General features: G+C 45.9%; 3 protein-coding genes and 1 pseudogene across 5 annotated transcripts in view; all 4 read right to left on the reverse strand.

The window, feature by feature from the left end:
• Window positions 1-926: 926 nt before the first annotated feature.
• Window positions 927-123,222, reverse strand: LOC121282117 (importin subunit alpha-4-like). Of its 2 annotated transcripts, XM_041195602.1 has the most exons (17): window positions 123,111-123,222; window positions 89,208-89,252; window positions 83,462-83,551; window positions 82,230-82,259; window positions 81,958-82,010; window positions 66,584-66,679; window positions 65,097-65,182; window positions 40,238-40,324; window positions 38,924-39,093; window positions 38,104-38,148; window positions 37,884-38,015; window positions 27,809-27,937; window positions 27,053-27,157; window positions 15,776-15,847; window positions 14,602-14,764; window positions 14,419-14,513; window positions 927-2,349 (listed from the first exon to the last, which is right to left on the reverse strand). In XM_041195602.1, the coding sequence occupies exons 1-17, from the start codon at window positions 123,177-123,179 to the stop codon at window positions 2,251-2,253; spliced, it is 1,566 nt and encodes a 521-aa protein (XP_041051536.1). In that variant the 5' UTR covers window positions 123,180-123,222; the 3' UTR covers window positions 927-2,250. The 2 variants fall into 2 exon arrangements, with proteins under 2 accessions (XP_041051536.1, XP_041051537.1); XM_041195603.1 differs by lacking the exons at window positions 81,958-82,010; window positions 82,230-82,259; window positions 123,111-123,222 and having other exon boundaries at window positions 89,208-89,233.
• LOC121281969 lies at window positions 70,057-80,336 on the reverse strand (annotated as a pseudogene).
• Window positions 123,223-134,519: 11,297 nt separating the features above from the next.
• Window positions 134,520-171,402, reverse strand: hprt1 (hypoxanthine phosphoribosyltransferase 1). The gene is made up of 9 exons (XM_041195858.1): window positions 171,334-171,402; window positions 162,397-162,503; window positions 154,680-154,863; window positions 142,836-142,901; window positions 142,258-142,275; window positions 138,532-138,614; window positions 137,500-137,546; window positions 136,702-136,778; window positions 134,520-134,758 (listed from the first exon to the last, which is right to left on the reverse strand). The coding sequence occupies exons 1-9, from the start codon at window positions 171,355-171,357 to the stop codon at window positions 134,711-134,713; spliced, it is 654 nt and encodes a 217-aa protein (XP_041051792.1). The 5' UTR covers window positions 171,358-171,402; the 3' UTR covers window positions 134,520-134,710.
• A 27,755-nt stretch (window positions 171,403-199,157) lies between these two features.
• Window positions 199,158-211,830, reverse strand: part of phf6 (PHD finger protein 6) — a 90,724-nt gene continuing 78,051 nt past the window's right edge. Inside the window, exons 11-13 of one of the 2 annotated variants that reach the window (XM_041196323.1) lie at window positions 202,122-202,230; window positions 200,852-200,920; window positions 199,158-200,762 (exon numbers count right to left, since the gene is read on the reverse strand). In XM_041196323.1, coding sequence (XP_041052257.1) covers window positions 200,903-200,920; window positions 202,122-202,230 — 127 coding nt within the window. In that variant the 3' untranslated portion in view covers window positions 199,158-200,762; window positions 200,852-200,902. The remainder of the gene's footprint in view (window positions 200,763-200,851; window positions 200,921-202,121; window positions 202,231-211,830) is intronic. The other variant, XM_041196324.1, reaches the window with a different exon arrangement.

Genomic DNA, 211,830 nt, shown 5'->3' on the forward strand with positions numbered 1-211,830 from the left:
TTGGTGAGGCCACAGCTGGAGTACTGTGTGCAGTTCTGGTCGCCACATTATAGGAAGGATGTGATTGCACTGGAGGGGGTGCAGAGGAGATTCACCAGGATGTTGCCTGGAATGAAACATTTAACTTATGAAGAGAGGTTGGATAGACTTGGGTTGTTTTCATTGGAGCAGAGAAGAGAGGCGACCTGATCGAGGTGTACAAGATTATGAGGGGCATGGACAGGGTAGATAGGGAGCAGCTGTTCCCCTTAGTTGAAGGGTCAGTCATGAGGGGACACAAGTTCAAGGTGAGGGGCAGGAGGTTTAGGGGGGATGTGAGGAAAAACCTTTTTACCCAGAGGGTGGTAACAGTCTGGAATGCGCCACCTGGGAGGGTGCTGGAGGCGGGTTGCCTCACATCCTTTAAAAAGTCCCTGGATGAGCACTTGGCACGTCATAACATGCAAGGCTATGGGCCAAGTGCTGGTAAATGGGATTAGGTAGGTAGGTCAGGTGTTTCTCATGTGTCAGTGCAGACTTGATGGGCTGAAGGGCCTCCTCTGCACTGTGTGATTCTGTGATTTCAAAATCCCAGAGAGTAAAGTCCCAGTCTATTTAATCTTGACGAATAGCTTCTACTGAGATGGTAACTTAAAATCTGCTACCCATGGGGTAAAGTGATGTCCGTGCATTTGCTGGTGTGTGTACGTGTGTATAAGAGAGGTGTGAGTGAGTGGAAGTGAGAGAGGGTGACTTGAGAGTAATCATATTCCTCGTGTTTGTGAACGTGTGCCTACATTGAATGAATGCTTGCACGTGAGAATAAGTATGCGTGACTTAAGTGAGCATGTGCCTGAGCGGCACACGAGTGTGGAGAGCACAAACACTTGCAACCAAAACAGGAGTAAAAGACTGAACTATTTAAAGTATCTGAAATAAAACTGGCAAACTGCACCAAAACATTTAATTATTTGTTCACTGAAAACAATTTCTTTTAACATGACTAAGCAAAACTTGAGCTGAATTATAAACTGCTTTTCTTTATGTCCTATGGAAATACAAAAACCCAACCACATCAATTGGATTTTCAAAACCACATGTAGCAGTATTTAAAGCCCTGATTTTGCAGTTAACATTAATGATCCTTTAATTATTAAAATGAATTGAGGCATCTCGTATAAAAATGTGACACTGTATGTGAGTAACTAATATATATATATATATATATATACACACCAGTTTCATGCAGTAACACATCAATGTTTAAAATGGCTGTGGAGCATTTTCAGTGATGCTAAACATATTGCTAAAATGTACACCAGCAGTGAAAGGTACTTATAAATACCATAGTGCACTTCAGTCAATTGCAAAATCTGTCATGAAAGGAGTCTTATTTAGGTAATAGATTAAAGGTGCAGAACTCCTGGGAGCCGACTGCCTTCACATCTGAATGTTAATGCTTTTTGCTGTCTTGAAAACAGTTTCCAGAAGTGACAGTATTAATTCCATAATTTTGTTAGGCATCTCTAGAGGCAAATATAGAGAGTAACACGGATGCTCAGATGTACAGTCACAGAAAACAATCGTCTCAGCATCTTTATGGTAAGTCTTGTAAAATGAGAAGGAACCAATTTTGCAGTTTCTGTTTGAGAACTTGCAGAGAACCACATCCAAACTGATAGTATAGTTGTCACAGAAAATTCTGAGTGTGTTGTGATACTGATGCATTAAAATAGGAACTTCCCCAATATTTTAAGCCTCCTATGATTACATACAAAACTCACAAAACCAGGATTGTAATATTAGGCTTTTTTATGGTATTTTAAGTAGTCTCAGTAAGGGGGAACTGGTTTAAGACACAGGAGCTATAAGGGAAAGGCAGCAGTTACCACTACAATAAACTCAAAAGGAAAACAGGAATGATAGGGGGATTGGAAATTTTCTTCACTGCTCCATCTCCAAAGACAGAGGCACAGTCCAACAGATTGTTCAAACAGGATAGGTTTCAGCACCATGTCTCTGGATGTGCCACAGTCATTGCATCACAGAAGTTAGTGCGGGAAACAACGAAGGAGATTCGGCTGGTTAGCAGTGGCCTAAAAGCAGCTTTGTTGTTTGTAGTTGGAAGATCAGTCTGGCGTGCAGACAGCTGCACTTGTTTTTTGCAAGCCAGTATTCCAAGTCTGATGTTGCTTTTTACATTTTTACAAACATTGATTGATAGATGACCAATCGCTCGCTGTATTTTATATCTTCAGATTGAGTATATATTTAAAAATTAAACTCCTTTGACTGAAGCTCTGTAGAAGGGTCAAAGTTGAAAGTTCCTCCAGGGGTGGTTTCAGGAATAAGGCAAGGATCTTCATCAATCTGTCAGGGCACAAAAACAACAAATTATCAGTGAGCAGTAATCAAACCACACACCCATACCCACCCCCCCGCCACACACACACCCCTACCCCCCGCCACACACACCCCTACCCCCCGCCACACACACCCCTAACCCCCCGCCACACACACCCCTAACCGCACAACACACACACCCCTACCCCCCGCCACACACACCCTTAACCCCCCCACACACACCCCTAACCGCACAACACACACACCCCTAACCGCACAACACACACACCCCTACCCCCCGCCACACACACCCCTAACCCCCCCACACACACTCCTAACCCCCATACACACACCTCTACCCCCCCCACACACCCCTACCCCCCGCCACACACACCCCTACCCCCCCGCCACACACACCCCTACCCCTCCGCCACACACACCCCTACCCCCCGCCACACACACCCCTAACCCCCCCACACACACCTCTACCCCCCCACACACACCCCTACACCCCCACACACACCCCTAACCACACAACACACACACCCCTACCCCCCGCCACACACACCCCTACCCCCCGCCACACACACCCCTACCCCCCGCCACACACACCCCTACCCCCCGCCACACACACCCCTAACCCCCCACACACACCCCTAACCGCACAACACACACACCCCTACCCCCCGCCACACACACCCCTAACCCCCACACACACACCCCTAACCCCCATACACACACCTCTACCCCCCCCACACACCCCTACCCCCCGCCACACACACCCCTACCCCCCCGCCACACACACCCCTACCCCTCCGCCACACACACCCCTACCCCCCGCCACACACACCCCTAACCCCCCCACACACACCCCTAACCCCCCCACACACACCTCTACCCCCCACACACACCCCTACCCCCCGCCACACACACTCCTACCCCCCTGCCACTCACACCCCTACCCCTCCGCCACACACACCCCTAACCGCACAACACACACACCCTTACCCCCCCGCCACACACAACCCTAACCCCCCCACACACACCCCTACCCCCCCACACACACCCCTACCCCCCGCCACACACACCCCTAACCCCCCGCCACACACACCCCTACCCCCCCGCCACACACACCCCTAACCCCCCCGCCACACACACCCCTAACCCCCCCACACACACCTCTACCCCACCTACACACACCCCTAACCCCCCCACACACACCCCTAACCCCCCACACACACCCCTAACCGCACAACACACACACCCCTACCCCCCGCCACACACATCCCTACCCCCCGCCACACACACCCCTAACCGCACAACACACACACCCCTACCCCCCGCCACACACACCCCTACCCCCCGCCACACACACCCCTACCCCCCGCCACACACACCCCTAACCGCACAACACACACACCCCTACACCCCGCCACACACACCCCTAACCCCCCCACACACACCCCTACCCCCCCACACACACCCCTACCCCCCCACACACACCCCTACCCCCCCGCCACACACACCCCTAACCGCACAACACACACACCCCTAACCGCACAACACACACACCCCTAAACGCACAACACACACACCCCTACCCCCCCGCCACACACACCCCTAACCGCACAACACACACACCCCTACCCCCCGCCACACACACCCCTAACCCCCCCACACACACCCCTACCCCCGCCACACACACCCCTACCCCCGCCACACACACCCCTACCCCCCCACACACACCCCTACCCCCCGCCACACACACCCCTACCCCCCGCCACACACACCCCTACCCCCCGCCACACACACCCCTAACCGCACAACACACACACCCCTACCCCCCCCCACACACACCCCTACCCCCCCACACACACACCCCTACCCCCCCGCCACACACACCCCTAACCGCACAACACACACACCCCTACCCCCCGCCACACACACCCCTACCCCCGCCACACACACCCCTACCCCCGCCACACACACCCCTAACCGCACAACACACACACCCCTACCCCCCCCCGCCACACACACCCCTAACGCCCCACACACACCCCTAACCGCACAACACACACACCCCTACCCCCCCACACACACCCCTACCCCCCGCCACACACACCCCTACCCCCCGCCACACACACCCCTACCCCCCGCCACACACACCCCTAACCGCACAACACACACACCCCTACCCCCCGCCACACACACCCCTACCCCCGCCACACACACCCCTACCCCCGCCACACACACCCCTAACCGCACAACACACACACCCCTACCCCCCCGCCACACACACCCCTAACGCCCCACACACACCCCTAACCGCACAACACACACACCCCTACCCCCCCCCACACACACCCCTACCCCCCGACACACACCCCTACCCCCCCACTCACACCCCTACCCCCCCGCCACACACACCCCTAACCGCACAACACACACACCCCTACCCCCCGCCACACACACCCCTACCCCCGCCACACACACCCCTACCCCCCCACCACACACACCCCTACACCCTCCCACACACACCCCTAACCCCCCCACACACACCCCTACCCCTCCGCCACTCACACCCCTAACCCCCACCCACCAAAACACTCCTACCCCCCCACCTCTCAAAACACCCTCTACACATACCCCTAACCCCCCACACACACTCCTACCCCCGGCACACACATCCCTACCCCTCCACTCCCCAAAACACCCCCCTACACACACCCCTACGCCCCCACCCCCCAAAATACCCGCCTACAAACACCCCTCAAAAACAACCTCTAAACCCCCCCTACACACACTCCTAGCCCCCCACCCCCCAAAACACACCCCTAACACCCACCCCCCAAAACACCCCTTACACACACCCCAAAACACCCCCTACACACATGCCTACCCCCCCGCCACACACCCATACCCACCCCCGCCACACACACCCCTACCCCCCCCACCACACACCCATACCCAACCCCCCGCCCCACACACCCCTACCCCCCGCCACACACACCTCTACCCCCCCGCCACACACACCCCTACCCCCCGCCACACACACCCCTAACGCCCACCCCCCAAAACACCCCTACCCCCCCACCTCCCCAAAAATCTCCCCTACACACACCCCTATACACCCCCACCCTCCAAAATACCCCCCCTTCACACACCCCCAAAACACCCCCATACACACACCCCTACCCCCGTTCCCCCAAAACACCCCCCTACACACACCCCTATGCCCGCACCCCCCAAAATACCCCCCTACACACACCCCCCAAAACACCCCCCTACACATTCCCCTACCAACCCGCGCCACACACACCCCTACCCCCCTGCCACACACACCCCTACCCCCCGCCACACACACCCCTACCCCCCCGCCACACACACCCCTACCCCCCCGCCACACACACCCCTACCCCCCCGCCACACACACCCCTACCCCCCCGCCACACACACCCCTACCCCCCCCGCCACACACACCCCTACCCCCCCCGCCACACACACCCCTACCCCCCCCGCCACACACACCCCTACACCCCCACCACACACACCCCTACCCCCCCCGCCACACACACCCCTACCCCCCCGCCACACACACCCTTACCCCCGGCCACACACACCCCTACTCCCCGCCACACACACCCCTGCCACACACCTCCACATGCACACATCCCCCCCGGCCACACATCCCCCCCCCCCCCACACGCACAACCCATCTCCCCACTCACACACACCCATGCACATGCACACACCCATCCTCACACACGTGCACGCACACAGTAAACAATAGCTGTAATTTAGTCACACACAATAAATTCTGATTAATGCTGATCAAACTGACACAGCAGAAAAGTCACACCACTTCAGAACATGTGGTCTGCGATTTGTTGCTTTAAACATTTTAGTCATTTGTAAAAGTTTTCACCTATAGTGAAATCATAACTACATTCTTCAAAAAGTATTCTGCAATTTCATAAATCTTTCCTCAGCATTAGTCAATCAAATTGTTGCTTGGCAACAAGTCTCATATGACAAGAGCATGAGGGATTGAAATGATGATATGAAATGCGCTGATGGAATATGGCCTGAAATGGTGTTAGAAACAGAATCATTGGAAAATAAATAATTGAAGGAGAAAAATGTGCAGGGCTATGGGGAAGGGGCAGGGGAGTGGGATTAATTGGATAGCTCTTTCAAAGAGCCAGCAAAGACATGATGGACCAAATAGCCTCCCTCTATACTGCAATATTCTATGATTAGAAAATAGCGGATGCTATGCAGGCCAGCATACATTACTCTGTGGTCATGGATAATTTCATTTTTTAAGAGGTATCATGGCAAACGCTGCTTCACATGCCCTACAATTGATAATTTGGAAAAAATGACTTTGGTCCAAATAAACATGCAACAAGAAACTTAAATTGACAAGTGCAGTGTAAAATGCCTGCAACCAAGACAGGAGTCTGAATCCAGTGTACCAAGCTTGTCTACATCGCTTCCTCTCAGTGTACATCACAATGACTTGTAAGGTGTTACTTTACTTCATGAGTAACTAAACAATTAGCAAATATAACGAGTACTACTTCTCCAAAAGATAAGAACGTACAAATTACACGCAGGAATAGGCCATTCAGCCCCTCCAGCCTGCTCTGCCATTCAATAAGATCATGGCTGATCTGATTGTGACCTCAACTCCACTTTCCTGCTTACCCCGGATAACCTTTGACTCCCTCGTGGGTCAAGAATCTATCTCTGCCTTAAAAATATTCAATGACCCTGTCTCCACCACCCTCTGGGGAAGACAATTCCACAGCCTTATAATTGTTAGGGAAGAAAACAGTTAAAGAAGGTCAATTGCTAATTATTAGTTTGTTTAACTAAGCACCCATTTGGTTGTATAAAAGGGATAACAGCTGAGACTAGTGCTCTCTGTGGAGAGTTTTATGACAACCAATAAAACTCTGTCTGAAGGAGTCTGTCTTGGTTTCAGTATTCATTTCTAAACAACTATTGGAGCTTAACAGTGGTAGCAGAGAATGGTTGCTGCTTGTAAGTAATAGATTGGAAAGTAAGCTTTCTTCGGACAACAGACTGTATTTGGAGTTAAATTTAAGAGCAGAGTGGTTCGGAGTAACTTTGAACAATGGCTGAAATCAAAATGTCGAGTTTCGGGGTATGATTGCCCACTGACGTGTTTTGGGAGTGAACCCTATGAGCAATGGAAAAATGAAGTCACCATGTGGACACGGGTTATGTCCTTGACAAAGAAAAAACAGGGAATGGCCTTGGCACTTTCATTAGCATATAAGAACAAAATAAGATGCAAAGTATTTTCAGAGTTGGAGTCTGAGCATTTCGACATGGATGAAGGTTTGGATTTATGGATAAGATCTATCAGAAGGATGACATGTTAAGTGCTTACGAAGCGTGGTCTGATTTTGACAAATTTAGAAAATTGGAAGAAAGTTCTATAGAAGATTACATAATGGCATTCAGTAGACCATATGCAAGATTACAAAAGTTCCATCTAGAAATTTCCCAATCAGTGCTGGCGTTCAAGTTACTAGACTGTGTCAGAGTATCGAATAGGGACAGGCTCCTAAGTTTGCAGAAAGACACACGCGCGCACCCTCACACGTGTGCGCACCCCCACACGCGCGCGCACCCTCACACGTGCGCGCACCCTCACACACAGACACTCACACAGACAAACTCCGTTAGAGCAGATGTAAAAAGCTCTAAAAAAAATTCCTTGGAAAACATTCCTTTCTGGCACAGTTCATGGCACAAATGAGCCATTCAGCGGTAAGACAGAAAATGGAGGATATGATGTTAATGGGATGGTGAGATTGTTTAGAAACAGGATGCAGGCGTCAGTAAGAAAGGAGATTTATAATTAGAAACAATGAGGATAGAAACACCTTGGACAATTATGGCAGAAGAAAAGAATCAGGGATTTACAACAAAAGAATGAACCCCAGAAATGCCCAGGGTGTGGTCAATCAGTGTTTTAGATGTGATTCAAAATGCCATTATGAACTGAACTGCCCTAAATTAAACATGAGACAAAAGACTTAGAAGAAAAAGATGGAGATATTGACCAAAGAAAGGGCGTTGTATTAGTTACAAGATGTTTCAGCCCAGTCACGAATGTCTTGGTGGCAGAGTCCTTCAGCTCTGCGGTGCTAAATAGCAGATTCACGTCTACATTCTGTGGAATAGACTGGTTAAAATGCTGCCTGGACTCCTTAAATGACAAGGACCGGAATAAGGTTAAAGAATTTGAGGGTTCCGGCAGTTTTAGATTTGGAGATGATAATACCCTAAAACCTTTTTAAAAAGGGTAGAGATTCCCTGTAAGAAAGCTGGATTCAATCATTTCCTCAGCACAGATGTAGTGTCTAGCGAAACACAGTTACTGATGAGCAGACCATCGATCAAGAAGCAAATGGAGCTGGACATGGAGAATGACAAGGCCATTGTATTTGGAAAACCTGTTGATTTACAATTTACACGATCCGGACACGACTGTATTCCTTTAATAAAACCTAACTTTTCTACTAAGGAGATTAAAAAAGTGTTATTGGCGTCAGGAGATAGGAATTTGGAAGATGAAAAGCAAATTGTGTTTAAATTGCATCAGCAGTTTGCCCACCCTCCTTCACTAAGATTAAAAATGTTTGTGGATCAGGTAATGGAGAAGTGGATAGGGACTGGAATGGGACCACCTGCGAAATTCCTCACTGATAATGGGGGGTGAATTTGCTGACGATGAGTTCAGGATATATGTGAAAACATGAATGTAATAGTTATGAATGCCACAGCTGAAAGCCCCTTTAGTAACGGAGTGTGTGAAAGGAATCACACAGTTATAGAGATGCTTCGTAAAATATTGGCAGATAGGCCAAGCTGTAAATTATGTCAACTCTAGCATGGGCTGTCCATGTCAAGAATCCACTGGAGACGGTTGAGAGCTACAGTCCATATCAGTTGGTTTTTGGTAGAAATCCAAAATTTCCTTCAGTCCTGAGTGATCATCTCCCAACTTAGGAGGGAACTACAATTAGCTCTACCTTTTCTGAGCATTTAAACAAACTACACGCTGGTAGAAGAGTGTTCCTCAAAGCCGAAGTTTCAGAAAGAATTTGGTGAGCTCTAAGACACAATGTACGTCCATCGGAAACTATTTTCAATCCAGGAGACATGGTGTACGATAAAAGAGAAGGATTTAATGAGTGGAAAGGCTCCAGAAAGATTATATGTAAAGATGGTAAAACAGTCATTTTACAACTTGGGAACCAGATGATTTGGGTACACTCATCAAGGTTATTTGGTGCAGACTACAAATTTGCTGGTTTGGAGAGTGTTGTAGGAAGGGGTGATGAACCATGTACTTCTCATACCTGTATGTTGCATGATTGTGAGGATCAGGTAGCTGAAGTTGACAGGGTATCTAAAGATGGAGACAGTAATTTGGACAAAGAAGATGAGGCAATTTGTCCCAGAGGACAACTGCCAAAAGCTGACACTAAAGTTACATACTTGCCAGAAGGGGCCAGTCAATGACGGGATGTGACAATTGTAGGTTGAAGGCCACTGGAAAATATAAAAACTGGTTAAATGTATAAGATAAAGGACAGGAGGTTTGGCCTATGGATTGGGAACATGAAATACAAAAACGGAAGGCATAGAAACACAGGATCTGTTCAGACAGTGGATTTGGGAGTGAACATGCCTCCAGGAAGAGATCGCAAACTGTTGAAAGAACATTTATAAACGGGAGAGGGAGATCAAACAGCAACAGTCTGGAGCATGATAGAGGGCAAAGCTTAATAAGGTCATGTAATATGGCACAGACTGGCAACGCTACAAGGAGCAGAAGCCCATGTGATCGAGAAGTCTCAGTAGCTTCAAACAAATTAGGCGATAACTTAATAAAGGATCCAGATAGGGGACAACCAGCACTGTCTCATAGATGGATATGCACAGAAAAGGTGCTTCCTAGTGGAACTTGCAAAGCTAAAGCCAGGCTAGTGGCACGAGGGTTTGAAGAAAAATTGGGTGACTGGGATATACAAGTAGATTCACCCATGGCAGGGAAAGTTATGCTGAAAATCTTTTTAGCTCTATTAGCTACAAGTGCTTGGGAATGTAAGTCCATTGATATTAAAGCTGCTTTTTTGCAGGGACATCAACTTCAAAGGGAAGTTTTTGCCGTCTACCAAAAGAGGTGCCAAATGCAGAAGGGACTCTCTGGAAGCTATATATGTGTTTATGATTTAAATGACGCCTCCAGAGTTTGGTATTTCTCAGTGAGGTCAGTTTTGTTAAAGTTAGGCTGTCTTCAGTTGCAAGCAGACCTGACAATGTTTTACTGTCATCATGGAAACTTGCAGGCATCTTTATGATGCATGTAGATGATTTTTTTTGTGGGGTGGGAGTAGCGAATTTGAAACAGTTGTCATTAATGGGCTCAGAATGGAGTTTAAAATTGGAAATCAGGCCTCTGGTGCGTTGAAGTACATTGGATTGGGAATCAGGCAGAGCGGATCACACGTCCTTTTTATATTAGCAATCCTATTTAGAGAACGTCAATCCCATTGCAATTAGTCATGGTACGGCCTCCCAGAATGATACAGCAGCTTCTGAAACAGAGAAAGAGGAACTCAGAAGTCTAACTGGGCAACTCAATTGGCTAGGCAAACAAACCAGGCCAGATGTCAGTTTTGATGTTTTGGAATTGGGCACTAAAATGAACGATCCCAAGATTGAAGAAATCATTCGGACAAACAAAACATTGACAAAATTAAAAATGGAGCAGTGTGTTTTGAAATTCCCATCTTTGGGTGATATTAGAGAAATGAAACTGATTGTGTTCAGTGATGCATCCTATGCAAATCTGTGATGGATTTTCAAATGCGGGAGGATTTATAATATCTCATGGGAGGAAAAGGCAAATGCTGCCTTTTGGCATGGGAATCTAAAAAGATATGAAGAGTTGTAAAAAGTACATTAGCAGCAGAGACTTGTTGAGGAGGTAGATATGGTCGTCTTTACATCAAAGATACTGGCAGAAGTTTTAAATGGAAAAGGGTATTCGGGATTGGTACCTTTTGAATGTCTTATAGATAACAAGACACTATGGGAAAAAGTTCACTCTACAAAGTGCATTAATGAGAAGAGATTGCCAATTGACATTGCAAGCTTAAAACAGATGCTCGAGAATAAGGAGATTGCCAAGATCAAATGGATTGATAACAGCTACCAATTATCTGACTGCTTCAGCAAAAGAGGAGCGAGCTCCAAGCAGTTACTAGAGATCCTCAATGAGGGATGTCTTTTTCTTTAAAAAAATACTTCTTTTGTGTGGACATATCTATACATATGTTTCCTTTAAGGAGGGGAATAAGGTCAATTTATTGAATGAAAAATATATATTGATAAAAACAAAAATAAAAACAAAAAAACTGTGGATGCTGGAAATCCAAAACAAAAACAGAATTACCTGGAAAAACTCAGCAGGTCTGGCAGCATCAGCGGAGAAGAAAAGAGTTGACGTTTCGAGTCCTCATGACCCTTCGACAGTTCTGTCGAAGGGTCATGAGGACTCGAAACGTCAACAATATATATTGATGTTTGTTATTACTGTTGTCTTTTTTCGGTGATTATATAAACTCTGGGTTATTTTCTTTTTAAGAAGAGGGGAATCTGTTAGGGAAGGAAACAGTTAAAGAAATTCAATTGCTAATTATTAGGTTGTTTAACTAAGAACCTATTTGGTTGCATAAAAGGGATAACAGCTGAGACTAGTGCAGTCTGTGGAGAGTTTTATGACAACCAGGAAAACTCTGTCTGAAGGAGTCTGTCTTGGTTCGGTCTTCATTTCTAAACAACTATTGGAGCTTAACAACAACTGTTAGAGAAAAAAATTCTCCTCATTTCCATCTTAAATGGGAAACCCCTTATTTTTAAACTATGTCCCTGAGTTCTAGTCTCTGCCACAAGGGGAAACATCCTTTCAGCATCCACCCGATCAAGTCCTCTCGGGGTCTTACATGTTTCAATAAGATCACCTCTCATTCTTCTAAACTCCAATGAATACAGGACCAACCTGTCCAACATTTCCTCATAAGATAACCCTTCATCCCAGGAATCAGTCAAGTGAACCTTCTCTGGGCAGGTTCTAATGCAGGTCCTTTCTTAAATAAGGAGACTAAAATTGTATACAGTTCTCTGGATGTGGTCTCACCAACGCCATGTAAAACTGTGGCAAAACTTCCCCTTTATATTCCATTCCCCTTGCAATAAACAATGACATTCCATCACTTCCTGTACCTGCACATGAATTTTGTGTGACTCATTTACCAGGACACCCAGATCCCTCTGTACCTCAGGGTTCTGCAATCTTTTGAAGTTTCGAAATGCCCTCCAACTGGGAAATTTATGGAACATAATTTCAAACGCACAGATATGTTTTGACCTCATGATTGGAACTATAAATTTCAAAAAGATAAGCTGCAGTCAGCAGTACAGGGCTGGGCAGCAAGGGGTTAATTCAGATGTTTAGTGCAAACACGGTGACTCATTGAAAGGGTTTGGACAATGACTAACACGATCAAGAAGTCTGATTACCCAATATAATGGCACAAAGGACATGTTGTCAATACAATATGCTCAAAGAATTATTCAACCACCATAGACAGTAGTACTGGAACAGGGTCATTCAAACCTTTATTAACTTTGGAGCCAGGTGCTGTTACTGTGCCACCTCAAGCAGCAGGAACATTGTTCATACAATGAGAACTGATAGTATTTGTCTGGATACTTCTTCCATTGAAAACCCTGTATTTTCTCAACTAAACGGACATTAGAACAACAGGAAAAATGTTTTGACATGTCGGAGTTAAATTACTATAAAATCTGAACACCTGGGCTGCAGTTGGAAGAAGAATCGAATTTGGTCGCCTTGACTCAGGCCTACAGTCAACAGTGGACAGACCAGCCATGTTGGGGATTCTAAGTTTCAGCCCAATCATAGTGATATGGTCTGAGGGTTTTGTGAAGGTTTGGGGTGAAAGCTTGGTGTTTTTTGCTGGTACCTTGTAACTTGTTTCAGCCATATCTTGGTGATATTGGTCTGTGAGATTTTTTTCTTAAGGTTTCAGGACAGGACGTGGTGTTTTGCCTGTGTTTTTGTAAGTTTTAACCGAGTTGTTTCTGTGATTTTGTGTTGGGTACCGGGAATAGGTTGTTTTAAATTTTGGGTTTTGTACTGTAGGGTTATGGGTGATTCAATAAAGCAATTGCGAACGATCTGGTCATTCTGTTCAAGCCATACACTTGTGAATCTGGTGGCACGAACTTGAGTGTGGGGAAGGTCTCTGAGGGAGAAGGGAACCTCTACACTCTCTCCATTTAAATAATATTCTGCTTTTCTGTTCTTCCTGCCAAAGTGGACAAGTTCACATTTTCCCACATTACACTCCATCTGCTGAATTTATGTCCACTCACCTTACCTATCTATATCCCTTTGCAAAATCCTTATGTCCTCTTCACAACTTACTGCCTTACCTATCTTAGTGTCATCAGCAAAGTTAGCAACCATGCATTCAGTCCCTTCATCCAAGTCACCGATATAGATTGTAAATAGTTGAGCCCCAGCACTAATTCCTGTGGCACTCCACTCATCACATCTTGCCAACCTGAAAATGACACATTTATGCCTACTTTGTTTCCTGTTAGCTTACCAATCCTCTACACATGCTAATATGTTACCCCCTACATCATGAGCTCTCATCCTGTATAGTAACCTTTGATATGGCACCTTGTCAGTGCTTATGGAAATACAAATACACCACATCTACAGGTTCCCCTTTATCCATGTTGCTTGTTACTTCCTCAAAGAACGCTAATAAATGAGCCGAACATGATTTCCCTTTCACAAAACCATGTTGATTCTGTCTGATTGCATTGAGATTTTCTAAGTGCCTTCCTATAAACTCCTTAATAATAGGTTCTTGTATTTTCCCTTTGCCAGATATGAGGCTAACTGGCCTGTAGTTTCCTACAATAAGCTCATGTTGAAAACATTCTCACCTCCACCCCACAGAAATAGTGGTCAATGATCTCGTAGGCAAGTTTGTAGATGTCCTCATTCTCATGCTGCTGCAGGGCTTCGATTTTTTCAAGTCCTGAGAAGTGTAGCAGTGTTAAATATTTCAATCCAGAGATACAAACAGTTTGATCTTCAGGGGGTAATATTAAAAGCACTTCACTTACCTCCACACTCCTCTATCATTTCAACTAATGTATTTGTGTCAGAACCAGCCCCCTTCAAAATATTATTTAGACCATCAAGAACCACCTGAATCACCTGAGGATCTTTCACACCAAGCAATTTACAGAAAGGAGGGATAACGTTCTGCTGGACGAGGTATTCAACCTGAAAAGCAATGAATTAAAAACTCAAATAAGAGATATCTACACATATGCACACTTGGTCCTTTACAACCTAAACTGAACTTACTTTCAATGATCCTAAATTAATATGGCAACTTAGTGCATCTTAGGATGTTCCACATACAATGCATTACATATTGAAGTGCAGTCACTTTTGTTGGTGAATGCAGCAGTGACTGAGTCTAACAACCAACAATGAGATGTGTGACCAATCTAACTGTAGGATGAAAGGCCGAGAACTTCCATGCAGAAAACTTCCTGCTCTGGCCTGGAATGCCAGGGGATCTTAAATATCCCCTGAACAGTACAGAGCCTCAGCCTGAGGTCATGAAACTGCCAAAAGAGATGTCAGAGAATGGTCAGAGGTGGCATACCCTATAGTTCTTGCTCAGTGCAAAGATCAGGATTGTACATTTTGTGTCCCACCTAACAAACAGTAAAAATCCAAGAAACATTCAGTTTGTCATCAGTGAACAGAATCTCAGAATAGTCAAAATATTTTGCTTTCATAACATAATTGCCTACTATAAGTGAGGCAATAGACTCAATTTCTGTGTACCACATTGAATTTTATTTTTATAATCTTCAAAGCACTTCCTTATCGAAAAGCAGCTACATTTATGGAACAAACATTTGGACAGGGGAAGCAAAGTGGCAAATGCTACCAGATGGGGTTCAAATTTCCATTACTTTCCACCCAATGAATGGTATTCAAACACATCACTCGATCCAAAATTAAATATTTCCAGATCTGAAATGTACTGTATGCTCTGCAAGAAAATCACACATTATTACCAAATTGAAAACACGTGTTAAGGATTGTAGGACTTTCTTTTCTAGCTAACTATAGTGGAAATACAATTTTCATACTCTTCTGGGAAGTGTATGTTTAGGAACATGAAGTAAGTGCAGGTCCATGAGAATGGCCAGATGGTATGTTCACCAGACACACTGAATGACATGGTGTTTCTGTGTTGCCAAAAGGTGTAGTTACCTGTTCCTTTCTCCCACTGATTGTCAGGTTACTGATGGCCCATGCTGCTTCCTTTTGAGTCCCAAAATCTCCCTTGAAGGAAGGACAACCATTTAATAATTAGTGGTCGAGTATTCAAACACAAAATCCACATGACAAATAGTCATCATGACCTTTATACACAGACTGCTCAGAGGTTAGCTTCAGACACACATTAGTGGGAAAATAACCAAGGATTGTAAAGATGTGGAACCAACCAAATAAATCAAATTACATCTTCACTAAATTTAAAATAAAACAGGATAAATAAAACTCGATGTAAACAGAGAAAAGACATAACTTGCATTTATATAGGGCAACAGAACAAAGCACTTCACAATGAATTACTTTTGAATTGGGTGTACCTATACCATGTGGACCGTAGCGGTTCAAGAAGGCAGCTTACCACCAACTTCTCAAGGGCAATTAGGGATGGGCAATAAATGCTGGCCTAGCCAGCGATGTCCACATCCCATGAACGAATAAAGAAAAGTGAAGCCACTGTTACGCAAACATGCCTGCCAACTCTGCATAGTAGGATCCCATAAACAGAAGAAGAATCAATTGGGCCTGTTTTTCAGGCCATTGAGGAGGAAGGAAGACACTGGGAAAACACTGTGTTTAAGTGACGTCATGGGAACTTCAACAACTACCTGACCAGGCAGATTATTTCCCACTTCAACAGTGCAGTACTCCCTCAGTACCAACCCTCTGACAGTGCAGCACTCCCTCAGTACTGACCCTGACAGTGCAGCACCCCCTCAAGCACCGACCCTCCAACAGTGCAGCACTCCCTTGGTACCAACCCTCTGACAGTGCATCATTCCCTCAGTACTGCCCTCCGACAGTGCAGTGCTCCCTCAGTACTGACCCTCTGACAGTGCAGCACTCCCTCAGTTCTGACTCTCAGAATTGTCACAGTTCAGAAGGAGGCCATTTGGCCTATCATGTTTGCACCAGCTCTCCGAATGAGCAATTTACTTAGTGCCATTCTCCTGCCTACTATCCATAAACCTGCACATACTTCCTCTGCAAATAAAGGTCCAATTCCCTTTTGAATGCCTCGATTGGACCTGCCTCCACCACACTCTCAGTTTGCGCACTCCAGGCCTTAACCACTCACTGCGGAAAAAGTTATTTCTCATATTGCTTTTGTCTCTTTTGCCAATTACTTTAAATCTGTGCCCTCTTGTTCTTGATCCTTTCACGAGTGGGAAGTTTCTCCCCATCTACTCTGTCCAGAACCCTCATGATTTTGAATACCTCTATCAAATCCCCCCTCAGCCTTCTCTTCCCCGATCTATCTTCATAACTGAAGATCATCATCCCTGAAACCATTCTTGTGAATTGTTTTTATACTCTCCCCAATGCCTTCACCTCCTTTCTAAAGTGTGGCGTCCAGAACTCAGTACTCCAGCTGAGGCCAAACCAGTGTCTTATACAAGTTCAACATAACCTCCTTGCTCTCAATTCCCCTCTTAATAAAGCTTAGGATGCCAAATGCTTTGTTAAACGCTCTCTCAATCTGTCCTGCCACCTTCAATGACTTATGCACAAATACATGCAGGTCCCTCTGCTCCTGCACCGTCTTTAGAGTTCTACCCTTTATTTTATATTGGCTCTCCATGTTCTTGGTTCAAAAATTAATTACTTCATATTTTTCCACATTGAACTTCATCTGCCAGCTGTCTGCCCATTCCAATTTGTCTATGTCCCATTGAAGTTCTACACTGTCCTCCTCACAGTTCACAATGCTTCCAAGTTTCGATCATCCGCAAATTTTGAAATTGTGCCCTGTACATCAAGGTCTAGGTCATTAATATATATCAGGAAAAGCAAGGGTCCCAACACTGACCCCTGGGGAACTCCACTACAAACCTTCCTCTAGCCTGAAAAACATCCATTAACCACTACTCTCTGTTTCCTGTCATTCAGCCAATTTTGTATCCATGTTGCTACTGTCCCTTTTATTCCGTGAGCTTTAACTTTGCTCACAAGTCTGTTGTGTGGGTCTGTATCAAATGTCTTTTTGCTGTTCTGTTAAAAGGTCATGAGGACTCGAAACGTCAACTGTGCTCTTCTCCGCCAATGCTGCCAGACCTGCTGAGTTTTTCCAGGTATTTGTTTCTGTTTTTGTCTTTTTAAAGTGCATGTACATCACATCAACAGCATTGCCCTCAACAACCCTCTCTGTTACCTCCTCAAAAACGTCTGGCAGGTTAGTTAAACATGATTTTTCGTTAAGAAATCCATCTTGATTTTCCTTAATTAATCTGTATTTGTCCATGTGACTATTATTTTTGTCCCTAATTATTGTTTCCAGAACACCACCAAGGTTAAACTGATTGGCCTGTAGTTGCTGGGCTAATCTTTACACTTTTTTTTGAACAAGGGTGCAATGTTTGCAATTCTCCAGTCCACTGGCACTACCCTTGGGGTCTAAGGAAGACTGAAAAATTATGGCCAATGTCTCCGCAGTTTCCACTCTCACTTCAGGGAAGTGTCCTGTGGTCAGCATCACTGTGAAGCAGTCTGGGAAGAGCGTCCTGCAGTCAGCCTTGTGGTGAAGCAGTCTGAGAAGAATGTCCTGCAGTCAGTTCTTGTTGAAAATAAGAGTGACATCTCAAGACAGCATGAGAGCTCGGCGGAGTCATCAGAATCAGCATGAGTGCGGGGAAGCTTCAAAAAGTGACGTCAGCACAAAGGTGAGAGCTAACTGGTGAGTAGTGGGTAAGTGTTTTTCTCCGGCTTAAAATAGATTAAGCTAAAGAAAGGTAAGGATTCTAGTTTTTATTTAAAATACATAAATAATTTAACTTAAAGTAAGGGTTTTTTTTCAACTAGAGGCATGGCAGGGCAGTTCAGTCCCGTGTTATGTACCGCTTGCAACATGTGGGAAGTCCTAGACGCTCCTTGCACTCTGACTGACCACGTGTGCAGAAAGTACCACCAGTTGCAGCTACTTGAGCTCCGTGTTTCAGAGCTTGAGTGGCAGCTGGAGGCACTGAGGTGCAATGGCGAGGCTGTTTCACGGATAGCACATTTTTAGATGTGGTCACCCCACAGCTTACGGAAGTGCAAACAGAGGGGTAATGGGTGACCATCAGTCAGGAGAAAGGTGTCAGGCAGGTAGTCAGGAAATCCCCAGGGTGCATCTCACTCGAGAACCGTTTTTCTGTGTTGGAAAATGGTGAGCGTGACGGTTCCTCTGGGGAATGTAGCCACGCTCATGGCACTGTGAGTGGCTCAGCTGCACAGGGGTGGGAGGAAAAAGAGGCGAAGAGCAATAGTGGTAGGAGACTCAATAATAAGGGGAACAGACAGGCGTTTCTGCGGACGTAGACGTGACTCCAGGATGGTATGTTGCCTCCTTGGTGCCAGGGTCAACAATGTCACTGAATGGCTGCAGGGCATTCTAAAGGAGGAGGGCAAACAGAGAGAGTTCGTGGTACATATTGGCACCAAAGACATAGGTAGAAAGTGGGATGAGGTCCTGCAAGCAGAATTTAGGGAGCTAGGAAACAGATTAAAAAAACAGGACCTCAAAAGTAGTAATCTCTGGATTACTTCCGGTGCCACACGCTAGTGAGTATAGAAATAGGAGGTTAGTCCAGATGAATGCGTGGCTGGAGAGATGGTGCAGGAGGGAGGGCTTTAGATTTCTGGGACATTGGGACCATTTCTGGGAGCAGTGGGACCTGTACAAGACAGACGGGTTGCACCTGAACCGGAATGGGACCAACATCCTTGCGGGGAGGTTTGCTAATGCTGTTGGGGAGGGTTTAATCTAACTTGGCAGGTGGATGGGACCCTGAGAGGAGGTTCAGCAGAGGGAGATGCACAGCCAAAATTAGAAGAGAGAGCAAGTGAGTCTGGAAGGCATAGAAATTATAGGCCAGTTAAGACACAAGGAAGTTTGGCAAGGTTGGATGGTATTTATTTTAATGCAAGGAGTCTGACAAATAAGGCAATTGAGTTGAGGGCACAAATTAACACATGGAAGTATGATGTCATTGCTGTCACAGAGACGTGTTTGAGAGAGGGGCAGGATTGGCAGCTCAATATTCCAGGATTTAGGGTCTTCAGGTGAGACAAGGTAGGAGGTAAAAGAGGAGGGAGTATTGCAACATCAATTACAGCAGTAAGGAGGGATGACATCTTAGAAGGCTCCTTAAATGAAGCCATATGGGTAGAACTGAAAAACAAAAAAGGAGCAATCACATTGCTGGGAGTGTACTATAGGCCCCCAAATAGTCAGAAAGAAATAGAAGAGCAGATATGTAGGCAACTTTCAGAGAAGTGTAAAAATAATAGGGTAGTAATAGTGGGGGATTTCAACTTCCCCAAGATTAACCGGGTTAGTCATAGTGTGATAGGTTTAGAGGGAGCGGAATTGTTAAAATGCATCCAGGAGAGCTTTTTAAGCCAGTATATAGAAGGTCCTACAAGAGAAAGGGCAGTCCTGGACTTAATTCTAGGGATTGAAGCCGGCAAGTGGTAGCGGTATCAGTGGGGGAGCATTTTGCAGATAGTGATCATAACTCTGTTAGATTCAAGGTTGTTGGAAAAGGACAAGGAAGGGCCAGAAATCAGAGTTCTAAGTTGGGGGAAGGCCAATTTTAATAAGATCAGATATGATTTGGCCAGAATGGACTGGGAGCAGCTACTTTTAGGTAAATCTGCGTCATAGCAGTGGGACTCATTCAAGAAGGAAATAGAGAGAGCCAACATGTTCCAGTAAAGACAAAGGGTGGGACAACAAATCCAGGGAACCCTGGATGTCAAGGGATATACAGGATTGGATAAAGAGAAAAAGAGAGGCTTATGGCAGATACTGAGGACTCAAAACAGCGGAAGCCCTAGAGGAGTATAGAATATGTAGGGGGGAACTTAAAAAGGAAATGAGGAGAGCAAAAAGGGGGCATCAAAAAACATTGGCAGGTAAAATAAAGGAAAATCCAAAGTTATTTTATAAGAACATTAAAAGTAAGAGGATAACTAGGGAAAGAGTAGGACCCATTAAGGGCCATAATGGTAATTTGTGCGTGGAGCCGGAAGACGTAGGTAGGGTTCTAAATGAATACTTTGCGTTGCTATTCACAAGTGAGAGGGACAACGTGGGTATGGAAATCAGGCAGAAGGACTGTGATATAATTAAAGAAATTAGCATAGAAAGGGAAGACGTTCTAAGTGGAATGGCAAGCTAAAAGTAGATAAATCTCCAGGCCCGGATGAAATGTATCCCAGGATGTTGAGTGAGGGAAGAATGGAGATAGCAGGGGTGCTGGCAATAATTTTCAATACCTCTCTAGCCACAGGAGAGGTGCTAGGGGAGTGGAGGACAGCCTATGTGGTGCCGTTATTCAAGAAGTGAGGAAGGGATAAACCAGGGAACTACAGGCCAGTCAGTCGAACCTCAGTGGTGGGAAAACTATTGGAAGCAATTCTAAGGGACAGAAGTAATCTACACTTGGACAGGCAGGGATTAATTAAGGACAGTCAGCATGATTTTGTTAAGGGGATGTCATGTCTGGACAATTTGATTGAATTTTTTGATGAGGTGACCAGATGTGTAGATGAGGGCAATGCATTTGACGTGGACTGCAGTAAGGCTTTTGATAAGGTCCTGCATGGGATACTGATAATAAAGCTAAGAGCCCATGGGATCCAAGGCAATATGGCAAACTGGATCCAGAATTGGCTGAGTGGCAGGAAGCAGAGGGTGATGGTCGAGGGGTGTTTTTGTGACTGGATGCCTGTGTCCAGTGGGGTTCCACAGGGATCAGTGTTGGGTCCCTTGCTGTTTGTGGTATATATAAACGACTTAGAATTGAATGTAGGAGGATGGATCAGTAAGTTCGCGGATGACATGAAAATTGGTGGGATGGTAAATAGTGAGGAGGATAGCCTTAGACTATAGGAGGATATAGATGGGCTGGTCAGATGGGCTGATCAGTGGCAAATGGAATTTAATCCTGATAAGTGTGAGGTGATGCACTTGGGCAGGACAAACAAGGCATGGGAATACATGATGAATGGTAGGATCCTGGGAAGTACCGAGGATCAGAGGGACCTTGATGTACATGTCCACCGGTCCCTTAAGGTAGCGGGACAGGTAGATAAGGAGGTTAAGAAGGCATATGGGATACCTGCCTTTATTAGCTGAGGCATAGAACATAAGAGCAGAGAGGTTATGCTGGAACTGTATAAAACGCTGGTTAGACCACACTAGAGTACTGCATGCAGTTCTGGAATCCGCATTATAGGAAGGATGTGATTGCACTAGAGAGAGTGCAGAGGAGATTTACCAGGATGTTGCCTGGGCTGGAGAGTTTTAGTTATGAGGAGAGATTGGATAGACTGGGGTTATTTTCCCTACAGCAGAGGAGATTGATGGGGCACATGATTTAGGTGTATAAAAGTATGAGGGGCATAGATAGGGTAGACAGGAAGGAACTTTTCCCCTTGGTGGAGGGATCAATAACCAGGGGGCATAGATTTAAGGTAAAGGGCAGGAGGTTTAGAGGGGATGTGAGAAAGAATTTTTTCACCCAGAGGGTGGTGGGAATCTGGAACTCACTGCCTGAAAGGGTGATAGAGGCAGAAACCCTCCTAACATTTAAGAAGTATTTGGATGTGCACTTGCGATGCCATGGCATATAAGGCTGTGGGCCTAGTGCTGGAAAATGGGATTAGAATAGTTAGGTACTTGTTTGCCCGGCACAGACTCAATGGGCCGAAGGGCCTTTTTCTGTGCTGTAGACCTCTATGACTTTCCTCAATATCCTTGGATGCATCTAATCCATTCCTTGTGCCTTATCAACTTTAAGGACAGACAGCCTATCTAATTCCACCTCCTTATTAATTTTAAACTCTTCTGGTGTCTTAATTACCTCCTCTTCCAGCATGGCCTGGGGAGCACCTTCTTCCTTGGTAAAGACAAATGCAAAGTATTCATTTAATACCTCAGCTATGCCCTCTGCCTCCAAGCATATATGTCCTTTTTGGTTCCTAATCGCTCCAACTCCTCCTTTTACCACCTTTTTACTGTTTATATGCCAATAGAATACTTTGGGATTCCCTTTTATGTTAACTGCCAGTCTCTTTTCATACTCCCTCTTTGCTTCTCTTATTTGCATAGTATTGTCACTGGATTAGTAATCCAGAGACCCAGGGTAATGCTCAGGGGACCAGGGTTCGAATCCCACCACAGCAGATGGTGAAATTTGAACTCAGTAAAAATATGGAATTAAAAGTCTAATGAGGACCATGAAGCCATTGTTGATTGTCAGTAAAAACCCATCTAGTTCATTAATGTCCTCTAGAGAAGGAAGATGCTGTCCTTACCTGGTCTGGTCTATATGCGACTCCATAGAACCATAGAAAAGTTACAGCACAGAAGGAGGCCATTCCTTGTCCATGCCAGCCCGAGGACACCCAGGTGCCCTTTCTAATTCCACCTTCCTGCACCCGGCCCATAGCCTTGCAGCTTACAGCACTTAAGGTGCAGATGCAGGTACTTTTAAAAGAATTTAAGAGTTTCTGCCTCTACTACCAACTTGAGCAGTGAATTCCAGATACCCACTACCCTCTGCATAAAACAGTTCTTCCTCATGTTTCCCCTACACCTTCTGCCACTTATCTTGAATCTAGGTCCCCTGGTTCTATAATTCTCCACCAAGGGAAACAATTTTATCCTGTCCACTCTATCTATTCCCCACATAATTTTGTATGCCTCAATCAAGTCACCTCTCTGCCTTCTTTGTTCTAAGGAAAACAACCCCAAACTATCCAATCTCTCCTCGTAGCTACACATTTCTAACCCTGGCAACATTCTTGTAGACCTCCTCTGCAGTCTCTCCAGAGCTATTACGTCCTTCCTGTAATGTGGTGACCAGAACTGCACACAATACTCCAGTTGTGGCATCACCAGTGTTTTATACAATCCCAACATTATATCCTTACTTTTATATTCTGTCCCTCTGCCAATGAAGGAGAGCATTCCAAATGCCTTCTTTACAACCGAGCCCTGTGGAATACCACTTGAAACAACTTTCCATTCGCAAGGGTGTCCATCGACCATTACCTTTTGTTTCCTGTTACAAAGCCAACCTTTTATCCAGTTTACCACATTACCCTGAATCCCATGGGCTTTTACTTTCCTGACCAATCTGCCATGTGGGACCTTGTCAAATGCCTTGCTAAAATCCATGTACACAACATCCACTACACTACCTTTATCAACCCTTCTTGTCACTTCCTCAAAGAATTCAATCAAATTTGTGAGGCAAGACCTTCCTTTAACAAATCCATGCTGACCATCCCTGACTAGTCCATGCCTTTCCACATGACAGTTAATCCTATCTCTCAGGACTGATTCTACTAATTTGCTCACCACCGATGTAAGACTAACTGGCCTATAATTGTTTGGCATTTCCTTTGATCCCTTTTTAAACAATGGAACTATGTTTGCATTTCTCCAGTCCTCCGGTACCTCCCCTGTATCTTGTGAAGATTGGAAAATCATCCTCAGAGCACCTGCTGTCTCCTCCCTGACTTCCTTCAGCAGCCTCGGAAACAATCCATCTGGCCCTGGTGTCTTATCAACTTTCAAGGATTTCAACCCTTCAAGTACTTCCTCTCTCTTTATGACTATCCCGTCCAATATCACTGCGAGATATTCTCCTGGACTACTATAGCTACATCGTCCTTTTCCTTTGTAAACACGGAGACAAAATATTCATTCAAAACCCCTCCCACAGCCTCTGCATCTACACACAAGTTTCCATCTTCATCTCTGATAGGTCCCCTTTTTCCTTAACTAACCTTTTAGCATTAATGTATTGGTAAAACACCTTTGGGTTATATTTACTTCTACTTGCTAATCGTTTTTCATGCCCTTTCATTGATTTCCTTATTTCCTTTTTTACTTCATCTCTGCACTTCCTATATTCGTCTAGGCTATCTGCAGTGCTTAGTTCTTTGTGCCTATTGTACACTTTCCTTTTCTGTTTAATCTTCCCCTGTATTCCTCTAGACAACCAGGGGGGTCTAGATTTGGCAGTACCACTCTTATTTTTGTAGGGGACATATCTACTTTGTATAATTAGGATCTCGCTTTTTAGCGCTTCCCAATGGTTTTCCACTGTTTTATCCTCCAGCAGTGCTGTCCAGTCCACCTCAGCCCAGTCCCTTCTCATTTCTGCAAAATTTGCCTTCCCCCCAGTTCAAGACATTTACTCCTGCCTTATCTCTGTCCTTTTCCATGGTAATGCTAAATCTAACTGAATTGTGGTCACTGTCCCTGATATGGTCGCCAACTGTCACTTCACCCACTTGCCCTTCTTCGTTCCCCAAGACTAGGTCCAGAATTGCATCTCCTCTCTTTGGGTTTGTCACTAATTGGTTGAAAAAATTTTCCTGCACACAGTGCATGAATTTTTCTCCCTCAGTGCCCCTTATATTGTTTGAATCCCAGTTGATATTAGGATAGTTGAAGTCCCCTACTATTATTGTCCTCTTGTCCTTACAAGCAGAAATTTGCCTACATATTTGTTCTTCTATCTCCCTTTCACTATTTGGGGGTCTGTAGTATACTCCCAGTAGTGTGGCTGCCCCTTTTTTTATTTCTAAGCTCAATCCATAAAGCCTCCAGACCCATAGCAATGTGGTTGACTCTTAACTGCCCTCTGAAATGGCCTAGCAAGCTTATCAGTTTCTCAAGGGCAATTAGGGATGGGCAATAAATGCTGGCCTAGCTAGTGACATCCAAATCCCATGAATGAATTTTTAAAAATCCCCTCTGAACCTTGTTATTCAGCCTGATTTTCAATTGTATTTTCTATCTGGCTTCTGTCAGAAGCATAATTTTTCTTCTTCATCTTAATTTCTATCTCTTTAGTCATCCAGGGAGCAATGGATTTGTTGGCCCTACCTTTCCCTTTCAAGGGAATATAGCTTGACTGTACCTTCTTTGAAAGTAGCCCACTGTTCAGTTACTGTTTTTCCTGTCAACCTTTGGCTCCAATTTATTTTATCCAGATCTGTTCTTGTCCCTTTGAAGCTGGCTTTCCCCTAGTTAATTATTCTTACTCTGGATTGTTCTTTGTCCTTTTCCATACCCAACCGAAACCTTATGATACAATGATCACTCTCCCCTAAATGTTCTCCCACTGACACTTGATTCACTTGGCCCACCTCATTCCCAAGAACGACGTCTAGCAGTGCTTTCTTACTCATTGGACTGTCACATACTACTGTAGAAAATTCTCCTGAACACACTTTAGGAACTCTTGCCCCCTCTCTGCCCTTTACACTATCCCAGTCTATATTCAAGTGAGTAAAGTCCCCCACTATAAGCACTCTATGAATTTTGCACTTTTCTGTAATTTCCTTGCAAGTTTGTTCTTCTACATCCTTCCCACTAGTTGGTATCCTATAGACTACATCAAACCCTTTTTGTTACTTACCTCTACCCAAACAGATTCTGTCCTTGATCCCTGTGGGTCATCCTCCTTCTCCAGCTCTGCAATGTTCTCCTTTATCAATCCTGCCACCCCTCCCCCTTTTCTTCCTTTCCTATCTTTCCTGAATACCTTGTATCCAGGAATATTTAACACCCAGTTCTGCCCTTCTTTGATCAGGTCTCTGTTAGAGCCACAACATCATATTTCTACATGGTAATCTGCACCTGTAACTCCCCAATCTTATTTGCCACTTTGTACATTCACATACATGCACAGTAAACCTGATGTAGACTGTATTACTTTTTCCCTTACTATGACCCCACCCAATAACTACTGCCTCTCCGATATTGCAGCGCTCCTTCAGCACTGCCCTAGTGATGGTGCAACATTCCCTCAGTACTGACCCTCTGGCAGTGCAGCACTCCCTCAGTACTGCACCTGACAGTGCTGTGTTGCTCCAGTACTGATCCACCGACAGCATAGTGCTCCTTCAGTACAGACCCTCTGATAGTGCGACATTCCCTCAGTGCTGCCCCTCCAACAGCCCAGTGCTCCCTCAGAGCTGAGGGTCTTGCCTGTGGGCATGTATGAGCAGAAGACTGTTTGCTTGACCATGGAGTGATAGTATCCTGAGTACTGCTGGTCACGTCACTATAGATGCTTTTCAAGCTAGTACTTGCAGGGTAACAGCCCCCTAATGCAGAAACCTTAATACCAGAGATTCTAAATGTTTAGTTTAAAAATAAGTATCGTGGTGCAGGTTTACAGTGAAAAGAGCAGCAAGTGTACTTACTTTGGTGAGATGATGGACAATCATGGGAATGAGCCCAGCGTCTATGACTGATTGCACTTGCTGCTGGTTTCCAGCAGTGACATTTGAGAGGAACCACACTGCTTCCTGCACACAACATTACAACAGTTTATAGTCTGTAAAATTTGGCTCACATTACACCAAATATTGCTCAATAGTGCAAGAACAACTTAAAGATATTAAATTTAAAAAATCAGAAATTGAAAGGCTTACTTTGCCTTTGTTTAATGCAAAACAAACTTTTAATCAAATATTTAGTGCTGACTCTGAGCTGATTGAGGCAATTTCAGCCAGGATAACACCAGGGCTGTTCAAATAGCTTCAGAGAAATGGAGAGAGAAAAACCTGCCCCAGTTCCTGCTCCTAATCCAGAAACTCCGTGCTGGAAAATATTAAGTCTGAATAATCGATGAGAATTGGATCAGGCTCTGCTGTGATGCTCCCTGCCATAGAATCAGCAGGCAATGTAAGCATCCGAGCTGGGGGGGGAGAGCAGTGCAGGGATGGGGCGGGGCCGGGGATGGGGTGAGGGCGGGGCCGGGGGGGGTGAGGGTGGATGGGGATGGGGTGAGGGCTGAGGGGGTGGGGGGAGGGGTTGGGGGTGGTGGTGGTGTTTGTGGGTGGGGGGGGGGGGGGGGTGGATGGGGTGAGGGTGGGGATCGGGGGGGGGGATGGGGTGAGGGTGGGGCCTGGGTGAGGGCTGTGCGGGCAATCAGTGTATCTACAAAATAAACTGACCTTGTTGATCTTCTCCTTTGGGTGGCTGAGTAGGTTTGGGAAGTGGGAGAGTACATCACAGTTCAAGATGATTTGCGTCTGCTCATCAGTGCCAGTTACAATATTACCCACAGCTCTCAGGGCAGCTGTCTGTGTAAGAAATGGGAGTAAACATATCACACACATCAAATTATTCTGGACATCAAAGCCAATACATCGGCTGTCAGCAGATCAAGAGTCTTCATGATCTCAGTGTTATTGGAAGCCTTGGCGAAGGCCACAGTTTCACTCTTGACTAAATAAATATTACAAATTTTACTGCAGTCAGGGACATTTATGGCACAGGAGGCTGTTCGGCTCACTGAGAACATGCCACCTCTCAGTACAACAACCCCGTCAGTCCCATCCACCTGCAAGTTTATTTCCTGCAAGTGCCCAACTAATTTGCTTTTGAAATCATTGATTGTCTCCACCTCCATCACCATCGTAGGCAGTGAGTTCTAGGTCATTACCACTCGCTGTGTAAAAAGTTCCTCCTCACATTCTCACTCCAACTCTTGCGCAAAACCTTAAACGTGTGGCCGCTAGTCCTTGTGGTATCAGCAAACGGAAACTGCTTTTCTTTGTCTACCTTATCCAAACCTGTCATTTTTTTTTTACACCTCTATCAAATCTCCCCTCACTCTCCTTTGTTTGAAGGAGATAAGCCTGGTTTCCCCAACCTAACTAAAATCCCTCATCCCTGGAACCATTCTGGTAAATCTCTTCTGCATCTGCTCAAGTACCCTCACATCCTAAAGTGTGGTGAACAGAACTGGATGCAATTCTCTAGTTAGGGCCTAATCAGAGCTTTATAAAGATTCAGCCTAACTTTCCAGCTTTTATATTCAATGCCTCTACTTATGAAGCTCAAGATCCCAAATGCTTTGCTAACCATTCTCTCAATATGTCCTACAACCTTTAAAGTTCAATGCACTTGCACCTCCAGGTCCCTCTGCCCCTGCACAGCCTTTAGCACTGTGCCATTAAGTCTCTATTGCCTCTCCCTGTCTCTTCTGCCAAAATGCATCATGTCACACATTTCTATATTAAATCCCATCTGCCACTTCTCTGCCATTGTGCTACGTATGTCCTGTTGCAGTCGGTTCCAAGCTCACTGTTGGCCACTTCTCCAAGTTTGGTACCATTGGTAAATTTTGAAATTCTACTCTGTATTCCAATATCCAAGTCATATATAGCAGTGGTGCTAGCACGGACCCTTGGGGAAACATCCGTCTACCATCCTCCAGTCTGAAAAATAACTGTTTTTCATGACTTGCTGTTTTATGTCCTTAAGCCAATTTTTTAATCTCAGTTGACACTGACCCTCTGAATCCATGAGTCTCAATTTAGTTAACCAGCCTCTACGTCAAACATTTTCATAAAATTCATCAAACTTCAGTTATTTCATCAAAAAATTCAATTAGATTAGTCAAGCACGATCTGCCTTTTACAAATCCATGCTGGATCTCCTTAACTAACTCAAACCTCTCTAAGTGCCTACTGATTTTTTTCCCCCTGATTATTGTTTCTAAAATCTTACCCACCTGTTAAACTGACTGGCCTGTAGTTACAAGGACTGTCCTCACACCTTTTCTTGAATAAGGGTGTTACATTTGTCACTGTCCAATCCTCTGGTACCTCCCCCGTATCTAGGGAAGATTGGAAGATTATGACGAGCCCTTCCACTATCTTCAACGCTACTTCCTTTAACAACCTGGGTGCAAGCCATCCGGACCAGGTGACTGTAAGCATAGCCAGCCTTTCCAGTACATCCTGCCTATCAATTTGCACTCCATCCATTACTTCTACCATTTCCATTTCTATCGATATTTTGTCAGCATTCTCTTCCTCAGTAAATAAGCAAAGTACTCATTAAGTATTCTAGCCTTGCCCTATGTCTCTAAGCATATATCACCCTCTTTGTCCCTAATGGGACTCAATCCATCTCTTACTACCTGCTGAGTATTTACACACCAGTAGAAGATTTTTGAGTTTCCTTTTATATTAGTTATGTTAATATATAGAAATGTCCATAAATGTAAAAAAAGGTACCTCTTCTGTCACCAGAATGCCCTGATGTGATTAATGTCATGAGTCGAAGGTATTTGGATTACTCTTTCTAATCCACATTCTAAGATCCCCACTAATCTCTGAGAGGAGAAAATTTGCTTCCTGCTCCTTTTTATCTGTCCTTTCTCCGAAGGCCATGTGAGAACGTGCCATTATTCAGGTATCAGAGCAAGAGGTCCATTTTGTATTCGGTCCCTAAGGTTAAAAGCCTCAACAGTGCAGCCTTCACTGGCCACAACAGCTCAATCAAGGTTACATGACACATTCATTACATCTAATACTGAACTTTCTCACAAGCCAAGAGACCAATGTTGGGGAAGGAAACAGTTAACTCACAAGGAGTTTAAGTGGTAATTATCAGTTAACTAGCCCAGTACCCATTTGAATGTATAAAAGAGAAAACAGGTGAGACAAGCTCTCGGTGGAGTTTTATGCACCAAAAATAAAATTTTATTGGAAGAAGCCAGTCTTTATCTCTGTTGTAATCAGCTATTGTGACTTCATCAGCCACCATTTACTGCATATGGGCTAAAATTGATAAAGACGAGGTTTGGACAGGCAGGCAGTACATAAAGTTGATAAGGCACCAGGACCAGATGAGATGCATCCAAGGACACTACAGAAAATAAGGATGATAATTGTGAAGGCACTGGCCATAATTTTCCAGCCCTTCTTAGATACACAGGTGATGCCAGAGGGCTGGAGAATTGCAAATGTTGCACCCTTGTTCAAAATAGGATGCAAGGATAAGCCCAGCAGCTACAGGCCAGTCAGTTTAACCTTGATGGGGAAGCTTTAGAAATGATAATTCAGGACAAAAAACTTAACCAATATTTGGAAAATGTGGATTAATTAAGGAAAGCCAACACAGATTCGTTAAAGGCAAATTGTGTTTAATCTACTTGAGTTTTTTTAATGAGGCAGAGAGTTGGCAAGATGAACACAAACTTCCAAAAGGCATTTGACAAAGTGCCACGTCAAAGTTGGGCTCATCAAAGTTGAAGCCCATGTAATAAAAGGGACCATGGCAGCACAGATTCAGAATTGGCTGAGTGACAAGAAACAAACAGTCGAGGTAAATGGTTGCTTTTTTGGACTGGAAGAAGGGATATGTTGTGCTTTTCCAGAGATCAGTATTAGGATCCTTTTCCTGACATTTGTTAATGACCTTGACTTCGGTGTGCAAGAGACAATTTCAAAACTTGCACGTGACACAAAACTTGGAAGCATTGTGAGTTGTGAGAGGATAGTAATAAACTTCAAGAAGTAATAGACAGGGTGGTGGAATTGGCAGGCAAGCACTGGCAGAAGAGTCGAGAATCTTCAGACTCTGGTTTAGGGTGAGTGGCAAAAGAAGCAACAGCGACATGACAGAAAACTTCCTTATGCAGCGAGTGGTTAGGATCTGGAATGCATTGCCCGAGAGTGTGGTGAAGGCAGATACAATCGAGGCTTTGAAAAAAGAACTAGATAAGCAAGTGAATGGAAAACGTTTGCAGGGATACAGGAAAGGGGAGTGAGAGCAGCTGAGTGCTGGCATAGATATATTGGGCCAAATGGTCTCATTCAATGCTGTAACTATTTTATGATTGCTTTGTTTCTATATAATGCTGCCAATTTTAAAAAGTGAATTTTGCTCGGCCAGCATTTATTGCCCATCCCTAGTTGCCCTTGAGAAGGTGGTGATGAGCTGCCTTCTTGAACCTCGGCAGTCCATGTGGTATAGGTACATCCACAATGCTGTTAGGAAGGGAGTTCCAGGATTTTGACCCAGCAACAGTGAAGGAACGGCAACATATTTCCAAGTCAGGATGGTGTGTGACTTGGAGGGGAACTTCCAGGTGGTGGGGCTCCCATTTATTTGCTGCCCTTGTCCTTCTAGATGGTAGTGGTCAAAGGTTTGGAAGGTGCCGCTGAAGGAGCCTTGGTGAATTCCTGAAGTGCACCTTGTAGATGGTACACACTGCTGCTACTGTGCGTCGGTGGTGGAGGGAGTGAATGTTTGTGGATGTGGTGTCAATCAAGCCAGGCTGCTTTGTCCTGGATGGTATCAAGCTTCGAGTGTTGTGGGAGCTGTACTCATCCAGGCAAGTGGGAAGTATTCCATCACACTCCTGACTTGCGCCTTGTGGACAGGCTTTGGGGAGTCAGGAGGTGAGTTACTCATCACAGGATTCTTAGCCTCTGACCTGCTCTTGTAGCCACAGTATTTATTATGGCTAGTCCAGTTCAGTTTCTGGTCAATGGTAAACCCCAGGATGTTGATAGTGGGGGATTCAGCGATGGTTAATGCCACTGAATGTCAAGGGACAAAGGTCATTGCCTGGCACTTGCCTGGCACTCTCACCTCACCTCGGGAGTTCAGCTCTTTTGTCCATATTTGAACCAAGGCTATAATGAGGTCAGGAGCTGAGTGGCCCTGGCGGAATGTTACTTGCCACTTGTCAGCCCAAGCCTGGATATTGTCCAGGTCTTTTTGCACTTGGACATAGACTGCTTCAGTATCTGAGGAGTCTCGAATGGTGCTGAACATTGTGCAATCATCAGCGAGCATCCCCACTTCTGACCTTATGATGGAAGGAAGGTCAATGATGAAGCAGTTGAAGATGGTTGGGCCTAGGACACTACCCTGAGGAACTCCTGCAGTGAGGTCCTGGGACCAAAATGATTGACCTCCAACAACCACACCATCTTCCTTTGTGCTAGGTATGACTCTAACCAGTGGAGAGTTTTCCCCCTGATTCCCATTGACTCCAGTTTTGCTAGGGCTCCTTGATGCCACACTTGGTCAAATGCTGCCTTGATTTCAAGGGCACTCACTCTTACCTCACCTCCGGAGTTCAGCTCTTTTGTTCCTATTTGAACCAAGGCTATAATGGGGTCAGGAGCTGAGTGGCCCTGGCAGAACCCAGTGAGCGTCAGTGAGCAGGTTATTGCTGAGTAGATGCCGCTTGATAGCACTTCGACAACACTTTCCATCACTTTACTGACAATTGAGAGTAGACTGATGGGGCGGTAATTGGCCGGGTTGGATTTGTCCTTTTTTTTGTGTACTGGACATACCTGGGCAATTTTCTACATAGCCGGGTAGATGCCAGTGTTGTAGCTGTACTGGAACAGATTGGCTAGGGGCACGGCTAGTTCTGGAGCACAAGTCTTCAGTAATATTGCTGGAACGTTGTCAGGACCTGTAACCTTTGCAGTATCCAGTGTCGTGTCTTTTACACTGATGTGCTGGGCTCCCCATCAGTGAGGATAGGGATATTTGTGGAGCCTCCTTCTCCAGTGAGTTGTTTAATTGTCCACCACCATTCATGACTGGATGTGTCAGGACTGCAGAGCTTAGATCTGATTTGTTGGCCATGGGATTGCTTAGCTCTATCACTTGCTGCTTCCAATGTTTGGCATGCAAGCTGTCCTGTGTTGAAGCTTCAATTCATTTTTAGGTACGCCTGGAGTTGCTCCTGGCATGCCCTCCTGCACTCTTCAATGAACCAAGGTTGATTCCCCCAGCTTGGTGATAATGGCAGAGTGGGGGATATGCCATGCCATGCAGTTAGAGATTGTGGTTGTATATAACTCTGCTGTTGCTGATGGCCCACAGCACCTGATGCATGCCCAGACTTGAGTTGCAACATCGGTTTGAAATCTATCCCATTTAGCATGGTACTCGTGCCACACAACGTGATGGAGGGTATCCTCAATGTGAAGGTGGGACTATGCAGTGGTCATTCCTACCAATACTGTCATTAACAGATGCAGGATGAGGTCAAGCAAGTTTTTCCCTCTTTCTGGTCAGCAAAGGGAAATAGACAAGTTAATGAGTTGACAAAAATTTAGCAAATCAAGTATAATGTGGGAAAGTGTGAGGTTGTCCACTTTGGCAGCAAGAATAGAAAAGCAGAGTATTTAAGTGGAGACAGACTGCAGAATGCTGCATTACAGAGGGATCTGGGTGTCATAAAATGTTCGCAAGCAGGTGCAGCAAGTAACTAGGAAGGCAAATGGAACTTTAGCCATTATTGCAAGGGGGCTGGAGTGTAAAAATAGAGAAGTCTTGCTGCAACAGTACAGGCACTGGTGAGGCCGCACCTCAAGCTCTGCATATAGTTTTGGTCTCCTTACTTAAGAAGGGAGGCAGTTCAGATAAGGTTCACAAGGTTGATTCCTGGGATGAAGGTGTTATTGTACGAGGAAAGGTTGAGCAGTTTGGGCCTATACTCATTGGTATTTAGAAGAATAAGAGGTGGTCTTATTGAAACATATAAGATTCTGAGGGGGCTTGAAAGGGTAGATGCTGAGAGGATGTTTCTCCTTGTGGGGGGGATCTAAAACTATGGGGCACAGTTTTAAAATAAGAGGTCTCACATTTAAAACAATGATGAGGAGAATTTCTTCTCCCAGCAGGTCATTAATTGTTGGAATTCACACAAAAGAAATTGGAACAGGAGTAGACCCATGGAGCCTGCTCTGCCATTCAATATAATCATGGGTGATCTTGGGTTTCGACTCCATTTTCCTGCCCGCTCCCCATATCCCTTAATTCCCTGAGAGACACAGCCTTAAATGTATTCAACGATGGAGCATCCACAACCCTCTGAAGTAAAGAATTCCAAAGATTGACAACCTTCTTAGTGAAGAAATTTCTCCTCATCTCAGTCCTAAATGATCAGCCCCTTATTCTGAGACTGTGCCCCATGTTTTAGATTCCCCAACCAGCGGAAACAATCTCTCAGCGTCTAACCTATCAAACCCCTTCAGAATCTTAAACAAAAATAGAATTACCTGGAAAAACTCATCAGGTCTGGCAGCATCGGCGGAGAAGAAAAGAGTTGACGTTTCGAGTCCTCATGACCCTTCGACAGAACTTGAGTTCGAGTCCAAGAAAGAGTTGAAATATAAGCTGGTTTAAGGTGCGTGTGTGTGGGGTGGGGGGGGGGGAGGGAGGAGAGAGAGAAAGTGAGAAGTGGAGGGGGTTGGTGTGGTTGTAGGGACAAACAAGCAGTGATAGAAGCAGATCATCAAAAGATGTCACAAACAACAGAACAAAAGAACACATAGGTGTTAAAGTTGGTGATGTTATCTAAACGAATGTGCTAATTAAGAATGGATGGTAGGGCACTCAAGGTATAGCTCTAGTGGGGGTGGGGAGAGCATAATAGTTTAAAAATATTTAAAAATAATGGAAATAGGTGGGAAAAGAAAAATCTATATAATTTATTGGAAAAAAAAAACAAAAGGAAGGGGGAAACAGAAAGGGGGTGGGGATGGAGGAGGGAGCTCAAGACCTAAAGTTGTTGAATTCAATATTCAGTCCGGAAGGCTGTAAAGTGCCTAGTCAGAAGATGAGGTGTTGTTCCTCCAGTTTGCGTTGGGCTTCACTGGAACAATGCAGCAAGCCAAGGACAGACATGTGGGCAAGAGAGCAGGGTGGAGTGTTAAAATGGCAAGCGACAGGGAGGTTTGGGTCATTCTTGCAGACAGACCGCAGGTGTTCTGCAAAGCGGTCGCCCAGTTTACGTTTGGTCTCTCCAATGTAGAGGAGACCACATTGGGAGCAACGAATGCAGTAGACTAAGTTGGGGGAAATGCAAGTGAAATGCTGCTTCACTTGAAAGGAGTGTTTGGGCCCTTGGACGGTGAGGAGAGAGGAAGTGAAGGGGCAGGTGTTGCATCTTTTGCGTGGGCATGGGGTGGTGCCATAGGAGGGGGTTGAGGAGTAGGGGGTGATGGAGGAGTGGACCAGGGTGTCCCGGAGGGAGCGATCCCTACGGAATGCCGATGGGGGGGTGAAGGGAAGATGTGTTTGGTGGTGGCATCATGCTGGAGTTGGCGGAAATGGCGGAGGATGATCCTTTGAATGCGGAGGCTGGTGGGGTGATAAGTGAGGACAAGGGGGACCCTATCATGTTTCTGGGAGGGAGGAGAAGGCGTGAGGGCGGATGCGCGGGAGATGGGCCGGACACGGTTGAGGACCCTGTCAACGACCGTGGGTGGAAAACCTCGGTTAAGGAAGAAGGAGGACATGTCAGAGGAACTGTTTTTAAAGGTAGCATCATCGGAACAGATGTGACGGAGGCGAAGGAACTGAGAGAATGGGATGGAGTCCTTACAGGAAGCGGGGTGTGAGGAGCTGTAGTCGAGGTAGCTGTGGGAGTCGGTGGGTTTGTAATGGATATTGGTGGACAGTCTATCACCAGAGATTGAGACAGAGAGGTCAAGGAAGGGAAGGGAAGTGTCAGAGATGGACCACGTGAAAATGATGGAGGGGTGGAGATTGGAAGCAAAATTAATAAATTTTTCCAAGTCCCGACGAGAGCATGAAGCAGCACCGAAGTAATCATCAATGTACCGGAGAAAGAGTTGTGGAAGGGGGCCGGAGTAGGACTGGAACACCCCATAAAGAGACAGGCATAGCTGGGGCCCATACGGGTATCCATAGCCACACCTTTTATTTGGAGGAAGTGAGAGGAGTTGAAGGAGAAATTGTTCAGTGTGAGAACAAGTTCAGCCAGATGGAGGAGAGTAGTGGTGGATGGGGATTGTTCGGGCCTCTGTTCGAGGAAGAAGCTAAGGGCCCTCAGACCATCCTGGTGGGGGATGGAGGTGTAGAGGGATTGGACGTCCATGGTGAAGAGGAAACAGTTGGGGCCAGGGAACTGGAAATTGTTATGTGACGTAAGGTGTCAGAGGAATCACGGATGTAGGTGGGAAGTGACTGGATGAGGGAAGAGAGAAGGGAGTCAAGATAACGAGAAATGAGTTCTGTGGGGCAGGAGCAAGCTGAGACGATCGGTCTACCGGGGCAGTTCTGTTTGTGGATTTTGGGTAGGAGATAGAAGCGGGCCGTCCGAGGTTGGGCGACTATCAGGTTGGAAGCTGTGGGAGGAAGATCCACAGAGGAGACGAGGTCAGTGATAGTCCTGGAAACAATGGCTTGATGTTCAGTGGTGGGGTCATGGTCCAGGGAGAGGTAGGAGGAAGTGTCTGCGAGTTGATGCTCAGCCTCCGCGAGCTAGAGGTCAGTGCGCCAGACAACAACAGCACCACCCTTGTCAGCAGGTTTGATGACAATGTCAGGGTTGGACCTGAGAGAATGGAGTGTTTGTGACATCTTTTGATGATCTGCTTCTATCACTGCTTGTTTGTCCCTACAACCACACCAACCCCCTCCACCTCTCTCTCTCTCCACACACACCACCTCCCCCCCACCGCCCCCCCCCTCCACACACACACACACACACACACACACACACACACACAAACCCACACACACACACACACACACACACACACCTGAAACCAGCTTATATTTCAACTCTTTCTTGGACTCGAACTCAAGTTCTGTCGAAGGGTCATGAGGACTCGAAACGTCAACTCTTTTCTTCTCCGCCGGTGCTGCCAGACCTGCTGAGTTTTTCCAGGTAATTCTGTTTTTGTTTTGGATTCCCAGCATCCGCAGATTTTTGGTTTTTATCCCTTCAGAATCTTGTAGGTTTCAATGAGATTGCCTCTCATTCTTCTAAGCTCCAGAAAATATAAGCCCAATTTACTTAGCCTCTCATCACTGGACATGCCCCGCATCCAGAGACCAAAACCATCCCAGAGAGCATTGAGTAGGTCATTGAATATATTCAAAGCCGAGTTATACAGATTTTTGCTCTACAAAGGAGTTAAAATTTATGGAGGGGCCAGACTGGAAAGTGCAGTTAAGGCCACAGTCAGATCAGGCATGATCTTATTGAATGGTGGAGCAGGCCCAAGGGGCTGAATGGCCTACACCTGCTCCTATTTATTATGTTCTTATTGCTATCACTGCACTAGACTGTACAAAGCACTAACCTCATGGCTATCACTGTACCAATCTGGAAAAAGCACTAGTCTCACTAGTCATCACTGTACCTGTCTGTACAAAGATCTAATCGCAATGATTCATCACTCTAGTTAATGGGAAGCCTTGATAGTTTAATTTTTTGGAGCTTACCTGAACTTTTACCTCTTGGCAGCTGAGAAGTGGAATTAGATGAGGCACTACACCTGAGTCTATCACCATCTGGATCTGCTCATTTCCTCCGTCTGTTAAATAGGAGAGAGCCCAGACCGTGTCAACTAGAATCTGAGATAACAAATAGTGGTTAGGACAAGCAACTGCAGAGGCGAGTGTCAGGGTTTGCAAATGCAGGATGAATTTTCTAAATACTTACATTTGTATCACTGTGTTGTATTAATACACCCAGAGCTGGCAGCAACTGCAGAACAGAGAGAATCCTCATCACAATTATTCATTCATTCAAATCATTGCCAGTCTACTTTTTAAAAAACACTGCCTAAATGGTAAGTTCAGCAGGTTCATTGCTAAATTGTTTCACGCGCATAGTACAGAAGGCAAATCCCTATCGCAACAAAAGGTCTGCCCAAAGGCTGTGCTAGTGTTTTGGTAATATCTGCCAATAATCCCATAACATGCTCAAGTATTCTGTTTCCATGTTTTAGAAACAGGTACACGCTCCATACAACTCAACCGTTTCGTTTCAGTTGACATCAGCAAGGTGGCATAAGGAATGGAGTTGTGAAGGTTCCAGGATGATACACCACCACTTCAATGCCTTTCATTAGCTTGTGAGAATCAGTATTTCCAGGACTCTGAGCTGCCCTGGATGCTTAAGTTAACATATTAACTGTGGAGTAAAAGACAAAGAAAACACCAGCCAGATGCTGCCAGGCATTGCCCCCCACTGTCACAGCTCGAGTTCAGGGACTCCAGTGAATCTGTTCACTGCAGTGGGTAAACCATTCCAGGCGAATCGAGGAAGTACTGGTGGAGTCATTTTGCCCCTGTCCCAGAATCAGGCTTCTAGTAATTGTTAGACTAACACTAGCAGGAAAAGGTGAACTGCAGAGATACAATAACCTGCTGCAAGAGAAGTAACAAAAACAAATTGTTAAGGTTTCCTGGTGAAATAACGTCTGCCTCACACACACACACATGCAGCATAGCAACAGGAGCTGGTGAATGAAACCTACCTCTTGAATGGTCTCTGCTGGTGGCGGTGGGTCTTTATTTCTGCACAGATTTACAATTACCCATGTGACATTCCGTAAGAAGCTGATTGGGATAGAAGGATTAATGAACGAGAGCAGAGGTTTTATCACTCCTAGACTGATGACATAGTCTCTACATTGGGGCCCATCACCTGAACAGAGAGGGAAGGTTTTGTTAGAGGGAAGCAAGAGGTTGATACATTCCTGATTTACCCTACATCTCTACTTATACTCACACTTCTAAACACTATTCACCCACATACACATATGCACACACACACACACATTACGCCATTTCTGTTATAAGCCACACCAAAGTGCTTATGTTCACCAGCATCACTTAACTGCCAGATCCTCAGTTGTTTCCTGACTAAAATCTAATTTTCTCCAATTCATGTGAATCTACAAACAACAGTAAAAGACTAGCTGGTCCAGCAAGCCTACCCTACAATTTCTACCCCCGGTAGACACAATCTTCAGGGACAGGCAAAAAGAGAGAAATAACTTGAGGTCAATTAGGCAAAAAGCACTTTGGGAAATTTATCTCCATTCCACGATGGGCCTTGCACAAGTTCCAGTAGACGATAGTGTCAAATGTATTTGCCAATAACGCATCGATCTCTCTACCTGGTCACCTTAGACACCCTCAGAAACATGTCCACCTCCCTACTGATTGGTTACAGAGAATCTTCACTGTGTAATGAAGCATCTCCTGATATCTAACTGAGCTCTATGCTCACCTAATTTCTGCTTGTCCCAGTTCGAACAGCCTAGCCACATGGATTGAATTTAATCCTTCAATTATTTTAAAAAACCTCCTTTAAATCTCAAAATCTTAAAGCTTTTCTAGAGTAAAAAGCTGCATTTCTTTAAGCCCATTGTGATCTTTAAGCTAGGTATCAATCTTGTGCCCTCCTCTGAACTTTTTCCAGAGCCTCTATGTCACTCACCATGTTAAAGGACCAAATTTGCACATGGTATTCTGGCCTTTTACTCTAAAATAGCACCTGAGGACAGCAGCACAACACTGTTAAAAAATATCAAAGATGTTGGAGACACCATGAAATCTCTGGAAGGGATAGCTAAGAGACTCATTCTGGTCTTTAAGATTATGGAGGAGTTCAACAGAGCAGATGCAGAGATGCTTCCACTTGAGGGGGAGACTAAAAATAGAAAACTTAAATATAAGGCAGTCACTAATTATTCCAATAGGCAATTTAGGAGAAACTTCTTTACCCACATAGCCCAGGCCCCAAAAAACCTTTCATGCAATATTGTTAAACTGGTGCATCTTACCTATTATGTTCCCCAGGGCCCAAACTGCTTGCTCACAGACATTTTGATGTGGTGAGTGCAATAACCTTAAGAAATAAGGCACAGCGTCTGTAATAAAACATCAAGGCACAGTTATTAGAATGTCTAGGCAGTGTACTCAGTCAATTTAGGTGCTGTACTTTAGTCCCTTAATTACTTAAACAATTGCAGAAAATGAGTCATTTCTCACAAATGCTCACAAACCAAGAGGGTTAGATGTCAATGAGTAGATGGCGATTCATTTGGCGCAACAGAAAACTGGAAAAACTCTAGCGTAATTAAGTTGAAGTGAATTAATCCAAGATCATCGAAATGCATCTATTGACAAAAGAATCTAAATACGGACTTTTGATTGGAAATCGGATCCATTGAAAACAGTTGTTCTCAGCTCTGCAACATTTCCACTGAAACAGTTAAACCCAACACCACCCAGCACTGAAACAGTTAAACCCCAACACCACCCAGCACTGAAACAGTTAAACTCCAACACACCCAGCACTGAACGAGTTAAACACATCCCCCAGTTGTGATATCATTTTAAGAGAATGTACAAACGTTCAAGGAATCAGGATGTAAAGCAGCATGTGACCAGCAGCCAGATGGTAGTGTACAAGTTGCAGCAAGTAATGGTTGCTGAATTACTAGAATAGATCCGTCTGCTGAGCCATCCTTGGCTTCAAATAAATCAAACCTACTTATAGTTTTCTAGTCCTGTACGAGAGATTGGTAAGTTTGTGTAAAGGAAGCAGAAATGCAACATGGTGGCAGCTTTGTGAGTTTGAAGACGACAGGAGGAGTCACAGATAAGATCTGGTACAATCCTGAGGCTGTATGTGCATTGAAACTCTTGGAGGCAGAGTCCCTCTGCAGACAGTATTTTACAGAACAATGAGCAGCTGATTTGTGGGATAGCCAGATCGGTGGTGAATTGCAGCAGCAAGTCAATTCAGAATTGTACTGTGCAGTTAGTTTTTGAATTGGGCAGAAAAGCCTTAGGGCCTTTGTGACATCCTCCAGTGCCATTCCTGCGCAAAAGACAAAAATTGTGCAAAACAGGGAAAATGTGCCACTGGGATGAGTGTGGCCAAAACCTGAACTGCAGCCAGAAAAGAGAAGTTTTTTTTAAAAAACCAGCTGCATTGTTGGATCTCTCCACTGAGTTAAGAGGTTACAAATCTAAATAGCCAAGTGGTTATGGTACTGGGTTTGTAACCCCAAGATCAAGAGTTCAAATCTCACAATGGCAAACTATGAAACAATGTAACTTCATCTGAATAGGAACAGATGGAAACATGTTTGGGCTTGGCCTAAATAGCCAAGTGGTTATGGTACTGGGTTTGTAACCCTGAGATCAAGAGTTCAAATCTCACAATGGCAAACTGTGAAACATGTAACTTCATCTGAAACAGATGGAAACAGGTTTGTACTCGAAAGAGTATCAAGAGTTCAAATCTCACAATGACAAACAATGAAAAAATGTAACTTCATCTGAAACAGATGGAAACGGGTTTGTACTCGAAAGAGTTATAAATCCTCTATAAGTCAGACGGATCTGTAAAAGACAGGGAGCATCAGGAAGATGTTCACCAAATTCCAGAGCATGAATTGGCAGGCCACAGATGTACTATCCAAAAGTAGGCTTTTTAAACAAAGGATGGAAATGTGTTTTAGATTTATCTATCATAGATCCAATAAACAAGCAGTGAAAATAAAGACAGGCATTGGAAATGAGGGGCTGCATAGAAACAATACTTCTGGACTATCTGAGGAGGATCCTGTTAAGCTGTGGAACATGCTGCAGGATCAGCTTCATGTAAAGATGAACTTCAGAATACACCAATTGGAGCTGATGGCTCACAGACAACAGCCACAAGAATGAATTGATCAGTTTGTCAGCTGGAGCTATGATAAGGGCAAGGACTGCGATTTTTCAGAAGCTGAGCTGCCTGATTGGATAATGGAGCTAGTTATAGCTTCAATGCTGATCAAAGCCTTCCAAAAAGAAAAAGTTCACAGTTTTGACACACTGCTAAAAGATGGAAGAAAATATGAAACTATTGTGGCTGGACAACACCAAGTTTTAGGTGCAGCTACCAGTATTGATGCTGTAGGCAGGGCACAGAAATTACACAAACCATGCGAGAAGTACAGTATCCAGCACCCACCATGAAGCTGTCCTGCGTTACAAGACCTTTGCAATTTACGGTGTAAAAGGACACTGGGCTCACCAATGCAGGAAATCTGGTTCCAGAGGGGTGACCAGAGGTTACAATAAGATACAACCAAACAAAAAATATGTGCAGCATACTGGTAGCAACAATAGGGAATGCACCAGAAACCAAAATAAATGTAAGCACATACAAGATTAGTGACAAGGGTGAAGCTTCAGAGTGGAGAAATCTTCAGTCAGAAAGCGAACAGGCTTTCCACATTGTGAATGGTACATGGTGTGTGGATGAAGTCAAATAGTTAGAAGCTTTTGCTACTAATTGTATCAGTATCATGTGCCCAAAGAAAAGCGGCAAACACACGCTCACAGCCAAAGTTGACACGAGGGAGAGCATGAACATCTTATCAGTCAGAGTCCTAAAGGATAGGTATTTGGATCATTGGAAGTCAATGATATAACCAATGACAGCCAAACTAAACGGATACAATAGGTCACCCATTCATTGCATTGGTACATTAATATTGATGGAAACTATGGCAAGTCTGCATGGAAATCACAGGCGTTCTACCTGGTGGACATAAGCAAACCAGCAGTAGCAGAGTTACCGGCGTGTAATGAACTCAACATTGTAACCATACATGAGATCACCCAGGCACCAATCGTGGCAGAAGAGGCCAAAAATAATTGCACTGAGTCAGTCCATGGCCTACAACAGATATATCAAGATAGATCGATGCTAGGAGCAATTTCAGTGGTGGTGCTGAACTACACCACGGAGAAGATGCACTCCTGATCAACACTGCAGAAAGTGCAGTGTGCACATACAGGGAAACTAAGTATGAGTTGAATGACATGGAATGTAACAACATTATCCATCCTGTGCATCAGCACACCAAATGGTGCAATTCTATGACAGGCATACTGAAAATTTGGCTATGCTTAGACCCAACTTGTCTAAATCTCACACAAGATCCCAACATTAGAGAAATGAATCCCAAATTCACAGGAACAAAGATTTTCTCCAAGCTGGATGCCAAACATGGATATTGGTCGGTTAATTTGGTAGTGAGATCTCAAGAAATCACGACTTTCAGGACACCATTTGGAAGATACTGCTTCCAGAGATTACTTTTTGTTGATCCATTTGTCAGGATCTGTTCCAGCAGCATATAGACAGAATCACAGAAAATATCCCTGAGCTTGTATGCATTGCTGATGATATTGAGGTAATGGGAAAAACCAAAGAAGAGCATGATCAAAACTTATACTCACTGTCAGTAGCTCATGGTGAAGGACTCGTCTTCAACAGCAAGAAATGCCAGAAGAATCTGGGTCAGATTAACTACATTTATTCAAGGTCTGGGATCCATCCTGACCCAGGCCAACTTAACGATGTACAACACATGCCTAATCCCCAGGACAGAGGACCTGCAGAAATGCCTTGGATTCTTCATGTTCTTAGATATCACAACACCTAACACCCGCCTCAGCACCGAAACAGTTAAACTCTGACATGGCCAACACCGAAAGTTAATCCCCAGCACCCTCAGCACAGAAAGTTAAACTCCTATACAGCCCGACAAAACTGAAAAAGTTAAACCCCAACATCCCCAGCACAGAAAGTTAAACCCCAACACACCCCCACCCCCAGCACTAAAAGAGTTAAACTCCAACACACCCTTTCAGCATGGAAACAATTAAGCTCCAGCATACAACCCCAACACACACCCCCAGCACTAAAAGAGTTAACCTCACACTCAGACCCCACAGCACTGAATAAACCCCAACACACAACCCACCCAGCACTGAAACAGTTAAACCAAAGCGCACGCACACACACTCCACCAGCACTGAAACAATTAAACTCCAACACACACACACACACACACACACACACTCACACTCCACCAGCACTGAAACAGTTAAACTCCAACACACACCCCCCAGCACTGAAACAGTTAAACCCCAACACACCCCCCAGCACTGAAACAGTTAAACCCCAACACACACCCCAGCACTGAAACAGTTAAACTCCAACACACACCCCCAGCACTGAAACAGTTAAACTCCAACACACACCCCCAGCACTGAAACAGTTAAACCCCAACACACCCCCCCCCCCAGCACTGAAACAGTTAAACTCCAACACACGTCCCCAGCACTGAAACAGTTAAACTCAAACACACACCCCCAGCACTGAAACAGTTAAACTCCAACACACACCCCCAGCACTGAAACAGTTAAACTCCAACACACGTCCCCAGCACTGAAACAGTTAAACTCCAACACACACCCCCAGCACTGAAACAGTTAAACCCCAACACACCCCCCCCCCCAGCACTGAAACAGTTAAACTCCAACACACACCCCCAGCACTGAAACAGTTAAACCCCAACACCCCCCCCCCCAGCACTGAAACAGTTAAACTCCAACACACGTCCCCAGCACTGAAACAGTTAAACTCCAACACACACCCCCAGCACTGAAACAGTTAAACTCCAACACACACCCCCCCCAGCACTGAAACAGTTAAACCCCAACACACGTCCCCAGCACTGAAACAGTTAAACTCCAACACACACCCCCAGCACTGAAACAGTTAAACCCCAACACACCCCCCCCCCCCAGCACTGAAACAGTTAAACTCCAACACACACCCCCAGCACTGAAACAGTTAAACCCCAACACACCCCCCCCCCAGCACTGAAAAAGTTAAACTCCAACACACACCCCCAGCACTGAAACAGTTAAACCCCAACACACCCCCCCCCCCAGCACTGAAACAGTTAAACTCCAACACACCACCCCCCCCCCAGCACTGAAACAGTTAAACTCCAACACACACCCCCAGCACTGAAACAGTTAAACCCCAACACACCCCCCCAGCACTGAAACAGTTAAACTCCAACACACACCCCCAGCACTGAAACAGTTAAACTCCAACACACACCCCCAGCACTGAAACAGTTAAACCCCAACACACCCCCCCCCCCAGCACTGAAACAGTTAAACTCCAACACACACCCCCAGCACTGAAACAGTTAAACTCCAACACACACCCCCAGCACTGAAACAGTTAAACCCCAACACACACCCCCCTCCAGCACTGAAACAGTTAAACTCCAACACACACCCCCAGCACTGAAACAGTTAAACCCCAACACACCCCCCCAGCACTGAAACAGTTAAACCCCAACACACCCCCCCCCCAGCACTGAAACAGTTAAACTCCAACACACACCCCCAGCACTGAAACAGTTAAACCCCAACACACCCCCCCCAGCACTGAAACAGTTAAACTCCAACACACGTCCCCAGCACTGAAACAGTTAAACTCCAACACACGTCCCCAGCACTGAAACAGTTAAACTCCAACACACACCCCCAGCACTGAAACAGTTAAACCCCAACACACACCCCCCTCCCCAGCACTGAAACAGTTAAACTCCAACACACGTCCCCAGCACTGAAACAGTTAAACTCCAACACACGTCCCCAGCACTGAAACAGTTAAACTCCAACACACGTCCCCAGCACTGAAACAGTTAAACTCCAACACAACCCCCCCCAGCACTGAAACAGTTAAACTCCAACACACGTCCCCAGCACTGAAACAGTTAAACTCCAACACACGTCCCCAGCACTGAAACAGTTAAACCCCAACACACGTCCCCAGCACTGAAACAGTTAAACTCCAACACACCCCCCCCCCCAGCACTGAAACAGTTAAACTCCAACACACGTCCCCAGCACTGAAACAGTTAAACTCCAACACACGTCCCCAGCACTGAAACAGTTAAACCCCAACACACGTCCCCAGCACTGAAACAGTTAAACCCCAACACACCCCCCAGCACTGAAACAGTTAAACCCCAACACACGTCCCCAGCACTGAAACAGTTAAACCCCAACACACGTCCCCAGCACTGAAACAGTTAAACCCCAACACACCCCCCCGCCAGCACTGAAACAGTTAAACTCCAACACACACCCCCAGCACTGAAACAGTTAAAACCCAACACACCCCCCCCCCCCAGCACTGAAACAGTTAAACTCCAACACACGTCCCCAGCACTGAAACAGTTAAACTCCAACACACGTCCCCAGCACTGAAACAGTTAAACCCCAACACCACCCCCCCCAGCACTGAAACAGTTAAAACCCAACACACACCCCAGCACTGAAACAGTTAAACTCCAACACACGTCCCCAGCACTGAAACAGTTAAACTCCAACACACACCCCCAGCACTGAAACAGTTAAACTCCAACACACGTCCCCAGCACTGAAACAGTTAAACCCCAACACACCCCCCCCCCCAGCACTGAAACAGTTAAACTCCAACACACGTCCCCAGCACTGAAACAGTTAAACCCCAACACACGTCCCCAGCACTGAAACAGTTAAACTCCAACACACCCCCCCCCAGCACTGAAACAGTTAAACTCCAACACACTCCCCAGCACTGAAACAGTTAAACCCCAACACACGTCCCCAGCACTGAAACAGTTAAATCCCAACACACACCCCCCCAGCACTGAAACAGTTAAACCCCAACACACCCCACCAGCACTGAAACAGTTAAACCCCAACACACGTCCCCAGCACTGAAACAGTTAAACTCCAACACACGTCCCCAGCACTGAAACAGTTAAACCCCAACACACCCCCCCAGCACTGAAACAGTTAAACCCCAACACACGTCCCCAGCACTGAAACAGTTAAACCCCAACACACCCCACCAGCACTGAAACAGTTAAACCCCAACACACGTCCCAGCACTGAAACAGTTAAACCCCAACACACCCCCCCAGCACTGAAACAGTTAAACCCCAACACACGTCCCCAGCACTGAAACAGTTAAACTCCAACACACCCACCCCCCCAGCACTGAAACAGTTAAACCCCAACACACGTCCCCAGCACTGAAACAGTTAAACCCCAACACACGTCCCCAGCACTGAAACAGTTAAACCCCAACACACACCCCCCCAGCACTGAAACAGTTAAACCCCAACACACCCCACCAGCACTGAAACAGTTAAACCCCAACACACCCCACCAGCACTGAAACAGTTAAACCCCAACACACGTCCCCAGCACTGAAACAGTTAAACTCCAACACACGTCCCCAGCACTGAAACAGTTAAACCCCAACACACCCCCCCAGCACTGAAACAGTTAAACCCCAACACACGTCCCCAGCACTGAAACAGTTAAACCCCAACACACCCCACCAGCACTGAAACAGTTAAACCCCAACACACGTCCCCAGCACTGAAACAGTTAAACCCCAACACACCCCCCCAGCACTGAAACAGTTAAACCCCAACACACCCCACCAGCACTGAAACAGTTAAACCCCAACACACGTCCCCAGCACTGAAACAGTTAAACTCCAACACACGTCCCCAGCACTGAAACAGTTAAACCCCAACACACCCCCCCCCAGCACTGAAACAGTTAAACCCCAACACACGTCCCCAGCACTGAAACAGTTAAACCCCAACACACCCCCCCCAGCACTGAAACAGTTAAACCCCAACACACGTCCCCAGCACTGAAACAGTTAAACTCCAACACACCCACCCCCCCCAGCACTGAAACAGTTAAACCCCAACACACGTCCCCAGCACTGAAACAGTTAAACCCCAACACACGTCCCCAGCACTGAAACAGTTAAACCCCAACACACACCCCCCCAGCACTGAAACAGTTAAACCCCAACACACCCCCCCAGCACTGAAACAGTTAAACCCCAACACACGCCCCCAGCACTGAAACAGTTAAACCCCAACACACCCCCCCCCAGCACTGAAACAGTTAAACCCCAACACACACCCCCAGCACTGAAACAGTTAAACTCCAACACACGTCCCCAGCACTGAAACAGTTAAACTCCAACACACACCCCCAGCACTGAAACAGTTAAACCCCAACACACCCCCCCAGCACTGAAACAGTTAAACCCCAACACACCCCCCCCCCCAGCAATGAAACAGTTAAACTCCAACACACGTCCCCAGCACTGAAACAGTTAAACTCCAACACACACCCCCAGCACTGAAACAGTTAAACCCCAACACACACCCCCAGCACTGAAACAGTTAAACCCCAACACACCCCCCCAGCACTGAAACAGTTAAACCCCAACACACACCCCAGCACTGAAACAGTTAAACCCCAACACACACCCCAGCACTGAAACAGTTAAACCCCAACACACAGCCCAGCACTGAAACAGTTAAACCCCAACACACCCCCCCAGCACTGAAACAGTTAAACCCCAACACACGTCCCCAGCACTGAAACAGTTAAACCCCAACACACACCCCAGCACTGAAACAGTTAAACCCCAACACACCCCCCCAGCACTGAAACAGTTAAACCCCAACACACACCCCAGCACTGAAACAGTTAAACCCCAACACACGTCCCCAGCACTGAAACAGTTAAAACCCAACACACACCCCAGCACTGAAACAGTTAAACTCCAACACACCCCCCCCCAGCACTGAAACAGTTAAACCCCAACACACGTCCCCAGCACTGAAACAGTTAAACCCCAACACACCCCCCCCAGCACTGAAACAGTTAAACCCCAACACACGTCCCCAGCACTGAAACAGTTAAACCCCAACACACCCCACCAGCACTGAAACAGTTAAACCCCAACACACGTCCCCAGCACTGAAACAGTTAAACCCCAACACACCCCCCCAGCACTGAAACAGTTAAACCCCAACACACGTCCCCAGCACTGAAACAGTTAAACTCCAACACACGTCCCCAGCACTGAAACAGTTAAACCCCAACACACCCCCCCAGCACTGAAACAGTTAAACCCCAACACACGTCCCCAGCACTGAAACAGTTAAACCCCAACACACCCCCCAGCACTGAAACAGTTAAACCCCAACACACGTCCCCAGCACTGAAACAGTTAAACCCCAACACACCCACCCCCCCAGCACTGAAACAGTTAAACCCCAACACACGTCCCCAGCACTGAAACAGTTAAACCCCAACACACGTCCCCAGCACTGAAACAGTTAAACCCCAACACCCCCCCCCCAGCACTGAAACAGTTAAACCCCAACACACACCCCAGCACTGAAACAGTTAAACCCCAACACACGCCCCCAGCACTGAAACAGTTAAACCCCAACACACCCCCCCCCCAGCACTGAAACAGTTAAACCCCAACACACACCCCCAGCACTGAAACAGTTAAACTCCAACACACGTCCCCAGCACTGAAACAGTTAAACTCCAACACACACCCCCAGCACTGAAACAGTTAAACCCCAACACACCCCCCCAGCACTGAAACAGTTAAACCCCAACCCCACCCCCCCCCAGCACTGAAACAGTTAAACTCCAACACACGTCCCCAGCACTGAAACAGTTAAACTCCAACACACACCCCCAGCACTGAAACAGTTAAACCCCAACACACACCCCCAGCACTGAAACAGTTAAACCCCAACACACCCCCCCAGCACTGAAACAGTTAAACCCCAACACACACCCCAGCACTGAAACAGTTAAACCCCAACACACGTCCCCAGCACTGAAACAGTTAAACCCCAACACACGTCCCCAGCACTGAAACAGTTAAACCCCAACACACCCCCCCAGCACTGAAACAGTTAAACCCCAACACACCCCCCCCCCAGCACTGAAACAGTTAAACCCCAACACACGTCCCCAGCACTGAAACAGTTAAACCGCAACACACCCCCCCAGCACTGAAACAGTTAAACCCCAACACACCCCCCCAGCACTGAAACAGTTAAACCCCAACACACACCCCAGCTCTGAAACAGTTAAACCCCAACACACGTCCCCAGCACTGAAACAGTTAAACCCCAACACACCCCCCCAGCACTGAAACAGTTAAACCCCAACACCCCCCCCCCAGCACTGAAACAGTTAAACCCCAACACACGTCCCCAGCACTGAAACAGTTGAACCGCAACACACACCCCAGCACTGAAACAGTTAAACCCCAACACACCCCCCCAGCACTGAAACAGTTAAACCCCAACACACGTCCCCAGCACTGAAACAGTTAAACCCCAATACACACCCCAGCACTGAAACAGTTAAACCCCAACACACCCCCCCAGCACTGAAACAGTTAAACCCCAACACACACCCCAGCACTGAAACAGTTAAACCCCAACACACACCCCAGCACTGAAACAGTTAAACCCCAACACACCCCCCCAGCACTGAAACAGTTAAACCCCAACACACCCCCCCCCAGCACTGAAACAGTTAAACCCCAACACACGTCCCCAGCACTGAAACAGTTAAACCCCAACACCCCCCCCCCCCAGCACTGAAACAGTTAAACCCCAACACACGTCCCCAGCACTGAAACAGTTAAACTCCAACACACACCCCCAGCACTGAAACAGTTAAACCCCAACACACACCCCCAGCACTGAAACAGTTAAACCCCAACACACCCCCCCAGCACTGAAACAGTTAAACCCCAACACACACCCCAGCACTGAAACAGTTAAACCCCAACACACACCCCAGCACTGAAACAGTTAAACCCCAACACACACCCCAGCACTGAAACAGTTAAACCCCAACACACCCCCCCCAGCACTGAAACAGTTAAACCCCAACACACGTCCCCAGCACTGAAACAGTTAAACCCCAACACACACCCCAGCACTGAAACAGTTAAACCCCAACACACCCCCCCAGCACTGAAACAGTTAAACCCCAACACACACCCCAGCACTGAAACAGTTAAACCCCAACACACGTCCCCAGCACTGAAACAGTTAAACCCCAACACACACCCCAGCACTGAAACAGTTAAACTCCAACACACCCCCCCCCCCCAGCACTGAAACAGTTAAACCCCAACACACGTCCCCAGCACTGAAACAGTTAAACCCCAACACACCCCCCCAGCACTGAAACAGTTAAACCCCAACACACGTCCCCAGCACTGAAACAGTTAAACCCCAACACACCCCACCAGCACTGAAACAGTTAAACCCCAACACGTCCCCAGCACTGAAACAGTTAAACCCCAACACACGTCCCCAGCACTGAAACAGTTAAACCCCAACACACGTCCCCAGCACTGAAACAGTTAAACTCCAACACACGTCCCCAGCACTGAAACAGTTAAACCCCAACACACCCCCCAGCACTGAAACAGTTAAACCCCAACACACGTCCCCAGCACTGAAACAGTTAAACCCCAACACACCCCCCCAGCACTGAAACAGTTAAACCCCAACACACGTCCCCAGCACTGAAACAGTTAAACTCCAACACACCCACCCCCCCAGCACTGAAACAGTTAAACCCCAACACACGTCCCCAGCACTGAAACAGTTAAACCCCAACACACGTCCCCAGCACTGAAACAGTTAAACCCCAACACACACCCCCCCAGCACTGAAACAGTTAAACCCCAACACACACCCCCCCAGCACTGAAACAGTTAAACCCCAACACACCCCCCCAGCACTGAAACAGTTAAACCCCAACACCCCCCCCCCAGCACTGAAACAGTTAAACCCCAACACACACCCCCAGCACTGAAACAGTTAAACTCCAACACACGTCCCCAGCACTGAAACAGTTAAACTCCAACACACACCCCCAGCACTGAAACAGTTAAACCCCAACACACCCCCCCAGCACTGAAACAGTTAAACCCCAACACACCACCCCCCCAGCACTGAAACAGTTAAACTCCAACACACGTCCCCAGCACTGAAACAGTTAAACTCCAACACACACCCCCAGCACTGAAACAGTTAAACCCCAACACACACCCCCAGCACTGAAACAGTTAAACCCCAACACACCCCCCCAGCACTGAAACAGTTAAACCCCAACACACACCCCAGCACTGAAACAGTTAAACCCCAACACACGTCCCCAGCACTGAAACAGTTAAACCCCAACACACGTCCCCAGCACTGAAACAGTTAAACCCCAACACACCCCCCCAGCACTGAAACAGTTAAACCCCAACACACCCCCCCCCAGCACTGAAACAGTTAAACCCCAACACACGTCCCCAGCACTGAAACAGTTAAACCGCAACACACACCCCAGCACTGAAACAGTTAAACCCCAACACACCCCCCCAGCACTGAAACAGTTAAACCCCAACACACATCCCCAGCACTGAAACAGTTAAACCCCAACACACACCCCAGCACTGAAACAGTTAAACCCCAACACACGTCCCCAGCACTGAAACAGTTAAACCCCAACACACCCCCCCAGCACTGAAACAGTTAAACCCCAACACACCCCCCCCAGCACTGAAACAGTTAAACCCCAACACACGTCCCCAGCACTGAAACAGTTAAACCGCAACACACACCCCAGCACTGAAACAGTTAAACCCCAACACACCCCCCCAGCACTGAAACAGTTAAACCCCAACACACGTCCCCAGCACTGAAACAGTTAAACCCCAACACACACCCCAGCACTGAAACAGTTAAACCCCAACACACCCCCCCAGCACTGAAACAGTTAAACCCCAACACACACCCCAGCACTGAAACAGTTAAACCCCAACACACACTCCAGCACTGAAACAGTTAAACCCCAACACACACCCCCAGCACTGAAACAGTTAAACCCCAACACACCCCCCCCCCAGCACTGAAACAGTTAAACCCCAACACACGTCCCCAGCACTGAAACAGTTAAACCCCAACATCCCCCCCCCCCAGCACTGAAACAGTTAAACCCCAACACACGTCCCCAGCACTGAAACAGTTAAACCCCAACACACCCCCCCCCCAGCACTGAAACAGTTAAACCCCAACACACGTCCCCAGCACTGAAACAGTTAAACCCCAACACACACCCCCAGCACTGAAACAGTTAAACTCCAACACACGTCCCCAGCACTGAAACAGTTAAACCCCAACACACCCCCCCAGCACTGAAACAGTTAAACCCCAACACACCCCCCCAGCACTGAAACAGTTAAACCCCAACACACCCCCCCAGCACTGAAACAGTTAAACCCCAACACACGTCCCCAGCACTGAAACAGTTAAACCCCAACACACACCCCAGCACTGAAACAGTTAAACTCCAACACACCCCCCCCCCCAGCACTGAAACAGTTAAACCCCAACACACGCCCCCAGCACTGAAACAGTTAAACCCCAACACACACCCCAGCACTGAAACAGTTAAACCCCAACACACGTCCCCAGCACTGAAACAGTTAAACTCCAACACACGCCCCCAGCACTGAAACAGTTAAACCCCAACACACACCCCCCCCAGCACTGAAACAGTTAAACCCTAACACACGCCCCCAGCACTGAAACAGTTAAACTCCAACACACCCCCCCAGCACTGAAACAGTTAAACCCCAACACACCCCACCCAGCACTGAAACAGTTAAACCCCAACACACCCCCCCCAGCACTGAAACAGTTAAACCCCAACACACCCCCCCAGCACTGAAACAGTTAAACCCCAACACACCCCCCCAGCACTGAAACAGTTAAACTCCAACACACGTCCCCAGCACTGAAACAGTTAAACTCCAACACACCCCCCCAGCACTGAAACAGTTAAACTCCAACACACCCCCCCAGCACTGAAACAGTTAAACTCCAACACACCCCCAGCACTGAAACAGTTAAACTCCAACACACGTCCCCAGCACTGAAACAGTTAAACCCCAACACACCACACCAGCACTGAAACAGTTAAACCCCAACACACCCCACCAGCACTGAAACAGTTAAACTCCAACACACGTCCCCAGCACTGAAACAGTTAAACCCCAACACACCCCCCCAGCACTGAAACAGTTAAACCCCAACACACCCCACCAGCACTGAAACAGTTAAACCCCAACACACCCCACCAGCACTGAAACAGTTAAACTCCAACACACGTCCCCAGCACTGAAACAGTTAAACCCCAACACACCCCCCCAGCACTGAAACAGTTAAACCCCAACACACGTCCCCAGCACTGAAACAGTTAAACCGCAACACACACCCCAGCACTGAAACAGTTAAACCCCAACACACCCCCCCAGCACTGAAACAGTTAAACCCCAACACACGTCCCCAGCACTGAAACAGTTAAACCCCAACACACCCCCCCAGCACTGAAACAGTTAAACCCCAACACACGTCCCCAGCACTGAAACAGTTAAACTCCAACACACCCACCCCCCCAGCACTGAAACAGTTAAACCCCAACACACGTCCCCAGCACTGAAACAGTTAAACCCCAACACACGTCCCCAGCACTGAAACAGTTAAACCCCAACACACACCCCCCCAGCACTGAAACAGTTAAACCCCAACACACCCCCCCAGCACTGAAACAGTTAAACCCCAACACACGCACCCAGCACTGAAACAGTTAAACCCCAACACACCCCCCCCCCCAGCACTGAAACAGTTAAACCCCAACACACACCCCCAGCACTGAAACAGTTAAACTCCAACACACGTCCCCAGCACTGAAACAGTTAAACTCCAACACACACCCCCAGCACTGAAACAGTTAAACCCCAACACACCCCCCCAGCACTGAAACAGTTAAACCCCAACACACCCCCCCCCCCAGCACTGAAACAGTTAAACTCCAACACACGTCCCCAGCACTGAAACAGTTAAACTCCAACACACACCCCCAGCACTGAAACAGTTAAACCCCAACACACACCCCCAGCACTGAAACAGTTAAACCCCAACACACCCCCCCAGCACTGAAACAGTTAAACCCCAACACACACCCCAGCACTGAAACAGTTAAACCCCAACACACGTCCCCAGCACTGAAACAGTTAAACCCCAACACACGTCCCCAGCACTGAAACAGTTAAACCCCAACACACCCCCCCAGCACTGAAACAGTTAAACCCCAAAACACCCCCCCCCCAGCACTGAAACAGTTAAACCCCAACACACGTCCCCAGCACTGAAACAGTTAAACCGCAACACACACCCCAGCACTGAAACAGTTAAACCCCAACACACCCCCCCAGCACTGAAACAGTTAAACCCCAACACACGTCCCCAGCACTGAAACAGTTAAACCCCAACACACACCCCAGCACTGAAACAGTTAAACCCCAACACACGTCCCCAGCACTGAAACAGTTAAACCCCAACACACCCCCCCAGCACTGAAACAGTTAAACCCCAACACACCCCCCCCCAGCACTGAAACAGTTAAACCCCAACACACGTCCCCAGCACTGAAACAGTTAAACCGCAACACACACCCCAGCACTGAAACAGTTAAACCCCAACACACCCCCCCAGCACTGAAACAGTTAAACCCCAACACACGTCCCCAGCACTGAAACAGTTAAACCCCAACACACACCCCAGCACTGAAACAGTTAAACCCCAACACACCCCCCCAGCACTGAAACAGTTAAACCCCAACACACACCCCAGCACTGAAACAGTTAAACCCCAACACACACCCCAGCACTGAAACAGTTAAACCCCAACACACCCCCCCAGCACTGAAACAGTTAAACCCCAACACACCCCCCCCCCAGCACTGAAACAGTTAAACCCCAACACACGTCCCCAGCACTGAAACAGTTAAACCCCAACATCCCCCCCCCCAGCACTGAAACAGTTAAACCCCAACACACGTCCCCAGCACTGAAACAGTTAAACCCCAACACACCCCCCCCCAGCACTGAAACAGTTAAACCCCAACACACGTCCCCAGCACTGAAACAGTTAAACCCCAACACACACCCCCAGCACTGAATCAGTTAAACTCCAACACACGTCCCCAGCACTGAAACAGTTAAACCCCAACACACCCCCCAGCACTGAAACAGTTAAACCCCAACACACCCCCCCAGCACTGAAACAGTTAAACCCCAACACACCCCCCAGCACTGAAACAGTTAAACCCCAACACACGTCCCCAGCACTGAAACAGTTAAACCCCAACACACACCCCAGCACTGAAACAGTTAAACTCCAACACACCCCCCCCCCCAGCACTGAAACAGTTAAACCCCAACACACGCCCCCAGCACTGAAACAGTTAAACCCCAACACACACCCCAGCACTGAAACAGTTAAACTCCAACACACCCCCCCCCCCCAGCACTGAAACAGTTAAACCCCAACACACGTCCCCAGCACTGAAACAGTTAAACTCCAACACACGCCCCCAGCACTGAAACAGTTAAACCCCAACACACACCCCCCCCAGCACTGAAACAGTTAAACCCTAACACACGCCCCCAGCACTGAAACAGTTAAACTCCAACACACCCCCCCAGCACTGAAACAGTTAAACCCCAACACACCCCCCCAGCACTGAAACAGTTAAACCCCAACACACCCCCCCAGCACTGAAACAGTTAAACCCCAACACACCCCCCCAGCACTGAAACAGTTAAACCCCAACACACCCCCCCAGCACTGAAACAGTTAAACTCCAACACACGTCCCCAGCACTGAAACAGTTAAACTCCAACACACCCCCCCAGCACTGAAACAGTTAAACTCCAACACACCCCCCCAGCACTGAAACAGTTAAACTCCAACACACCCCCAGCACTGAAACAGTTAAACTCCAACACACGTCCCCAGCACTGAAACAGTTAAACCCCAACACACCCCCCCAGCACTGAAACAGTTAAACCCCAACACACCCCACCAGCACTGAAACAGTTAAACCCCAACACACCCCACCAGCACTGAAACAGTTAAACTCCAACACACGTCCCCAGCACTGAAACAGTTAAACCCCAACACACCCCCCCAGCACTGAAACAGTTAAACCCCAACACACCCCACCAGCACTGAAACAGTTTAAACCCCAACACACGTCCCCAGCACTGAAACAGTTAAACTCCAACACACGTCCCCAGCACTGAAACAGTTAAACCCCAACACACCCCACCAGCACTGAAACAGTTAAACCCCAACACACCCCACCAGCACTGAAACAGTTAAACTCCAACACACGTCCCCAGCACTGAAACAGTTAAACCCCAACACACCCCCCCAGCACTGAAACAGTTAAACCCCAACACACGTCCCCAGCACTGAAACAGTTAAACCCCAACACACCCCCCCCCAGCACTGAAACAGTTAAACTCCAACACACGTCCCCAGCACTGAAACAGTTAAACCCCAACACACCCCCCCAGCACTGAAACAGTTAAACCCCAACACACGCCCCCCCCCCAGCACTGAAACAGTTAAACCCCAACACACGTCCCCAGCACTGAAACAGTTAAACTCCAACACACGTCCCCAGCACTGAAACAGTTAAACCCCAACACACCCCCCCAGCACTGAAACAGTTAAACCCCAACACACCCCCCCAGCACTGAAACAGTTAAACCCCAACACACCCCCCCAGCACTGAAACAGTTAAACCCCAACACACGTCCCCAGCACTGAAACAGTTAAACCCCAACACACACCCCAGCACTGAAACAGTTAAACTCCAACACACCCCCCCCCCCCGCACTGAAACAGTTAAACCCCAACACACACCCCAGCACTGAAACAGTTAAACTCCAACACACCCCCCCCCCCAGCACTGAAACAGTTAAACCCCAACACACGTCCCCAGCACTGAAACAGTTAAACTCCAACACACGCCCCCAGCACTGAAACAGTTAAACCCCAACACACACCCCCCCCAGCACTGAAACAGTTAAACCCCAACACACGTCCCCAGCACTGAAACAGTTAAACTCCAACACACACCCCCAGCACTGAAACAGTTAAACTCCAACACACGTCCCCAGCACTGAAATAGTTAAACTCCAACACACGTCCCCAGCACTGAAACAGTTAAACTCCAACACACCCCCCCAGCACTGAAACAGTTAAACTCCAACACACCCCCCCAGCACTGAAACAGTTAAACTCCAACACACCCCCCCAGCACTGAAACAGTTAAACTCCAACACACCCCCAGCACTGAAACAGTTAAACTCCAACACACGTCCCCAGCACTGAAACAGTTAAACCCCAACACACCCCCCCAGCACTGAAACAGTTAAACCCCAACACACCCCACCAGCGCTGAAACAGTTAAACCCCAACACACCCCACCAGCACTGAAACAGTTAAACTCCAACACACGTCCCCAGCACTGAAACAGTTAAACCCCAACACACCCCCCCCCCCAGCACTGAAACAGTTAAACCCCAACACACCCCACCAGCACTGAAACAGTTAAACCCCAACACACGTCCCCAGCACTGAAACAGTTAAACTCCAACACACGTCCCCAGCACTGAAACAGTTAAACCCCAACACACCCCACCAGCACTGAAACAGTTAAACCCCAACACACCCCACCAGCACTGAAACAGTTAAACTCCAACACACGTCCCCAGCACTGAAACAGTTAAACCCCAACACACGTCCCCAGCACTGAAACAGTTAAACCCCAACACACCCCCCCCCCAGCACTGAAACAGTTAAACTCCAACACACGTCCCCAGCACTGAAACAGTTAAACCCCAACACACCCCCCCAGCACTGAAACAGTTAAACCCCAACACACGCCCCCCCCCCAGCACTGAAACAGTTAAACCCCAACACACGCCCCCCCCCCAGCACTGAAACAGTTAAACCCCAACACACCCCCCCAGCACTGAAACAGTTAAACCCCAACACACGCCCCCCCCAGCACTGAAACAGTTAAACCCCAACACACCCCCCCCCAGCACTGAAACAGTTAAACTCCAACACACGTCCCCAGCACTGAAACAGTTAAACCCCAACACACCCCCCAGCTCTGAAACAGTTAATCCCCAACACACGCCCCCCCCCCCAGCACTGAAACAGTTAAACCCCAACACACCCCCCCAGCACTGAAACAGTTAAACCCCAACACACGCCCCCCCCCCAGCACTGAAACAGTTAAACCCCAACACACACCCCAGCACTGAAACAGTTAAACTCCAACACACGTCCCCAGCACTGAAACAGTTAAACCCCAACACACCCCCCCAGCACTGAAACAGTTAAACCCCAACACACCCCACCAGCACTGAAACAGTTAAACCCCAACACACACCCCCAGCACTGAAACAGTTAAACCCCAACACACGCCCCCCCCAGCACTGAAACAGTTAAACCCCAACACACCCCCCCAGCACTGAAACAGTTAAACCCCAACACACGTCCCCAGCACTGAAACAGTTAAACCCCAACACACGCCCCCCCCCAGCACTGAAACAGTTAAACCCCAACACACCCCCCCAGCACTGAAACAGTTAAACTCCAACACACGTCCCCAGCACTGAAACAGTTAAACTCCAACACACACCCCCAGCACTGAAACAGTTAAACTCCAACACACGTCCCCAGCACTGAAATAGTTAAACTCCAACACACGCCCCCAGCACTGAAACAGTTAAACTCCAACACACCCCCCCAGCACTGAAACAGTTAAACCCCAACACACCCCCCCAGCACTGAAACAGTTAAACCCCAACACACCCCCCCAGCACTGAAACAGTTAAACCCCAACACACCCCCCCAGCACTGAAACAGTTAAACCCCAACACACCCCCCCAGCACTGAAACAGTTAAACCCCAACACACGTCCCCAGCACTGAAACAGTTAAACTCCAACACACCCCCCCAGCACTGAAACAGTTAAACTCCAACACACCCCCCCAGCACTGAAACAGTTAAACTCCAACACACCCCCCCAGCACTGAAACAGTTAAACTCCAACACACCCCCAGCACTGAAACAGTTAAACTCCAACACACGTCCCCAGCACTGAAACAGTTAAACCCCAACACACCCCCCCAGCACTGAAACAGTTAAACCCCAACACACCCCACCAGCACTGAAACAGTTAAACCCCAACACACCCCACCAGCACTGAAACAGTTAAACTCCAACACACGTCCCCAGCACTGAAACAGTTAAACCCCAACACACCCCCCCAGCACTGAAACAGTTAAACCCCAACACACCCCACCAGCACTGAAACAGTTAAACCCCAACACACACCCCCAGCACTGAAACAGTTAAACCCCAACACACGCCCCCCCCAGCACTGAAACAGTTAAACCCCAACACACCCCCCCAGCACTGAAACAGTTAAACCCCAACACACGTCCCCAGCACTGAAACAGTTAAACCCCAACACACGCCCCCCCCCAGCACTGAAACAGTTAAACCCCAACACACCCCCCAGCACTGAAACAGTTAAACTCCAACACACGTCCCCAGCACTGAAACAGTTAAACTCCAACACACACCCCCAGCACTGAAACAGTTAAACTCCAACACACGTCCCCAGCACTGAAATAGTTAAACTCCCAACACACGCCCCAGCACTGAAACAGTTAAACTCCAACACACCCCCCCAGCACTGAAACAGTTAAACCCCAACACACCCCCCCAGCACTGAAACAGTTAAACCCCAACACACCCCCCCAGCACTGAAACAGTTAAACCCCAACACACCCCCCCAGCACTGAAACAGTTAAACCCCAACACACCCCCCCAGCACTGAAACAGTTAAACCCCAACACACGTCCCCAGCACTGAAACAGTTAAACTCCAACACACCCCCCCAGCACTGAAACAGTTAAACTCCAACACACCCCCCCAGCACTGAAACAGTTAAACTCCAACACACCCCCCCAGCACTGAAACAGTTAAACTCCAACACACCCCCCAGCACTGAAACAGTTAAACTCCAACACACGTCCCCAGCACTGAAACAGTTAAACCCCAACACACCCCCCCAGCACTGAAACAGTTAAACCCCAACACACCCCACCAGCACTGAAACAGTTAAACCCCAACACACCCCACCAGCACTGAAACAGTTAAACTCCAACACACGTCCCCAGCACTGAAACAGTTAAACCCCAACACACCCCCCCAGCACTGAAACAGTTAAACCCCAACACACCCCACCAGCACTGAAACAGTTAAACCCCAACACACGTCCCCAGCACTGAAACAGTTAAACTCCAACACACGTCCCCAGCACTGAAACAGTTAAACCCCAACACACCCCACCAGCACTGAAACAGTTAAACCCCAACACACCCCCCCCCCCCCAGCACTGAAACAGTTAAACTCCAACACACGTCCCCAGCACTGAAACAGTTAAACTCCAACACACACCCCCAGCACTGAAACAGTTAAACCCCAACACACACCCCCAGCACTGAAACAGTTAAACCCCAACACACCCCCCCAGCACTGAAACAGTTAAACCCCAACACACACCCCAGCACTGAAACAGTTAAACCCCAACACACGTCCCCAGCACTGAAACAGTTAAACCCCAACACACGTCCCCAGCACTGAAACAGTTAAACCCCAACACACCCCCCCAGCACTGAAACAGTTAAACCCCAACACACCCCCCCCCCAGCACTGAAACAGTTAAACCCCAACACACGTCCCCAGCACTGAAACAGTTAAACCGCAACACACACCCCAGCACTGAAACAGTTAAACCCCAACACACCCCCCCAGCACTGAAACAGTTAAACCCCAACACACGTCCCCAGCACTGAAACAGTTAAACCCCAACACACACCCCAGCACTGAAACAGTTAAACCCCAACACACGTCCCCCAGCACTGAAACAGTTAAACCCCAACACACCCCCCCAGCACTGAAACAGTTAAACCCCAACACACCCCCCCAGCACTGAAACAGTTAAACCCCAACACACGTCCCCAGCACTGAAACAGTTAAACCGCAACACACACCCCAGCACTGAAACAGTTAAACCCCAACACACCCCCCCAGCACTGAAACAGTTAAACCCCAACACACGTCCCCAGCACTGAAACAGTTAAACCCCAACACACACCCCAGCACTGAAACAGTTAAACCCCAACACACCCCCCCAGCACTGAAACAGTTAAACCCCAACACACACCCCAGCACTGAAACAGTTAAACCCCAACACACACCCCAGCACTGAAACAGTTAAACCCCAACACACCCCCCCAGCACTGAAACAGTTAAACCCCAACACACGTCCCCAGCACTGAAACAGTTAAACCCCAACACACCCCCCCAGCACTGAAACAGTTAAACCCCAACACACCCCCCCCAGCACTGAAACAGTTAAACCCCAACACACGTCCCCAGCACTGAAACAGTTAAACCGCAACACACACCCCAGCACTGAAACAGTTAAACCCCAACACACCCCCCCAGCACTGAAACAGTTAAACCCCAACACACGTCCCCAGCACTGAAACAGTTAAACCCCAACACACACCCCCAGCACTGAAACAGTTAAACCCCAACACACGTCCCCAGCACTGAAACAGTTAAACCCCAACACACGTCCCCAGCACTGAAACAGTTAAACCCCAACACACCCCCCCAGCACTGAAACAGTTAAACCCCAACACACGTCCCCAGCACTGAAACAGTTAAACCGCAACACACACCCCAGCACTGAAACAGTTAAACCCCAACACACCCCCCCAGCACTGAAACAGTTAAACCCCAACACACGTCCCCAGCACTGAAACAGTTAAACCCCAACACACACCCCAGCACTGAAACAGTTAAACCCCAACACACCCCCCCAGCACTGAAACAGTTAAACCCCAACACACACCCCAGCACTGAAACAGTTAAACCCCAACACACACCCCAGCACTGAAACAGTTAAACCCCAACACACCCCCCCAGCACTGAAACAGTTAAACCCCAACACACCCCCCCCCCAGCACTGAAACAGTTAAACCCCAACACACCCCCCCAGCACTGAAACAGTTAAACCCCAACACCCCCCCCCCAGCACTGAAACAGTTAAACCCCAACACACACCCCAGCACTGAAACAGTTAAACCCCAACACACCCCCCCAGCACTGAAACAGTTAAACCCCAACACACCCCCCCCCCAGCACTGAAACAGTTAAACTCCAACACACCCCCCCAGCACTGAAACAGTTAAACTCCAACACACGTCCCCAGCACTGAAACAGTTAAACCCCAACACACACCCCAGCACTGAAACAGTTAAACTCCAACACACCCCCCCAGCACTGAAACAGTTAAACTCCAACACACGTCCCCAGCACTGAAACAGTTAAACCCCAACACACACCCCAGCACTGAAACAGTTAAACTCCAACACACCCCCCCAGCACTGAAACAGTTAAACCCCAACACACACCCCAGCACTGAAACAGTTAAACTCCAACACACCCCCCCCAGCACTGAAACAGTTAAACTCCAACCCACGTCCCCAGCACTGAAACAGTTAAACCCCAACACACGTCCCCAGCACTGAAACAGTTAAACCCCAACACACACCCCCAGCACTGAAACAGTTAAACTCCAACACACGTCCCCAGCACTGAAACAGTTAAACCCCAACACACCCCCCCAGCACTGAAACAGTTAAACCCCAACACACACCCCAGCACTGAAACAGTTAAACCCCAACACACCCCCCCAGCACTGAAACAGTTAAACCCCAACACACCCCCCCCCCAGCACTGAAACAGTTAAACTCCAACACACCCCCCCAGCACTGAAACAGTTAAACTCCAACACACGTCCCCCAGCACTGAAACAGTTAAACCCCAACACACACCCCAGCACTGAAACAGTTAAACTCCAACACACCCCCCCAGCACTGAAACAGTTAAACTCCAACACACGTCCCCAGCACTGAAACAGTTAAACCCCAACACACACCCCAGCACTGAAACAGTTAAACTCCAACACACCCCCCCAGCACTGAAACAGTTAAACCCCAACACACACCCCAGCACTGAAACAGTTAAACTCCAACACACCCCCCCAGCACTGAAACAGTTAAACTCCAACACACGTCCCCAGCACTGAAACAGTTAAACCCCAACACACGTCCCCAGCACTGAAACAGTTAAACCCCAACACACACCCCCAGCACTGAAACAGTTAAACTCCAACACACGTCCCCAGCACTGAAACAGTTAAACCCCAACACACCCCCCCAGCACTGAAACAGTTAAACTCCAACACACCCCCCCAGCACTGAAACAGTTAAACTCCAACACACGTCCCCAGCACTGAAACAGTTAAACCCCAACACACGCCCCCAGCACTGAAACAGTTAAACCCCAACACACGTCCCCCCCAGCACTGAAACAGTTAAACTCCAACACACCCCCCAGCACTGAAACAGTTAAACCCCAACACACCCCCCCAGCACTGAAACAGTTAAACTCCAACACACGTCCCCAGCACTGAAACAGTTAAACTCCAACACACGTCCCCAGCACTGAAACAGTTAAACCCCAACATCTCCAAAGGTCCAAAATCTTTAATTTTGAAATCTTGCTGTGTTCCAATCCCCACATCTCCAAAACGCAACGACGACCCAACTAACCTTGACTGTCCACTTTCCAAAGCTCCAAAAGCCTTCCTATTATGGGATAATGCTCCAGCTGTAACCTAACTAATGCCTTTTATAAATTCATCGATTCTATATTCAAAGCAAATTCCTAAACCTACAATCCCTTTGCCTCTCTCTTTCCGTCCATCCTGAAATTTCGAGCCAGTATTTATACACAAGGAGATGGTGTACTGTGGGCATACAACAAACCCCAAACAAATTTCCTAAAAAATGACTGCCCTATAACAAGCGGGTGATATACAGGTTGTTTGATCACTTACTAGCTTTGACTACAGCCTGTGTTTGTGCTGATGTTCCTGATGCTATGTTGGTCAATGCCCATGCTGCTTCAAACTGGAGTGAAGGGCTGCACAAAAGGGAGCAATGGAGAATTGCGTGGGTTAATATGAACAGTCTTGTGTTAAATATTTCTCAGCCAGAATTTCTAATTTGTGCTACAGTTCTAATGTAACTGTGCCAGCCTTGGCACAGCCGTAGTATATTCACCTTGGAGTCAGAATGTTGTGCTCGGCTCTGGAATGGGGTTTGAATCACATGATCTACGCCACCACTACAGTGCAGTACCGAGGGTGTGCTACTCTGACAGTGTGGGGGAGAAAGGGGTGGCAGTACCAAGGGCTGCTGCACTATCAGAGGGACAGCACCAAGGGAGCATTGCATCATCAGAGGATGAGTACTGAGGAAGCGCTGCACTGAGACAGCCGGTACTGAGGATAGTACTTAGGGAGAACTGCACTGTTGGAGGGTCAGTGCTGAGGGAGTGCTGCACTGACAGGGTGGCCGTGCTGAGAAAGTGTGACACTAAAAGAGGGGCAGTAGTGAAGATGCACTGAATGGGCGATGGGGCAGTACTGAGATGGGTGCATTGTTGGGGGGTACTATTGTTCAGGTAAAACATTAAACCAAAGCCCTGTCTGCCCTCTCAATTGAATTGGTCCATTCCCTCCCAAGATCTTATGAAAGTATTTTGAAGAGGAGCAGGGGAGCTCTCCCAGGTGTCCTTGGCAATAATTAACCCTTAAACATACACCTAAAAAACAGATTATCTATTAATTTACCTCATTGTTGTTTGTGGGACCTTGTTGTGCATCAGTTAGCTGCTACGTCTCCTACATTACAACAGTGACTACATGTCAAAGTTATTTCATTGACCTAAAGTTGTGATTGATGGAATATAAATGCATTTACTTGCTTCCAAAAAAAAATGCTAAACATTTACAAAACGTAACTAGCTTAAACAACTGAACATAGCTTTTAGCGGCGCTCTGCCATGTTCTTCTAATTTATAACGCCAAGAGAGATAAATATGCCTATGCAGGTTAGAAACTGCATTTAAGTTGCAGGGTTGGCTCTGCACACTGGGGCAGGGAAATATGGTGATGCCCAGAGCAGTGGGACTGAAGATGGAGGGGGAATGGTCCTAGTTCTAGCCTATGTGACTGTCTGCAAATAGTTAACTGCATTAAGAAAATAGCTATCACCTGGGAAAAACACTCACACAAGACTTGAAGTATATCTTAAACAGAGGGAACATCAAAGTAACGAAAGGTTGTTCTGTACACATGGAAAATTCCAGGCACTCTTTCATAGGTCTTCATACATGCACCATTTTGCAAAACTTGCTAAAAAGACAGCAAATATAGTGGCAAGAGTGTGACAAAAGGGGACATCATAATGCAGAAGGGTTGGCACTCGTACTCCAACAGCACACACGGAAGTGTCAAATCATCACATGCACAGTACATACTTCTCATCTCTTTCTAGGCATTGCACAAGGATCGGCAAAATTCCAGAGTTGATTAAGTCGTCAATAGGGGGATTCCGGTCACTTGACAGAAGCTTTCTGCATAAAGATTTAGCAAAAATATATTACACTTTGAACATTAAATTACAGTAAACTTTTGTGTTATCTGGCACTTTACCAACTGAATTCTCTACTAACCAGAAATTCTACTGTTCCCCTAATATGAATAGTCACTTTTACAAACCAGAAGTAATTACAAAGTTATCCTGAACCCATACCTGCATACTAAATTACTTTATACTTTATGTTTTAATGTATTGTTGAAGAGTAGAAGTAAACAGTTCATGCTACAAGTGTTGCACTGTATTCCATCGATAAATGGAACTTTCCGTTAACCAGCGTTTTTGATTAACCATGTGCATGCTGGATCGTAAAGATTTTACTGCAGATTCAAATCAAAGCAGAACTTCAGCGTAAATTTGTTACTGCAAGATATCTTAATTTCCAGTAGTTCAGTTCTTTGTTCAAACCAAAGGCTCTAAATCCAGATTCTCAACCTTATTGTTTCTGAGGGCACCATCCTGTGTGAGAAAAATTCCACCAATCCTCTATAACATAACACAAGTATCTTTTCTGTATAAAAATACAGTTACACAATTAAACATACATATGTATATTATTTTTACTTACTTCATGTGAAACTTGTTGCTGCCATTGAGCAACAATTTTGTCAAGATGTGGAGATCTGAACTGCTAGATACTGATCACTGACCAAAAACTGAACTGGACTAGCCATATAAACTAGCCATGGCTACAACAGTAGTCAGGGGCTAGGAATCCTGCGGCAAGTAACTCACCTCCTGACTCCCCAAACCTGTCCACCATCTACATGGCACAAGTCAGGAGAGTGATGGAATACTTCCTGCTTGCCTGGATCAGTGCAACCCCAACAACACTCAAAAAGCTCAACACCATCCAGGACAAAACAGCCTGCTTGATCAGCACCCCATCAATCACCTTAAATATTCACTCCCTCCACCACCAAGGCATAGTGACAGTCGTGTGTACCATCGACAAGCTGCATTGCAGCAACGCAACAAGGCTCCTTTGACTAGCAACCTTGACATCTGGAAGGACAAGGGCAACAGACAAACAGAACAGCACCACCTGCAAGTTCACCTCTAAGTCACACACCATCTTGACTTGGAACCATATGCCGTTCCTTCACTGTCATTATGGATATAGCTAGGCCAGATCGACTGCAGCGGATCAAGACTGTGGCCACTTTCTCAAAAGGATAATTAAGGTTGGTAACAAATGCAGGCCTTGCTAGCATCCCATGAACAAATAATTTTAAAAATTAATATACTCCAGGGGGAGGTGGTGGCGTAGATGTATCATTACCGGACTGGTAATCCAGAGACCCAGGGTAATGATCTGGGGACCCAGGTTTGAATCCCACAACAGATGGTGGAATTTGAATTCAAATAAAATCTGACATTAAAATAAACCATTGTCGATTGTTGTAAAAACCCATCTGGTTCACTGAAATCCTTTAGGGAAGGAAATCTGTCATCCTTACCTGATCTGGCCTACATGTGACTCCAGACCCACAGCAATGCCCTCTGAAATGGCCGAGCAAGCCCCTCAGTTGTATCAAACCACAACAAATTCACAAAATAGGAATGAAACCGGACAGACCACCCAGCATCAACCTAGGCACTGGAAACAATAACGGAAATTGCAGCCCTGTCAACCCTGCAAAGTCCTCTTTATTGACATCATAGAAACATAGAAAATAGGAGCAGGAATAGGCCATTCAGCCCCTCAAGCCTGCTTCGCATTCATTATAATCATGGCTGATCATCCAACTCAATAGCCTGCTCCCGCTTTCTCCCCATATCCTTTGATCCCTTTTGCCCCAAGAGCTATATCTAACTCCTTCTTGAAAACATACGTTTTGGCCTCAACTACGTTCTGTGGTAGCGAATTCCACAGGCTCACTACTCTCTGGGTGAAGAAATTTCTCCTCATCTCAGTCCTAAATCATCAACCCCATACCCTCAGACTGTGACCCCTGGTTCTGGACTCCCCCACCATCGGGAACATCCTTCCTGCATCTAATCAGAAGTGGCAGTCAATTAAACACTGAGATAAAAGCAAAATACTGCGGATGCTAGAAATCTGAAACAAAAACAAAGATAGCTGGAAAAACTCAGCAGGTCTGACAGTATCTGCGGAGAGGAGCACAGTTAATGTTTCAAGTCCATATGACTCTTCATCAGAAATAAGGAAAAATAGAAATGAGATGAAATATAAGCTGGTTAAGGGGGGTGGGGCAGGTAGAACTGGATAGAGGGTCAGTGATAGGTAGAGCCAAAGAAGAGATTGCCAAAGATGTCATAGACAAAGAGGTGTTGATGGTGGTGCTATTAGCTAAAGGATGTGCTAATGGTGACAATAAGGGTAGAAAGCAGGACCAGCAAGGTACAGATAGCCCTAGTGGGGGTGGTGTGGTGGGAAGGGATCGAAATAGGCTAAAAGGTGGAGATAAAACAATAGATGGAAATACATTTAAAAATAATAGAAATAGGTAGGAAAAGAAAAATATATTAAAAAAGATATAAATAATTGGAAAAAGGGGGATCGGAAAGGGGGTGGGGATGGAGGCGACAGCTCATGATCTGAAGTTGTTGAATTCAATGTTAAGTCTGGAAGGCTGCAAAGTGCCTAATCGGAAGATGAGGTGCTATTCCTCCAGTTTGCGTCCCGCATCTGCCCTGTCTAGTCCTGTTAGAATTTTATAGGTTTCATCTGGGGACTAGTGCCAAAATTGGGAGAGCTGTCTCACAGACTAGTGAAGCAACAGCCTGACACAGTCATCCTCACAGAATCATATCTTACAGATAATGTCCTAGACTCCATCATCACCATCCCTGGGTATGTCCTGTCCCACCAGCAGGACAGGCCCAGCAGAGGTGGTGGCACAGTGGTACACAGTCGGGAGTAAGTTTCCCTGGGAGTCCTCAACATTGACTCCAGGCCCCATGATGTCTCATGGCATCAGGTCAAACATGGGCAAGGAAACCACCTGTTGATTATCACATACCGCCCTCCCTCAGCTGATGAATCAGTGATCCTCCATGTTAACTCTAATAATTGTATCTAAGGGAAGAATGAGTCTGAAGCTGGTCTTTTACCTCAAGCAGGTTCATTCTTCAGCCAGCTCAAGGGAGTGACAGGGCCTGCCAGAATGTTACATCTGCCCACCGCCTGTTTTAACAATGCAATTGTCTTAACAATGCCAGTCAACAAGATGATTGTTTTTTTTTACCAGCGTGAAAGTTTATTTGTCAGTATATTACAACAAAACATACAAAAAGGATTTGCCAGCACAGGTACATCACTGGTGTGAAAGGAAAATGACTACTTCAAATCAACAATAACCTTGTTCTGAATAGGAAAGGTTTTTGGTCTTAATCTTTCCGAAGTGACAGTGATTCCTCTTTGATTCCATCTTTTGTAATGATGCGAATCTTCAGAGCGTCACTGGTGTAAACATCTCTCTCAGCTGCAGAGATGAAAACATCTTTTATCAGCTGGAAGGCTTTTTCCAGTGGAAGAAGGACATGTTCCACATTCTCCATGTTCTTGAATCCAATTTGGTTGTCTAGAAGTGGCTGCAGCAAGGCACTGGCCAAACTGCCAGCTTTGTATGCATCTCTCTTATTGGATCCTGCAGAGTCAAAGCTGTACACTGCACCCTTCCCTTCCTCATCAAGGACACCAATGATGTTGTAAACATAATAAGGGGACAAGTGTCAAGAGTACAAAATTGTAGACAGCATTGCTGCTACTGCCCCACTTGTCATTGTCATATTGTTTGAATGTTTGTACAACTTTAATCTTGCAACAGTCATTTTTGTTAGTGTAAGGCAATCCCCATGGAATCCAGTGCATCCAATCACTATTTGGTCTGTTAGTTTGTAGCATTTTGGTGAGTCCTGGCTGTGAATGGAGTAACCCTCACTCAGTTTTGTATCTGAAGCAACAATGGAAAAGTCTTTGCCAGCTAAGGCCAACACAGTTCCTCCATTGAAGGTGTAAGAGGAGAAGCAATGCTGCACAAGTCTCGAGTGCTGGCATTCCCCCATGGACCTTGACAATGTAATTACTGATACATTGATAGTCCGTGTTGAACATCACTTGGAGGAAGCACTGAGGGTGACAAGGGCACAGAATGCACTCTGGGTGGGGGACTTCAATGTCCATCACCAAGAGTGGCTCGGTAGCACCACTACTGACTGTGAGCTGGACGAGTCCTAAATGGCATAGCTGCTAGACTGGGTCTGCGGCAGGTGGTGAGGGAACTAACAAGACGGAAAAACATACTTGACCTCATCCTCACCAACCTGCTTTCCATAGAAGCTTCTGTCCATGATAGTATCGGTAGGAATGACCACCACAATCGTGGAGATGAAGTCCTGCTTTCAAACTGAGGATACCCTCCATCATGTTGTGCTAAATGGGATAGATTTCGAACAGATCTAGCAACTCAAGTCTGGGCATCCATGAGGTGCTGTGGGCCATCAGCAGCAGCAGAATTGTACTCGAACACAATCTGTAACCTCATGGCCTGGCATATCCCCCACTCTACCATTACCATCAAGCCAGGGGATCAATCCTGGTTCAATGAAGAATGCAGGAGGGCATGCCAGGAGCAGCACCAGGCATACATTAAAATGAAACTATAACATAGGACTACTTGCGTGCCAAAAAGCATAACCAGCCAGTGTGCGATAGACAAAGCTAAGCAATTCCATTACCAATGGATCAGATCTAAGCTCCACAGTCCTGCCACAAAAGAAATAAGAAATAGGAACAGGAGTAGATCTTTCGGCCCATTGAGCCTGCTCCGCCATTCAATAAGATCATGACTGATCTTCTTGTGTTTCAATTTCCACATTCCCATCTACCCCCGATAACCTTTGATTCCCTTGCCTAACAAGAATCTACCTCTGCCTTAAAAATATTCAATGCCCCGCCTGCACCACCTTCTGAGGCAGAGAGTTCCAAGGTCACACATGCAGTTGTGAACGGTGGTGGATAATTAAACAACTCACTGGAGGAGGAGGCTCCACAAATATCCCCATCCTCAACGATGGAGGAGCCCAGCACATCAGTACAAAAGATAAGGCTGAAGCATTTGCTACAATCTTCAGCCAGAAGTGTCGAGTGGGTGACCCATCTTGGCCTCCTCCTGAGGACCCCAGCATCACAGATGCCAGTCTTCAGCCAATTCAATTCACTCCACATGATATCAAGAAACAGCTGAAGGCACTGGATAGTACAAAGGCTATGGGCCCTGACAATATTCCGACAATAGTACTGAAGGCTTGTGATTCAGAACTTGCTGGGCCCCTAGCCAAACTGTTCCAGTACAGCTACAACACTGGCATCTACCCGGCAATGTGGAAAATTGCCCAGGTATGTCTTGCACACAAAAAGCAAGACAAACCCAATCCGGCCAATTACCGCCCCATGATCCACTCTCGATCATCAGTAAAGTAATGGATGGGGTCATCAACAGTGCTATCCAGCAGCACTTGCTTAGCAATAACCTGCTCACTGATGTCCAGTTTGGGTTGTGCCTGGGCCACTCAGCTCCTGACCTCATTACAGCCTTGGTTCAAACATGGACAAAAGAGCTGAACTCCCGAGGTGAGGTCAGAGTCACTGCCCTTGACATCAAGGCCGCATTTGACCGAGGGGGACAGTTTTGCATATCTTGCACAGTCAAGGGCCGATGAGCACATTTCGGAAAGATAAGGTTTGGAACAACAATAAACCGAATTTGAAATAAAAGTTGGGTTTTAAGGAAGGAAACAATTGCTGAGCAAAAGTACAGAAATGTAATAACTATAAATTGTTAATTTTAAAAAAGAGTAATTAAATGACCAGACTGAGAAGGTCAGAGTGTGTATGCCCGGCTCAGTCCCTCACCCTCACCTGGGGCGTGTGTTTGTGTTGTGCGAGTGAGAACCTAAAACTGGGTGCAAGGCAGACTTGCACTCCGACCGCACCCCCCTGACAGTCTCGCGCACTCTCCCCCACCCCCGCACAGTCTCGCGCACTCTCCCGCACAGTCTCTCGCACTCTCCCCCACAGTCTCTCCCCCACCCCCGCACAGTCTCTCGCACTCTCCCCCACCCCCGCACAGTCTCTCGCACTCTCCCCCACCCCCGCACAGTCTCTCGCACTCTCCCCCACCCCCGCACAGTCTCTCGCACTCTCCCCCACCCCCGCACAGTCTCTCGCACTCTCCCCCACCCCCGCACAGTCTCTCGCACTCTCCCCCACCCCCGCACAGTCTCTCGCACTCTCCCCCACCCCCGCACAGTCTCTCGCACTCTCCCCCACCCCCGCACAGTCTCTCGCACTCTCCCCCACCCCCGCACAGTCTCTCGCACTCTCCCCCACCCCCGCACAGTCTCTCGCACTCTCCCCCACCCCCGCACAGTCTCTCGCACTCTCCCCCACCCCCGCACAGTCTCTCGCACTCTCCCCCACCCCCGCACAGTCTCTCGCACTCTCCCCCACCCCCGCACAGTCTCTCGCACTCTCCCCCACCCCCGCACAGTCTCTCGCACTCTCCCCCACCCCCGCACAGTCTCTCGCACTCTCCCCCACCCCCGCACAGTCTCTCGCACTCTCCCCCACCCCCGCAGTCTCTCGCACTCTCCCCCACCCCCGCACAGTCTCTCGCACTCTCCCCCACCCCCGCACAGTCTCTCGCACTCTCCCCCACCCCCGCACAGTCTCTCGCACTCTCCCCCACCCCCGCACAGTCTCTCGCACTCTCCCCCACCCCCGCACAGTCTCTCGCACTCTCCCCCACCCCCGCACAGTCTCTCGCACTCTCCCCCACCCCCGCACAGTCTCTCGCACTCTCCCCCCCGCACAGTCTCTCGCACTCTCCCCCCCGCACAGTCTCTCGCACTCTCCCCCCCGCACAGTCTCTCGCACTCTCCCCCTGCACACTCACTCATTACCCCACACATTCACACTCCTCCACTCCCCCCACACACTCTCTCACCAACCCCCGCACATACACACAGTGACGTTCTCTCATTGCCCCTCCCCCCAAACACACGCGCTCACCCTCTCACTCCCATCCTCCCCAGCTCCTCAAAACTTCACTTTCCACAGGCCCAACATGACTTCATCCCCTGGCCCCACCCTCCACGGTCCCAATGCAATTTTGCCCTTCCCGACCACCAAAACTTTGCCTTCCTGGGACCTGACGTAGCTGGCTATCTGGGCTCCAGCCCTGGTGTTCCTGATTCTCTAGGCTCCAGCCCCACCTTACCTTCGCTTCCCTCGGCCCAGCAGCCCTCAGCACACTCACCAACGCTGGTGTTTGCTGCTCCTCCAATCAGAGACTGTTTCTTTCCCTCGTGTGAGTGAACCAGTCACAAATTGGAGGGGCTGCTCCATGCAGAACCTCCCACTGAAACTCACCTGTTTGGCATGAATTTTGAAAACTGGTTCCAGGGTCCGGATGTTGGACAAGCCTGATCCAGAAGGACAAGGGCAGCAGACACATGGGAACACCACCACCTGGATGTTTCTCTCCAAGTCACTCACCATCCTGACTTGGAAATATATCGCCGTTCCTTCACTGTCACTGGGTCAAAATCCTGGAACTCCCTTCCCATCAGCACTGTGGGTGTACCCACATCACATGGATTGCAGCGGTTCAAGAAAGCAGCTCACCATCACCTTCTCAAGGGCAACTAGGGATGGGCAATAAATACTGGCCCAGCAACATCCACATTCCATGAATGAATAAAAAAACAGGACTCCCTCTACTCCATTTACCTGCTTCATGACCAGAGCCCACTGTCTCAAAGGGTGACAGAGGTAGATACGCTCATTGCACTTAAAGCTATCCTTGGACATGTACTTGAAATGCTGTAATGTGCAGGGCCATGGACCAAGATTTGGAAAGTAAGAGTAGGCTGGAAGGCCTTTCAGCTGACACGGACACAATGGGCCAAATAGCCTCCTTCTGCGCCTTAAAGTGTTTCTAAGTTATGAGGTAGATTTTAGGCAAAACTGGTTTCACAGATAGACGACTCTGGATAAAAGCAAACTGTGATCAAGTAAACAGGAGAGAGAATCAATTCCAATGTGAGGAAATTTCTGCTAAACTCCCTAAAATGAGGACATGCGTTTCTCATATTGTGAGTGGTGAGTGAGTGAGCTTGGTCAATGGCACTGGATTTAAACATCGAGAACATCATAGTGGCTGAAACCCTGCCATCAACCCAATGTGACCTCACCCACCGTGCTAAAGGCAGGTTATGGCTAAAGGGGAAACGTTCAGACTTGGATGGATAACCGCTGATGGCATTATGTGGAGACTGAACCATGAGAACCATCCCAATACTGGAATAGGAAATGGACCAGGAACGGAGTAAATTCCAATGGAACAGGCATTCAGACATATTGTGGTGGGTGTGGTGAAGGGGGGTGGGGGTCTGTATCCTTGCTGCTGTTAACATACACCTAAACTCTCAGCAATCAACTCAATAGAGCCTGTCAGGGATAGAGTTTGGAATCCATATCTGGAAGCTGATTTGGTTTCTTGACACTGATTTATTCGACCCAATGATCTCTCAGTTGCCCCTCTTCTACTCTGCTTCAACACTGCAGTATCTGGCTCTCAATGAGTCTGTTTGTGTCTTTAATTGTCACAGTTCCCAGAAGAATCAGGGGAGTTCAAATTCTTACTATACTATCCCCCAGCATGTCCCCATTCTTTGTATGGAATTATCACAAGTGTCATCTTACATTTAATATTGGCCCGGATTTTGCGGTGAGTGCCAACCTCAAAGGAAGCTGCCCACAAAGATCTGGAAGGTTTTCTCCTTTCTGAGTGGCAGTTTAAATTTGGCACCAAGCTGAGCAGCCAATCAAAATTAAATATATCGCTTTGCTTTTAATTTAAATTTTCAGACATCAAAATAACTGATTATGAAAGGATTAAGGTAGAAGCTAAAGTACCAATATAATCTAATGGAAACTAATTTAAATGTGCGGAATTTTTATCACAGTGGAGAAACTGACATCCAACAAAAATAATATTAGTTTTTGAGGGGCAGTGAGGGTGTTTAGCAGTAATTATGAAGTTAGTACGCTGTAAAAACCAGTTACATCTGTGAGAATGGATGTCATTTTTGAAGTATTTTTGGGCAATATTATGTTATTCTGTGACAAAGGCCGTGTGTCTGTGTGCATGTGTGTCAATGCTTTAATTAAACTGGGGAAAGGTTACTAGCCACAGGTTGTCTGAGAGGTTAGAGCATACAATCGGTTTGAGATATAAGTAAATAGGTTGGATCTAACATTTGCATTTTTAGATAAGTTTAGAGTTCATTTGAATATCAAGGGAAGTCAGACATGACAAGAAACATTTTTGCATCTTACAGGAGTTTCATGGGTAAACAGGAGAGGGCATATTACATTTTACTGACCTGAAAGCAGAGACAAAATAGAAACATGAAAGATTTTAGATTTGGAAGGATTTGAGTTTCAAAGAGGTGTAAGAACAATGGAGCCTGAAGATGAAAGGGAGGAAAAGGTATTTTAGAGTTACTGTGGAGAGCTTGGTTGCTGACTGTTGGCTGTATGAGGAGGATCTCCTGGAAACAGCTCTAAGCTGGGAGAAAGATGCAGTTTGAATCAGCCATCCAGTCAAGCCAGAAAAGTCATGGGCTGCAAAAAGCAGTCTTGTTCTGAAGTCTTGGATTTCCACAGCTGAGTGGAAGAGAGTTTAAGAGATTGTGTGGTATGCCTTTATTAAAGTTACAGCAGTTTACCTTGAGTAATATTACTGGATTACAGTTAAACATCTGTAAGGGAGTGTTGCCTGGAAGGTGTTTACTTGTGGGTCTGACCAAAAAAAGCAGTTTTTAGTTTCAGTTGGCATGTATATCACAGAGTGAAGACAGAAAAGGTCTAAGACTCTCTCTAGCTGGAAATGATGCCAGACTGTTAAGGAACTCACATGTATTGCTCTAAAGTTAAAGTTAGTGAATTTAGAGACAGTTTTTTGGATATCTGAAAGGAGGTGTGGAAGGACTTCTTGTGAATGGTCAGCAGTCTACTGGAAAAGAAAGCTCTTTGTAACTGAACCATCTCTACCCTTGGTGTGGAAATAGTGATACCTCTTCACTGAAGCGTTAAGTCTGTAAGGGTAATGCTGGGATAAAAGGGATAGCATGAGTTTGAATCATTTTTTCTTGGTCTGTGTTGAAATTCATTCTAACCTTTTTGTTGTTCAGTGTAATATAGTTAAAGTTTTTTGTTTAATAAATGTATTATCTCTTTGTTAAAAAAAGTTAATAGCAGACTCCTGTGAATCTGTTTCAGTAAGTACCCTCTACTGTTTAAAAAGATGAATATTGAAAGAAAATTATGATCCATCAAGTCAGGTTCCATTCTGGGATCTAACTTGTCCGGTAATAACATCAGCTGGGATCCTAACTAACACTGTGCATATGCAGACTTCAAAGTTACTGTCAGTGGATCAATGACAATTTTGCTATCTTTATCACTGCAAAATCTAGGCCTCAGATTTGAGGGGCCAATGGAGTTTGAGACTCTTAGTCTGCTCTTCTTTCTATTTGAGAGCTTGAACAGTTGTTTGAAAGATTTTCATCACTCTATGACTGTAAAGTTCAATGCTCTTTCTAGACATTTTGCAATAGAGGCAGAAAGCTTCAGGCATGATATTAATACACAGTACAAATGGATGAACTTGAACATTAGTTTAATCTGCTTCTCCTTGTTCACCAGACGCAAATATATAGTCTGTCAACTGTGGATCAGTTCTCTACCTGTGTAGTTCAGGATGAGGGGACTCAGTTAAAGTGAACAAACCAGAGACAAACTGCAAGACCTTTGCAGCTTCAGTTCCTGGGGCAGCCACTGGGTGGCAGCATCATTTTGGGTCCAATCACCAATATGAACCTTTTCTCGCTGGCCCCCTCGAATCTTTGTGGCTGCAGACCCCAGTTTGGAACCCCTGCTCCAAATAACTCTTTTCCATTTATACAATAATTTTCACATCACTGCAATCCTACATACTGCAAAATTCCACTAGAGATCCATCCTTTACTGCTGTTCTCAGTTAGGGGCCACCAATCAGTATCATTCAAGAATAAAATCTTTTAAAAATCTCATTGTGAGCAGGGTCTACTAAAAAAAAGTGAGACTTATCTGTGCTGATGTCAGTGATGCCTCATCTGCTATGAAGAATTATGCTTTGAAATAGGCTGCATTTTTTTAACCCACCTGCATAAACAAGAGTGTTTAAATCAGTGCACTGACGAGAGGTCACTGCTGATGTTACAGGAGAGAGGACCCAGCCCCTCTCCTCCCTCAGATTCATTTGTGACAGTTGGCAGGGCAGATTGTACCATGTACGCTTGCCCACTCACCCATGTTGAAATCCAGTTTGCGGGGCAATAGGTTAGTGGAGTTTGATGTCCATTTTGAAGGATAATAGGCCAAACATTAGCCAATATATGTCAGCAAACGTTCGGTTTACAGCTGCTTGCCCTTGGCAGCTGTTTACAGAGCCAAGCACCGCAAAGGCAGTCGATCAAACTGCCAGCTGCCACCAAGAGCTAGCAGTCCCAAGACTAATACTCCAGAGGAATCACTCTTGCGAGTTGCAGCCATAAAAGTTTAGGTTTTTTATATTGGGATGTGAACCTGGAGTTTAGGGACAAAACGCATACGGTGACCCATCTGATTTTGCTGTGGGATCCCGCTGTGTGAATTTGCCGCAGGTTTTACATCAGACGAACCACGCTTTTCAAAAAAAAAGTTGCAGCATAATACAGGGGTCCATGGAATTTTTATTATTCAGGACAGAGACCTCTGAAGCAAAAAGGTTGAGAATTTCTGCTTTAACCAGTCAATTGTGTTCCACTGTTAACCAGAGCAATGGTCTGGCACTGAATTTTTAAAAATTCATTCATGGGATGTGGGTGTCACTGGCTAGGCCAGCATTTATTGCGCATCCCTAACTGCCCTTCCTCAGAGAGCATTTAAGAGTCAACCACATTTTTTATGACAATCAGCAGTGGTTTCATCAGACTTTTAATTCCAGATTTTTATTGATTGAGATTTCACCATCTGCCAAGGTGGGATTCAAACCCAGGCCCCCAGAGCATTACCCTGGGTCTCTGGAATACCAGTCCAGTGTCAATACCGCTATGTCACCGCCTCCCCTGAAGTCATGATGAGTTGATTCATGATTTCCAGCCATGATGCTGTGTGGGGCAGGATTGATGGAACAACTGCTCTTTTTCTGCTCATCAATTCCTTATCTTAAATTGAATTCTGGAGTCGAAGAGATGATGCATCAGGACATAAGTACACTGTATCCTACTCAGGCTATACTGGCTATTGTCAGAACCATGATATCCTCAGAACAGGGGCAGCATCAATACACAAGCCCAACTGTGATCTCATTTATATGTGATCATATAAATCACATATGATTTATTCATGTGTGCATGCATACCTATCCATGCATGATGTCACTCCAAATATGACTTGGTAATGCTGTCCCAAGCACTAGGACCTGCACAACAAGAACCATAGCACATGCCCATGTTACAAGTAAACTCTAACACTACATTTCTGCTGCAGAACTAAATAATTACTTGATAAAATATGGAGATATTACTTTATTTGAAAAAATACAAATGTTTCTTATTTTCTTATTTCAGCATGAAAGGAGTCCATTCGGCCCTTCATATCTAGGATGACCAACACCAGCCATCCAGCCTAATCCCAGTTTTCAGCTCTTGGTCCATAGTCTTGTAGGTCCCAGCAGTTCAAGTCCAGGTCTAAGTACTTTTGAAATGTGATGAGGATTTCTCCCTCTACCATACTTTCAGGCAGTGAGTTTCAGATCCCACCACCCTCTGAATGAAAAGATTTCTCATCAAATTCCCTTTAAATCTTCTACCTCCTTCCTTAAATCTATACCACCTGGTTATGGGCCCCTCAACCAAGGGAATAGGGCCTTCCTATCCTCTATATCTAGACCCCTCATATGTTTATACACTTCAATTAAGTCTCCCTCATCCTCCTCTGTTTCAAAGAAAACAACCCTAGCCTATCCAATCTTTCTTCATAACTAAACTTCTCCAGTCCACTGTACCTTCTCTAAAGCTATCACATTTTACCTATAAAACGGTGACCAGAACTGCACGCAGTACTCTAGCTATGGCCTACTTAATGCCAATGTTATTGATACCAACGTCCATCCAGGACCCTCTACCCCTTCCCATCCCTCTGACCCCACCTCATCTTCGAATCCCAGCCCCGGTCATGTATTCACCACACCCTGTGACCTTCCCCTCTCTGATGCTGAACATTCAGTGCTCAGCAAAGGACTCAGTTTCATACCCTTACGCCCTCATCTCAATGAATTCTGGGCTCAGCACGATGCTGAACTCTTCTTCTGCCGCCTTCGTCTCTGTGCTCACTTCTTTGGGCAGGAGTTCTCTCCCTGTTCAATGGATCCTTTCACCCACCTCCACCTGGACACCTCCCTCTGGCCTCTTACCTGCTCTTGATCTTTTCATTGAGAACTGTCGGCACGACATTGGCTATCTCAATTTCTCTGACCCTCTCACCCACTCTAACCTGTCTTCTGAATTTGCCGCATTCCGTTCTTTCAGGTCCTTGTTATCAAACCTGCAGACAAGGGTGGTTCTGTTGTTGTCTGGTGCATTGACTTCTACCTCGCAGAGGCTGAGCGCCAACTCTCAGATACTTCCTCCTACCTCCCCCTGGACCATGACCCCACCACTGAACATCAAGCCATTGTTTCCAGGACTGTCACTGACCTCATCTCCTCTGGAGATCTTCCCAGGGAAGATATATATATATATATATATATATATGGTGACCCATCTGATTTTGCTGTGGGATCTCACTGTGTGCATTTGCTACAGGTTTTACATCACAGGAATCACTCTTTTCAAAAAAAAAGTTGCAGCACAATACAGGGGGCCCATGGAATTTTTATTATCCAGACAGAGACCTCAGAAGCAAAAAGGTTGAGAATCTCTGCTTTAACCAGTCAATTGTTTTCCACTGTTAACCAGAGCAATGGTCTGGCACTGAATTTTTAAAAATTCATTCATTGGGTGTGGGCGTCGCTGGCTAGGCCAGCATTTATTGCCCATCACTAACTGCCCTTCTTCAGGGAGCATTTAAGAGTCATATATATGTATGACCATATATATGTATATGTATGACCATATATACGTATCACCATATCTTCCTGCGGAAGCTTCCAACCTCATAGTCTCCCAGCCTCGGACAGTCCACTTCTACATCCTCCCCAAAATCCACAAACAGAACTGTCCCAGTAGACCGATCATGTCAGCCTGTTCCTGCCCCATGGATTTCATTTCTTCCTATCTTGACTCCATTCTCACTCCCCTTCTCCAGTCCCTTCCCAACTACTTCCGTGATTCCTCTGATGCCCTACATCATATCAACAATTTCAGTCCCCTGGCCCCAACAGCCTCCTCTTCACCATGGACGTCCAATCCCTCTACACCTCCATTCCCCACTGGGATGGTCTGAGGGCTCTCTGCTTCTTCCTTGAACAGAGGCCCAAACAATCCCCATCCACCACCACTCTCCTCCGTCTGGCTGAACTTGTTCTCTCACTGAACAATTTCTCCTTTAACTTGTCTCACTTCCCCCAAATAAAAGGTGTGGCTATGGGTACCTATGAGCCCCAGTTATGCCCATCTGTTTATGGGGTATGTGGAACATTCCTTGTTCCAGTCCTACTCAGGCTCCCTCCCACAAGTCTTTTGTTGGCTGTGTGACAGGAAACAAAGTAGTCACATACAGTTGTATTTCAGACTGGAGGAAGGTATAAAATGAGGTTCCCAGGGGTCGGTGTTAGGACCACTGCTTTTCTTGATCTATATTAATGAGCTCGACTTGGGTGTACACGGTACAAGTTCAAAATTTGCAGATGACACAAAACTTAGAAGTATTGTTAACTATGAGGAGGATAGTGATAGACTTCAAGAGGACATATAATCTACCTCCACCACACTATCATAGCTTTCAAAAGGAACTGGATAATTATCTGAACAGAAAATAATTGCAGGGTTATGAGGGAAGGGCAGGGGAGTGAGATTAGCCAAATTGCTCTTTCAGACAACCTGCATGGAGGCCTCCTCCTGTGTTGAAACCGCTCTATGATTCTATGAAATTCACAAGATATGGAACGAAGCAAAAATGTAAACATCAAGTGTTACCTGGCTGCTTGAACTGCGCTGAGCTGTATCACGGGATTGTCACTCGAAGCACCCTAAAAAATCCAGGATAATTCAACTTAAAGCCTATAGCATTTAAGAAACAACCTGAATTAAAACATTTCTTAAAATTAATATACATTTGCTTTTAATGGATGATTTTGTCAAAGGCAAGATGCAGATTACAGAAACACGATAACTTTGTGTTACAGAAATTCTGGTGTAACTGAAAGGTTACGAAGTGAGTTCTCCGCATTGACTACCACTGCACTCACCTGCACAATCCCAGACAATGTGATTGATTGCTGCAAGAGAACAAGAGTCTTATTTACACTTCTGTCCAATGTACGGGTTTTATTTTAAAAGCTATCATACAGAAATTATATCCTTTTAAAGTAAATTAAAAATTACACAGCAGCTTGCTGACCAGAGACTGACAAGATTAAGAATTGACCTCTTTACTCGATAATTCTTAATACCCCCACTTAATACCCTAAACTATCTCCAGCTGTTAATCACCTCATCAATGGTCCCTTGGTGCAGTGCGTTCCACATTCTCACAAAAATAGGATTCGAGGCAGTGGAGAAGGTGTAAAGGTTTACAAGGAAAATACCAGGACTGAGAAGTTATACCCATCAGGAAAGGCTGAACAGGCTGGAGCTCTTTTCTCTAGAAGAGAGAAGACCGAGGGCTGACAGTGACCTGTTAAGAGATCTTTAAAATTATGGAATGGTTTGATAGGGTAGGGGTAGAGAAGATGTGTCAACTTGCGGATGAGTTCAGGAAGAGGAGCCATAAATATAACACAGGCACTGATAAATCCTGTACAGAATTTAGGAGGAACTTCTTTTCCCAGGGAATGACAAGAATATGGAACTCGCTCCCATAAGGACTGGTTGAGACAAATAGCATAGATGTATTTAAGGGAAGGTTAGATAAGCACAGAGGGTGAAAGGGTTAGAGTTAGATGAAGCAGGGTGGAAGGAGATTGGAATGGAGCATAAATATATAATCTACCTCCACCACACTATCATTACAGGTGTAAGACTTGGGTTGGAGCTGATTTACAGTGCAAGCTGTATCAGGAAGGCCTTTTTCTTATACAAAATATATTTAAAAGCAAACTTGCAGAACAATTACTCCCAACCCCACTCACCCCAAACCCCCATTTGTACTCCACCATTCACTCATGATGAGAAGACTCAACTCTGGTAGTCATAGTAATCCCATGAACACAGAATTATGAATCACAGTATCATTTTCACTAAAGTATCTACATGAATATTTGGAGAAAAAGTCATTTGTGTCCCAGCAGCACTGATGTGCTGAAACTGTGGCCAACCTGTCAAGTAACTTGGCCCAACTAAGTGTTTTAAATTGGGCTTTCAGACTTAGCAGCCAGTAATTTTCCATTTAAAATCTGTACACACATTCTAATCCCAAGTAAACCAAACTTCACCAATGATCCCTCCCAGCTATGGCTCCAACAGTGAAAATATTACTTACAACTCTGAAATCACCATCAATATCAGAGTCATCGAGACCCTCCTCCTGAGGCACATTTCTTCTCTTTAGCAGGTGTTCATCTCGCTTATTCTAGAAATACAGAGATTCAGCATAAAGACCAGACAGAAATTATGTGACAATCACTTTATTGGCATACCACTAATAGGATGTTTAACACCAAGGCCACTTGGGGAAAATAATGTTCATAGCAAAACTATTAAAATGCATGATCTTCCACCCAATACCCAGCAACTAACCCATTAACCAAATGAGGCCAACTGCTCATGAATAGTCAAAGTATGCCCAATCAACATCGATGCTGCAAGTATTGCAAACAGGCAACACCAGACAAGGAAGCAGCAGCACAAGGTTAATGGGAGTTTCACAACTCTTGCAACATATTTGCTTTCATAGTCTGCGTATCGAAGGAAATCTCTTGTTCTCTCTCAGAGGTAGGCAAAGCAACTGGAACACTATTGCTCATCACCCCATGGACATTACTTTCGGCATACAGGCGGCAGGGATCTGCCATCAATGGGGCCAGACTTGGTTCAACACTCCCAAATTCCTTTTGTTTTGCAGGAACACAAAGTGTGAGGTGTGCAGGTGAGACCATTCCAATGCCAGGGCTGTGGAAGGGCAATCACTCGGCTCTCTACCTTGAACAGGCAGTGAATAGACAGAGCTACTTCACAGAGCTAGGCTCTTGATTGGTTTGTGCCAGCTGTTTAATAGAGCAATCCAAAATTCTCTGCCCACAGCCAGAATGTGGCATCAAGGAGCCCTAGCAAAATTGGAGTCAATGGGAATCAGGGGGAAAACTCTCCACTGTTGGAGTCATACCTAGCACAAAGGAAGATTGTAGTGGTTGTTGGAGGTCAATCACCTCGGCTCCAGGACATCACTGCAGGAGTTCCTCAGGGTAGTGTCCAAGGCCCAACCTCTTCAGCTGCTTCATCAATAACCTTCCTTCCATTGTAAGGTCAGAAGTGGGGATGTTCACTGATGATTGTGCAATCTTTAGCGCCATTCGTGACTCCACAGATACTGAAGCAGTCCATGTCCAAATGCAGCAAGACCTGGACAATATCCAGGCTTGGGCTGACAAGTGACAAGCAGACACTTCCTCCTACCTCTCCCTGGACCATGACCCCACCACTGAACATCAAGCCATTGTTTCCAGGACTGTCACTGACCTCATCTCCTCTGGGGATCTTCCTCCCACAGCTTCCAACCTGATAGTCACCCAACCTCGGACGGCCTGCTTCTACCTCCTACCCAAAATCCAAAAACAGAACTGCCCCGGTAGACCGATCGTCTCAGCTTGCTCCTGCCCCATGGAACTCATTTCTCGTTATCTTGACTCCCTTCTCTCTCCCCTTGTCCAGTCCCTTCCCACCTACATCCGTGATTCCTCTGACACCTTACGTCACATCAACAATTTCCAGTTCCCTGGCCCCAACCGCTTCCTCTTCACCATGGACGTCCAATCCCTCTACACCTCCATCCCTCACCAGGATGGTCTGAGGGCCCTTAGCTTCTTCCTCGAACAGAGGCCCGAACAATCCCCATCCACCACTACTCTCCTCCGTCTGGCTGAACTTGTTCTAACACTGAACAATTTCTCCTTCAACTCCTCTCACTTCCTCCAAATAAAAGGTGTGGCTATGGGTACCCGTATGGGCCCCAGCTATGCCTGTCTCTTTATGGGGTATGTGGAACATTCCTTGCTCCAGTCCTACTCCGGCCCCCTTCCACAACTCTTTCTCCGGTTCATCGATGATTACTTCAGTGCTGCTTCATGCTCTCGTCGGGACTTGGAAAAATTTATTAATTTTGCTTCCAATCTCCACCCCTCCATCATTTTCACGTGGTCCATCTCTGACACTTCCCTTCCCTTCCTTGACCTCTCTGTCTCAATCTCTGGTGATAGACTGTCCACCAATATCCATTACAAACCCACCGACTCCCACAGCTACCTCGACTACAGCTCCTCACACCCCGCTTCCTTTAAGGACTTCATCCCATTCTCTCAGTTCCTTCACCTCCGTCGCATCTGTTCCGATGATGCTACCTTCAAAAACAGTTCCTCTGACATGTCCTCCTTCTTCCTTAACCGAGGTTTTCCAGCCACGGTCGTTGACAGGGCCCTCATCTGTGTCCGGCCCATCTCCCACGCATCCGCCCTCACGCCTTCTCCTCCCTCCCAGAAACATGATAGGGTCCCCCTTGTCCTCACTTATCACCCCACCAGCCTCCGCATTCAAAGGATCATCCTCCGCCATTTCCGCCAACTCCAGCATGATGCCACCACCAAACACATCTTCCCTTCACCCCCCTGTCGGCATTCCGTAGGGATCGTTCCCTCCGGGATACCCTGGTCCACTCCTCCATCACCCCATACTCCTCAACCCCCTCCTATGGCACCTCCCCATGCCCACGCAAAAGATGCAAGACCTGCCCCTTCACTTCCTCTCTCCTCACCGTCCAAGGGCCCAAACACTCCTTTCAAGTGAAGCAACATTTCACTTGCATTTCCCCCAACTTAGTCTACTGCATTCGTTGCTCCCAATGTGGTGTCCTCTACATTGGAGAGACCAAATGTAAACTGGGCGACCGCTTTGCAGAACACCTGCGGTGTGTCCGCAAGAATGACCCAAACCTCCCTGTCGCTTGCCATTTTAACACTCCACCCTGCTCTCTTGCCCACATGTCTGTCCTTGGCTTGCTGCATTGTTCCAGTGAAGCCCAACGCAAACTGGAGGAACAACACCTCATCTTCCGACTAGGCACTTTACAGCCTTCCGGATTGAATATTGAATTCAACAACTTTAGGTCTTGAGCTCCCTCCTCCATCCCCACCCCCTTTCTGTTTCCCCCTTCCTTTTGTTTTTTTCCAATAAATTATATAGATTTTTCTTTTCCCACCTATTTCTATTATTTTTAAATATTTTAAATCTTTTATGCTCCCCCACCCCCACTAGAGCTATACCTTGAGTGCCCTACCATCCATTCTTAATTAGCACATTCGTTTAGATAACATCACCAACTTTTAACACCTATGTGTTCTTTTGTTCTGTTGTTTGTGACATCTTTTGATGATCTGCTTCTATCACTGCTTGTTTGTCCCTACAACCACACCAACCCCCTCCACTTCTCTCTCTTTCTCCGGCGGCGCCCACCCCCCCCCCCCCACCAACTCTTTAAACCAGCTTATATTTCACCTCTTTCTTGGACTCACTCAAGTTCTGTCGAAGGGTCATGAGGACTCGAAACGTCAACTCTTTTCTTCTCCGCCGATGCTGCCAGCCCTGCTGAGTTTTTCCAGGTAATTCTGTTTTTGTTAAGTGACAAGTAACATTCACTCCACACAAGTGCCAGGCAATGATCATCTCCAACAAGAGAGAATCCAACCATCACCCCTTGATGTTCAATGGCATTACCATCAGTGAATCCCCTCACTATCAACATTCTGCAGTGGGGGGGGGGGGGGGGGAGTCACCATTGACCAGAAACTGAGCTGGACTATTCATATAAATACTGTGGCTACAAGAGCATGAGGTGAGAGGCTAGGTATCCTGCAGCAAGTAACTCACCTCCTGATTCCCCAAAGCCTGTCCACCATCTACAAGGCACAAGTCAGGAGTCTGATGGAATACTCCCCACTTGCCTAGATGAGTGAAGCTCCAACAACACTCAAGAAGCTTGACACCGTCCAGGACAAAGCAGCCTGCTCGATTGACACCCCATGCAAAAACATTCACTCCCTCCACTACCGATGCACAGTGGCAGCAGTGTGTACTATCTACAAGATGCACTGCAGGGGCTGGGGACCCGGGTTTGAATCCCACCATGGGAGATGGTGAAATATGAATTCAACAAAAATCTGGAATTAAAAGGTCTGATGACGACCACAAAACCATTGCCGAATGTCATAAATATCCGGCTGGTTCACTAATGTCCTTTAGGAAAGGAAATTTGCTGTCCTGACTTGGTCTGACCTACATGTGTCTCCAGACCAACAGCAATGTGGTTTACTCTTAAATGCCTTTTGAACGAGGGCAATTTGGGATGGGCAATAAAAGCTGGCCTAGCCAGCGACTCCTACATCCCATGAACAAACTCACCAAGGCTCCTTAGACAGCATCTTCCAAACCCACAACCAGTACCATCTAGAAGGGCAAGGGCAGCAGATAGATGGGAACACCACCACCTGGAAGTTCCCCTCCAAGCCACTCACCATCCTGACTTGGCAATATATCGCCGTTCCTTCACTGTCACTGTTTAAAATAGAGGTTTAGTCTGTGTGTGTGTTAATTGGATAATTGGTCTGGGTGCTTTGACATATAGTAGTTTTGAGATTTAAACAAAAGTACAGGGTATATTTGCATTTTTTTGAATAGAGCATTCAAAAGTAGGAGTGAAATCTTGCACCTAGGTGGGAGACACCAAACAATGTTTATATTACTAATAAGATTGGTACTATGAAAGGAGTTCAAAGGGCCTGGTGATACAATGAGAATTTACATTCAAAGGGAAAAGCTGGGAATAACAGAAGGGAATTTGTGCATGCCGGGCAGAGGCATATATCTAAGCAGCTGTAAGCCTACAACTGTCTGCAAAGGAACCAAATTGAAAGGAAACTCATTTTGAATTCCTAATGTGAAAATTATTTGCCTGGTGTCTGTTTCAATCTTAGTGGAGATTAATTTGGGAATTTGTTAAAAGTTATGATAGTAGTAATTTGTAGCCATGTGTATATGTTTAATTTGCTGTAAGTTAACACATGTTTCATTTAGTTTGATATAAAAACCTCTCAAGAACCGGTGGTCTTATTTCTGAATTTAGAGCTGCAATTCAAAACACACCAATTGAAAATATAGGTTATGACAGTTGTTTAAAGTTTCCCTCCGGGATTTTAAATAACTCATCCTTTACCAAACTGATGGGTCTTTAACATCAATCAAGATCCTGGAACTCCCTTCCTAACAGCACAGTGGGTGTACCTACACCACATGGACTGCCGTGTTTAAAGAGGCAGCTCACCACCACTTCCTTGAAGGCAATTAGGGATGGGCAATAAATGTTGGCCTTGCCAGCGACGTCCACACCCCGTGAATGAATAAATTAGAAAAATGTTAAAGGCTCCCGCTTGAGCAGCCCAGAGACCTGCACCTCAGTCCCGCTGGGACACCCCGGAAACCAGCACATCACTCCTGCGGGAGCAGCCCAGAGACCTGCACCTCACTCCCGCTGGAGCAGCCCAGAGACCTGCACCTCAGTCCCGCTGGAGCAGCCACCTCACTCCCGCTGGAGCACCCCGGAAACCTGCACCTCACTCCCACTGGGACACCCTGGAAACCTGCACCTCACTCCCACTGGGACACCCCGGAAACCTGCACCTCACTCCCGCTGGAGCAGCCCAGAGACCTGCACCTCACTCCCGCTGGAGCAGCCCATAGACCTGCACCTCACTCCCGCTGGAGCAGCCCAGAGACCTGCACCTCACTCCCGCTGGAGCAGCCCAGAGACCTGCACCTCACTCCTGCTGGAGCAGCGCTGAATACTAAGTAAATACTTTGCCTTTCTTTGCACTGAAGCTGTGGATGCTGTGATTTTAGAACCACCAGAACCAGCTGTCGATTAATTATTGGGGAGCTCTTCAGAGAGGTGGACTGAAGAAATGACACAAACTGAAAGCAAATCCAGCAGGATGCTAACTGGTGACTGAGGCTCCGATACTTGCCTTTCGTAACTCAACTGTGATTTCATTTCGTTGTTTTCTCATAGTCTGTAATATTAAAAGGACAAATAATGCATCATTAGTCAGTGATTATAGAATCCATAATTTCCTCCCAGCGATCTTTCAGATTAAAAGTAGCGAGTACTTCACAATAACGCGTACACTACTTACATGATGATTTTCAAATCCTAATACAGCTTTCAGAAATGACAGCAATCTTGACAAATAATAATCAATATATGACAGCACTTGTTAGAGGCTGACTGGGGTAGAGTGAGGTCATTATCCAAACATAGTTGGCTGTATAAAAAAAATCTCTCCAACAATGCATGCTCACTTTGTTCCATATTTCTTGTTTTGCAGGTGTTACGACTGTGAGGTTTTATAAGATGGTTATGTTTTCACTCTTAATTCAAGTAAAATGGAGCATGCGACCTTCTACTAGTTCTCCTTGACAATAAGCCTATGTGATCTGATTACCATGTCAACCAGGGACCAAGGACAAGTCCCACTGAAACTCAAGTGCCAGCTTTCACACCTGGACACACAGATGCTTTCACACCTGGACACACAGATGCTTTCACAGATCAGATTCAGAGACAGAAAACGAGAGAATGAGTGTCCTGGAGAGCACAACAGGGAATCAGCAGTTGTTCGGAACAGCAAGGCAAAAGGCTGCTCTATGCTAGCCAGCAGGTAGAATTAGAGTGAGAGCTTGTTCCCTCCTCTAAGAGGCAGAAGCTCTAGAGATTTAAGGATGCTGGAAGATTTGCCCTGCATGGCAGGGAGAAGGCAGTGCCTGAGTGGACGTTGTTATTGGAAGTCAGTTTGAGGATTCTCAGAAGACTGAGGGAAACTACTTTCCACAGACACTGGACCCAGTAAAACGGGGAGAAGTGAGCCTGTTGGAAGCTGGGAGTTACTTTAAACTGACTCCTGTAAAAACTACAATTCTGCAGAGAGCTCAGTGTAATGTATAAACATGGTGTGGAGTTTACATCATGTTAGGAAGTTAAGAGGGGAATATCTTTTCTGTAGTTTATGCTATCAGTTGCCTACTAAGTAATGATTAACCAATGTTGATTTTCATATGTTTGTTGCATTAAAAGTCTTAAAAGGTGAAATCTTGTGTGATCCTATGAATCAGTCACTAGGAATTCAAATCTCTTTTTAAAAGTTACTGGTCTCTACAGGGAACATAACACAGTATCTGCTTTAAATCCAAGCTGTAGATTTTAGTTCTTGAAACTGCCCATGGAGCTGCCAGCAACACTTCTCTGCTCTGGAATTGAGCCTCAGACAGTTCTACATTCAATATCTGGTTGATAGGCTGCAGGTGAGGCAAAACACATAGCATTTTCATTTATCTCATCACAGAAACCCCTCAAAGTGCTGTACAGCCATCCAGGACAAAACAGCCTGCTTGACCGGCACCCCATCCACCACAATAAACATTAATTCCTTCCACTGCCAACGTACAGTGGCAGCAGTGTGTACCATCTACAAGATGCACTGCAGCAACTCACCAAGGCTCTTTCGGCAGCACCTTCCAAACTCTCAACCTCTACCACCTAGAAGGACAAGGGCAGCAGATAGGTGGGAACACCACCACCTGGAAGTTCCCCTCCAAGTCACACATCATCCTGACTTAGAAATATATCACTGTTCCTTCACTGTCGCTGGGTCAAAATCCTGGAACTCCCTCCTTAACAGCACTGTGGGTGTACCTACACCATGTGCACAGCAGTGGTTCAAGAAGGCAGCTCACTACCACCTTCTCAAGGGTAATTAGGGATGAGCAATAAATCTCAGCCAGCAATGCCCACATCCCACGTACAAATATTAAATTTTCTTTTTTTTAAAAAGCAACCAATGACACTGTTATGATGTACAGAAGCCATATTTCACATAGCCAGAATGTATAATCAGTAACAAGAAAAGTGACCAGTCTATTTGCTTTTGAAGGTGCTGATTGATTCAGAAATATTGGCCCAGACACCAGAAGAATTCCCTTGCTCCTTGCGGCCACGAGAAGAGAGGTGGGGAACTAAACTGTGAGTTAATCCCAGGGGGATAATGAGATAAAGTCCCAGGGTCAGAAAGAACGGGGAAAGCTCAGAGAAGAACCAACTACAGTAATTTGGATACAATCAAAAGAGATAAGATTAAACAGATGAAAGGGCTCACTTGTCAGATAGCGAGCTCTCTCTACTATCCTGTTCAACAATGAGTCTCATTTCATCTCACTAGAGAAAGGAGCAGAGTTCAAGCCTTCAATAGACTTGAGATATATAGAATGAGAATTGTTGAGAAAAAGAAGCAAATGGCTTGCACAAGAATTAGAAGTAGGCCATTCAGCTCCTTGAGCCTGCTCTGTCGTTTGATAAGATCATGGCTGATCTGATTGTGGCCTGAACTCCACTTTCCTGCCTGCCCCCCAAAACTCTCGACTCCCTTGTTAATCAAAACTCTGTCTAACTCAGCCTTGAAGATATTCAATGACCTAGCCTCCATTGTTTTCTGGGGAAGAGAATTCGAAAGACTAACGACCCTCTCAGAGAAAAAAATTCTCCTCTTGTGTCTTCAATGGGAGACCCCTTATTTTTAAACTACGTCTCCAAGTTCTAGTCTCTGCCACAAGGGGAAACAACCCCTTTCAGCATCCACCTGTCAAGTCCCCTCAAGATCTTATATGTTTCAATAAATTCCAATGGATATAGGCCTAGCCTGTCCAACCTTTCAGAAATCAGTCGAGTGAACTTTCTCCAAACTGCTTCTAATGCAATTATGTCGTTTCTTAAATGAGATCAACACTGTACGCTCGATGCTGTCTAAGACCTGTACAGCTGTACCAACACTTAATTTTATAATTTTAACACCTAATTTTATATTCAATTCCCCTTGCAATAAATGCCAACATTCCATTTTCCTTCCTAATCACTCATTATACCTGCATAATAACTTTTTGTGATTCATGTTCCAGGACACCCAGATCCCTCTGTACTGCCAAGTTCTACAATCTCTCTCCATTTAAATAGTATACTGCTTTTCTATTCCTCCTGCCAAAGTTCACATTTTCCCACATTATACTCCATCTGCCAAATTTTTGCCCACTCACTTATCCTATCTAAATCCCTTTGTAGACTCTTTATTTCCTCTTGACAACTTACTTTCCTACCTATCTTTGTCTCATCGGCAAATTTAGCAACCATATGTTCAATCCCTTCATGCAAGTCATTGAAACAAATTGCAAATATTTGAGGCCCCAGCACTGATCCCTGTGGCACTCCACATCTTGCCAACCTGAAAATGACCCATTCATGCCTATTCTCTATTTCCTGTTAGCTAACTAATCCATTGTTCATGCTAATATGTTACCAACTACACCACGAGCTCTTATTTTGTTACAGTCTGCAAGAACTTTAATAAATTTATCAAACATGATTTCCCTTTCACAAAACCATGATGACTCTGCCTGATTGTATTATGATTTTCTAATGTCCTACTATTACCTCCTTAACAATGGATTCTAGCATTATCCCTATGACAGATGTTAGGCATGTAAAGTGCAAGATCAGAGTCTCATTTCATTCAGAGGGGATGGTGAGGCTCAGAAAATCACTGGATGGAAGGAGAACTGAAGGTCGAATTGACTTGACCAAGACATGAAGCCAATGTCATTGAAGGACTTCAAAAAGTTTGAGACTGTCTCCAGGTGCATTTTCCAAGCATCTTAGATGCGGCTCCTCAATGCAGGAATTTAAAAAACACCGCAGCAATACAGGATACCATTCTAGTCATGAGAAGTATATCTGACACTGGAGAGGGTGAATAAACAGAAAGCCCAGGATTAGGTACCTGAGAAACCACAGGCGTCAAGAATGTTCACATTGGAGGAGAAAAGGCTCAGGATGATCATGTAGAAACATTTAGTTGTGAAGAACTTTGCTCACACCATTTTTCTTGGTAAACCTCTGACCATGTCTTCAATCAACCCCTCTAACTTATCTCCCATCATTAATTACTGCTTGTTTCTGACTTCTATTGCTTTTGATTGTTTCAGAGCAAATAGCTGTTCCTATCCTGAGAACTTCCGAGCCAGGCAAAAAGTCAATGGCACACAGCAGAATTTAATTTTGGCCTTTGTAGTCTCATGTCACTACTTCCAGCACATCAGTTTGTAGGTGAAAAACCTGGATCTGAAACTAGTGCCTTAAATTAGAGACAAGACAATTACAAATCTATGAAGACATAGTTGGCTAAAGTAAAGTAGGTTAAAAGGGATGATGGTAGAGAAGCAGAGGCAGATATTTAAAGATGACTTAAACAAATGAAGATGAAGAAATTAGAGTATGAGAAAAAACTAGCAAGAAATTTAAAAATAGGCAGTAAAAGCTTCTATAAGTATATAAAAAGGAAAAGATAATGACAGAGTGTGTTGGTCCCTTAGAGAGTGAGACTGGGGAACTAATGATGGGAAACAAGGAAATGGCAGAAGCTTTGAAGAGCATTTTGTAATTGCCTTCACAGTAGAAGAACAGAACACATTCCACAAACAATAAAAAAGCAAGGGGCAAAAGGGAGTGAGAGGCTTAAAACAATCACGATTGTAAGAGAAAAAATACCAGGAAAACTGATGGGATTAAAACCTGTCAAGTCCCCTGGGCCAGATGGCCTGTATCGTAGGGTCTAAAAAGAAGCCTCTCACTTCCTTTTGCCCCTTGCTTTTTTATTGTTTGTGGAATGTGTTCTGTATCTTCTACTGTGAAGGCAATTACAAAATACTTTTCAAAGCTTCTACAAGGATAGAAGATTGGCTGTCTGGCAGGAGGCAGAGAGTGGGGGATAAGGGGATCCTTCTCAGGATGTCGGCCGGTGACTAGTGGAGTTTTGCAGGGGTCAGTGTTGGGACCACAACTTTTCATTTTATACATTAATGATCTAGATGAACGAACTGAGGGCATTGTGGCTAAGTTTGCAGATGATACAAAGATAGGTGGAGGGACAGGTAGTATTGAGGAGGCGGGAGGCTGCAGAAGGATTTGGACAGGTTAGGAGAATGGGCAAAGGAGTAGCAGATGGAATACAATGTGGGGAAATGTGAGGTCATGCACTTTGGTAGGAAGAATAGAGGCATAGACTATTTTCTAAGTGGGGAGAGAATTCAGAAATCTGGAGTGCAAAGGGACTTGGGAGTCCTTGTCCAGGATTCTCTTAAAGTTAACTTGCAGGTTGAGTCAGTAGTTAGGAAGGCAAATGCAATGTTGGCATTTATTTTGAGAGGACTAGAATATAAAAGCAGGGATGTGCTGCTGCGGCTTTATAAGGCTCTGGTCAGACCACATTTAGAATATTGTGAGCAATTTTGGGCCCCGTATCTCAGGATGTTCTGGCCCTGGAGAGGGTCCAGAGGAGGTTCACGAGAACGATCCCAGGAATGAAAGGCTTAACATATGAGGAACATTTGAGGACTCTGGGTCTATACTCGATGGAGTTTAGAAGGACGAGGGCGGATTTGATTGAAACTTACAGAATACTGAAAGGCCTGGATAGAGTGGACGTGGGGAAGATGTTTCCATTAGTAGGAGAGACTAGGACCCGAGGGCACAGCCTCAGAGTAAAGGGAAGACCTTTTAGAACAGAGATGAGGAGAAATTTCTTTAGCCAGAAAGTGGTGAATCTATGAAATTCATTGCCACAGAAGGCTGTGGAGGCCATTGGTCATTGAGTGTACTTAAGACCGAGATAGATAGGTTCTTCAGCATCGGCGGAGAAGAAAAGAGTTGACGTTTCGAGTCCTCATGACCCTTTGACAGAACTTGAGTTCGCGTCCAAGAAAGAGTTGAAATATAAGCTGGTTTAAGGTGTGTGTGTGGGGGGCGGAGAGAGAGAGAGAGAGAGGTGGGGGGGGTGTGGTTGTAGGGACAAACAAGCAGTGATAGAAGCAGATCATCAAAAGATGTGAACAACAATGGTACAAAAGAACACATAGGTGTTAAAGTTAAAGTTGGTGATATTATCTAAACGAATGTGCTAATTAAGAATGGATGGTAGGGCACTCAAGGTATAGCTCTAGTGGGGGTGGTTTTTTTTTTAAAAAAATAATGGAAATAGGTGGGAAAAGGAAAATCTTTATAATTTATTGGAAAAAAAAAGGAAGGGGGAAACAGAAAGGGGGTGGGGATGGGGGAGGGAGCTCACGACCTAAAGTTGTTGAATTCAATATTCAGTCCGGAAGGCTGTAAAGTGCCTAGTCGGAAGATGAGGTGTTGTTCCTCCAGTTTGCGTTGGGCTTCACTGGAAGTTCCACGCAAACTGGAGGAACAACACCTCATCTTCCGACTAGGCACTTTACAGCCTTCCGGACTGAATATTGAATTCAACAACTTTAGGTCGTGAGCTCCCTCCCCCATCCCCACCCCCTTTCTGTTTCCCCCTTCCTTTTTTTTCCAATAAATTATAAAGATTTTCCTTTTCCCACCTAATTCCATTATTTTTAAAAAAAAACACCCCCACTAGAGCTATACCTTGAGTGCCCTACCATCCATTCTTAATTAGCACATTCGTTTAGATAATATCACCAACTTTAACTTTAACACCTATGTGTTCTTTTGTACCATTGTTGTTGACATCTTTTGATGATCTGCTTCTATCACTGCTTGTTTGTCCCTACAACCACAAACCCCCCCTCCACCTCTCTCTCTCTCTCTCTCTCCGCCCCCCACAAACACACCTTAAAACAGCTTATATTTCAACTCTTTCTTGGACTCGAACTCAAGTTCTGTCGAAGGGTCATGAGGACTCGAAACGTCAAGTCTTTTCTTCTCCGCCGATGCTGCCAGACCTGCTGAATTTTTCCAGGTAATTCTGTTTTTGTTTTTGTTTTGGATTTCCAGCACCCGCAGTTTTTTTGTTTTTATAGAGAGGTTCTTGATTGGTAACGAGATCAAAGGTTACGGGGAGAAGGCCGGAGAGAAACTTATCAGCCATGATTGAATGGTGGAGCAGATTTGATGGGCCGATTGGCCTAATTTCTGCTCCTATGTCTTATGGTCTAAGTGGCTACAAAGATAATGAACGCATTGATTGTAATCTTTCAAAATTCCCAAGATTCTGGACAAGTCCCAGTGGATGGAAAACTTCAAATGTAACATCTGTCTTCGAGAAAGGAGGGAGACAGAAAGCAGGAAACTTATACACCAGTTAGTCTAACATCTGTCATTGGGAAAATGCAAGAATCCTTTAAGGAAGTACAGGTTGGACATCCTGAGGCCAAGACCCCCATGCCGGATTTTCGATTTTGTACACCAGCATCAACAGTGTGTGGGCAGAGATTCAGCTGGGTGGGACAGGGTCGAGGAACAGTCAAGTCAGCTTGGAACGCAGGAACTAGACCGCCACTGTGAACAAAGTAGCGAAGCTGATAATTAGTCCAGTATTCCACCAAGAACTAGCACCTAGTCAAATTGTCCCTGTATTTGAATAATAAGTCTGAATTTCATTTAACTGAATACCAAATGGAATATTTCAAAAATGCCCAGTTTTTGGACAATTCCAGGTTTTGGACAGCTGGATTTTGGACTTCCAAACTGTAGTATTAGAAAATCTGCCTTCACTATAGAGGATATTTAAAAAATTCCTGTAATAGCTGTCAATCAGGAGGTGGAAGGGAGAGAGGAACTTGGTGAAATTACAATCACTAGCAGTACTGAGCAAACTGATGGAGCTGTGCACTGGCAAGTCTCTGGGTCTCGATGGACTTCATCCTAGGGTCTTAAAAGAGGTGGCTAATGAGGTAGTAGATGTGTTGGTGTTAATTTTCCAAAATTCCCTAGATTCTGGAAAGCTTCCATCAGACTGGAAAGTAGCAAATATCTCTATTCAAGAAGGGAGGGAGGCAGAAAACAGGAAACTATAGGCCAGTTAGTGTAAAGGAAATATCATTTTTTTCCTAATACTACTGTTGGATGCTGTGAATCAGGCTTGTGGGCCTGAGTGTGTGTGTGAATAATTTAATGTGAATAATTTGTGAAAAAGCAGCCTCTAGCCACCCAGAGAAGTGTTTGCTTGTTCTAGAAGCATGATTTTGGTAAAAGTCTCAGAATGCCATTGTTGAGTGATAGGGAGAGAGAAGCTGTGAAATACCTCCCTTAGAGAACGGTGAGTGCCTTGCAGTAATATTACTGAATGTTTTATAGATTAAGAATCTATTTGGACTGTTGCCTGGAAAAGGCATTTATTTGGGAGTCTAGCCAAGTCAGTTTGATTTTTGTGGTGGGGAAATTTCTGGAAACTATAGTACGGGATAAAATCAATAATCATTTAGGCAAGTGCAGGATAATTAAGTAAAGCCAGCATGAATTTGTTAGGGAAAATCATGTTTAACTAACTTGCTGGAGTTTTTTTGAGGAGGTAACAGAGAAGGTTGATAAAGGAAATGCTGTTGATGTGGTGTATATGGATTTTCAAAAGGCATTTGATACAGTCCCACACAACAGACTTGTGAGCAAAATTCTAGACCATGGAATAAAAGGGAAAGTAGGCACTTGGTTAAGAAACTGGCTGAGTGACAGGAAACAGAAGCCTGAATTTTACCTTTGGCGGGTGTGCGGGATTGGCAAGCCCGGGAGTGGCCAATTAATGGCCAGCCAGCGTGTAACGCACGCTGACAAACTCAGCGCTGCTGGGGTAGGGGCGGGGAGAGGGCAGGCGATTACTTCACCGCAGGCGTGGGTGAGCAAAGCGAGAGAGCTCCCTGAAGGCAGACAGCTACCTCAGGGAGCTGCAGACCTGCAAATGACAAAATAAAGGTTTAAAAAGCTGCAAAAAATTTCCATGCATCACAATCAAGCACCTGAAAATATACCTCATAAAAATGCTGTCCCCAGATATTTATTTTTATTTTATTTCATAACAGAGATTTCATCCCACCCTTGGATGAGGTTTGGTGAAAAATGTAAAGGCCGCCTGGTTAATTGGCCTGTCCACCAGCCATAAGGTTGGACGGACCATGAAAAATCGGAGACAATTGCGCTGTCAATGGGCTTAATTGTCAGCAGGCACGCTTCCAACTTTTGCACGCGCCTGCCGAGCGAAATATCACGCAAGTGTGCGATGATGTTGGGACGCTCACCCTACGTCATCTTGCGCAAATTTGCGTCTGATCGGGTCGGGCATGTGCCCGTAAAATTCTGCCTAGAAATTAGCGATAAATGGTTGTTTTTCAGATTGGAGGGATGTCTGCAGTGCATTCCCCAGGGCTCAATGTTGGGACCCTTGCTCTTCCTGATATATATTAATGTCCTAGTCTGTGATGTGCAGGACATGATTTCAAAATTTGCAGATGAAACGAAGTTTGGAAATGTTGTCAACTGTGATGGGGATAGTCTTGAACTTCAAAAGGACATAGGCATGTTGGTGGATTGGGCAGACAAGTGGCAGATGAAGTTCAATGCAGAGAAGTGTGAGCTGATTCATTTTGACAGGAAAGATAGTGAGACGGTATAAAAATAAAGGGAGAACCTCTAAAGGAGGCGCAGGAGCAGAGGGACATCGGTGTTTACCTACATAGGTCATTGAAGATGGCAGGACATGTTGAGAAAGCAGTTAATAAAGCATATGGTATCTTAGGCTTTATTAATAGGGACATTGAGTGCAATGGCACCATATCCACAAACATTCACTCCCTCCACCACTGACACAGTAGCAGCAGTGTGTACCATCTACAAGATGCATTGCAGAAATTCATCAAGGCTCCTTCAACGGCAGCTTCCAAACCCACGACCACTACCATCTTGAAGGACAAGGGCAGCAGAGAGATGGGACCATCACCACCTGGAAGTTCCCCTCCAAGTCAGTCACCATCCTGACTTGGAAATATATCACCATTCCTTTACTGTTGCTGGTCAAAATCCCGGAACTCCCTTCCTAACAGCACTGCGGGTGTACCTAGACCACATGAGTTCAGCGGTTCAAGAAGGCAGCTCACCACCACCTTCTCTAGGGCAATTAGGTATGAGCAATAAATGTTGGCCTAGCCAGCGAAGCCCACATCCCATGAATGAATTTAAAAAAAAGAATAGGAAGTCATGTTGAATTTGTATAAGATACTGGTTAGGCTTCAGCTGGAGTACTGCGTCTAGTTCTGGGCACCATACTTGAAGAAAGATGTGAAGGCATTGGAGAGAATACAGAGGGGATTCACAAGAATGATTAGCATGGATAGAGGATTGGCTAATTAACAGGAAACAGAGAATTGGCATGTGGGTAATTTTCAGGTTTTCAAACTGAAACTAGTGCACTGCTGCAAGAATCAATGTTGGGGCCTTAGCTATTTACAATCTCTATTTACTTAGACCTGGCTTACCCAACCGGTGGCCCACAGGCTGGATGCGACCATTCAATGAGGCTCTGGTAGCCAGATTCCAAAATGCTAAAAGGCTAAGTTGGAGTGGAAGTTTTTGCAAAGAGCTGTTCTTCCCATCATAGGCTTACAAACTTGGGCAAGGACCAGCCTATCAGTAGCAAATGTGGGAGAGGAAGAGTCTCTGATTGGAGGAGCAGCAAACACTAGCAGCAGTGAGTTTGCTGGAAAGGAATTTTCTTTCGGGGGGAGGTCATGTTGGAACACAAGCTCCGGGTGGTGGCAACGTGAGCTCCAGTCGTCGGCGACGCACACACACAAGGAACAAGAGTAGGCCATTCGGCCCATCGAGCCTGCTCTGCATTCAATAAGATCATGGCTGATCTGTTTGTTTCAATTTCCACATTCCCATCTACCCCAGATAACCTTTGATTCCCTTGCCTAACAAGAATCTATCTAGAGATAAAAACAAAATTTCCAATTTCCATTATTTTTAAATCTAAAGCTTTTATCCCCTTTTAGTCTTATTTCACCCCACCCCCACTACAGCTATCTGTACCTTGCTTGTCCTGTTATCATTCTTAATTAGCACATTCTTTTAGATAATATCACCACCTTCAACACCTCTTTGTTCTTTTGTCTGTGACATCTTTTGGTTATCTGCTCCTATCACTGCTTGCTTGTCCCTTCAACCACCACACCCCACCCCCCACCCCAACTTCTCCCCCCACCTCCCCACCTTAAACCAGCTTATATTTCACCCCTCTCCTATTTTCACTTAGTTCTGTTGAAGGGTCATGAGGACTCGAAACGTCAACTTTATTCTTCTCCGCCGATGCTACCAGACCTGCTGAGTATTTCCAGGTATTTCTGTTTTTGTTAAGAATCTATCTACCTCTGCCTTAAAAATATTCATGACCCCGCCTCAACCACCTTCTGAGGCAGAGATTTCCACAGTCACTCAACCCTCAGAGAAAAAAATTCCCTTCATTTCTGTCCTAAAAGGATGACCCCTAATTTTAAAACAGTGACCCCCCTAATTCTGGAATACAAGTTGTGTGCAGGACAGAAAGAAGCTGCAAACCTGCAACCTAGACAGGTTCAGTCAGAGTGCAACAAGGTGGCAGATGCAGTATAATGTGGGGAGGTATGAGATTATTCACTCTGGTAGTGAGAATAGAAAAGCAGAACATTTTTTTAAAAAGGCTTGAAACTCATAAATGCTGATGTTCAGAGAGACTTAGGTGTACTCGTACAGGGAACACAAAAAGTTAACATGCAGGTACAGCAAGTAGTTAGGAAGGCAAATGGCATGTTGGCCTTTATTGCAGGTAGATTGGGGTACAAGAATAAAGAAGTCTTGTGACAGTTGTACAGCGTTTTGGTGACACCACATCTGCAATACTCATAGACTCACAGACGGTTATAGCACAGGAAGCCATTCAGCCCATCGTGTCTGCACCAGTCAATAAAGATCTGACTACATTAATCCCATTTTCCAGTGCTTGGCCCAAAGCCCTTGGCAATGAAAGTGAGTATCTAAATACTTCTTAAATGTTACAAGAGTTTCTGACTCAACCACCCTTTCAGGCAGTGACTTCCAGACTCCCACCACCCTCTGGGTGAAAACATTTCTCCTCAACTCCCCTCTTAGCCTTCTACCTCTTACCTTAAATCTGTGTCCTCTGATTATTGACCCCTCTACTAATGGAAAAAGTGCCTTCCCATCCACCCTATCTATGCCTCTCATAATCTTATACACCTCTATGAGGTCCCCTCTCAACCTTCGCTGCTCCAAGGAAAACAACCCCAGCCTATCCAATTTTTTTCTTATAGCTCAGACCCTCCAGCCCAGGCAGCATCCTGGTAAATCTACTCTGCACCCTCTCCAGTGCAATCACATCCTTCCTATAATGTGGTGACCAGAACTGCACACAGTACTCCAGTTGTGGCCTAACCAGCATTTTATACAGTTCCAGCATAACCTCCCTGCTCTTATATTCTATGTCTCAGCTAATAAAGGCAAGTTTCCCATATGCCTTCTTAACCACCTTATTCTACCTGCCCTGCTACCCTCAGGGATCAATGGATATGCACACCAAGATCCCTCTGACTTTCACTACTTTCCAGAGTCCTACCATTCATAGCGTAATCCCTTGCCTTGTTAGCTCTCCCCAAGAATACTATGCGCAGTTTTAATCTCCACATTTAAGAAAGGTTAGACTTGCATTGGAGGCCATACAGCCAAGGTTCACTAGGCTGGTCCCTGGGGTCAGAGGGTTATCCTATGATGAGAGGCTGAGTAAATTGCATCTATACTCTCTGAAATTTAGAAGAATGAGCGGTGATCTCATTGAAACATACAAGATTCTGAAAGTGTTTGACAGGGTTGATACTGAGAGGTTGTTTCCCCTGTTTGGGGAATCTAAAACACGGGGGCACAGTCTCAGGATAAGGGCTGATCTTTAGAACTGAGGTGAAGAGAAATTTCTTCACTCAAGAGAGATGTGAACCTTTGGAATTCTCTACCCCAGAGGGCTGTGGACATTCCATTGTTTAATACATTTACAGCTTGGATAGGTGGAATTTTGGTTTCTCAGGGAATCAAGGGATATGGGGAGCAGGCCAGAAACTGGAGCCACAATCGTATTGGATGGAGGAACAAGCTACTTCTGCTCCTATTTCTTAGTACTGAGTACTTGGAAAACAGTGGCAGAGTCGGACAGAGTCAGCATGGATTTATGAAAGGGAAATCATGCTTGATAAATCTACTGGAATTTTTCGAGAATGTAACTAGTAGAGTTGATGAGTGGGAGCCAGTGGATGTGGTTTATTTGGACTTTCAGAAGGCTTTCGACAAAGTCCCACAGAAGAGATTAGCGTGTAAAATTAAAGTGCATGGGATTGGGGGTAGTGTATTGAGATGGACAGAAAATTGGTTGGCAGACAGGAAACAAAGAGTAGGAATAAACGGATCTTTTTCCGAATGGCAGGTAGTGACTAGTGAGGTACCGCAGGGATCGGTGCTGGGTCCCCAGCTATTCACAATATATATTAACGATTTAGATGAGGGAATTAAATGTAATATCTCCAAATTTGCAGGTGACACAAAGTTGGGTGGGAGGGTGAGCTGTGAGGAGGATGCAGGGATGCTTCAGTGTGATTTGGACAAGCTGAGTGAGTGGGCAAATGCATGGCAGATGCAGTATAATGTGGATAAATGTGAGGTTATCCACTTTGGTAGCAAAAACAGGAAGGCAGATTATTATCTGAATGGCTATAAATTGAGAGGGGGGAATGTGCAACGAGACCTGGGTACACCAGTTGCTGAAGGTAAGCATGCAGGTGCAGCAGGCGGTAAAGAAGGCAAATGGTATGTCGGCCTTCATAGCCAGAGGATTCGAATATAGGAGCAGGGACGTCTTGCTGCAATTGTACAGGGCCTTGGTCAGACCACACCTGGAATATTGTGTGCGGTTTTGGTCTCCTTATCTGAGGAAGGATGTTCTTGCTATAGAGGGAGTGCAGCGAAGGTTTACCAGACTGATTCCTGGGATGGCAGGACTGACATAAGAAGAGAGATTGAGGCAATTAGGATTATATTCACTGGCGTTCAGAAGAATGAGGGGGGATCTCATAGAAACCTATAAAATTCTAACAGGCCTAGACAGGGTAGATGCAGGAAGGATGTTCCCGATGGTGGGGGAGTCCAGAACCAAGGGTCACTGTCTGAGGATATGGGGCAGACCATTTAGGACTGAGATGAGGAGAAATTTCTTCACCCAGAGAGTGGTGAGCCTGTGGAATTTGCTACCACAGAAAGTAGTTGAGACCAAAACATAGTATGTTTTCAAGAAGGAGTTATATATAGTTCTTGGGGCGAAAGGGATCATAGGGTATGGGGAGAAAGCGGGAGCAAGCTACTGAGTTGGATGATCAACCATGATCATAATGAATGGCAGAGCAGGCTCGAAGGGCCGAATGGCCTACTCCTGCTCCTATTTTCTGCTTCTATGATCTTAACACTAGTTCAACGTCAACTAGAGTAGCGTGTCCTATTTTGGACAACACATTTTAGGAAGGATGTTAAGGCATGTGAAAAGGTACAGAAAAGATTCATGAGAATGGTTTCAGGTATGAGGAATCTGAATTACCAAGATAGATTGGAGAAATTGGGATTGTTCACCTTGGAGAAGAGAAGGTAGAGAGGAGATTTGATAGAGGTGGTCAAAACCATGATGGTCTGGACAGAGTAGACAGGGGAAATTGTTCTTGTTGATGGGAGGACCGAGGACCAGAAAACACCAATTTAAGGCAAAAGAAGCAACGGTGACAAAAGGAAAAACTTACTTATGGAGCTAGTGGTTAGGATCTGAAATATACCGTTTGAGAGTTGGTGGAGGCAGGATCAATCACGGCTTTCAAAAGGGAATTGGACCAAAAATTTGCAGGGCTACAGGGAAAAAGTGGGGGAGTAGCACTAGATGAGCTGCTCTTGTAGAGAGCTGGCACAGACAGGATGGGCTGAATAGCTTCCTGTGCTGTAACCATTCTATGATTCTTTGAAATTCTCTACCCCAGAGAACTTGGGAGTTTGAGTCACTGAATATATTCAAGGCTGAGATGGATAGATTCTTGAACTATAGGGGAATCAAGAATTATGGGGACAGGCAGGAAAGTGGAGTTGAGGCCAAAATCAGATCAGCCATGCTCTTATTGAATGGTGGAGCAGGCCCAAGAGGCTGAATGGCCTACTACTGATCCTATTTCTTATGTTCTTTGCCCTTATTATAAACAAAACTTAGCACTGCCACAGGACAACTAAACTTCCAGACTTCAGCTTTTCATTATATATTAACCCATCAGTTGCTGCAATAAAATGACTCTAATTAAAGCCACAGTGATAAATGTTGTGACGTCCTTGTGATGACTCATCTTTCGGGAGCGGAGGCACCTGTACCCATGAGGGCACTTCAACTCGGGCAGTGGATAAACAGAGGACGAGGCTCGGGGCCATGACTCACCTTCTGGAGCAGAGACAGCCAGACCTGCGAGGGGCACCTCTACTCGGGCAGTGGGCGGAGTTTGAAAAAAAACATCCAGGAGTGACATCACAGGAAAACTGAGAATTCATTGATTGGTGAGAAGCTGCTACTAGGGAGTGTGTTTAAATAGCTTAAAACCAGAAAAATGTAACATTTATAAAGAAGTAGCTGCTTGGATTTCAGTAAGGAACACTAATAGGGAAGTAAAGTTAAATCAAGTCACAATGAAATAAAGTAATAAAGTAAACCAAAGTAAGATAAAGTTAGCTAATTAGTAAAGTTAAGTTACTAGTAATTTATTACAGTCATTCTACTTACTCTAAGTGTAATAAATAGTTTTCAGAGTTACGGAATGGCAGGTCAGTCTGGCCAAGTGGAGTGTACATCCTGCGGTATGAGTGAAGTCGTAGACGCACCATGTGCTCCAGACAAACACGTCTGTAGGAAGTGTCACCAGCAGCACAAGCTTGAGCTCCAGGTTTCAGAACTTCAGCAGCGGCTGGAGTCACTGTTGAGCATCCACGAGGCAGAGAACTACATGGATAGTATGTTTAGGGAGGTGGTCACACAGTGGGTCAGAAGCGTATAGCCAGAGAGGGAATGGGTGGCCACCAGGCAGTCGAAGAGAACCAGGCAGATAGTGCAGGGGTTCCCTGAGTCTATCCTGCTTGCTAATCAGTTTTCCATTTTGGATGCTGATGGTGGCAATGGTTCCTCTGGGGAATGCAGCCGGAGCCAAGACTGTGGCACCATGGGCAGCTCAGCTGTACAGGGGGTTAGGAAGAAGAATGGAAGCGCAATAGTGATAGACGATTCCATAGTCAGGGGATCAGACAGATGTTTCTGTGGCAGGTGATGGCGTCATGGTATTGTCGCTGGACTAGTGATCCAGAGACCCAGGTAATGATCTGGGGACTCCAGTTCGAATCCTGCCACGGCAGATAGTGGAATTTGAATTCAATAAAAATCTGGAATTAAAAGTCTAATGGTGACCATGAAACCATTGTCAATTGTTGTAAAAACCCATCTGGTTCACTAATGCTCTTTAGGGAAGGAAATCTGCTGTCCTTACCTCCTCTGGCCTATATGTGACTCCAGACCCACAGCAATGTGGTTGACTCTGAAATGGTCTACAAGCCGCTCAGTTGTAAGAAACTGCTACAAAGTCACAAAAATCGAATGAAATCAGACGGACCATCCGACATCAACCTAGGCACCGGAAATGACAATGGCAATCTCAGCCCTGGCAACACTGCAAAGTCCTCCTTACAAACATCTGGGGGCTAGTGCCAAAATTGAGAGAGCTGTCTCACAGACTAGTCAAGCAACAGCCTGACATAGTCATCCTCACAGAATCATATCTTACAGATAATGTCCCAGATACCACCATCACCATCCCTGGGTATGTCTTCTCCCTTTGGCATGACAGGCCCAGCAGTGGCTATACAGTCAGGAGGGAGTTGCCCTGGGAGCCCTCAACATCGACTCTGGACCCCATGAAGTCTCATGGCATCAGGTCATACATGGGCAAGGAAACCTCCTGCTGTTCACCACACCCTCCCTCAGCTGATGAATCAGTGCTCCTCCATGTTGAACACCACTTGGAGGAAGCACTGAGGGTGGCAAGGGAGCAGAATGTACTCTGGGTGGGGGACTTCAATGTCCATCACCAAGAGTGGCTCGGTAGCACCACTACTGACCGAGCCAGCCGAGTCCTAAAGGACATAGCTGCTAGACTGGGTCTGCGGCAGGTGGTCAGGGAACCAACAAGAGGGAAAAACACATTTGACCTCATCCTCACCAACCTGCCTGCCGCAGATGCATCTGTCCATGACAGTATTGGTAGGAGCGACCACCACATAGTCATTGTGGAGACGAAGTCCTGCCTTAACATGATGAAGCGAATCCTCAGTGTGATGTGGCACTATCACCGTGCTAAATGGGATAGATTTCGAACACATCTAGCAACTGGGAATCTATGAGGTGCTGTGGACCATCAGCAGCAGCAGAATTATACACAAACACAATCTGTACCCTCATGGCCCGGCATATCCCCCACTCTACCATTACCATCAAGCCAGGGGATCAACCCTGGTTCAATGAAGACTGCAGGAGGGCATGTCAGAAGCAACACCAGACATACCTAAAAATGAGGTGTCAACCTAGTGAAGCTATAACACAGGACTACTTGCATGCCAAACAGCATAAGCAGTAAATCACAACAGAGCTAAGGGGTCCCACAACCAACAGATCCGATCTAAGTTCTGCTACATCCAGTTGTGAATGGTGGTGGACAATTCAACAGCTCAGTGAAGGACGAGGCTCCACAAATATCCCCTTCCTCAATGATAGAGGAGCCCAGTACATCGGTGCAAAACATAAGGCTGAAGCATTTGCTACCACCTTTAGCCAGGAGTGCCGAGTGGATGATCCATCGCAGCCTCCTCCAGAGTTCCCCAGCATCACAGATGCCAGTCTTCAGCCAATTCGATTCACTCCACATGATATCAAGAAACAGCTGAAGGCACTGGATACTGCAAAGGCTATGTGCCCTAACAATATTCCGGCAACAGTACCGAAGACTTGTGATTCAGAACTTGCTGGGCCCCTAGCCAAGCTGTTCCAGTACAGCTACAACACTGGCATCTACCCGGCTATGTGGAAAATTGCCCAGGTATGTCGTGTACACAAAAAACAGGACTAATCCAACCCGGCCAATTACTGCCCCATCAGTCTGCTCTCCATCATCAGTCAAGTAATGAAAGGGGTCATCAACAGTGCTATCAAACAGCACTTGCTTAGCAATAACCTGCTCACTGATGTCCAGTTTGGGTTCCGCCAGGGCCACTCAGCTCCTGACCTCATTACAGCCTTGGGCAAACATGGGCAAAAGAGCTGAACTCCCGAGGTGAGGTGAGAGTGACTGCCCTTGACATCAAGGCAGCATTTGACCGAGTGTGGCATCAAGGAGCCCTAGCAAAACTGGAGTCAATGGGAATCAGGGGGAAAACTCTCCACTGTTGGAGTCATACCGAGCACAAAGGAAGATGGTTGTGGTTGTTGGAGGTCAGTCATCTCAGGTCCAGGACATCACTGCAGGAGTTCCTCGGGGCAGTGTCCTCGGCCCAACCACCTTCAGCTGCTTTGTCAATGACCTTCCTTCCATTGTCAGGTCAGAAGTGGGGATGTTCGCTGATGATTGCACAACATTCAGCACCATTCGCGGCTCCTCAGATACTGAAGCAGTCCATGTCCAAATGCAGCATGATCTGGACAACATCCAGGCTTGGGCTGACAAGTGGCAAGTAACATTCACGCCACACAAGTGCCAGGCAATGACCATCTCCAACAAGAGAGAATCCAACCATCACCCCTTGACGTTCAATGGCATTACCATCACAGAATCCCCCACTATCAACATCCGGGGGGTTACCATTAACCAGAAATTGAACTGGACTAGCCATGTAAATACTGTGGCTATAGGAGCAGGTCAGAGGCTGGGAATCCTGCACCGAGTAACTCACCTCCTGACTCCCCAAAAGCCTATCCACCATCTTCAAGGCACAAGTCAGGAGTGTGATGGAATACTCCCCACTTGCCTGGATGAGTGCAGCTCCCACAACACTCAAGAAGCTTGACACCATCCAGGACAAAGCAGCCTCATTGATTGGCAACACATCCACAAACATTCACTCCCTCCACCACCTACGCACAGTAGCAGCAGTGTGTACCATCTACAAGATACACTGCAGAAATTCACCAAGGTTCCTTACACAGCGCCTTTCAAACCCATGACCGCTACCATCTAGAAGGACATGGGCAGCAGATAGATGGGAACACCAACACCTAGAAGTTCCCCTCCAAGTCACTCACCATCCTGACTTGGAAATATATCGCCATTCCTTCACTGTCGCTGGGTCAAAATCCTGGAACTCCCTCCCTAACAGCACTGTGGGTGTACCTACATCACAAAGACTGCAGCGGTTCAAGAAGGTAGCTCACCACCATCTTCTCAAGGGCAACTAGGGCTGGGCAATAAATGCTGGTCCAGCCAGCGACGCCCACATCCCATGAATGAATAAAAAAAATCATGGCTCCAGGTTGGTGTGTTGCCTCCCTGGTGCCAAGGTCAAGGACGTCACGGAGCAGATGCAGGACATCCTTCAGGGGAGGTGGATCAGCCAGAGATTGTGGCCAATGTTGGTACCAATGACACAGGTAGTAAGAGGGAGGAGGTCCTGAAAGTTGATTTCAGGGTGTTAGGAAGGAAATTAAAAAGCAGGACCTCAAGAACAGTAATCTCAGGATTACTCCCATTGCCATGTGCTAGTCAGCATAGGAATAGGAGGACAGATCAATTAAACACATGGCTGGAGAACTGGTTTCTCCTTAGTTCTGGTGAAGAGTCATACAGTCTCAAAACGTTAACTGTGTTCCTCTCTGCAGATGCTGTCAGACCTGCTGATTTTTTCCAGGTATTTTTATTCTTGTTTTGGATTTCCAGCATCTGCAGTTTTTTGCTTTTATCTTACTGGAGAACTGGTGTAGGAGGGCATCAGATTTCTGAGGCATTGGGACCTGTACAAGCTGCGCAGGTTACATCTTAACAGGCCTGGGACTGATATACTCGCTGGGAGATTTGCTAGTGCTGTTAGGGTAGATTTAAACTAGCTTGTCAGGGGGTGGGAACCTGAGCAGCAGCTCAAATTGGAAGGAAGTAAAGTTGGTAACAGGAAGTAGTAGTGAGACCAGGAGGCAGGAGAAACAAAGCAGAGCATTGAGTATGCTTCGAAAATGCGGAATGATGTCAAAAAGACAAAGTTAAGGGCGCTCTACCTGAATTGCGCAGCATTCGCAATAAGGTAGATGATCTAAAGGCACAAATAGAGATAAATGGGTATGATATAATTGTCATTACGGAAATATGGCTGCATGGTGACCAAGACTAGGAACTGAATATTCAAGGATATTCAGCGTTTAGGAAGGACAGACAAGAAGGGAAAAGAGGTGAGTTGCACTGATATTAAGGGATGGGATCGGTGCATTAGTAAAGGAGGATCTCAGATCGGAAGAACAACGTGTGGAATCTAAACAAAAACAGAATTACCTGGAAAACCTCAGCAGATCTGGCAGCATCAGCGGAGAAGAAAAGAGTTGACGTTTCGAGTCTTCATGACCCTTCGACAGAACTGATTGAATGTTAGAAGAGGGGCGAAATATACGCTGGTTTAAGGTGGGGGGGGAGAGAAGTGGGGGGGGTGTGGTAGTAGGGACAAGCAGTGATAGGAGCAGATCATCAAAAGATGTCACAGACAATAGAACAAAGAAGTGTTGAAAGTGGTGATATTATCTAAACGAATGTGCTAATTAAGAATGGATGGCAGGGCACGCAAGGTACAGCTCTAGTGCGGGTGGGGTGGAAAGACTAGCAGGGCATACAAGATTTAAAAAAATGGAAATAGGTGGGAAAAGAAAAATCTATATGAATTATTGGAAAAAACAAAAGGAAGGGGGAAGAAATGGAAAGGGGGTGGGGATGGAGGAGGGAGTTCAAGATCTAAAGTTGTTGAATTCAATATTCAGTCCAGAAGGCTGTAAAGTGCCTAGTCGGAAGATGAGGTGCTGTTTCTCCAGTTTGCGTTGGGCTTCACTGGAACAATGCAGCAAGCCAAGGACAGACATGTGGGCAAGAGAGCAGGGTGAAGTGTTGAAATGGCAAGCGACGGGGAGGTTTGGGTCTTTCTTGCGGACAGACCATAATGTATGGAATCTGTTTGGGAGGAGCTAAGAAACAGCAATGGGCAGCAGACATTGGTTGGAGTTGTTTATTGGCCACAGAAGAGTAGTGGTTACCTGGGGCATGGTGTTAATCAGGAGATGAGAGAAGCATGTAGCACGGGCAATACAGTAATCATGAGTGACTTCAATCTGTATTGGGTAAACCAATTGAGCACTAATGCTGTGGAAGACGAGTTTCTGGATTGTGTTAGGGATGGTTTTCTAGAGCAGTATGTTGAGGATCCAAATGGAGGACAGGCTATTTCAGATCTGATATTATGTAATGAAAAATGACTAATTAATAATCTTGGTGTAAAAGAACCTTTAGGGATGAGTGACCACAATATGATAAAATTTTACATTATGTTTGAAAGTGACGTAGTTCACTCTGAAGCAAGGGTGTTAAAGTTGAATAAAGGAAATTATGAAGGTATGAGGGACAAATTGGCTGAGGTGGATTAGGAAAATACATTAAAAGGTATGACTGTACATAGGCAATGGATAGTCTTCAAAGAATTATTACATAGCTTACAGCACCTATACATTCCTTCAAGGTGCGAAAGCCCAAAAGTCAGTCAACCATGACTGGCAAAGGAAGTTAACAATTGTACAAGATTAAAAGAAAAGGCTTATAATGTTGCCAGACATAGTAGTAAACCAAAGGATGGGAGGTTTTTGGAACACAGCAAAGGAAGATCAAGAAACTGGTAAAGAAAGGGAGAATAGAATCTGAATGCAATCACAGAATCAAACAATTTTAACGGCACAGGACCAATCATGTCAATTCAATCAGTTCAACCCATCATGTCTGCACTGGCTCTCCAAATGAGCATTAAGACCTAGTGCTATTACTCTGCCTTTTTCCCGTACCCTTGCACATTGTTTCTATTCAAATAATCATCTAATACCCTCTTGAATGCTTCGATTGAACCTGCTTCCACCACACTTCATGTTACTCACAATAAGAGAGCTTGGCCTAAATAGCCAAGTGGTTATGGTACTGGGTTTGTAACCCCAAGATCAAGAGTTCAAATCTCACAATGGCAAAACTATCAAGAGTTCAAATCTCACAAAGGCAAACTATGAAACTTCATCTGAAAAAAAAGATGGAAATGTGTTTATAGCTTGGCCTAAATGGCCAAGTGGTTATGGTACTGGGTTTGTAACCCCAAGATCAAGAGTTCAAATCTCACAATGGCAAACTATGAAACAATGTAACTTCATCTGAAACAGATGGAAATGTGTTTGTACTCGAAAGAGTTACTTTAAGGCTTGGCCTAAATGGCCAAGTGGTTATGGTACTGGGTTTGTAACCCCAAGATCAAGAGTTCAAATCTCACAATGGCAAAACTATGAAACAATGTAACTTCATCTGAAACAGATGGAAATGGGTTTGTACTTGAAAGAGTTACAAATAACTTCCAGGCTTGGCCTAAATAGGCAAGTGGTTATGGTACTGGGTTTGTAACCCCAAGATTAAGAGTTCAAATCTCACAATTGCTTGGCCTAAATAGCCAAGTGGTTATGGTACTGGGTTTGTAACCCTAAGATCAAGAGTTCAAATCTCACAATGGCAAACTATGAAACAATGTAACTTCATCTGAAACAGATGGAAACAGGTTTACTCAAAAGAGTATCAAGAGTTCAAATCTCACAATGGCAAACCATGAAACAATGTAACTTCATCTGAATAGGAACAGATGGAAACATGTTTAGTTTTACAGCTGACCTGAATTAGGGGCTGTGCCTGATTTATCCCAATTTTGTTGATTTGGTTTTCATTTAAAAGATTATCAAGAGTTCAATTCTCACAATGGCAAACTATGAAACAATGTAACTTCATCTGAAACAGATGGAAACAGGTTTGTATTCGAAAGAGTTACTCACAATAAGAGGTTGTGGTGGAAGAATTAATCCAGGCTAGTCTTTTGGCTTAAATTGGTTTATTTTCAAGACAGCGCCTCAGTACTCCTGGCTTCCAGCACAATGTTCAAGCTGTATCTTTTTAATCAATTTAGATGGGATAATTAATGCCCATCACCTGTTTAACTAGCAATTGGTTTTAATAAGGTGATTGCCATATTAACACTTCCAGGCAGTGCATTCCAGACCCGAACCACTTCGTTGTGTGAAAAAGTTTTTTCTCACGTCACATTTGCTTCTTTTGCAAATCACTTTACATCTGTGTGCTCTTGTTCTTGATCCTTTTATGAGCAGGAACAGCTTCTCCCTATCTACTCTGTCCAGCCCGCTCATGATTTTGAACATCTCTATCAAATCTCCTCCTAGCCTTCTTCTCTCCCAGGAGAACAGTGTCAACCTCTCCAATCTATCCTAATAGCTGAAGTTTCTCATTCCTACAACCATTCTTGCAAACCTCTTCTGCACTCTCCAATGTGTTCACATCCTTTCTATAATATGGTGCCCAGACTGTACACAATATTCCAGCTGAGATCTAATGAGGGTCCTGTATAAATTCAGCATAACCTCCCTGCTCTTGTACTCTATCCCCTATTAATAAAGCCCAGGATACTATATGCTATATTAACTGCTCTCTCCACCTGTCCTAGCACCACCAATGATACACCCAAGTCTTTCTGTTCCTGCAAAGATCTGTTATGTGGCACTGTGTCAAATACCTTTTCAAAGTCCATGTACACCACACCAACAGTATTACTCTCATCAACCTTTTCTGTTACCTCTTCAAAAAACTCCAGCAAATTAGTTAAACATGATTTCGCCTTTAGAAATCCATGCTGGCTCTTCCTTATCAACCTATATTTTTCCATGTGATTACTAATTCTATCCCGAATAATTGTTTCTAGAATCTTGCCCACCACTGAAGTTAAACTGACTGGTCTGTAATTGCTGGGCGTATCCTTACAACCTTTTTTGAACAAGTGCGTAATGTTTGCAATTCTCCAGTCCTCTGGCACTACCCCTGAGTCTAGGGAAGACTGAAAGATTATGGGTTGCGCCCCTGCGATTTCTACTCTCTCTTCCTTCAATCTCCTTGGATGCATCTCAATGTTCCCGGTGTCTTGTCAACTTTAAGTACCAACAGTCTATTCAACACTTCCTCCTTGTCAATTTTGAACCCTTCTAGTGACGGAGTTTCCTCATCTGTCACCATGGCCTTGGTAGCATCTACCTCCTTGGTAAAGACAGGTGCAAAGTATTCATTTAATACCTCAGCTATGGCCTCTTCATCCATGTGTAAATTCTCTTTTAGGTCCCTAATCGGCCCTATTCCTCCTTTTACCACCGTTATACTATTTATATGTCTATAGAAGACTTTGGGATTCCCCTTTATGTTGACTGCCAGTCTTTTCTCATAATCCCTCTTCGCTTCTCTAATATGCTTTTTCACCTCCCCTCTGAACCTTCCGTATTCCTCTTGGTTCTAAATTGTATTTTCTACCTGACACCTGTCGTAAGCGCACTTTTTCTTCTTTATCTTAATTTCAATCTCCTTTTTCATCCAGGGAGCTCTGGATTTGTTTGCTCTACCTTTCCCTTTCGATTATACCTCGACTGTACCCGAACCAATTCTTTTTTGAGGGTAACCCATTGTTCTTTAGCTTTTCCTGCTAATCTTTCATTCCAGTCTATCCGGCCCAGCTCCATTCTTGCCCCATTGAAGTCGGCTCTTGTCCAGTTAATTATTCTTACTCTGGATTGCCTTTTGTCCTTTTCTATCATCATCCTAAAACGTACAATACAATGATCACTGTCTCCTAAATGCTCTCCCACTGACACTTGATCTACTTGGCCCACCTCATTTCCAAGAACCAGGTCCAACAGTGCGTCTTTTCTTGTTGGATCGGACACATACTGCTTTAGAAAATTCTCCTGGACACAATCTAGGAACCTTTGCCCCTCTCTGTCCTTTATATTGCCACTGTCCCAGTCTATATATTCAGCTAATTAAAGTCCCTCATTATAACTACTCTATAATGCCTGCATCTCTCTGTAATTTCCCTGCAGATTTGTTCTTCTACATCCTTCTCACTATTTGGCAGTCTATAGACTACACCAAGCAATGTAGAAGTGTAAAGAGCAGGGATACTAGAGTAATTAATTAATAAATTAAATAAAATAAGATAGCAATGGCAGGATGAGTAATATGTTGCTGCTGCAGCATGTGGGGTCTGCTGGACACCAGGGTGATCTGGAGCAAACACACCTGTACGAAGTGTTTGCAGCACGAGGAACTTTGGATCCGAGTTAAGCAGCTGGAATCTGAGCTGCAGACATTGCGCCACATCAGGGAGGGGGAAGTTACCTGGACACTTTGCTCCAGGAGGCTCCAGGAACCCCACAGGTTAGATCATTCGAATTTGGTCTGTGATCAGGGACAGGAGGGTGTGACTGCAGGTGAAGCAGGTATGGGGACCCAGGGGGTAGCGTTCAAGGAGCCTCAGCCCCTGAAATTGTCCAATGGTTACAAGGTTCTTGCAAGCTGTGTAGATGAGAGCTGGGACTGCAGGGAGGATGAGTGAACTAACCATGGCACCACGCTACAGGGAGCCATTCAAATGGGGGGAGGAAATAGGAAAGTAGTAGTGGTAGTGGACAGTATAATTAGGGGGGATAGATACTGTTCTCTGCAGCCAAGAGCATGAGTCCAAAGGCTGTGTTGCTTGTCCGGTGCCAGGGTTAAGGACATCTCCTCAGGGCTGGAGAGGAACTTGGAGTGGGACGGGGGGGCGGATCCAGTTGTTGTCGCTAACACTGGTACCAACGACATTGATAGGACTAGAAAGGAGGTTCTGCTGAAAGAATTTGAACAGGAGCTAAATTAAAAAGCAGAATCAATGAGGTAATAATCTCGGAATTACTACCTGAGCCACAAGCAAACTGACATAGGGTAAATAAAGTCAAGGAGTTAAATGCATGGCTCAAAGACTGGTGTGGGAGGAATGGGTTTCAGCTCATGGAGCATTAGCACAGTACTGGGGTAGAAGGGAGCTATTCTGGTGGGACTGGCTTCACTTGAACTGTGCTGTGACCAGTGTCCTAACGAATTGAACTACAGCTGTAGAGAGGGCTTTAAGTTAAATAGAGGGGGGGAGGGTTCTGGAGAGGGGGCATGTAGGCTTACAAAGCAAAAGGATATGGCAGCATTGCAGGGCAGCTATTTAGGTATTGATACCCAGAGTATGACAGGAGGACAGAGTGTACAAACATAAAAAAGCAGCAAATAGGGTCAAAGGGGGAAAAATTGGTAAATAGGCACAATTACTGTCTCTTTACTTAAATGCATGTAGTATTTTGAACAAAGTAAATGAAATAATAGAGATTAATGGGTATGATCTTAAAGCCATTACAGAGACATAGTTACAAGGAGATCAAAGCTGGGAACTAAATATTCGGAGGTATGTGACTTTTCAAAACGACAGGCAGGAAGAAAAGGGTGGTGGGGTAGCTTTGTTAGTACGAGATGGAATAAGTACGGTATCAAGAAATGACCTTGGATCAGAAGGTGTGGAATCCATATAGGTGGAGGTAAGAAATAACAAAGGGAAGAAGACACCATTGGGAGTAGTCTGTAGGTCCCGTTAACTGTAGCTGTGCTGTCAGATAGAGAATAAATCAGGAAATAATGAAGGCATGTAAAAAAGGCAGTATATTAATCATGGGTGACTTAAATCTCCATGTAGATTGGGAAAAACAAATTGGCAGAGGTAGTCACGAGCAAGAATTCATAGAGTATATTCGGGACAGTTTCCTAGAACAATATGTTGTGGATCCAACCAAGGATCAGGCTATTTTGGATCTGGTAATGTGTTACGAGGCAGGTTTAATAAATGATCTCAGAGTAAAAGTTCCCTGAGCAAACAGTGACCATAACATGGTAGAATTTAGCATTCAGTTTGAGAGTGAGAAACTTAGTTTGGAAACATCAGTGCTAACTTAAATAAGAGTAACTACAAAGGAATGAAGGCAGAGTTGGCTGGAGTGGACTGGGAAAGGAGTTTAGCAGTAAAGATGGTTGATGAACAATGGCAGACATTTAAGAAAATAGTTCATGACTCACAACAAAGATATATCCCAGTGAGGAAGAAGGATTGCAGGAAGGGGATAATCCAACCATGGTTAACCAAGGAAGTTAAGGATAGTGTCAAATTGAATGAAAAAACATACAATGTGGCAAAGATTATTGGTAAGCCAGAGGATTAAGAAAGTTTTAAAAACCAACAGAAGATGACCAATAAAAGATAAAGAGGGAGAAAATAAACTTTGAGGGTAAACTAGCAAGTAATATAAAAATGGATAGTAAGAGCTTCTTTAAATATATAAAGAAGAGAGGCCAAAGTCAATATAGACCCCTTAGAGAATGAAGCTGAGGAAATAATAATGGGGAACCAGGAAATGGCAGAGGAGTTGAATAAATACTTTGTATCAGTCTTCACAGTAGAAGACACTAATAGTATTCCAAATATACTAAATAATCATGGGGAAAAAGTGGGGGAGGAAATAAATATAATAACTATCACTACAGAAAAGGTACTAGAGAAACTAATGGGGCTAAAGGCCGATAAGTCCCCTGAACCTGATGGCTTGCATCCTAGGATATTAAAGGAAATAACTGCAGAGATAGTGGATGCACTGGTAGTAATCTTCCAAGAGACCTTAGATTCTGGACAAGTCCCAGAGGATTGGAAAACTGCCACTGTAACATCCTTATTCAAAAGGGAGGGAGACAAAAAACAGGTAACTATAGGCCAGTTAGCTTAACATCTGTCACTGGGAAAATGTTGGAGTCTAATATAAAGGATGTAATAGCAGAGCATTTAGAAACACATAATCTAATCAAGCAGAGTCAGCATGGCTTCATGAAGGGGATATCACACCTGACAAATTTATTAGAATTCTTTGAGCAAGTAACAAGCAGGATAGATAAAGGGGAACCAGTAGATATAGTATATTTGGATTTCTAAAAGACGTTCGATAAGGTACCACACATAAGGCTACTTAATAAGATAAGAGCCCATGGTGTTGGGGGTGTATATTCGCATAGATAGAGTGGATAGAGGACTGGCCAACTAATAGAAGACAGAGTTAGGATATGTGGGGGGAGGGGGGGTGCGTTTTCAGGATGGCAACCTGTAGCTGGTGGAGTACTACACGGATCAATGCTGGGGCCACAATTATTTACAATATATATTAATTACTTGGATGAGGGAAGTTTGTGGATGCCACAAAAATAGGTGGGAAGGCAAGTGATGAGGATGACAGAGTCTACAGAGGTTAAGTAAGTGGGCAAAAATGTGGCAGATGGAATGTAAGTGGACAAGTGTGAGGTTATGCACTTTGGCAGGAAGAATAGAGGATCTGAATATTATTTAAACGGAGAAAGACTGAAGAAAGCTGCAGCACAGAGGGATTTGGGGGTCCTCGGGCATGAAACCCAAAAAGCTAACATACAAGTTCAACAGTTAATAGGTAAGGCAAATGGAATGTTGGCCTTTATTTCAAAGGGAATAGAGTATAAAAATAGGGAGGTATTGCTAAAAACTATACAAGGCACTGGTTGGACTACACCGAGAACACTGTGAACAGTTTTGGTCCCCTTATCTAAGGAAAGATATACTGGCATTGGAAGCAGTCCAGAGAAGATTCACTAGGTTGAGCCCAGGGATGGTGGGATTTTCTTATGAGGAGAGGTTGAGTAGGTTGGGCCTGTACTCATTGGAGTTTAGAAGAATGAGAGGCAGCCTTATTGAAACATATAAGACTCTTAGGGGGCTTGACAGGGTAGATGCTGAGAGGTTGTTTCCCCTTGTGGGAGAGTCTAGGACCAGCTGGCAGAATCTCAGAGTAAGGGGGCACCCATTTAAAACAGTGATGAGGAGGAATTTCTTCTCTCAATCTGTGGAATTCTTTATCGCAGAGGACTGTAGAGGCTGGGTCATTAAGTATATTCAAGGCGGAGATGGACAGATTTTTAATCAGTAAGGGAATTGAGGGTTATGGGGAAATGGCAGGAAAGTTGAGTTGAGGATTATCAGATCAGCTATGATCTTATTGAATAGCAGAGCAGACTCGATGGGCTGAATGGCCTACTTCTGCTCCTGCATCTTATGGTCTTGTTACATCCTTTTTGTTCCTTAGCTCTAGCCAACTTGATTTTATCCTTGAACTTTCTGGGACATCCTCTTTCTCCAGAACTGCAATGCTCTCCTTAACCAATACCACCATCCTTCCTCCTTTCCTGTCTCTTCTGAACACCTTGTACCCGGGAGTACTTAACACCCAGTTCTGCCCTTCCTGGAGCCAGGTCTCTGTTATCGCCACAACATCATATTTCCACATGGCATTCTGCACCTGTAACTCCCCAGTCTTATTTACTATACTCCATGCTTTCATATACATGCACAGTAACCCTGATTTAGATTTTGCTACTTTCTCCCTTGACCCGGCTTTACCTATTAACTTATTATTCTCTATAATAGTGCTATCTGTCCCTCCCAGTATTTTGTGCACCCTGGTATTCCTCTCTAATATTTTCTCTTGGTTCCCACACCCCTGCCAAGTTAGTTTTAAGCCCTCCCAAAAGCACTAGCAAAACGCCCCACAAGGAACTCAGTCCCAGCTCTGTTCAGGTGCAACCCATCCGGCTTGTACAGGTGCCATCTCCCCCCGAGCCAGTCCCAGTGCCCCAGGAATCTAAAGCCCTCCCTCCTACACCATCTTTTCAGCCACGCATTGATCTGCCTTATCTTCCTATTTCTGTACTCGCTGGCACATGGCATTGGGAGTAATCCGGAGATTACTACATTTGAGTTCCTGCTTGCTAATTTTCTACATAGCTCCCTAAATTCTGATTGCAGGACCACATCCCCCTTCCTACCCATGTCATTGGTACCACGACCTCTGGCTGATCACCCTCCCCCAGAAGAATGTCCTGCAAATCTAGCAAAAAACATAAAAACAAACCCTAAAAGCTTCTATAGGTTTGTAAAAAGGAAGCATTTGGCTAGGATAAACGTGGGTCCATTACAGGCAGAGTCAGGAGAATTTATAATGGGAAATAGAGAAATGGCAGAGACGCTAAATGATTACTTTGTGTCTGTTTTTACTGAGGAAGGTACGGGAAATCTCCCAGATTTAGAGATCCAAGGGACTAGGGAGAGTGAAGAGTTGAAGGAAATTAATATAAGTGAGAAGTTTGTATTGGAGAAATTAATGGGACTGAAAGTTGATAAGTTCCCGGGACCTGATATTCTGCATCCCAGTTTTGAAAGAGGTTGCTATAGAGATAGTGGATGCATTGGTGATCATTTTCCAAAATTCTACAGATTCTGGAATGGTTCCAGAAGAGTGGAAGGTGGCAAATGTCACCCGACTATTTAAGAAGGAAGTGAGAGAGAAAACAGGGAACTACGGGCCTGTTAGTCTTACATTAGTAGTAGAGAAAATGCTAGAATCTATTATAAAGGATGTGATAAATGGATATTTGGATAATCATGATCTGAATGGGCACATGGATTTGCGAATGGGAAAACATATTTGATGAACTTGTTGGGAGTTTTTTGAGGATGTTACTAACAAAATTGAAAAAGGAGAGTTGATGGACTAGTATACTTGGATTTTCAGAAGGCTTTTGATAAAGTCCCCCACAGGAGGCTGATTAGCAAAATAAAAGCACATGGGATAGGAAGCAATATATTGGCATGGATTAAGGATTGGCTAACAGGCCAAAACAGGTAGTAGGAATAAACGGGTCATTCTCGCCTTGACAGACTGTGACTAGTGGGGTATCACAAGGATCAGTACTTGGGCCCCAGCTGTTCACAATATATATCAATGATTTGGATGTGGGGACCAAATGTAATATTTCCAAGTTCATGGATGATACAAAGCTAGGCGGAAATGTGTATTGTGAGGAAGATGTAAAGTGACTACGAGAGGAAATGGACAAATTTAGTGAGTGGGCAAGAACATGGCTGATGGAATATAATGTGGAAAAATGTGAGGTTATCCACTTTGGTAGAAGGAACAGGCGTGCAAAGCATTTCATAAATGGTAAGAGATTAGAAAATGTAGATGTACAAAAGGACGTGGGTATCCTTGTCCATTAGTCACTGAAAGCTAACTTGCAGGTGCAGCAAACTATTAGAAAGGCTAATGGAATGTTAGCCTTTGTCACAAGAGGAATTGAGTACAGGAGTAGTGAAGTCTTGCTTCAACAGTTTAGAAGTTTGATTAGACCGCACCCGGAGTAGTGTGTGCAGTTTTGGTCCCCTTACCTCAGAAAAGATATTATTGCCATAGAGGGAGTGCAACGAAAGCTCACCAGACTTGTTCCAGGGATGGTGGGACTGTCTCATGAGGAGGGATTGGGGAAACTGGGCCTGTATTCTCTAGTCTTTTGAAGAACGAAAGGTGATCTCATAGAAACGTACAAAACACTTAAAGGAATAGACAGGGTAGATGCAGGTACAATGTTTCCCCTGGTTGGGGAGTCTAGAACCAGGGGACACAATTTCAAAATAAGAGGGAAGCCACTTAAGAACGAGATGATGAAAAATGTCTTTACTCAGTGGATTGTGAACCTTTGGAATCCTGTACCCCAGAGGTCTGTGGAAGGTCAGTCATTGAGTATGTTTAAGGTAGAGATTGATAGATTTCTGATTAACAAAAGCATAAAGGGTTCTGGGGGTAGTGTGGATAAAAAGCACTGAAGTGTTTGTTCAGCCATGATCGTATTGAATGGCAGAGCAGGCTCGACGAGCTGAATGGCCTTCTCCTGTTCCTATGTCCTCATCTATTGCCAGCTTCATGGTGGGTCATATGAAGTCAGGTGGGAAACAAGCTGAGGATGACATAAAGAGATATGGAAGAATGTATATGGAAGATAAAAGTGAGAGGGAAAGACAACAGCAGATGGAATGTGTGGGGAAATGTGAAGTTATTTACTTATTTTTCTATAACACCTTTAATATAATACAACACAACAAGGTGCTCCACAGCAGCATTATAAAACAAAATATGACACAGAGTCACATATTAGTTCCAATGACAAAGAGCTTGGTCAAAGAGGTAGGTTTTAGGTGGTTTTAAAGGAGGAAAGAGAAGTAGGAAGGCCAAGTAGGGAATTTGAGGGTTTGGGGTACAGACAGCTGAAGGCATGGCCACTTCTGGGGGAGAAATTAAAATCGGGGATGCTCAAGAGGACAGAATCAGAGGAACACAGATATAAAGTCATAGAGGGATACAGCACAGAAAAAAGCCCTTCCGCCCATCGAGTCTGCGCTGGTCAAACAAATACCTAACTATTCTAATCCCATTTTCCAGCACTAGGCCCGTAGCCTTGTATGCCATGGCATCGCAAGTGCACATCCAAATACTACTTCAATGTTATGAGGGTTTCTGCCTCTACCACCCTTTCAGGCAGTGAGTTCCAGATTCCCAAAAAATTCCTCACATGCCCTCTAAACCTCCTGCCCCTTACCTTAAATCTATGCCCCCTGGTTATTGACCCCTCCACCAAGGGGAAAAGTTCCTTCCTGTCTATCCTATCTACGCCCCTCATAATTTTATACACCTCAATCTCCTCTGCTCCAGGGAAAATAACCCCAGTCTATCCAATCTCTCTTCATAACTAAAACTCTCCAGCCCAGGCAACATCCTGGTAAACCTCCTCTGCACTGTTTCTAGTACAATCACATCCTTCCTATAATGCGGATTCCAGAACTGCATGCAATACTCTAGCTGTGGCCTAACCAGCATTTTATACAGTTCCAGCATAACCTCCCTGCTCTTATATTCTATGCCTCAGCTAATAAAGGCAAGTACCCCATATGCCTTAACCAACTTATCTACCTGTCCACTACCTTAAGGAACCAGTAGACATGAACACCAAGGTCCCTCTGATCCTTGGTACGTCCCAGGGTCTTACCATTCATCATGTATTCCCATGCCTTGTTTGTCCTGCCCAAGTGCATCACCTCACACTTATCAGGATTAAATTTCATTTGCCACTGAGAAGCCTATCTGACCAGCCTGACTATATCATCCTGCAATCTAAGGCTATCCTCCTACTTACCATCCCACCAATTTTCCACGGAGTTACTGATCAACCCTCCTACATTCAAGTCTAGTGGGGCTGGAGAGGTTGGGAGGGATGGGGGTTTGGGGTGGGGCTTAGATGGGGATTGGGGGTGGAGCTTGGACAGGGGTTTGGGTGGGGCATGGGCAGGGCTAGGGGGTGGGGCAGGGGCAGGGCTTGGATGGGTGGTTGGGGGCAGGACTTGATGGCCGGAATTGGGGGTGGGGCTTTGGGGGTCAAAGCTTTGGGTGAGTGGGGCTGGGGGGGCACGAATTTAGTGGGGTTGGGACTGAGGGGCGGAGCTTTGGGGTGGGGCTGGGGGCGCGAATTTGGTGGGGTTGAAACAGGGGCGGGGCTTTGGGGTGGGGCTAGAGGCGAGGCTTTGGGGTGGGGCTGGGGGGGGCAGGGCTTTGGGGGTGGGGGGGCTGGGGGGCGGGGTTTTGATGGGGTTGGTATTGAGGGGCGGAGTTTGGGGGGGGGGGGGAGAGAGAATGGGGGGCGGGGCTGTGGGGTTGAAGCTCCGGCGAGACGTGTTTTAGGCCGCAGAGCCTCAGCCTCCCCCTCACAAGAACCGGGGAACAGACACCGCTCCGCCGCCAGTTACAGGTTGGGAAATTGTAAGAGCCGGAGCCGGCCTCCGGTTACCCGCTCCCCCCGGTTACCTCGACATCGCGGCCCTTGTTTTTGAAGTTACGGATCCGGTGATTCTCCAGCCGCTCCGGCTCCGACATGGCGGCCACTCCACTCGGGCTGAGCGCGGAATCCGGGCGCGGCCCCGAGTACGTTTGGCATATGGGGGCGCGCACGCAGAGGCGGCCGCATTGAAGAGGGTGGGGGGGGGGGGGGGGGGAGGGTGAGAGAGGAGTGGGGGGGGGGTGAGTGGGGGGGGAGAGAGGAGTGGGGGGGGGGGGGGAGAGAGGAGTGGGGGGGGGGGGGAGAGAGGAGTGGGGGGGGGGAGGGTGAGAGAGGAGTGGGGGGGGGGGGGGGGAGAGAGGAGTGGGGGGGGGGAGAGAGGAGTGGGGGGGGGGGGGGAGAGAGGAGTGGGGGGGGGGGGAGAGAGGAGTGGGGGGGGGGGGGAGAGAGGAGTGGGGGGGGGGGGGAGAGAGGAGTGGGGGGGGGGGGGGGGAGAGAGGAGTGGGGGGGGGGGGAGAGAGGAGTGGGGGGGGGGGGGGAGAGAGGAGTGGGGGGGGGGGGAGAGAGGAGTGGGGGGGGGGGGGGAGAGAGGAGTGGGGGGGGGGGGGAGAGAGAGGAGTGGGGGGGGGGGGAGAGAGGAGTGGGGGGGGGAGGGTTGAGTGGGGGGGGGAGAGAGGAGTGGGGGGGGGAGGGTGAGTGGGGGGGGGGAGAGAGGAGTGGGGGGGGAGGAGGGTGAGTGGGGGGGGGGGGAGAGAGGAGTGGGGGGGAGGGTGAGTGGGGGGGAGGAGAGAGGAGTGGGGGGGGAGGGGGAGAGAGGAGTGGGGGGGAGGGTGAGTGGGGGGGGAGAGAGGAGTGGGGGGGAGGGTGAGTGGGGGGAGGAGAGGGTGAGTGGGGGGAGGAGAGGGTGAGTGGGGGGGGGAGAGAGGAGTGGGGGGGGGGAGAGAGGAGTGGGGGGGGGGGGAGAGAGGAGTGGGGGGGGGGGGAGAGAGGAGTGGGGGGGGGGGAGAGAGGAGTGGGGGGGGGGGGGAGAGAGGAGTGGGGGGGGGAGAGAGGAGTGGGGGGGAGGGTGAGTGGGGGGGGGGAGAGAGGAGTGGGGGGGGAGGGGGAGAGAGGAGTGTGTGGGGGAGGGGGGAGAGAGGAGTGTGTGGGGGAGGGGGGAGAGAGGAGTGGGGGGGGAGGGGGAGAGAGGAGTGTGGGGGAGGGTGAGTGGGGGGGAGGAGAGAGGAGTGGGGGGGGGAGGGGGAGAGAGGAGTGGGGGGGAGGGTGAGTGGGGGGGGAGAGAGGAGTGGGGGGGAGGGTGAGTGGGGGGGGAGAGAGGAGTGGGGGGGAGGGTGAGTGGGGGGAGGAGAGGGTGAGTGGGGGGAGGAGAGAGGAGTGGGGGGGGGAGAGAGGAGTGGGGGGGGGGAGAGAGGAGTGGGGGGGGGGGAGAGAGGCGTGGGGGGGGTGGAGGGTGAGAGAGGAGTGGGGGGGGGGAGGGTGAGAGAGGAGTGGGGGGGGGGAGGGTGAGAGAGGAGTGGGGGGGGGGAGGGTGAGAGAGGAGTGGGGGGGTGGAGGATGAGAGAGGAGTGGGGGGGGGTGGAGGGTGAGAGAGGAGTGGGGGGGAGGGTGAGTGGGGGGGGGAGAGAGGAGTGGGGGGGGGGAGAGAGGAGTGGGGGGGGGAGAGAGGAGTGGGGGTGGGAGAGAGGAGTGGGGGGGGTGGAGGGTGAGAGAGGAGTGGGGGGGGGGAGGGTGAGAGAGGAGTGGGGGGGGGAGGGTGAGAGAGGAGTGGGGGGGAGGGTGAGTGGGGGGGGAGAGAGGAGTGGGGGGGGGTGGGGGGTGAGAGAGGAGTGGGGGGGGGAGGGTGAGAGAGGAGTGGGGGGGGGAGGGTGAGAGAGGAGTGGGGGGGGGTGGAGGGTGAGAGAGGAGTGGGGGGGGTGGAGGGTGAGAGAGGAGTGGGGGGGGTGGAGGGTGAGAGAGGAGTGGGGGGGGGAGAGAGGAGTGGGGGGGGTGAGAGAGGAGTGGGGGGGTGGAGGGTGAGAGAGGAGTGGGGGGGGGTGGAGGGTGAGAGAGGAGTGGGGGGGGTGGAGGGTGAGAGAGGAGTGGGGGGGGTGGAGGGTGAGAGAGGAGTGGGGGGGTGGAGGGTGAGAGAGGAGTGGGGGGGTGGAGGGTGAGAGAGGAGTGGGGGGGTGGAGGGTGAGAGAGGAGTGGGGGGGGGTGGAGGGTGAGAGAGGAGTGGGGGGGAGGGTGAGTGGGGGGGGGAGAGAGGAGTGGGGGGGGGAGAGAGGAGTGGGGGGGGGAGGGTGAGAGAGGAGTGGGGGGGGGGGAGGGTGAGAGAGGAGTGGGGGGGGGGGAGGGTGAGAGAGGAGTGGGGGGGGGTGGAGGGTGAGAGAGGAGTGGGGGGGGTGGAGGGTGAGAGAGGAGTGGGGGGGGGTGGAGGGTGAGAGAGGAGTGGGGGGGAGGGTGAGTGGGGGGGGAGAGAGGAGTGGGGGTGGAGGGTGAGAGAGGAGTGGGGGGGGGAGGGTGAGAGAGGAGTGGGGGGGGTGGAGGGTGAGATAGGAGTGGGGGGGTGGAGGGTGAGAGAGGAGTGGGGGGGAGGGTGAGTGGGGGGGGGAGAGAGGAGTGGGGGGGGGGAGAGAGGAGTGGGGGGGGGAGAGAGGAGTGGGGGGGGGGAGGGTGAGAGAGGAGTGGGGGGGAGGGTGAGAGAGGAGTGGGGGGGGTGGAGGGTGAGAGAGGAGTGGGGGGGGGTGGAGGGTGAGAGAGGAGTGGGGGGGGGGGAGGGTGAGAGAGGAGTGGGGGGGAGGGTGAGTGGGGGGGGAGAGAGGAGTGGGGGGGGGGGAGAGAGGAGTGGGGGGGGGTGATAGAGGAGTGGGGGGGGTGGGGGGTGAGAGAGGAGAGGGGGGGGGTGGAGGGTGAGAGAGGAGTGGGGGGGGGGTGGAGGGTGAGAGAGGAGTGGGGGGGTGGAGGGTGAGAGAGGAGTGGGGGGGGAGGGTGAGTGGGGGGGGAGGGTGAGTGGGGGGGGGAGGGTGAGAGGGGAGTGGGGGGGGAGGGTGAGTGGGGGGGGGGAGGGTGAGTGGGGGGGGGAGGGTGAGTGGGGGGGGGAGGGTGAGTGGGGGGGGGAGGGTGAGTGAGGAGTGGGGGGGGAGGGTGAGTGAGGAGTGGGGGGGGAGGGTGAGAGAGGAGTGGGGGGGGAGGGTGAGAGAGGAGTGGGGGGGGAGGGTGAGAGAGGAGTAGAGGGGAGGGGGGAGTGGGGGGAGGGTGAGGGAGGAGTAGAGGGGAGGGGGGAGTGGGGGGAGGGTGAGGGAGGAGTAGAGGGGAGGGGGGAGTGGGGGGAGGGTGAGGGAGGAGTAGAGGGGAGGGGGGAGTGGGGGGGTGGGAGGAGGTGGGGAGGGGGTGAGTGGGGTGGGGAGGGGGGAGAGAGAAGTGGGAGGAGGGGGGAGAGAGCAAGAGGGGGGAAGGGTGGGGGTGAGGGAGGAGGTGTTTGGGAGAGGGAGATGCGTGGGCTGGGTGGGAGAGGGGAGGGTGCGGGAGGTGGGTCTGGGTGAGAGGGAGGGAAATGGGGCTGAGGGTGGGGGAGGGAGTTGGAGGTGCTGGGGGAGAGAGAGGGGTAGAGAGGGTGGAGGGAGATTCGGGGGCTGGAGGGGGAGATTGGGGGGGTCAGGGGGAGAGAAGTGGGGGCGGCTGGTGGAGGGGAGTGGGGAAGAGAAGTGGTTGGGGGCTGGGGGAGTGAAGTGGGGGGGAGAGGGAAGAGTTGGGGACCCTTTGTCAGGATGAAAGCGAAATGGCGGATGGGGCATATGGGCCTGGCTGAAGTCTGAAGAGGCAGAGGTCCAGGTGAACAACTGCTGAAGGTGCAAGTACTGATCAATCTTACATGGCAAGTGGACTCTGATGCTTCTGTTTATACATCTTTTTGTAAGTCCAACAATTTAGAGGCATTTCAGCTGCTGGTCATGAGAAGATGCTGTACATTGGCCTGTGGGGTACTGTGCCTTCATATCCAGTAGTTGCAAAATGAAATGTGAAAACAAGAAAAGAACAAGTGGGTAAAAGCAAAATGCTGCAGATGCTGGAAATCTGAAACAAAAACAGAAAATGCTAGAAAACCTCAGGTCTGACAGCATCTGTGGAGAGAAAGACAGAGTTAACGTTTCAATTCCCTACGGACTTCTTCTGAAGCAAACATGAGTCATACGGACTCGAAACATTAACTCTGTTTCTCTCTCCACAGACGCTGTCAGACCTGCTGAGTTTTTCCAGCAATTTCTGTTTTTATTTCAAAAGACAAGTGAGGATGCACAGGCAGAAGCGATGGTGCACCAAATCCAGTGGGGGTTGGTTAGGGGGTGGGGGGTGGTCATGGCGGCAATGACCTTGGGGGGGGTGGGGTGCAATAAGCCGTGCCCTTTGTTTTGTTGGGGCTAAAGGATCCAGGTTGCATGCTTATTTTGGGGTGACCGAGTTGGTACAGAGGCAGAGAACATCCCGAGATCGTTGGAATAAACACATGTTGTTTTCTTACAAAGTAAACTTGTGTGCTCACAACTCAAAACTCTTCACTCTTCAGTATCAAACTCAAGACTCTCCCACAGAGGCAGCCTGTGCTCTCTGCTATTAGGCATTAAGATCATGTGATCTTACATTACAACACTTCTCTTAAAGGTATATTACATATCAGATTACTACAGGGGGCAATGACCCTGGGTGTGGGAAATGACTGGGCAATTCACCCATCACTGACTCATCCATTGTCCACTCACTGATTCATCAGTTGAGGGAGGATGGTGATCAGTGGAGGATTCCTTGCCCATGTTTGACCTAATGCCATGAGATCTCATTGGATCTGGAGTCAGTGATGATGCAACCTCTGTTGTTAATCTGGTCACTTGTATTTGTAGTAATAAAATTATGAGAAGATTTGTGATGGCAATCTAGCTATGGTGCAGAATGTTTAGAAGAGATTGACAACAATGGAGTGCTTTTCACTGGCTTCATGTTATTCTGATGTCACTTTTAGGTACCTTTTAATGTACAGTGATTTAGTGGTAGTATGCAATGCATGTTGGACTGAAGGTGGAATTAGTATGATTTGTGAACGAATCACAACTTCCCAAAGCCTGTCCACCTCTATAAGGCACAAATGAGAATTGTGTTGGAACATTTTCCACTTGCTTGGATGAGTGCAGCACCAAAAACATTCAAGAAGCTCAGCATCATCCAGGACAAAGTAGCTCACTTGATCAACACCCCATCCACCACCTTATTAAGATTATAACAAATACAAGTAGGTCATTCGGCCCATCGAACCTGTTCTGCGTTTCACTCCCTCCACCTGCCACACAATGTATGACATATCCAAGATGTACTGCAGCAATTCACTAAGGCCCCTACAACAACACCGTCCAAACCCGCGATCACTACCATCTCAAAGAACAAGGGCAGCAGATGCATGGGGACCTGCAATTTCTCCTCCAAGTCGCACACCATCCTGACTTGGAAATATATTGCTGTTCCTTTACTGTCGCTGGGTCAAAATCCTGGAACTCTCCCTAACAGCACTGTGGGTGTACCTACACCACATGAACTGCAGCGGTTCAAGAAGGCGGCTCACCACCACCTTCTCAAGGGCAATTAGGAATGGGTAATAAATACTGGCCTTGCCAGTAACACACAGATCCCACAAATGAATTTTAAAAATCCCACAGTATGCTGCACTTACATCGGAATCGTAAATTGTTAGGCCTGACCGTTCATTGTGTAGTTGGTATATCTCATTAAAGACCTGATTCTGCATTGTTACAATCACATCCATCTGTAAAGCTGAAATGTTGACTCTTTCTCTCTCCTAGATGCTGCCAGACCTACTATATATTTCCAGCATTTTGTGTGTTTATTTGTCTGTACTCTGACGTCTAAAGTAATAAAATTAATTAAACAAATAAACAGTCTCAACAGCTCTTCCTGTTGTCATCTCATTTTGGTCTGTTAACTCTACAAAGATATGGCCACTTCCTATCCTAACCCCTTAAGGCTGTGCTCACCTGCTCAACCCCTCATATAACAGACAATCCCTTTATCCCAGGAATCAGCCTAATGAACCTTCTCTGAACTGTTTCCAAGACAAGTATGTCCCTCAAGTAAGGAGACCAAAATTGGACACAATACTCCAGGGGCAGGATTTTCCCCTCATCGGGTGGGTGGGCCTGGGATCGGCCGTGAAACTGACTGCTGCCCGCGATCAGGCCTTGATTGCGGTTTCACGCTGGTGGGCCAATTAAGGCCCGCCCAGCATGAAACGCGGCTCTGCACTGGCTGAGAAGGGCCAAGCGGGGGTGGGGGCCTGTCAGCCACTTGGTCCAATAGCGGCCCAGGCAGCCCCTGGAGGGAGGGCAGGTCAGGCGGACACTCGACCCCCCGCTTTTTGGATGAATGCCTCATTGTCCTATGGAGTAGTTAGCTGCCAGGAGGTGAGAGGAGGAGGCCACTGTACCTCACCAAGGGACCATAGGAGGAGGTCGCAGCACTGGTCAGCAGCCAAGACATGATGCAGCACTCCTGGATACAGTGCAGGAAGCGCTTCAATCACCTGCTGCACTCAGGGTGAGTACTGTGTTGGCATGGGTCAGTGTGCAGATGTATTGAAGTTGGGCCACCCCCAATTGGTCCTCGGGTGCAAAGATCTGAGTGCTAACTGTCAATGACACTGGAGCTGGCCAAGGGGGTGAGCCCTGGCTGCTTGGATTGAGTGCCTTGAAGCTTGAGGGCCATGACTCGGATATGCCCTGTGAGGTGATCCTCAGCTGGGGTTGGCCAGGCTACAATGGCGCTGCAGGTAGAAAGTGGACTAATCAATGCTCTTCTGTTTCAGGAGCAGACAACCCACAACACTATAGAAAGGTTGCGGACTGGCGGAGGCCCCTCTAGCCTCCTGATCCCGAGGTTTGTGCAAGATGCCCTCGAGCTCAAGAGCCGGCATTTCCCATGTGCAACCGGGCGTGGAGAGGCGGGGGTGCCAGATGAAGGTAAGCGTGCAGTGTACAGAGGTGAGAATTTCAGCTTGTGCAACCATTCTAGTGTAGTCTTTTCATTGATGTGAGCCTCGAACCTGGAGTCCCCATTGATCATTGGAAGACGATGGCACCATGATGCAGATCTCCATTGTCTCACCTGGCATGCACAATGACAGTGTGATGACTTTAACTAATGACATGTCCTTCTCCCTTTTACGTTCGCCAGCAGGCATTCAATTTCCAGACCCCGAAGGGCCATCCCTGACACCGGAGGACCACCAGGCGTTATTTACACCTGCATCACACCCGCTCTCTGAAGCAGGCACCAGCGCAGATACCAGCACCTCATTGGCATTAGAATGGTGGCTAGTATCTCGGTGCACATTGGTGAGGGCACTTCACAATCGCTTGAAGTGCAGGCGGAGGCAGAGAGTGCCCAGCGCGATGGCAGTCCGAGGACTGCTGGGAACCAGGACGATGCTCAGTCGAAGGCTGATGATGAGTTTATGGAGTCGTCCATTAGGCGCCAGATGCTGGATGTCCAGTGAGATGTGCGGGAGGATCTGGCGGAGATCCATGAGGGTCTGTGTGCCGTGGTCACCGTGATGGAAGGGTCCATGCAGAGAATGAGCACTGCGTTGACCCTCATGGCCGAACGCACTGCCTCCTCTATTGAGAGAGCGGCAACCCTCATGGAGAGGCAGCTCCAGGGAATCAGGGGTTCCTGGGGTTGCTCTCGAACCTGCAAGTTCTCACACAGGCACTGACCTCAGGTGATCAGTGTCAGTGTGGGAGATGGATGAGGCACCCAGTATCCCAGCTAGCTGCCTGTTTGTCAATGGTGAGCAGGGAGCTCCATAGCGACCTCACGATGGTGCACGAGCTGCCTGTTGTTTCTGCGGGTTCCTGTCAGAGTGCTCCAAATGACAGCATCAGCTCCTCCACCCCTCTGCCAGTGACCGCGGCATCTGATGAGGCTGCAGCGACTGGGGAGATGCCAGACGTGGCACTGGCCACTCCCTCCCAGGCAGAGCCAGCACAGGCTCCACTGGCCAGAGGATGGCCGCCAAGGTCATGAAGACCAACAAGACAGCAGAGAGAGCAGGCTGTCTCCAATGCAAGTGCCAGCGAGGGGGGAGCACTAAGACGTAGCACTCGCAAACGTAAGTCAAAGGCACCATGAGCACAAGAGCGACTGGTCATGGGTGATTTTATGTTTACTTTATCTATACTGGTCTGGGAATGAAGACCAGAGAAGTTTATGTGAATAGTTTGGAAGTGCCAAAATGAGATAAATATTGTTTTTCTCACCATGGCCTGAGTGTGCTTCACCTTTTTATTTCATTGGTGCACGGAATGCCAGTAAGTAATGATGGACGTACGTTGCTCTGAACTTTATTGCACAGGTGCTGAGTGTTCTTTGTGTTCAAATGAAAGGGCCCTTTCAGACATATGGGATGGTGGCGGCCACCCTGGCATGCGTTTGAAAATTATCTTTCGTAGCCTAGCTGAAGGGGCGCTGGATCAAGGCGTCCCTGCTTCCCTGGAGGTTACCAAGGTCTGGCTCCATGGCCCCAGCGTTCTCCTCTTCGGACTCACTACTGGACTCATCATCTGTGGCCTGTGGAGCTGCATCAAGATCCTCTTCCTCCAGTGGACTACCTGCTGGTCCTGCACCCCCTGTGCCTGCACCTCTCCTCCCAGAGGTCGCTCCCCTGGAAGCTGCATGGGGACACCTGGCCTCCAGTCCCTTCTGCCCCTCTTCCTCTTCAGAGGAGGTCCTCCAGCAGAGACCACAATCCCCAGGGTAAGGGAAGATGTCTGATGCCTGGAAGGGTCCATACTGTCTGAATCCGCCAGGGGCCTGGTAGACAGCAATGAAACTGGGAAATGCTGAGAATGAAGCCCTGAACAGAGATGAAGCTGCCAAGTACCAACAAGCAGCCAGCAGCAAACTATCTCTGAAATTGCACACTACTCATGCTGGCACTGCTGTTGACCCTTTTTATCCCCCCCCCCTTGGCGTGCGCCTGACCCAAATGGGAGTAAAACAGTGCATGATGACATTGGGTAAGCGTCCCGACGTCATCGCACACTTGCATCATTGAATATTTTTAAGGCAGAGTAGATAGATTCAAAAGAATCAAAGTTTATTGGGAGTACATGGAAATTTGGAATTCGAAACACAAACAGATCAGCCATGATCTTATTGAATGGCGCAGCAGGCTCAAGGGGCTGAATGGCCTACTTCTGCTCCTATTTGGTATATTACCTGCACACTAACTTCTTGTGACTCCTGTACTGCAGCATTCTGCAGTCTCTCTCCATTTAAATAATATTCCGCTTTTCTATTCTTCTTGTCAAACTGGACAGGCAACCTCATATTTTCCCACATTTGGCCACAATCAAATCAACCATGATTTAGTGAATGACAGAGCAAGCTAGATGGGCTGAATGGCCTATTTTTTTATGATCTGCCAAATTTTTGCCCGCTCACCTAACCAATATATGTCCCTTTGCAAACTTTTTGTGTCCTCCTCACAACTTGCTTTCCTACCCATCTCTGTAGCATTAGTAGTTTGTAAATAGTTGAGGCCCCAGCACTGATCCCTGCGGCACTCCCAATAGTTTGTCAACATGAAAATGACCCATTTATCCTGACTCCCTATTTCCTGTTGGTTAGTCAATCCTCTATCCATGTTAATATATCAACCCCAATAACATGAGCTCTTGTGCAGTAACCTTTGATGCAAAGCCTTATCAAATGCCTTTTGGAAATCCAAAGATCTCCAGGTTTGCCTTTATCTGCTTGTAACATCCCCACAGTATTCTAATAAATTTGTCAAACACGAGTTCCCTTTCACAAAACGATATTGCCTCTGATTGTATTGTGATTTTCTAAATGTCCTGCTACTATTTCCTTAATAATGGATTCCAGCATTTTCCCAATAACAGATGTTAGACTAACTGGCCTATGGTTTATTTTCTGTCTCCCTCCTTTGTTGAATAGAGGTGTTACTTTCGCTATTTTGCAATGTGCTGGGACCTTTCCAGAATCTAGGGAATTTTAGAAGATTACAAGCAATGCATCCACTGTCTCTGTAGCCATTTCTTTTACAGCCCTAGGTGGAAAACCACCTAGGGGACTTGTCAGCCTGTAGTCCTATTTGTTTCCCTGGTATTCTTTCTCTAGCAACTGTGACTATTTTAAGTTCCTCCCTCCCACTTGCTTCTTGATTATCTATTATTCCTGAAGACAGATACAAAATACTTGTTCAAAGTCTCTGCAATTTCCTTGTTTCCCAATATTAATTCTCCAGTCTCACCCAAGGGACCAACACTCACTTTTGTTACTCTTTTCCTTTTTATATACTTTTCCTGTCTGTTTTTATATTTCTTGCTAGTTTTTTTTCATATTCCAATTTTTCCCTCTATTATTTTTTAGCCATCTTTGCTGCTTTCTAAAATTTTTCTAATCTACTGGCCTACAACTAAGCTTTGCAGCATTGTACATCTTTTTCAACTCGATTTCATCCTAACTTCCGTAGTTAGCACGGATGGTGTATGCTTCTCATAGAGTCTTTCTTCCTGAATCGAATGTATCTTTGTTGAGAGTTATGACAGATCTTAAATGTCTGCCACTGTTTCTCTATCATCTTACCTTTTAAGGTCTGAAGAAGGGTCTTACGGACTCAAAACGTTAACTCTTTCTCTCTCCACAGATGCTGTCAGACCTGCTGAGTTTTTCCAGCATTTTCTGTTTTTGCTACCTTTTAACTTGTTTTCCCATTCTACTTCAGCTGACTTTTGATTAGTTCTGATAATGATCCGGAAGGCAATTACAGACGGGATCAGTCTCAGCTCATTGTTAAACAACCAACAGCACTCGATGCTGAAACCAACTGAACCAACTGGAGCAAAAATTATACTGTGCAGCTCTGCTGTGGAGGAGGAAGAAGCGGTCCATCAGATTCTCCTCTCTTGTTCTCGCTGACCAGTGCAGAGAGAGACCACAGCCCTAAACATCACACCACTCTGCCTGGTAGGATTTAAAAGAGGGGGAGGGGGTTCTTTCAAAGTGAAGCCCATGCCTTCCTTGGCTTCGAAAAGCGATTCTGGTTCCAGTTAGACCCCCCACCCCCACTGGTCTCAGTCTCTCTGCCATGGCCCTCCCTTCAGCTGTGGTGAATTCTCAGAGTGTGGAAGAATCCCTTTGATGGCAGCCCTTTTACAGCAAGACCAACCCCAGCACCAGGAGTCACAGCTCAGTATAAACAACCACCATTCAGACCACCTTAGTGGAAACTCTTGCGTTTATAGTGAATATTGCTACTTCAGGTTCCTTTACTGTTTCTCACTAATTGTTTAAATATTTGCTGAGGTTGGCAAATGTTTTGTCAAGAGAACATAATTCAGGCAATAACTGCACAATGAAATGGAAATGACAGAAGGTGATGATAGATTCTGGCTTTATGTTTTACAGTACAAAAATAAAATACTTAAGCATGTTCATGATGGGCCTTTAAATATCTAATTCACAGACAGTAACAAGCACACAGCATGGCACTAGATTATCTTCCACAGCAAATTTTCAGGAGGTTTCAACCAATGCAATCCGACAGTCCATTGAAGTGTCACGCACCTCATGCCTTGTACTTCTCCCTTCCCTTTTCACTGATTACACAAATATGCTGAAAGAGAAAATAAGTAGAAGTGTCACCAGCACCAGGGGATCAATGCTGGAACTACCACAGTCACAAGTTTACATCAATGATCTGGATTTAGATTTAATGCAGTCAAGGGGAAAGAACTTACACAGGAATGAATAAACCACAGGCTCCATGGATGGTGAAATAAAGCCAATAGAATGTTAACTATATAGTCAAATGGTTCAATACAAGCTGGAGAAAGCAGTGATCAAACTGTACCGGGCTCTAGCCAGATTGCACTTTGTAACTAGGTGCAGTTCTGGTCAGACCTCCTTGAGCACTGAGTCTTGTTCTGGTCACTGAGTTACAAGGGAGAGATTCTAGTGCTGGAGCACAGCAAGGAGGAGACACAGGGCTGGTTCCTCATGTCAGGGTCTGAATTATGGATAAAAATATCAGACCAGAGAGGCAATTTTACAGATGTAAATGAGATTAAGTTAAGTGAATGCAGAAAATTATTTTAAATTTGAGCATAGGTCAGTAGGACAGAGGTCCAAACAGTAGAAAGTATTTACAGCACAAAAATGGACCATTTGGTCTGATTGGTCACTGCCAGTGTTTTGCTTCCTCTTATCCTGCTTCATCTAACCCCATCAACATATTCATCTAGCCCCTTCTCCCTCATATATTAAGGATAAATAGAAATCTAAGAATGGGATTCGAAAAATTTTCTTCACAATGGGTGCTTGCTTCTGTCAAAGTGGTTCCTTTGAGGTGGTTAGATTAACGCAGGACAACTACCTCTTCCCTACACCCTGACACCCCACCTCCTCACACACCACAGATCACCCCAATTAGCAACATGTCTTGCACACACAATCAAAGAATTCAGCGACAGTGATGAAATTAGAGTCAGGGGAAAAGGGGCATTTTTTCGATATTCAAATACAAACCTCAGTTTGAGGTCCAACCTTCGATTAAACAAAGGAAATGACTAGAATTGGGTGTACAGGGCACCTGTATTTGCAGATCACACAAAACTTGGAAGTATTGTGGACCGTGAGGGGGATAATTATAAATCTCAAAGGGATAGACAGGCTTGGGGAATGGGCAGACATGCGGCAGATGAAATTTAATGCAGAGAAATGCAACATGATTCATTGTGAACAATAAGGAAAGGCAATATAAAATACAGGATACAATTCCAAAAGGGAGTGCAAGAGCAGAGGGACCTGGGGGCACAAATTGTTGAAGGTAGCAGGGCAGATAGAGAAAGTGATTGATAAAGCATAAGTGGTCCTGGATTTTATAAATATGGGCACTGAGTATAAAAGCAAGAAAATTATGATAAAAACAAAAAAACTTGGACTCGAACTCAAGTTCTGTCGAAGGGTCATGAGGACTCGAAACGTCAACTCTTTTCTCCGCCGATGCTGCCAGACCTGCTGAGATTTTCCAGGTAATTCTGTTTTTGTTTAAAATTATGATAAACCTGCACAAAACATTGGTAGGAAGATTGCTGGAATCTACTATTAAGGAGATTATAGTGGCCATTTAGAAAATCTCAATGTAATCCAGCAGAGACAAGATGGCTTTGTGGCAGGGAATGGCTAATTCATTGAGGTTTTTTGAGGAAGTAGCAAGCAACATGGATAAAGGGATCCTGTGCATGTGCTGTATTTAGATTTCCAGAAGGCATTTGGCAAGATGCCACATCAAAGATTACTACGCAAAATAAGAGCTCATGGTGTAGGGGGTAACATATTAGCATGGACAGAGGATTGGTTAGCTAACAGGAGACAGAGAGTAGGGATAAATATGAATGAGCATCTGAAGAAAAAATGCAGGGTTATAGGGAAAGGACATGGGAGTGGGACTAGCAGAGATGCTCTTGCAGAGAGCTGACATGCACAAAACGGACCAAATGGCCTCCTGTGTATGATTGTGAATATGCAGTTCCAAACTATAGATTGTGAAGTACTTACATTCAAGTCTCTAAAGTATTCATTATAATCGAGTGCATATCCAACCACAAACTTGTCGGGAACTTCAAAACCAACAACTGCAAGTAAAATTCCTTGAGATGAGTGAATATTTACAAATGGCAATAAATAAAAAGTTTAACATGGCAGTGGTGAAATTAGACTTGCTACAACTCCCCCAGTACCGTAAATCGTCTCACCCTTTCATAATCCACCCCAGGACTGTGGGCACAGAACCCCCAGTGCTTTCCTTTAATCCAATTCCTCACACTCTACAATGATGGAATTACCAAAACATAAGGAATAAATTACTGATATTCCATAGCTGCTTTTAAAATAGGATATTAAAAAGGTCTGGGGAGCATAGGGGAATGGGGGCTTAGACTGGGTGGGATATTAAAAGGCATGAGGAGTTGGGCCTACAAGGCTCTGACTAAGAGACATTATCAGAATTTATACCATATTTTATGGCGTTTTACAAAGAAAGGTAACTTATTAAGTTGATTTCACTTAAAACTGATGCAATGGTCAGTGATTGGAGGAATTAATGCTAGTCCTCGGAGCTTAATTGAAAATACCTGATGTTAAATGGGCAGTATTCTGAGCAACGCTGCCTCTAACTTTTTCTTTTGATGTACATGAGTGACATATTTAAGTGCTTGGCCCTCTTCTTGCACAGTAACTTAAAGCAGCCAACTTGAGTGGCCTGTAGGTTACAGGTTGCTGTGTGGCTTACAAGAAACACTGGTTCTGAATCAATTGCAGGTTAACAGGCAACCTCGTTTTAAATGCAATACTCACAATCTGGCCGATAGCCCACACTTCGTGGAGTTCGTTTAACCAGCAGACTATTAAGAAGAAAGAGAGAGTTAGTAGAATGCTAATTTCACATACTATACAGCCCAGTGGAATTTCAAAGGCAAACAAAGGCACCAATAATGGTTAATCCACAATTCAATGTTTCCGACACACATAACTTTGAACATTTTAAGAACCACACAAGATCCTTCAATTCATATATTAAATCACTCTTTCTCCATGCTCTCCCTACTCCCCACCACCCCAAGAAAAACAATTAATAAATCAAACTGCAGAAAATATTAACAGAGAATAGTCATTTTGGGAGTAACTTTTGAGTGAAAAATTCAAATTAAATACAAATTGCTGAAGCAGAATCATGGGTCCTGTCTTAGAACAGCAGGAAATACCCCTCTGAGAACTAGGGGATGCGGGAGATGTTGGCGTAGTGGTATTGTCACTGGACTGGTAACCAGAGACCCAAGCTAATACTCTGGGGACTTGAGTTTAAATCCCACCACGGCAGCCGGTGGAATTTAAATTTAATCAATAAATCTGGAATTGAAAGCTAGTCTCAGTACTGGTGATCATGAAACTACAATTGAATGCCATAAAAACCCATCTGGTGCACTAATGTCCTTTAGGGAAGGAAATCTGCCATTCTTACCTGGTCTGGCCTACATGTGGCTCCAAACACAGCAATATGGTTGGCTCTTAACTGATCTCTGAATTGGCATGGCAAACCACTCAATTCAAGGGCAATTAGGGATGGGTGACAAATACTGGCCTTATTCGTGATGCCCACATCCCATTGGATAATAAAGGAAAAAAAGAGATATGGTCAGTAAAGCTCCTGCTTCAGGAAGGCTGTGGTATCAGGACCAGGGATGTGGGAGCAAGGTTCATGGAATGGGAATTGAAATTAATATATCAAATATGCATGTCTGGGGATTCTGGATCTGACAGTAACTCAAGGTCTTAAGGTTTACATCGGTTCCTACCTGGCACCGGATGGGTTTCACACATGAAGCTTACCTCACCACTTTCACCATGTTGGGTTTGTAATCCTGCAACATGGTCAGCAGAGTCTGCATTGTTTTACCCGTATCAATTATGTCCTGTGAATAAAGGGAGTTAAGTTTGACTCATGCATCTTCACAGAAAGCAATGTGTGTCCCATGCACGAGTGCATCCCCCATACCCTACACGTCATGACCTCCACGTGCCAGCGCACCAATGTGGCCCCTCCATTCTTCTGCTATACCTTTGTTATCCCCAGACTCGATAATTCCAACACTCGCAGTCTGTCTTCTGTCCTTAACCTCCCCCACCCCACCCCACAAACTTGAGCTCACCTGAAACTTGCTGCAAGTTAGGATAGTGGCAGCAAAGTATTGTTCATCCATGTCCAAACTACTTCAGCTCGCGACACCTCAAATTTAAAGTTGGCATTCTCATGTTTAAATCTCTCCATGGCTTCACCCTCCCCAATTCGGAAACTTTCTCGAGCTGTAAAGAATCCTGGTCCTGTGACTCTGGCCTCTCCACACATCCTTTCCACCACTGGTGGCCAGGCCATCAGCTGCCAAGGCCCTAAACTCTGGAATTCCCTTCATAAACCTCTCTTTTTATGAGGCATCTCCTTAAGAACTACCTTTTTGACCAAGCTTTTGGTCATGTGTCCTATATCTCATGTAGCTTAGCATCCTTGTTTATTTGAATCCACTTCTGTGGCGTGTTTTTGGATGCTATTCAATGTTAAAGGTGATTTACATGCACATACATACACAACTTCTTGCTTTTGTTAAACGTGCTATATAAATGCAGGTTTTGCTGTTACATCAGTGTATTTCTCCTTGTTCTTCGTAAGATTTTATTTTGGAGTCTTCCATTGGGGAATTTTCACAGGAGGTGCACAATGAGTGCAGCCGATGGTCACATTACTTAAAAACGTTCAACAGATTTTCCTTAAAAGAATCCTTATAGGCTATGGGGATTAAAGTTTGTGGAAGATTGGCCCAGTCCTTAATAATTCTTGGGAAAAAGAAGATAGCAAAGGAAGCATGTTGGGGTATATACAGGTGGAGCTGCTGGTTAGGAACTCTTTGGGCTTGATATACTGCTTAGAAATATTTAATTGTCCATCCAAAATTTTATTGAGGCATGTCAACCTATGGGCCTTTCTTCAGTTCTAAAGACTGCATCATCCTAATGACTTGACCAACTGGAAGACACTGGTGAATAACTGTAACGAAATGAGCAGCCCAGTGTTTTCTCAAGGAGGGTAATGTTTTTAGCTTTATACGGGTCCCAAGTGGCTCATAATGTCTCACCTCGGTGATGATTTCAAATTAATGACTCTTCAAACACACAAAATAGTCTTTCCTCACCCACCTTCAAAACACCTCTATGTTAAAAATCTCTACAAAGTTTGCTCTTATTCTCCTCTGTTCCAATGCAAGTAGCCCCCATGTCTCAGACCTCTCCTAACAACTCTATCTTCATCCCTAGGATCATCCTGGTGAATCTGCAGTACACACTCGCTATGGCTTTAATGTCCTCTTTCTAATGCAGCATCATTTCAGGAGACTACAGCTCACTGACACGTGTCTGCACAGTTTTAGACTTATGGACGTCTACAGCACAGAAGGAAGCCATTCAACCCATTGTGTCTGTGCTGGTCAACAAAGATCTGACTATACTAATCCAATTTTCCAACACTTGGCCCATAGCCCCAGAGGCTATGGCAACACAAGTGAATATCTAAATACTTCTTAAATGTTACAAGAGTTTCTGATTCAACCACCCTGTCAGACAGTGAGTTCCAGACTCCCATCACGCTCTGGGTGAAAATATTTCTCAACTCTCTTCTTAGCCTTCTACCTCTTACCTTAAATCTATGCCCTCTGGTTACTGACCCCTCTACTAATGGGAGAAGTGCCTTCCTATCCACCCTATCTATGCCCCCCGTAATCTTATACACCTCTCTCAGGTCCCTTCCCAGCCTCCACTGCTCCAAGGAAAACAACCCCAGCCTATCCAATCTTTCCTCATAGCTCAGACCCTCCAGCCCAGGCAGCATCCTGGTAAATCTCCTCTGCGCCCTCTCCAGTGTAATAACATCCTTCCTATAATGTGGTGACCAGAACTGCACGCAGTTTCCAGTTGTGGCCTAACCAGCGTTTTATACAGTTCCAGCATAACCTCCCTGCTCTTGTATTCTGTGTCTCGGTTAATAAAAGCAAGTTCCCATATGTCTTCTTAACCACTTTATCTACCTGCCCTGCTACCTTCAGGGATCTATGGGTATGCACACCAAGGTCCCTTTGACCTTCAGTACTTTCCAGGGTCCTACCATTCATAGTGTAATCCCTTACCTTGTTAGCCCTCCTGAAGTGCATTACCTCACACTTTTCTGGGTTGGATTCCATTTGCCACTGCTGTGCCCACCTGACCAGTCCATTGATATCCTCCTGCAGTTTACGGCTACCCTCCTCACTATTTACCACCCTACCAATTTTCGTGTCTTCCGTGAACATCTTAATCATACCCCCTACATTTAAGTCCAAACCATTTATGTACACCACAAACAGCAAGGGCCCCAGCACCGAGCCCTGTGGAACCCCACTGGAAACAGACTTCCAGTCACAGAAACATCCCTCTACCATCGCCCTCTGCTTCCTGCCTCTCAGCCAATTTTGGATCCGACATGCCACTTTGCCTTGGATCCCATGAGCTCTTATTTTCTTGACCAGTCTGCCATGAGGGACCTTATCAAAAGCCTTGCTAAAGTCCATGTAGACCACATCAAATGCATTACCTTCATCAACACTCCTTGTTACCTCCTCAAAAAATTCAATCAAATTTGTCAAACACAACCTTCCTTTAACAAATCCATGCTGACTATCCCTGATTAATCTGTGTCTCTCCAAGTGTAGATATATTCTGTCCCTCAGAATTCTTTCTAGTAACTTCCCCATCACTGAGGTTAGACTGACTGGCCTGTAATTTCCTGGTCTATCCCCTCCTTGTTTAATAATAATGGGACAACGTTAGCAGTGCTCCAGTCCTCTTGCACCTCACCTGTGGCCAGAGAGGATTTGAAAATTACTGCCAGGGCCCCTGATATCTCTTCCCTTGCCTCCCTCAACAGCCTGGGATACATCTCATCCAGGCCTGCAGATTTATCCACTTTTAAAGAGGCTAAACCCGTTAGTACCTCCTCCCTCTCTTTTAATTTCCTCTAATATTTCACAGCCTTCCACCCTGATGTCCATATCTGCGTCGTCCTTTTCCATTGTGAAAACTGACGCAAAGTATTCATTGAGAACTACACCACATCTTCTGGATCCACACACAGATTACCTCTATGGTCCCTAATTGGCCCTACTCTTTCCCTAGTTATTCTCTTGCTCTTTATATATTTAAAAAACCCCTTTGGGTTTTCCTTTATTCTACCCACCAATGCTTTCTCATGCACTCTCTTACTCTGATCAATTTCTGGAGAACAATTTTCCCCAAGAGGAGAAAAAAATCTGCCAGATACAAGAGAGATTCCATGGCCAGACTATTTTGCCTCATCAATGTGGAAACCAGAATGGAACAGAGTTCAAAAAATGAATAATGTTAAAGCAGAAGCCAGCTCCCTGATGAAAGGACTAAAAATTGGGCAGAAATGCCAGACTAGGATTTGTACACACTGGAAGTAATCAGCAGCGCAATTCATAACTTTAACATAAACTTAAAACAGAAAAGACTGACCTCAACGATTAATACATTCTGTCTCCCAGGGATATGAGGAGGGGAAGAGAAAGGAAAAAATATTTAAATGTTGAACATTTAATTGCATCACATAAAAAACAATATCACAAAAGCTGGTAATCCTCCACTGCACAAGATGCTTACAAAATATGCAGTGGCTTTTCTTGCTAATTGCAGGGTGCAAATAATCATCTCCTAAATAATAAATTTTCAGATATATTATCAACATCCTCACAAATCCAACAAATGTGTCCACATTTAGTGTAAGTTATTAGAAAGCAACCTGTTAAAAAGAAAGTTTAATCATCCAGGCTCATTGTATCTGACCATAAAGAAAAGCAGCAAACTGAATGGATCTCATCTGATGGTTAAAAAAGATGGTCTGACTTTGAACATGAAATCATGCAATTCCCACACCCCCATCCATATTACCCTACCGACTGCACCTGCACACCACCTCCCGAATCCTCTTCCACCCCTGCCTGCACTTGCTTGACCCACTCCAGCTCAGCAAGGTTACATCATCCTCCAATCATGCAATGTTTTCTCTGCAATGAGTATTATTGATATTGTCGCACCTTTCCTGTTAAAGTCGAGAGGTCGTCTCCTCCAATCACCTTGATTTCTCCTGTCGACTGATCATTCTGAAATTTTAAAACAATCAATTTATTTTACTTTGCATTCAGCGACTGTAGTTTAATCCAATGAACTGAAAACACAGAACAGAATCTGGCTCAGTAATAATGAATTGGTTTGATCAGAAAATGCTCTAACATCTGCTTAATATCTGCTCTAATAAAATTTTTTAAAAATCAATTCAACCTCTCTGCCAGTACCTAGAGTCAGACCCAAGCCAGGTTCAGGTTACGAATAGAACACAGAGTCCATCACATTTGGTGTACAAAAGGGAGCATGGTGCAGGTCAAAGGTACATCGGGGAGGTGATACCATAGTGGTATTATCGCTGAGCTGGTAATTCAGAGACCCAGGGAAATGCTCTGGGTACCCAGGTTCAAATCGCCCCAGGGCAGATAATGGAATTTGAATTTAATAAAAAATCTGGAATTAAAAGTCTAATGGTGACCATAAAACTATTGTCAATTGTTGTAAAAACCAATTTGATTCACTAATGTCCTTTAGGGAAGGAAATCTGCTGTCCTTACCTGGTCTGGCCTACATGTGACTCCAGACCCACATCAATGTGGTTGACTCTTAAATGACCTCTGAACAAGGGCAATTAGGGATGGACAATAGCACCAGCGATGCTCACATTCCATGAATGAATTAAAGAAGGCATGGTGGAAAGAGAAAAAGGAGAGATAGACTGGCAGCGATGCCACAGCTTCCCATTGCAATCTGGCAGACTGGCTACATGGACAGACAATAAGGCACTGATTCAACAAAGTAAATATTGTATTGAGGAATGTTTCCTGCAGTAAAATGAGGAAGAGACCTTGCATTTCCATTGTGCCCTTCACAACTTCATAATTCTCCAAAGCACTTCACAGCCAGTCAAGTACTTTTCAAGCGTCGTCACTGCTGAGATGTAGGAAAAAGGGCAGCCAATTTGTGCACAGCAAATGTTAATTGTATAAATTAAGATTAAGTATATACAGCTGGTGGGCACACATTGGATAATGACTTGAGCACTTGTTCGGCTGTTAACCGAAAGTTTGGTGGTTCAAACAGCACTAGCCTGCTCTTAGGCCTAGCCAGTGTGGCCATTAATATGCCCAGGCAGTGGGCCCTGGAGGGGGTTGTTAGACCCGTTTGTCTGCCCCTATTCCATGGCTACGTTCTCACTCAGGTGTCCGCTTGTACACTTAAGGCCTTCCGCAACTGGTGGGTGCCACAGGGTCTAGAGTGCATCATCAGCCCCGGAAGTAACATTTTAACTGAATTTGCTATGTTTCCTTTGAAGTTTTATCTTCTTGTTCATGCCCCTTTAAGGGGCTGTTAGCTTATAGGGTTAGAAGCTACACATTGGTAATGTTTCACTTTGTGAATAAATGTAAAACCGAGTAAACATTGACTTCTGGTCTCCTCCCTCACTAACTGGCTGTCAGGCTAACAATGAGGTCGCACAAAAAACAAATGAGAATTTAGAAGATTTAGATAAAATTATGCTGAGACTATAATTCTTAAAAAAAATTATTAGCCAAAGTTTCTTTTATAAATTAGTAAAACAATTAGGAGTAGCAGATTGACTGGTTTTGTTACACACTGGGAGATTCCATGACTCAATTGGTGATTCAGAAGCCAGACACACGGCATCTGCCCCAACTTGTTGCTGCTTTATTCAGCACAGCAGCTGAGTCCGATCTGTGATATCAGAGTAGGTGTGATCTAAACTATACCGAATATTAAACATGAAATCGAGCAGGACCAGCAGCTCTGGTAATCAGTAGCAGTGGAAGAATCAATCAATCAAGATAAGGCCAGGAAGAGATCTTTCACACTGCAGAGTGATAGGTTGGACCAGGCATAGGTCTTTTCCCGGACAGATTCTTTGTGTTACATTTATGTTAGGTATCAGAAACCTTTTCAAACATTTCTCCTAACACACCCTCACCATTATAGGTAATCTCTGATTTCTTCCCATACACTTCGCGTACTAGTTGCTGTGTACAGACTTATGGTTTCAATCAGCTTTACAAAACTGCACTGGAGATCGAACCAGGAGATACATAAATAGATGAAAGCTCATTAACTCTCATGGACAGTGAGGGCACTCCAAAACTGTGCAGTGTTAGTCCAAATACAACTCGTGTGCAGTGACCCCCAACACAAATCCAGTGTACACTGTGTGGCCCCCAACACAAATCCAGTGTACACTGTGTGGCCCCCAACACAAATCCAGCGTGCACTGTGTGGCCCCCAACACAAATCTCGCGTGCACTGTGTGGCCCCCCTAATACAAATCCAGTGTGCACTGTGTGCCCCCACCCCAACACAAATCCAGTGTGCACTGTGTGACCCCCAACACAAATCCAGTGTGCACTGCATGACACCCTAACACAAATCCAGTGTGCACTGTGTCACCCTAACACAAATTCAGTGTGCACTGTGTGGCCTCCCAACACAAATCCAGTGTGCACCGTGTGGCCCCCAACACAAATCCAGTGTGCATTGTGTGGCCCCCCTAACACAAATCCAATGTGCATTATGTGCACCCCCATTACAAATCCAGTATGCACTGTGAGGCCCCCAATACAAATCCAGTGTGCACTGTGTCGCCATCGTCCCCCCTCTCCCCCAAACACAAATCCAGTGTGCACTGTGTGACACCCTAACACAAATCCAGTGTGCACTGTGTCACCCTAACACAAATTCAGTGTGCACTGTGTGGCCTCCCAACACAAATCCAGTGTGCACCGTGTGGCCCCCAACACAAATCCAGTGTGCATTGTGTGGCCCCCCTAACACAAATCCAATGTGCATTATGTGCACCCCCATTACAAATCCAGTATGCACTGTGAGGCCCCCAATACAAATCCAGTGTGCACTGTGTCGCCATCGTCCCCCCTCTCCCCCAAACACAAATCCAGTGTGCACTGTGTGACACCCTAACACAAATCCAGTGTGCATTATGTGGCCCCCCATTACAAACCCAGTGAGCGCTATGAACCCTAACACAAATCCAGTGCGCACTCTGTGACAACCCAACACAAATCCAGTGTACACCGTGACCCCCAACACAAGCCCAGTGTGCACTGTGTGACCCCAACACAAGCCCAGCAGCAGTAGGGGTACAGTAGCATAATGGTTATGTTAATACTCAGTAAATCACGAGGCTCTGTGAATTATGCTCCAAAGATTTGGATGTCCAAGAAACTTCATCACGATCCTGCAATGGCTTCATGATATGACTGCAACTTTCTTGAGTGGGAGATCTGAATTTTTTAAAAATTAATTCATGGGATGTGGGCATCTCTGGCTAGGCCAGCACTTACTGCCCATCCCTACTGTCCCTCGAGAAGGTGATGGTGTGTTGCCTTATTGAACTGCCTCAGAAATAGTCTCCTTCAAAATCTGGAATGGTGTCAAGCAAAGCTGTGTGGTAGGCCCCATGCTACTTAGAACAAGGGAGGAGATTGCAGGGACTCTGACACTAATTTTCAAATCTTCTCTGGCCACAGGAGAGGTGCCAGAGGACTGGAGGACAGTGAATATGGAACCATTATTCAAGAAGGGTAGTAGGGATAAACCAGGGGCAGAATATTGCCGTCGGCGTGTGGGTGTGGGCCCGACACGCCGATGTGTAAAATGATGTGTGATGACAACATCATCGCGTGCCATTTCGATATTTAATTCGACTGCGCGGCCGCTGAGCTGTTAACGACCTATTAAGGCCATTAAAGAAGTCATTAAACTTGTTAAGAACACTGCCCATTGAACCTTAAGGTCGGCGGACAGGCAAAAAACCCAAGCAGCCTTTACATTTTTCAGGAAGCCTCATCCATAGGCGGGATGAGGTTTCCTGAAGGTTTTATAGAATAAAAAAATAAATTTTACTTACTTCACATGAGGGGACATATTTAAATAAACTTTCACTTTATTTATTAAAAAGTTTTCACAACCATTCGATTGCCCAGAGGCAGCTCCGTGCCTCAGGGAGATTGCTGCGCTCATCCGCGCACATGCACGAAAGAGCGCAGGCCCCAACTCTCCCTCCTCCCACTGCCCGCACATAAAATTGCGGCGCACAGCCTATTGCGGGCGGCGATCGGCTCCGCACCCACCCTCACCCACTCCCACCCAGCCTGCCCGCCATGGGAAAAATTCTCCCCCAGGTAATTACAGGCTAGTGAGTCTAACATCAGTGGTAGGGAAACTACTGGAAAAAATTCTGAGGGACAGGATTAATCTCCACTTGGAGAGCCAGGGGTTAATCAGGGATAGTCAGCATGGCTTTATCGGGGGAGATCATGTCTAACAAATTTGATTGCATTTTTTGAGGAGGTGACTAGTGGTGTAGATGTAGGTAGTGCAGCTCTTAAGAACATAAGTAATACGAACAGGAGTAGACCATTCGGCCCCTCGAGCCTGCTCTTCCATTTAATAAGATCATGGTTGATGTTTCGATTTCCAAATTCCCCTCTAACCCCGATAACCTTTGATTCCCTTGCCTAACAAGAACCTATCTACATCTGCCTTAAAAATATTCAATGACCCCGTCCCCACCACCTTCTGAGGCAGAGAGTTCCAAAGTCACACAACCCTCAGAGAAAAAATTTCTCCTCATCTCTGTCCTAAAAAGGCACCCCCTAATTTTAAAACAATACCCCCTAGTTCTGGACTCACCCACAAGAGGAAACATCCTTTCCACGTCCACCTTGTCAAGGCCGTTCAGGATCTTGTATACTTCAATCAAGGTCACCCCTCATTCTTCTAAACTCCAGTGGAAACAAGCACAGTTTGTCCAACCTTTCCTCATAAGACAACCCACTCATTCCAGGTATCAATCTAGTAATAAAAACAAAAAAACTGCGGATGCTGGAAATCCAAAACAAAAACAGAATTACCTGGAAAAACTCAGCAGGTCTGGCAGCATCGGCGGAGAAGAGTTGACGTTTCGAGTACTCATGACCCCTCGACAGAACTTGAGTGAATCCAAGAAAGGGGTGAAATATAAGCTGGTTTAAGGTGTGTGTGTGTGTGTGTGTGTGTGTGTGTGTGTGTGGGTGGGTGGGTGGGGGGGGTTGGGTGGGGGGAGAGAAGTGGAGGGGGTTGGTCAATCTAGTAAACCTCCTCTGAACCGCCTCCAATGCAGTTACACCCTTCCTTAAATAAGGAGACCAAAACTGCACACAGTATTTGAGGTGCGGTCTCACCAATGCCCTGTATAACTGAAGCATAACATCCTTACTTTTACGTTCAATTCCTCTCGTAATAAAGGATAAATATAGTCTACATGGACATCAGTAAGGCTTTTGACAAGGTCCCACATGGGAGAATGGTCAAGAAGGTAAGAGCCCGAGATCCAGGGCAATTTGGCAATATGAATCCAAAATTGGCTTAGTGGCAGGAGGCAGAGGGTGATGGCCGAAGATTGTTTTTGCAATTGGAAACCTGTGACGAGTGGTGTACCGCAGGGATTGGTGCTGGGACCCTTGCTGTTTGTAGTGTACATTAATGATTTAGACGAGGTATGATCAGTAAGCTTGCAGATGACACGAAAATTGGCGGTGTCATGAACAGTGAGGAGGAAAGCCTTAGACTACAGGACGATATAGATGGGCTGGTCAGGGGGCGCAGAACACTGGCAAATGGAATTTAATCCTGAAAAGTGTGAGGTGATGCATTTTGGGAGGACTAACATGGCAAGGGAATACACAATGAATGGTAGGACCCTAGGAAGTACAGAGGATCAAAGGGACCTTGGTGTACATGTCCATAGATCCCTGAAGGCAGCAGCACAGGTAGATAAGGTGGTTAAGAAGACATATGGGATACTTGCCTTTATTAGTCAAGGCACAGAATATAAGCAGCGAGGTTATGTTGGAGCTGTATAAAATGCTGGTTAGGTCACAACTGGAGTACTGTGTGCAGTTCTGGTCACCACGCTATAGGAAGGATGTGATTGCACTGGAGAGGGTGCAGAGGAGATTCACCAGGATGTTGCCTGGGCTGGAGCTTTTCAGCTATGAAGAGAGACTGGATAGATTAGGGTTTTCCTTAGAGCAGAGAAGACTGAGGAGGGACCTGATAGAGGTACACAAAATTATTAGGGGCATAGATAGGGTAGATAGGAAGAAACAGTTTCCCTTAGCAAAGGTGTCAATAACCAGGTGGCATAGATTTAAGGTAAGGAGCAGGAGGTTTAGAGGGGATTTGAGGAAAAATGTTTTCACCCAGAGATGGTTGGAATCTGGAACTCACTGCCTGAGGGGGTGGTAGAGGCAGAAACCTTCACAACATTTAAGAAGTATTTAAATGAGCACTTGAAATACCATAGCATACAGGGCTACGGGCCAAGTGATGGAAAATGGGATTGGAATAGATAGGTGCTAGATGGCTGGCATGGACATGATGGGCTGAAGGGCCTGTTTCTGTGCTGTATAACTCTATGACAAACCTGTCCAATCCTTTCGGGTCGGGAGGGGGACCGGGGCACATTTCAATTTTTTTCTCCCTAAAGGAGCCGATGATCAAATTTCAGTAAGATGAGGTTTCATACAACATTAAACATGAATTTGAAAAATACTGATGTCAAAGCAATAATTTTTTTTAAAAGTGTAATTAATAAAAATACTCATTAAAATGTGCCAAGCAGCAGAGTTCACCAACAAACTTTTTTTTGCCTTTTTGCTTAAAAAGCAGAGCTAGAGAGAGACAGACTAGGCCCTACGGTCACAACAGAACGAGTGAGGACCAAGCCTTAGCTAAGATCTCCTCTGGAAATGTTCCCTCCACAGCTTCCAACCTCATAGTCTCCCAACCTCGGATAGCCCGCTTCTACCTCAGAGGAGAGAGTGAGAGGAGGACTCTGGGACAGGCAGTCAGCAGCACCTAGCGGAGTCGGGAATTGAAAAGGAGCGCGAGAGGAGCTGGGAGTTGATAAGGAGCGTGAGAGGAGTCGGGAGTTAAAGAGAAGCATGAGAGGAGTCGCGAGTTGAAGAGAAGCGCGAGAGAAATCGGGAGCTGAAGAGGAGTGCGAGAGGAGGCAGGAGTTGAAGAGAAGTGCGAGAGGAGTCAGGAGTTGAAGAGGAGCACGAGAGGAGTCAGGAGTTGAAGAGGAGCGCGAGAGGAGTCGGGAGTTGAAGAGAAGCTGGGAGAGTAGGGGGACTGAGGGAGTTTGGTGAGGAGGGAACAAGGTGATCCTTTGAGCACCATAAGTACGGCCGGATAAGCATTTCCTACTTTTATTGCTTACAGTTTTTAAAGTCTTATTTTGTGGTTCATCGTTTGTAGGGGCTATATTCTGTAACAATGAGAAGCAGGGAAGAAGGGCCCAAGAGTAATTGATATTAAGTATCTTCCAAAAGGTTTAATTTAATTTAAAGGGCTAAGTCATGGCAGGAGAGCTCAAAGCTGTTGTGTGCTCCTCCTGCTCTATGTGGAAGCCGGGCACTGGCCAGCATGTGTGCGAGAAGTGTCTCCAGCTGCAGCTCCTGGAAGTTCAGGATTTGGAGCTGGAGCGGCAGCTGGGGACACGGTGGAGCATCCGCAAAGTGGAGAGTATTGTGGATAGCACGTATAGAGAGGTGGTCACACCGCAGTCTAAGAGTCCACAGGCAGGAAGGGAATGGGTGACCACCAGGTAAAGCAAGAGGACTAGGCAGGCAGTGCAGGAATCTCCTGTGGCTATTCCCCTGCAAAACAGATATACCGCTTTGGATACTGCTGGGAGGGAATGGCCTCTCAGGAGAAAGCAGCAACAGCCAAATTTGTTACACTGCGGTTGGCTCTGCTGCACAGGAGAGGAGTAGAAAGTGTGGGAATGCAATAGTTATTGGGGATTCAATTGTAAGGGGGATAGGTGTTTCTGTGGCTGCAAACGAGACTCCAGGATGGTGTGTTGCCATACCGGTTCTGGGGGAGGTGGGACCAGTACAAACTGGACGGGTCACACTTGCGCAGGACCGGGACTGATGTCCTAGGGGGAACATTTGCTACAGTGGTTGGGGAGGGTTTAAACTAAAATGGCAGGGGGATGGGAACCTATGCAAGGAGTCAGAGGAGGGCGAATCAAGGACAAGAACAAAAGACAGGAAGCGGAATAAGAAAAGTGATAGCCAGAGAAATCAAGGGCAAGAATTAAACAGGGCCTCAGTGAAAAATAGTGGGAACGGGACAAGTAATGTTAAAAAGACAAGCCTCAAGGCTTGTGCCTTAACGCGAGGAGCATTCGCAATAAAGTGAATGAATTAACCACGCAAATATTTGTAAACAGGAATGATATAGTTGGGATTACGGAGACATGGCTGCAGGATGACCAGGGATGGGAACTGAATCCAGGGCTATTCAGTATTTCGGAAGGACAGACAAAAAGGAGAAGGCGGCGGAGCTGCATTGCTGGTTAAAGAGGAAATTAACGCAACAGTGAGAAAAGATATTAGCTCCGACGATGTGGAATCTGTATGGATAGAGCTGAGAAACACTAAGGGGCAAAAAACATTAGTGGGGGTTGTATATAGACCCCCAAACTGTGGTGGTGATGGTGGGAATGGCATTAAACAGGAAATTAGAGACGCATGTAATAAAGGAACATCTGTAATTATGGGTGACTTTAATATGCATATAGATTGGGCAAATCAAATTAGTAACAATACCGTAGAGGAGGAATTCCTGGAGTGTAAACGGGATATTTTTCTGGACCATACATTGAGGAACCAACTAGAGAACAGGCCATCCTCAACTGGGTATTGTGTAATGAGAAAGGAATAATTGGCAATCTAGTTGTGCGAGGCTCCTTGGGCTTGAACAACCATAAGATAGAATTCTTCATCAAGATGAAGAGTGCCGTAGTTGATTCTGAGACTTAGTCCTGAATCTTAATAAAGGAAACCACGATGGTATGAGGTGCGAGTTGGCTACGATGGATTGGGAAACGTTTCATAAAGGGATGATAGTGGATAGGCAATGGCAAACATTCAAAGAGCGCATGGGTGAACTGCAACAATTGTTTATTCCTGTCTAGCGCAAAAGTGAAACAGGAAAGGTGGCCAAACCATGGCTTACAAGGGAACTTAGAGATAGTATTAGATGCAAGGAAGAGGCATACAAATTGGCCAGAAAAAACATCAGACCTGAGGATTGGGAGCAGTTTAGAATTCAGCAAAGGAGGACCAAGGGATTGATTAAGAAGGGGAAAATAGAGTATGAAAGTAAGCTTGCGGGGAACATAAACTTATGGAATGCCACAGGGATCAGTGCTGGGGCTTCAAATATTTACAATTTATATCAATGACTTGGATGAAGGGAGCGAAGGTATGGTAGCCAAATTTACTGATGGTGCCAAGATAGGTGGGAAAGTAAGTTGTCAAGAGGAGGTAAAGAGTCTGCAAAGGGATATAGACAGGTTAAGTGAGTGTGCAAACATTTGGTAAAGTGGGTAAATGTGAACTTGTTCACTTTGGCAGCAAGAATAGAAAATCAGTATACTATTTAAATGGAGAATGACTGCAGAACTCAATGGTACAGAGGGATCTAGGTGTCCTGGTACATGAACCACAAAGTTAGTGTGCAGTACAGCACGTGATTAGGAAGGCAAATAGAACGTTGGCATTTATTGCAAGAGGAAAGGAATATAAAAGTAGGGAAAGTTTACTGCAGTTGAAATACTGTGTGCAGTTTTGGTCTCCTTATTTAAAAGTAGATATAATTGTATTTTTCGGAAGCAGTACAGAGAAGCTTCACAGGTCTCATTCTCAGGATGAAGGGGTTGTCTTATGAAGAAAGGTTGAACAGGTTAAGCCTATACCCATTAGAGTTTAGAAAAATGAGAGGTGATCTTATTGAAACATAAAAAATCCCGAGGGGACTTGATAGTGTGGATACCTGGGGGATGTTTCCTCTTGTGGGGGAGACTAAAACTAGGGGACATTGTTTTAAAAATAAGAGGTCTCCCTTTTAAAACAGAGATGAGGAGAAACATTTTCTCCCAAAAGGTCATTGGTATATGGAATTCCCTTCTCCAGAAAGTAGTGGAGGCTGGATCTTTGAATTAATCAAGGCAGAGAGTTAGACAGATTTTTGTTAGGCAAGGGAGTCAAGGATTATGGAAGGGGGGTAGACAAAAAAGTGGAACTGAGAGCACAACCAGATCAGCCATGATCTTACTGAATAGCGGAGCAGGCTCAAAAGGCTGAATGGACTACTCCTGCCCATATAGATAGGTTAATTAAGTGAGCAACAAAATGGCAGATGGAGTATAATGTGGGGAGTTATGAGATTATTCATTTTGGTCATAAGAATAGAGAACTTTTTTTATAAAAGGCATGAAACTTGTAAATATTGATGTTTAGAGAGACTTGTGTGTACTCGTACAAGAAACTCAAAAAGTTAGCACGCAGGTACAAACAAATTTGGAAGGCAAATATTGCAAAGAGGGATATTGCTCGGAAAACTATTAGACCTAAAGGCTGACAAGTCCCTAAGACTGGATGATCTGCACCCTAGGGTCTTATAAGAAGTGGCGGCAAAGATAGCAGATGCATTGGATATTTGGAAGGTAAATATTGCAAAGAGAGATTACAGATTGTGTACGAGTACAATTCTGCTGTTCCTGATGGTCCATAGTACCTCATGGATGCTCAGTCTTGAGTTGCTAAATCTGTTTGAAATCTATCCCATTTAGCACAGTGGTAGTGCCACACAACACAATGGAGGGTACCCTCAATGTGAAGGCAGGATTTCATCTCCACAATTACTGTGTGGTGGTCACTCCTACCGATACTGTCATGGACAGATACATCTGCGTCAGGCAGGTTGATGAGGATGAGGTCAAGTAAAATTTCCCCTCTTGTTGGTTCCCTCACCACCTGCCCCAGACCCAGTCTAGCAGCTCAGTCTGTAATGGTGCTACCGAGCCGCTCTTGGTGATGGACATTGAAGTTCCCCACCCAGACTGCATTCTGCGCCCTTTCCATTCTCAGTACTTCCTCCAAGTTTTGTTCAACATGGAAGAGTACTGATTCATCAGTTGAGGGAGGGCGCTATGTGATAATCTTGCTCATGTTTGACCTGATGCCATGAGACTTCACGGGTTCATGGAGTCTGGAGTTGACGTTGAGGGCTCCCACGGCAACTCCCTCCCAACTACATACCACTGTGCCGCCACCTCTGTGGGGTCTATCCAGCTGGTAGGACAGGAGTGGTGATGGGTGGTAATTGTGATGTCTGGGGCATTATCTGCAAGCTATGCTGTTATCCATGTGGTCCAACTGGCAGATCATATCAAACAGCACATCCCTTCCGCTGTCCACAATAGGCAGAGTACTGACCGTACTCAACCAGCCCGTGCTTGTACATAATGTGTAATGTGTTTCCACGATTGGACAGCACTTGCTGAACAATCCTGAGTCTCCTAAGAATTAACTGACAGCCAATTTAAGATTATCAGTCAATCTCGCACTGTAGCTCATTTACCCTTGCTAGAACTTGCATATATTCATGTGCAGGGCCCTGTCCTCTGTAGGCAAAAGGAACAAGTCCAGGCATTGTGTCTTTTTAAATTAAACAAAAGTGTAGAGGATAATTGTTCCCTGGTGCAATTGCCATGGCAACACCTCAACCAATCAAACTTGCCAACCAATCAGCACCTCCTTTCTCATGCAGTATAAATTGTTGTTCCCTTTGAAATTTGGCATTTTGTTGTGTCTTTCCCAATGAAAAGCTTCGACAGCATGTCTTTTTTCAGCAATACTCAAGGTCCATACCACCAAGGGACGATTCAATACTTGGTTAAAAATCCTTACACAGTAACTCTTCAAGCGGATGAAGTCTACCGTCATTGGGATTGACTGGTCACTGTTCCGATTCAATGCTTTGATGTAGTCTAAAAGGTCAGCAAAAAACTTATAGCCACCCTTGAGTACACAGAGGGCAACGATGTGATGATTTCCCATGGTTTTCATTATATCCCTTGCCAAACGTTCGGTCCTGTGGATAGAGAAAGAGATTTGCACTTACATCTTTCTGGAATGTTCTAAAACTCATTAATGAGGACAAAAAATGAATCAGTTGATTTGCTTTTTTGGGCCAAATGCTTCCAAATTACTTCATAGCATTTTATATGTACAAATGAATGATTCGTCTCCTTGTAACCGAAATTAGCAACTCCAAACCAAGTCACGAATGAAACTAATGTCCGTATAAAATTAACTCCAAATTCATCCATTTGTAGTGAATAATTTCAAAGGAAGAAAACAGCAGCAATTGGAAAGAAAGAAAGAATAGAGCAGAAGGAAGATACCAATTTGCATTTAGCATTATGCAATGGTTACTGCACAGAAGTTGGCCATTCAGCCCATCTTGTCTGTGCCAGCTCTGCAAAAGCAATTCACCTAGTGTCAGTACCATGCCTTTTCCCCGTAGCCCCATAAATTTTCTCTCTTCAGGTAATTATCCAATTCATTGTGAAAGTCATGATTGAATCTGCCTCCACCAAACTCTCAGGCAATGCTTTCCAGATCCTAATCACTTGCTGTGTAAAAGTCACATTGACTTTGGTTCTTTTGCCATTTACCTTAAAATCAGGGTTCTCTGGTTCTTGACCCTTCGGGCAATGGGGACAGTTTCTTCCTATCTACTCCCTCCAGACCTCTCATGAGTTTGAAAACCTCCAACAAGTCTCCTCTCAACCTTATCTTCTCTAACAAGAACCCCAACTTCTCTAAGCTATCCTCATAATTGAAGTTCCTCATCCATGGAACATTTCTATAAATCTTCTGCATTCTCTCTAACACCTTCACATTACTCCAGTTGAGGCTGAACCAGTGTCTTATAAAGTATTATCATATCTTCCTGGCTTTTGTACTCTGTGCCTCAAGTTATAAAGCCTAGGATCCCCTATAATCTTTTTAACCACTTTCTCAAACTCCCCTACTACCTTTAATGATTTGTCCACATATACCCCTAGATCCGTCTGCTCCTGCACCCTGCATCCTGTATTCATATTGCCTCTCCTTGTTCATAGAAACATAGAAAATAGGAGCAGGAGTAGGTCATTCGGCCCTTTGAGCCTGCTCCGCCATTCAATATAATCACAGCTGATCCTCTATCTCAACACCATACTCCCGCTCTCTCCCCATAACGCTCGATGCATTCAGAGTCCACAAATCTATCTATTTCCTTCTTAAATATATTCAGTGACTTGGCCTCCACAGCCCTCTGTGGTCCACAGGTTCACCATCCTCTGAGAGAAAAAGTTTCTCATCTCAGTCCTAAATGGTCTACCCCATAACCTGAGACTGTGACCCCTTGTTCTAGACCCCCAGCCAGAGGAAACATCATCCTCGCATCCAGTCTGTCCAGCCCTGTCAGATTTTACACAACTCAATGAGATCTCCTCTCATTCTTTTAAACTCCAGTGAATACAGGCCTGGTTGGCCCCAATCTCTCCTCGTACGACAATCCTGCCAACCCAGGGATCAGTCTGGTGAACCTTCGCTGCACTCCCTCTACGGCAATTATATCCTTTCTTTGGTAAGGAGGCCAAAACTGCACACAATACTCCAGGTGTAGACTCACCAATGCCCTCTACAGCTGCAGTAGACATCCTTGCTCTTGTACTCAAGTCCTCTCGCAATGAAGGCCAACATAACATTTGCCTTCTTAACTGTTGCTGCACCTGCATGCTTGCTTTCAGTGATTGGTGTACAAGGACACCCAGGTCCCTTTGTACATCAACATTTCCCAATCTATCGCCATTTAAATAATACTCTGTCATTCTGTTTTTCCTACCAAAGTGGATATCTTCACACTTATCCACATTATACTGCATCTGCCATGTATTTGCCCACTCATTCAACTAAATCACCCTGAAGCCTCTTAACACCCTCCTCACCAGTCACATTCCCACCAAGTTTCAGGCCGTCAGCAAACATTACATTTGAAAATATTACATTTGGTTCCCTCATCCAAATCATTGATATATATAGTGAATAGCTGGGGCCCAAGCACTGATCCCTGTGGTACCCCACTAGTCACTGCCTGCCACTCCAAAAAAGACCCGTTTATTCCTACTCTCTGTTTCCTGCCTGCTAACCAATTCTCAATCCATGCCAATATATTACCTCCAATCCCATGTGCTTTAATTTTACACACTAACCCCCTATGTGGGACTATATCAAAAGCTTTGTGAAAATCCAAATACACCACATTCACTGGTTGTCCCTTATCTATTTTCCCAGTTACATCCTCTTAGAACTCCAGTAGGTTTGTCAAACATGATTTCCCTTTCATAAATCCATGTGGACTTTGTCTAATCCCATTGATATTTTCTAATTGTCCTGTTATCACATCCTTTATAATAGATTCTGGCATTTTCCTTACTACTGATGTTAGGCTAACTGGACTGTAATTCACTGTTTTTTTCCCTCCTTCCTTTTTTAAATAGTGAAGTTAATTTGCCACCTTCCAATCGGCCAGGACTGTTCCAGAATTTACAGAATTTTGGAAGATGACATCCAACGCATCCATTATTTCCATGGCCCCCTCCTTTAGTATAAAGGCAAAAAACTGCGGATGTTGGAAATCCAAAACAAAAACAAAAATAAAAATACCTGGAAAAATTCAGCAGGTCTGACAGCATCTGCAGAGAGGAATACAGTTAACGTTTCAAATCCGTTTGACTCTTCAACAGAACTAAGGAAAAATAGAAGAGAGGTGAAATATAAGCTGATTTAAGGCAGGGTGGGATAAGTAGACCTGGATAGAGGGCCAGTGATAGGTGGAGATTGCCAAAAGATGTCATAGACAAAAGGACAAAGAGGTGTTGACGGTGGTGATATTAGCTAAGAAATGTGCTAATAGGTGACATTAAGGGTAGAAAGCAGGACGAGCAAGATACAGATAGCCCTAGTGAGGGTGGGGTCGGATGGGGGGAAGGGATCGAAATAAGCTAAAAGGTAGAGATGGAAATACATTTAAAAATAATAGAAATAGGTGGGAAAAGAAAAATATATATAAATTATTGGAAAAAAGGGGGTTCGGAAAGAGAGTGGGGGTGGAGGAGAGAGTTCATGATCTAAAGTTGTTGAACTCAATATTCAGTCTGGAAGGCTGTAAAGTGCCTCGTTGGAAGATGAGGTGCTGTTCCTTCAGTTTGCGTTGAGCTTCACTGGAACAATGCAGCAGGCCAAGGACAGGCAAGTGGGCATGAGAGCAGGGCGGAGTGTTGAAATGGCAAGCGACAGGGAGGTCTGGGTCATGCTTGCGGACAGACCGAAAGTGTTCCGCAAAGCGTTCACCTAGTCTGCATTTGATCTCTCCAGTGTAGAGAAAACCGCATTGGGAGCAGCGAATAAAGTAGACTAAATTGAGGGAAGTGCAAGTGAAATGCTGCTTCACTTGAAAGGGGTGTTTGGGCCCTTGGACGGTGAGGAGAAGGGAAGTAAAGGGGCAGGTGTTGCACTTTCTGCGGTTGCGTGGGAAGGTGCCGTGGGAGGCGGTTGAGGAGTAGGGGGTGATGGAGGAGTGGACCAGGGTGTCCCGGAGGAAACGATCCCTGCGGAATGTTGCCGGGGGGTTGAAGGGAAGATGTGTTTGGTGGTGGCATCATGCTGGAGTTGGCAGAAATGGCGGAGGATGATCCTTTGAATGAGGAGGCTGGTGGGGTGATAAGCGAGGACAAGGGGGAGCCTATCATGTTTCTGGGAGGGAGAGGAAGGTGTGAGGGCGGATGCGCGGGAGATGGGCCTGACACAGTTGAGGGCCCTGTCAACCACCGTGGGTGGAAAACCTCGGTTAAGGAAGAAGGAAGACATGTCAGAGGAACTATTTTTCAAAATGGCATCATCAGAACAGATGCGAAGGAGGCGAAGGAATTGAGAGAATGGGATGGAGTCCTTACAGGAAGCGGGGTGTGAGGAGCTGTAGGCAAGGTAGCTATGGGAGTCGGTAGGCTTGTAATGAATATTCCACCTATCACTGCCCCTCCTTTAGTACCCTGGGATGTAGATTTCGGACCCTGGGGGTTTATTGGCTTTCAGCCTCATTAATTTCTCCGGCACTATTGTTTTGGTAACACTAATTTCCTTCAATTCCTCCTTCTCACTAGACCCTTGGTTCCCTAGCATTTCTAGGAAGTTATTTGTGCCTTCCTCTGTGAAGACAGAACTAAAGTAGTTGTTTAATTGCCTCTGCCATATCCTTGTTCTATAAGTATAGATTCTGTTATTATAAATTCTCCTGTTTTGGATTGTAAGGGACCTACATTTGCCTTCACTAATCTTTTTCTTTTTACATACTTTTAGAAGCTGTTACAGTCTGCTTTTATGTTCCTTGCAAGTTTACCCTCATACTCTATTTTTCCCCACTTAATCAATCTCTTGGTCCTCCTTTGCTGAATTCGAAACTGCTTCCAATCCTCAGGCTTGCTACTTTTTCTTGCAACTTTATATGATTCCTCTTCGGATCTAATACAATCCTTAATTTATTTTGTAGGCCATGGTTGGGCCGCTTTTCCTGTTGTGTTTTTGTGCCAGAAAGGAATATATAACTGTTGCAATGCATACATTCGTTCCTTAAATATTATCCATTGCCTATCCACCTTTTAATCTTTAAGCTTAAGCCTTTTAATCAAGTTCCCCAATCTATTTTAGCCAACTCATGCCTCAGATTCTTTAATCACCTTTAACACCTCCCCTTAATCTTTTACACTCAAGACAATACAAGCACGATCTTTGCAACTTTTCCTCAAAATTCAATTCTTTTTGCCTCGGCATTATTCTGATGAACCTGGGCTGCACCCCCTCCGATGCCAATATATCCTTCCTGAGGTGCGGTGTCCAGCACTAAACAAAGCAACTCTGAATGGGGTCTGCCCAGAGCTATGTTACAGAGATAACATAATTTGAACCCCATTATATTCCAGACCTCTTGAAATAAAGGCCAACATTCCATTAGCTTTTTAAATTATTTCATCCATTAGATTTGTGATTTTTGTCCTTGGACACCTAAAACTCTCTGCTCCTCCACAGTTCTGAGCTTCCCAGTATTTAGAAAATACTCATATTTCTCACATCCGAACTGATGAACTCACACTTTCTCATATTGAATTCCATCTGCCAAGTTTTGTCCACTCACTATCAATGATCTGTCAATGTCCCTTTGCAGCTTTTTGCTCCAATCCACATATTTACAATGTCAGCTAAATTAATGGCATCAGCAAATTGGATACAATGTTCTCCATTTCTTTATCCAGATCATTTATAAATATAGTGAAAAGCTAGAATCCCAGTACAGATCCCTGGGGAATCCCACTAGTCACATCCTGCCAACTGGAGTACACACCAATTATCCCTGCTCGCTGTCTCGTACCTACTGACCAAATACAAACCAAGTCAAAAGGCTCCCTCCAATTCCATGCAGGTTCAACCCAGTGTCTGGTCACACACTCCAAGAATGGAAGCAGTTTTAACCCCGTGGCCAGTCACACACTGAGCTGAAAATGTTTCATGCCGATGCAGTGAATGTAAATGTCACTAGTGTGAGAACAAGAGTGCATGCCACTCAAGTAACTTGTGGACCCGGCTGACTGTGGGATCTGCAATGAGTTCAAGCAGCTTTCTGCTGAGCATGGGATATATTGTGTAAATGGGCCTATGACAAGAATGTTTTCTCAGATGAGGGGCAGATGTAATGAGTAACTTTCACAGATGTCCCTCATTTCTCTGATGGTCTTGAAAATGTTAATGCCTTGTATTTATAGTAATAAAATGATGGGAAGAGTTTAGGAAGGCAATATAATTATGGAGCTCAAGGGGGCAATATAACCATGGGGCAGGATGATTAGAGAAGGTTGTGAAGAGTTTAGTGCATTTTCCTGGCGCCATGTTCTTATTCTGATGTCACTTGTATGTATCTTTCATGTATAGTTATTTAGTGGCAGTGTACAGCGAATGCAGCGGGCAAAAACTTGGCAGATGGAATATAATTTGGGAAAATGTGAGGTTACACATTTTGGCAGAATGAATAGAGGAGCTAAGTATTATTTACATGGAGGTAGACTGCAGAAAACTAAAGCACGGAGGGATTTGGGGGTCCTCGTGCATGAATCACAAAAACTAGCATACAAGTTCAGCAGGTAATAAGAAAGGCAAATGGAATTTTGGCCTTTATTTCAAAGAGAATGGTGTATAAAATAGGGTTAAAAACAAAAAAACTGCGGATGCTGGAAGTCCCAAACAAAAACAGAATTACCTGGAAAAGCTCAGCAGGTCTGGCAGCATCGGCAGAGAAGAAAAGAGCTGACGTTTTAAGTCCTCATGACCCTTCCACAGAACTGAGTTCTGCGGAAGGGTCATGAGGACTCGAAACGTCAACTCTTTTCTTCACCGCCGATGCTGCCAGACCTGCTGAGTTTTTCCAGGTAATTCTGTTTTTGTTTTGTATAAAATAGGGTAGTCTTGCTAAAACTATACAAGGCACTAGTTAGACCACATCTAGAATACCGTGAACAGTTTTGATCCCCTTATCTAAGGAAAGATATACTGGCATTGGAGGGTAGGTTCACTAGGTTGATCCCCGGTATGGGGAGATTATCTTATGAGGAGAAGTTGAGTAGGTTGGGCCTGTATGTGTCTATACTCTGATGCTTAAAGCAAGAAGTTAATTAGAAAAAGTAGTCGCAACAGCCAGCACATTCCTGCACTCAACATCAGGCTAAAACCTCAGTGAGTATTTGTACCACAAGGTTGTATTTGGGTAGTTTGTGTCTGTGCCTTTGGTGAAAATGCTCTGTCAGTGTTAGACACAAGAGGCAATGAAGTTGATCACAAAGCCATTCCAGGATAGCTAAATGTCATGATTGACTTTCCAGACGCCTTCCATCAATGGTGTTTAAGGGCAGCATTTTCCCCCCATCAGGGGGATGTGTGGGAGCAGGAGCGGGCGCGGGCAGGGTTCCCGATCGGCGCCCCCGGTTGGGGGTGTGCTGCCATTTTACGTGGGCAGGCCAATTAAAGCCCCGCCCAGCATGACGTCTGCCAGGAAGCTGTACTCCCTGTGTGGGCGGGGGGGGAGGGATTCCCTGAGCCGGAATGTGCTCTTTTGCACATGCTGCCTCAGGGAGATCAGCTCAGGTTTGAAAGGTTCAATAATGGGGGGAAAAAATTAATGACATGTGCACTCATGTGACACTGTAACATGAGTTGGCACATGTCCATAACTTTTATTTTAAAACATTCCAAAATTTTTAAATCCCTCATGAAACCTCGTCCCACCCGTGGATGAGGTTTCATGTTTTTTCAGAAGCCCACCAGGGCTCCTGGCCTGCCCACCAACCTTAAGGTTAGATGATCAGGTCCATTAATGATTTCAATTACTTTTTTAATAGCTTTAATAGGCCATTGACAGGTCGGCAGGCATCCCGACGTCACCCTGCGTCGGCAAGCGGGCCCCACCCCCCACTCGCCGACCGGAAGATGCAGCCCCAACAATTCCAAAGATAGAGGATTAAAGGCCACTAACCTGTCCATGATTAAACCATGAGGAATAAATACTCTCTCCAGATCGTTTGAGTAATGTTTAGGGATGCAAAACAGGTTGAGGTCATAGCCTTGTTCATCATCAGTGATCTGCAAAACACAATCATCACAAAATTATTCCACTATCCTGCCAAACACACATCTGGGATTCACCATAATCAAATCTACAGTACAAAGTTTAAATTCTTCTGAAGCCATTTGGCGTTAGAGATTAACACCTGCTGATCCTATGCATCAGCCCCAGGAGCTAAATAACCTCCTCCTATTCTAGTGTAGCAGTTTCCAAAGGCTGAATGGTCTCTTGTTATTCTTGTGTAACAGGCTGAAAGGACTGAATGGCCTCCTCCTTTTCCAGTCTAACAGGCTTGATGGGCTGAATGGCCTCCTCCTGTTGGTGTGAGCTTTGTCCTGGTGATTCCGCACTGATAGCAGTAGGAAACTCAAGGTTGAACTTCTGTCTCCTTGTAGATACAGAACACAGTGAAGAAGGGTGCAACATATAGCACAGGCTGAAAAAAACTAACTGCGAGAAATGTCAGGGCCTGATGTTAGTCAAGGTTAGAAGTTGACATAATGTTAAGGCACATGTCAGGCATGTGATGGAATACTCTCCACTTGCTTAGATGAGTGTGTCCTAACAACATTCGAGAGTAAAGCTGCCTTCAATGCAATGAGAGAAACTGCTCGCAGTAAACTAGGCAAATCTGTTAATGATTAAAACAAAAAATGGGAGGTGTTCAAAAACAAATTTAATGTGATACAGAACCTGTTTATACCCCTAAGAGACAATAATTCTGCTCGTTTAAGAAAAAGAAGTAAGAGACAACATAAAACTAAAAAAGTTTTCAGAAATGCAAAACTAAATCTCAGATGCAGGTGAATGGGAAAGATACAAAGAACAGCAAAAGGTGACAAAACAGATTGTAAGAGCTACCAAAGGGAGTATGAAAAGAAAGGGGTGAGGATATCAAAATCAACACAAAGAATATATTTTACACTAGAAGAAAGAGGTTGGTCAGGAACAATGTGGGTCCCTTGAAACCTGATAATCGTGATATTGTCAATAAAAATAAGGAAATAGCAGACATGCCGAATAATTGCTTTGGGGAGGCGATGGTGTAGTGATATTGTTGCTGGCCTAGTAATCCAGAGAGCCAGGGTAATGCTTTGGAGACTTGGGTTTGAATCCTGCCACAGCAGATGTGGAATTTGAATGCAAGAAAAATCTGTAATTAAAAGTCTAATGATGACCATGAAACCATTGTTGATTGTTATAAAAAACCCATCTGGTTCACTAATGTCCTTTAGGGAAGGAAATCTGCCATCCCTACCTGGTCTGGTTCCAGACCCACAGCAATGTGGTTGACTCTTAAATGGCCTAGTGTCAAGGAGATATTATAATGTAATTGGAAATTATTTTAACATAGAATTTGGTGGTGTCTATGTCTATGTATGTGTCTTAATTGGGTTAAAGACAGCTGGTCTAGAGGCTTTGATGTGTAGAAGAGATGTACGTTTGAGATGGTAATTAAATAAACATAGGGAAATAGAAGGTGAGGTGTAAAAGGTGCAATTTGCATTTTTAAATAGACATTCAAAAGAGCAGTTGAAATATTACACCTAACCAGGTGAAGCTCAGAAACAGTGTGTCTTTTTTTAAAGCTTGTTAATAAAGTGCGTATTATGAAAGGGTTTTATTGTTAGAAGATTTAAAGTTAAAAAAACCTAGAGATTACGAGGATTTGCATTCAAAAAGGAAGAGAGGGCTGTTGGAAAAAGGAAGAAGGATTCTAGGACCTAAAGCCTCCAGCCTGTAAGCCTCAAGTCTGTCTGCAAGGACCCAGAGCTGAAAGAAACTCATTTTGAATGCAATTGTCCAGGGTGTGCTCTGCCAGGGGTCTGTTTAAATCAGGGTGTTTTACTGTTGCCTTACTGGGGGTCTAACTGAGCGTCAGATTAATTAAGGGATTTTTGTAGTAATTTTGTAGATATATGTATGTGCTCACAATCCTTCTTGTATTAATAAATGTTTAATTTAGTTTTATAAAAAACCTTTTGAGACTCAGTCTTGTTACTATCGAATTCAAAGCCTGCATCCCGAAACATACAAATTCCAAAAATGGGTTATGACAGTTGTTTCAGTTTCCTTTTGGAATTTGAACAACTCAGCCTTTACCATTGGCTGTGTCATAATACCAGCAAGCCAAAAAGGAATCAAACCGGAGAGACCACCCAGCTTCGACCTAGGCACTGGAAACGACAACGGCAAAACCAGCCCTGTCAACCCTGCAAAGTTCTCTTTACTAACATCTGGGGGCCAGCGCCAAAATTGGGAGAGCTGTCTCACAGGCTAATTAAGCAGTAGCCTGACACAGTCACCCTCATGGAATCATATCTTATAGATAATGTCCCAGAAACCACCATCACCATTTCTGGGTATGTTGGAAGGAGTAACCACCCACACAGTCGTTGTGGAGACGAAATCCTGCCTTCACATTGAGGATACTCTCCATTATGTTGTGTCGCACTACCACCTTGCTAAAGGGGATATATTTCAAACAGATCTAGCAACTCAAGACTGAGCATCCATGAGACGCTGTGAACAACAGTAGAATTGTACTCGAACACAATCTGTAACCTCATGGCCCGGCATATCACCTACTCTACCATTACCATCAAGTCAGGGGGTCAACCCGGGTTCAATGAAGAATGCAGGAGGGCATTCCAGGAGCAGCACAAGGCTAAAAATGAGGTGTCAAACTGGTGAAGCTATAAAACAGGGCTACTTGCGTGCCAAACAGCATAAGCAGCAAGTGATAGACAGAGCTAAGTGATCCCACAACCAACGGATCAGATTTAAGCTGTTCAGTCCTGCCACATCCAGTCATGAATGGTGGTGGACAATTAAACAACTCACTGGAGAAGGAGGCTCCACAAATATCCCCATCCTCAATGATGGGGGAGCCCAAAGCAAAAGAGAAGGCTGCAGTACTTGCGACAATCTTCAGCCAGAAGTGCCGAGTGGATGATCCACATCGGTCTCCACTGGAGGTCCCCAGCATCACAGATGCCAGTCTTCAGCCAATTCGATTCACTCCACGTGATACCAAGAAATGGCTGAAGGCACTGGGTAGCGCAAAGGCTATGGGCTCTGACAATATTCTGGCAATAGTATTGAAGACTTGTGCTCCAGAACTTGCCGCACCCCTAGACAAGCTGTTCCAGTACAGCTACAACACTGGCATCTACCCGGCTATGTGGAAACTTGCCCAGGTATGTCCTGTATACAAAAAGCAGGACAAATCCAACCCGGCCAATCACCATCAATCTACTCTCGATCATCAGTAAAGTAATGGGAGGGATCATCAACAGTGCTATCAAGTGGCACTTGCTTAGCAATAACCTGCTCACCAATGCTCAGTTTGGGTTCCACCAGGGCCACTCAGCTCCTGACCTCGTTACAGCCTTGGTTCAAACATGGACAAAAGAGCTGAACTCCTGAGGTGAGGTGAGAGTGACTGCCCTTGACATCAAGGCCGCATTTGACCAAGTGTGACATTGAGGAGCCCTAGTAAAACTGGAATCGGTGGGAATCGGGGAAAACTCTTCGCTAGCTGGAGTCATACCTAGCACAAAGGAAGATGGTTGTCGTTGCTGGAAGTCAGTCATCTCAGTTCCAGGACATCACTGCAGGAGTTCCTCAAGGTAGTGTCCTAGGCCCAACCATCTTCAGCTGCTTCATCAACGACCTTCCTTCCATCATAAGGTCAGAAGTGGAGATTGTACAATGTTCAGTTACATTCGCGACTCCTCAGATACTGAAGCAGTCTATGACCAAATGCAGCAAGACCTGGACAATATCCAGGCTTGGGCTGACAAGTGGCAAGTAACATTCGCGCCACACAAGTGTCAGGCAATGACCATCTCCAACAAGAGAGAATCTAACCATTGCCCCTTGATGTTCAATGGCGTTCCCATCACTGTATCCCTCACCTATCAACATCCTGGGGTTGCCATTAACCAGAAACTGAACTGTACTAGCCATGTAAATCCTGTGGCTACAAAAGCAGGTCACAGGCTAGGAATCCTGCACCAAGTAACTCACCTCCTGACCCCCAAAACCTGTCCACTATCTACAAAGCACAAGTCAAGAGTGTGATGGAATACTCCCCACTTGCCTGGATGAGTGCAGCTCCCACAACACTCAAGAAGCTTGACACCATCCAAGACAAAGCAGCCCACTTGCATCCACATCCACAAACATTCACTCCCTCCACCACCAACACACAGTGACAGCAATGTGTACCATCTACAAGATGCACTGCAGGAACTCACCAAGATTCCTTAGACAAGATCTTCCAAACCCACGACCATTATCATCTAGAAGGACAAAGGCAGCAGAGAAATGGGAACATCACCACCTGGAAGTTCCCCTCCAAGTCACTCACCGTCCTGACTTGGAAATATATCGCGGTTCCTTCAGTGTCGCTGGATCAAAATCCTGGAACTCCCTCCCTAACAGCACTGTGGGCGTACCTACACCACATGGACTGCAGCGGTTCAAGAAGGTAGGTCACCACCACCTTCTCAAGGGCAACTAAGGGTGGACAATAAATTCTGGCCTAGCCAGCAAAGCCCACATCCCATGAATAAATAAAATAAAAATTATACTGCAGTGGAGGAAGGAGTCAGCATGCTAGACACATGCTAGAATCAGAAACAGGGACCCAAGAAAATTAATGTAAGCAAAATAACAGCAAAGCAGAAATTAATGGCACTAAAGGGGTCTAAAGAGACTTGGGGGTTCCGGGTACATAGATCATTAAAATGTCACAAACAGGTACAGAAAATAATCAAAAAAGTGAACATTATAGAGGTAAAGGTAAAATCACAGAATCACCCAGTGCAGAAGACGCCCTTCGGCCCATCGAGTCTGCACCGACACGTGAGAAACACCTGACCAACCTACCTAATCCCATTTACCATCACTTGGCCTTGAATGTTATGAGGTGCCAAGTGCTCATCCAGGTGCTTTTTAAAGGATGTGAGGCAACCCACCTCTACCACCCTCCCAGGCAGCTCATTCTAGACCGTCACCACCCTCTGGGCAAAAAAGTTTTTCCTCACATTCCCCCTAAACCTTCTGCCCCTCACCTTGAACTTATGTCCCTGTGAATGCAGGAAATTTGAAACAAAAACAAAAAAAATGCTGGAAAAACTCAGCAGGTCTGACAGCATCTGTGGAGAGAAAGACAGAGTTAAAGTTTTGAATCTGTATGACTACTTCAAAGCATTATCGAGGGCTTGATTACAAGGGTGTAGAATTTAGCAACACAAAGACCTAGTTAGACCAAACCTGGAGTGCTGAGAGCAGCTCTGGGTACTTTTTTTTATTCGTTCGTGGGATGTGGGCATCACTGGCTAGGCCAGCATTTATTGCCCATCTCTAATTGCCCTTGTTCAGACAGCATTTATTAAGAGTCAACCACATTGCTGTGAGTCTGGAATCACATGTAGGCCAGACCAGGTAAGGACGGCAGGTTTCCTTCCCTAAAAGACATTAGTGAACCAGATGGGTTTTTACAAAAATCGACAATGGTTCATGGTCATCATTAGACTTTTAATTCCAGATTTTTACTGAATTCAAATTCCACCATCAGCCGTGGTGGGATTCAAACCTGGGTGACAATAACACTACTCCATCACCTCCCTACGAGGGTGCACCTCTCAGAAAGGGTGTAACAGTTCAAGAAGGCAGCTCACCTCCACCTCCTCAAGGCCAATTAAGGATGAGTAACAAATGCAGGACCCATGAATGAATTAAAAAGCAAAGTCCAATGTGCACTGTGTCATCCATAACATAAAACCTACAGTGCAACACCCAAGCCCCAGCGCGAGCCCAGAGTGTGGTGCCAGAGCCCCGGCGCGAGCCCAGAGTGTGGTGCCAGAGCCCCAGCGCGAGCCCAGAGTGTGGTGCCAGAGCCCCAGTGCGAACCCAGTGTGTGGTGCCAGAACCCCAGCGCGAGCCCAGAATGTGGTGCCAGAGCCCCAGCGCGGGCCTAGAGTGTGTCGACAGAGCCCCAGCACGGGCCTAGAGTGCGCGTTCGAGCCCCAGCACACGCCCACAGCACAGTACCTGAGTCCTGGCGCAAGCCCAGAGTGCGATGCCCAAGCCCCAGCACAGACCCACAATGCGGCACCTGAGCCCTAGCGCAGGCCCAGAGTGCAGCGCATGGGCCCCAGCACGCGCCCACAGTGCTGGGGCCGAGCCCCAGTGCGAACCCAGAGTGTGCTGTGATTTAATGAGGTTAATGAATAAATTATAGAATGAATAAATAAACGTCAAAAGTTTGAAAAGAAATGTCCCATCAACAGGAATGAAGTGCCTGGTTATAATTTCAGAGATAAACAACAGCCAGAACACCTGGATATTGCCCTAATCTTTGAAGAATGTCATGGGATTTTTTTAATTTACAAAATATGCAAACAAGGAGCAGGAGTAGGCCATTCAGCCCCTCAAGCCTGTTCCGCCATTCAATAAGATCATTACTGATCTGATAGTAACCTGAAATCTGTATCCTACCTACTGCCAATAACCTATACGAACGTATTTACTCTGGGATGTAGGCATCCTCTTGGAATTTATTTCCTTGAAAAGGTGGAGAGTGCCTTCATTTTGATCCAGTTTGTTGCAATGAGGGGCTTGCGAGGCCACTTCTGGGGGGCAGTTGAGAGTCAACAACACTGCCATCTCAGGACAGTAAAGCTTTAGATGTGATTCATGCTGAGGTCTCTGGAGTGGGGCCTGACCCACATCCCAATGACTCAGGATTGCATAGAGTCCAGTGGGGTCCTCACTTGGGCCCATGATTGAACTAACCCACTGCTAAACTTCACATTCCTAATTAGTAAAAAAGAAACAAGGATATTTTCAGAGCAACACTGTCACAGCAGAGGAAGTGGGTGAGGAGTGTGTAAATGCAATGTGTCAGACATCAAGTCATCTACCGTCCAGCTCTCCCCAAAGACCGGTGGTCTCCCCACTGTTGCAAATTTCACAGAATGTCTCACTCTGTCACTCGAGTGGCCATTATTCGTGCTGTAAACTATTCCACTGCAGGATGCAGCTGAACCCAAGATTGTCCTGTGGCAGTGTGAATGTGTAGCTGCAACAATCTGGAATTTCCACATCCAGGAGCTGATGAAACTGGTTACAGTCAGTATACAATCCTGTTCTTAGTATGAGAGCCTTACAAACTGCTTCTGAAATGACTCATTCTCAGAAATTCACAACACAATCAAGGAAGTTCTTTTTGAATATCAGCAATGAACATAAAATGGCCCAGAGGCGAGAGGATCATTGGGCGGGTCAGTGGGCAAGGGGGCCTGGGGAGCAGGGCCACTGGAGGAGGTGGGGGGGGTGGGGGGGAGAGTATTTTTGGTCCTAAACTCATTCACCCCAAACTACCGCCTGAGCCACAGTGGTTGGCAGCTCTGGCTGGTCACTCTGTCCATTCTGGATGCTGAACAGTCCAAATTGACTCCAGATCCACTCCACAGACCGAGTCACTCTGGATCGATGGGGAAATGAGGAGAATCTGTTTCCAATGACGGGAGGTTCTGTAACCAGAGGATCAGAGAAATGGTGAAATGATGAGGGGAGGGGGGATGTGGTGAAATGAAGAGGGGGGGGGAGGGGGGGTGTGGTGAAATGACGAGGGGGGAGGGGGGATGTGGTGAAATGACGAGGTGGGGGGGAGATGTGGTGAAATGACGAGGGGGGGAGGGGGGGTGTGGTGAAATGACGAGGAGGGGAGGGGGGGTGGTGAAATGACGAGGAGGGGAGGGGGGTGTGGTGAAATCTCGAGGGGGGAGGGGGATGTGGTGAAATGACGAGGGGGGAGGGGGTGTGTGGTGAAATGACGAGGGGGGAGGGGGTGTGTGGTGAAATGACGAGGGGGGAGGGGGAGGGGGATGTGGTGAAATGACGAGGGGGGAGGGGGGGTGTGGTGAAATGACGAGGAGGGAGGGGGATGTGGTGAAATGACATGGGGGGGAGGGGGATGTGGTGAAATGACAGGGGGGAGGGGGTGTGTTGAAATGACGAGGGGGGGGAGGGGGTGTGGTGAAATGACCCGGGGGGGGGTGGGGGGGGTGGGGGGGAGATGTGGTGAAATGACGAGTTGGGGGAGGGGGGTGTGGTGAAATGACGAGGGGGGGGTAGGGGGGATGTGGTGAAATGACGAGGGGGGGGAGGGGAGATGTGGTGAAATGACGAGGGGGGGGAGGGGAGATGTGGTGAAATGACCGGGGGGGGGGGGGGGAGGGGGGATGTGGTGAAATGACCGGGGGGGGGGGGGAGGGGGGATGTGGTGAAATGACGAGGGGGGGGAGGGGGGATGTGGTGAAATGACCGGGGGGGGGGGGGAGGGGGGATGTGGTGAAATGACGAGGGGGGGGAGGGGGGATGTGGTGAAATGACCGGGGGGGGGTGTGATTCACACTGAGAACCAGAACCTTCGGAAGGGATTTAGATCAAACCTGAAGAGGGCGGAAATGCTCAGAGTTTATGGGGAAAGAGCGGGGCGAGGATGACACTGGGTCAAAGGGCCGGCACACATACGATGGGCCGAAAGCTCGCCTCCTGTCAGAGTCGGCGATTCGGACTCAGTGACCCCGCGGAACCGGCTCCGGATTGACTCCGGCTCCCCGCTCAACGGTCGCACATGTTGGCCGCATGGGCCAGAGTCCGGTCCGGTCCGGTCCGGCCCCCGGATCCCCGGATCCCCGGCCCCCGGCCCCCGGCCCCCGGCCCCCGATCCCCCGATCCCCGGCCCCCGGCCCCCGATCCCCCGATCCCCGGCCCCCGGCCCCCGATCCCCGGCCCCCGGCCCCCGGCCCCCGGATCACGGTCACTCACCACCACGCACTCAGACGCCGCCATCCCGGTTCCCGCACTCTGACCCCGGAGCCGGTTCCCAACTCCCGGGCTGCTCGACCAATCAGCGCTCCGCTTTCCACCAGCCAATAAAGCAACGGACTTTGGGCCAATCGGAGCAGCGGCTCCGCCCCTCGCCTCCCCAACCCGGACCCCAGACCCCCCGCCCAACCCGGATCCAGACCCCTGAACCCGGACCCAGACCACTCCCCAACCTGGATCCAGACCACAGACTCCCCAACCTGTACCCCAGACACCCCCCCACCAACCCGGACCCAAACCATCCCCCAACCCAGACCCAAAAACGGACCCCAGACCCAGATCCAGACCCCAGACCATCCAACCTGGACCCTGACCCCCCCACCCAACCCGGACCCTAGACCCCCCCCAAACCCAGTCCTCAGACCCACCTCCCCAACCCGAATCCCCCCCCCCTCAATGCTGGACTCCAGATCCGGACCCCAGACCCCCCGCCCAACATGGACCCCAGACCCTCCCTCCCAACCCGGACCCCAGACCAGAGACCCTCACCTCCCCCCAACCCGGACCCCAGACCCTCCCCCCCAACCTGGACCCCAGATCCTCCCCCCCCCAACCTGGACCCCAGACCTCTCGCCCAACCTCGATCCAGACCCCAGACCCTCCCCCCCAACCTGGACCCCAGATCCTCCCCCCCCCAACCTGGACCCCAGACCTCTCGCCCAACCTCGATCCAGACCCCAGACCCTCCCACCCCAACCCGGATCCAGACCCCAGACCCCTGAACCCGGACCCAGACCACTCCCCAACCTGGATCCAGACCACAGACTCCCCAACCTGTACCCCAGAACCCCCCCACCAACCCGGACCCAAACCATCCCCCAACCCAGACCCAAAAACGGACCCCAGACCCAGATCCAGACCCCAGACCATCCAACCTGGACCCTGACCCCCCCACCCAACCCGGACCCTAGACCCCCCCCAAACCCAGTCCTCAGATCCACCTCCCCAACCCGAATCCCCCCCTCAATGCTGGACTCCAGACCCGGACCCCAGACCCTCCTCCCCACCCCGAATCCCCCCCCCACCCTCAATGCTGCACCCCAGACATCAAAAATATATTTCAATAAGATCACCTCTCATTCTTCTAAAGTCCAATGAGTATAGGCCTAACCTGCTCAACCTGTCCTCATACCTCAACTCCTTTACCCCAGGAATCAGCCAAGTGAACCTTTATTGAACTGCTTCCAATGCAAGTATATACTTCATTAAGCAAGGAGTCCCCTAAATTTGTTGAGGACACAAAGATAAGTCAGAAAGTAAGTTGTGAAACGGACATAAGGAGGCTACAAAGGGATATAGGTAGGTTAAGTGAGTGGGAAAAAACCTGGCAAATGGAGTGTAATGTGGAAAATGTGAGGTTGTCCATTTTGGCAGGAAGAATAAAAAACATGCATATTATCTAAATGGTGAGAGATTGCAGAGCTCCGCAATGCAGAGGGATCTGGGTGTCTTAATGCATGAATCGCAAAAGGTTAGTATGCAGGTGCAGCAAGTAATTAGGAAAGGCAATAGAATGTAATTGTGAGGGAAATTGAATACAAGAGTGGGGAGGCTATGCTTCAGTTGTACAAGGCATTGATGAGACCACATTTGAAGTACTGTGTACAGTATTGGTCTCCTTATTTAAGGAAAGATGTAAATGTGTTGGAGGAAGCAGTTCAGGGATTAATACCAGGAATGTGTGGATTGTCTAATGAGGAAAGGTTGGACAGACTAGGCTTGTATCCGCTGGAGTTTAGAAGAGTAAGAGGCGACTTGATTGAAACATATGAAATCCTGAGGGGTCTTGACAGGGTGGATGTGGAAAAGATGTTTCCTCTTGTGGGAAAGTCTAGAATGAGGGATCACTGTTTAAAAATAGGGGTTGCCCATTTAATATAGAGATGAGGAAAAAAATTTCTCTCAGAGGGTCGTGAGACTAAAAGGTGGTTGAGGCAGAGTCTTTGAATATCTTTAAGGCAGAGGTAGATGGATTCTTGATAAGTGAGGGAGTGAAAGGTTATCGAGGGTAAGCAGGAATGAGAAGTTGAGGTTAAAATTACATCAGCCATGATCTTATTGAATGGCGGAGCAAGCTTGGGGGGCTAAGTGGCCACCTCCTGCTCCTAATTCGATGGTGTCAATCTTCTTCAGTGTTGTGGGAGCTGCACTCATCCAGGCAAGTGGGAAGTATTCCATCACACTCCTGACTTGTGCCTTGTAGATGGTGGACAGGCTTTGGCGAGTCAGGAAGTGAGTTACTCACCGCAGGATTCCTAGACTCTGACCTGCTCTTGTAGCCACAGTATTTAAATGCCTAACAAAAACAGAATTACCTGGAAAAACTCAGCAGGTCTGGCAGCATCGGCGGAGAAGAAAAGAGTTGACGTTTCGAGTCCTCATGACCAAGGGTCATGAGGACTCGAAACGTCAACTCTTTTCTTCTCCCCCATTTAAATGCCTAGTCCAGTTCAGTTTCTGGTCAATGGTAACCCCCAGGATGCTGCTAGTGGATGATTCAGTGATGGTAATTCTATTGAACATCAAGGGACAATGGTTATATTCTCTCTCGTTGGAGATGGTCATTGCCTGACACTTGTGTGGCGTGAATGTTACTTGCCACTTGTCAGCCCAAGCCTGGATATTGTTCAGGTCTTGCTACATTTGGACATGGACTGATTCAGTATCTAAGGGGTCATGAACGGTGCTGAACATTGTGCAATCATCAGCGACCAATCCCACTTCTTAGGGTGGAAGGAAGGTCAATTGATGAAGCAGCTGAAGATGGTTGGGCCAAGGACACTACCCTGAGGAACTCCTGCAAGGATGTCCTGGAGCTGAAATGACTGACCTCCAATCTGGGGAGGCGGTGATGTAGTGGTAGTGTTGCTGGACCAGTAATGCAGAGAGCCAGGGTAATGCTTTGGGGACCCGGGGTTGAATCCTCCCACGGCAGATGATGGAATTTGAATTCAATAAAAATCTGGAGTTATAAGTCTAATAATGACCATGAAACCATTGTTGATTGTCATAAAAACCCATCTGGTTTACTAAGGTCCTTTAGGAACGAAATGTGCTGTCCTTACCTAGTCTGGCCTACATGTAACTCCAGACCCACAATAATGTGGTTGACCCTTAAATGCCCTTTGAACAATGGCAATTAGGGATGGGCAATAAATGCTGTTGCTCTAGCCAGTGACATCCACATCCCATGAATGAGTAAAAAAGACCACAACCATCTTTCTTTGTGCTCAGTATGACTCCAACCAGCGGAGAGTTTCCGCCCTGATTCCCATTGACTCCAGTTTTGCTAGTGCTCCTTGATGTCACACTTGGTCAAATACAGCCTTGATGTCAAGGGCAGTCACTCTGACCTCACCTTGGGAGTTCTGCTTTTCTATTCAATCCAAATACTCTTCTCCTTAGTCAGCTGAGCTGGCACAGTGAAGTTGATGATAGTTTTTACATTTATGTGTATGCCTTTGTTGAGAGGAGGCCTCCAAGATATGGAAATGTTTTTCAGGATCTCACCTGATCTTAATTGGTAGTTGGTAGGGGGACAGTGTTGTGCTGTGGGTGCTGGGTGGAAAAGGACCTTAGTTTACCGGGTGTTTAGCAAAAAGGCCCATTTCTCATAGCTTTGGAGAAGGAGTTGACAATAACCTGGAGGTCAGTTCCTAAGTGAGCGCCCACACACGCATCATCTGAATACTGAAGTTCTATGACTGAAGTTGGAGTGATTTGGATTTTGGATTGAAGATGGTGTAGGTTGAACAGTTACCCATCTGTTCTGTAAATTCTCCGCGTCTGTGGGTAATTTGCTGGAGGTGAGGTGCAAGTATTGCAGTTGTTAGGGACAATGTATAATTTTTAAGTTGAATGTATAAATTTGTTAAGTAAAAAACAAAGGATTTCAGTTTCATGTAGGTTTTTTTATGAGCCTTGGTGCCTGGAAGTCAAGGTGGGCCTGTGGCTGAAAGGTCAATTTTTTGGGTTTGTTTATATGTTTTTATGCATTTTTAATGAGGCTTTACAACTTCTGAAATAAAAGAGATGGGTAAAAAAGAGGTTAGAAGTTTAATGAATTTAGAAGAAAATCACAAAGTAGATAAAACTGGACTGTTGCCTGGCGACAATGGTCAAGTGACCCAAAGACACAGAGAGACATAGGAGAGAATTCAGTGTGTGTCAGAGAGTGAAACCATGGATTTTTCAACTCTCTGAGAAGAGAAAAGTACAAGGCTAGTGGGACAGTAGTTAACTGAATAGTCAGTTATAGGACTCAGTAATGTGATCAGTTTAGCAGTGTTGCTGCTGGAACAGTGGGGCTGAATTCTCCGATTGGCAAGCGGAGGCGGGGCCCACTTGCCAACATGTAAAATGACATGGTGACATTGGGCAGGCATCCCGATGTCACTGCGCGTCATTTAGATTTCCAGTTCGGCGGACGTGCAACCGAGTCAGCTGCGCACCCACCGAACTGTCAAAGGTATATTAAACCTGTTCAAAACTAATTTAAGCAAATAAATAAGCACCCACCCCTACCTGCCCCCACACAACCCCCCTGACGGGGTGAAAAGTTTCCCAGTGAGTTTAAAATGCGGTTATATTTGGGTGTCTCGGGGAGAGATACAAGTTGGGTGCGAAGCATCAAGTGAATGCTCAAGAATTCACTGGAAGAAAATCATTTGTATGTGTGCCAGGCCCAAGCAAGAAGCTTTTGTGTCAAGCTAGTGTTAACTCTTCATTGGTTTATGTGTCTGCAAAAATATTGCTGAGTAAAGAAATATTGGGAAATTGAACCATCACCTTGTGTTTGCATTGAGATCTTTCCAACCTTTTCATCTGGTATAATATAGTTTATTTTTCTTGTTTGAATAAATCTTTATTCTTTGTGTTAAAAGTTCATCAGTGGACTGCTGTGAATTTGTTCAGTAACTTCCTTCCACAGTTTAAAAAAAACAAAAAAGTTAAGGTCTAACAAGCCAAGTTTCATTCTGGAATCTGACTTGCCCAGCATTAACATCAGATGGGATCGTGACACAGTGAGGAAGATGGAGAAGACAATGACACAGCCTTGTTTGACCCACTTGCTTATACTATGACTAAGGCTACAGGTTAACTGTGCAGTAGCAATCCCTGTGCTCCAGTATGCCTCGTAGAATTGGACAACCTAGGGCAGGCACCTCAAAGCACCAGCAAGAAAGGCAGTCCAACAGCAGCATCATCTCCCAAGCCAACTTGCACAGCATCAAGGCACTAATCACTTAAAACTAGCTCTGCTGGGTGGGACATGACATTTGTATGCCTGATGCCAGATTTTTGAAGCAGCTTTTCTACTAGGAACTTGGTAGTAGCAGGAGACTCCCAGGAAGACAGCAGGAATGCTTTAGGCATGTCCTTAAAGCATCCCTGTAGAGATCAAACATTCCCGTCGACTCATGGCAATCCCCGGCTTGTGACTGACCAAAATGGAGAAGGTTCGTTTGGGAAGGCACTGAGCACATCGAGGGGCTTCCTTGGGAACATGGAGAGGTGAAGTCGAGGAGTCGGAGAGAGCGCAGAAACCTCCAAACGATGCATCTACCTGACCCTTCAAGCACTAACTGCCCTGCATGTGACAAAGTTTGCAGATCATACATTGGACTTATCAGCCATCGGAGGGCCATTGAACCAGAGTGGAAGCAAATCACCCTCGATCGTGAAGGACTGGCTAAGAAAGGGATTGAGCTAAGATACAGATCCATAATGATCTAATTAAATGGTAGAACAAGCTCGAGCAGCTGACTGACCTTGCCTGTTCTTTATGCTTTGAGATGTCGGCACTCCTCTAATTCTGGCCTTTTGACTTTAACCCCTCGCTGCTTTAAGATCCTCCTTAAAATGTCTTGTGTTTCTCATCTGGCTCAGTCTTTTTGTTTTATTCATTCATGGGATGTGGGCGTCGCTGGCAAGGCCAGCATTTATTGACCATCCCTAGTTGCCCTTAAGAAGGTGGCAGTGAGCTGCCTTCTTGAACCGCTGCAGTTTCTTGTGGTGTAGGTACACCCACAGTGTTGTTTGGGAGGGAGTTCCAGGATTTCGACCCAGTGACAGTGAAGGAACGGTGCTATATTTCCAAGTCAGGATGGTGAGTGACTTAGGAACTTCCAGGTGGTGGTGTTCCCATCTATCTGCTGCCCTTGTCCTTCTAGATGGTAGTGGTTGTGGGTTTGGAAGGTGCTGTCTAAGAATCCTTGGTGAATTTCTGCAGCGCATCTAGTAGATGGTACACTGTGCGTTGGTGGTGGAGGGAGTGAATGTTTGTGGATGTGGTGTCAATCAAGTGGGCTACTTTGTCCTGGATGGTGTCCAGCTTCTTGAGTGTTGTGGGAGCTGCACTCATCCAGGCGAGTGGGGAGTATTCCATGACACTCCTGGCTTGTGCCTTGTGGATGGTGGACAGGCTTTGAGGGGGTCAGGAGACGAGTTACTCACTGCAGGATTCCTAGTTCTGACTTGCTCTTGTAGCCACAGTATTTAATGGCTGGTCCAATACAGTTTCTGGTCAATGGTAACCCCCAGGATGTTGATAGTGGGTGATTCAGTGATGGTAATGCCATTGAACACCAAGGGGCGATGGTTGAATTCTCTCTTGTTGGAGATGGTCAATGCCTGGCACTTGTGTGGTGCAATTGTTACTTGCTACTTGTCAGCCTAAGCCTGGATATTGTCCAGGTCTTCCTGCATTTGGGCATGGACTGCTTCAGTATCTGAGGAGTCGCGAATGGTACTGAACATTGTGCAATCATCAGCGAACATCCTCAATTCTGACCTTATGATGGAAGGAAGGTCATTGATGAAGTAGCTGGAGATGATTGAGCCGAGGACACTACCCAGAGGAGCTCTTGCAGTGATATCCTGGGACTGAGATGATTGACCTGCAACAACCACAACTATCTTCCTTTGTGCTAGGTATGACTCCTACCAGTGGAGATTTTCCCCGATTCCCATTGACTCCAATTTTTCTGCTTAATGCCACACTCGGTCAAATGCGGCTTTGATGTCAAGGCGCTCACTCTTACCTCAGCTTTGGAGTTCAGCTCTATTGTCCATATTTGAACTAAGGCTGTAATGAGGTCAGGAGCTGAGTGGCCCTGGCAGAACCCAAACTGGGTGTCAGTGAGCACGTTATTAGGAATATAGGAACAGGAGTAGGCCACTCAGCCCATCGAGCCTGCTCTGCCATTCAATATGATCATGGCTGATCGAACACTTCAATGCCTTTTACACACCACTATCCCCAGAACACTTTACGTTATTGTTAATCAGAAATCTATCGATCTCTACCTTGTATAATCAATGATTGAGCTTCCACAACCCTCTGGGGTAGAGAATTCCAAAGATTCACAACCCTCTGAGTAAAGAAATTTCTCCTCATCTCAGTCCTCAGTGGCTTCCCCTCATTTTGAAATTGTGTCCCCTGGTTCTAGACTCCCCGACCGGGGAAACTTCTTACCTGCATCTACTCTGTCTATTTCTTTAAGTATTTTGTAGGTTTCAACGAGATCACCTCTCATTCTTTGAAACTCTAGAGAATACAGGACAAGTTTGCCCAATCTTTCTTCATAAGACAGTCCCGCCATCCCCGAAACAAGTGCTATCAAGCAAGTGCCAAGATGGATCATCCACTTGGCACTTCAGGCTGAAGATTCTCACAAATGCTTCAGCCTTATCTTTTGCACTGATGTGCTGGGCTCCTTCATCATTGAGGATGGGAATGTTTATGGAGCCCCCTCCAGTGAGTTGTTGAATTGTCCACCACCATTCACAACTGGATATGGCAGGACTGCAGAGCTTAGATCTGATCCATTGGTTGTGGGATCGCTTAGCTCTGTCCAGCACTTGCTACTTATGCTGTTTGGCAGGAAAGTAGTCTTGTGTCACCGGTTGATACCTCATTTTTAGTTATGCCTGATGCTGGCCTGGTCCTATTGATACTCCCATGGACAGATGCATATGCAGCAGTCCGCTTGGTGTCTGATAACTGTCCTGTGAAGTGCCTCGAAGTATTTTACTATATCAAGCACACTGTATCAAGGGTGTTATGTAAATGCTGCTGTTGTGCCACAGAGGTTGAAAGATGCTGAATGGATATGGTTTACAAATTGTGATGATTTCTAACTGGCAACTCAAAAAATAAATACTGTTAGATGGGCCCCACTGTATAATTGGGCTTATAATGATATGCAGATGTATTACAATGAGGTTTCCAATGTCCGACGCTGGGAAACGTGGCCCGCCATTGATGGGCAGACTGGATGATTGCAAACTGATTTCATGATGGCATGAAGCCGATTTTTGGCTTTCTCGCCGTATTGTCTGCTCATGCCACCAAACACACCCAATGCCAGTGGGCACAGAAAGTTCCGCCTACTGTGGATCCATGATTGATCATTTTAATCCACAGGAAGGTATCATGTGACTGCTTAAGTTTGCATTCAGGTCCGACATAATGTAAGAGATTTTTCTCGAAATTACAGCAAGAGAGTGAGAGATACAAGGAAATTTACCACGATAGTATTGTCAGTAAAACAGATCACCTGATCATTACCACATTGCTGTTTGTGGGACCTTACTGTGCACAGAATGGCTGTTACCTTTACAGACTTCAACACTTGACTCTGCTTCAAAAATACTTACTCAACTGTGAGGTGCTTTGTGACATTCTTGGGTTATAAACGGTGCTATATGAATGCATGTCTTTTTTTTCTTTTTATGTTTTTCTTTTCTCCAAACATATTGAGCCATAATTTGCTATAGCAGAATATCTAATCCTTTTGCCATTAGACATTTCTTGATTATTTCATTTTTTTTTTGTGTGGTAAACTGCTGAAAGATGGGTGGAGTGAGGGAAACAGGGCAGTGAGCAGGGCATGCAACAGGATATCTCCTTAACCAATCAGATTAGAGGATTGAAAAACAAACAATGAGAAGGAAGTGTAAATCTGAGTGGGTGAGTTCAATGTTAAATCAGGAAAGAAATAGAAATGAAGAGAGGATGAGAAAGTTTAGATTAAGAGAGGAGCAAAGGCAGTAAGGAAAAATTAACAAAACAAATTTATAACCAACAACAATTAACACCTGAAGGAATGTGACTCCACACTCCTTAGATTTCCATGCCAGTGAGGTTGATTGGCAGTAATTAATACAACAAATCAAACAGTTGCTTGGTAGTACAGAACTTGAATATTGAAGGGAGATGCATGTTGCTGAGGCTTTTTGTCTTGCATTCATCAACTTGCCAACCAATCAACATCCTTTTCTCCTATAGTATAAATTGTTATGATAGTTTGAAACTTGGTATTCTTGCATTGTCCTGATGGGTGCAAGGTGAAAAGCATCAGTCAGTGGTCTTTCTTTTTAGTAATTCTTAACAAATCATTAAGATGATGCTTAGAATGGACTGGACAAAACTTAGATTTCTGACAATGGTTTAGTTAATGTGTACTGTGCAAATGCAGCAACTTCACTTCATTCAAAGCATGTCAATGTGGAGCCAGGCAGTAAGATGCCGCTAATGGCAAAATGGCATATCACAACCAGAAATATGTGGATATTTGGGTTTAACCCCACAGCTGCCCCTGTCTTGAAGTTTCTTTATCATTCACTCTTAACTAATGGTGTGCACCATCAACTTTACCTTTACTCTGGCAGGGAATTCTGGGCCATCATGCTGAGTATTGTCTGAGGGCGGAGCTGGGAATTCAACAAAATGAATAAGATTAGAGATGAATGTGTGGCTCGAAGACTGGTATGGGAGAGATGGGTTTCAATTCATGGGGCATTGGCACCATTACTGGGGAAAGTGGGAGCTGTACAAATGGGACACTCTTCATCTGAATTGTGCTGGTACCAGCATTCTAGTGAGTTGTATAACTAAGGTGGTAGAGAGGGCTTTAAACTAAATAGTGGGTTTGCGAAAGGGGCTCATGCGAGAGGAGATGTGGTAAGTCAAAGGATATCAATGAGGTAATAGAGCAGAGTCATAATTTGGGTAATGACAGCCAGATAGTGGCAAGAACGGACAGAATACAAGCTTAAGAGTGCACCAGCAGGTAGGGCCAGAGAGTGCAAAAATGGTAAAAAGATTGAGTTAAAGGCTCTATATCTGAATGTTCGCAGCATTCTTAACAAAATGGATGAATTGTTACCAGATAGAAATAAATATTTACAACCGGATAGCCATTACAGAGACATTGTTGCAAGGAGACCAAGGCTGGGACCTGAATATTGCAGGGTAATTGACATTTCAAAAGACAGGAAGCTTGGAAAAAGTGGTGGGGTAGCTCTGTTAATTAAGTATGTCATTAGTACAGTAGTGAGAGATGACCTTGCTTCAAAGATGCTAGATGTAGCATCAATTGGGTAGAGATAAGAAATAGTAAAAGTAGGAGGTCTGAAACAAAAATAAAAATAGCTGGAAAAACTCTGGTCTGACAGCATCTGCAGAGAGGAATACTTAACGTTTCGAGTCTGTATGACTCTTCATCAGAACTGAGGAAATATAGAAATGAGGTGAAATATAAGCTGGTTGAGGGGCAGATAGAGCTGGATATAGGGCCAGTGATAGGTGGAGGAAAAGAAGAGATTGCCAAAGATGTCATAGACAAAAGGACAAAGGGGTGTTGACAGTGGTGAGATTAGCTAAGGAATGTGCTAATGATGACATTAAGGATAGAAAGCAGGACAAGCAAGGTACAGATAGCCCTAGTGGGGGTGGGGGGGGCAGGGATTGAAATAGGCTAAAAGGTGGAGATGAAACAATGGATGGAAATAGGTGGGAAAAGAAAAATATATTTAAAAAAGTATAAATTATTGCAAAAAGGGGGATTGGAAAGGGGATGGGAATGGAGGAGCGAGTTCATGATCTGAAGTTGTTGAACTCAATATTCAGTCTGGAAGGCTGTAAAGTGCCTAGTCGGAAGATGAGGTGCTGTTCCTCCAGTTTGCGTTGAGCTTCACTGGAACCATGCAGCAGGCCAAGGACAGACATGTGGGCATGAGAGCAGGGTGGTGTGTTGAAGTGGCAAGCGACAGGGAGGTCTGGGTCATGCTTGCGGACAGACGAAAAGTGTTCCGCAAAGCGTTCACCTAGTCTGTGTTTGATCTCCCCAATGTAGAGGAGACCGCGTTGGGAGCAGCGAATGCAAGATAAGAGCGAATGAAAGGTAAGAGGTCATTGTGGGAGTAGTTTATAGGCTCCCTAACAGTAGTTTCATGGTACGACCAGGTATACAGGAAGTAATCAATGGGTGTGTAAGAAAGGTACCGCAATAATCATCGGTGATTAGGTGAATCAGATTGGCAAAGCTATCCTGGAACATGAGCTCATAGACTGTATTGGGGACCATTTCTTGGGGCAATATGTTCTATCTAGCGCCAACCAGGGGACAGGTTATTCTAGACCTGGTAATAAGCAATGAGACAGGATTGACCAATAACCTCATGATAAAGGGGCCTCTAGGCAACTACGATCATAACATGGTAGAATTTCATGTTCAATTTGAAGGGGACAGTGAGAGTCTAAGGCTGGTATTTTAAGCCTGAATGAAGGTAATTATAAGGCTATGAAAGCAGAGCTAGTTAATGTGGGAAACCGGGTTAAAAGGTAGGACAGTAGAGATGTAGAGGCAGACTTTTAAGGAGATATTTAATAACTCTCAGCAAGATTTATCCCAGTGAGAAAGAAAGACTCTGAGAAGGTTGCAACATCCATGGCTAAGTAAGAAAGAATTGAAAGAAACTCTGTACAAATCTGCAAAGATTAGTGGTAGGCCAAAGGGTTGGACACATTTTATGAACCAGCAAAGAATGACTAAAAAGATAATAGAGAGAAAGAAGAGTGTGAGAGAAAGCTAGCTAGAAATATAAAAACAAATAGTAAGAGTTTCTACAAATATTTATATAAGAAAAGAGTAACTAAAGCTAGTGTTGGTTCTCTAGCGAGTGAGTCTGGGGAACTGAGAATGGAAAACAAGGAAATGGCAGAGGTGTCGAACAGGTATTTTGTGTCTGTCTTCACTGTAGAAAACTTCCCAAAGATACTGGAAAATCAGGAGGTGAGCAGGAGGGAGGAACTTAAACCATCACCATCACCAGGGGAAAGGTGCTGGGAAAACTTTTAGACCTAAAGGCTGACAAGCCCCCAAGACCTAATGACCTGCATCCTAGGGTCCCAAAAGAAGTGGTTGGAGAGATAGTAGACGTATTGGTTATAATCTTCCAAAATTCCTTAGATTCTGGAAGAGTCCCATCTGATTTGAAAATAGTTAATATAACATCTTTATTCTACAAAGGAGAGAGACAGAAAGCAGGAAACTACAGGCCAGTTAGGCTAACATCTGTCATAGAGAAATTGCCAGAAACCATTAATAATTTTAAAGCAGGATGCTTAGAAAAAACAAAATGGGATCAGGCAGAGTCAACATGGGTTTGTAAAAGGGAAATCATGTTTAACTAACCTTTTTAGAATTTTTGAGGAAGTAACAAGCAAGGTGGATAGAGGGGAACCTGTAGATATTTTTTGTTCATTTATGGCATGAAGGTGTCACTGACTAGGCCAGCATTTATTGCACACCCCTAATTGCCCTTGAGAAACAGCACTGTGGGTGTACCTACACCACAGGGACTGTGGCAGTTTAAGAAGGCAGCTCACCACCATTGGGAAGGGGTTCCAGGATTTTGACCCAGCGACTTCCAGGTGGTGGTGTTCCCATGTGTCTGTTGCCTTCTAGATGGTAGAGGTCATGGGTTTGGAAGGTGGTGTCTAAGGATCCTTGGTGAATTCCTGCAGTGCATCTTTCGATGGTACACCCTGCTGCCACTGCATCAGTGGTGGAGGGGGTGAATGTTTGTGGAAGGAGCGCCAATCAAGTGGGCTGTTTTGTCCTGGTTTCAAGCTTTGTGTTGTTGGAGCTGCACTCATCCAGGGAAGTGACAGGGAACAAAGGGTAATGGCTGATGGATGTTTTTGCAAATTGAAAACAGATTCCAGTGGTGTTCCACAGGGCTCAGTGTTGGGGCCCTTAATAATGATTTAGACTTAAAGGTGGGAGGCATGATTGAGAAATTTGCAGATGGTACAAAAATTGGCCCTGTAGTTGATAGTGAAAAGGATAGCCGTCGACTCCAGAATGATATTAATGGTTTGGATGAGTGAGCGGAGAAGTGGCAAATGGAATTCAATGCAGGTTTCAGTGCTTGAGCAGCAGCTGGAGTCACTGTGGCGCATCTAATAAAACAAATTTATTAGAATTCTTTGAGATAACAAGCAGGATAGATAAAGGGGAACCAGTAGACATAATATATTTGGAATTCCAAAAGGCGTTCGATAAGGTACCACACATAAGGCTACTTAATAAAATAAAAGCCCGTGGTGTTGGGGATAGTATATTAGCATGGATAGAGGATTGGCTAACTGATAGAAGACAGAGAGCTGGGATAAGGGGGCCATTTTCGGGATGGTAACCTGTAACTAGTGGAGTGCCATAGGGATCAGTGCTGGGGTCTCAATTATTTACAATATATAATAATGATTTAGATGAGGGAAGTGAATGTACTATTGCCAAGTTTGCGGATGCTACAAAAATAGGTGGGAAGGCAAGTGGTGAGGATGACAGAGTCTACAGAGGGATATAGACAGGTTAAGTGAGTGGGCAAAAACTTGGCAGATGGAATATAATGTGGGAAAATGTGAGGTTCTGCACTTTGGCAGGAAGAAGAGAAGCTGAATATTATTTAAATGGAGGAAGACTGCAGAAAGCTGCAACACAGAGGGATTTGGGAATCCTTGTGCATGATCCCAAAAAGCTAACATACAAGTTCAGCAGGTAATATGGAAGGCAAATGGAATGTTGGCCTTTATTTCAAAGGGAATGGAGTGTAAAAATAGGGAAGTCTTCCTAAAACTATACAAGGCACTAGTTAGACCACACCTAGAATACTGTGAACAGTTTTGGTCCCCTTATCTAAGGAAAGATTTACTGGACTGGCATTGGAGGCAGTCCAGAGAATGTTCACTAAGTTGATCCCGGGTATGGGGGGGATTTTCTTATGAGGAGAGATTGAGTAGGTTGGGTCTGTATGCATTGGAATTTAGAAAATGAGAGGCGACCTTATTGAAACATAAGATTCTTAGGGGGCTTGACAGGGTAGATGCTGAGAGGTTGTTTCCCGTTGTGGGAGAGTCTAGGACCAGAGGGCATAATCTCAGAGTAAGGGGGTGCCTACTTAAAACAGAGATGAGGAGGAATTTCTTCTCTCAGAGGGTAGTCAATCTGTGGAATTCTTTACCACAGAGTACTGTAGAGGCTGGGTCATTAAGTATATTCAAGGCTGAGATAGATTTTTAATCTGTAAGGGAATCAAGGGTTATGGGGAAAAGGCAGGAACGTGGAGCTGATCAGCCATGATCTCATTGAATGGTGGAGCAGACCCGATGGGCTTAATGGCCTCCTTCTACTCCTACATCTTATGGTCTTATAATTGAAAACAATGCCAGCCTTCACTAGGTGTGGTTTGGAATTTTTTTTTTGTTTTTATCTCTGTGTTTAATTGACTGCCACTGCTCTTCAAGAAATGCCTACCTCCTTGAAGAAGTTCTGTTCTTCTCTGCGACAAGATTTCCGTAACTCTCTTTTGCCTTGCTCACCTTCATTGCCTTCCATTTCCCTCCTGGTGTTTGACAAGGTGTTTACTAAAACCCGCTTTCACAGCCATATCTCCTTTCTCAGTGACTGTCTCCGTCTCCGACTTACCCCATGTGGATTTCAACTGAAATTCCACCCCTCGTGTTTCGAACCCACCCAGGATTACAGGTATCTCCGGGAGATAAAACGTTTCTCGGATTGCTGTTCCCGTCACCTTCTGAAATCCACACTCAGTGCCATGCGCCGCCATATGAACACGCTCGACCTCTCCCTCCAGCAGCACCGCCATACCCTTTTTCAAAGCTGCGCGTGCCCCCAGTTTCATTTTATTCTTCGGCTCATCCGACGCCTCAACAAGAAACTTTTTCTCTTTCTCTCAAGTGCTAAGGAACGCAAGCTCCAACAACTCATCGACACCAACACCCATCTAGGACCCTCCACCCCTGCCTGTCCCTCCGTCCCCACCCCATCTTCCAATCCCAGCCCCAGCCGTGTATTCACTATACCCCCTGACCTTCCCCTCTCCGATGCTGAACATTCAGTGCTCAGCAAAGGACTCAGTTTCATACCCTTACGCCCTCACCTCAATGAATTTCGGGCTCGGCATGATGCTGAACTCTTCTTCCGCCGTCTTCGTCTCCGGGCTCACTTCTTTGGGCAGGAGTCCTCTCCCCATTCAACGGATCCTTTCACCCACCTCCAATATTCTCCCTCCACCTGGATCCCTCCCTCTGGATTCTTACCTTCTCTTGATCTTTTCATTGAGAACTGTCAGCGCGACATTAGTCGTCTCAATTTCTCTGCTCCTCTCACCCATTCTAATCTCGCTCTCTCTCTGAACTTACTGCACTCCATTCTCTCAGGTCCAACCCTGACATTGTCATCAAACCCGCTGACAAGGGTGGTGCTGTTGTTGTCTGGCGCACTGACCTCTATCTCGCGGAGGCTGAGCGTCAACTCGCAGACACTTCCTCCTACCTCTCCCTGGACCATGACCCCACCACTGAACATCAAGCCATTGTTTCCAGGACTGTCACTGACCTCGTCTCCTCTGGGGATCTTCCTCCCACAGCTTCCAACCTGATAGTCGCCCAACCTCGGACGGCCCGCTTCTATCTTCTACCCAAAATCCACAAACAGAACTGCCCCGGTAGACCGATCGTCTCAGCTTGCTCCTGCCCCACAGAACTCATTTCTCGTTATCTTGACTCCCTTCTCTCTCCCCTTGTCCAGTCCCTTCCCACCTACATCCGTGATTCCTCTGACACCTTACGTCACATCAACAATTTCCAGTTCCCTGGCCCCAACCACTTCCTCTTCACCATGGACGTCCAATCCCTCTACACCTCCATCCCCCACCAGGATGGTCTGAGGACCTTTAGCTTCTTCCTCAAACAGAGGCCCGAACAATCCCCATCCACCACTACTCTCCTCCGTCTGGCTGAACGTGTTCTCACGCTGAACAATTTCTCCTTCAACTCCTCTCACTTCCTCCAAATAAAAGGTGTGGCTATGGGTACCCACATGGGCCCCAGCTATGCCTGTCTCTTTATGGGGTATGTGGAACATTCCATGTTCCAGTCCTACTCCGGCCCCCTTCCACAACTCTTTCTCCGGTACATCGATGATTACTTCGGTGCCGCTTCATGCTCTCGTCGGGACTTGGAAAAATTTATTAATTTTGCTTCCAATCTCCACCCCTCCATCATTTTCACGGGGTCCATCTCTGACACTTCCCTTCCCTTCCTTGACGTCTCTGTCTCAATCTCTGGTGATAGGCTGTCCACCAATATCCATTACAAACCCACCGACTCCCACAGCTACCTCGACTACAGCTCCTCACACCCCACTTCCTGTAAGGACTCCATCCCATTCTCTCAGTTCCTTCGCCTCCGTCGCACCTGTTCCGATGATGCTACCTTCAAAAACAGTTCCTCTGACATGTCCTCCTTCTTCCTTAACTGAGGTTTTCCACCCACGGTCGTTGACAGGGCCCTCAACCATGTCCGGCCCATCTCCCGTGCATCCGCCCTCACGCCTTCTCCTCCCTCCCAGAAACATGATAGGGACCCCTTGTCCTCACTTATCACCCCACCAGCCTCCGCATTCAAAGGATCATCCTCCGCCATTTCTGCCAACTCCAGCACGATGCCACCACCAAACACATCTTCCCTTCACCCCCCCATCGGCATTCCGTAGGGATCGCTCCCTCCGGGATACCCTGGTCCACTCCCCCATCACCCCCTACTCCTCAACCCCTTCCTATGGCACCACCCCATGCCCATGCAAAAGACGCAAAACCTGTCCCTTCACTTCCTCTCTCCTCACCGTCCAAGGGCCCAAACACTCCTTTCAAGTGAAGCAGCATTTCCCCCAACTTAGTCTACTGCATCCGTTGCTCCCAATGTGGTCTCCTCTACATTGGAGAGACCAAACGTAAACTGGGCAACCGCTTTGCAGAACACCTGCGGTCTGTCCGCAAGAATGACCCAAACCTCCCTGTCGCTTGCCATTTCAACACTCCACCCTGCTCTCTTGCCCACATGTCTGTCCTTGGCTTGCTGCATTGTTCTAGTGATGCCCAACGCAAACTGGAGGAACAACACCTCATCTTCCGACTAGGGACTTTACAGCCTTCTGGACTGAATATTGAATTCAACAACTTTAGGTCGTAAGCTCCCTCCCCCATCCCCACCCCCTTTCTGTTTCCCCCTTCCCTTTTTTTTCCCAATAAATTATAAAGATTTTCCTTTTCCCACCTTTTTCCATTATATATAAAAAAAACCCACTAGAGCTATACCTTGAGTGCCCTACCATCCATTCTTAATTAGCACATTCGTTTAGATAATATCACCAACTTTAATTTTAACACCTATGTGTTCTATTGTACTATTGTCGTTGACATCTTTTGATGATCTGCTTCTATCACTGCTTGTTTGTCCCTACAACCACACACCCCCACCCCCCCCCCACCTCTTTGTCTCTCTATCTCTCCGCCCCCCACACACACACCTTAAACCAGCTTATATTTCAACTCTTTCTTGGACTCGAACGCAAGTTCTGTCGAAGGGTCACGAGGACTCGAAACGTCAACTCTTTTCTTCTCCGCCGATGCTGCCAGACCTGCTGAGTTTTTCCAGGTAATTCTGTTTTTGCTTCTATCACTGCTTGTTTGTCCCTACAACCACACCAACCCCCTCCACTTCTCTCTCTCTCTCTCTCCGCACCCCCTCCCACCCACACACAACCTTAAACCAGCTTATATTTCAACTCTTTCTTGGACTTGAACTCAAGTTCTGTCGAAGGGTCATGAGGACTCGAAACATCAACTCTTTTCTTCTCCGCCGATGCTGCCAGACCTGCTGAGTTTTTCCAGGTAATTCTGTTTTTGTTTTGGAGATTAATTCTATCCTTCAGAATTTTTTCCAATTGTTTTCCGACCACTTATGTTAGACTCACTGACCTGTAATTACCTGGTTTATCCCTATTACCCTTCTTGAATAATGGTACTACATTCGCTGTCCTCCAGTTCTCTGGCACCTCTCCTGTGGCCAAAGAGGATATGATAATTAGTGTCAGGACTGAGAGGGCTAACACATATACTAACAACATCCAGCATTACCTCATTACCATCTTTCTCAACCTCTCCGCTCTCTCTAAATTGTCACACTGCTTGCTGTGCAGGTCCAGTACTGGATGAGCAGAAATTTTCCCCTCACAACTGAGAGGCTGAATTGGACCGTTCACAAAATTGGGTTCAAACATAACTCCAAGATGAGCTTCAACCGTATTATCTGCACCACTTCCATAACATCTCGACTCTGTCCTTGTCTCAGCTCATCTGATGCTGAAGTCCTCACTCACCATTTGTTACCTCTGGACTTGACTTTTCTAACACACGCCTGAAAGCTTCACACATTCAGAAATATGGAACCAGCCAAAACACCCACCACTCCTCTGCTCACAAACCTACATTGGCTCCCAGTTAAGCAATGCCTCAATTTTAAAATTCTCATCCTTGTTTTCAAATCTCTCAATGGCCTTGCCCTCCCTATCTCTGTAAACTCCTCCTGCCCTACAACCCTCTGAGATATTTCCACTTCTCCAATTCTGGCCTCGTGAGCATCTCCTATTTTAATGGTTCCACCATTGCTGACCATAATTTAAGTTGCCTCGGTTCTAAGCTCTGGAATTCCCTCCCTAAACCACTGCTTCTCTCTCCTCTAAGACACTTCTTAAAACCTCTGACCAAGCTTTTGGTCACCTATCATCTTGTGATTGAGTGTCAAATCTTGCTTGATAATGATCATGTGAATTGCCTTGGGACATTTTACTAAATTGAAGGTGCTATAAAAGTTGTTGCAGAATGTGAAGATGGGCAGCTGGTATGCCACTAGGTAATCAAACTCACCACTGCTCATGTTGCAGTGACATGACTGGTCCAGTTAATGGTCTGATCACTGGTGAGCGCCATAATGTTAATAAGTTAGACATTCAGTAATGATACTATTCAAGGTTATAGGGTGAATTTCCTTTGATCCCACTGACAAGTTTTATTTATTAGGGTTCTCGTGCCACATTTGGTCAAATGTCACAATTGAGAACAGCTAATTTTCCATCTCCTCTGACATTCAGTTGTGTCCCTGTCTGGTTCAAGGCTATAATGAGGTCTAGAACCCAGTTCTGGTAGAACCAAAACTGAACAGTTAGCAGACTATAAATCTGCTCTGTCCATGACATTATCGACTGGGAAAGCTGATTACCATCCTAATTGGATCATACAGTTTTTGCCCAGGTATATACCTGGACAATCTTCCACATTGTTGGGTAGATACCATAGTGTATAGTACCTGCATACACACATACATGTGCATCTCTCACCCAGAACTGCTTCATCCATTCAGGGTCGCAGGGAGTCACAGTCTCCTGACAGGCAAGGGACACTAGGCAGGGTACACCCTGAACAGGGCACCAGTCCATCTCAGGGTGCATATTCACAATTTATCAGAGCCAATCCACCTAACCAGCATGTCTTCGGAGGGAGGGAGAAAACCTAAGCAGCCGGCAGAAACCCACACAGACCCAGGGAGAACATACAAATGCCAGACACCTGAGGTCAGGATCAAGCCTGGGTCTGTGAGGCAGCAGCCCTAGTATTCCACAACTGAATATATTTTATGTAGTGGCTATTTGTTGACTATGTAGTATTGGAGTGTTTATTTGAGGCTGAAGACTATCTGATTTATTGTTGAATTGTGCATATATAATTCAGAACTTTTACTTGCACAGAATGAGTAAACAAATACTCATTTTTAAATAACATTAGTTTCAAAGGACAGCAAATATATAATGTCCCATTTTATGTCACAAACTGGACTCACATTTAATAACAGTAGCAGCACCAGGTTCCACGAGCATCCTCACCCTCAACCATATGGTAACCCAGCACAAATACAAAACACTTAAGTGCCAAGTGGATGATGGATGCTACATGACCTCCTTCCAAGGTCTCACCCTCAGATATTAGCATCCAGCCAAGTCAGTTCACTTCACTATGCAAATGCTATGAGCTGCAATTCTATTGGAGGGTTACACCCAAAACATAAATATATATTTTCTCTTCACAGCAATGTAGTCATGAGGCATTGGGGGCTGGGAACATATGTGCATCAGCGAAAATGAAAGGTGAGCATGACTTGGTATAGGACACAGGTGGCAGAATTTTGGATGAATTGAAGTTTATGCCGGGTAGAGTATGTCAGGCCAGTCAGGAGAGCTTTGGTGTAAATCAAGTTTGAGAATAGCAAATAAATGAATAGTTTTATAATCAGATTGTTAGCCAAGTACCTGTTTAAAATGAGCCTCAAGATTGCAATCTTGAAAATCTATCTTGCATTTGTTCACTTTAGATGCTCTGTTGACTCTGTGCTTAAGCAATGTTATAACCAAGGTCAACTTTGATAAGGACGTGATTACAAAAATGCAGCTAATCTGCACTTTCATTGACGAGCAAACAACTTTAAATCTAAGGCAGATATACTTTTATTAAAAACATTCAATGACTAAGTGTTTTAGACAAAAAGTAACACCATGATACTTAGAAACTAAAAATGTTAAATACATTTAAAAAAAAACATGGGAATGTGGCAACTTTCTCTTGGTGTATTGTGTCAAATGTCATAAAGGCAATTTTATCTCCACATGAATTCAAAGCTGCAATACCCAACATCAGTGAACATTTTACATTTTCAGTCCTAACTTTGAATAAGCATTCTTCACTGCATGCAAACAGAATCACCATTAAACAGCTAATACAGATGCTATACAACAAACTCTCAGGAACAGAGGTGAACATTTCCAAACACTCCAAACAATTTGACAAACATAATGAGACCAGTAGATACAGATGTAAAAAGGTTCCAGAGTGACCAGGCCATATACATCACCATAAACTGCAGTGCAGGGCTTATGCCAAAACTTAAATATCGTTCCTTATTTAATAGTGCAGCTTTAAAGCGATTCATGAACACTGTTGTGGTAATACAGCTCTTATAAGGGCCACTTTAAACACACAGAAATGCTGATTCACCATTTGACATTAAAATCCGATCAAAAATGTATCTTGGCCCAAAAGTTGATGCAAATAGTTGGTTATTTATTCTCAAGTTCAGTAGCAATATTTTGTGAATGTTTAAAATTTCATTCTGGGGACTTGGGCATTGTTGACAAGGCCAGTATTTATTGCCCATTCCAAATGTTCTGAGGTGGCAATACGCCTGATTATTGAACCATTGCAATTGCATTTGTAGCAGTTTGATATTAAGTCAACTCAGCGACTTGCTTGGCTACTTCAAAGGACAATTAAGAATTAACCACATCTGCATGGACTGGAGTCACATACAGTCCAGACCAGGTAACGATGGCAGGTTTCCTTCTCTAATCAGTGTAAGTTTGGATTTTTAGGACTGACAACTTCATGGTCACTTTTATGAATTTTAAAACTGAATTCAAGTTCTGCAGATGGGATTTCAATTCACGTTCTCTGAATTATTAGTTCAGGCCTGTGGGTTACCAGTCCAGTAACAGCGACCCACCTATCACTCCCATTTTAGAAAGCAAGGCAACCAACACCTGGTCAACTTAATCTTCTCCAGTCAGGTTTTTGAGAAACCAGTCATCCAGGCTAAATTCACATTCAGAGAGTTTAGAAATCTCTGACATTTGCATCTAACGAAATGGTTTCAATTACAAGACTATTAAAACCAGCAAGTGCCAGGAAGTACTTTTCCCTATCTGGGTTGGGAAGATTAATAGAGACACCCTGCTACAGATAAGCCGCTAGAGACAATCAGAAGATTTGCCTCACTCAAATGAAACGACAATTACAGCACAGACTTCACCAGAGGATTTGACCACAACAATATTTTCCTGTTTCATATTTAAGGCACTTATATGTCCATTAAATATAAACCTTGGATTTGCACAAAAAAATGTTTAATCAGTGTAAAATTTGACTGTTTTAACAGGACAAGAATGCAGTAAAAATGTTATAGTAAGCTCATACTGTGGGTTGCTAACTTCCATTGGTATTTGTCATTTTGCTTGTAACTGGCGTACACTATCAGCTGAAATCAGTCCTCAGCTTCATATCAATAAGTAAAAATAAGGAAATCAGAGGGGTGACACAAAAGGAGGGAAACATTGCAACAACCATTGCTTCACTGTTAAATGTTAATCTTATAGGAAGAGCAAAGTACACGGCCTCCACAAATCTATAACATGCTATAGCCCAAAACTAATTTGAAGATGCATTTCATATTTTGGTTGAATTGTGTTGGCTACAGGTTCAGTCACTTAAGCAATTTCATTTAATGCTAATTTTCCTTTTGTATATTTTTATTTCCCTTCAATCATTTCAAATTACAAATCCTACAGTTAGAATGTAGCAAAATTACCTGGTGACAGCCCAAACATCAGGGTTCATTTAATGAGTTCAGCTCTGTGCAGATTACAATCCATAGTATTCAGCTCAATAGCCCCCATTAGTATTACATGGTAAAATAATGGGAAGGCTAATCTATTGCCAGTGACTCCTCAATATCATTGTCAGCACAATGAGTGGATATTTGGCACTGCTCCATCGGAGAAAGGAGGAAACTAGTATTACTGCTAGAGGACTGGAGAATAACAAATACATTCCCTATTCTTCACACAGAAAGATGTAGATAAAGCAGCAAAATATAAGCCAGTTAATCTTCAGTCTTTTGTAACCTACTAGTGTCTAAAACACAATGAAAATAGTAAATACTTGAAAAGGCAAAAGCGAATTAGGGTAGAAGAAGAAATGAAATGGAAGCGGTTTATATAGATTTTCAAAAAGCTTTTGATAAGGTCCCATATTAAAAGACGTATATCAATAATGGCACATGGAACTAAAGAGAATGTGGCCACATGGAGGGAGATGGTTGCATGTCAATAGAAAGCAAGTTTAAGGGTAGGTTTCCCACACAGAGATGTTTCATGGCTGCGCTGGGGCTACTGTGGGTGGGAAAGTACCAGGACTTGAGACTGAGAGAATTCCATCAAAAGTTGCAGATGGCACCAAAACTCAGGAGGGGAAGAGAGGACATTTGGGGAGGGGGGGTGGTTATGGTGTATTTTGACAATGGCTATGAAAGAATGCAAGAGGACATAGATAGGATAATAGCATGAGTTCAATACTGAGAAATGTGAAGTAATTCATTTTGGAATTAATAGTAAAAGATATTGCACCTCAGGATCACAAGGAGATGGAAGGATTTTCTTATGAGGAGAGGTTGAGTAGGTTGGGCCTGTACTCATTGGAGTTTAGAAGAATGAAAGGCGACCTTATTGAAACATATAACATCCTTAGGGAACTTGACAGGTTAGGTGCTGAGGGGTTTCCCCTTGTGGGACAGTCTAAGACCAGAGGTCATAATGTCAGAGTAAGGCGTTGCCTGTTTAAAACAGAGATGAAGAGGAATTTCTTCTCTCAGAGGGCAGTGAACCTGTGGAATTGGATCATTAAGTATATTCAAGGCTGAGATAGACAGATTTTTAATCAGTAAGGGGATTGAGGGTCATGGGGAAAAGACAGGAAAGTGGAGTTGAGGATGATCGGATCAGCCATGATCTCATTGAATGTCACAGCAAACTCGATGTGCTAAATGGCCTACATCTGCTCCCACGTCTTATAGTTTTATGGTCAAATGGTAGGCCTTTGAATTGGAACAGAGATCCTTTTGTGACCACATATGCAGGTCAATAAAAACGGCAGCACAAGTAGATAAGTGACGTAAAAGACAAACAGAATGTTTGGCTTCTATTGAACACAAAAGAAAGAAGGCACTGTTGAACAAGACCGTAGGCTGCAGCTGGCATAGTGCCTGGCTTGGGCCATTATATGATTGAAATACAAGCAACATAACAGATTCACTGGGATGTTGCCAAGAATGAGGCGAAATTAGGCATTTTTTGTCCAGAGTGGAGACAGTTAAGGAGTGGCCTGACAAAGGTTTTCAGGGTCACAAAAGATTATAAGGCAAACAGCAATAAACTATTTTTACTTTGTCATCAAGACCATAACAGACCACAGATTTAAAATAAAGTTAAAGGTTTGAAAAAACATTCTTGACATAGGGTGGCTGGACTTGGAATTAGCTCACTGGAACAGTCTAATTTGAGTTTTTTTTCAAAGGAAGCAAGATTGTTGCTTTAAAGAGTGAAATATTAAAGGACACTAAGCACGAGAGTAGGATTAGGTTTAAGGCTGACATGGAGAAAAACACCAATGCAGACTGTACACTACAATGCTAACAATTTAATGATAGAGGCCAATGGCCTGCTGCTACGATGGAACATTGTTACTCAGTTCTATAGAACCTTACAATGAAAATATTTGATTCTATAATTTCAACATTCTTTTCATATGCTGTACAGATACAGGGATATTCAGCCTTCACTTGCCTCCTTTTTCAAGAGAATAAGAGGCAGAAGTCCCAAGTCTGGGACATCATACAGCCAGACAGGCCAAGAATGGTAAACCAGACACATTTTAAACTGCACACTTGCCAGGATGAATAGGAGGGAGGCCTGAAGCTGCCCTGATTGGTTAGTACTATCACTGACTTAGTGCATTCTTTTGAAGCGCTTTTACACAACAGTGAATATGTTCATGCCGTTTTATATTTGTTTACTGTGCACCAAGTCATCAAGGTCAGTCAGGGATGTACAGCTAAGTCATTTTCACAGTATTGGATATTAACTAACAACTCTGATTCTATAGGCCATATTGTCAACAGCAGGATAGATTAACTCACAAAACAGGACCGCTGTAGCCTGCTTTTGTGTGGGATAAACTTCACTGAACTCATCAGCAACAATTACTAGTGCAGTATGAACAGAACGTGATAACATTTGCTATTCGAATTTTGATCTGGTCACTGAGCTCACAGGAAGTTTTGATATTCCCAGTGCTGGGGTGAAGCTCCCCTCAGGCCATATTGTCCACTGAAGAAACCAATACGCAGAAACTGTAATTATAGCTTCATCTTCTCTTCTTTCCCAACACAACTATAACTTGCAATGTTGTTGTTCAAAGTCAGTGTACATATTACAAAAGTATAAATTGATAATTCCACAGTCTTACTTTGACTCAGTGACATATATGCACATCACTTTCAACAATTTAGACAAAGTTTTAGAATGCAAAACTAAAAATGAATACAAATAGCTCCTAATTCTAGAGAGAATAAAGTCAAACCCAGAAGTGATTACACAAATAATCTCACTGGTGCCAATGATAAGAAAAATCACACATTGAGTTTAATGATCATGATTCAAGGCATCATTTGAAGCTTGTTGCTAGGGTATGAAAATTGCAGCTATGAGGAGAGATTGGATAGACTAGGGTTGTTTTCCTTAGAACAGAGGAGGCTGAGGGGTGACCTAATTGAGGTGTTCAAAATTATGAGGGGCCTAGATAGGGTAGACAGGAAAGATTTGTTTCCCCGGCTGAGGGGTCAATTACCAGGGGGTTATAGATTTAAGGTGATTGGTGGAAGGATTATGGGGGACATGAGAAAAAACCTTTTCACCCGGAGGGCGGTGGAATTCACTGCCTAAGTTGGTGGTTGAGGCTGAAATGCTCAACTCATTTAAAAAGGTACCTGGATCTGCATCTGAAAGTGCTTTAACCTGCAAGGCTACGGACCAGGGGCTGGAAAGTGGCATTAAAATGAGCGGCTAGTTTCATTTTTTGACCGGTGCAGGCGTGATGGGCTGAGTGGCCTCTTTTCCATGGTTCTAAGATCACTGCTCAGTTAATTGCTCCTGGGTATTAGTTTTTTTTCTGATCTCATTAATATCCTGCATTTTTCCCTCCTAGAGGTGTTGACTCCTCCTTTGGAGCTGGTCACATTGCACTATCTTGTCAAAGGTTATTTGGTTGCAACTGCAGGTGACATTATTGTTACACTCAAAGCTGTTGACTCTCAATGCCCACATGTGCAAGCCCAGTAAGAGGTCACTGCATAGTGACCTTCCTTAACCTGGTGACCACAGCCAACTTTTGTACTCCTACAATGTGTCCCACTTCTGTCCTATCCTTTGATCCTGTTAACTTTCAAACCAAGAACGTAACCTAGGATGTTGTGTGGCTCAGCTATTCATTCGGACAACTTACGAACATACAAATGCACATATGAATTAGGAGGAGTAGTAGGCCATTCAGCCCCTCACGCCTGATCTGCCATTTGATAAAATCATGGCTGATTTGATTGTGGCCCCCAACTCTACTTTCCCGTCTAGCCCCAGCAGCCTATACCGATTGACTCCCTTGTCAATCAAGAATCTAACTTACTGAATGATTGGAGAGCATCAGTATCCCACTATTCCCACCAATCTGCGTGTTCTTTTTTTACAGTCAGATACCACAATGCTCATTAACAGACAGTACAACTCACTATAATTGACACAAAAATATCCAATAAACAACTGCTGTAATGGAAGTTTGATTTTCACACGTGTAATAGGAGTAAATAGCAATGCCTATATAGATTCAGAACATTTCTAGTGCTGCTGAGTTCTGGAGTTAGAAATTTAAATATCTCAGCAACATGCTATAACAGGAACTCTTGGGAGTGAGAAAAGTTAAGGAATTCAGTTCCTATCCCCAACATAGCAATATTACTTCCATTTGGTTCCCCCATTTTATTAGTAAATCGATATCCCTCTGAAACATAGGAACAGGAGGCCACTTAGCCCCTCGATCCCGTTGTACAGGAACAGGAGGCAACCTTTCAGCCCCTTGTATCTGTGTGCCCCTGGTGCAGACAAGGAAGGAGGAGGATATAAAAAGCAGCTTCAATTGGCTGCTAGATGATCAGATATGACAGAAAAAGACATGATAATTGATTTGGGATGGAAGGATAAACAGTTCTTCTTGCAAAACAAAAGTTTTGTTCTTCAGCTGGTCCAAAGGAAAAAGCCTAAGGCTTGCTGGAGCATGAAAATCTCTGGAGCTAATGGTACAAACAGGGCCAATGAATAAGCTGGCCTGCATTGCCTTCGGGAGTGTGGTAGAAATAAGGAAAGCAAAGAAATGGCTAAGAACCAATTTAGAAAGTTATTAGTGACTGAATAGTTTCAAAGGCCTTTCATTATGATCTATTGTATAGACTTGCACATAACTTGGAGTCCACTGTAAAGTCACACCAACACCTATTCTAACAAGCAGCAGATTCTTTACAATTTAGAGGCTTTTTCTTTTAAACACAGAACGCTTACAATCAGATACTTTTTGACCCCCAGGTGCCATGTTGATACACAGACATGAGCAACAAGAGGTACTCAAACTCCACCATCTTCACTCTGGCCATGACAGCCCAGCCTTACATTTCCTGCATGGGCAATCGAATAGTGATCAAACCCAGTCTGTGGTTTTCATATTCCATTTGTGCTATTGCTGCATTTTACATACACTGAGCTTATATTTTCTGAGGTCTGCACTTGCCAGAAAAGGCAATCATGATTTTTGAACAGTGTACAACTGTTTTGAAAAAGAGCAAAACACAATGTTTTCTGAGCTATTTTAGTTAAAGTCAAGACCACAAAACAGGGCAAAATAAACCATGGGTGAAGTGTTGCCTAATATTAACACAAGCAACTCATGGAAAATTAAAGCATTTTACAGGAAATACAGTTAATTTAGACCAAAAATTTGTGGTCTAAAATATTGATGCTGGTAAAACCAACATGCAAAAACATTCAGCTGGGCAAGTTATAGAGCACACGTAAAAATCAGGGGCATTCAATAATCAGATACATTTAGGCGTCAAAACAACACAACAGAATATATATATATCTTTATAAAATGAATATTTTGTTTAGCCATTCAAACCAAAAACTGGATTTAAAGAAAGAGCTAGAGGACAGTGCATCCACTGCTGAGAAAGTAACATCTTGCCTAAATTTAGTTTTTTGTCCTGGCAGTTACTTTTAACATCAAGATAAGTAACATATGAATAAGGAACCAGACTATAAACAGCATTGTTTACTAATCAGAAACAACCTAATCCTAAAACATTTTTTATTCTGAAGCCCTAACTCTGATAAGGAAAATCACAATCACAGGAAGAAAATTAAGATGGAAATAATATACTTTATATACTGATGTAAATCTAGCAATAGTCAAAACCATTCATTTCCATTAAAACATTTAATAGACTTCAACATCTAAACTAAACCATGATTTCACTGGCAATGCCATTTGCACCAGTATGTTTGACTAGGCCGTGATTAGCTGACCAAGTTAGACTTTGGAGTTTTCACAGATTGCAGCTTTAGTCATACATTTCTGAAAAAGTTTCATTACGCCTTAAATAAAAACATGGGTCAGTCTCATGCTGTTCAAGATGGGACACTACCACCTGGAAACTGACTCATCTCATCTCTCTGCATCCTAGATTTTCATCAGTTGTTCCCAGATGGGGTGCAGTGGAACTGGCAGACATATCCATTCCCAGTCAGACAACTGGCTTTACTGCGCATAATCCCCCATTAGTACGGAGATGTGGACCATCCCATTATGTGGACTCATCTATCAAGAATTGGGTTGAAACTGTAAATGCATTTTGCTTAGGGCTACCTACTGTCTGCTAATCAAGATCGTTGTGGCAAAAATACCTTATTTTAGTCATTCGATTGGAGATTTTAATTTGAGCTTTTATTTCCAAACTCCTCTTGTTTGATATTGAACTCCAGGAGCACCCAAAGGCACGCACCCTTGTGTTTAAGTGTTGTTGTTCCCTCTCGTGGCCCTCATTATGCAAAGGAGTATCAGCAGGTCAGCTTGCGACATCTAACCATGAATTCAGCAAATCAAATTATTTCCATTTTAATTCAAAAGGTTGTAATAAAAGATATTCTAAATAATCCATTTTATGGAATCTCTCGATCAGAAAAAGCAGGTATATTAGCCGTGCTATTTCACTACATTGTCTCCCTGCCTTAGGAGGAGGAACATTGACAGAACAAAAAAGATTTCTTGAAAGATCTTTGGATATTTTCTATGCTTCTCACGAGCTCATTAGCGTTTTGAGCACAATATACCAGCCTCATCCACTCAGTCCACAGGCATTTTCTTGGCACTTTTCTGTATCCAAGGCTCCGTTAGTTTTTCTATTCAACATAAAGGGGAAAAAAAAACAGTTGGCCAAAGTTATTTGCATTGCAATCTGTCTGACAACCCATACAACATGCAATATTACCTCTAGAGATTCAGGCATCCATTAAACCAGAAGGAATTTGAATGCATTTTTCTATACCTCTTCTAAGACCTAATGAACAAACAAAAAATGACTATTACTTATAATGGTCTTAAACTTGGGCTAATCTGCTTTCAGCACTAATAAATATGAATGCCCGTATCTTCGCTCCTCTCTCAAAGCGATAACTCATTAACATACACCTCCATCGAGTACAAACAGGGTCCTCTGCCCAGTATTTCACCCAAACCCCCAGGCGCCATGTTAATACACAGAAGTGAGTAACAAGAGGTTCTCAAACTCCACTTCTTCACTCTGGCCATGACAGCCCAGCCCTCCACCCATCAGCCCTACAGTTCCTTCATGGGCAATCGAATAGTGATCAAAAACAAGGATAATTTTTAAAAACATATTAAAACTCCCTGGTCCAAAGGTTAGAGGTAAACTGCAGCACTTGCAGTGGAGATTAGTTAACAAAGCACAGACCAAGAATCATGCTGCTTTGTGTGGCTTACTGTCACATCAATTACCAGAAACAGCCTTATAAATGCAGGTTTTAAATTACAGTTCAATTGATAGAGGTGTACAAGATAATGACAGGTTCAGATAAGGTAGGCAAAGAAAAGCTGTTTCTATTAGTTAATGGTTCAAGGATGAGGGAGCACACAGTTACAGGGGGATGAGGGGAAGAACTTTAACTGAATGGTAACAATCTGAAACTATGATGGTGGTGAAAGTGGAGATACTGAATGATTTAAAATGGAAATTGGATAGGCAACGGAAGGAATAAAACTGGAAGGGCATGGGATAGAGCAGGGAAATGGGCGTGACTGAACTGTTCTACAAAGAATTGGCATGAAGTCGATGGACTGAATAGCCTTCTTTTATGCCATAATGACTGATTTCAAACTTCGTCATTTAGCTCTTTCCCACCGTTAGATCAAGGGTAAAATTCAACCAAGACTAAGTGATGCCAGTAATACCGAGTCTGTACAAAAATTCCAAGAAAGTGTAAAAGTATCAATGAGAATCATGACCAACAGCATTGTGATCACAAGGTGAGGCATAGAATCCTTCCTTCATCAATGCAGTTTCATCACACCATCCAAATCTTTCCGAACACCAATAAACAGTAGCTTGTTTTGTTTTGCAGGCAGGCTGCTTCCACCTGGAGAAAAATTGTAATTATTTCCCCAAGATACCAGTATTTTAATATTTGTAAAACACAATGGCACCTCCCTCTGCCAAGACAGTCACAATGACCCTCATGTACCTCTCGATCACGATTAGCTTCTTGCTCCTTGCCATAGCGTGAGACGCTTTCTCTTTCTTCATCCTCCTCATCCCGGTCATCATTCCCACTGTGGTTTTTACAGTACAACCTGTCAAACAAAATCTACTTTAACATTCAGAACTCTTATACTTGGATTTCAATTTTCTAAATAAAAGTTCTTCTAAAAATAGCACTATGTATAAAACAAAATCTCTCAGCCAGGGATTCTCAGGTTTTGCTGAGAAAAGCATGTCATCACTCAGTTACAACAAATGAAAATTTCAAAATACAAAACTACTGCATTTCCTGAGAAAACTAGATAGCATCAAACAACCTGCCGCAGCAATATCATTTCCTGACCCCTGCCTTTATCCTTCTTCCCCTCTGCCCTTTTACTGTCTTCTTCTTTCTTCTTATATTCACTTTGTTCTTTACTCATTTTAAAATCTTTTCCTTGGTGGTCTACGGCAGTTTTCCACAGTCCAGGAGCCTGAGTTACTCTCTGGGGACTGGGGAGGAAGTCTGCTGCTGATTGCAAAGCAGGCTGCCGATGTGTCAGAAATCAGCTGACAGGCAGAGCATAGGTATGGGCATAGGCCATTCAGCCCTTTAAACTTATTTCACCTTTCACATAGACTGCTGTAATCCTATTAGTGGGTATCCATTTTGTATAAATTGTTCATCACATGATACACAGCAACCAAAGGGAAGGCACAGTGACATACAGTATCGACCAACGGGAGTGCAGTGACGTGCACAGATATCATTGACTAATGGGCATGCACAGTGAAGCGCGCATGCACGCACGACACACACACACAGTATCAGCCAATGGGATTGCACAGCGACTGACACACATGGACATGCGCACACGCACACCTAAGCATGCACATGCACAGCCTGACCAATGGGAGTGAAATGTCCAGGTGCCTGGATCCTTATATATTGGTTCATGGAAAGTGAGCATCACTGGCAAGACAAACATTTATTACCATCCCTAATTGGCCTTGAGGAGGTGGTGGTGGTGAGCTGCCTCTTGAACTGCTGCAGTCCATGTGGGGTTGAAAGAGACTTGGCAAGTTGACACAGGGCATCTATGGTATATGGTATAAACTGTTACCTCTGGTGGAGGATGGGTGCTGATCAAGTGGGCTGCTTTCTCCTGGATGTTGTCAAGCTTAAATGTTGTTGGAACTGCACTCTTCCCCGCAAGTAGAGAATATTCCATCACACTCCTGACTGGTGGTGCGGGCTTTGGGAAGTCAGGAGGTGAGTTACTCACCACATAATTCCCAGCTTCTGACCTGCTATTGTGGCTACAATATTTATATGGCTCGTCCAGTTAAGTCTCTGGTCAACGGGAACCCTAAGGGCAAACACAATGACCTCTGGAATTTAGCTCTTTTGTCCATGTTTGGCCCAAGGCTTTAATGAGGACAGCAACTGTTCACCTACCATCGCAGAATCCCCCACTATCAACATCCTGTGGGTTACCATTGACTTTGGGCTTGAGCATAAAAAAAAATGACATTCATTCCAGTGCAGTACTGAGGGAATGCTGCACTGTCAGAGGTGCTGTCTTTCAGAGAATATAGGTCCAATTTACTCAGCCTCTCTTCATAGGACAACACCCCTCATCCCATGGAGCAATTTAATGAACCTTCGCTGTACCACGTCCAATACAAGGATATCCTTACTTAAATATGCAGACCAAAACTACGATCAGATTCCAGGTGTGGTCTCACCAAAGCCCTGTACAATTGTAGCAAGACTTCTATATTCTTGTACTCCAAACCCTTTGCCATAAAGGCTAACATGCCATTTGCCTTACTAATTGCTTGCTGTACCTGCATGTTAACTTTGTGTTTCTTGTGTAAGTACACCAAATTTAAAAGAAAAGCTTTTTCACAGGATGTGGGCATCACTGACTAGCCCAACATTTATTGCCCATCCCTAATTGCTCTGAGGTGGTGGTGGTGAGCTGCCTTCTTGAACCACTGCAGTCCATGTGGCGCAGGTACACCCACAGTGCTGTTACAAAGGGAGTTCCAGAATCTTGACCCAGTGACAGTGAAGGAACAGCGCTATATTTCCAGACAATGACCATCTCCAACAAGAGAGAATCTAACCATCGCCCCTTGATATTCAATGGCATTATCATCACTGAATCCTCCACCATCAACATCTTGGGGCTTACCATTGACCAGAAACTGTACTGGACAAGCCATATAAATACTGCTACAAGAAGAGGTCAGAGGCTAGGAATCCTGCGACAAGTAACTCACCTCCTGACTCCCCAAAATCTGTCCATCATCTACAAGGCACAAGTCAGGAGTGTGATTGAATACTCCCGACTTGCCTGGATGAGTGCAGCTCCCACAATACTCAAGAAGCTTTACACCATCCAGGACAAAGCAGCCCACTTGATTGGCACCACATCACAAACACTCACTCCCTTCACCACCGATGCACAGTGGCAACAGTGTGTACCATCTACAAGATGCACTGCTTTCCTTTTCTGCCTTATCTTACCCCTGTAAGCTCCTGACATCCAGGGGGCTTCTAAGTTGGTCGTCCCACCATTTTTCTTTGTGGGAACACATTTACTCTGAATCCCAAGAATCTCACCTTTGAATGCCTCCCACTGCTCCAACACTGATTTACCCTCAAGAAGCTGTTTCCAGTCCACTTTTACTCAATCACTCCTCAGCTTAGTAAAATTGGCCTGACCCCAATTGAGAACTTTAGCTCTTGTTCTATCTTTATCCTTTTCCATAATTATGTTAAAAATAACTGAATTATGATCACAGCCACCAGAATGTTCTCCCACTGCCACTCCTTCCACCAGCCCAGTTGCATTTTCTGAGTCTATGTCCAGAACTGCACCCTCTTGTGTTGGACTTGCTACATACTGGCCAAAACAGTTCTCCTGAACGCACCTCAAGAATTCTGTTCCCTTCATTTTTTTCACACTAAAATTATCCCTGATAGAGTTGGAGTAGTTAAAATCCCCTACTGTTATTGCCCTGTTTTGCCACTCCCCAGAAATTTGCCTAAATATTGCTCTTATCTCTCTCTTGTTAAGCTATAGCTAGAGTATTAAGTGCAGTTCTGGAATCCGCATTATAGGAAGCTTGTGATCGCACTAGAGAGAGTGCAGGGGAGATTTACCAGGATGTTGCCTGGGCTGGAGAGTTTTAATTATGAGGAGACATTGGATAGACTGGGGTTATTTTCTCTGGAGCAGAGGAGGTTGAGTGGAGACATGATTGAGGTGTATAAAATTATGAGGGGCTTAGATAGGGTGGACAGGAAGGAACTTTTCCCCTTGGTGGAGGGATCAATAACCAGGGTGCATAGATTTAAGGTAAGGGGCAGGAAGTTTAGAGGGGATGTGAGGAAGAATTTTTTCACCCAGAGGGTGGTGGGAATCTGAAACACTCTGCCTGAAAAAGGGTGGTAGAGGCAGAAACCCTCCTAACATTTAAGAAGTATTTAGATGTAGCCCTCTATGACTCTTTGAAGATCTAGAGTCTAGAGTTACTGCCTCTTTTTTGTTCCTTAATCCAGTCCATACGTCCTCATTCGACGACTATTGTAACATATCATCCCTCCTCACAGCTGTAATTGCTTCTTCCACCAAAATTACAAACATACGAATTAAGTGCAGGAGTAGGCCACTTGGCACCCTGGGCTGGCTCCACATTCAGTAGGATCATGGCTGTTCTAACTGTAACCTCAACACCATATTCCTACCTACCTTTCAACACCTTGCTTATCAAGAACCTTTATCTTAAAAATATTACAAAGATTCTGCCTCCACCGCCTTTTGAGGAAGAAAGTTCCAAAGACTCTCAACCCTCAGAGAAAAACTTTCTCCTCACTTATGTCTTAAATGAGCGACTTCTTATTTTTAAACTATGACCCCTAGTTCTAGATTCTCCCACAACAAGAAACATCCTTTCGCCAACCACCCTGTCAAGGCTTGTACAGGTCATCACCTCCCCCAGAACCAGTTCCAATGGCCAAGGAATCTAAAGCCCTCCCCTTCCTGGCACCATCTCTCCAGCCTCACATTCATTTGCTCTAACCTCCTATTTCTATGCTCACTTGTGTGTGGCACTGGGAGTAATCTGGAGATTAGTACCTTAAGGTCCTGCTTTTTAATGTCTTTCCTAACTTCTTAAACCTCTGCCCGTAGGACCTCATCCCTTTTTCCAGCTATGATGTTGGTATCAATATGGACCACAGCCTCTGGCTGTTCACCCTCAACCTCTAAAATATTGATCAGCCGCTTAGTGACATCCATGAGCCTGGCACCAGGGAGGCAACATGCCATCCTGGATTCACATCTACAGCCACAAAAACGCCTGTCCGGTCCCCTAACGACAGAATCACCTATCGCTATTGCTCTTCCAGTCTTCCTTGTAACCCCTCACTCTCCCTCGCCCCTCCCCCTCACACTCCCTCCCTCAGCCATCCCCTTTCCACCCCATCACCCCTCCCCCAACTCCCCCTCCCTCCCCTTGCCCCTCATACTTCCCACATTATACTCCGTCTGCCATCTTGTGGCCCACTCACTTAAGCTGACTATATCTCAGCAGCCTCTCTAAATCATCACAGCTTACATTCCCACCTAGCTTTGTACTGTCAGCAAACTTAAGATACCTTACTGCCTGTCTCTTTGCTTGAGTCATTAATACAGGTTCTAAATAGCTGAGGGCCCAAAAATGATCCTTGCTGCACTCCAGTAGTCACATGCTGTCAACTTGAAAATTCTCCAGTATTGCCACTTTTTGCTTCCTGTTCATTAACCAATCCTCTATCCATGCCAATACATTACCTCAAATTCCACGAGCCCTTATGTTCTCTATTAACCTTTTGTATAACATCTTACCAAATTTTTTTTTCTTCGTTCACGGGATGTGGGTATCGCTGGCTGGGCCAGCATTTATTGCCCATCCCTAGTTGACCTTGAGAAGGTGGTAGTGAGCTGCCTTCTGGAACCACTGCAGTCCATGTGGCGTAGGTACACTCCAGTGCTGTTAGGGAGGGAGTTCCAGGATTTTGACCCAGCAACAGTGAAGCAATGGCAATATATTTCCAAGTCAGGTTAGTGAGTGGCTTGGAGGGAACTTTCAGGTGATGATGTTCCCATGTGTCTTCTGCCCTTGTCCTTCTAGATGGTAGCGTTCATGGGTTTGGAAAATGCTGTCTAAGGAGCCTTGGTGAGTTTCCGCAGTGCACCTTGTAGATGGGACACACTGCTGCCACCATGCAGTGGTGGTGGAGGGAGTGAGTGGATGTGGTGCTTCGTCCTGGACGGTCTCAAGCTTATTGAGTGTTGTGGGAGCTGCACTCATCCAGGCAAGTAAAGAGTATTCCACCACACTCCTGACTTGTGCCTTGTAGATGGTGGACAGGCTTTAGGGAGTCAGGAGATGAGTATGCACCACAGGATTCCTAGCATCTGACCTACTCTTGTAGCCACAGTGTTTGTATGGCTAGTCCAATTCAGCTTCTGGTCAATGGTAACCCCCAGGATGTTGATAGTGGGGGATTCAGCGATGGTAATGCCATTGAATGATAAGGGGTGATGGTTAGATTCTCTCTTGTTAGAAATGATCACTGTCTGGCACTTGTATGTTGGAATGCCTGTTGGGAATTCAGGTATCCTACATCTACTAGTTTCCCATTATCTACCCTAATAGTTACATCTTCAAAAAGCTCAATAAATATGTCAAACACTAACTCCCTTTCATAAAACTTTTTTGACTATGTTTGATCGTACCATGATTTTCTAATTTCATTGTTATGGCTTCCTTAATAATGGATTCCAGCATTTTCCCAATGACTGATAAGTATAAGAACATAAGAAATAGAAACTGGAGTAGGCCATTCGGCCCCTCGAGCCTGCTCCACTAGTCAATAAGATTGTGGCTGATATAATGTGGCCATAACCCCCAGTTTTTTGCCTGCACTCCCCCATAACCCTCGACTCCCTTGTCAATCAAAAATTTGTCTAACAGCCATGAACATATTCAATGACGTATCATCGAATGAAGCTTTGTGGGTAGAGCTTAGGAATAAAAAAGGAGCAGCCACATCGTTAGGTGTTTATTATAGACCCTCAGATAGTCAGTGGGAAATGGAGGAGCAAATATGTGCACAATTTGCGGAGGTGCGTAAAAACAATAATAGGGTAATTATATTAGGTGATTTCAACTTTCCCAACATTAATTGGGATAGACATAGCGTTAAGGGCTTGAATGGAGTGGATTTCTTGAAATGTGTACAAGAGAACTTTTTAGGTCAATGTGTAGAAGGTCCAACAAGGGACGGCGCAGAGCTGGACCTAATTCTGGGGAATGAAGCCGGACAGGTGGCTGAGGTGGGAGAGCATTTTAGTGATAGCGACCACAACATGGTACAGTTTAAGTTTGTTACGGACAAAAAAATAGACAAGTTGCAAAAAAATTGTTTTGGACTGCGGGAGAGCGGATTTTAGTAAAATAAGGCAGGATCAGGCCAAGGTAGACTGGGAACAGCTACCTGTGGGGAAATCTACAGAGGAACAGTGGGGGGTGTTCAAAAAGGAAAGGGGGAGGGTACAGGCTCAACATGTTCCCTCTAGGGTGATAGGAAGGAGTAACAAGCACAGAACCATGGATGACCAGAGATATTCAGGATACGATGAGAAGGAAAAGAGAGGCTTTTAGCAGGTACAAGGGGAGTAAGTCATCGGAAGCATTAGTGGAGTACAGAAAGTGCAGGGTGGAGCTTAAGAAAGCAATTAGGAGATTAAAGAGGGGATATGAGAAAGCTCTTGCTGGTAAAAGTAGGGAAAATCCCAAGATATTTCATAAGTATATCAATGGGAAGAGGATAACCAGGGGAAATGCAAGGCCCATTAGGGACTAAGGGGGCAAACTATGGGTGGAGCCAGAGGACATCGGTAGAGTGTTGAATTAATACTTCACATCCGTCTTCACCCAAGAGAATGAGGATGAAGGTATGGAACATGGGGAGAGAGACTGCGAGGTCCTTAAGCAAATTGATATAGGGAGTGACAAGGTATTGGAGGTGCTGGCAGGCTTAAGTGGCCAAATCTCCAGGTCCGGATGATTTGTGTCTCAGACTGCTGAGGGAGGCAAAGGAGGAGATCACAGGGGCTCTGACCCAAATTTTTAATTCCTCTCTGGCCACAGGGGAGGTGCCAGAGGACTGGAGAACAGCTAATGTGATTCCACTATTTAAGAAGAGTTGTAGAGATAAGCCAGGGAACTGCAGGTCAGTGAGTCTCATGTCAGTGGTAGGGAAACTATTGGAGAAATTCTGAAGGAGAGAATCTATCTCCACTTGGAGAGGCAAGGCTTGATCAGGGATAGTCAGCATGGCTTTGTCAGAGGGAGGTCATGCCTAACAAATTTGATTGGATTTTTTAAGGAGGTGACTAGGTGTGTAGATGAGGTTAGTGCAGTTGATGTAGATTATATGGATTTCAGCAAAGCCTTTGTCAAGTTCCCAAATGGGAGACTTATAAAGAAGGCAAATGCACATGGGATACAGGGTAATTTGATAAGGTGGGTTCAAAATCGGCTTAGTTGTTGGAGACAGAGGGTGATGACAGAAGGATGCTTTAGTGACTGGAAGCCAGTGTCCAATGGCGCACCACAGGGATCTATGCTGGGTCCCCTATTATTTGTCATTTACATAAACGACATTGATGACTATGTGGGGAGTAGGATTAGTAAGTTTGCGGATGATACAAAGATTGGCCCGGTGAACAGTGAGGTTGAGTGTCTTGGGCTACAGCAAGATATAAACAGGATGGTCAAATGGGCAGATAAGTGACAGATGGAATTTAACCCTGAAAACTGTGAGGTGATACTTTGGAAGGAGTAATTTGACAAGTATTCAATTAACAGCATGACACTAGGAAGTTATGAGGAACAAAGGGACCTTGGCATGTGTGTCCATAGATCTCTGAAGGCAGAGGGGCATGTTAGTGGTGTGGTGAAAAAGGCATATGGGACACTTGTCTTTATCAATCAAGGCATTGTAGGGAGGTCATGTTGGAGTTGCATAGAACCTTGGTGAGGCCACAGCTGGAATACTGTGTGCAGTTCTGGTCGCCACATTATAGGAAGAATGTGATTGCACTGGAGGTTCACCAGGATGTTGCCTGGGATGAAACATTTAAGTTATGAAGAGAGGTTGGATAGGCTTGGGTTGTTTTCATTGGAGCAGAGAAGACTGAGGGGCGACCTGATCGAGCTGTACAAGATTATGAGGGGCATGGACAAGGTGGATAGGGAGCAGCTGTTCCCTTTAGTTGGAGGATCAGTCACGAGGGGACACAATTTCAAGTTGAGAGGCAGGAGGGTTAGGGTTAGGTGGTGATGGTCTGGAATGCGCTGCCAGGGAGGGTGATGGAGGCGGGTTGCCTCGCATCCTTTAAAAAATACCTGGATGAGCACTTGGCACATCATAACATTCAAGGCTATAGGCCAAGTGCTGATAAATGGGATTAGGTAGGTAGGTCAGGTGTTTCTCATGTGTCAGTGCAGACTCGATGGGCTGATCGACTTCTTCTCCACTGTATGATTCTGTGACACAGCCTCCACTGCTTGCTGAGGAGTGTGTTCCAAATAGTAACCACCCTCAGAAGGAATTGCTCCTCAAATCATCTTAGATGGAGACCCTTAATTTGAAACTGTGCTTCCTAGTTCTAGGTTCTTCCACAAGGGGGAACATCCTCTTAGCATCTAGCCTGTCAAACCACTTCACAATCTTATATGTTTCAATAATTTCAACTCTCATTCTTCTAAACGCCAATGAGTATAGATCCAATCTGCTCAACCTTTCCTCATAAGACAACCCCTTCATCCCAGGAATCAGCCTAGTGAATTTTCTCTGAACTGCCTCCAATGCACTTAAGTAAGGAGACCAAAATTGCACACACTACTCTAGGTGAGGTCTCATCAATACTCTGTACAGCTATAACAAGACTTCCCTACTTTTGTACTACAACCCCCTTGCAATAAAAGCCAACATTCTGTTTGCCTTCCTAATTATTTACAGTACCTGTATGCTGACTTTGTCATTTGAACAGGCTAACTGGCCTGATTTTCTCCCCATCCTATCTTGAATTGCAGTGTTAATATTTGCTAACTTCCAACCTGCTGGGGCCATTCCAGAATCTAGAGAAATTTGAAAAATCATAGCCAGCACAATCACTGTCCATGTAGCTATCTCTTTTAGAATCTTAGGATGTAGGCCATCAGTCATGGGGATTTATTGGATTTTAGTCCCTTATGTTTCTTCTATACTTTTTGTCTGGTGATATTAATTACCTTATTTTCCTCACGCACCTAGGTTACCCGCTGTTTCTGGTATGCAACTTGTGTTTTCTACGGGGAAGATAGACACAAAATATTTGTTCAATGTCCCTGCCATTTCCTCATTCCCCATAATAATTTCTCCTGTCTCTCCTTCTAAGGGGCCAAAGTTTACTTTAGCTACCCTCATTTTTATATATTTGTAAAAGTGCTTACAATCTGTTTTTATATTCCTAGCGGGAAGGCTAGTTCTAGAGCACAAGTCCTCAGTACTACAGCCTGGTTTTAGTCACGTCCACAGTATTTTCTGTGTCCAGTGCCTTCAGCTGTTTCTTGATATCATGTAGAATGAATTGAATTAGCTAAAG

The sequence above is a fragment of the Carcharodon carcharias genome, chromosome 9 (assembly GCF_017639515.1).
Source record: "Carcharodon carcharias isolate sCarCar2 chromosome 9, sCarCar2.pri, whole genome shotgun sequence".
Classification (NCBI taxonomy): domain Eukaryota; kingdom Metazoa; phylum Chordata; class Chondrichthyes; order Lamniformes; family Lamnidae; genus Carcharodon; species Carcharodon carcharias.

Excerpts from the sequence above, each read along its gene's own strand:
- LOC121282117 (XM_041195602.1), bottom strand. The coding sequence starts at position 123,179 with ATGTCGGAGCCGGAGCGGCTGGAGAATCACCGGATCCGTAACTTCAAA. Across the intron at positions 82,260-83,461 it reads TTGATGGTGATTTCAGAGTT|CAATCAATCACATTGTCTGG; the intron begins GTAAGTAATATT and ends GTTCTCTTGCAG. Across the intron at positions 65,183-66,583 it reads TGCCTAGAAAGAGATGAGAA|CCCTTCACTCCAGTTTGAAG; the intron begins GTATGTACTGTG and ends CCTTTTGTGCAG.
- hprt1 (XM_041195858.1), bottom strand. The coding sequence starts at position 171,357 with ATGGCGGCGTCTGAGTGCGTGGTG. Across the intron at positions 137,547-138,531 it reads AACATGGTGAAAGTGGTGAG|TCTGCTGGTTAAACGAACTC; the intron begins GTAAGCTTCATG and ends TCTTCTTAATAG. Across the intron at positions 134,759-136,701 it reads AATACTTTAGAGACTTGAAT|CATATTTGTGTAATCAGTGA; the intron begins GTAAGTACTTCA and ends TTTCTCTTTCAG.